Raw genomic sequence first — 284,402 nt, forward strand, 5'->3', positions numbered from 1 at the left:
AAGCTTTTTAGAAACCAAGATCTCACCCCTTCTGTATGGGAGGGGACATGAGGAGTTGCTTCTTACACTTTTTTGGTCACCAGTGATCAAATTCTAGCACTCTTGCTGCAAGTTTTGCTTCAGGTTTTGACTTACACAACTGTATTTACTGCTAGATCAACGTATATTCTCTCTTATTTATAGCCCTGGAGGTATCAGCAGGCAGCTGCATCGTGACTGTGGTGGCAGGAAATTTCAGATGCAGCCACTGACCAGTGGGTCAGGGGTTTGATCAGGCACCGATTGCGGCACCTGATGAGTACAAATGGGTTGGAGATTAAGAGACTGAGTGAACATATGGAGCCTGGCCCATAAACTGGAGTCAGCCCAAAGGTGGGATTTTTGCAGCTGGTTCCCATGCCTGTTTTCCATGCTCCCACACACAGTCGGTGCTGCACCAGGGTCCTGCTTCCCACGTATGGGAAGGGATGGGGACCACCTGCCCCAAACAAACCAAGCGCTGAGGTGCGTGTATTTAGCTACAGGTTTATATGTCAGGTAGGAAGAAGGCAAAATAAGGGAGGTGGAGTGGACTTCATGCCAAGGCTCGTGCTTTCCATATTTTCATGGCATTCTACGACAAGGTGTTGCTGCTGGTTTCCTAACACCAACCTAGAAAAGACAATTGGGACTCAAGGCAAGTGCAAGGATAAAGCTCTGTCTCATATCAATAACCCCGGCCTCAACAGGCAGCTTTGTGTCAAGGGGCTGCTTCTGCCATAGAGTGAGGTGGGCTTGGGGGGGTTAATAAACCCCTGTACTCACTGCCTCGGTGAGTTAACCACACCGACATACAATAAACAGGGGTGGCCCACGAACACCGAGGATCCAGGCAGATGTTATCATCCAACGTTTGGGCAAACGTCCATTAGGGCAGGACGTAAATAAGTTGTCCTGCTCTAATCCTATTTCTGGTTTCTGTTGTGAACAGAGCTCTGATGCCAAGAGGTATCGCACAGTTGTAAATACAAGTGGAAAATTGCACAGTCTGCAATCTGTTGGTTCATTACAGGGTATATATCGTTTCATCCATTAACCTGGGACCTGGTTTTGTAATCGCTGCACAAATCTCCAACTGAATGGTGATTTATGATGGTGCCTTTCCCGCAGCCTTTCGGTGCTTTACAAGAACTACAAGCTGACTACACAAAGGGATTTTTTTGGCATTGCGACGTGCAGCCATCTTTCAGCTGCAGCGTAGCAGGGGTTTAATGATGTACAGCAAAATGGCTGAATGCTGAAACATGGCAGCTGGGAAGGGAAGAGAAACGCAAAGGAACAGACACTTCTTAAACCTGTAAAGTTGCGACACAGTAGCAGCTATGGGGTTGATACGCTCCAAAATGTTACCGTATGATGAATTATATATATGATGTTAGAGAGGGAAGGTTGCCATCAGTTGGTTGGAAATAAAACACAATTCTGCGTTCATTTACACCGCAGTGGGAACTCGTGTCTGCAGAAGGCACATCCCTGATGTGGAAATTAGCCAGGAAAGTGGTGGCTGACACCTCTGCTCTCCCTCACAGCACAGCGGTGCTTTGGTGGGAGCAGTCCTCTTTATTTCCCATCAAGAGATCTGCAACAGCGCATCTGCTTGCCTGCTCCAGGGCAATCAGGACAAATCCCATGGCATGTTCTCCTGTCCTGCTGGCAGAGGTCACGGCTCTGCACAGGGCTGCTGGGCAAGCCCTGCTCTGGCGGGGCAGTAGGCAGGGTTTTTACCTCTGACGGAGAAGAAGGGCTGTAGGACAGGAGGGAAGGATTTACAGGAAACACCTCAGAATAGCCAAGCTTAGGAAAAAAGCAGCAAGAGGTTGAAGTTTCATGTTATTAACAGCTGAGCAACCAGCTGAGCCTAGTTCTGGGTGATTGAGCAAAGCAGGAGTGGGCTTTATTAGGAGCACTTAGGTAGCCTTCTGTTCTTCTGGAGTGGTGCTGGAGCGGTGCTGGAGCAGGCAGGGCTGAGCTGGAGGACAGACACACCAGGTAACAACTCCCACTGGGTCCTGCTCCTCTGAGGTTGCTGAAGGGCGTCAGTCTTTCTTCATGCCTGCTGTCCTTGGGAAGCACCTTCAAGATGCTGATCCTTAGTGAATGCTGGAGGTGGGGCATGCTCTCTGGGAACTCTCTTGCAAAGTGCTTCCCTCTGTCTGGTGGGGTCTGGGTACTGGGACCAGCTCCTGGTATGGAGGATGCTGTAGGCAGCTGGGGAGGGCTCCCTGCCTGGGAATGAAACTAAAAGGAGTATTTTCTTTTTTCTAGGGATTATCATATATTCCTTGTGCCTTGATTTTAAAAAAAGCTTGTATGCTTTTGATGTGGGCCAGGTTGAATATCATGGGTCATGACAGGTTAAAATTCCTGAGTGATGTTGAGCTGGTTGAATATTATAGCTTGAATCAGAACAAGTCTGCTACTGGGTGATCTAGAAGTTGCAGACATATGCCTGCATATAGCTAGAGGTGTTTATTGTGAGGAGGTGCTATTTATGTGTGTATTTTTAGTATGAAAGATACATCATTTTCAGTACATTTAGGTAGAAGCAATGTATTTGTGTTATAGCAGCACCCTAGCAATAGACTAGTATGTTGTTTTGTGCAGAATGTGACATACAAAGCTAAAAGGCACTCCTTTCTCCTATGGCCTTATAACCCAGAGGGCTGAGGACACTCCCCAGGTCACTCTGGCTTTTGGAGCGGTGCATCTCTTCTGACCCTGCTGAGAGAGCGCAGGCTGCTTTTAGCTGGAAAACTTTAACTTCTGCTGAAGTGGGATGTAATTAGAGGACAAGAACTACTCCTGTGAATGAATAGTAGCTTTTTGAATACAGTGATGAACTTTCCGATGAATGGGGTTTTTTTGCTTTGCTTAATACTGATAGGGAAGAAGGCAAAATAACTTGGTTTGTGATATTTATTGCTCACAGCTTAGCTTGATTCACTTGAACCTGCATGTCAAAGCCACACTAAAGTCAAGGGGTGTGAATCCAATTAAACTGAAACCAAATGTCTGTTGGCTGGGATCCCTGGGAAGGGAAACCACGGAGCTATGCATACTTCCCACTGAAGCCAATGGGGAAACGATTATACCTTCATCAACAGGAAAATCCCCATTGACCGCTGGTGGCAAAATCAGATTTCTAGTCAGCGTGTGCATACAATGCCCGTGCTTTTAAGTTTCTGTGTGAGCGGGGACCTAAAATAATGAAAACGCATTTGTAGCTTCAGCCTGGAAGTTGGTGCAGGTTGCTCAGGTCCAGCTGAGCCCTGAAGGAGCAGTGGGTGACGTTCATGGGGGGAGGAGACAGTTTTCAGCCTAAACAATTAAAAAAATAAAACTTGTAACATAACCACAAAATAGCATTCCAGGGACTGGAGGCACCATGCCTTCTTCCTTGTTAATTAGAGATACTCCAAAATTACTATTTAATTATTTGCAGAAAAGAGTTTAGCAGCTCTAACATGATGCTGTGATTGAAGTTGAAAAACTCCTGAAGTCCCGGAACAATGTGAATTGACATCCCCTTGCAGTGTTGCTAAAAGCAAATATTTTTTGAACAATTAGGATGTGTAGTGCTGAATTAGTGAGGAGGAGGTTTGGGGTGCCCACAACATTGCGGGGTGTTCTGTAGCTCTGCTGATGCTGAGATGCACTTAGAGAGTTGGTTTGCTTTCTTCTCAAGTGTCTTTTGTGCTCCCAATCAATGGTGGATTAGTTCCAGCTGTTAGTAATAATTGCCAGCTTCTCCTCAAAGATGAGCTGAGTTTTGCAGGTTTCTCTCCAAATACTTGTTAGGTGTCATCAGGTGCTTCCATTTATGTGCAGTATCTCCATTTATGAGAAACAATTGTTCATGCTGCTTGTAAAAGCACACTGAGGTGCACAAAGCAGCATTCACACGGTGGGTGCGCCAATGCAGAAATGTTTGTGTTTGGCACGTAAGAAGTTTCTTCTCCATGCCCAGATCAAAGCCGAAGCTCATCTCTTCTAGGTGGTGGCTCTCACCCAGCATCCCTCTGCAGACTGCAAGTCAAAGCTGGCTTTGAGGGAGGGGAAAAAGATGGGATAAGTGGGTTTCTGGCTTCTGGGAAGTCTTCCCAATCCCTGAGACAGCACAGGGAGGTGGCTGGGAGTCTGCTATGGAGTCCAGGAGCTGGGGATGGTGGGATCAGTGCTGCTCTGTGTCAATAAAACTAGTGAAAGGAAATAGGGTGACATTACTTGCAGTCTGTCTGACATCATCTACCAAACAGGCCCTTGAAAACGGTGCTAAAAGCCTGGGGAAATTAATTGAAGTGGTGGGGGGAAATGTGAAACTGGTGGAAAATAGGCTGTTTAAAAGTATTTTCTGCAGTACTGCTAAATAGGTGGAAATTGAGCTCTGGTATCAGGTACAGCTGCTGCTTGTCAGGAGGCCCTGTGGCTGTGTGGCTGCTGTGCTTGAGCTTGGAGCAGGGTTTTCCTGTGCTTCCCGAAGCCACATCCCTGGGGCTGTGCTGGACCCAGTGCCCTGGTGCGGCTGGGGCAGGGAGCCTGCCCTGCCAGGGTCTGGGCCCCTCCAGCCAGCTCACCGAAGCTGGAGGTTCTGGCAGGTATTTGGCTTTTTGGTGTGCGGAGCCAGGCGCTGTGCCCAGACTGGGCTGACCGTGTGTGCACACAGGTTGTGGTGGGGATGATGCTTGAAAAGGGGGTGGTTACTGGTGGGGGCAGTGGGTCCCCCCAGGCTAGGGAAGGGGGTGTAGAGGAATGAAGGCAGTGGGTTGATTGGCATTGATAAGGTGCAGCTGTGGCCTTGCTTCAGCGGCAGTGGGTTGATTGACATGGACGATGTGCAGGTGTAGCTGGTTCCTGCTAAGTGCTTAAATAGCCCGAGGAGTGTGGGAGAGAGGGTCAGATGGGGGAGGAGCAGGGTGGTCTGGCCTCTGGAGGAGGGAGATACAGTGCTGACCGACGGTAAAGCCTTGTTGCAGCCTGATAGCTTGCTTGTGCTGCAACAAGGGGGGAAGTGTTTTGCCCTGCCTAGCAGTAGGGAGGGAAAGTGAAAGGTTGCTTTTGATCCAAAATCCTATTCAGGATATAATCTGGTCCTTTGAGCTTCTGTCTTTCTCTGCTTCCGATCCCCTGTAAAACTGGTATTGCAGATTTTTGTTTTTTTTTCACTGGGCTGATGTATTTTTTTCAAACAAGGACTTTGGGATCGGGTCTGGACTCATGAAGTGTATCTGAAAGCACAAGCCAGGCTCACCCCAGGGGCGTGAGTATTTATTCCCTTCCGTCTTGGCTTTACAGGTTGCTTATAGCCTCGTGGCTCTTGACCTCATACTTTCCTACTGAGCAGCTTCACAGTCAATCTTCATTAACCATTACCAATCTTGCATAGCTTCTTACTCTAATTTCATGCTGAAATAATGCTTTACTCTTTTTCCAGAATTGAGTTTTGTATAATTCCACAATCTAAGAAAAAGGTGTGTGTGGGGGGAAGATGCTTTAGGGAAGCTCAACTTTCACCTCAGTGCAGCAAGCTGTCTCCTAAATACATGTTTCCTGCACAGGGGGCCAGACTGGTGCATTCATTTCAGAGCAAAGATGTGGGGATGCTTATTGTGCTGCATTTTATTCATTGCGCTGCTGAACTCCATGAAGCAGAGAGGGCTTAAAGCTTCCCCAAATAATTTCCTACTTAGGACAAACCATGTGTCATCACCCTGCTATAAGGAAGGTGGCACATGTACCTCCTAATTTAATTTAAAAAAAAGTATGAGCAGGGTTTTGAAAAGCCATTTATAGTTCCCACTACAGCTTGCATGTGTCACCTTGTAGTGTTTGGCCAAGAGAGACAAAGGTGTCTGTAGCCGAGAGCAAAACCAGCAGCGGGGCAGCTCTTGGTGGGTACCAGCCCTGTGGCTGACATCACTGAAGCTGCTGACAACATGGACCTGGGCCCCTGTTCTCCCAGCATCAGCTCTTTCCACTGTGTGTGGAGAGGGCTTTGGGGTGTGTGTCCACCCGCCCCAGCCAAAGATAAAAGTGCAAGTAGCAACAACAGTCACTTTTTAGGCCCTGCCAGCTGAATGGAAGAACTAATCAATCTGTCTTGCTCTGCTTGTTTAATGTTCCTCTTCTGCAAAGAAGTGAGACAGTTACTTACACTTTCCAATATGTTGGGACAGTCTTTTGGCCTCAAAATGCTCCAGAATAATGAAAAAGTCTATTTACAGTAGCAAAAGCTCAGTCTGTTACCTCCTGGGATTAATTTACTACACTGGGATTTCTGAGAAGACTGTTTCTGTCTCAAAAATGAGAGTGTCTTGGCAGCTCCTTACTAATGCCAGGTATTAAGTTTTCGCAAAGGTACTGTGATTTATTTGTTAAAGATTTGTGGGACCTTTTTTAAAGGGGAAGGGGAAAATAACTCTGTTCTCCCGTGATGACAAGAGTGGCAAAGCTGCTCCTGGACTGCAGATGCATCTGGAGGAGCTGGAAGCATTTGCAGAAGGGTCAGGCTGTGGTGGAGCTGCCCAGATCCTCCTTGCCCAAGGGTTGCTGGTGTTCCCAGCCTGCTGGTGAAGGTCTGGATGCGGTTGAATGCAGCAGGCAAATGCAGCCCCAGCCCTGGGCCTGAAGCCAGCGTAGCCACAGCAATCCCCTCGCTTTGCTTGGCTTGATGGCTGGCCAGCGTTTCTGGGAGCCAGGTTTGGGCCACTCTCCTTGGTTTGAATCACCGTTTCAGTTTACAGCTTTGGAAGTTGCTTACTTTGCAGACTGCCCCTCAGAGCTGGGAGCGGGATATTTCTCAGGGCTGGTTGCTCCTGCAAAATACTCTGCTGTTTGCAGGCCTCTGCAGCTGCCATTGCCAGGGAAGCTGGTTTAGGAGCAGCAGGGCTCCATCGGGTGCACTTGTGCTCTGGGAGGTGCTGGAAACATCCTAGGAGGAGTCTGGATGCTGAGTGTTGAGGGGGTTGGATTCTGGGTGATACCAGATGTATTAGTGATAGGTTTTGTACAATGTTGTCTCGTGTTTTGGTGGGTAAGTGAAGAGGACAGCCCTGTGAGCACCAGGCGCATCCTATTAGCTGGGACTGGCTAAATCTGTCCCTTTTGGAAGCTGCCGTGTTTATTACAGTTATTGTTGTGCTTTGCTGTTTTTCTTTGGAGGAATACTAGAGGAGGTTCTGGCACTTGGAGCATATCCGTGATCTTTGGTGCCCTGATCTGTGGGATATATTTATTTCTTCTGCAAACTGGTGTCTGGAGCAGTGCTGTAAGGGAGGGCTGTTCTCTGCTGGCAGTGGTGAGGGAGCGCTACCCCTGCTCATCCCACACCTGCTGCCATGGCCTCAGAAAGCTGCTGTGCAGCCAGAGCATGTCAACTTTTCTTATTGTAGGTGCAGTTTTGCTAGTGGATTTACATTCTTCAAGTCAGAACTGGACTTGGAGCTCCTGCTGCAGCTTTGATTCACAAAACTCTAGGCTTGTGTTGCTGGAGGCAGTTAGGAAAACAAAAGCACAGAAGAAATGAAAAAGCCAGCTGTGTAGTGTAGTAGAAGCCCTGGGAGTTTGCTATTCCAGCTCACAACTGGGATTTCACTTCTGTATCGTGATGCCAGTTGTAGTACATCAGTCCCTGGGCTACTCAAAAGGGTTACATGTTTCTTCATTGCAGCCTATAGATCCTAGAGGAAGACAGTTGATTTTCCATTACTGAGAAACCCTCTGGATCCCAGAGGGTCCCTGAACTTAATTATTCCTAAGGCTGACCAGCTCATAAATTTCACATTTCATTAAACTGGTTGCTCTTGTTTAAAAACAACATCCCAGCTGTTCCCTGTGTCCATCTCGGGTCTAACAAGGGGAAAAAGTAAAATTTGTCCAACAGTCCTGAGGACTGTAGCTTTTTCCATATGATATCTTTTTGTGTGTCGAAGGGGCTGGTAGACTCATTATGATGTCTTCTAGCTGCAAGATGTGTTTGGCAAGAAGAAATCCCTTTTTCTCTTCTTGCGTCAAAAGAAAGCCATGGTATGTATGAGAAATGAAAATAGCTTGGCTAATTTTGGAAGCCAGCAGCTAAGATTATGGCCTGTATCCTGCAGAGTGGGATCAAGCCTTGGTCCTGGATCTTCACACCATGTGTGTTGTCAGCTGCAACTGCACTGTTGTCAAACCTCTGGACAGAAAAAGTGATGAACATGGTAAAGCCAGAAGTAATTCAGCAATTCGGAGAAGGCTGATATACTGTGCTGTTCTTGAAAGATTTATTTTCAGTTAACCTTGCTAAATATCCTGGAAATGTTCATGTTTAACTCTTCCCTGGCTATAAAAAAGTAACACTTACATCACACATGCACATTCACGCATGCTACCTGTTCACTAGGAGCAATGTGACTTGTATTTCTAAATTTGCATGCAGGATTTGAGCAGATTCAAGAGCAAAACACTTATGACAGCACTTTCCTCTTTCTGCCTTTCTCTGAAGTGTAGCAGTAGTCTTGTCTCTCACCTCTGAATACCAAATTTTTTCCATGCTGGTCCCAGTTCATGCAAGTAATACCTTGAGCTGGAAAGAGGAGACTGCAGCGTAATGAGGCAAAACCATGACATGGTGGCAAGAAAGCTGCATTTATTTCAAGATCTGTGGCAGTAATAGTTGGCGTTATTTTTTTTTTGTACTGCTGGCACATCTGTGTTTATGACCTGGTGGCTCCTTCAAAGTGCATGCTGGAAATCATTCCTTCCAAGGCCCCCAGGAGCTGTTGCAGTCACTATGGCAGCTGGACTGGGAAAGGAGGGTGGAACACCAGAGCAATGCCTCTTCTTTGGAAGAAACAAATGGTGAGTGCCCCAGAAGGGACAGTGTGCCTAAAAGGGCCATTGGACAGCCTCCGAGTGATGTTTTGGCAGGGCTGCTCACAGAATTAGCAAAAGCCATAGTGAGCTGGAGTTATTCAGCCTCTCCTTTTTCTAACAAAGGCTGTAGATTATCTCCTCTTTGTGTTTCTGTGCTTTAAAAGATGGGAATGATGGCTACAGAGCAGCTCTTTTCCTCATCCCCAGGGCTATTGATGCCAACACAGCGTTCAGGTAACAACAGAGCTCCTATTTAAACTAATAATGTTGACTCCATGTCATAGCATAGCCAGCGAGGGGATGAATAACCATGTACAGTTAATTGCAGTTTGGCTTAAGCACAATGATAAAAACATCCTGTTCATATTGTGTAACCCTCACTGTGCAGGAGAAATGATGATGCTTGGTGCTGGGGCAGCCTGTTGATAACTGGAGCCTGGGAAGGGGAGAAGTCCTTGCTGGGAGGAGAGCCACAAGAAGAGGGCTGCAATGGCTCAAGTGCTCCAGTTTGCCCATTCTGCTTCCAACTGGATTGTTGACAAGGTGATCAGTTAATGAGTGATAATGAGAGGCTCTTCTGGGCTGCTGCCGCACTGCATGGGCATGTAGTGCTTCTGTGTTGGTGCAGCTCTCCTGGCGGCGATATTTGCAGGGTGCATCACTTGGTGAGCCACCCTCTTCAGCGGTTTCTCTTAATGCCAGTGCTCCCATTGCATGCCACTTTTTCACAGTTGCTAGGATAAATTCTGCAAATCTGCCCCGGAGTTTCGTACAAATGGCCCTAACTTCACCCCAAACTCTCTTGCTTGTGCTGCTATTGTGGAATATGCTGAATCTGCTCTGTTGTATGCCTAGTTCTTGGCAAAGTTGAGTTTTGTGCGCAAGCAGCCATCCTTGTCTTGCTTTGGGAAGATCTGCATGTGAATTAACTTCAGTTACACTGAACTGACATTTTTAGCAGCAAATGTTGATCTCAATCCTGCTATTAAATACTTGTGCTGCCACATGTTGAACATCTGTAGTGAACAGAGATGCTCAGTGTCTCTGAAGGCCAAACTGTATATTGCAAGACAATATTCCTTCTGTGCTTCTGTGTTTGTGGGACTTGAGTAAATGAAAAGCCGGAGCAGGACGATAAGGAAGACATGTATACAGCTCGTCAGACTTCACATATTGGATGCTGCAGCACTTGGAGTAGAAGTTGCAGCTGGCAGTAAATAAAACTGCCACCAGACAGATTTTTTTCTTCATGCCCCATGGGGATAACGTTGTGTGTGATAGAATGAATCACAGGAAGCAAATGTAGCAAAGTGAGTCACTGTTGGGGTCGGGGTGGGGGGGGTGTTGTGTGCTCTAGGCCTTTCAAAGAGTACCCTTGGGAGGCTGGCATCTCCTCCTGTGTGTGTCGGGGAATTTGGACTGTAGCAAGGAGAATGCAGAGTAGCAACTGGGCTTGTTTGGCTTTATTTAGACCTTGGGGATTTGTGTGTGGGATAATGATTTCACAGTGGACTCTAGACTTATATTTTCATAAATGTGCTTCCAACCTGAGGAATTTGTTCAATCCATGCTTAAACTACAGACTCTAGGAATACAGAGATTCAGAAATATGTAGTTAATCATTTGGGGATGCAAAAATGCAGGCACTGAAGAGGTCAGGGTATAGCTTTATTGGGAAATGATTGAACCAGCAGATCTGCGATGTTCCTAGCATTAGGACACAGTTCAGCTACTATAATATGCCAAAACCTCTAAACTTTATATGATGTGGATGAACAGCTTTCAGTATGACACTACACATGTGCCCATGGCCAATGCTCCTGTACTCCAGAATTGGTACTGAATTAAACCTTCATACCTGAAAAGAGCCACTTCTGAATTTTTTTACTTCATCCTGCCTTGGAGCAGATCAAGTGAAAAGTCACAGGTGAAAGATTTACAGGTTATTTTTCAGAGCTGTCTGAGAATAATTTTGATATGTTTGCTTCCTTTGCAGTTGGCAAGCTCTGCTTCTCTGGGACTAGACCTTGTGGAAACTTACCATTTATCTTCCACAGCTGGGGAGGAGGCGGCCAGGCTAAAATCTGTGCTCCAAATCAGGTAGAGAGTATTAGATCTCAAAATATCCAGCATTCAGTGTTTTTTCTCAAATAGTTTTGCAGCCAGTACAGGGACTGCTGTTGGACTTCAGTGACTGATTTACCAGTAAGTAGAGGAGCTGGGAAATACTTTAGGTTTCTTCCCCATGCCAGTGACTCAGTCAAAAGGCTCTTGCCTTTGGCTCTTATGGTGAGCTACCAATTCAGGCAGGAGCTATGCACGTCTTGCTGCTGGAAGCCCTCAGCCTTGTCCCTGCTGATGTCCCTTGGTATCCTAAAGGCTAGACTGCTTCCTGCTGCGTTAAGACAAATTAGCAGAGGATGTGGGGGAGAACTGGTTGGTTGGAGCTCTGGCCTCTGCTGCAAAGGCATTTTATGAAGAGCATGCAGCTTGCCTCAGCAGGACAGGTGCTGCTCCCACAGGCTGCTCTGTGCTTCCTTTCCTTGTCTTCTGCAAAGCCGATTTCCTCCACGTGCACATCTGCTTTCCACATTTGCTGCCCCCTGCTCCAGCAAGGGTCTGAGAGCTGCTGGGTGAGATCCCAGCTCCCCATCACCATCCACAGGGGCTCACCCAGCCCAGACCCTCCAGTCCTGATGGTGGAGAATGGGGACTGTGCTGCCTGCTGCTAATAGCCTGAAACCTGCAGGGAGGGATGGTGAAGGCAGCATGCAGGAATGCAGTTATGGCTTTCCATGAATGACTGTCCTTATTCAGATCCCAGGCACCAGCACCTGGGCTCTCTTGTATGCAAAAACTTCAATGAAGTCAGAGGCTCATAGGACAGCAGGATTGCTTTGCCTGTATGTGGTTCTACTTACATGGGTGTAATGAACCAGAGGTCAGGCACAGGGTCTTTGAGAGGAGACTTGATTATTTTTTTTTTTTAAGCTACTTAGAGTTTTAGACTAACCCTTTGCTTTGTAATCACTGTTTTTTTGCTGGCTGCCTCTGGTGTATCAGATTGTAGATGATCCTGGAGAACTCAGAGGGGAAGAAACAGCTTGCAAGTTCACTGTAGAGCTATTCTGTGAACTTTGTAGTTTATCCTGGCATTAAAAAAAGACCAGCTTAGAAAAGCAGCAAGTGTTTTGGGTGCTTAGGCAAACAACAAGCATCCTGCAAGTCACTTTGCTGCTGATCAGAGGCAGGCAAAACAGCTGTGATGAAAAATAAAGTTACCTGGAAGTTGGAGTGCCCTTGCAATTGAATGCAACTTAGGAAAGGGGTTGTTTTAATAATTTTTCTCCAGGAATTGAGCACCTCTTTTTCCAGTTGTAAAAAGCCTGTTTGCATGTGACGGACATTTGGAGTAAAAGCTATTTTACTTCAGTGATGCAGCATGAGTGCAACGAATGCAAGGATGGGCATAGCCCTGAGGGTTTCAGTTATTAGTGTTGAAAGCATTGACAGGGAAAAAGAAATGTGGTATCAGACCCTGCATATTGAGGATCTCAGCTTGCAATACCACTCGTTGAAAGCTGGGCTGATCTGCGGTAACTCTTGGTGTGGCAGTTTATTCCAAAGGACTGGATTCCTGCAAGGCTGCCCCAAAACCAGTGGGACACGGGAGGGTCTTAAGCACAGGTTAGCATTGGTACCTGTGGGCTTTCCAACACTGTAGAGCCTAAACTAGTATTGGTTTCCTCCCGGTATCTTTAAACACCAAAGGAAATAGCTTTGTGCTGAGTGTCTGTTCCCTTTTGAGGGAAAATGCAATTCCAGAGGTGTAAGAAAGGGGAAAAAATATATATCAAAAGGGTTGAACGCTTTCATGACATAATGTCAGTGATGTGACTTGCCAGTCCAAACTTGGCTGGCATATTGCTACGGTAAGCTGTATCCGCTGGGCAAGCAAATGGTGTCACCCTCTTCCCAGATCCCAAACAACCTCCTCAATGTGTAGGCAGCAGCCGCTGATCCTCACGGAACAAATACGTCCCCTTCCAACATAAGAGACAACACAAGGTTCTTTGATTCCTCCTAATTGCATTTCAGTGTTTGTGGCCCGATTGTATGGTTTCTGCAGAAGTTCAGCAATTTTGGTTGCTGGCTTCCTCTCCTTGCTGACCTACAAATACCAGTTTTCAGGGAAAGATTTATGAGCAGCATGAAATTACCATCTTGTAAAGCACAAATCACAGCTATAAATAGGGGTCTGGAATATGCACAGAAACCCCAAAGGAATAGTGACTCTTGCTTCGTGCAGGACAGCCCTGCTAACCCAGGTTGAGGAGGAGACCAGTGCCTTGACTCTTGTAAATGGGCAGAGTGCCAGCCAACCTTCCCTTAATCCATATCCTTGCAAGGATGGAAATAACATCTGGCCGGACTGACAGTAGTCAGGCTTTATAGTAACGGAGAGCTCTGAAAACTGAACCTTCTCAAGCCTTGTATGCATTTATCTTCCTTTCCAGAACATTAGTAGGCAGAGTTTGTTTTCAGTGAGTTATTTAGCAGAAAGAGGGATTAGACCTTGGGCTAGCATTGATTAACCCCTGCATGTTGAGTTGTTTAACAGCATAATGGATTAGTCATGTTTGCTGGTGACCTTTGTCAATTGAATGCTTCATCTGAAGACTCTTCTGTCTTTTTAAATACACAGATCCTTAAAAGTGGAATCGGCCATCCCTCTGGTGAATAGCTGGTTTAACAAAGCACAGGACTGAGGCGAATAGTCCCAGAATTTCTGATCTTAGGTTTGACATTGTGGGAGCCTCACTCGTGCAGCTGGCTACTTGGTGCTGCCTGTAGAATGGATCAGTAAGTTTTTAAAGTCCTGCATGAAAGCTGTATATGAGCTGGAAATAAATTGTTGTCTGAAAGGAAAAGCATTTCTGGAAAAGGACTGGATTTTCTGTGGATCTCGGGGAAGATTGTGGAGTGAGAGTCCACTTAGCAATAAGATTTAACGTCACCCTGGAAATGAAATTGCAGTCATGTTTAAGTAGTTGACTACTTTTCACTTAAAGGAAGGGATGGGGGCAGAGATGCTGTGAGCATAAATTCATGAAGCCTTGTTGCCTTTGATGGAGCCTTGTCAATTAAAATCAGCTGAGCAACTGATGTGGGTAATATACATATATTTCTGCTGCTGAAGCTAGGGACTAAGGGAGAGGAAAAACTGCTCAATGGGACCAAGCAGGATACCAAGAAAAGCATTTTAAAGTGCAAGAAGGTACTGATGGCAATTTCAGAGCTGCCAGAAGGGTATAAAGGGCCCTTACATAAGTCAGCCTTGGACCCAGTAGAATGTCCAAAATGGTGTCTCCTCAGATCTTCCATTCCCTCAGCAGTGCCATGAGGAAGCTGCTATACTTGACTTTTCAAGCAAAATACCTTCTCACTGCAGCCAGGAGTTCTTTCTGGGCTTGCTTTGCTGCAGAACAAGTGAGGTCAAGAAGTTTGTTTGGTTTGCTAAAAAAAAAAAAAAAAAAAAAACAAAACAAAACTCTAGTTCAAACAAGACTTAATTCATTGAAGCCCCATGGCCTCTGTGAAACATGAATCCCCCTGGCCTCTTGATTTATGAATACAATCCATGGGGAAGCCTCACCAGAGGAAAACAAGCTGTATGATGGGTAAATAAAAGGCATTGGGGCAGGAAAGGGTTAAAGACACCCATAAATGTGGAAGCCATGCAGCTGGAAGGTGTAATGAGTTGTCAAGGGCTCTGCCCTCCCAGAGGGACTTTCCTTCTGTGGAAGGGGATTTGATGCCCTTTAGCAGAGGGTTTGGGACAGGTCTGCCGTGGCCCTGTGCTTTTGATTTGTTTGTATGAATCTGAATAGGCTTGATAAGGGGGGAGGGGGGGATAATCTATAGCATCATCCTGAGGCTGTGTGTTTCAGAGGTGGAAGGGACTGAACGAGGTGAGCAGCTATCAGGGCTGGGTCCTGGGGAAGGGGCAGGACCCAGCTGAGTGTCCCAGCCCTCCTGTTCAGGATGCGCTGCCAAATCCCTATTGTTGTGATCACCAGCAGTAAAAAAAAAAGCACATCTGGTCCTAATCAGAACCACATAAATCTCTATGCCAGCTTAATCTCCCCCAAATGTTAATTATGTAGATATCTATTTCTTAGTGTTTAGGAATTGTCTATACCCATTAGATGTCTGGGGGTTTCTCTATATACATCTGCAGGACCTCTAATAAGCACAGTGCTGCTTCACAGGGCTAATAAAATTGCACAGAGTGACAAAGCTCTGGCTGTGATTGCACTTTGATGTTGGGTATGGTGATACAGAAACCCTTCAAACCCAACAAGATAGTCATAATGTACAGGGCAAGAAAAAGTTCTCTGAGAAATCTTGCCCTCTGGACAGGGAGCTACAGGCAAAAAAAAAAAGTAAGCCAATAGTGTTGATATACATATAGCTTATGTTTTCAGAAAAGTATGGTCTAGTCGCAATTCAAAGATGGAAAGCACAGTCTGTCTGCTACCCATTTCCAGACACAGTTGCTTTTTAATGCCCCAGGAAAGAACAATTAGGGCTGGTTTTTTTCTGGGTCAGATCCTCAAAGGGATGTGGAATGCTGGTAGAGCATTTTGCACTGCTGATCTTGAAGATGGAATGTGTGGCCAAACTTCCTTGGACTTCCATGAAGCGTGTCTGAGAAATGTAAAAATTTTTTTAAAAAATCACATTAAAATATGTAGACAGGAGGCTTTAGGATACTGCCTTGGTCTGGAATTGAACTGGGAACAAAAGCAGGCCTGTAATAAAAAAAAAAATGATCAAGACATCCTGTAAGAGGTGACGAACCAATCTGCAGTTTCAGATAGCCGTAAAACCTGATAACAATTTCAGAAGAGCGCAATGCTATAGAAAGACACCAGCACCAGAAGGTATTGTCCCCAAAGCGGTAGCTGAGCATCTATTGTAGAAATATGGTTGATACATGGGTGCTGCACCCTGCAAACCCAGCTGAAGTAGGAGGCTGAGACTGGAGCACGGACCAGGGCATGGACTGGAGCAGGGCTAGGGTGAGCTGCTGTGGGATATTGGTGCTTAATCTGGATGTACAAGCGCTGTACCTCTAGTTAAAAATGTTAACGATCTGGCACCTTGTTCTGGCCAAGGTCTGTACCTTTGGCCATGCTGTCTGGCTCTCCCCAGTGCTCCCCAAACTGGGAAAGTCATCAGTGGGGAGAAAGCAGAAGTTACTGTGGGGACTTGTAGAAAGGTGCTGATGCATCTGAGAAGGTGACTTACTGGAAACACTGAACAGACAGAAGTAAAAATTAGTCATGTTAGAGACCACTTGATAGCTGGATTGGATTCCTCAAGTGATTCATCCACAAAAATGACTGCTTTGCCTGACACTTTCTTTCCCCTCTCTATTTAGAAAGTAGCTTAGACGTACGAAGACTGTTGCCCGTTGTCTGAATTGCTTTTTGATGGCTGGGTGGTGCACATAGCATCCTTGTACTCTCATAATTTCTAAACCACTACTTCAAGGGGGAGAAGACAAAATGAAGGGTTTTGTCTCTGCAGAAGCCCTCGGTGGAATGAACCTGTAATCTTGTGAAATCAAAGGGGAATCTATGGAATGTGCCATTTTTGGTATAGTTAATGAAACAAAATTATAAATGGAAATAGCTGTCTGGAAATTGTTACATGGCTAATTGACAGAAATATTAGAGAAGGGAAAATGTGGATGAGAATTATTTGGTAAAATAAAATCTCTAAGCTTTAACTTGTTCTGCTTTTTTTGAGGAAGGACTGCAGGATGGAAGGACCATCAGCTGATGCAACGAAAATGTACTGGGACGCTTTAAGCAGTTACTAGACCTGCGCAGAATAATTCACAAATGATGCTAATTTTGGGTGTGCTTGGACTTGTGTAGAACATACAGATTTTTTGTTTCGTTAGAGCTCATGGGGACAAATCTTTTTTTTTTTTTGTCAGTTTCTGTGTACGGGTGGAAAACGTAGCAAATGACATTCCTTATCCTGAAGCATGTACCGTTATCACAGGCAAAATGGGCAGAGGGGCTGCTGGGGTGTCTCGTACATGCCAGCAACCCACTTGCTCAATGGTGGGAGCAGGAGCCACGAGGCTTGTCTTCATGCTGTGACCACGTTTTCCTGTGAAATTAATCCAAATTATTTCAGGATTACTGAGCTGCGGAAACCATCAGTGGGAAAGATCTCTGGTCATCCAACCCACTCCCATGCCAGTGCAGGATTGTTCCCAACAGCGTACACGTTTATCCAGACGGCTTTGATATGACTCAGGCAGTGGGATGTTTTCACTGCTTCTTTCAAGGAACTCTAACAGATCTTCTATGGTTGAGGAGATCTTAATGTAAGGATTTTTTTCCTGACATCTTAGGCTGAATTTTGCACTATTTAATTTCCATCCAGCATTCCCATGCATGCCCTAACCTTTAAGTGTTTGGTGTTGTGCCCTCACATACGCACAGGTAGCACACACTTGTTGCATGGGCTGCTTTGGAGAGTACAGAGCTCTGGAACAGTCCTAAAATCCCCCAAAGAAATTCAAAGACAACTTTAGAGATGGATCTTTCTAAGAAAGCTCTGCAGGGAAGAAGCTGGGTTGCTGTGCTTCAAAAGCTATTCCATATGCTATAGACCAAGACTTACACAGAATAAGTAGTCAGCAGAAGTTATATCCCAGCACTTCCAGCAATTTGTATTTTGGATTCAGGGCTTTCTTGGGTAGGACTCTAGTGCACATCTCATTAGGAATGAGCTTGGCTCAAAGAAGCTAATTGTAGCTAATGTGGTAGGGGAAAATCAATTACTGGCTTTTTCCTTGGTGAGACACCAAATCTTGCTTATGCTTAGAAGCTACCAAAGATGTTTTTTTACTAATATGAAGTAACTATACAAGGAATGTTTGGCAAAAATGGCCTGGTGATTGGTTGAAGAGGTAGGTAATGAGGGAAGGTTACTGGGGATGAGCACAATTAACTCGTGTCCTGGTATTATTTCAGAAAATGTAAGGCAGCAGGTGACCTCAGTTCTCAAAACTACCAGCACGTCTACTTATCTGTATTCCTGGAGTAACAGGGAGGGGGAAACCCCAAACCTGGGGAAAAATACCAAAATTTTTTCCTGGGGAAAAATATCTAAAGCCTTCCTTGTGAAAAGCTTGAAAATGAACACCACAGTGGTCCAGCTGAAAACATTCCTAAAAGGCATCCAAGCTCAGCCCCTGCAGCCAGATGTTGCTGGGTGACTTTGGACCTGTGCATAAGCTTTGTGGTTTGGGCTCACCTTTAATCTTCAGGCATGATTACGATGGACAAACTGGAGCTAGAAAATGAACTCTGTATTCAACAAAACCTTCGCTGGGGTCAGTGAGAGTTTAGTCCAAGTCACTTTGGGACTTCTTCATTTTTTGACCCTTGTGAAGATCATAGGGTAAGTCACAGGTCTTTGTTAATGTGCAGCCTTGTGGTTTAATGTAACTCTTTCTGTAGCACCAAGGATTATCTCCCTCAAGTCTAGACAGATTATACAGGGTTTAGCCTGGGCCATTGACTGCAGATCATAGGGCATGAGGAAATAAAACACAGGGATATGAAGAGGGAATGGCAACTCCTACCAGTTTTCCAGGCTGGCTCTGGGCACGGAGAGGAGCTAGACGAAAGGGGAAGAAGGTGAACTGAGTTCATCCTCCTCAATAGGCACCGTGGTGCAATTTGTCCTTCTGCATTTAATAGATCAGTATGGTTCAAACACATACAAGGCTTGGAGTCGTTTAACATGAAGCTGAAGAGAAGGCAACAACACTGGAAAAAGAGGAGGAGTGGAAAGTCTGTTTTCTTTATAATGTTATTTCCTCTATTAAACAAACCTCTTTGACTATGAAACATTTAAACATACAAAAAACAAACCCCACCTTGTGTTGGCTGATCTTTCCACTGATGGGACTTGTCCTGGTACCACCTCATGGCAAAAATCAGATTTGAATTTCCACCAGAGCAGCTGGGATCTGGGAGAATTGGCTGTCCAGCTCTTCTTCTCACAGCACTGTGGCTGTTTTGTAAAGAAACTGGCCTGCAGAGCCCAAACAGGTGCTTAACCATGGGAGTGGTGTTTTTATTTCTGTGTTATGTTGTTTATTTTTCCTTCCTTCCTGGTTGGAAAATACTTAACTCTTTCTAGAGCTGTAAATTTTTCATGCATGGGAGGTACCTGTTGAATCTATTCACTGTGTCACCAGCCAGCCTGGAGTCTTAGATGGAACATAGCAGTATCTGCTCTGCATGTTTGGTATTGCCTGATCACTTACAGTATTGGTGGTGTTGTGTTGTGAATCACCATGTTCTAGAAATGCAGATTTCAAAACAATGTTTTTGGAAAGGTTTTGGGGTGTTGGGGAAGCTGCTGCCACACGGCAGCTCTTCAACAAGATGGGGATGGATGTGAACAGTCCTGGATAGTGCAGTAAATGCTTTGCTCAGATTAAAGATTGTATGGAGCACTGAGGCTTGAGAAGTGTTCAGTTTTGGGATACCAGATGTGGTGCTTCTGCTGTGGATAAATGGATACCTTTATTTGTCAAGTTGCTCAATCCAAAATGTTTCAGTAGTACTAAATTCTCATGTGTGTTTTTTTTCTGAAGCTGAGCAATCATTTCCATGGCAACAGGTGTGAGATCATAAGTCAGGATTGTGACTTCAGCATAAGGCAATTCATAAAATTTGAGTTAGGGGTGGGGATATAACTGTTTATACGTTTGTAAAGAGTAAAGGCAGACAGTAAGACTGCAGAGGAAAACAGTCTTTTCAGACACATGTGCTCTTCATAAACAGTATTTGAAATCATTCCTGAGAGCAGCTGTCTTTCCTGGTTATTTATGCAATAGTTCAGGTAACTCTAAGAAAGTCTCATTTTTCAGTCTGTTATCATCAGCTGGTCATAGGGTATAACTGCTTTATCAGTAACACTTAGGGCTATTTTTTCTGATTATCCCAATATTTCTTTTCAAACTACAGAGTAATGGCCTTTTGGGGCTTTTGGCTGAATGCTTACGTCTGGCTTCATAGCATATACACGGTTTTGGAAAAAAATTACCTATGTATCGTAAGCTTTTTCAAAAGCTCACAAATGTGTCCTCTGTCCTATAAACAACAGCCAGCTGGGCTCAAGATGCATTTAGTCATGAAAATACTTCTATAAACTGCTGTTCCTTAAAGATATTTGGCCATCTGCCACTGCTGCACTGTATTCCTTTGGCTGTTCAGATGTTACCCCAACTGGCTGCTGGAGGGATTTCGGAGTTGGTGTTGACCAAGCCAGCTCATGTAAACCTACCTGGAGTTCACACCACCAGATGATGCAGCCTGCTCCAACTCAGTGGTTGGTGCTTTAAACTTGGCAAGTAGATGCTGGAATTTTCCAGTTTGCCATTACAAGCTGATTTCTGTGTTTCCCTGTTATTGTCAAGGAGGGGCAAACAGGTCTGTGCAAGCTTTGAAATCACCTGGAAACTCAGACTTACTACTTGGCAAAATCTTCCTGGGCCAGGTTTTCAAGTGGTGTAAAGCAAAGTTGCTTTGCATCTGATGTGGGTCCAGGTTTGGGTAATCTGGTTTGCTTCTGGAGTTGAGAGCCCTTGGAAAATGGGTGGTGGGTGAGTGAGCATACTGCTCTGAGCTGCTTTGATTTCCTTGTCTGCAGTGCTCTTGATGCTTTCAGGTATCCCCCTTCTTACAGCTGTATGCCTCTGGAAGGGCAGGGAATGTCAATGCTTTGGTTACAGCGTGCAGGTGTTACCGGGATTTTCATTTGCAGCTGGAGAGGACAAAACAGGGTCTCATTCCAAAACAATGAGCTGTTTGTATGATCAGAAATGCCAATCTGGGATGAGAAGACCCAGGATCCTGGCATTTGTGTAACTGGGGCCGAAATCGGACACCCCTGCTGTCAGCGGGGCTGGTAGTGCTTCTCAAGGGTGACTAGGCATCCACAGAAATACTGTGGCTCAAGTTATGACTTCGTTATCATAATAAGAAGGGTTACTGGGAAGGGGAGGGTATTTGCAACCCACGGGGTCTGCTGGTGCTTTTGGCTGTCCTAGTTCCACATCCATATGCCTGGGATGCTTCGTGGTCCACAAAAATGGGAAGAAAAGCATCTGTCATGCAGTGTCTGTGAGCTGTGGAGTAGCTTCTCTGCCCCATACCGGAGACAGCTGTGAGCCTGTGGAAAGGGCTGTTGCTGTGAGTGATGGGATGTTTTAAAAGCAGGAGGAAGGTGCAGTGGTGACAGACGCTGCCATTGCTGGGCTGCATCCAGTGGGTGCTCTGCAGTGGTGTTTGCAGGGCTGTGCAGGTGTTATTTGTGCTGGAAGAGCTTGCCTCCAGGCTCCTCCTGGATATGGAGAATCACTTACTTTGTCTCTCCAGCCTCTAGTCATCTGGTTACTCATGAAAGGCAAGAACTGGAAGGGCTTTTCATCTGAGAGATTTGCCCAGGAGTGCCACTGGCACCGTACCCACCTTACACGTGGCTGCAGGCAGCACATGCATGCTGCATGCCTCCTCCCAGCTCCTGACGCAGGGGCTTGCGGCCAATCTGCCTCTCACCTCCCTCTGGTGAAAGGCTCTTTCAGCAGAGAATCTCTTCTCGTGTGTGGCTCATGCTCCAGCCTTTACAATTTCATGGGGAGGCTTGTAGGAGGGGGAGAAAGGCATCTCAACAGGTTCAGAGGTAAAGGAGAGATTTCCTACAGCCCTTCTTTCCATTGAACTGTTAGATAACTTAATCAGGCCACAAACTGAGAGGACAGGGAGCATCCCTTTCCTCTCTGTCTGGTTGGATTTGGCCTCCTGTGCTTGTAGGTTTTGGTGCATTAGTTTGATATCAGTTATCCATCCAAGTAACTTTCATTCCAACAGGTCAAAGATTTATGCTGAGTGAAAAGCTAAAGCTCAACATAAGCCCCTGTTGTGTTGAGGTCTTCCATCAGGCAGCCCAAAGCAGGGACAGGATGAGTGACCCCTGACTCATACATTGCCCTCCTTGTACATAAATAATGTAATAAATGGAATGGCCAGTGACTGCTCAGGTGCTTTGCAGTGCTGAATGACTGAGCCTACAGACAACTGGAGTCCCGGGTAGGCAGAGTGTGGGAGCTCAGGTGATGGCAATGGTGTTTTCCCTGTGGAACGATGGAGGCCTTAAGGATGCTGCTGTGCAAGGACTGGGGATGGCTGAGGTGTTTTGGTGTGGCTCAGGGTATAAGTCTACAGATGAAATCACTGCTCCGTGAAAAATCACTACAACTCCAACTACAAAAGTCACAGGAGCTGGGTCTGTCACCTGGATGGTGCTAGCAATGATGTTGAGGTCTTTAATGGCACTGACAAAGCAGGTATGGGTACTCTTGAAAGCCTTTTTGTGAAGGGAAGAGGGCTGCCTTTGGTTGTTCTTCCTCCTCTGGTCTCCAGGTGACATGATCTTGGTTTTGTTGAGGGGTCTGCAGCATCATGTGCCACCTATTCCTACAGTGTGAGGTCTGTCTTCCTTTCCTTCAGCAGTACCCTCCCTCAGGTCCCTGGAGGGGATCTGGTGTGGGGAAGTCAATCAGCTTTTGTGTTTGGTTTTTTTTTTTTTTTCTCAGTCCTGTTGTAATATTGCTGTTATACAATGCCAGAACGAGTAGAATCACTTGAAGTTGATGTTTACCAGTGTGATGCATGAGCCACCACTGATGTGGGAAGGTGATCAGCGGCACAGGGAGAGGAAAAGCCTCAAGGAGCAGGACAGTGCTGGGCACCCAGGACAAGCTGCGTGTGGCCAGAGGGCCAGCAGCGCTTCCATCCCTTACTGTCACAGCATCCTTCAGACTGCAAAAAATCCTTTAAGATCCTCAAGTCCAACTGTTAACCCAGGGCTGCTCAGTCCACCACTAAACCATGTCCCGAAGCACGCACACACACACCCCCCCCCCCCCCCACACACACACCCCCAGCTGCCCCCTTGCTGGCTGGCCAGAGGGTTTTGCCACCCCAGTGCCTGGCTAGCCTGGAGGGGGGATGCCACCTTCCCCTCCCACTCCTTCCTGTTTGCACTTTTACCCTTTGCACTCACGTTTCGAGGCGGTGGCCTCTTTCAATTTTTTTTTTTTCTATTCCCCCCCCCCCCCCCCCCCAAAAAAAAAAAAAAATCCCTGCACTTTCCATGCTTCCGCCAGCCCCAGGCCCTATTCCCGGGGGGGTCGGGAAGAGCAGGGGGCTGGGAGGAGGGGAAGGGACGGACGAGTGCGGCTGGTGCCCGTAGCCGCGGGCCGGGTGCGGGGCAGCCCCGCAGCGTTCGAACTTGCCGCGGGGCCGGGGCGGGCCGGGGGCCGGGCTGGGGCCGCTCCGCCCGGCCCTGATTTGCTGCGCGGCTCCGGGATTGACAAACTCTGCCCTTGGGTTTAAAAGAAGGAGGAAAAAAAGGGGGGTGGGGGGGAGAGAAAGAAAAGTTTTGCGCTGCAGGAGCAGGCAGGGGCCGGGAGTGAGCGCGGCGGAGCCCCCCACAGCCCTCCGCCCGCCCCATGGCTTTATAAAAAGCGGCTGCTCTCCGGGGGGGGCTGGCGGGGGGGTCTGAGCGGTTTTTCTTCGCTTGTATATATTATTTTTTTTTCACCCTTTCCCCCCGAGTTGTCCCGAGCTGGTGCCCCGTTTTTTGTGGACCATGGATACGCACACGCGGTGGAAAAGGCGCAGTTGGATACGGAGCTGGTGGGTACCCGCTGCCCTGGTGCTGCTGGGTGCCCTGTCCCTCGGCCGGGCAGGTAAGGGACCCCCCGGGCCCCCCACCCCATCCCCGGGACGGTGGCGGGGAGGCGGGTGGCAGCGGGGAGGGCGAGCGGGCTGTTGTGCGGGGCAAGGCAGCTGCCTTCCCTTGCTCAGTGCATTCCGGGGGAAAAAAAAAAGGAAAAAAAGAAGAAAAAAAAAAAAAGAAAAAAAGACAAAAGAAAAAATATAAAAGAAAGGAGGAGAAAAAAAAAGAAGAAAAAAAAAGGAAAAAAACCCCACAAAACCCAAACCTCACCCAGCCTCCTTTAGCTGCCCGAGTCTCCGAATGCCGTTTGTCAGGGGGCCCGTAAAAGGGGGAAAAAAACCTAAAACAATAGTTTATTCGCTTTTCTTAGAGCAGAGCTGCCTGTTGCTGGGCTCTTTTTTTCTGGAGCAAAAGTCAGGATGAGTTTCTGGAGGCTCTAGGTCTTTATATATCTACGTGGATATATCTGCGAATGTATATTTAGGCAACTGGAAACCTCTCGCCTTGCGCAGTTCCTCCTCCTTGAGGAGAAGAAACTTTTTTTGTCCAGCAGGAATCTGCAGGAATCTGTTCCCTCTGCATCAAAGCGGCAGATCTCGCTACACAAAAGCTTTTTGCAGCCGCTTCTGCTCAGGACCCCTAGGCTCACTCTGCACACACACCCCCACACACACACCACCCCCCACCCCCCCCAGTCTCCCCAGCCCCAGTAAACCAGGATTTCTCCCTAAAATCCTGGAGCGTTGCAAAAGGAAAGTCTGTGAAGTACCAGATGTGCAACAGCACTAGACACGCAGCCAGAAAAATCCTGGAATGCCTTTTTTTTTTTGTTTTCAAATTTTACAATCATACAGGAGCGAGGCTAAATACTTTTATTTCACTAATTGGCCGCTTTGGGTTTGCAGAGCGGGTTTGGAGAGCTCTGCTTTCCAAATGTCTGCCTTCCCCGGGTGGGCTGTGCAATGCCAGAGCAGGGCAGATGGAGACCGGGAGGTCTGCTGGAAAAGTTTTCCCTGTGTTTTCCCAGTGTTTCCTTGAGTATGGAGCAGACACTTGGAGGCATCGGCTCTTTGAGGGCTTTTGATGTTGTATTTCAAGGGGGGGAAATGCAAAGCGGTTTGTTGGCGATGCTGATTTTTGAAATGGGAAAAGTTAAACTGAGTTCTGCAGGGTAACTCGAGAAACGGAGAAGTGCCCCGAAGAGCTGAGCTGCCTGGGATTCAACTTTCATGCTGAATTTTTGTGTGTTCTGGGTATTTTTTTCTAGGAAGCGGTGTTTGCAGGGTGGTTTGTGTGTTACCAGGACAAACACGTGTGGGATTCTGTATATAGCAGTGTGATTGCCTGAAATTATAATTTCGAGGTTGTTAAATGACCTTAAGGAAGAAAAGGTGGGCGTATGAGGAATGCTTTCATTAATGGCTTGCTTGCAAAGTCTGAGCAAGATGGAAAATTAGTTGCTAGTCAATGAATAAAATGCCTCTAGAACATCACTGTGGGAAAAACTAACGGTGGTCGGAGCTACCACAAGAGTTTTGCTGTACTGTGAAAGTAAGGGACTGTTCGGAGTTCTGTGACTAGAAGAACTCTTCTATCTAGGAGTGATCCTAGCTCATTCCGAGTTCCCCTTTTGCCCAGCCAGCTTGTCAGGCTGCTCTGTTACTTTGTGTTAGTTGAAAACGAATTGCTACCAGTTCAGTTTCAAGGCAAAGATGAAAAAAATTTCCTTTTTCTGTCTATGTGAACGGTTTAATGGTTTTAGAGCATCCGTAGGCATTTTGCCTGTTGGTGAATATCCTTCAGCCAGCTTTGACAGAAGACCTAGCTCCTTTTAGTGGCACCTAGGAACTTTACTAAAACTTTTTGGTCTCGCCGCAGCGGTGGGAAGCAGAGGGCTGGCTGGAGCGAAGCTGTGGTGCGTGGCTTGAGAGTTGTTGTAGGGCCAATATGCAGCTCCAAGTAATGCCTCTTGCAATGAAAAGCTCAGAGTTTTCCTAATGAGCCTTTTAATGGGACATCAAATAATTTGGATGAGGGAGGAGTCAGATTGGGACTGCTGATGGCATTGACAAATGCTCTTTATCGCTCTTTTTTTTTTTAATCTTTCCAAGTTCTCTTTGGTTTTATTTCAGCTCAGATTGCTTGTTTCTGTTTCATTTTAGATGGCTTCTCTGTATGGAGAGGTGAATCCTCTCTGTAATCTTAAACAGCAATTTATCAGGTGGCTCCAAAGGAAGGGGGAAGACACCTTGCAGAGAGGGTTTCCAGAAAAATATAGAGAAAAATGTTGAAGGCAACACGAACTGAACTGCCTCTGAACACTGCCCTTCCAGCTCAGATTTTCCCATATCTTAACAGATGATGTCACACAAAAATCTAACCCACAGACAAAGTTGGAATCTGCCTCTGCTTTTACAAATCCCTATAAAATTAAATCAGGTTTCTGGGTGAAAATTTTTGGAAGCAGCAGTTTCCTTTAGTGGCAAAGAAAAGTGTAATAAGAATACATGGCGTGCCCTTTAAAAGAAATAAAAATGCTGGAAATTATGAAGTATCCTGTTACCATCTGTTGCTTTTCTGCTTGGCTCTTCCCCAGTCATCTAGAGTGAACTAAAAAAAAATAATCTTTATCCAGCCAGTTAGAAGTGTTTTGTTTAATATTTTGCCAATCAAAAGTGTTGATATTGTTTTACAAGAAGAAATATGACTTTATAAGTCTGGAATTGGTGGCACATCTGATTTCCAGTGTAAAACCTGGATTGTGCTGTCAATGAATTGCCAGATTGGAACAGGGCTTTAACTTAAAAGCACCCAGCTGTTGAACATGCCCCGGCCAGGGGACGCAGCAGAGGCATTCAGCTGAGGTAATATATTATTCTCCCATGTAAGCTGGGGTCAAGAGGGAAACTTTGCTGACCCTTCCCTTCGGGTTGGTTTTTGAAGGCTGCTCCTGCGCTCGCTGCCCTGCGGTGCTGTAGCCATGCTGGATGCGGGAGCTGGTTTCAGAGTCGCGGCCAACAAGATGGCTCCCACCAAAGCTGATGGGAATTTTAGCTCTTCACTCTGAAGCATCACAGTGTTGCCTGGGCAATCGCTTACTGAGGATTGAAGAAATTCCATTTCATCTCTGGTCTTTAGGGGTAGCTCTAAGGCAAAAACCTGCTGAAGAGTTGCTAATTCTTGGCATACAAAGAGGGACAAAAGTGTGGACTCGCCCGCTGGCGTTGCTCGCTCAGGTCTGTAACGCAGGATCCTTCACATATACAACTTCTTTTTACCAATAAAAAAGGTCTGTAATGCTGGATCCTCACGTATACAACCTCTTTGAACCCAATGAACAAAACTGGCTTGGTGTTACTCCTGCTGCTTGCAGACATGGTCTGCCCCAGAACAAATAGGTACCATCAAGGGGATGTGCATCCTTATTTTATATGGGTACTGTCCCTGCCCCTTACGCTTCGTTGTCAGAGATGGACTTATCAGGTTCATTCCTTTTTGAAATCTAGAGCAACTCTAACTAGTAGGTTCCTGTCTCCCCAGGGGCAGGACACAAGGAAATGGAATGAAGCTGTGTCGGAGGCTTAGACTGGACGTTAGGAAAGGCTCCTCACTGCAGGTGGCCAGGGACTGGATCAGGCTCTCCAGGGAGGTGGTCACAGCACCAAGCCCGTCAGAGTCCCAGGAGCATCTGGATGATGTCCCTGGTCATATGGTTTATTTTTAGGTAGTCCTGCGAGGAGCAGGGAGCTGGACTCTGATCCTAATGGGTCCTTTCCAACCTGAGATCTGTATGTGGTGACTTGCAGTCAGATCACAGTGTTGCAGGGGTTGTATCAACATCTGTCAGAAGCCTTTGGGGTGTAACTCGGTGATGGGGCTCCTGCTTTGATCTCCCACCTCTTGCTGTGGGAGGGTGATGCAGATGCGGAGGTGTGAGCCTTATTCAACTGGGTGTAGCCTACTGGTAGCTCCCAAGAAAAGACAGAGTGCCATTTCTCTGTGTATGGCACCAGCAGCTGTGCTGTAGACTATGTTCAACATAAAAGTTTTAATTCTCTAGCACCTTTTCTTTTTCTCAGAACTCCAACATGAAAATCTTTGCCACTGTCCCAGAGGCCCGGACCCTTAATGGCACGTAGGTGTCCTATAACCCTCTGTAGCACGTACCCAGTTGCTTTTCTTCAGACACTGAAGATGTGGTCTGGTGCTGCCTGTCCATCCCTGCTTTGGTGATTCAAAGTTTCCCTGTCTGTCCTGCAGCCTGGTTTCAGGGCACAGGCTTAGAGTGTGTGTTCTCACAACTGCTTTGAATTACTGATCTGATCTCAAAGATGAAACAAAGCGTTGCGACAGATGCTGAGAAGCAGAAGGCGCTGCTTTGGCACATGCCAGTAACGCAGAGGCATTTGTGTGAAGTACCATTTGTAGATGCGTTTTAGGTAATCTGAGTTTTGTCTGGACTTCAGAAGTAAATCTGTGGGAGTACTTTCCAGGAAACTGCTCTTCAGTTCTGAGTTTTTCTCTTCTGTGGAGGTAAAACGAATTAGCAATTATGTCTTTTCAACAATTACTTTTCTTAGCTTTTTGTCTTATGCCCTGACTTTCGGACGTGCTCCCTGTGCGCTCTCTCTCCCCATGCTATCTGGATGCTGGGGCTGCACCGCAAATCTTGCCCTTCCCAAAGCAGGTGGAGGATGGATGCCAGTCACTCTTTGTGAACGTGAAAGTCTACGCTTGGGAAGACGGCACAGAGCAATACTGCTGTGAACGCTTCCCCACGAGCAGATTGAGGATTAGGGGCTTTCTGGCCCAGCAAATCTACAAGGGGTAATGAAGGAGGGGAGGGGGGGCGCAGACCAGCAGGTCCTTGGGGAAATGGTGTATGTAAAACAAAAAGAAAAAAGAAAAGTTCTCAAATGAAGGTATCACCATGGTGATTGATGCTTTTGCTATTTATGTGTTTGTGTGGTTGCTTGTGGCTATGTCTGGAGAGCGGTGGGACCTGGGAAAAGCGGGCAGCTGAGCCCGGCAGTTGTTGGCTGGCAGCAAACGCCTCGGGTGTGGAGATGGGTCCAGCACTTTGTTCAAACAAATGGTGCAGGTGGGGGCTGTTTGGCCTTAAAGGACTTCCAAAGGGTCATGTTAGGGCCCTTGCTGGTGGCCGCTGGCATTAAGACAGTCTGCGTATGGCATGGTTTGGGGTGGAGGTACCCAGGTCCAGGATGATTTGGGAAGAGCGATTCCATTCGGAGCTCATGCTCTGCTGTCGCGTGAATTGACTTTGAAGTGCAGCAGCCCCTAAGAAGGGGGAAATCCCTGCTGCGTTACAAGTATAAATTTGGCACTTCATCATGTATGTACACACTCGCCCACGTATGCTCTTGCCTGGTTTGTTTAGCAGGAGTCCTATCCTCAGGATGCAGCTATCATTTCATAAAATGAATTATGCTGCAGAGAAAGGTTTAAAACATTGTTTGGGTTCTGTTGAAGACTTGATTATAACTCTTCAGTATGTAGGTTTGGTAAATGGAAACTGCTGTTTGAAAAGAGAAGAATTGTCGGGGAAGTAAACCAGGAAGGAACCACAAAACATACCTCTTCCCAGACTTCTTTTCATGTAGAGGAAGACTTCTTCCACTCCCTGTTCTGCACTTTTTATCCAGCGTAGGCTCTACTCATACTTAGGAAAGCCCTGACTGTGCTGCAAGTCTCCGATATTGCTACTGCTGAGGATATTTTGGGAATGCTGAGGCTTTAAACAGTCATCTGCTGGAGCTGGGTCAAATTTAAGTTCTGCAGGATTTGTCCCAAAGTAAAAGTCTGTGTCAGAGGTGGGTGCGCCTGTGATTTATGCTGCTTCTGGAGTTCAGCTGGATAACCTGATAACCTTCACCAGTTTCCCTGCACTACCTTTATAGGTCCTTGACTTTTAACTTCTCAGTGTGGAGCACAACCATCTGTCTTGGCTATACAGCAAGCGTGTTTGATATAAGCAGTAGGGCCCGGTACTGGCATTGTGCTGGGAGAGACCCTGTCCCCACAAAAGGGGGTCCCCCTTGGATCAACTGATGTGCTGGGGAGCCCCAAGGGAGGGCTGGTGTAACCAAAAGCTCTCGTTCTACTGAAGCATGGAAGTTTCATGGTGCTTGGTTGTGTTCTGGATTGGGACTGCTCAGTGCCTTTTTGGGCTCTTCTTACTTTTATTTGGATTTATCTCTGGTTTTGGCCCCTTCGGAGTGCAGCTATTGCAGAGCTGTCAGGAATAGCAGTCTGAAGATGTTGGTTAGGTTTTTATTCCCTGCTAATGGCATGGTGGCTTGCTGGGGAGGTTTTGGGAGATTTTTGGGAAGGGAAACCCTTCCAGGTGGACACTGTCTTGTGCTTTCTTGAGAAGGCAGCCTCACATCTGTATCAGGAAACAGTTCCATTACTGAGTTTGGCTGTCCCCCTTTGGCTGAGCATCAGCAGTGGTGTCCTGAGCTAGCAGCTTGGTTCTTCGGCTGTGGGTGGAAATCCTTGACCAAGGCAAGCTGAATGCAGTCTTCAGATCCTCAAGATATTTTTTTCCTGCCTCCTGTTTTTTGCCTGTTACCTGCTTAAACCTTTGGCTGTTGCCAATCTAGGCAGTGCATTCCCTCTTCTTTGCCTTCCTAGCTTGCATGAGGAAGGTTCCTGGGACAGTCTTCTCCAGTTGCAGCCAAGCCTTGCTGTGTATCAAAGATTCTATTCTTAGGAGCTAGACTGGAGCTTATGTGATAGGTACTGAGATTGTAAGCTGGTGTTTTTTTCTTAAAAATAAAATAAACCTTTGTGTGAAGCAAAGAAAAAACAACAGTATGGGAACAACGAGCAAAACCAGGAAAAAAATTGAGACATGAAAGAATGGAAAAATTTTGTTGAAATCTAATGTTATATGGAAAAATCTTAGGTTGGCAACATGGTACAATTAGCCACTGGGTTACTCTTGGCAAGTTTTAAGGCTCTTGAAACGAAGCCTAGCACTGAGTGAGCCATCCAAATGATGTCGTGGTTTCTCTGTGGACGTGTCTGGAAAGTCTTTAGAACTAAAATAAATAAATGAAGGAGCTACACAAAAGGCATTTTTGAGGTTGGTTGCTCTGAGTCTGGGCTCTTTTTCTCCAGAAGCAACAGGATTCTTAGCATCATCTGGAAGCTTTCAGAATGTTGAGAGACGTAGTGTTTGAAACTATGAAAATGGTATTAATGCTTTTACAATGCTGGAGTTTTCCTTCAAGATTGTGTAATAAGCTGGAGAGAAAAAGGATCGTTTGGGGATCGAATGAATGGGATGAGCGACCTCTGTGCACACTCCTAACCTCTGCAGACTTTCTCCCAGCCCTTAGGCAAGTCTGTCTCCTGTGCCCTGGGGCCTGATCCTGTCTCCCCATATGGAACCTGGTATTGAGGTGTTGCTTTAATACATGTTTGATGCTGATACACCAACAACATATATTTTCAAGCACTGGAGCCTTCTAAGAGTTCCTTTTCATCCCTGTGCCTCAGGTTGTGTTAGTGGTTGTGGTCTAGGAGTTTTCTACTTTAAAAATACTTTTCCTCTCTGGGATGGTGTTTTCCTGTCTAGCAACAGTAGTGCCTCACATTGCAAATCCAGGAGGTTATTTGGAGTTTTTCTTTAGATTTGGGCAGATTCCTTGCAGATTGGTAGTGTAGGTTACAATACAGACCACTATGCTGTTCTATTGACTGTTTTCGGAACGCTTTGAAGAATTGGTTTTATACATGAAATCCAAAGCCTGCAGATCTCTTGGGGCATCCACATGCTTCAGTTTACTGGGGGGGGGAAAACTCTTTGGAAAGTGGAGGGATGGCGATGGAAGCAGGGTGCTGGATATCCCTGTGGGGTTTTGCATGTGAAGCCTGTGCTGTGGGCAGGAAGAGGAGGCCAGGTAAGCTGCTGTCAGTCCGTCTGTTAGCTGGCTTTGGGGTGGTGAAACTCAACAGTTTTGCTGATGTGAGAAAGTAATTCCTGGGTATTTTGTTGAGGAGTGCTCTGCCGCAGGCTGTGGGCTAAGTGCGTTCATCCTGACAGGGTGGGTTTGATTCCTTGAGATGTCTCCTATGCCTGATGCTGTATTCCTGGGGTGCTCAGCCCTGCTGCTCTAGGGTCACTGGAGAAACATTTGAAGACCAAACCCCATTCTTCCTGTGCTCAGGGGCAGCTTTCCATTAGCCTCAGCAGTGTCCAGGTGTCACCCGAAGGAGCTAGGCACCCTGTTTTCTTATGAGGGCTGAGGGTCACCTTTGGGGGTGGGGGCTTTTGTTCTCCTTGGGAAGCAGCAGCTTGCTGAAGACCTGAATGATCTGCCAAGCTTAGATGCATCAGATCTTACTGTCAGCTGGGGATGACCCTGTATGCCATCCCTGCCTGGACCAAGCTCTGCATCTGCAGCCAGGGAGATGCTAATTCTTTCAGAATAAATAAAAAGCAGTAAGTTTTCCCCTGGCTCAGCTTTTTAAGCAAACTGTTGAAAGCCCTTTTCCTTCCTTGTTTTTCTGCGCTTCGCTGCTGTAACTTGCAAAGATGGGGGAGTTTGCAGCTCTGCTGGAAGTGTTGTAAGAAGTTGATGGGGGGGGAAAACTCCTAAAGAGAAGAGAGGTCACGAAGGGGTCTGCTGGAGTTCCTGCTTGAAGGGACTGTCAGGCAGTTTTAGTGGCCAGATTTAGAGTTTCATTTGCACGTCAGCTGGAGTTTCTATTTTTTGAGTATGGATATATAGGAAGAGCTGTTCGTTGGCTGAGCTCATGTATCCTCATGGAGACCTCTGCTGTTCCTCCCTCCACCCCCTTTTTTGTTTCCAAGACAATACTTTAGTAAGAATTCACTGCAGCTGAATTCCTGGAGATGACACTGCCAGATTCCCAGGATCTTTCGTACTCCTGCAGCATTGTACACAGTGATTTTTGGTGCAGCTCATTCAGCTGCACCCCTCGAATACAAAGTTAGTGGTTTGTATGGTCTTTGAGCGGGCTCATCCTAGATGTGCTGGAATATCTACTCTGCTCTTGTCTGCTGCAGGGTAGAGATTTGGTCTGAGGGCTGCAGTTCACCAGCTGAATAATGAATGCATTGTTTGTATGCCCTTATTTCCAGCTTGCACCATTAAAAGTGAATAGAAAGGTCAAGGAGATGAGTCACTGTGAATACAAGTGTCATTCTGCTCAGAAGAAATGGAAAAAAAGGAGCTTCCAAGTGAGGTGTTTCAGCTGGTGCCAAACAGCTCCGTTTCACTGTACTTTCAGGGAGTTACAAGAGTGAATCTCAGCTGAGATCTGCTGAAGTGTTGAAGCACCTACAAGTGAGTGAGGGGCTGGAGATGGGGTTCGGCAGCTGCAGTGGCCGGGGGCTCCAAAGGCTGATGTAGGCTGTGTGCAGAAACTCAAGGTGATGGTCTGGAAGCATGGGACTCATTGCTGCTCTTTTGCAAAACAAACAGCTGGAGCCTGCAGTATTAGTAAGCTCTTGTGCTCAGCTTTATACACCCAGTGGTACCCAGAAGAAAAGGCCACCTCCAGACTGATGTGTAGACCCCCAATACTCAGCCAGGCTGCTTTCCTCCAAGACTTAGAGCGAGGGTTATTAGTGTTACGAAAGTGCTTTGGTGGGACGGTATTACCTCTTGAAATGTTGGTGAGGAAATGTGTGCACCTTGAGCAACGGGTGTCAGCAAGGCCATAGCTCGGTTCCTGCACCATCCCAGGGGACAGAGCTGCGGCGCTGGAGCAGGGTGGTGGCATCTGTGAGCTACAGCGTGCCTGGAGGTACGCAGGGGCCCATCCCTTGCCTTGGCCCTAGTAAATGCCCAGCGGTAAATTAAGCTTTTTTAATTTCCTGCCCAAAAGCTTCATTTGACAAGCCCCAGGCAGCTGGTTAACCACACTGGCAGAGTGCTGAAAACAGAAATGTGGCTCGTGGGTCGCACGTGTGGAAGGGGGAGTGGTGAGCTGTGGATGGGCTGATGCCAAGTGGGTGGGATAGGATGGGGACCTGGTCGGAGTTTTCCTTTAATTGATACTGCTGGGGTAACTTCAATAAAACAGCAGTGGTGGCCAGGAGGCCAGAAAATAGAAGCCAGTTCAGAAGTTGTTAATGTTTGGGTTGTTTTTTTGTTGTGTGTGTTTTTGTTTGGTGGTTTTTTGTTTTTTTTTTAAATGGGGTAGAGTTTCTTTAAGTCACGGGCTCCTGTGCCTGTGGGTTTCCTTTTGCACATGGCTGAAATACCCTCCTTTGGGGTGATTAGCATTTTGTCTAATTGCATTTCGCTGTCCTGGAAAGGAAACATCCACAGTTCATTTGAGATGGTGCTGTGCTGTGGCAGACACCCCTGCGTATTGTCTAGCACCACTTTGGTGGTTTGGCAGAACTTGGATCCTGAGAGATGTTACATAAAAATATTTACGTTTTTGATTTCTAGCCATTGGATTTTTCCTGTTCTGAGGTCACTTCTCCGGTGTAAAACAGATATTCCTCCAAAAATAACTAAAGCTTTTAAGAATTTAAGAGTTTTGATTTATCCTCCTCCATCAAAATACACCTTTGGTAGAAAATTAAGCCAACTGTTCCTCTTGCCCATCTAATGCAAGATCATTTCCGTAAACAACTTCAAAATGAATTTGCCAGTTTAGCTTTGATCCAAGGTGGCTGAAAATTCAGCACAAATTCCATTTGATCTCAAATGGCTGGGAACTGGGAGTCATTTGCTAGTGATGCAATAGCATATGATGCTGACTGAGGGCTGTAGTAAGGCAGGAGTTGATGGCTTGTAGCTCATGTGTGGGAGGACTGTGCCTGGTTTGTGTGGTGAAGCATTGGGACTATAACCCTTGTGGTGGTATTGCATGGAAGTTAAAGATTTCTGCGGATGGATGAGGTGGGTGGTAGGTGCGTTTGGCTGCTGATAGGCAGGGGATAGCTTCTGGCAGCATCTGAGATGCCTGGGGCCAGCAGAGCTGCTCTGTGCTTGCTGGCGTGTGACTCGGTGGGAGCCAGCGTGCAGGAGGAGCCTGCTGCAGGGCAGGAGCCACGCTGGACGTGCCCCTGGAGGGTTCTCCCTGGAAGATACGAGGCTGTCCATCCCCAGAGTACAGCATCTGTTCTCTGCCCATGGGCTGCTCAGTGTCTCATCTTGGAAAGCTGTTGATTCCTTGAAGGATAAGAACTGCTTGCCTGGAGCCCTGTGGCTGCAGATGCTTTTCTTGTTGAGGCCGATGTTTTTCTCTTGATCCCCTTGGGTATTCTGCTTTTTGTAACAGGGAGGGCAGATCAGTAAGAATCGCCTCATCGTTTCTGTGCTCCAAAAGCGTCGTGAGGGTGGGAAGAAGCAGCGGCTTTCTTCCTGGTCACTGCCTTTGGCACTCGCTGGTGAGTGCTCATACAGGAAAACTGCTAGGAATGTTCTCTCGCAAGGGTTTGCAGGGATCGGGAGAGGCATATTATCACGTCTTGTACACTTCGGGAGAAAGTCCCTCACTCTGCCTCTCTCAAATGTTTAAATTAAAACAATCTGTCTTTCTGCATCTGTTGGATGCTTTCCTTGCTGACCTCAGGAGCAGGGACCGAGAGGAGAAGCAAACAGACCCCAGTGCTTATTAATGGACTATAGCTTTTTTGTTTTTAAATTTCAGTCCTGATTCCCTGCAGGATGCAAAACAGAAGAAAACAATAAGGGCCGTATCTGTTCTGGAACCATCAATTTTCCCAGTGCTCTGTAATTAAAGAGCTATATCAGGAAGCAGTGAAGACTTTATGTGCTGGAGGCTATTGTCTTACAAGACTATGTATAGAAAAGGCAGCAGGCATGCTTAACCCTTCTGCCAGGGCCGGCACGGAGGGTGAAGTCCTCTGCAGTGTCTCACCATCCTTTTCTTTCCCAGCCACAGACACATTCCCGCAGCAGGGTCTGACTCTCGGATGGTCCCCGTGAGCACTTCGCAGGGCAGGATCAGCCCTTTGCTCCCCCAGTGCATGGGGAAGCGTGGTGAGAAGCCCGGCGACCTTTGGCACACAGCAGCGCCCAAGGATGCTGGATGCAGTGCTTTGTATCCAGCCTCTGAACGGAGCCACAGCCCCTGCTTAGGGAATTCCAGTGCACCAAGGGGGAAAGCATCCCTGTGTGTGAGCCAGGAGGTTTGGTCCGACCCTTTGGCACTTACACGCTGAGTTTTGCCTTGGCCCAAGGCCCTGTGGTGGGGCAGATGCAGGGGTTTTGCTGCTTGGCTGCGTGTCCAGCTCTTGCAGCACTGTGCTGTTGCAAGAGTCTGTCCACGTGGAGCTGCCGAGAGGATGCGGGCTGGGACCCGGCTCCTGTGGACCTTGGGAATTTAGGCAGTGAAGTTGCATAGCATCGTCAAGCCTAAATTCCAAACCAACCCTTCGTCTCTTTTCTACTACTGCTTTTGACTTGCCTTTGTTGCCCACAGGCCTGTGGTTTTTTGGCAGTTTATGGAGCATTTTACGTAGCGGTTGGGATTCAGCCTAGGAAAATGCAGTGTGATTTCTTGTGGCAATGGGGAATAGGCTTGGATAACACCAAGCTGGTTGAGATTTTTCCTACGGAATATGAACCAGAACCAAAAGTGGAGCTTGTTTTGGGTGTGGAAATGTCTGTGAAGAACTTTGAGTTCCTCATTGGAAGGTACTTAAGATTTCACACCAATAAACTTAGAGATGCTCTGAAACTCTCGGAGTCAGAACATCAGTTAAAGATGTTCTGCACATTTAGAGTAACCGAGTAAACCAGCGTGCTTCTCTGCCTGCAGCTCCTTTCTCCAAAGCCTTGGCCAGACAAGCCGGGGCCCTCCTTGCCCTGGGGACACTCATCCCAAATAACGAACAGACATGCTGCTAAAATGAGCACCATTCCTGTGAGCCTGGAAATAGCAGAGTCTCTGCTGCTTGAGCAGAGCTGGCCAATTTGTGGCCTGGGACTAAGCTTTTTATGGATGAAACTGAAACATCTGCTTTTGGGGGTGCGTGTGAAATCTGCCACTTCTTTGCTTTAGCTTATGTGGCCTCTGAAGAACCTGGGTGGGATTTCTATATACAGGTTCTATTTATATATATATCTATATATCTCTCCAGGTTCTATTTCTATAGGGGCCCCCTATACCTGCTCCTGTTGTGACTTGTGGGTCAAGTTGATTATTTTTCTGATGATGGTGAAATGCCCAGCCTCGGAGTAGCTTATAGGAAATTTTAGTCAATGGAAAGGCTGAAAATAGATGTGGGAGGCGAGGGGGAGCTTCTATGAAACTGAAATGGGTTCTGTTCTGCTGAGGACCGAAAGGTACAGATGTGTCCCAGGAAATGTATCTGGGGGAATGGATCAGTTTCAACAATTTTCTTTCCATTTTTGTGAGCAATGAATAGTAGCGGAGGGGAGTGTTAGTGCAGGCAGGTATGTCATGCCTGTGTAATGTCAGTCGACACAGGATTAAATAAGGCATGTGGAAAATTCTTCTAGGAAGGAAAGCCTAGTGAGAAATAATCACTGGAGAACTCATGAGGTGAAACAACCTGCTCTGGACAAGCCACAGTCCTAATCTGGCCCCCTGGTAATCTGCCAAGTGATGGATCAGCCTTTTGGAAGTGGCATACTTGGCACAGGTGAGGCTTGCACCCAGCCCCAGAGCACCCCCCGGCCCTGAAAGCAGCTCTGCCTTGCCACGCTCTGACGTGTCTCACCGTGTACGAAGCCTCCCAGGGTGAGTGGAGGAAGGGATGGATGCGGTGCAGGAGCTGCTCCGTGCGGCCAGATGTCAGTGCCTCTTGGAGAGGAGGCAGTTGCCACTGGAGGAACTAATGCTCCACCAAGGACTAACGGGTGTGAGAAGCAGAAACTCTTTGCCTTTGTACTGAGGCCTGCAGTATGGTTATTTTAGATGTTTGCAGAAGCAAGAGTGCAGGGCTGAACAAGGAGGACTTGTGTGCACTGTGGCTCCAGCCTTGGTGGAGCCTTTTCATACAGGCTGCTTGGTCCTGGTTAGTGTTAAACTCCTGTTTCAAGCCACCAAGCTCAGCGATGCTTACACTGGGGTTATGGCTGCTTTGAATTAACAGTATGAATGTCCTGTTTTTCATATGAAGTTATTTTACTATCTGTGCATATAGCAATGGATTTGCAACTGGAACTTCCCTGTGTGCACGTCCAGATGCTTTTGGCAGGAGTGGGCAGGAGCAGCCAGGTTGGCACTGGTAAAGGGCAGAGTCCTTTCCAAACTCTCATGGGTTTGAGTCTTGTATAGCTGTTGTTGTATTTCCTAGGATGACTGTCTTAATATCAAAGGGAATGCCTCTTCCCTTCTTGCTCTGGAAAAGATATCTTGGCATGTTAATGAAGGGAAGAGGAACATACTGTAAGTGACCTCTGCACTTTTGTAAGGACAAAATTTCTTTTCCTGTAGCTGTGAAAATTCTGTCTTCCCTTTGAGTAATAAATGAGGGCCTATAAAATGTACACAGATTACTTTTAAGCTATTATGTATACCCCAGTACAAAGTACTATACATATTGCTTATTTTAGCGATGGAGAGAATATCAAGCATGCTCCGTGTATAAATCAGTCTTCTCAAAATATACTGATAACTCTTCTTGGCATTTGCCTTGTCTCCAGTTTCCCAAATATTTTTCTTACCACATTTGGCCACTTCCACTACTCAATGTGCCTTTTGCTCATCTGTATGATGAGTGGTGCTGGGCTGCTGTACTTGTCTGCATGGATTGATGCCTTAATCTGTCATTTACCTTTTCTCTATATATGTAAAAATACCAGACATTACCTACACACATTCACGAGTGGATGCACAAATGATTGGAAGTGTCAGCATGCACTTTTCCAGATGGTGGAAGCATGTTCCTTCATTTATTTCAAATGTCAGACTCAATGAAATTAATTACAGCCAGACTTGAACTGAAGCGATGGAGTGATATTTGTCTCAATTTCACCAGCGTGGAGTGAAGCTGCATGTTCCGTAGCAGAAACAGCCTTCGGGAGTCGAAATGCAATCACCAAACTATGTGACTTCAGCAATGTATGGATCTGGATTTGCAGCAGGATGACCAGCCTTTGTGTGCCTTCATGGGGATTGCTGGGTTTGGCCTTGGTAGGGAGAGATGTCTTCTGGGGGAAGAATGGCTCGGTGACTGAAAGAATCATAGAGCGGGTTGGGTTGGAAGGGACCCTAAGGGTTATCTAGTTCCCATTTGGATTTCTCCTCTGCTGCGCACGGCAGGAATGCAGCAGCTTGCCTGGGAAGGGCCTTGCTGGTGCCCTCCTTGTGGCTGCAGTGCCGGGATGCCTGCATCTCTTGCACTCCAGTGAGCTCTAAATCTACCCTTAATCTTCTTAATCTTGCCCTTCTACTTTATCTGCAAGAGGATGCTGGTGGGGTTTTTATTTGCAAGATGTCTTGGTAAGTTCTTAGGCTCTTTGGGAATAGGAATTGTAGCAGGGTTGTAGAGAAGTTGCTGTGGTCAGATGCTGGCAGAGCTCCAGGGATTAACACTAGATTTGGGTGCCCGAGTTAGGGCAATGAAGGACTCAATTTCAGCTGAACAGCTCTCTGGATGAGAGCTCTGAGCTCTTGGCGCTTTGGGAAACTGGGGTGGGTGAGTCTCAGGACAGTCCTGTTGAAATCCAAGCAATAACAGAAAATGTAGTTCTTGGTTGCTGCCGTTTCACTCCTGGGGTCTGTTTGCGTCGTGGCTACCCTTGTTCTGGGAATGCAGCAGAGCTCCGGGGAGTTGCTCGGTATTTCATGCAGCCCCTGGGTGGGAGGCAGAGCCGAGAGGCTTTGTAGAAACAATGACTGTGCATGTATGCTGAAGTGTTTGTGTTCCACCCTGCATTTTGCCTTGTATAAAAAGAGAGGGTGTTCTTGTAAAGCATTTTTTAGAGAATACCTGCTAATAATCCTTTGCATTTCTCAAACACCCTTGTTCCACTTTTCAGAAGATACCTTGCAGCAGTTCTTTAGGCAGATTGCCAGTTTACGGTTTACCTGAGGGAAACATCTTATTTAATCCCTAGATTAGAAATTCCCCCATTCTTAACCTCATGGTCCTTGTGCCTCTCTGTCTGTTACCTGGGCCTGATACTTTCTCTTCCTCAGTGGCCAATTTTCCCAGTGTCTCTCCCAAGACAATTCGTGAGCCCTCCCTTGCCTACCATACCCGGAAAAATAAACAGCCCCGTCTCCTTTTGCCCTCTATTGTTTCTCTCTTTTGTGCTAAGTACAGTAATGCCTCTGAGCTACCCCAGGGCTCCTGCGTTCCCATGCCTTCCCCATCCCTCTCACAAAGGACCTCTTTTTCTCCCTGCCTTCTGGGTGTTGGGGCTCGGCAAATATGTGCCAGCGACCCTTTGCTCTGTATGAAAATAGCCCCTGCCTTTTTGTAGCTGTCACTTATTTTTGCTCCTTTAATTAGACTTGATCCTGCTTGTATTTTTCTCCTTTGACCCTTTCTTTTTACCTCGGCGACTAAAGTTTTTGAAAAGTTTTTCAGCTCCCTTTCTACCTGTGCATACCCAGCTGTGCTGGCTCACACAAGTCTTCTCTCTTTGGATTAAGTTGGAAGGAACTTTAATTGCAAGGCTCCAAACTTTCCCAAATATTTCCTGCTTGTGTTGTAAAGCTCCCCTGGGATGGGACTGCACACTTGTAGTTCGGATTATCTTTCCATCTGCTTTTGCCTAAAGCTGGCAGCTATTTGTGACTCCCTCAAATACTTGCCTCCATGGGTATTTTAATACTGCTGTCATCTTTGAATTTGAAATATTCTTACTCAGTGGCATCTTCATTCATCCTGGCTGGCTGCTTTTCAAGGATCACGTCCAAACAAAGGACCTGATAACTTCTCATGTGCCAACTGTCATGTGCTGAGGCTGTGGTTTCTATATGTGTAGGAGAAGGATCATTCCCTGCAATGAATTACCCACTTCTGTAGGACTTCAGTGGAGTGATCCTTATTTACACCACATGAGGATCTGCTGTGGTATCCTGGTTATGTACAGCTGAGCTGTTTTCCCACCTCATCAATATCTCATTAATCAATCCCCCTTCTGCTGCTGATCAAAGCCCTGGCCATCACACAGGCACAGACTTATCTGAGAAAACACTTCCAGCTCTGTTCTCGGTGACCACCCTGGAATGCAGCATCCCTCAGTCACCTGGCTACTTTTATGGTCCCCAGCCGAACTGCTGCTTGCCTTGTCAGCCAGCTGCTTTAGAACATCTCTGCAGGTCCAGCGTCATCCTCTGTCTTCCACTCTTCAGCCACCTGTGCTGTTGCCTTGGGCTGGTACCAATGGTGGCTGCTGCCACGTGGGGTGGAGGTGATGTAGGCTGGCAATATTTCCAAATGTATCTGAGTCAGCTGTCCTTCCAGAGCATCCCTGTATGTCCCTTCCCTCCTGAAGGCCTCTATCATTTTGATGCCTTTGCCAGGATGATGCTTTTACTTATTTCTGAGTGCAAGGTGTGCTTGGCAGAGGAGATCGGTGTTGCATGCAGTTTAACCATGGTGCTTTCTAGAGAAAAACAAACAAAAAACAAAACAAAACAAACAAAAAAAAACCCCAAAACAACCCAGAACACTTTGAGATGCTGTACAATTTCTTCAGGGGAAAGAAGCAGAAAGTGAGTTTGTCACAGACAGTGCTCTGCTGCTGTGCAGATCAGGGGCCTGAAAGGGGGTCTCTTCCCTATGCCCTCTGCAGAAATGGGGAAGAACAAGGGAGATAAGGGAACATTTTAACTGTGAGGATAGAAGTGCTGATTCTGCTTGCAGCTGCACTGAAATGGGATGAACTCACCCAGGGGATAGAGGATGGAGTTGGGAAGGAAGGGTGAGTGTTGCAATGGTGAGAAGTGGCTTCCAGCATGCTTTGCTCTAAAAAACAGGTGTGTTTCTTGCCAGATCTTCATTGATGAAATGGAAAGAAGCAAACAAGTACAAATTCCCCACCCAGGGCTGCGTGTGTGTGGGAGGTGCTGGGCGTTTGGGGCTGCCTGGGGATGGAGGTGGCCAGCAGCTGCTTTTTGCGGACACTGTGTGCAAGCAGATTCCTGCCCGGTGAGCTTGTTGCTCAGAACAGCCTGGGACCTTGTTAAAAACTGATAAAGGGCAACAGGGCAAGTTAGTAGCCATCCTCACAGGGTGACCGACACATGGTTACGGAGGGTCTGCTCAATGGCTTGGGATCCGAGGCAGGTTCTCGTCATGTGCTTGGGGGAAATGTTATGATGTGTTTGGGACTGAATAGCAGTGGCAGAAAAAAATCTGTTGTAAGGCTTTTAAAGCACATGCTTAATTAACATTTAATGTATAACATAGGTGATTAAGGGGAAGTTTATTGGTTGGTCAAGTCAGCATGGTCTGACGTTCAGAGCTGCAGATGAACTGTCCCTTCATCTCTCGCTGAATCCTGTGACCTTGCTCAAGGCCACTTATATTACTAGCTTATGCTAATGGCAGAAAATATATTGAACAAGAATTGTTGTGAGCCTTTAAAACAAATAAAGGGGATGTTGTCAGGGTAAATGTCTTATGCTACAGAGAACAGTTTACAATGCTTAATATGTCAGGGCATTGATTTCTATGCTGCTTTTTACTCATCTGTTTTTCACCTGCTGCATTTTTGCACCTTTTGGAAGGGTAAGAATGATGCGGGCTCTGCTGGTACTGTAGTTAAGAGACACAGGCAGAATACACATCAATACCAATCTACATTTAGTCTAGCTGGGCTGGATGGATCACTTGAAGCCAAATGGCTTTCAGGGGCTGCATGGCTTCGTGCAGGAGCAAAGTCCCTTACCCTTGGAGCTTGGGGCACTGACTTTGCTGGAGGTACCCAGGGTTGCAGTGCTAAATCTTGCTTGGGTGTCTCTTTTGCTGTGATTGCATTGCTCAACATCACGTAAATGAATGCTTGTTGTGCTGTGTTCTGATATGAATTTAATTTTTGATTACTCATCTCTTAGGGACAAGTTTTCCCATTTTATATTTACCTTAGTATATTATATATATATATTAATAATACAATTACTTACCTTAAGTAAATTGCCACTGAACATATTGGAATCATTTGAAAGGAAAGTGAGATACTGTTCCTCAGTGGGAACAGGGCCTGGAAGAGTTATGGGGGGAGCATATGGCTGTGCTACGCTTTTGCAAAAAACTTCAGCTCTGCCATGCAGTTTTATTTACAAAGCTGGAGTTCAGTTGCTTCTCTTCAGAAAATTCAGCTGTCTGATGGAAACTGGTTCTTCAGTGTTAGCAAAAATCAAAACAAAACCAAAAAAATAGTGGCTTTTAGTGGCTGGTGTATCAAGGTGTTGCTCTTGTGCACTCCACTGGCTTTAAATGTAGTGACTCTGTATAGCTGTCTGACTTGTGCCATGGGGACTCAGAACAACTTGAAGTATTTTGTTCCTTGACAAAATTCTGAATTCCTTTCCAAACCTGGCACCATTTTATGTTGGGGGACATCAGGAGTGTGGCCCTACAGTGAAATTATTCTTTCAGCATCTTTTTAATCTGTTTCCTGGGTTTAGCCTGAAACATGAGGAAGAGTCTGTATTTGGGATTAAAATGGCATTTCACTACTCCTGGCAGTGAGCCTCGATTTTTCTTTGATCTTTCCGTAATGGAGCACCAAGACTTCGTTTTATATTTGCTGTTGTGTCTGACCCCTGGTAGAGCTCTGAAATAGCTCAGACCTGGATGACTCATTACTCTTTACACCCACAGTCCCTATGTGTCTTCCTTCTTTACTGTTTGTCCTGCTAATTCCCCAAAAATCCATGCACTTGGGTTTAAGGTGCTACGCTGACTGCAGTCTGAAGAACAAGTTCAATGGTAACCTGGGAGGGGGGAACCTGCATTGAAGAGGGACAATATCTTGCTGGGCTTCCCTCTTCTGCCTGAAAGGGAAGACTGCCATGACTGGAAAGACAGAGCAAATAAAATGTGGTGGGGATTGCTGCTGAATGCGCAAAGGGTGGGCCAAGTTGCTCTGCAGAAGCGTGAAAGAAAGATCATCCCACTCATTCCCTTTGCCAAGAGCGTGCACGTGCCACACTTTGTGGTGCCCTGCTTGTTTGGTGCTTTGTTCATTTTTCCTGCCTGGGAATGAGAAATGTGCCCAGCTGCCTGTCAGGAGCAGGCAGTGGCGGTTTGAAGGGCTCAGCATCTTCCTGCTGCCAGGGTCTGGCTGTCTTCGCCCGCGGTGGTACTCACCCTGCGGCAGTGCCAAGCGCCTCATCTGTCTGCCAAGCTCCTTTTTCAATGTCATCTCAGTTGCTTGCAGTTAAGAAGCCAGAAGTATAATTTCCTGAAAGAACTTGGGAGTATATATGTATTAGGATATGAAAAGCATCATTATAGCAGTCTGCAAATATTACAGGCCTGACTGATCAAAGTTGCAACTGAGCTCTTTAAACCTCCAAGTACGGTTAAGAGGTCATGCCACAAACCAGTTCCAGGCAAGGGAAAATAAGCTGGAGACTGGAATTGACTTTTCCCAGCTGCAAGGTTCTTTAGCTTGCAGCCTGAGAAAAGATGCCCTGGAGATAGAGCTCCTGAAATACAAAGCCCTTTTCTTACCTACAGAAAGAAGTACAACACTGGTCACCACGCTAGCTGAATATTGCATAAGGAAATCTTCGGTTGCTTCTATGCATTAGCTGCAAAGGAATCAGTAGAGGAAAATATATTTTAATGTATTTTTATTGGTGCTTTGGGACTGGTTCGTGGGATGGTTACTTGCTATTTATCTACCTTTTTGCTAGGAGGCAGAACTAATTGCTTTCTTGCTTGAGTTTAAATGGATTTGCAGCCATTCAAGTTCTCCCTGCAAATGCAAATATAGAGGGTCACCTTTCCATCGGGCTCCCCAGGAACATCTTGCAGAGACTTCTGTTTTGACCAAGCAACTGGTGATGAGGCACTGGGGTCTTGGCACTGCCTCCTTATTGTGAAGGTAGCAGCTTCTAAATACAGCATTTGCTGGCTTTTTCCTCTCTTCACATCTGTCCTGGGGGTGGAAAGATCAATAGGAGGCTGAGAAATTTTTCTTACTGTTCTAGCTTAGCTTTATGGCCCCAGATAGCTTCATTTCTATTCTTTCTCAGCCATGCTCTGATGGATTGTCTTGCTTTCAGTAACTTGAATCCCAGCTCAAACGGCCTCAGGAGCACAATAAAACTGTGAGAAAAAGAGAAGGAAAAAGATTCAGCAAGTGATTATGTATTTCAGCCATGCTTTGCTAGATACAGGCTAGTGGCATGAGGTGGCAGCATTTGTGGGGGCGAGATGGACCATCACACCTCTGAGCTACACGTGCAAAATGAGGGTCATGCCCAGGAGCAAGCGTGGTCTCTGCTCCCTCCCCATGTGTTGTGAGCAAGGCTGTGATGGGAATAGCCTGTCTCCTAAGGAAGGAGGCAAGAAGATTTGGCAAAGTTGGAAGGGGCTTAGGAACCAGCAGCTGAAGCGGTGGTAGGGCTTGGAGGATGGACTTGCAGGAACTCATTGAAACAAGTCAGTAGGGGAAGGTCATTTCCAGAGGGTCAGGAGCATGAAGGGATTTAGGTGCTGAACTTCACTATTTGCTCAGATTTGTGAGTTTGTGAGCTGAGTGCCCGAATCAGGCCCCAGGAAAAAGTGGCCATGTAGGGAAGACCTGGAGGACCTTGTTTGATGGGGACCTTTACAGCTACTGCATGAAGGACAGCCAGAAAAACGCCCAGAAGGAAGGTGCCTTGGAGGAGACAGGCTGCAGACCAGCACATCTATGTGTTACTCTGGCAGCTCGTGCTCTGCTCTCACTGGCTCTCCTGCCTTTGCTGTGCTCCCTGTTGAAGCACGGTCCCTGGAGGCAGAGCTTCGTTATGTTCCAGCAGTGGAAAGAGGCAGTTTTAATAATAGGATTGAGTTGCCTGCATGTGCAGGAAGCCCTGGGGATCTCCATCGGTGTGATCTGGAAGTGTGTGCAAGAGGTGGCTCTGAACAAATCTCTTGGTTGTTTCTTCTTGCTAGCCAGGAGTGGGTTTTCTTATCTTTCTGCTTCATCGGTATACTTGAAACCTCACCTTAAAACTGGGTCCTGCACACTTTTATTCACCGTAAAGACCACCATAAGTGCCTTGGCATGCATTTATCTGGATCTTTCTGTGGTAAGTAGATTACTTCTAGCCATATTGTATTTGTATGCTACAGCAATACTTCAGAACTGAGGTCTGCTCTGCTAGGTAGCTTGTGTGAATTCAGGGAAAGGCCAGTCCCCAAAGCCAGTCTGTAAAGCAGAGGCATAAAGGTGACTAGTCCAGCATCACAGCACAGTGTTGGTGTTAGAGCCGAGAAAAAACAAGGCATGAGTGGGCGTTATTTGTGCCAGGAGACCCTTTGCCCATCAGTTTGCCATTTTCCCAACAGTCTGCCAGAGGCAGAAGCCATCCCTCCTCCATCCCCTCGCATCTGCAGGGCAATAGTCCTTTTTCCCAGCAGTCCCCTCTCCTGATTTCCTGGGAATATATAGGATTTTCCTGCAAAATTTCCCCTCTCCTGATTTCCTGGGAAAGCAGGAGGCCAGCGACAGCTCCGGTGCTGCCCGTCACTCAGTACCACTTCTCGTCAGTGCTGCTGGGAGAACTCACAGTGGTTTTTAGAACTGTCATTGGCCTCTAATTAGATGGTTGATGTCAAAGCAATAATAATAATAATAAAAGGTTCTTTATTTAAAACAAACCCATGTGAATGATTATGTAAATATTTGTCTGGGCCAGTGTTAGAGGCCTGGGAAAGCTTTTTGGATGGGTATCTTGGATAGTTCTTGCTAGCTTTTATAGTAGCATATTTCAATTTAGATGCTATCTTGGGGTTTGAATTCTCCTTCATGTATAATGGAGAACCTGAAATGACATCTCAGCTCCTAAGTACAGCAGATATTTCCAAGAACAGCCAATGTACAAATCACTTTGTAACAACTTTAACAGAAAATATCTGAAGGGAGTGGGAAATGATCATGCAGCTGTGACCCAAATTTCCTAAAATCAGTTCTTGTCCCTGTGTGACTTGGTCACTGCTGCAAACACCATAGTGTCAGCCATGGATTTCAAGCAGATGAAGCTATGATCTTCTAGGAATGTTGCCACATGATGAGCACAAAATCCACATCTTTAAATCAGCTCCTGAAACAGTAGTGAGGCGTGGCTTCTGATGGTGGCTTTGCCTCCGGGAGGGTTTGTCTCCCATCACGGGGAGGATGGTGCAGGGAGGAGGGGGCTGGTGCTGGGTAATTAGCTCCTATTTGGCTCCTGATAGCTGTTTGTAATGGAGATACTGCTCTGAGTGTATGAGGGGGGTTAATGGGTTGGCTTTCTCCCCTAATGACCGAGGGTCAGAGATCACAAAGGTCTGTCAAGGCTGAACGGGAGTTTCTTGATGTTACCCTAATGCCACTTGATGTGCTGGGTTCATGGTAATAAACCCCCTTCCACTGTTTGGTGCTGTCTGGACCAAGGGGCTGGGGGGTGTGGGGAGGCATCCTGTGCTTTTAATGCAAAAACCTCCTGATGTACCACTTCTTAATTTGGGCAGTAGGGAAATACGCCGTGTACTTGCATTTTATTTATAATAGGACTGGAAATCGGAAAGGAATGGGAGCTGGTGTGTTGTATTTGGATAAGCCTCTTCTGCGTGTCTGAACATCAACAGATTATATATTATTCTAGCTGGTCCATAAAAAACCTCAATTGACCTAAAGTAAAAAAAATGTTCATTCCCTGGTGACATTAACAAAGAAATCCATTTAAACACCTAATCAGGAATAAGATCTGAATAAATATTGATTAGGACTGAGAAAATCATTAGGAATTAGTAACTTCAGTGGTGAATTTCTTCCTGCTTGCAGGCTTCCCTTGAGGGCATCGCAGCTCTTTGGTCGGTTTGTGGTGTTTGCTGAGAACTGATGAAACTCATGGCTTCGGGTGGGTAACTCAGGCCTGCGTCATCTTCCTGCTATTGCTCTGAAAGCAGCACCTATGTTGTGCAGATGTGGGCTATATAAACTCAAAGGAACTAATGCTCCTGAGAGAATTTTGGAAAACAAGCTTCAGACACACTTTCCATGAAAGCAAGCGGATATTAATTTGAAAATTGCCTCCTGGCTACATTTTTGTTGAGGAAAAATCAGATAGAAAGTAAATGCTAAGAGTTCGTAGCTTTAAACGTCTGAGAGAAAACTCCTTTTACATTTCTTTCCCTGTGTCAAACTATTCAAGTGTACAGTAGTGCTGGAAATATTCAGTGTTGGGCTTTTAAAATCATCCAATGAAATATTTAAAAATAAAAATTACTTGTGCTTGGTCCCATTAACTTTATAGGCAACTAAAAACCTCACAGCGCATGAAAATGAGTCTTTAGCTCCTAAATGACTTATTCTGGAAGCATCCCAGCTGGGCTACCTGTATGGGTGTGGGGTAGTGCCCTGCAGTAAAACCCCCTGTGGTTTTGTTCCCTTTTAAGTGGCTGATGTTATGTGCCAACCATGCGATGCTGATTGCCAGCCTGACTGTAGCGGCAATGTTTACCGTGGTGGAAATGACTGTAATTATGCAGGCGCTTGTGTTAATGTGTTTAATTAAGCTCATAGCTGGGCAATCCACTTGCAGCACCACAACAGAAATTAAAGTGCTGGGCATGGCTATAGGAAGGTTGCAGAGAGGGTGTTATTCCAGAATGGTTAATGTTTCCCTTAAAGCTTGTCCATTTTGGCTGCTCTTTCCAGACTGTATTGGTCTAGCTGACAGAAGATGCGGCCTGTCCCTCTGTAGCTCTTGTCCCTGTATCTTTCCTTGCACCACAGCAGCTCCAGCTGTGCTTGCTGGACAGCCTGCCCTGGTGGTAACTCTTCAGCATCTCTCGTTTTCCCCAAGTACTGCTGGAAGATGCTGGGAGGGAACATAATCCTTTGCAATGAACTCGTGAGGGTGGTCCCATTTCCCATGGCACGGCCTTCCAGTTTGGAAGTGGCCCGTGACCTTTTTTCTAACTCTGAAGTGTTAAGAAGAGATGAAGCATTGGTCAGCTCACATGGCTGTAGGCTGCTTATGTTCATCCTGGTGCATTCCACTGTGCTTCCAGCCACTAGCATGGGAGGAGGAGGAGGGGGAAAAGCCCTGACCACAGCTCTTTCATTCCTAAACTGCCTTGACACGTATGGAGGCTGCTGGGTGCTTGTAAGCATCCAGTATAGATGAACTGGGGCTTCCTACATGTAGGGCATGACAGTACATCTGCCTGTGATGGCTCCAGCCTGCCCGATGCAATTCCCATCCCGTGTCTGTGAGTGCTCTGTGACATCCTGGGGATGCAGTGAGATGGTTGCCCATGCAAAATGACCCCACTGGATGGAAAGTATTGCTTTTGCAGGAAAATCTTAGTTCAGCGGTTTGAACTTTGGTTTTCTTTCTGGAAGGCTGTTTTGTTGTTGTTGTGGTTTGGGTTTTTTTGTTTTTTTTTTTTTTTTTTTTATGTTTTAAATGTCAGGTGGAGGAGGCTACTACCTTAATCCATGCCTCCCTGGTTTCATCAAAGGGTGATGCCCTTCTTGTTCTTGATTCAATGCCAAATAGCTTTGGATACGAAAAGGAGGAAGAAAGGTGCCCTCTGATGTGCTGGAGAAGCAGGCTGGAGCAGATGGTGGCCCTGGCAGCGCACTGCAGCTGGCAGCAGCTGAGGAAGGATGCTCACACTTGCTTGACAAAGATATGTCAGGTCTTCATGTGTTGCTTCCCCTCTGTCTGGGAGATGAGTATGCCAGCTTCTTCCCTCCTTGGAGGAGTAACTGCTCTGCACCCCATTAAAACTGGTTGCAAAACTTCTGTTGAGTTTAATGTGCTGCTGCAAGATCAGGCCCTAATTAAATCTTGCAGAGCTTTAAGTGGTTGATCATTACAAAGTACTTTGAAAATGCAAATGAAGTCCAAGTGCCAGATAGTCTGGAAACACTTGGTGCTCCTTAGAGCAAAGACAAAAGGTTGAACTGCCCTTTTCCACCTTCAAATGCATCTGCTTGGGAGCTACAGGAACCCTGGTGTTGCCTGCAGCTGGCTGAGGCGCGAGTCCCGCGGGCAGCACAGCGCAACTGGGCAAGGCAAATACCCATCACTTGTAGAAGCAGTGAAGAATGCTTTGCTTGAAGCAGTCATTACCCTGAAGTGAAACCTGTAGTTTGGCTGGGACCTTGACTGCGTGATATGCAGTGTTGGTGGGGTCTGACTCAGGTCCCCAGGTGATGCTGATGTGCCCACGGTCCCTGCAGCGCTCAGCTTTGCACACACGGTGCTGGGCTCCAGCTATGAGCTCTGCCTTGTGCTGGCACAGCTCGACGTGAAAGAGATGTTGCCAGTGGACATCAGAACCTCCCTGTCACCAAGCTGGGCCATGTGGCCAGGTGTCTGCAGGGGTACTAACCAGTTCCTGGTTACCTCCTGCAGAAAGATGTGAGGTGCCATAGGCAGGGAGGGGATGGTTCTCCCATCAGAGGTGCTTTTGCCCCACCTCAGCCCAGTAACCCCCAGGGCTGCACCTGTGGAGCTCTTTTCCAAAAGACTGTGCCAAGGTTTTGCTCGGGAAGAGTAACAGACTCCTTGGATGTGATTTCCATCTTTTGCTGGTACATCTCTAAATGCTCCCTTAGGGCTGAGGCAATCCAGGGGCTTCACAAGGATTTGAAAGTGGGTTTTTGTTTTTTGTTTTTTGTTTTTCTTTTCTTTTTTCAGTAAAGGAACCAGAGACTTTGGGTGGGAGGGAAGGAGGGGAGAGTGCCTGTTTGTTTGAACATAACTTGCGTCCCCTTATGGCTCGCTTTCAGAAGCTGCTTCTAAAGCTGAGTGCTCTCTAAGACCGCTCAGTTAATCATTCAGAAGATGGAGTCACGCTCCGTCACCATTTCCTTTTGTGGATCTGCTGAGTGTGTGAGTTTTTAGTTTTAATAGCTCTAAAAGTTTTAGACTCCCTTCACCCTCAGTTGTTTTGTAAAGGGCAAGACTCCTGCCAGTAATCAAACTTCTACTGGAAAACTTCCCGAAATGTCACGGCGACCCAGAAATACTTCATCCAACTGGTGGGGGATTGCAAAGCTCCCTGTGGATCCCGGGGAGCGGGACTGGTGGGGATGGGAGCAGCGCCGTGGGCAGGGTGGTATGCGAGGCATCTCCGCTGCAGCCCAGCTCTGCGAGCAGAGGCAACGGCAGCCACTGCAACGCTGAGGGTTCACCTAATTCTTCTGACCCTGCTGTCAGGACTGGCCCGTAAAAACTCCTCAGACACTGAACAGTCGTGCTGAGCGCTGACGTGGGCTGGGGGTTTGGCGGGGCTCGGCTTGCGCTCTGTCTGAAAAGGCTCCGTGCTTTTCCCTTGGCTGGATGGGATGGTTTGCTTCAGCGGGGAGCGAGGGGGAAGGAAGAAGTTGTGTTTGTCCCCTTCTTGGGGACAACTGGTGAAGCCCGGTGCAAATCCCCCTGGTCCCTGTGGGGCCAGGGGAGGCTGCCCATGAGCAGGGAAAGGATCGGTGAGCGTTGGCTTTGGCCCTTCGGACCTGCCCTCCTGGGGACCCCACTGCCACTTTTTCCCTGTGCTCTAGGTTTCGTTCATCGCTTTCCCCCAGGATTTGTGGAAATGGGGGTCAGCAGCTGCTTGAACGGAGGAGAAACCCTCACTGTGGCCGCTCTCCTCTGCGTGCTCTTGGCAGGCAGCAGCAGGCTGTCCCCAGCTTCCCGATGACAGATGCGTCACTTGGCCATGCCCTGGCTCCCACGCTGGCATGGGGCAGGAGTCACCCTGGCCAGATCCTCTCCCATCTCAGAAGAAAGCCCGTTGTCCTCCTCCCTTCCCCCTTAGCACCCTGTTTTCCTCTGCTGAGCAATCCCTGTGCTCACAGAGCCAGCCCTGTACCGCTGGATTTTTCTTCCCCTTAGCAGGGGAGAATCTGAAATCCCCAGTTCTCCAAAATGAATGGGATATTTGAAGCTCTTGGAAGGGGCTGGGATTTCCCCAAAAATCTTAAGTGTTTGCTTCTCTTCTGTGCATTGTGTCTGTAAATTTTGCATGGCATTCACAGCAGAGATTTTTTTTGCGTGGTTTAATTATATTCTGTGGGGGAAAGGCCTGCTCTTTGCTTGCTGTTAGCTGCTAACACCACTGCTTTGTTAGAAACCAAAATGATTGATTATTTTTAAAAAAAAATTTACGCTCAAAGGAACAAAGATTATTTGATTCTTTGAATTTAATGTAGTCTTGCAGAGCTGCTCCAGTATCAGTTCTGGGTTTCTTTCTTTCCCTTCTGGGATTATGCATACGATCTTTCGAATCTGACTCTGCATAATGGTTTCCTTTGTTCACAGTTGGGACTATTTGGGCCTTTAAAAAAAAAAACAAAACACCATAAGGGGATGACATGAGTCATTGGTGAAATATTCAGCTATCTAGAGCAATAGGAATTGACACAGCTCTGTTGCAGCAATTGGAAGGAGCTGATGTGCACCAGATGAGTATCTGACCCCTTTTTCGTAGCTGGCCTTTTTTTGTTGCATTGTGCCCCTTTCTAGGGAACAAACTTCCCTATCTTCAGTCCTGCAGTTCAAATTCCTTGGTTCTCCTCCTCAAAGTGACTTTCCTCTTTGTCCAAATATATCATTTTGTTTGATTGGGCTGCTGGGATGCTGAAGAATTGAAGGAGCTCTATTAAGTCCATCCAAAGGATGCTTGAGCAGTGGCAACTGAAGCTTTATATTCTTATTTTTTGTCTATATTTTGTTTTAACCTGTTCCATCTTGGTTTAGTCTGTTATCCATGTGTTGCAGCTAGGAGGTCAACAGTGGTGAAAAGTATTTGAATAATGAGTAGACATTCTTGAAATCCCATAGACATTACCTGGAGATTCCAGGCTCCATAAAAATATGGTGCAAAGTGAAGCAGCTTCCAGTTCTCACCTGTGTTGCTGTCTCTTACAGATCTGAGCACTGGAGCATTTACCCCTTGGTGTTTAATTTCTGGTATAAGGCAAGACGTCCATGTCAACCTCTGGGCAGCAGCCTGGAGAGCGAGAAACCCTAAGCCTGGTGAAAGGGCATCCTGCCCTCCGCGTGCTCTGCTCTGCCTCGCTGCAGGTCCGAGTTTGGTCCCCTACAGGAAATAATTGGGTGTTTATTTAGCGCTAAGAATAAACTATCTTAAGAAAGTATTTGGGGAAGCAGAAGGCGGTAAAGATGGAAGGGAAGGGGTCTGTTTGGAGCGGAGTGTTTCCCCTTGCTGGAGCCTGGTCAGTGTGGAGGCTCAGCACCCTCCTGGGGGCATCCTGACCTTGGTTGGGTTTCCTAGGTCAGGATTAAAGCGTGGCGCTGCGTCACAGCTGGTCCCTCCTGTCCCTGATGGATGCGAGAGGTCTGACCTCTTGCAGCTCGGGGGCTTTTTGGGCTTCTGTTGGAAATCACCTTTTCCTTTAAAAATATGTAATGGCTTCTTTTCCCGGGAATGGGTTTTCACTGCATTCAGGCAGCCCTGCAGAATCCTCCTTTCCTCTTGGAGATGGTAATGCAGTGAGAGAGCGGTGCTCTGCCTGATGTTGTTTGTGCCGGATACATTGATATTAATTGGGGAAAATATGGTAATAACTTCATACTTGTCACCTGAGTACCTGAAAGTGCCTAATAAAATTGTGCCTCTTCTAATCTCCCCACAACACAACATTTTCTGGCTTAAAGATGACAAACAAGAGAGATGGGGATGTTAAGGAGTAGGTTCTCGGGTGGCAGAAGTGGACCTTGTTTCATTAAAGCTGGGACTTTTAGATTCACCTTACCTACTAGATTACCTGGCACTAGCTGGCTTGCTCAGGGCTGTGCGGGTGAGACAGCAGCCCAGCTGGGTGCAGGAGCTGGATCTGCCCCTGCTCGGGGCCGGGTATTCTGCTCTCGGAGGTGGTGATGGAAACCTGGGGCAGCTATTACTCAGATCACTGAATTTACCTTGCTGTAGTCAAGCACAGGATCCAACTCTTTTTATTTAATTTCTCGTTTCTTTAATCTACTGCCTTTATATCAGAAAGTCCCTGCTTTTCATCTGTTGAATAGGATTCACGTTATTCGTTGTTTTGCATCAGTTTGCGTGATCCCCATTCGCTTTGAAGCATATGAAACTACCTTTCTGGTGAAGGTCTGAAGTGAGATGAGTGGTTAAGGAGGCAGGGAGGGAGATCCCGGAAAGCTCCTGGACATGTCCAAGCATGGTGCTTCCACACACAGCCATGGGACTGGAGCAGAGCGCCAGGCCACTGGGTCCAGCTGCTCACTTTGCTGATGCTGAGGAGGCAGGACAGCAGTGTGGGCAGGCCAGAGCCGCCCCAGCCAGCCTGGGTGCCGTTTAGACATCTGTGTGCAAGAGAAACAAGGCGATTTAAGCCAGCTGGTTAATTGTGGGCAGGTTAACTGCAGTGCATAGCTTTGCTTTTCCTATGAAAATGACTCACTCTGCCTTTCTGTGTGACTTGAGGCACTTTTCAAGGAGATGCTACTCTTGAAACAATCCTTATTCACTGTTATTACTTGCTGTGGGATAAGATGACAAGTTTATTTTATAGTGGTTGTTCGTCTAGGCAGGCTTTGCTTCCCAGTAAGTGTTCCTCACTCATGATCAGACACTTGGATACAAATACCCGGACTGCTGAGTTACGTATTAAATGATGAGAAAAGTTGCAGAGGGCACCTGGAATGAGCTGGGAACATAAATGCTTATTCATTCTTCACCTTATGACCTGAAATCTTTGGCAATAATTGCACATAAACTATAGTATGACTAAGTGCTGTGTCATTAAGTGCTGAAGGTCTTTGGATGCCCTTTAGCTGTTATGAAACCGAATATAGAAGAATGGTTCTCCGCTGTTATGGGATGGTGACCCCTTCTTCAGACACCCAAATGTCTCAGTTGCTGCATTAATACAACGGGTCAGCTGTGCACAATAAATGTGTGTCTCAGGATGCTGATAAGGGATTTTTTCCACTTTGAAGGGTATTGTAAGGCAAAAAGTGGAAGAAAGGGGATTTTCTTAACTCTTTAAGTTCTAGGAATGCATTCAGTGAAGACTGAAGGCTGGCTCAATGTTGCCAGGTAAGACTGAATAAGGTGTACCTTAAGACAGCAGCGGTAGTTAGTGAAAGGGGAAGGCTTTGATCTCTTAAGCCCAATTTTGGACACAGCTGTAATACAGCTGCTGTGTGGCAGCGCAGCTGCGTTCTTGTCTGGTGGACGGCACGTTGCACCGGGCGGTGCTAGTGGGGCGTGTGCAGTTTTGGTGGATTGAACTGTTCTCTAAAACTCGTTTCAGCTTCTGGTCCACTGAGATCTTGGGGGCTTCCTGACCTTTTCGGTGAGATGAGCAAAGGGTAGTTGGAAAAACAGATCTGTTCTCAGCAGTACACCAAGTACATAGCATCCTCGGCAGCTCCACTAGAAAATGCATAGAGGTCAAAGAGGAAGGGCTAGGTCTGGGTGCTAACTCATTTGGAGTGTGCAAACCGCTGTAGGTGCGGCGCTCATAGCAATGAGGATGCTGGGCTGATTGGGAAAGTGGTTTTCTTAGTGGCTGGTGGATGTGTGGTCTTCCCAGGCCCTCGGAGGACGAACAGGCTGGGCACGGTGTGGGAACTCACCTGCTCTCATTACTGCGGGTGTTCCAGAGGGTTGGTTTTGATCTCTGGGAATGTCAAGGCAAGAGCCTCTCCCCAGCAATCAAACGAATGCAACGGAGCCCCAAAGAACTGGGGAGGGTCTCCCAGATGCGCTGTCTGTGCTACAGAAACAGCATTTCTGCTCCTTCCACCCCTTGCTGTGCACCCGACGCCTGGAGGCTGCATCGTTTGGACTCCTCGTTAGCAGTCCAGGCTTAGCACAGTGGATGTTTGCTGTTGCGATATAGTGTCGTGACTTTGCCAGCTTGCTGGGGTTTGTATTGAGAAGTCTTGTGATACCTAGTGGGGTTTTCTTGCTTTTTCTGAAAATTTCTGCTCCTGGAGCCATGTGATAGCTTCATTGAAAAAAAAAAAAAAAATCTTCCCAAATGGCAGCTGAAAAAGCTTGAAGATTACACTGAAAAACTGGGAGACGGCTTTCAGAAGAGATTAATAAATTTTTTTTGTGCATGATTTGACTTCAACAGATTTATAAAACTGACAGTATATAGTTGGGAAAATAAACATACTTAACTCTGTAATCTACTGCAATCCAGATTGTACTCATTTGGCATGCCTGGCTTTGCCTTTTGACCTGTTGTGCTGCCCAGTTCACCCCAGTGGGCTGTGCAGGGTGTCAGGGAGAGCAGCCCCCTCTGAATGCTGCGGTGTAAAGCAGGAGGCCACAGAGAGTGTCCGGCGCCAGCACCGCATGGCTACAGGCGCTGCAGCCTTCAACTCGGTGGCAAGTTTAAATATTGCGAATTTCCTTGGGGATAAGGATTTAATTAAAGATCTTGAAAAATGATGGGAGGGAGAATTGTTTTGAGGTTTGTTATTTGTAATTTGGTAATTTTTCAGACACTGGAAACGTGATACCCACAAGTAATGTATAAGCGACTTATGTATCCTGACGCTTGGTAAAGTGCTTTGGGGCCCCTGCGAGAGCTTTGTTTCAGGTGTTAAAAAATTATTATTGCAGGCATAAATATGACTTAGATTAATGACTTCTGGCTAATGCTGTATATGCTGGGATTTTCAGCGTAGCCTACAGAAGCTGCAGGTCCATCTTGCACTGAATTTCAACAGCACCATTTCCATTAGGGTCTTGACTTAGTTTTTTTTCCAGAGGTGGGAATAATGTCTTGGTTCCTGCTGATCCATCCTGCTTTTAAGAATATCAGGCTGACAAGGGGGTGATGAAATGAGACAAAGAGGGAACTGGTGGCATGTGCCTTCTCTGGGCTGACACCCGTTAGCCCACACTGGAGCAAAGTGAGGACAGTGTGGCTTCCCCTGATGAAAGCAAAGCAAATGCCTTGGCCCTGGGCCGGGGGGGGGGGGGGGGGCGCAAAATTAGAAGGGTCTGGGCTTGATATCAAGCTTGGTGGAGAAACCAAACTGTTTAACCTTTGCATAGTGTAGTGGTTGTGTGCAGAAAGACTTCAACTGACCTTTACTGCAGCTGCTAAACAAGGGTTGGTTGTCGCCTTTTCTGCTCTGTGACTTATAAGTGTAATAGCATTAAAAAAAAATAATAAAAAAATCTTTGTTTATTATTGCACATGTCCTGAAGGATCAGCAGGGCTTAAGACCTCTTTCCCTCTTAAAATTTGATTTAAAGAACAGTCAAGGAAAGGAAAGGTGAGGATGGACAACCCAGTCATGCTGGGAATGGGGTTTGCCCACAGGCAGGGGCATTCAGTGTGGTCTAATATTTGCCTGGGGCTGTTAATGATGATTAATGATGGTCTTGTTTCCTCTGGAGTTCCTTGGGGATATTTCTGCTCCTGCATCCCACAGCTCAGTCTGAGCAGGTGGCTTGGCCGTCGTTGAGGGTGGCAGGGCATGGCCACACTGACCATGTTTTGGCTGGAGCCTGTGCCCAGCCCAAAGCCAGGGAGTTTATTTCAATGGATGCTGCTGAATTTGCTTTAATATGGAAGTGTAAGAAAGAAAAGGAAAAAAAAAAAAGTGGCTTTTGGCCACTGCTAAGTGGGGGTAGAGTTATAAACTTAATACCAGCTGCCTCTGTTCCAGGTTTTAACAGGTAATTAAATAATTAGAAATCAGATTAACACAGAAGGATTGGTCTTGTGGTTAAACCCTTGGTTGGACATGGAGGAATTAAGGATTTAATTCCTCCTTTTGCCACTGTTGGTTTGTCAGGGAGGCACTCATCTCCACTGTTAAAATGAGAAGTAATGTTCCTTTTGGGTCTTTTTCAAGGGCTGTACATGCTGCTAGGTACATGCTTTTGGGGAAGCCTTTGGTCTGATTTTGGTCTAATTTGGGATGTTTGGGGTTTGCCTCTTTGTATACTGGCTATATATTTTTGTATACCCTTCTCCAGCACAGCAGGGACTGAGCTGCTGGTCTCTTAGGGGAGCCCTGTGCATCGAGTGAAAGAATGATCCTGTGTGTAATGCTGCATAGTAATGTTATTCATAAAATAGCAAGTAAAAAAAAAAAAAGCTTTCATAAAGCAACATCTAATTCAGTTCTTGGATGAAGGCCAAGCCCAGTGCAAGCTTGTAAGAAATATCCTGTAGAGCCTGATTTTGGTCAGTTCCGTCTCTGTCCTGGGCATGATGCTGTCAGAGCTCCTAACAGGAGATTACATTTAGTTCGGGCTGAAAAATCAAGGGGAAATAAACAAACTGATTAGCTGGACAGGAATAAGAGCTGCTCCTGTGTGAAGTCCATCTTTCTGGAAAGAGATGGATACTTTTATGCTGCTTAAGTCCTACTCAAACGGATGCTCTTAGTGATGAAGTGCAACATTGAGTGGTCTATAGGGCTTCAGCTGGCTCCTTGCCTCCTCTTTGATCTCCAGGAGCAAGCAGAGGTGGGACACTTGCTCACATCTGTGAACAGAAGGTATTTCCTCTCCTGCTGATTACCTGCATGCTTTGCAGTTTGTTTGTGCAATACCCAGACTGTTGTTCTACTTTAGTATCTCGCCTTGACCTAATCCATCATAGTTATGGAGGTATAGAGGATCTTCCTTCAAAATGAAGATTAATTGCGTGATAGGTTTGGAGGCTCACAGCAGCAGAGGGAGGCAGGCAGATGCTTGAATCATCTTTTACAAATGAGAAGTTCTGTACCAGAGCGCTGATGATGGGTGGGAGCTGAGATGGATGGGAGATGAGAGGGCTCGGGGCAGGAGCTGGAGCACGGAGCCTGCTACCTGCTCGTGGCTGGTTGCTTCTGGAGGAGGTCCAGCTCCCCTGGACGCCCATCACCTTGCTATAACCGCTGCTGGAGCTTTTGGCCAGCAATTGCCATATGGCTTGCAAGTAGTGTCATTCTGTTGAGGTACAGAGCTGGTGAAACCTTCAGTTTTCATGTTGTGCTTCCTTCCTGTCAATACACTCCACAATTTTAGCTATAAGATCGTGATAATGAGCAGCGTTTCACTCGCCCAGCACCGTATACTTGTTTCCTGTGAGAGGTGACCATGGCTGGCTCTGGTGTCAGCTGGGGCTCCCTTGCCAAAGGAGATGATGTTCACACAGTTTTTGTCATAACAGCAGCTGAGCTTTTGGATGATGGATTCTTCTGCAGGCGTTTCTGGTCCTGCAGATTCCTCAGCCCCACCGTGGCTACTGTCCGCAGGATGGCTGATGTGCAGCACTGCAAGCGAGGCTCAGATCCCCCTGCGTGGGGACCGGGCTGATGTCAGGAGTCTGGAATTCACATCCCCTCCCCCTTGCATTTGCCTTTTTCCCTTCTCCTCCCTAAATAAATGTTGGAGGCAGCTTAGGAGCTGGCTGATTTGAATCTCTTGGAGCAGAGGGAGGTAACTGGAAGCAGAACTGGTGTTTTATTGTAGTTTTAGTTGCTTAAACGCAGCTTGGGTTGTATGTATACAGATATTTCTGTGTGAAGTAAAACATGGTTGAAAGGCAGCAGGAAGATCCAGGCGGCAAGGACAGCTTAGACAAATGTGTGTCATCCGCATACTGTCTAACAAGAATGAGAGATGAGGAAACGTTACAGCTGTACGCTGCTCAGGCCAAGCTCTCAGCTGGTTTATCTGCAGTGTTGACTTGGGTTTGCCATATGTTTGTAATCTCTCATTGAGAGCCAAAATCCTCAGGGTTGTGGAAACTTGTAAAAACTGCCGAACAACGTACACGAATTTTCCATCCAAATATTAGGCCGATCATCTTGGTAACCAAAACCTTTTATATTGTAAAAGATTTGTTCATGCTGTTTCTTTCCATTGCTGAGGTGTTTGGATTCGGTGCTGATGGCCACGCTGTAGCCCTTCCCCATGGATGGCGAATCCCTTGCAAATCCTTTCCCTCTTTCCTCTCTGGTCTTTCTAGTAATAGGCTTGATGCTAATGTGAGGCCAATTTTTTTTTTTTTTCCCTTTGCAAGAAGTCCTGTATTTTCCTGCCCTTTTCGGAGCTGTCCCCTTTTTTGCAGTAGCAGAAATGCCATGCACCTTCCTGAATGTAGCTGGGTTATTTGTGATCATTCTGCAAACTGGTAACAAGCTTTGCACCCTTGGCCATGCAGCATGGCACGATGCCCTGAGATCCTGATGGAAGCTGGGGCAGCCAGACCAGGGGGTTAGTCCTGGGTATCATTGCAGACATCAGACTATATAATGTGTGGCTGTCCTTGAGGGATCCGAATAATATCACTCTTTGGGAAAAATAATGTATCAGGTAGCAAAAGGATACAGCTGTGATATATCGCCCAGGCAAGGCTAAATGGAGCTGTCAGGCAGACATTTGCTTTTGAATACTGCTGGTGGGTTGAGTTGGGTGGCTCATATTTCTGACAGCACTTTGCTCCAAATATCAAGTCAAAATTCAAATTAAGCATTTTAAGTCAGATCTGAATATTCCACTTCTGGAGACACTATATCTCCTGATGTGAGCAAGACCAGATTATGAAGTTAGTGAGATGTATCACTTGCATTACTTAATTGATGCTCTAGAGACCTGAATATCTGAAGGTGAACTGGCCCTGAGTTTGGTGTGGGGAGCACTGGGTGTCAGACAAACTCCCTTCATTAACTAGCTTAATGTCTGCAGCAGCAGGAGCCCCAGGATATGAGCCTAACGGGATGTGGTCAAGGAGGGCTGTTGAGGGAAGGAGCCTTTTTCTTCATGTCATCAGTCGAAATGTCCACGCGGATTTTTCCTCTTCTGTGCAGCATATGTGTTTTGCTGGCTTTCTGTCTGCTTATACACACTGGTGCTTGTGCGTATAATTCTGGTGTCACAGGGGGGAATACCTGGCAGAGAGGGGGAACTATTTAACGGGACTTGCCTGGGCTTGAGCTGAGTTAACAGAGGGGGACACTTGGCTGCCTGCAGTGGAGTTGTGCTGCATCCCTGCCCTGTGTCGCCTTGCTGCACCCTGGGCAGAGTTAGACACTGTGCACAAACCCTGCGAGGGTCTGGGTGAGCCTGCTGGCAGCACGGCCAGCCCACAAGCACCAAAGCGCTGTGCTGGGATGCTGCTCTGCCATAACTTGTTCGTACCCTGAGGTGCGTCTTGTGGGTTTAGCTGTTATCCCAGCTAGTGTGACTTCGCATGCGGTTGTTTTGCATGGTGCGTGTAATCCTTCAGGGAAGCTTGCTCAGGTATTTGCTTCCAAATAACTTTTTGGATGAACCAGATTAAGAAAAAAAAGAATGAAAATGTTGGCAACCTCTTGATTTAAAGCCTTTCTTTCAGATCATGAATTTCCTGTCTAATGCTTAGTCTTCAGCATGTGCTTGAATGATGGAGATTGGGTGAAGACATCCAGAAAATATAACTGCTGTAGCTAATAAGATGGTATATTCTCCCTACTGCCCCGGTGCAGACAGCTGATCAACTGTTCGTCTCTGCGTTGAATTAGTGTCTTTGACCAGCAGTACAACATCCTAGCTTTGAAGCTGGTATTAATGTTGTATTTGTAGACGTATTGAAAACTTATTTCATGTTTTTAAAATTGTGATGATTGATTTGTGGGGTGCAGGCTAATACTGATCTGGATCTGAGCAAGTAAGCAAGTACCAGTCCTATTGCCTGCTAATTCTTGTCTCCTTTTCTTTTTCCACAGCTGAACCTGCAGACCTCTTGAAGGTATTAGATTTTCATAATTTACCTGATGGTATAACAAAAACAACAGGGTTTTGCACAAGCAGAAGATCTTCAAAAGAAGCAGATGTTGCTTATAGAGTAACAAAAGATGCTCAGCTTAGTGCACCGACAAAGCAGCTGTATCCTGGTGAGTCCACAGCTTTTTGTCGTATGTAGCCATCTGACCCTTTTTCTCAGATTCCACAGGCATGTATAGGGCACTGCATAATTCCTTCATCTTTTAAGTGTGCTTGCATGCTCCCTTGGCAGGGAGTGATTTTACTGTTTCAGGGGGCTGCAAACTTTCAGTCATCAAATAACATTACAGTAGGTTCTTTTCTTACTGCATTTGTACATAGTGGCGGGTTTCACCACAGAAGATGCGGCCAGTGCCTACATCTGTTCCCTCCTATATTAGAAAGTTTCTACTGTCTCATTATCACACAGTGACATCCAGCTGGGGAGAGAGACTTGGAAGATGCAAAAGAACGCAGACTGTTTTGTTCTGCGTTTGTGGAGTGCCAAGCACAGTAGGGTCTTATTCTGTGGCTGTGGTGTCTCTCATAACACAAATAATCACCATATAAAAATAATAGACTGCCCCACAAGAACAGATGTCCCAAGAACAGTTGTTTGAAGAAATCGGAGGTTCATTAGAGAATGCCACTAAGATGTGGGAGTTCATAAAGCCCTTGAAGAGCTTGTGGGCTACTATTTCATTTGTCACTGAGGATGCACTGGAGCTTAATTTTTTAGGCCAAGAGACAATCACTACTGTGGAGTAAAATGTGCTCGTAAAAAGGCTGGACATAATTATGGACCTAAACCTTCTCAGTGCCTGAGAGCTTCAGTCTTGAACATGTAGTCAACATCAGAATTCTTCCTTCCAAAGCCATACAGGAGCACTGCTGTATCCCTGATTTACAGGGGAGGGTGCAAGGGTGCTGGGACTAGGCATGGTGGGATTTTCTGGGTTTGGTGAGAAAAGCGCCTTTGCTGAGAGAGGTTTAGCAACAAGGCAGAAAGATGCTGCATGTAACTCATCTGTGAAGCAGTAACTTAAGCAAAGCAGGTGCATGCATTCTCCTTTGGTGTTTGTGAAAGAATTAATGACATAAAATGCATTAGCTAAATCAGAGGTAATGTGGCATGCCACTACCAATTCTTTTTAATTAACTTGCTGTATCTATCAGACCCAGGCTGTCAATGGCCTAAATGAGGACTCGGAGGTGAACTGCCGATGCGCTTGCATCTTCCAGTCCTCTGTTTCTTTCATTGCATGTGTTATTACTGAGGTTATTTTCAGACTTCATTATTACCCTGCTGTGACAATTAGCAGGTGAATTATATTTACTCCGTGGTGAGCAGGAGCATGCCCTGTGTCTTGCATACAAACTGAGAGTCTGACATGAAGATGAGATCAGCTGTGGGCTGGTAGCCCTTTGTCACCTGGTCAACCCTTAGCAAAGGACCTGCTTGCTTTTTTTTTTTTTTTTTAGCCCTGTTTCAGCATGTGCAGAACAGTGTATTTGTTTTTATTGCTGCCCAAGGCAGGACAGTCTTTTCTGACCATAGATAATACATCAAGTGTCCAGCTGCACCCCTCTGCCAGGCTGTACCTTCACATCCCAGAGGGCTGTGCCCTGTGGATATGGGGAATATTTGTCCCAAGGACAGGCTGCAAGTGCCCTGCAGTGGCCTCTGAGCCCATCCTTCTGTCCCAAGGCAAGATCAGCCCAACCTCCCCAGCATGTGTTGAACAGCTTTTGTGTGCTCTTTCTGTGTGTCTGAAATGACTCCAAGTGTTAGCCCAGCTGGTATCTTCAGGCTCAGAAGCACTTGAAGAAATGGTTCCAGCTGGGAACATACAGCTGTAGTGGATTCGAGAGCTTTCCAGTATTGCTGTAGCCAATTGTGTTATGGAAACCAGCTAACAGTGGTGACCTCAAGATACATAAAAAAAAAAAGGATAGAGTATTCTGGCTAATTGTCATAAAAAAGAGACTGGATGATACCCCTTGTGACAAAGGTTAACACAAAACAGCGTGAAGAACTGAATCGTGGTCACGGGGGAGGACTCAGCATTGTAGATTTTCTTGGGTTTGTCCCATCTTCCTACTTGCATGTCCTCACCGAGTTTTCAGTTTGCATCTACTGTCTTCCTTGGGTGAGAAGATCTGGATGGTGTTTCCCTGGTGTCATCAAGCAACTTTTCAATCATTTCATCATCTGGACAACCACAGGGTGGTTGAAGAAGCCCTGTCTCCAGAGACTTCCAAAGTCATTGAGTCTGTTCTGCTGCTTGCTAAGGAGATGGAAGGCAAGAATGAAGTGAAGAACCCCCAGTGTTTTCCATCAGATCAACAGATGTTTTCTCAGTACATCTCCATAACTAGATGTGACTTCAGCTCACACCACCAAATGAATGAGAGAGGAGATAAAGATAACAGAGTAATTGCAGTGCAATGTACCAGGGGAAATGTGGTTTTAGTGATTTCGTGTTAACAGGCGGGTGGGTTGTAGCATAACTTTCCCTCTCTGCTATAGAGCACCCTAGGCAAATGTACACTGCACATAATATTTTGTGCTAATTAGAAGTCAGTGCTTTTCTAAGATGGTAATTTTATGGGCTTTGCATTCTGCTGCCACAGCCACAGCCAGCAAAGCAAGATATATCTATATATATATTTTAGAAAGCTTGTCTGTTTTTTCAAGCTCACAAGAGTGAGAAAATCTGCTGAGATGCTCTTTGTCCTTGCTCCCTAAAGTTCTGCTTCCCAGCAAAAACCATGCTCTTCCAGCGGAGGCAAGAAAGGCAAAGTTTTCAGTGGCAGCCAGCAAAATGTCATTTGCATTCTTCTAGCAAACTCTGTATTCTCCACACTGCTTGTGGGTGTCTGCATATATATATATGTATACACATGTTTAAAAAGAGCTCAAAAATCTCTATTATAGCTTGAACAGTCATCTCTGAGGAAAACAAGCCAATCCAAAACTGAGAGTCTTCTCAGATGAAGAAAAAGGCCAGAAGTTGGTGACACTGTTGAAGAGCTGTTTCCTTTGAAAAGTGGCTCTGGAAATGATACCATCTCGCACAGCAGATCCACTTTGTGTTTGTGTCAGGAACTGGATCAGCTCATTGTTTTTGCTGATTTTTTGCTATTTAAGCAGCTAAAGCTTTCCTGTTCTGCCCAGATCAGCAGCAGGGCTCTTTATTTTGGGCTGTGTTGGGATACACCTGCAGAATCTGGGTTAGGGACAGCTGGAACCTTCTTCCTATTTTGAAGACCATGAGATTGTACCAAAGCTTTTTATCCCTGGTTGTGGTCCTTAGGAAAGAAGGAACTCAGCCTGGCTCTACTGGTTTGCATATTGGGGCATAGCACAGATGCAGTCTGCTCGAGTGAAGCTAGTGACATCGGTGTGCTGTGCAGGGAGCCACGTGGGATGGAGGGATCTGTGCCCACCCTGCACCTCCTCAGCAATTTCTGTGGCTCCATCTGCGAAATTGGAGTCTTAACCCTTTGCTGCCTTGCAGGAGGCTGAGTGTAGTGAATTTGAAAGGATTTGGCCATGGGGTAAAAGAGTGATGCTGAGCCAAATTCAGCATTGGTGCAGTGCCGTTCAGTGATGGATGTGCCACATCTCCCAGCATGAGCTCATTTGAAGTGAATCAAATATAAGGGCTTAATCCCAAACCCTTTGTTGGGGTGGGGGGGTGTCTCCATTGTCTTTAAGGGGATTTGGGTCAATTTCTATGTGCTTCATATATTTATTATGATGTATTTATTAGTATCGCTGTCTGTGTGGATGTGTTTTCATACATCATTCAATAGCCTGGGTCATTTCTGGCTATGACAGTGAAGGCATTGTTATTTTGCCAGGACAGCAGAGCAGTAACAGAGTAATGTCAGCTATAATTCATCCATTATGGTTATTTGGGTTGAGAAACTCACATCACCATGGAGACATTTTAATAATAATGAAAAAAAATTTAAAAGCAGCTTTTTAATGAGTTGGCAGCTTGTCCAAGTTGAAAGGTACTGTATTGTGGATTCATAATGAAATTTTGGACATGAACTATTTTACATAAAAGGCCCAAAACTGTAGCTTGTAATTGGAACCAGGAAGGCGTATGGTCTTGATTCAGCTCTACAGGAGGATTTGTATACGGCAAGAGGGAGATAAAGCTCAGTGCATCCTATGGGAGGCACAATAATCAGATGCCTGCATTTGCAAAATATCTGGGTCTGTGTCCTAGGGGGAAATCAGGCTATAATCATGGCATTTAATTACTGCCTGCGAGTCCTCTATTCAGGATACTGCTTTGTGCTTCTTTCCAAATGTTATTTAACTAAGGTGAGGAATATTAAGTCAGTGCAAACAGTGTGTGTCTCTGTAGGTATCCTCAGAGATCTCCCTCGGTTTCTGCTGTTTGCACAAGCTGTTTGTAGCAGTGCTGTGGTTTGATGCAACCCAGCCTGCCCGTGCCTCCTGCCTCCTCCACCACCGGGTGATGCAGCCCTGTGCTAGGCAGCTAGAGGCATTTAAAACACTGGTTTGTTAACAAAAGTTAAAGCAACTCCCAGGCAAAAGAGGAAAGCTCTTGGCCTCTTAGCGTTTGAACTCGCTAGCTTTGCTGTGGTTGGAAGAATTCCCTGCTCCCATCTTCCTGGTCCCCTCCCTGGGTCAAAATCCCTGATGCAGCCTTGGGATACCATCTAAGAAAAGCCTGAAAGGGTTAAAGGGGATCTATTTGAAGCTTGTGGGCACTGAGCTTGACATTTTTTTGTGGTTTATGCAGCTCTGCATCTGCAGTTTAAAACTGCTCCATTGTGGTGTTCCCTTCCCTGCGTGCTGCCGGCTGCCACACATGTGGACAGTCCCGGCACACACCCCACTGCGCCCGTGGCGGGGCTGCCCCACTTTACTCTGCCCTGCCATGGTTTAAGATTTCTCAAGCCGATACCCAGGGGTACAATGCAATCCTTGTTTTTGAAAGCCTGGACCTTAAAGGAAAGATAGCCTTCAAGTCTCACGCTGCTGACATCCAGCATCGAGGAGGTTATGGGCTGTGTGTACCCTCTGTTTCAATGGGTGCCGTTTCCAATAATTTGCTCAAGAAAGCTCCCTTACCAATACTTCTGGTGTTTTTAAGATGTTCTGTTTGGGATATTCATCCAGGCTTTTCCATTTGGGTTTGTCTTTCCAGTCCGAATGGCAGCGAAAACCCAAGCAGGGGAGTTATATGCTGCACAGGGTGTGACTTGATGCCCATATTGACCTGAAATTTAAAATGTATTTGTCTGGTGTTGCAGGGGATTGACCCTTCTGCTGCACAGAGCTTTGCCTCTGTACTGACAGTACCGCTCCGTACTTTATTTGCTTTAATCCTCCAAACCTTGCCAAACTACAGACAGGAATCACCTGACATCAGACAGAGTTGCTTTCCTGAGTGGAGAAAAAGCTGGGAAATTTGTTACGTGCTTTTTAATAGGCAGACAAATTATTTGCCAGATTTATTTCTGTGTTCAGATTCTTGTGTCTGCACCACCGCTGAAAGCCAAAGCCACAGAATGCTCTGTTCTTGTCTGGAATAGGCAAAACCTGATGCAACTTCCCTACTCCTTAAATAAAACCCTTCAATATTGTGTGTGCCTAAATGGCACAGGATGCTTAATTTCCTCCATCCCTCTGACATCTTAAGTTAATTTGGGAACCTCATGGTATACGACAAAAAGTTTTTTGCCATGTCTCATAAAAAGCTCTAGAGCATACTAAGGAAGGCTTAGGTGCAAATAATACAGATGTAAATGGACAGCTTTTTCAGAATGTCTCTTTCCCCAGCTCTATGGGCTGATCCCAAAACACTAGACCCCTTGCCATCCTTTGCTCACAAGTTCAAATGTGGGATGGCTTTTGGCACTGTGCCAGGTCGCAGTAAGGGCTGGAAAAAGGTTTTCTTATCATAAACGAATGATCCTTAGAGATGCTGAGTTCTGTGCTTGGGTTTGTAACGTGCCATTAGAGCAGGTAGACCTTGGAGGACACTGCTCTACACCAGCTTTGCTGGTGCAGTCTGCTTGGGGTTGCAGCTCATCCCAACCCTGTATCACAACAGGCTTTGGGGGAAAGCCAGATCTTCACCTGGCAACTAAGATGCCACCCTGTATAAATTCTTAGGGTTGCAGATGTGCATGCATCTGGAGAGAGAAACCAGAGGTCTCCCCATGGGTTATTAGACAACGGGACTGTTTCTGTAAGGTTTAATTTTCAAGGAAAACCTGACTAACCTCTTTGCTTTTCCACTCCAGCTTCCCCATTCCCAGAGGACTTCTCCATTCTAACCACTGTAAAAGCGAAGAAAGGAGGTCAGTCCTTCTTGATCTCAATTTACAATGAGCAAGGGATCCAGCAAATTGGTGTGGAGTTGGGTAGATCTCCTGTATTCCTGTATGAAGACCATACAGGAAAGCCAGGCCCAGAAGACTATCCTCTCTTTAGAGGCATTAACCTAGCAGATGGCAAGTAAGTGAAATTTTGTGCACAAAGGAAAAAAAAACGGTACTTTGTTTATGTCAATGCCAGCATGTTGCAAACTGTGTAAAATAGGAGTCGTGCATATATAAATGTACATACACACTTGACTGCTGCCCAGTGTCCCATTTTTGAGCTTTGCCCTCCGGTGAATATATGCTGCACGTATAAAAGGTGTGAATCACCGGTCAGTACAAATTGTCTTGACACTTGTGGAGAGGCAGGAGTACTGCTGACTTGTGCTGCAAAGGGCCTTAAGAAATCAGTTTGTCTTGCAAAATCCACACTGAATTTTTTGCAGGACTTAAGGAGGGTGGAAAGAGGGGGATAGGCAGGGAGTTACTGGTGTGGTTTCTTTCTTCTGCCTCTTGTTGAAGCCAGAACTGGCACCCTCCTACCTGTTTTGGAGGGATGAGAAGTGAATGGCATCATCTGTCAATACAGCCTTTCTATTTCTAATGCAATCTTTAGGGTCTGCCCAAGGATGATTTTCACATGTTTGCAGACGATGGCTGGCATGAAGGTTTGCAGAATATCGCTTTATGAAAGCTTCACTGTTGTGCAGTCATTACCTTGTTCTTGAAAGCCCAAGGCTCTGTTTAATACATTTGTGGACTGTATTCTTCTAGGTGGCACAGAGTAGCTATCAGCGTGCAGAAGAAAAATGTCACCTTGATTCTGGACTGTAAAAAGAAGATAACCAAGTTCTTGGACCGAAGTGACCATCCCATCATTGACGTCAATGGCATCATTGTATTTGGAACAAGGATATTGGATGAGGAAGTCTTTGAGGTAAGTCATGACAATGAGCAGGTCTGAAGATGTTCCACAGAGATGATGAGCTGGGTTCTGGCTGATGAGGTATTTACAGCTCATCTTTTGAAACTAGTATTGGATTTTTGCGTAACAGAACACCATGGTATGTAATCTGAATTTTATAATATTATTTTATTTTTAGTTTTTGTTTTGACTAGGTAAATATTTTCTGCAGTAGTGATGAAAGCAGTGGGCCAGATGACTGACTGGAGTGAGCTCCTCTGCTTTTATGCCCTTGCACTGGTTCTAGACCAGCTCCTGCCCTGGGATTTTGTAGGTCTGTAGCTGTTGTGCTCTCGGCTCATTTAGCATGGGAAGGGCTCGTGAGGTTTTCATTCATCCCTGTGTTATGATCTGGATAAAGTTGCAGGGGCAGTAAATGAAGGCTGAGGAAAGAAGCTCCCCTGCAAGTCACAGCTCTCCCTGGGGCTGTTGGAATTTGCTCTTTTCCCATGCCTTGGCCATTGATTCTTGGTTTCTTGCACCATGACATAAGGGGACTCTCCTCGACAGCTTGTTTGGCAGCCCTGTCACCTCCCACGCGGCAACTGCTTTTAAAAAGCAAACCAAAATCGTGATGGGTGGCATGTTCCCATGAGCTCTTCTGATTTAAGCAAAGAGAGAGAGGATTATTTATAGACAAGGTACATATGGTAGTCTTCCCATAGTTCAGCAACTAGTTTAATACATATATTTCACTAGCAATCTCAACTTCTGTGGTCTGCTGCACTTCTGAGGCTTTCAAGTATATAAGAATCTTGTCTCTGGTCTTTCTTGCAAGGTAGAATTGCTTCCCTGAAATCAGCGCCAGTGCAGTGAAGTGTAAACTCAGACCTATTAATCTCCATCTCCTTACTTTTATTGCATTTATGTGGAGGAAGAGCTGTATCTCATGGGCCTCCCTGACCCAGCAAGGGATGGGGAACGTCTCTTATCAGTGGATAATTACAGCCATAGCGAAGCCAGCTCTTGTCTGCATTTTGCTGTTGCTCGGGAGGAGGGTTCCAGTCTGTTTAGCATTACCAACATCTGGGAGCTGGTCTGCTGTAAACAGAGCAAGAATGCATGGGCTGACCCTTGCTGCCAAAATCCCAGTTACAGAGTTAGAGCTGAATCTCTAAATTGTATTCAATTAATAGACATTCCCTGGGAAGTTTAACAATTAAAACGGAAAGTAAAAGCTGGGTTTAATGGCCACTGGAGTGTCTTTTGCAAGTGTGGGACATTCTGCCAAAAATTTCAGCACTGGTTGCCTTATTTTAAGTGGAGTTGTTATATAAATTGGGGAGCCACTTAGAGATCTTGTAGCACCTCCAAACTGGATAAGAAACCTGCACTTTAGACTACTTCCTTTTGCAAAGTAACACCGTTTCCAAAACTGCTCCTGAAGCTTGAGATGTTCCGGGGTGGCTTTTATCACTCACCTGAATTTAGGACCGCTGATCCCCCTGCCAGGCAAGGGGATGCACATTTACGGGTGGCAGAGCTCTCCCAGCTCTGCTGTCAGCCCATCCCATGGGGCTGGCCACAGCTCCCCTGCTGAAAAGGACTTATCTGGGAGGTACCAGCTCAGAGGGCTTATGAAACCTCCTCAGTCCTGGGAGGTGGGGTAAAACAGAGCAGGTGTTCCCCTCCACTGGAGCCCGTCCTGGGTACGGGATGTAGTTACAAGATCATTGCAGGCGCTTACAGAGAACTGGACAATTACCAAGCATGTTTTTTCCTCTATCTTTTATGTACTGATGCTGTGCAGCATGTATATAAAAAGCCACCTCTAGTTCTGGTATTTGCCCTTTTTTCTTTTGTAATGCTCATCAGGCAAAGAGGGTTTTCGGCATATCCACACACAGGCTAATCAAGATGCCGGCAGCTTTACATGAATGTAATTAATAGGTTTCATGAAGGCAGTGGACTATAACCTAATTTCCTTCATATCTCAGCAACTTTATTTCCTCTGGCCCTTCCTTTCTTCTTTCTGCAAGCCTAAGCAGAACCAAGCAAACCCATTTCTCTATAGGGGAAAATTGTGGCTCAAAACAGTGGGAAATGTGTGTAAACTGTTAAAGTTAGGTTTTCCTGGAAAGCTGATAATTTTTGGACTGAATGCACAATGATGAGAGATGAAGCCGTTGCATCCTGCAGGCGACTGCTCTGCAAACCTTAGCTAAGAAGATGTTCCCCAGGTCTTTTTGGGACCTGTGGAGTTGCCCGGCTTTTACATGTTTGTTGCTTTTTTTGCTGGAAATGAAAATAACCCAGTTTAGCTGGGAGTGGGATGGGAGGGCTGGGACGGGCTGTGCCTCAGCACGAATCAGCGAGAGCTGTAAGTAGTGGGAGTTCACTCTTCCTTGTCAGGGCTGAAATCAAATAAAACCCCAAACGCTTTTTGTTTTGTTTTGAAAATTGTAATTATTCAAGCTCGGGGGTCTAGCTGGGGTCGCAAGTGGAGCAGCCCTGCTGCATTCATCCCTCGAGTGCCCCGATGGGGACTCCCTTGCTCGTGCTCTGCTGCAGAAAAAGCCTGGCAGGGAAGGTTAGAGAAGTTTCAAAATATTTCTCTAGCACAACATTCTTCCAGTGGAAAAAACCCCCTACTTCCTCTCATTAAAATTCAATTAGTTTGGAGGCTGTGTGGATCTCTCTGTACGGCTGGGGGAATGCTGGGTAGGTTTGAAAAGGGGCCAAGCCCGGAGCCTAGGTTATACAAGTTAAGTTTTGTGCTGAGCTGTTGTTCAAAACAGAAGTTTACAAATGTCAGGACAGGCTCTCACGCCGGGGTTGGGAAGTGGTGGCCGGCTTCAAGCTGTGACTGAGAGGATGCTGTTGTGAGACAGCAAAGGGCTTTTTGCAGGGGAAGGGGAGAAAAGAAATAGCCCATGGTGCGGGATAAACACTTTCTCTCCGCTTGCAGGCTGTAGTAAGCAGCGTTCCTGTGGCTGTAGCAGTGCTGGAAGGAAGTTAGAAGACATGTGAATGTTATCTCATTTTTAGAGGGATTAACTGTTTCTTTTGATGTGCTTTTTTTAAACATGCATTAGAAACAAAGTCCTAGCACAGTCTAATGATTAGGCGTAGGAACAGAGAGAGGATGAAGTTTGGGAAAGTCCCTTTCCCAGAAAGCAAAGCATCTTCTGCTTGAAACCCAGGGAGACTTTCCAAAAAATCCCAGGGATGTGATGACCCTGCTCCTGCCTCCACTCTGCAGCGATGCGCCTCAGGAGCTGCCTCGTGCCTGTGGTCATTGCAGGAGTCACCTTTTTGTGCAGGACCCTATCAGTTCTTGCATGGGTAACGAGAAACTGGAGCTGTGAGCCCGTCCCTGCTGGCAGCAGGGTGTGGATCCCAGAGCTGAGCTGTCAGCCTTTGCTTGGGCTGATCCCTGGTAGCCTGTGCTGGTGTAAGAAGAGCCGAGAATAAGTTGAGCAACTGTCAGGCCAACACTTTGCCTGCCCGAGGGTTTACTTGGCTGTTGTAAGTATGCTTCTGCTGCACATTGCGCCCATCAAACTTGGCTGTAGGCTATTGGGGTGCTTTGTGGGCTTTCATCTGAGATCATCCGTGGAGGATGCTCATGCCAAGGAATTTCTGCTCCATGCGCAAGTTGTCACTGGGGTCAGGGGACAGCATCTAACTCCTTGGGGCTTGCTCCTTCCCTCACAGTGAGCAGTCAGCCTTGCATATGGTCTCTTTCCCACCCCTAACCAAAGCCTGACAAAATTCTGACATCTTTAGCCACAACGGCATGAAGCTCACATAATCCATTTGGCCACCGTGTCCCAGGACCACAGGGATGGTACCTCCCCATGGGGTGGCTTTTTCCAACCTGCTGTATGCCATGGTGGTCTGGTGGAAAAGCAGTTCAGCTGGCTCTGGGCTGGAGAAGTTCTGGGTTAGCAGATGTGGGTTGAAACAAAGTTCAGACCCTGGCTCAGTAAGGTCACTGGGCTGCGTTTCAGTCCTGGAAGAGTCTGTATTACAGCAGTGAACTGAGAAATCCCATAACCCACAGCTGGAGGATCTTTATGCGTGGAAAGTGCTGCACAGTGTCTGTGGCAGGTAAATGTTACTGTCTCTGGGCTGCATTAGGTGAACTTCACCCCTTTGTGATGGTCTTTTGAAGCATCTCATGTAGTCCCATGGAAAGAAGTTTAGTTCTTGCAGTATTGTGTGGTCCAGCCCTGTTCTACTGCTCAGCATTACTCTGTAGACCAGCGCTTCACAGCGATGGGCTGATGAACAAAATGAAATTTGTTCAGATCTTGCCAAAGTCCCAGATGGTGACATATTTCATATTTCTGCTAGATATCCCATTTTGTCTTCTGATCTGTCAGGAAGAGGCTATTGCGTGAGGCTGCTGTGCTGACAGTGTGCACCTGGCTGGCAGAGCTGGCCATGGCATCATTAAAATTGTGGTGTGGGTGTTTTGGTAAAATTGCAGAGGACACCCTAACAACAGGCAAGTCCATTTGATGTAAATTATACTTGGTTCACCTGTTTAAAATCTTGCAGCACTGTCCCACAAGGTAACTGGTGTTTTGACCCTCTGGAAATAACATTGGTTCGCAGCGGTGTCTGGTATTGGTGTAGATGATATTAGTTTTCCCATACGTGGAAAAGCTCAGTGCATGTCTGTATTGCTTTTCAAGCTTTATGTCCTTTTCTGCTGGCTCCTTTGGAGACAAGAGGAGCTTATTTTGCCCAGCTGAGTGCCGTAACTGTGTCTCATTGCTCTAGCTGGTACTGTAAAACTAAGTGGTTTCCTCTGATCCTGCCAAACATGGTGCAAAGTGAGAGGGTCCCAGACACCTGCAGACACCATCCTGCCACCACCATGAAACCCTGAGGGGCTGACAAATTATTTGTTGTTAGTTTGTGCCAAAGCTTGTCCTGGGTTGAGATATGGTGTGCTGCTGGGGTTTTGATGATGCTGAAAGGATGGTGCTTTTTATTTTCTTTCCTCCTTTGTGTTTTTGAAGACCACTGGTGAAATCAAGACATCCAGAAATGGAGGGAAAGCAATTTGTGCCGGGATGAGCCAGAAAGCCTGGGCAAGGTGCCAGAGGTGCTCTTAGGGCTGTTGAATGTTTCAAGGCGCAACAAGACAAAGCAGAATAGACGCTTCAATGCTCTTAGCAGAGACATTGGGGCCGTTCAGGTGCTGTGTTGCTCTTGGGTTGAAATGCCAGCTCTCTTTTCATCTTCTGCCTTGTTTACACTTAAAGAACAATTATCACTGCGGTTGATAATCCCAGATTTCATTTCACTATTGTCAGGCTTTTCACCCTCCCTTCCCATGCTCTTGGCTGTAGCATTTCCAGCTCTGGAAAGTGCTCTGATTTTTAAAGTTTCTGTATGTTATTTTTCTCAGACACCTCTGAGGTTATAAGATTATTATCAATAGCTTTTGCTTTAGCGAAAGGTGTACAAATGAAAATAGGTTCCTATACATGTAGGTGCATCTTAGGGTATTTTTTTGGTGTTTGAGCGTGGAAAAATTTAGGAGCCCCTTCTTGCAGGCAGATCTGCTGTAAGCATGTACACATAGCCTCTGTCTACTACTGTGGGAGGCTGGGGCAAGGCAGACTGGTGGTAACTGCAAAATTTGCAGACTTCTGAGCTCACAGGGACAAACATACCATGGGAGCCTCGGGGCTGAATCCATGCCTGAGTCACATCTAGATGCAAGCTTGCTTTGGCACGGCTGTCTTGGCTGTTCCTGCTGCTGGGGGGGTCTTGTGCAAATATAAACAGCAGTGCCGAGGTGTGAAGTGTGAGGGAACACTTATTTGTGTACAGGAGGAAGCACCAAGGTCCCCAATATCTTCAAACCATCATAATGGCCTCGCTGAGTTCAGTGAGGCTTCTCATGAGCGTGGCATGGAACCCATCATGTTCTGTAAGACCTGGGCTTAGCCCAGAGGGTCAGGAAAGAACTGGGCAGAGCTCGTGCTTATTAAGTTTTTGTTAACTTTCAAAAAGCAATTTGTTTTAATTAATTAGTTGTTGGGTTTTTTTTACTAAGGTGAATTTCTCTGTCAAGATGCGCCACAGATCCATGCTCCCGTGTATTTTTCCCTTCCTCGGCAGACTGCTGAAAGAAGCTAATTTACAGTTCTGGCTGCCTGCTTTCCTGGTCCTGCCAAATCTGATTTCACCTCTTTTGCTGTAGAGCATTTCAGGGAGTGCAAAGAGTCAATGTTTTACACCACCAGCATATACCATGGTGTGAGATGATGGAAAATAAAACATTCTGAGCCAGCATTAGGGTTCTTTATTGAAGATGTCTGTAGCTTTCCCCAGTCTCCTAATAATTCTCCATTTAGTCACTGGTTTTCTCGTCATTTCTTCAGCTTTTGTTTTTTTCAAAGGGATCCTCTTGAGCAAAACGGTGCACTTGAGACATATGGATTAAATCACAGAACCAGGTTCTTCCAGAAGAGCAATGCTGCCTAGAAAATGTCTACAATTATTGAAGATTATTCCTCTGGATGGGTTTGCAATTAATAGTGAGATATTTGTGCTAGAGTCCAAGCAATGCAGTCAGTCTAATCAAAACCCAAATGTGATATTTGGCTCGAGTTGGCAAAGTCTCACGCACAGCATCGTCTTACACAGGTGCCCAGGGACGTCATCTGGTTTTATCAGTGTGTCTGTACCGAGGGAGGGGCAGGACTGGATCCAGAATAAGAATTGCAAAACAGCTTGTAAAAGTTAAGTCTGTGCTTCAGGTCGTTTCATTTCAACCCTAAACTGACACCATTTCATCTGACCTCTCACTGTCAGGTGCCAGCAAGGAAAGTGAGAGTTTGCGTGGAAACATCAGATTAATTGTTTGCATACACTTAGCTGAAACTCTTGTTTTTCATTTAGATTTGCCGGGTAATTGCCAGTTTAGCCATCTGGACTGCAGTCAAGATTTGTGACTAGGTCAGGGTTGCCTGTAATGATGTAGCCTTATTAGTCATGATCACAAAATACACATATTTAATGCTTCTAACTTTTCTTGATTTTGGGGGGTGGGGTGGGGATGGGTTCTTTTGGTCAGTGGTAAACTTCATTTCATAAACTGAAAGAAACTGTGCATTGGCATATGTAGGTAATTACTGCAGTTTGCTGGTATCAAATGCCTTCAGGCCTCTGATAGCACACAGCGTGCAGGTAGACATGCTTTATTGTTCAAACAGATCATAAAAGTACTTTTATTGATGTCTAACGGTTATGCAGTGCATCATTTATCTTGTAATATCGCCAGGTTAAAACATCAGCCTAGGAAGCTGCATGGTCGTAGAGCTTCTTGCAGTTTGTCCAGAGTCAAGACCTCCTGGGTCCTCCTGCAAGACGTTTCACCTCGGGATGGGTGCTGTGCAGTGTTACCCTCAAGGCAAAGGGTGCCTTTGGGTGGAGGCTGCTTCTAACTTACAGCATTACCTTGTGCCTGATGGGCTTTGGCTGCTGGGGGTCTGGGGTTCTTTTTGACACCTGTGTGAGTTAATATGAGTAATCCTCCCCCGACCTCTGCAATCAGGGGCATGTGGGGTGTGCTGTAATTAAAAAAACTAAGGTGGAGTGGCCCTTATGCCCTGCTGATCTTGTGTGAGGTGGTGCTAAGGGGAAGCTGTAGTTATCCAAAGCACTCTGTATTCCTGCGTCCAGCAGAGGATGTGCCCAGATGCATATACCAGGGCTTCGTATCTGCATTGCTTCTCAGAAGGGAAGAGTAAAAGGTGATTTAAATGAAGCTGTTACCAGCAAAGGAGAGTCACAGTGCTTTGCACACTGATTTTTGGACCTCCTCTTTTCTTTGCGGACTGTTTTCTGATGCAGGTTGCCTTAACAGCATTGTTAAGGAGATTATTTTTAGGCTTTTGGTTTGGTTTTTTTTGATTCTGCATGGAAGGAGATGGGGAGAAAGCAGAATCCCAGGAAGCCGGGCAGTGTGTAATAGCGGTGTGCCTGGCTGCCTGTCCTGGCCTCAGCGCTGGTGTCTCCCGTTAGCCTAGAAAAGGGGTTTTAGCCCTTTTGGTGTCACTGTAAGGGCTTTTTAATAGATGCTTCACTGCGCAGTCCCATTTGTGCAGTACCTGTGGGCAAGCATGCCGCTTAGCCTGTTTAATGTGTAATTGTCTCAGGTACAGGCTGAGTCCCTCAAGCGCTGGTAGCATCAGAGCACCCTGAGGAACCTGGTGGTGAGATGCAGTTTGCAGGGAGCCCTGCTCACCCATTGTGAGCCTGTGTGCAGGATGGTAAATGGGAAAAGGCATCCAGCCCCCAGTGATTTCTTCTGGAGGGGTTCCTCCTCACAATTTTGTTAGCAGAGCACGGTGAATGCTGCCGACATAGGGCACTTAGGCATTAAAATCCAGGATTAATGGCCGGTGAAGGACTTGGGACCTCACCCTGGTCTGAGGAACCGCTGGCTTCCCTGCCTGCTCCTGGATAGTCACTTCAATAGCAGTGATGTGCCATGGCTCCAGGGGCTGGCAAAGTGGGGAATAAAAAATTTTTTTTGTTATTACGGTCCAAATAGGCAGTTTGGAGCCTGATGGTTGCCTTACTGGGGACTCCTGCATGCTAGTTGGTTGGGATGAGCTTTTGCATTCGGGGGGGGGGGGGTGGGGGGGGTGGGGGGGGGCAGGGATGCTGGGTGGGAGCTGAGAGGAACTGTCATTGGGGAGAGATGCTGAGCAATACCATGCTCTCCGTCACTGCTGTCGTGGGCCATGCCACAGAGAGGACAGGTAGGCTCTTGCTCAACTTACTCTGGCCTGGGATACCTCCTGCAGAGTGGGGTAAATGGTTGGAACTGCTAAGGAGGAAAACGGAGTGGTCCTGGAAAGCAAATCTCATCCTACAAAAGAATTTCCATCCGCCGCAGGTATTGTGGGGTTTGGGGAGCAGAGTTGTGTCTGGTTGTTCCTGACAGTCACCTGGCAGAGTCTGATATTTAAATGGTGGCAGGGAGCAGCCCAGGCAGGCTCGCTACACATGATGGATGCTGTTAGGTGTAGTGTCATTACTCTTTCGGCTGATGGCTTCATTTGTAGTTTGCTTCCCCCGCCTTGGATAATGGGAGGAAGAAGGAGGGGGCTTGGTTTCTTCCATGGAAACTCTGAGGTGCAGGAGGCTGATGGCCGAGCCCAGACAGGGTGATGTAATGCTGGAAACCTGCTCCTCTCCAGTGACATCATGCCAAGGTTTGCAGCGGCGTTGTGGACACGGATGTCTGCAGGGAGCAGGCAGCAGGACAGGTCTTCAGGAGCAGAAAAGGCACAACAAAGGGACCCAGAGTGCATTAGAAAGGTACTGAAGAGGAGAGCTGGACATGTTTGGGGAAGGTGATTTTCCTCAACTTGAGCATGGGGGGAAAGCCAAACGCTCATGCTATTGGGGAGAAGCTTCCAGCTGAACTTCATTGGCAGCATTGCTATGCAATATGGAAAAGTGATTATTGAGAACAGAGTATGATAGCGTGCCACCGGCCCGGATCGGTGCATGTTTCCCCTTCCCCGCTAATTTGGGAACCTTGTTCTGTGTGGGAGGTGACACACCAATTAGCCTTACTTGCATAAAAGTGAATTTCTGGAACAGAATCCTGGAGACAGGAAAAATCCCTCTTCTATAGACAAAAAGCTTGGTTGATTTGCATTGTTGCAGCAAACTGTTTTAGGAAGTACAGGCTCATCTGAGCCAAACTCACGGGAGAACCACCGCACCGAGGAAGAGGATGGTGAAGAATTAAGCTCTGCAACAAACTGGTCAGGCAGGGGGGTGGGCTTGTGTTCTTGTTGACCTGGCAGTGATCAAGCTGTTTCTTTGAAATTTAGGTCTTTATTGCTTCTGTCTCATCTTTGTGGGACAACTCTTTGAAGTCTGTCACTTCTCTAAGCTTGTTTTTTATGCACATAGCCTTTCCTTGCAGCGAGGACAGAGTAGACCCAACACAGAAACATAACATCCTAAGTTAGAGTTAGTGTCTTAGTTGACTTTGCATTCAACCCATTCCCTTGTCATTTAGGTACGAACAAATGAAACACATGTTCCTTACACATGGTGAGGCCTTTTTTTCTTTTTTTTTTTTTTTCTTTTTTTTTTTTTTTTTTTTTTTTTTGAGGCAGTCTGGGCTGCTTGCCAAAGCCCAAAGGAAAATCCTAGCCCACTCCAGACATCCCCAGTGTGCAGGTGTACTACTTACTTTGAAAGAGCAGAGCGGGATCGAATGTATATGTTCACAATAAATGCATCGCCCTAGGGACGGAAGCTGGAAGAGGGTATTCCTAATGAGTTGTGCAGAATATTGGATGGGATTGGTGTATTTGTATGTATGTGTGTTTTCTGTTCCCTCCAAGAACACAGAAAAAAGTCTCTAACCGTGGGCTTATTGTTCTCCACACGTAGCCACATATTGGCTGTGGTTCAGGAGGTCGTCTGCTCAAACAGACAGTGCTTTAGCCACTGAAGCGAAATGTGTGGGGAGATGAGAGAATTTGTGGTGAATATTACTTTTGTGCACTGTTCTCTGCTCTGGAATGTCTGCAAACATAGCAAGGTTTTCCTGAGGCTTTGATGCCTTGCATAAGCAAATTTATCTGCAAATGATGTTTACCCTCTTCCAGCTTGCTGCTCAGAATATCGAAATCTGAGCTGTGATGCTCAGCTGCTGCTGGCCACACCGGCCACGCTGCATCCGTTCCTGGTCCTTAATGGGTTTTGTTCAGATAACCACATTTCTGGGCTGCACGTCCCATCTGCTCTTCAGGCCGTAAGGTGTGCAAACCCAGCTCCCTTTCTTGGGATGAACAGCTTGGGTAGTGCCCAGTTTGCTTTATTACGGGGGCTGCGCAGGATTCTGCGTTTAAACGCAAGACTTTTTGAATGCTGAATATGTGATGCTGCACAGAGGTTCTCTTGCAGGAATATTAAAAAAAAAAACCCAAACCAACAACCAAAAAAATAAAACCCCAAAAAAACCAAACCAAACCTAAATCATCTTTCATGGGCAATTAGCAGTGTTGAAACATAATTGCAGAAATACTTTGGAGCATGGAGGTGGGAGGTGTGTGAACGTTGACAAAGGAGGTAGTCCAGTTTTTTGGAGAGAGGTGTTATGCCTGCATGTGCACACTAGCTCAGCTTTCCATTTCCAGCTCTTTCCTGAGCAGCTCTGGCCAAATTCACAGCAATGGTGGGAACAGCAATAGGAACCTGCATAAAAGCTTCCTTCTCAGGTGGTCCCAGCAGATGTGTCATGCTCAGTGCTCCACGGTTTGGTGATTTGTCACCAGCCAAGCACAAGAAAATTCCTTCCCAACCAAAAGTTGGTGTTGAGTTAAATTCTGAGTGTGTCAGCAGCTATCCCCACAGCTAAGCATGTAATCCCACTTATATCCTGAGATAACTTTGGCAGCCAGGTTTATTTTCCCCCCATTCCCTTTAATCCATAAAACCTGGATTCTGGATTTACCTCCTGGGGCAGAAAACATTCCAAGTCCTGATTAAAAGCCTCTGTATATACAAACCCCTTGATCCTGAGCCACCTTGGTGTGGAGGGCTGAGGGTAAAACCTTAGGGTGGATCTTGGTGTTGTGGCAGCCAAGGGATGGAAAAGCCTGTCTGTGGGGCTGAGAAAATGGCAGCTCAGCTTGCAGGTTAATTCAGCTATGAGGGAAAGAAAAGAAAAGAAAAGAAAAGAAAAAAAAAAAGAGTAAAACCAAGGGATGTGCAGTTTTGGGTACCTTAGTACCCAGAAGAGCTCCAGCTGTTGTGAGATGGGAGCAGGAAGCCCTGATGTGATGCTAGAAGCAAAAAGCCACCCTTTGGTGATGGAAGTGAGCCCAGACTGGGGGGGGGTGGGCTGAGGCTTTCCAAAATGAGCAGTGGGCTTTGGAGCTGTCTGAGGGCTTGCCTGGGGTTTTGTACTGGAGTTTGGGAAGTGTTTAGGGAGTGAGGAGGGGAAAGGATAGGAAATGCACAGAGCAGCAGCATGGGGCTGCCCCCGGCTGCTCTCCCTGCCCTTGTAGCAGTGGTGTGAAGTGGCTGGTGGAGCTGCAAAATGTCATCTGCTCTTCGACCATCACGGATGGCTAAATGTTTGGAGACCTTGGGTTGGATTTCTTCCCTGCAGCCGCCTCCTTTTCTGTCCCAAGACTGGCTGCTCCTCAAGTCTCTCTTGACTGTTCACCACCTTCCCTAGACCCTCTCTTTCCCTTGGCATCCCCCACCTCCATTGTAGCCAGGGGTGGGAACGAAGCCCAAAGCTTTTCTGGATCATTGGGACCAACACCTCCCAGGCAGACACTGTGCCCCCATTTATACAGGGCTGAGTAAAAACTGAGCAACTACCTCCACTTTGCTTCAATGCAGCTCCAACAGCGAGTTTTCAAATGTGTAACTTAAGCCAAGAGCTTCACTTTACTACATATTTTCCACTGTGAGAGAGTCCCCCTTACAATACGCTGGCGTATCCATCTTCGTGTGGGCGGCGCAGCCAGCAGAAGCTGATCTCGTTCCTAATTTTCCATAGATGAAAGGGAAATAAATCAACGTGAAACCAGAGCCAGGAAACGGCATCGTTCAGCGCGGAGCGGGAAGACACAAAAGAGCAGCGCCGCGATGTGCTGTGCCGCAGTTTGTAATGAGGGAGAATCTGTTTTTAAACTATCCCTTATGGTTCACACATATGTCATTGAAAAATAACTTCTATAGGAAAAAGCCAGCCCTTTAGCTTGGTTATTAGTGGATTATTTGATTTGGATGAGGAGAGGAAACTTGGAACAGTGTGATCAGCCCTTGGTAAGGCGGTGACATCAGGAGATAAGTTGGATGGAGGAAATGCAGCACTAAATGGAACAGTAAAGAAAATAGGGAGCTTGAGTATGTGGTCAGATCTGCACGACCACAAGAAGAAATGTGAAGGCTGGGCAGCCTTTGGCGGCCTTTCAGGCTCTAATTTGGGTTTATGAGGCATTTTCGGAGACTGCACACTGCTCCCCTCCAGGCTGCATCTCCTCTCCAAGGAAAAGGCGGCAGTTTCCTCATTCTGTACATGAAACAGAGCCTGGATCGCAGGGCATTGACCCTCAGGCTGCGGATGGGGACACCAGCCAGGCTGGGGGGCCTGATCAGGCCACGTGTGTTGGGCCCTGCTGCAGCGGGGATGACCTTTGGGTGGTGACAACTGGGGACCTGGAGAGTGGTGGCACTAGTGGGGGAGAGCTGGGCCTGCCCTGGGCTACCTGGTGCCCAAAGAGCGGTGGAGGACAAGGGGAAATGGGGACTTGGGTTTCTTCCAGGGGTTCCTAATGAATGCAGTGAGGAAGATGGAGAAAATCACTTTTTTGAGCCTGTTCTATGGAGCGCAGGATATTGAGTGTATGCTCTAGAAAGGCAGTTATTTGGAATACACCGGATGCAAAATGAGGGTGTTATTTCAAAACTGCTCATTGTTTCATCTTTCTCCCTCTCAGCTTTATTAACTTCTAGTTAAAGGGCTGGCAGATCATGATAGACAATGACATCCATTCATTTTGTCCTATTCATTTCTCAGAGGGCTGGGCTGGGCTTTTGTGGGGGTTGTTATTTTTTTATTGGTTTTTTTTTTTTCATTTCCACGCCGGACAGTGGAAGGTCAGGCTGACACTATCCTCCCTTTCTGTAAATGCCTCCCACAGTGTGCAGGCTATGGGTTAATGTGGCTTTCCAGCAGGCTTGAATGTGGGTTCTGTGGGATGCTGCCCGTGGGGCTCTTGTCCCAGCAATACCAACCTGCGCTGGTCCCCTCACCCTGGCCTCAGGCACCACCAAAGCGATCAGCACCCAGACTGAGCACGGTGGTGTGGGTGCAAGCTGCTGCCTGCTCCTCCCCTGCACCGCAGCAGCATCAGGCAGGGTGTGCATGCAGAGGAGGGGAAAATCTTTCTTTTTATTTTTTTTTTTTTAATTTAATTTTTCCACTGCAACCAGTGATCTGAAGCCAAACTTTGCCTGGTACCTTGCCAGATTGTCGGAGCGGTCAGCATCGCTGGTTGGCGGGGTCTGAGCCCTGCTGGGCCCTTGTGATGCCTGTTGGGCAGAGCACCACCACACTGTCCTGTGATTTTATGCTTGCATGAAAATGTCTTTCCTTGACTGTCAAGAGGAGGCTACAGTTGCAAAAGCCTATTGCCAGGTGCCTCCAGACTTGCCCTGCTTAAGCATAGCCATGGAAGCAAACCTTTTGAGCAAGTATTAAGAGATTTTTTATTTTTTTGGAATAGACTAATTTGCTGCTTGTAAGGGTTCAGAAGCATAATCTGACTTGATGCTTCAATTAGGGAACAAAACCACACCGTGTGAATAGACCTGAGCCAAATCAGCTCCTATTGGAAAACAATCGGAAGGAACTGCTTGAAAAAACTTCTGCTGTGGAGTTATTCACACTCGTTACATTGTGAACACTTTGGAATAGACAACAACTTAAAAAAGAAAACCACGTTTAAATTCTGGGTAGATATCCGATGGGTAGATATCTGATGGATAGCTTTGGGGTTTTTTAATAATCTGTTGCTATGAAGCCCCTCTCAGCTTGTCATATTAATATCGTAAACAGACGATGGGTACATCTAAAGAATACCTGGCAACTTGGCAATACAACTTTTTTAGCAGTTTTTAGTGTTTCTTTAAAAGCTATCCTGTAGGTTTACACTGGGGGGGGTGGGGGTGGCAACCAACAGCCATATAGTGACCACACTATAAAGGTTGTCTCTGGGCTAGATGTAAAGACAGTGACAACAGAGCACATGGTGATTGTGGGGCCTCTATTTTTAGGGATCAATGCTGCAATTTGTGTGGCGTATGACATAAATGCTGATTTTGAGCTACCAAATGAAGAGTTTGGAGGCAGAAATCACAGAGTGACAAGCTGCTGTGTGGTCATATGGAAAAAATTGCTCTTAGGGTTTGATCCTCGCGTGTTTGCTGAAGAGCCAGTACCGATTAGAGGTCTGTTGTGCAGATGAAGAAGCCACGCTCTTTGAGTAAAGGCTCGTCTGAGGTTGCATGGGTGGCGATGCCAGCCTGCATGTGGCTGGCGTCTGATGACAGGTAGCAAGGAACCCGTGGGCTCTGCTGTGTTCTGTGATGTTCCTCGGGGAGCTGCCAGAGGAGCTGGCTTGCTGAGACCTGGAGATACTTCATTTTTAACTCCATTCTCCTTGGGTCTGGAAAATTGAGAAGAGGGTGTTTTCCATGTATAGGCAGAAATGCAAGAACAACTGCTTATTTTGTGGTGCTTCAGTTCATCTTTTTCCAGTTACTGCGGGAACTGGGCATCTTAGAGATGCCTTGAGATTAGTCAGGTCTCGTTTCCTTCTAATTTGTGTCTCGTGGTTGCTTAAACTTTAATGTTTCTACCATAAGAAAAGAGATGTGTTCTTGCTGTGCATGCCTATAGCTGATCAGATGTGAACTTGCTGCAAAGCCTCCCCTCAGACAATGAACTTGTGTGATGCCTTTCTTTTACCTAGCTGTCTGTTTCCATGACAGTTATAAGAATTTAATTATCTTGAGCCTTTTTCCTCTGTCAAAAGTGATTGAAATCAGCTATCAGATTCAAGAGTTATTGAGATAGACGGACACACCTGTGGCTGCACAAAGAGATCACACATGGCTTGCTTTCAGGGGAAACCAGCCAAAAAAATGCATTGCTGTCCTAATGAATTCATTAGGGGGGAATGCTTCTTCATGTGTTAGTTTAAACCTTCAAATCAAATAATTCCCGATGTCATTTCTGATCTACACAAGAGATGAATATTTAGTTGCTAGTGGTTGTAATTACAGAAGTAGCCAGAAGGCTGGGTTGTTTCTTGTGTTGAAGGTGTTACCCTCTGGTGTGCCTGCCATGTGTGCAACAGCTCTGCTCCGATTTCCTCTTGTAGGGAGAGACCCTGTTCTGCTGTAGCATCTTGTGCTGGCAAAAATGCAAGAACTGATTCTGCCCAGCTGCATGGAGGCATTTAAGATCCCACACAAGGAGTATGCACAGATCAGGTCTGCTAAGGACCTACACCAGGTCTGACCTTAACATCTCACAGATTCCCTAGGAGATGGTGCAAGTGTGCCAAGTCCTTCTGCCAAGCTGGCCCTGCATGCGGAGTCTAAACCTGCTTTTCTCTCATTCCAGCTCTTCTCAGAATTGGGTTTCCTATTTTTCAGTCAAAACTGGAGAGAGGAAAAGAAAGGCAGACTATTTACCGTGTTCATGGGAGATCTGGAGCAGCCAAAGAAAACTGAGTCACTTTGGAAGGGTTCTCTGCAGTCAGGTTTTTTACCTTTTTTTTTTTTTTTTTTTTTCTTCTTCTTCTTCACTCTTCCCCTGAAATAGAAGAAACACCTTTGCCTAGCCAGCAGCTCAAAAACAAGCCAGCAAAGGGGTTATTTCTTCCAGTCAAGCATGGTCTAGAAAGATCACATTGCAAGGTTTCCATCCCACAGCTATGAGAACCTTTGGTGACTCGGTCTCCGCGATCCAAGGGACTCCAACTCCTGTCCCATTTTCCATTCTTGGGGAAGGTGTTACTGCAGGAGACCTGCAAATGGTTTCTCATGAGTGTCAGCTGAGGTTGGTCCTCAGCTGGCCAGGAGAGCCACAGCAGGCTGCTGGTTGGAAATGGATGCAGTTCTTCATCCTCCAGCCCTAAGGTTCCCCCTGGAGCTGGTGTTCACCAGCTGAGGCTGTGGGCTTCTTGCATGGCTGGGGCTGAAAGCAGAGCACTGGTGGATACCATGAGCAGGTCTTGTGGCTTGGCTTTGCATCTGGTTGGGATTTCCATCATCTGCAGCATTATTAGGGCTTGGCTTGGGTGACTGGTGAGGAAGGTAGATGGCACGTGCTCAGCTGGCTTCAAGCTGGTGTGGGTCAGCCCTTCAGAGGAGAGGGGTTCAAGGCTGATGGAGAGCACTGGTGTCCTCCAAAGGGCTGGGCGGACAGGGAGCCTGCCCTCAGCTACAGGTTGCTTCATGGTAAGATCAGCACCTCCGACATGGGCTCCCAAGGCTGTGCTGGCTGGGTCAGGGTCCGTCCCTGTGGATGTGGCATGTGGTCAGTGCTCCAGCGGGAAACACGTGCTCGGCTCCGGAGGCAGTGCCCAGGCGCTCTGTAAACACCCGGCGATAGCTGTGTTTGACACATCCCAGCTTTTGCAGGAAAGACGTCAGGGATAAGGATTAAGGCTTGGCTTTAGGAAAGCCGCAAGGGATATGTCAGGCTTTAGCAGGGTGCGTGTCCCGTGCCAGAAGTGGAAACTAAGTCATTAGGAAGTCAGAGCCTTTCAAAAGTACCCAAATCTGGATGCTTTCCTCCTCTATCAGTGGAGGAGCTCGTTCAAGTTAGCAGCGCTTAACATCTGCATCTGTAGATGTCACACTTAAAGATAGATATGCTTAGATACCAGTATGGATGTGCAAAACATGTATGCAGCACCGCAGCTGCAAAGTGGAGCTTAGAGGAGCCTGCAAAGGGGCTGTGGAGGAAAGTGGTTTTGTTACCTGTGCACCACGCAAGGTGGAAACACTGCAAAAGTATCGTGTTCCTGGGTAATAATTAAAGACTGTATGCTAATATGTCTGTACAGAGTGATATATTTAGGGTATGCAACCTTAAATCTGGTATTTCAGAAATTTTGCAACCCTTGCAGCTTTGATTTTTTTAAATTGCGTACAGGCAGATTCCTTTTTTAAAAGAAAAATTGCAAAATTGGCTTCAGCGGTAGTGGTATCACATTGACAGCTAGAAAGTTTATCAGGGAGCATGGGGTGTGCATATATGGGCACCTGCATGCATGTGTGCACGTGTGTACATATATGAAACATCTGCGTAACCTCACATGCAGCTGCTACTTTAGAGAGAAAATATTTACTTCGATGTGATGAAATTTGAACTAGAAGTCATGCAGTTTAATAAAAATGTGTGGTTTAGATTCCTTGTTCTTCGCATGTGTTTCTAATCTGCTGGGGGAGTTTAGACCATCTGCCCAGAACACACAATTTATTTTAAAAAAAAAAGTTTAAAAATGCTCATTTTGCAAATATAAAGAACTGACTTTACAATAGGAAAATGAAATTTGAGAGTCATGTCCTCTCTTTATTGGTGTGGAGAGAGGTGGTACTGTCAGGGGATTCTTTTCTTTCTCTCTTTTTTTTTTTTTTTTTTTTTCTCCTTTAAAAACCTGAACTGTGCACGATTATTTTTCCCTTCTTTGCAAAATAGCTGCAGAAACCTCTCGTATTATTTTTGCCTGTGTTACCACAGTGCTTGGCCGGGCTGTAGAGAAGGAGTGAATATAAAGCAGCCTTTTGTCACAGCAGTCTTGCAGCCCCTCTCCCTGTCTCTCCATCGTTCCAGGCTGGGGCTGCAGAGTAGGTTCAGTCGCATCCTGCTTTCTGTGTCCATAACTGATTTTCACACCCCAAAATCCTAGCAGATAGATTGTGGTTTGTTTAACAGACATAAATATACAATAATAGCCGGCAGAGTGTCTAGGCATGACGGTTGTTGATTTAAGGCTATCTGTCTCTTTTTGGGTGTTTTTAGCAGGTCTTTGCTTTATTTTTTAAGCCACCTTGGCAGCCTTTTCCTTTCCTGCAGTCCCTACTGCTTGGCTGCTGCTTTGCCCTGGCCGTCCCTTCCCATCCCGTAGGGTTACGCTGTTTGTGCTTGCTGGAAAAAGGAGGAATGCAGACAAATCAACAGCGGAGCACCAGCCCTGGGGATGACGGCGCTTTTAAGAGGGACCTGGGTTAGCAGGGGAGCAGCGAGCTTGAAGTGGAAGAGAAAAATCAAAGTTTGCAAATATTCTGTTCCAAAGAACTTCTGTGCATGGTGGCGATGCCATCCGTTTGCAGCGGCTGATGTCAGGCCGCCTGCATAGATCTGTGAGGATAAACAGAAGCCGAGGAGTCATTTCTTCTCTGGGTGGGTCCCGTTCCCTTGTGCCATTAGCTGCAAGTTAATAAAAGTACTTGTCCGCTTTGCAGGGCAGTCTGGGGAGCACGCAGCCCGTGTCTGGTGGCTTGCAGCAGCAGACATGAGTCAAGGGAAAGCTGGACACGTCCCCCAGTACGTGCGTGGGATGGATGCTCTGCACTGCCTGACCTGGGATGCTCCTGTGGGAGCCTCTCAGCCGGCATTATAAGGACAAGAGATTTAAACCACAGTCCAGTTCCTGCTGGGGTTGTGTATATCCTTGGATTTTTTTTCCTGGGTGGGTTTTTGGTTTTTTTTTTTCTTCGCCCTCCCCCGCTTAAATTTTCCCGTTTCCTGAAGAAAACCCCCTTTGCTACCAGTACCTGCGCCTCGTGTGCAGCCAGGCTCTGCAGGTCCTGCCCCATCAGTGCCCCGGCTGGAGGAGGGCTGCGTGGGGCAGACCTGCTGAGGGATGCTGCCCTGTCTCTACCATGGTTTTTCCAGCTCTGAAACAAAAGCCCTGGAGAAAGGCATTGCTACAATAACCTTGCAGTAAATACTTTGTAGATTTGATGCTTTCTGTGCTTCTGCCAATGCCACCTGTTTTCTAAGCTGCCTCTTTCTTAAGGATTCTTTTCCTCTCCTCCCTGTGTCCCCTAAGATCTTGGATCTTAATTAAACAGCAGTTTGCTTATTTGCCTTATCTGGGTTTTTCCACCCATTTGGTAAATTTTTGAACAAAAACTGTCCTCCAAGGCCTAGGCACGAGCTTTTAGCTAGGAAGGACGTGTCGCTGGCTGGAAGCAATGCTCATTCATGGCTTACAGTGGGAGCCACGGGGTAACAAACTGTGTGATGCGCACGTAATGCTTCATCTGAGCACTATGGTCCCCTTCAGTCAGTCAGGGTCAAGGCTGAATAAGGTGAACTGCGATTGCCTCAAAGCATAAAGCAGCCCCAGAGCTTTATGGGATCTTTAAACCGGTGATTAGATGTCTCTTCTGAAAGGATGGAGGTTTCAATTAGGCGAAGCGCCTGGGGATGAATCAGTGTTGGCATTGAAGGGATGGGGAGCTGAGGCAGGGAGGATGGGACTGTGCGGTCCGGGTGGTGAGTTTGGAGCTTGGCTTGGGCTCTTGCCCCATCATTAAATATCCATTTAAGCTTGGCCAGGTTTTTTCATCTCATCCCTTTTCTGTTCTCTTCAGGACAATGCCAGCGCCTACATGAGAAGCTCTCGGGGCAGGATGTGATGGTTAAGTGCCTGAGGGTAGCAGGGGGCTGAGGAAAGGGCAACTGTAGAGATGTAGTGTGGGACTGGAGAGAGCAAAGGGCTCTGGGCTGTCAGGATTTGGTGAGGAATCTAGGGAAAGTGGCAGGAAGAAGTCAGCAATGATTAATGGGTTTGACATACTCAGCCATTTGGAAAGGCAAGAAAATCTTTCACCCGTTGAGGATAGGAAACTGGAATGGTGGATGGGTCCATCTGTCGCCTGTAAAGTGCTGTCATGTAAATAATCCATACTGCTGATGAATACTGTGTATATTGTCTTTGGGAATTAGCTCTGCGTTGTCACTTAAACAAAAAAGGACTTTGGCATAAGCTCTGGCTTCACATTTGCTCCGGCAAGCACAGAGAGTGCTTGGTGTTGCGCCGGCGGCTGTGGTTGCTGCCAGGGGAGTGTTTACATTAGGGTAGGGTGTTATTTACATTGCGTGGTTATCGGAGCTGGGGCTGGGCTGGGGAAGTAGCTGCCTGGAAATGAACCTCGTATTAGCGTCTGCTGCTCTGCTAATGACTCGAGTCCTTGACTGGTATTTTGGTATTGGCAGAGCAACAGCTTCTTCAGGACAGCTTTCCAGAATTAGCAAAGCCATCTGGCTTTTGTTCTTCTCTTAGACAACTGCTTGTCCTTCCCTTCCAGTTAAGGAGTCCTTGCTAAACTGCTCATAATTTGTGTTGCGATGTTACACTGACAGACCTACTGCATGCTGTGGTCTCTGCAAGTGTGTATGAAACACAGCCCCTTGCTCCGAAAAAACTGCTTTTCTAAGAAACAGCCGTGGAGTGGCTGACCCAGGGACGCAGCAGTGATGGATGGAGGAAGCACGACGTGGCATTGCCCAACCATCCATCCATCCATCCCTTTCCAGCAGTTGGAGCAGGGCTGGGTGTTGAGGACAGCTCGGAGGGGAGGGCAGCAGGTTCAGGGAAGGGGGAAGAGGGGCAGAGGAGGGGACCACGCTTCCCTGCCCTGCTCCTTCAAAGCCAGTGGCCAGGGCTAACAGGGAGCTAATGGATCCCTGTATGATAGGAAATTGGGTTCATCCCTGGGATTATAAAATATAAAGGTTGAAAATTACTGGGGAGGTTAATTACCTTTGAGCTAAAGAGCTTATTTTCTTCTTGTTGCTGTGGTCAGGGAAAGAGGCATGTGGATTGTCCAAATACTTGCCGTAGGGTTTTTTTTTCTGTAAGGTTAATACCAGAAATGCTAACAATGTAGCTTTGAGGTGGGGATGCAGGACTAGGCTGACGTGTCATGAAAGCAGGGTTTCTTAGGGTACCTCCTCTTCCAGATGGTGATGCCGTGAGAAAAAGAAACTATTATCAGCCTGTAAGACAGATTTTTCCCTTGAAAGCCATATTTGGTTCTAGTGAACCTTCTATCCCTTTTCTGCCTAATTCAACCTGTTTTTTTTCTCTAAAGAGGGCTCAAGAGGCTCCTATCTGAGTGCCAAAAGCCGGAGGGAGCCATTCTTGCTGTAACTGGAGCCCGAGAGGGGAAATAGCAGAGGTCTCACAGCAAAGCTGCCCTGTCCGTTCCTGCAGCCCCTCCGCTCAGGATGGGGAAGCAAACATCCGGGTTGGATTTATCCAAACCACCAAGTATTTGTAGCTGACTCATGACTGCATGTGAGTCAAGCCTTTTCTTTTTCTTTTTGAGCCAGACAACAAACTACTGCCTTCCTGTTTCATAGCACGAAAATTTTGGAAGCTCAAAGGATGCCTTTTGGGTACCAGTTGCTTCATCTGGTGAGCTGGCTCCTGCCTGTGGCTGGCCAGCGAGAGGGGTTCAGGGCACAGGTACAGGAGCTGGTGGGGGTGAGGAGGCTTCGTCTGACCCCACTGCTGCGATTTGGCTTCTTTCCTGGAGCAGCTGTTTTTAAATGAGCATCCCGGGGATGATGCCGGTACAACAAAGGATGTGCCGATCCTCTGAGCAGTTGTTGTACCTCTGGGGTCTCACTACACCGGCAGAGCCAGGGCACGGTGGGCTTCCTTACTCCTTTCTTCACTGACTTCTCCAATACCACTCTTACTCCAACCATTGCAGACAAGGAGCTGCTTGGAGCCCTGGAGCAGGGCAGCTGCTGTGTCCTTAGTGGAGAGCCTCCATCCATGGGCAAGTGCTGATGACAGGTTTTATCAAGTGGAACATCTGAGGGCTGGCAGGCTGTCTCCAAGACAGGGATTAGGTTTTTTGGAAGCTTGCTGGTGGCTGGGATCTCTAAGCTTTCACTTCATCATAAAGCTGCGTTGAACCTTTGCCACTCTTAAGCCACTGGACTGGGTTTGCATTTATGGAACCGGTGAGTTTGTTGTTGTAAGTCAGCAACATCCCAATTGCTTCCAATAATTTTTAAGAATTTCTTTGTCTTGGGGGTTGGTACAATTGTACATCCTGGGCCTGTGGTTATCCAGTTTAAATGTAGGAGTTAAAAAAAGCACATCAAGCAGTATTTATTCTTATGGGTGTTAAGGAGTCTCTAAGACTTCTGGGGTAATGCACTAAAACAACAGCCCAGTTAATTATCAGTACGTTGCAGTGAGAGCCCTGAAGAATCCCAGTATTTATGGAGCTGCTGCCAATGCCAGATGAAGTCACTCCCATTATCCTCGCCAGCTGTTTTTGTTGAACCACAGCGATTTCTCCAAGTTACTGAAGTTGATGTCATTGGAAGCGATGTGACATTTTTGCACGCATATAGAATAAGTGTTAAAAAATGCTCCAGAAGAGCTTTTCCAGTCTTGTCTGGGATCTGGCTGGGAAGTTGAATTAAACTGGCTTGATGGAACTTAATCCATAAAGCAAATGAGTCATCAGGCATAAATGGCTTTACCATAAATGTCAGACAGATTCTTACTGGTCCTGACAGTTAGCGCTTAGATCTGTTTGGTAGAGCAAGTAAAAGCCTCGCAACTCACAATCGTTTTCATAAATGTGCTGTCCTGCCTCTTCCTCTTCATGGAAAGCTCTAGGAATAAAGGTCAAAATGTGATTTATTCCCCTTTTTAAAAACTAGCTCTTCTGATGGATGAAATATTGGTTACTTTCAGGCAAAAATTGACCTTTTTTTTTTTTCCCCTCTGCTTCAGATTTTTTTTCTTGTCAAACTAGGAAAGTGCAGCTGTGCCTTGCCTCTGCATGCTAAGAAGTAGCCCAGTTTCTGGAGCACTTTCCTGAGCTCCGTGTGCCCAGATGCGCCTGAGTTGCTCATGTGCCAAAAGAGGACTTTCCCCACTGTCTGCATGGGTGGCTGGGGCTGGAGGACACTGCTGGTGACCTTCAGAGCAATACCAGCAGGTTACTACCTTGCTCCCAGACTTAGCTACCTCTTTACTTGAAAATAAGTTTTAAAAACGTAAAGGACGTGGCTGGTAAAGTCTTTAAACCATTCTCTTAGTGTAATTGTTAATTTGCTCTCTTACAAAGGCTTCATGGAAAATCCATAGGTCTTGTGTGTGCATGTGCTGGGGGGGAATTAACAGTATCTTCGTTATTGCTGCTTTTGCTGAAAAAGCAGATGCTGACATAGGAAGGAGAGAGGCTTGGGTGGTTTGTGTAACCGTAACAGTGAAACAAATAGACACTTGAGTGAGGAAGGGGAGCGGAGCTGGCTGCCGCCTTTGTCAGCCCACGCCGGGGCTGGGGGCAGCTATCTCTTGGTGAAATTTATTAGCGGCAACACACTTGAGAGGACACAAAAGGCTTGTGAACCTCCCATCACGGCTTGCTCTATTTAAAGTCGGCTTTTTAAATCAAAGAAATGGGGCTCTTGACAGCAGAGCTTTGTGCATCTTTTGTGAAGTTCAGATAGTGGGGCTTTTTATTACAGGCTAAATTAGCCCATTTTATTATTTTGCACTGAGGGATGAGGTCAGTTGACTGGGAATCTTTCTAACAAGGTTTTACTCCTGTCTGCTTTTTACAAGTGTTAACACAGGGTATCCACCAGTGCTGTGCACTTGCTGTTAATGAAACAAAGATGAATGGTCTAGCAACCCCGAGAGCTCTCCTCCTTCCCCTACCACTAAGCTGCTCAACCCATGTTAGTGTACTTGAGTTCAGATGCTCCCTGGGGCTCTCATTCCTCCAAAATTGGGTGCATTGGTTTTTCTTTTGATTTTGCATGCTTGCGCGCTGCTGCTGGAACAACAAGAAAAGGATGAACTTTGCTAGGCAGGGTGATTGATTTGGTTTGAAAAGGAAATGGGAAAATAGTAGGCATGTTGAGCGATGCTCATGAAGCGTGGTGAGCTCTGAAGGAGCTGTCTGATGCGGCTCACGCTTTTTCCTGGCACCCTTCGTGTACCAAATTTATTCAGTAACGCACTGATTTTCTCAGGTTCTTGACCCAGAACTAGCAGGAAGCTTCCATTGTTCATCCTCCCTTGCTCACTCAGCAGCAACCACCAGGTCAACACTGTCCTTTGGGGTGTTGAGTGGGGCTGGGGTTTCTGCTGTGACCCCAAGGCTTGAGCCTGTGGCTCCTGGGACATGCAGGTGATGTCCTTCCATGTACTCAAAGGTGCTGCCAGTGCCTTGAGCCATGGGACCCAGAGGATGCTCAGCTCCTGTTGTGTTGCAGGGTGGGATCAGGCCAGGATTTCTCCCCCTGCAGAGCTCAGGAGCTGCCATCAGCTGAGATTAAAAGCAAACTCAGCTTTAGCAAATTCTCTTCTGCTTAACCTTTTGCACTGTGTTTAGCCAACATGCCTTTCTTTGCTTTATCTGTTCCTCGAGGAAACACAGTTATAGTCCTGGTCACTTATAGGACACAGACTATCAGCTCTCCTTGAGGTGTAAATCCAACCTTATCAGGAAGAAAAAGCTTTCAGCCTTCCTTCCTTGCCTCTTGGAGACAAGTACTAAGTCTGCTTGTGTGGCTGTTTTATTTCAGCTTATCCCAACAGTGCTGGACAGTCCCCATAACCCTGTGGAAACTGGGGAGCTTTAACCACCTAAATGAGAGAAGGGCATAAATGGCTTAACTGGGGTGTCAATGAGGGGCAGGGGTGGCTGAGGTCCTGGGTGCAGAAATAGCAGCTGGAGGGACCTTCACACCATCAACTTAAAGCAAGTTGCCTTGGCTGCGCTGGGCATCCTCCACTCGAGAAAGTTCCAAAGGGATTGTGGCTCAGAATTACCTTTGAAGGGTGGGATGGTGATGTGGGTGTGAGTAACCCCATCGCACCCCCTGGCTCCTTCAAGCCTCTGCTCAGGGCTGGGCGAAGTCCTCTAGGTCACACCATGGCCAAGTTCCCCATGCAGATCATGTTGTCAGGTGATGGCCAGAGCTGTCTGGAAATGGGAAATGTTTTACAAGACAAAAATGTGGCATTTTCTGTTTCCCCAATACTGCATCCCTATGTTTGGTGGTTACGTTGAGGGGACAAAAAATAAAAAGAAAAAAAAATCCAGAACAGTAATGACAGAACTGTTCTACAGATTTATGGGGGGGAAGGAAAGGGAAGGAAAGAGACTATTTCTCTTTCTCAAAATAGAAAATTGAAAACCACTTTGCAGACATTGCTGTTAATTTTTTAAAGGTTATTCACAGGAAACAATGACTAATAAGCTTAAACCAATGCTCAGTTTTAAGTTGTGTAGCATCCGAGAGGTGCTCAGACATTACGGTGAGGTGCTGCAGAGATGGATGTGATAACCTGGAAATGAAGAAGGGAAACCCCAGGCAGCCACAAGCTGTCCCTGTCCCTCGGAGCTGGGTCCCCACAGTCCTTACAACCTCTGTTCCCAGTGGATCTCTGCCAAAAGTGTAAACAATGCTGGTTTTTTGTTGGTTTGTTTGTTGGTTTTTTTTGGTGGAGTCGATGGTACATGTTCATGGGAGGCTGAGCTCCCCATGGATCCAGTGGCACTCATGGCTGGACCGTCTGCAGCCTGCATGCACAAAGGCAGATTTGGCCCGTAATTTCAAAAATATCCTTTGGTTTTCCATGGGGCTGTTCACCCGTCTGGCCAGGCTCCATTCAGAGCTTCTGGTTCCCATTACATGCCCAAGTCATCCTCCCAGTTTTGCTGTAATGCTCCTTCTTTTTCCCCTGATGCCTTAGCCATGTTTTTCTATTATTAAATAAGATTTTTTTTCCCCTAATTAAAGTATCAGCTCTAATAATCCAAGTAGTAAAGTCTTGTCTTATGCAACTGTCTACTGAGTAAACTGGTTTTTGGTGTTGTGGTTAAGCACTGTGGTGGTTCTTTAGGAAACTAAAGCGTGATTTCAGCTCTAACTTCCTTCGCTGTATAGTGAGGGGTCTGATAAGCAGCCTTATCGCCTCATGGCCTTGTTCTGCACCTGGTTTTCAATAAACCATTGCAACCCCCCTCCCTCTTTTCTCTTTTTCGGATTATCAGTTGCATTTCTAATCTCTTTCTGTGTCTGCTTCACTGTTGCGGGTGGAAAATTGAGGTGAGGTAGGACATAGAAAGGGCTGGTGGTGGTGATGTCTTTCATGAGTCCAACTGATGGGGTGGGAGAAACAGAGAAATTTTGAGGCCAATGAACAGCCTTTTGGACTGGAGCTTGTGAAGCTGCACAGGACCAGGCAGGGAAGTGGGGGTTTTTGGTGTGTGTGTTTTTTGTTGTTTTTTTTTTTTTATTGTCCACAGGACACTGCTGATTCAGGGTGTGTAGAGCCCTTTTCTTTTTACTGCACCTGCCTTGCCCAGGGCTGTCAGTGCTGCTGCATTGCAGATGTGGGGGTGACCTCTCTGCAGATGTGGTTATCTTTTGGGAAGGTGCATTTGGGACGGGGTATGAAGGACAGCGCCTTTACACCTCATGGAACAGCCAGAGATAAGCAGCTGCTTGACCCTGCCCTGGACATGGAGGGGTTTTGCCTGGCTCATCTCAGGTGACATGCCCTGGTCAGGGAGGTGGCCCTGCCAAGTGTTTTGCTCTCCATTTCTTGGTGGTGTTTGTCCTCTTGACTGCGTTCTCAGGCTGGTGGCTCCACGTGCACCATCCATCATCCCCCTGACACTCTTATCTTCCCTTCTCTGCAGGGTGACATCCAGCAGCTCCTGATCGTGGCAGACCCCCGAGCAGCCTATGACTACTGTGAACACTACAGCCCTGACTGCGACACCGCCATCCCAGACTCCCCCCAGTCCCAGGACCCCAACCAGGATGAATATGTGAGTCCCTTGCAGGGTTTGGGGATGCTTTTGGGGCACCAGGAGCCAGCTCCATATTGCGGTTGGAAACACACTCAGCTTCTTCCTCCTGTTCAGGTTCCCTGCAACTCATCTGTAAGAGCTGAGACAGCTTGGGTTTAGGATTTGCAGGTTTTGGTCTTGGCTCTTGCCTTCGGGAGTTTCCCTTCCTTTCTGCGCTCCTTGCATTTCCAGACTGAAATGAATATTTGCTTGGAGCTCAAAAACTTGTGGGAGAGACAGCCTGAGCTGAGTGTGAAACACTGACCTTCCCTTGCAGGTCGAATCCTATCCAAAACAGGCACTTGCTTTTAAATTTCCAACTTTACTATTGAACTTGTAAAAAGATTAAGCAGTTCTTTTTCACCATTCTTTAAAACTACAGGTGTTAAAGAAGGGGGAAACGCTTTTGCCTATGAATTTGACATTGGAATTTCATTTTGGCAGGAATGCTCCTCGCTCATCTGTATAAGCTCTTGTGCTCAGTATCTTTTCTACAAAGAGTTGGCCTCGGACCTTTTCTTTAAAAAAAAAGAAAAGAAAGAAAAGAAAAAAACCCACCCTGATACAGGATGCCTTTTATTTCTGCTGCTCAATTAGTCATGTCTGTGTGGCTGATTCCTAGAAGAGCATCACCTGAATTTTACAGACTTTTAAGAGGTCTTAGACTCAGCTCACAGCAATTAGTGTCTGGCACCCTCAGACACTTCTCAGCATCTTGGCTGCTCTCCTGGGCTGATTTGTTGGTCCGTGCACTCTCTTGCTTTCAGCTGCTCTCAGATCTGCAGGCTCCTGCCGAATGCCCACAAAGCTGTAGTGCTGTCAGCCCGCTCTGGCTTAGCTTTTGGGTTTGTATTAAAAACCTGTGCCTAGCAGAGCTTTGGGGAGCAGAGCGATGCTTATGGATGAGGCACAGCTGCCCAACCCCAGGGAAGTGCCATAACCACTCTGCCAGTGCTTCTGGAGAAACGATAAATAAGTAAAATAAATAGTCTTCGGCGTGGTCAAAAGATGTGGTAGCAGGAAAATAAAATTCTTATTTTGGAGCCAGCAGTTCAACAAGGGTTGGCTTGTCTTAGGGCTGTGTTGCTCCGTGTAAGAATAACTCTTCCACATGCCGGCATTGGCTGCCAGTGAGAGCGATGGACCAGCAAAGAAATTTGCCATGCCGGGCTGTAACCAAATGTTTTGTTTGTATTTCATTTTGAAGAATGACTGACGCCTTGTGGAAAATGCTGAAAATATCTTGTTTTCCGAGCCCTCCTGCCTGCGGGCCACGGGCAGATGGGAAGTCACACAGATGCGATTAGTGCAGTTGAATGAGTGAAAACAGCATCCCTGCTTCTCAGAGCAGCTGCACGGTTCCGATGTTTTCTTCCCCTCTCTCGATATGTCAGATGTGTGACCTGGGAGGTCTCAACAGTCTGAGGTTAAAAAAATATATATAATTTTTTTTTTTTTCTTTTTTTATTGTGTTACTTTGGGTGACTGAACTGCTGCAGGGTAGGTCCATCCTCTCTGATAAGGGAGAACGTGCCACAGGACCGAGAGGTGACTGGGAACCTCCTCAGATCACAACCATTGCCAAAGCAGCCCAAAGCCAGCCTCTTGGAGAAGGTTTCATGGAAGCTGGTGAACAAGAGGAAGGGAAAGATTTCACTGCATGGATCTGTATCACAACATGGCCATGCTGACATGATGTCTAAAAATGTCTGTTTTCTGCTTCTCATCTTCTCTTCGCAGTACACCGATGGGGAGGGAGAAGGTGACACCTACTACTATGAGTACCCCTACTACGAAGACGTTGATGAAGCTGTAAAGCCAGAAGCACCCACCGCCAAACCCAGCGCTCCCGAAGTGGCTGCTGGAGAGAGACCTGAAACCAAGCAGGTACCAGTGTGAGGTCCTGGCAAAGCTGTGGTTGACAAATGGCACCTTTATAGAAGGGGAGGTGGAGGATGATGCAGAATTTTCTTTTATTTTTCCCCCACCCCTCATTCTGGCATTTGATTTCTGCAATAGGACTACCCTGCCCCCACACCATCACCTGATGGAGGGGACCCTGGCAAGCAGGCGAAAGAGGATGCTACAGTGGATGACCCGCTTGTGGATGAGTACAACTATGAAACCATTAATGAAGAGTACTTCACGCCTCTCCCCTATGAAGATGTCAACTACAACGAAGAAGTGGACCCCCAGGGTGGACTCACTGAAAACGCCGTGGAAGCTGAACTCCCCACGAGTACTGTCATCACCTACAATGAGACCGATGTAATTTTAATGAGTGTTTTTTCCTTTCTCTTTGTTTTTTATTAATCCTGGTATGTCATAGCCCTGAGAGCAAAGGAGATGTGATCATCCATATGGTAAATCTGTAAGTGGTTTGGGCAGCTCTTGGAAGAGGAAGTCTCTTGTAAAATATTTTCACTCCAGATATTTCAGGGTGCGGAACACAGACATTTAGAATCTGGTTAAGGATTATTCCCCTGGAAAAATCTGTTCATACTGACATCTGAATTTCCCTGTGTGAAGTGCTTGTCTAACAAAAAGAAAAATGAGGGTGAATGTTAAAATCTAAGTTAAAACATTTTATTTCAAGGCTGTTAATATAAATCCTTTAAATGTTGATTGGATGGAGAACATCAATGTTTTTTATTTTGTCATTCTCATTGAATAGCACCTCTCAGACCGTAATTTTTTAAAAAACATTTCAACACTGGGACAAACCCTTAATTTCAAACTACTGCATACACCCAGGGAGAGCCCCTCTGTTTTGTGCACAGATCTTAGAGGTCAGTCCAGATCCCACAGCTGACGTTTCTGTTGGAGCCATTACAGTTTTAGTTACATGCACTTTAATATGCTTTAACTGAAATACATCGCACTGAGACTTTTCTAAGGACTTGCCCAGTTCTTGCCTTTTATATTGGTGCTCAAATAGGTCAGTGTTGGTCTTGTCCTTAGATGAGACTGAAATAAATTGTCACCGGGCTGCATGCGGTATAGCTCACCGTGCGGGAAAATACTGCTCCAGACGAGGCAAATTATTTGTTATCCAGGAGCATCATCAGCAAGGGGAGTCGATAGTGGGATGATGTTTCCTGGGAGGTAGGGTGGGAATTGCCAGAGGTTTGGGGTGGTTCCTGAAATGGAGAATGAATTGTGGGGCTGTCAAAACTCAAGGCTTTTAGGGAGGCACTGGAGAGTGGCGGAAGAGACGGCGAAAGTTGGCCAACGTATTTGGAGTTGGACCTGGGAGCCTGAATTGAAAAGGTGTCGGGGAAAGTGTCCAAGCAAAGAGCTGAGCAGCTGGAGTGAGGCAGGAGGAGAGCCAGCCACCCCCAGGGCTGGTGGCGTGGCGGGGATCGAGCCCAGCCAACTGGGGATTAAAAAAAAATGTGGTGGAGGAGGTTGAGCAGCCCAAAGTGATACACAGAGAGGAACAGAAAAGGCTCCAGTGGATTGAGGAAGTGAATGCCAACCAGAGGGAGCCCATGGATGGGAAACTTTTTTGTTTCCTGACAAAAAGCCAGAAATCTTTGGCCAAGCTTGAACTTTCTAAGAGAGAGGAATTAAAGACTGGATAGAAGGACCTTAAGGAAAAAAAAATAAAAAAAAGGGAAGAGGAAATAAGAGGCTCAAGGGCCACTTTAGTAGTTAGGAAAAGGAAATGGAAGAGGAGGAAAGTTCAGGCAGGGAAACACATGGCGCAGCTTTCCGATGTGAGAGCTCAGCCTCTTCTTGGCAAAGCATCTCGTGGGGAGAGGGCGCAAACTCTGCGCCTGCAGCAGCGCCGGGAGAGCGGGTGTCTAGGGGAGGGCTGCAGGGTTGCTCCAGTGCAAGAGGAGGCTCCAGGGAATCTGTTGGCTGATGAGCAGAGAAAAGGACTGATGAGCAGAGAAAAGGACATGACTTGCCTGGCTGAAGGAGATTCCCATGCACTAAGGCAAAGGCTAATGCAGCGTGACATAGGGAAGACTCGTCAAAAATGCCAGCCAGCTGGACAAATACCCAAGAGGTATTTCAGGTTTACACCTCCGATGTGCGAGCTAAGACCCCTGCTTATTGCTTCATGGGCAATATGAAAGTGGGGATCAGGATCTCATGTGTGTAATTGCCTGTTACTGGAAATAGGGTTTTAGTAGGGGAGAACACAGCCTGCTAAAGTGGTTGGAGAAGTGTAGTTGCTCTTAAAAAAAGGTAAAAAATAAACCAATCTCATCAGTTCTTTGGCTAGTTTAGGAAGCAAAGTAGTGCTTATGGTCATGAGTAAGTGTGGCATAATTTCAAGGGGTCCCGGGTTTCTGCCAGCCACTGGGAAGGCAGCCAGAGCCCCCACGCTGTTGCAAAGGATACAGGTGTGTGGGAGGGCAGAGGTGGGCTGGGACACTGAGCATCCCCCCAGCAGCCCAGCGCTGCTCCCTGTGGGTTGTGGGGTCAAGCAGGACAATGTTGGTCTGGTGCACTTTTAGCACCCCTTCACGGAGCTGTCACAAGATTGGGATGTGCCTGTCGCTGCTGAAGTTTGCCCGTCTATATTTTGGGAAGACTTTTAATTGCTACAACGGGAATTAAAAGGGGATTTAGTTTCACACAAGTGAAACTTTGTGGAGCCTGTGTGAGAGGTTTTGGAGGTAGGTGTACTCACTGAACTCTCCTGGGCTTGGGTTTCATTATGGCTAATAACTGTGTGATAAATGCCAGTGAAGCAATTCCAAGATTTAGTAGGCAGCAATACTCCCATGAACAAGAGGAGCTGGGGACAGATATATTTTGTTCATTGCCTGCTATTCATCAGGCAGTTTGCTTTACTTGTCCAGATGCATATACCAGGGCTTCGTATCTGCATTGCTTCTCAGAAGGGAAGAGTAAAAGGTGATTTAAATGAAGCTGTTACCAGCAAAGGAGAGTCACAGTGCTTTGCACACTGATTTTTGGACCTCCTCTTTTCTTTGTGGACTGTTTTCTGATGCAGGTTGCCTTAACAGCATTGTTAAGGAGATTATTTTTAGGCTTTTGGTTTGGTTTTTCTCCAAAGCACTTGCAAATCTCAGCATGGAGAACTTTCCTCCCCCTCTGCCCAGTTATTCAAAATACCATATCTGTCCATGCATATTGACTTGGGGCCCTTTAATCAAAATATCAAACCAGACATTTTTGACATTAATTTCAAGAAATGCAATTTGAAGAAAGCTTGCTATGTTATCCTCAAAAGCCTTTCTAGCAAGATAAACAGATTTTAAGGTTTCAAAGTGCAAACCAAGATGAAAGATTTTGAAGAGGATAAAAGATACGTGTGATAGATCTGTTTGAACGGTACAAAGACAAAATAATGCTAACTTTCCAAGTTTTCTGACTGAGTAATTACCAAACCATAATTTCTGCAAAGACCAGCTGGTATTTGCAGAGGTAAAAGAAGATGGGGTAGCAGTGTGATGATTGCCTTAGCACTAGGCTTAGTTTTACTTTAAAACCTCTTGAATTTAAGTGCAGATGCTCATGCTTATGGGTTCTGAGCAGTTTTGGCACAGAAACAAAGTCTGGAAGTGGTGGTGGCGTTTGAGTGACTTTGAATTCATAGTGGTGAGGAGATAATATCTCTGGGAAGCACTGGAAATAAGTCCACTTATGGATCATTACCTGGATGGGACAGAAACAACAACAAAAAAATCATTAGCACATGTTGTTCTTTACGGTGCTGGTCGGAGTGAAGGATGCCAGGAGACGGTTGCCTGGCAGGCTGCAGAAAACAGAGGGGTATGGAGAGAGGCAAGGAAATTCTGATACTTGTCTCGATGTCCTTGCTTGTGGTCTGTAGCATCTGTTGCTGCAAGGATTCAGAAAGGGTTCAGGGATTAATGCCTCAAGTCTGTAAAAACTTTCTTCGTCTGCTCTTTGGACAAGCACAATCATAAATTGGATCCCAGACTAAACAAACAGGAGGTTTTCGTAGAAGCGAACTCGGATTTTTCCACATTTCTTCCTGTAATCGGATACTCATAATGACACATTGCATTTCTGATGTGCATTTTAAAAGAACTGGAAGTGTGACTTTTTAAGCTTAATAATGCAGTGTCTCCAGTATTGAGCCTGTGAGAGATGGGTAGGGCTTGGAGTCTGAAACTTCCATTCCCTCTTTCTTCAGGCCTTCGGTGTTTGTGGGGTACCCTCCTGACATGAGCTGATGCTTTGTGCTGTGTTTTCTTTTCTTTGCTCAAACTTTTACACTCACAGTGTTGTTTCAGGGGTCAACAGAGAAATTCCAGGAAAAGCCAGGCTGTACACTTTGACGTAAAGATTCTCCCATCCTTCTTGGATGCTATTGGAGAAGACCCTTAGAGGCCACTGGAGACCTAAAATCTCCAGAATTTAACTTATCTTATGCTTTTTATTTGTACCTATTATTATAAAGCATCCTCACTTTGCAAAAACCGCACCCTTTATATTTCTGAAGTGTGCAGCCTAGAGAGATTTGCAGCCTGACATCTTGCTGCTCTTCTGCTTCCAGGCTGCTCAAGGAGGAGATGACCTGGATAAAGATTTCACCGAGGAAACAATAAAAGAATACGATGGGAATTATTACGATAACTATTACGACCGAACAGTGTCTCCTGATATTGGCCCTGGCATGCCTGCTAACCAGGACACCATATACGAAGGGGTAAGAGTTAATTTTCCATCGAGGGTAAGCCTCATTCAAAGTGTTTGTCTTCCCATGGTTTGTAGCATAGAGATGAGCAATGCCAAAACCCGTGAGAGCATCTCGCTTGGATTCAGCCACCTGCAACACGTGTGTTTTGCACGGGGCGAGGAGGAGGTGCCCTGTTTCTTTCCCACCCGAGCATCAGCAGCGCTTTGGTTGCAGAAGTTGTCCCAGAACCTCCAGTTCCTGCTGGAAGTGGTGATGCTGATGTCCTCTTTAACGGTCTGGCTTTGTCTCACCCTTGTTTGCTACAGATCGGTGGCCCACGGGGTGAGAAAGGACAGAAGGGGGAGCCTGCAATTATTGAGCCGGTAAGGACCATCTGTTTTTTCAGTGTTTTTTTCCTTTTTTGGGGGTTTGTTGGGGGTTTTTTTGCACACACACACACCCCCCCCCCAAGATAAAAGGTACAAGGGGTATGTTTGGTATGGTGTGGTGCTCTCAGTGGTACAGCTGGGAGGAAAATTTCCCATGGAAGAATTCCTTGGTTCATTTAAAAACTTTTAATATTAAAATACTGTAATTATTATTTTTTTAAAACTTCAAGAAGTGACCTAAATTATGAAGGAAGTGCAAAATTTCCCATGAAATCTCTCATTTACCAAATAAAACCTAGGCCTTTTAGAACCGAAGCATTTCGGCAGAGAGGGCATGTCTCACCTCTCCAGAGGTTTTGAAGCGCCCCTGGCTCAGCAGCGATGCTGCTCCCACGAGCACCCACAGGCAGCGGCCAGGTCATATCCTGACCTGAGCTTGCAGCTTGGGGCTGGCTTTAATTGTGCAACTAATGGGTTCATCTCTGTGGAAATAAAAGGGTTCTCCCTGCACACAGCTGCAGGGGAGAAGAGGTTTGCTCCTGCGCCTGCTCCAGTGTCCCACCAGCTTTCCACTTACAGAAGAAACCCTGTGTCATCCCCGGAGTGGAATCTGGCGCTTGCTTTCTTTATGATTCTGCCCTAGCTGGTTTCTGAGGTGGTTTTTCTTATTAAAGAACAGTTATAAACTGCCTGTGGCCTTTGCAGTCTGCAAAAAAACCTGGGTGCCCAACTGAACACCCCCTGAGGTGAGGATGGAGCCGCTCCCCAGCTTCCCTGGTGGTGGGGGACGGCTGCTGTTGGCTCCAAGGTGCCCGCTGAGCAGAGCAAGAGGCTGTTGGTCCATGGCCATGTGTCTGTCCCTCATGGCGTGGCAGGATGCTGAGGGTCCCATGCCCGCTCCTCCCCGGGCTGGAAATGGGGCTTCAGGTCCTTGCAACCACCTTCCCTGAGCCTTGTCCCCGAAGGGCTGAGCGCACGCTCACTGCACACCAGCAACTCAATTAACCTAATTTTCCTTGGCAGAGGGCCAGCGTGGCGCCCAGCATCGCAGCAGCACTTCCCATCACTTGGAAGCCATTATTTTTCTTTTAATTCTTCCTTCCTTCCCTTCTTTGCCCTGACGCTTTTGCAGATAGCAGGGGCGGGGTGGGGGGCAGGGAGAGCTGGGGTGCAGCACTAGGGCTTGAAAGGCCTGAATGAGCACCTTACAAAGGCATTTCCAACCTTTCCTTCCTTCTCTTCCTTTCTGTGTCTTGCTCCCGCTCTGCAAACAAAAGGAAGAGTGAGAGATTTGCTTGTTGGAGGTGTGGGAAGGGCGGAGGGCAGGCGAACCCCACAAAGACAATGGCAGAAACCCAGCCTGCCGTGGCCAGAACCAATCTGAAATGCTACAAAGCGAACAAAATAGTTAAGTTTAATCATCCAGAAAGAATTTGGCTGCCTTTGCTATTTCAAAACACTGGAGCATGTATAGCTTTTGCCAGAAAGTAAACAAGACCAAATGCCGCCTTTTTCCTCTCCGTGCGGTTCTTCTTCAGCAGAGAGAAATTCAGATTTGCTGTGCTGCTTTTTTTTTTTTTTTTTTTTTTTTTAATGGGAGCTGCAGCAAAGGGGGAATAAAAACCAAATGCAGAAGTCATTCTGCTGGATTTTCTCTCCTTTTCGTTCAAACCGTCTGTCCTTCAATCCTTGCTCTGTGCTGACACTTGCTGGAGGCAGCGGGGCAGCACAGGAGCAGGGCAAGGAGGATGCAGCTGGGGTTGGCTGGGACACCCTGCATCCCAGCTCTGGAGCCACCAGGCTGCCTTTGCCTCCTCAAAGACCCTTTGACGGGGGCCCTGGTGCTCGTGCCTGCCTTTGGGGGGCGGGGTGTGCGGGGTGGTGGTCAGCCCTTGCACAGCACCTCTGTGCATTGCAGTTAGCTTTTGGGCTGTTTCTGTGATACTGGCTTTGCTTGTGGGTAGCACCTGGGTGTTGATTGACTAGAAGAAGCACCCTGTTTCACCCCCTGGACAGTCCTAAATCCATGGTTTGCTTGCTACCCCAAGGTGATTGCTCTCAGTGGCATCTCCCCACCGGTCCTGGTCCCAGAACCCTCCCACGTTTCCATTGCTCCTGTTGATGAGCAGTCATATAAACAGTGGAGATTTCTTGCCAAGGAGAATCTCCAGCTGTCCCTAAAGCTAGAGCTCAACATAAACCAACAGATAAATATGGGAAGATGCCAAGGATGTTTGCATTGCAAACTGGCTAATTACCCCAACCTCTTCCCCCGTGTGGAGGAGCCTCTGCAGCTGGCCATGGGCAGTGGAGCCGTGGTGCTGTGCGTGCTCAGAGCATGGCACCCAGCAGCCCAGGAGTGTCCTGGGGAGACCTGTGTGGGCTCTGGCTCTCTGCACCAGCCCAGCCACAACACCCATGCGAAAATGTCCCGTGGGTTGGTCTCAACAAGGATGGAGCCAGCACACAGGGGAGAGGTTTGCTGGGAGCTCTGGGTTTTCCTGTGCGATGTCCTCATCATGTGTCTGAAGAGGGAGCCGGTGCTTAGTGGGTGTCCTGGGGGACACCTCCATCAGCATAGCTCACTGCTTCTTGGTAGGCTCCAACAGCAAACAGCTCATATTTGGGGCAGGTTGGAGGGATGTCATGTAGGGTCGACCCCTAATTCCTCCCCACCTCAGAAGAGAGCAGCGGCTCTGTGGCAGGCAGGCAGGCAGGCAGCAAACCGCTGTCAAATGGGCATGGGGTGAAGTCTGTGGCCTAAATTCTTTACTGGTGAAGAACAACCGCGCAGGTGCTTCGGTGATGACAGCACCAAAAAATTTCCCCTAACACATCCAAACAAAGTGGAAGCCAGATTGTAAATGAGGTGGTAATGAGTAGTGTGGACACTGGGGAAAGACAGAAAGTAGTGCTGGCCACGCATTAGCAGTGCAGAAACACGCATCCCACTAATGGAAGCAGGGATGGTCACGGCAGCATGTTTTACTTTTGGGGCAGGACCGCCTGGATTTTCCTTTAGATATTTCAGTTTTGTTCAGTTCAGCCCTGTCTGCTGCCGTGGGGTCAGCTGAGGCTTTTAGCACCAGAGCCTGAGCCCAGGAGAACGGCTAAGGATGACCCGGGACCAGTCCTGGCACTGGCTTCCTCCAGGCTTCTCCCATACGAGCCAGCTGCTTGTCTACAGATTTTCACGGGCTGATTTCATCTCACAGGATAGATGTCCCTGTTTGCTATGGAAGAACTGGGAAGCACTGGGATTGCTTTGGCTTTACCTGGGTGCTGCTGGGGGCGTGGTCACTGCTCCAGAGTTAAAAGGGTAGTTCTCGCTGTGGGGCTTTTCCCAACAGATCCGTGCTGATGCCTTCTGGAAAGCATTTGCCATGGGCAAATTTTATTTTATTGGGAGAATTCTTTCCTGCCTCTTACATACCCATGAGGAGGAAGAAAAAAAAAAGCAGCTTAGTTCTAGTGAGTACATGATAGACTTGATTTAAAGTTATGACAAAATATTTAGATTAAAAGGCATGGAATAACATTATTCTACCATTTTGCCCACACAGTGATTTCCTAGGTACACAAAGTAAATCACAGCATGCAGTCTGCTGGGAAAGTAATTTAAAAAAGAAACCCTTGCAATTTGATTATTAACTTTTTTTTTAAAGTTGCTTGGGTCTAGAAACAGCTTCTTCCTGAAGATGAGCTCTTCTCCTGCTTGGGCACCATCAAGGCTGGACCTACCCCAGGATTTGCTCTTTGGCCAGGAGCTAAGGCAGAAGGGTTGTGTTTGGGAAGGGGACCCTGCGCTGGGACAAGGGTGGGCTTGGTGCTGGGGGAAGGACTGTTTTGCTGTGCCCTGTGCAATTCAAATAAATGGTATTTGGCTTTTTGATGGGCAGTGCCCTTTGTGCCTTTGGGAACAGGGACACAGGAGATGTCATCTAGAGGGACTGGAAGCCCTTCAGCTCTGGGATGCCTAGACCTAGCAGCAAGACCTGAAATATTTGAGAACGGATAAAGCATTGGGCTTTCCAGCTCTGTAATCAAAGTGACTTTGAGGATGCTCCTGGCTAATCACCTTTTTTTCTTCCTCTTGCTCAGGGCATGCTGGTGGAAGGTCCGCCCGGTCCCGAAGGCCCAGCAGTAAGTGGCACTTTGTCTGTACCTTGCAGGGAAGGATGTGCGTGGCTCTGGGGTGCTGAGTGCACATGGCAGGGCTCAGCACACAGCTGTTCCTGGGCTCTATTGCTTCCATATGCCACGCATGTGCACAGACCGCTTTGGGGTCGGCTTTCTGGTGCAAAAATAAACAGAAAGCTCTAATTCTTTTCCTGCTTCTACAAATATGTTACAAATAATAACACATTTTCCTTTAGCAGCTTATATGGTTTTTTCTGTCTTTTCTATGCTAGGGCCTTCCAGGACCTCCAGGACCAACTGGACCTGTGGGCTTAATGGGTGACCCTGGGGAGAGAGTGAGTACCCATGTTTTTCTCCTTTTTGGCTGAAGGCTTCAGTCCTTTTCTGTGTGCAAAGTGGGACTGTGGGGAGCCCTAAAATACTGCTCATCTTGCAATAGCAATTTCCTCTGGGTCAACCCCAAAAAGAGCTTGTGGGTAGGGTACAGGGCAGACCTTTGCATCCAGGGGCAAAGAGCTGGGGAGCAACCACACTAGTCAAATGCAGTAAGCAGTTTTCTCCAGGTTAAAAGCAAGAGTATGGCTAACAAAGCCTCTGCTCTCTATCCGTGCCCTTTGGCATTGGTTGCTCCTTCCAGTGCAGGAGCTGGGCTGGGGCACTGGGAAAACCAGGATGAGCACAACACACATAAAATAGCCATTGGCACAGTAAAGCAAAGCTCAGCCATAATTCTGCATCCTCATTCCAGCTGATGTCGTGAGTCCTGGCAGGGGGGGTGGTTTTGATTGGGTCCAGGATGGTCCCAGGGTCACACCATCACCACTGCTGTGGGTCTTTCTTCACCCCCGCTTGGTGTCCCAGACTGCTCCTGGTGGGAAGGTGACTCTTGTGCAGCACCTCGCCTTTTCTGTAGGTGGATTATTGGTCTGTACCCGTGAGCCCTAGAGACTGATTCATGTGCTTTAGCAGTGCAGTAACTTAGGTTTTGTGTTTGGTTTTGATGGTACTTTAAATCAGTTTTGTCCCTGGCAGCCGCTGCTTTGTGAACTGCTGCCAGCAGAAGCCTCCAGCTTTAGGGTGTCTCATCAGAGGCAGCTGCTCCCAAGCACTTGTGTGGACTGTGACCCCAAATTCCATAGTTTAGCACCACAGTTCAGTCAGAGCTGCATATTTATTTGTTACTGTGGAGTCCTCAGCTGGGATCAGAAACGACCTGTGTTTTGGGAGCTGCTGGACTTGAGCCTCGGGTCAGTAAGTGGTGCACAAGCACCATTCGAGTGGCAATCTGTGTACTTGGCAATGCCAAAAATTAAAACCTACTCTCCTCACTCCCCAAGCTGAGCCTTTGAAATGACCCTCATACCAACACGCTCCTCATTTGCCTTTGTCCACCCACCATTCAAGCCTCTTCCCCCTCCCTGGCAGAGGCAGCCAGGTAAGCAGGTACTGATGCCAAGCTGCCTGGGTGGATGGGGACCAGGCTGCACCCTGCGTCCAGTGGGAATTTTGGCCTGATACCTAGGGGGAAATTCCCTGCAGCACAGATGGGCTCTGGCTTTGCACAGAGGCTGAGGTGGGATCAGCCCTGGCTGCCAGAGCAGCTCAGTTTGGGTCTGAAACTAGAGGAGTGCACACAGCACCCTTGAGCAATACTGGTTTGGGTGATGGAGCACCAAAACCGGGGCAGTGTTGGCAGGGAAGAGCTGTTCCTGCCGCGATGCAGCCTGGCGGACCAGCGTGAAGGGCTACGGGCTGGTGCAGCAGCGGCACAGGGGTGTGTGTGTACCAGCAGCAGTCTCGCCTGAGTAAATTCATTGATTTCAGTGGGTTTGCATGAGTAAAACAAACGCAGCTTGGAGCTTGACACTGCTTCAGTGCCTTGGCACATCCTGATGCTGAGTGCCGTCAGATACGCCTTCAGAATAGCTTCTAGCGTACTGCTGTTTCATCTGGGGAATGGGGCTCCCAGCAGCCCTAATGCCAGCCTCTACCTATGGCTCATTTTGGCCTGAGGCATCCCAGCAGTCTCATTAGCGAAAAGGGCAAAAATTGTGCCTACAGGTGGGTTTCCGAAGGCAGGTGTGGTTGGAGGTCTGTTTTTGTAGGATTTCTCTGGAAAGCGCAGGAGGGAGGAGAGCAGCGGTGACACAGATGACAGGAGATGCCCCTGAACACGCAGAATCCTGCTGCTCTCAGTGCTGTCACCCACGAATGCAAAACATCTTTCTAAGGAAGGGAGCGCTTATCAGCAAACACTTCCCTAATCTGATCGCTGAGGTCGTGAGCACCTCTGTTCTTCTGGCAGAGAAGGCAGCCTGCTACCCGTGGCAGGCTCTTGTGCACCACAGCATCCTCCGCTGATCCAGTTGTTCCCAGATGGGGAACCGCATCCTATTTGCTGGATAAGCTGGGGTGACCCAGGCTCTCTGTGTTTGTAGGGCTTCCAATTCTTCTGGCAGATTTTGGTTGAATTCTGCCCAGACAAGGGGGAAAAAGCCAATGATCAGGTTCGAATGGGGATAGATAAAGAGGTTGTGCTGTTCTGCTGTGTGTCTTAGCACCGCTAATTGCTGTAACTGCTGTTAAGGATTTGTGTTGTGACCTTGCTTATCTTTTATTTTCAAAAAACCTTTTTTTTTGGTCTTAATTAAGCAATCTAAGACCCAGAAAGAATAGGAAGGAGTATTCACTCCATTGCAGAGGATCAGAACAAGATCTCTGCACTACTTAGGATCTCACCTTAGCCTCTTTTTAAATGCCGGAGTGATGCCAGGGGTTTGCCATGGCTGTCTCTGTGGTCACCATCAGGTGTGCATCAAACCCTCTGGTTTTCATTTCTTCTTACTGCCAGCCTGGCTGCGGGCATGGCAACACCAGCTGAGGCACCCCTGGAAGCCACCAAGCACGGTTATCCACCAGAACACAGGAAGGGATGTATCAAACCATGAAAACACCAATTAGACAGAAAGACTGAATATTTTTCCCAAAGTTCTTCCCGGCCTGGCTCTCTGTATGGGTTAAGTTGAGGCTGAGCCGCTGTGCCTTACCTTGCAGAGGTGTTTAAGTTGGTATTTACCCTTTCCTTCTCCCCTCAGCTTTTAAAATCCAGCTGTGTTCCCTTTTCTGGCCGATGTACCCTTGAGCTGTTGTACTTCCCTAGTGCTGCTCTTGCCGTTGCTCCTTTCCCACCCATCCTGGTGGTTCTCCATCCCACCTGCTTGTCAGCAGTAAGCAAGAGATGGGAAAATGCCCCTCTGGGATTTGGTGCTCTTCCAAATTACCATCCCATTGGGATGAGTTTGGGATCCCCTGGGACCTGGCTGTCTTCCTGGGGGACACAGGCAGGAGGGGTGGGATTCCTAGCTTCCCTGCCCGCTGGAGGACCAAGCAACCAGCTGGCTCCAAAGCTACATTATTCACCTCCAAGCCCCATGATGTGCACGTTGGAAAATACAACCACTGAAAGAAATAAAATCATTGCTGGCCTGCACTGGGAAGTGCTGCAGTTTTAAGGTGTACTTGAGGAGATTACTCGGGTGTCGGGGGCATTCCTGTGGCAATGACCCTAACCTGGGTCCTGTATTATTTTTAACTAAGGCTCTTTTTTTTGCCGCCTTGGTCCTTGGGGACTTGGCTGGAGTCCGCTGGCTGCTGCACTTCCCCCCCCCCCCCCCCCGCCCCCTCACACACACACACCTCCCCAGAGCATTGCCCCACCTCATTTACACTCCTGCTGTATTTATTGTTTTTTGATGGCACAGTAATAACGTTTCTTGCGGTTGTGACATGATTGAGAACGAGAAACCCTGACTGTGCTCCATCGATCGGGTGCCTGCAAGCTCAGAAAGTCAATACACAGCTGCAGGCTCAGCCCATGGCCGGGAGCCAGAGCCACCGCTCAGAGGTTGGCTTAACCCTTGAGGCACTGAGGTCCTGCTTCCTCTTACACTACACCAGCAGAAGGACCACGCGAGGGCTCTGCATCCTTGGGTGTTGGCCTTCATAGAGGATGGGTGAGCTAGGCAACAGTCTCAGCAGCGGTTTGCATCTTGCAGTGGTCTAAGATTAGTCAAAAGAGCCATGTGGCTTCATCGGGCTCTTGGTGCATCTTCATCCTGCATGGGTGCTACGTGTTGTCCAGCTTGCTCTTCTCCCCGTGACGTGCTGCTTCTGCTCCAAAGAGTTCAGTTGCCTGGCAGGATGGATGCTGACCCCGGCGATGAGGCAGTCTGTATCTTTGCCACTTGTCCAGGCAGATGCAGACGTTTGCTGGCCAGGCTCCCCTTGAATGGCTGTGCAAAGCCAATCAGCAGCAGACACACTGTCCCCGATGATGTTGTTCCACACCCTGCAATGAAAGGCGTAATTTGCATTCTAGCACAGACGGCACATCCTGCTTTTCTGAGCGTCCAGAACAGAGTGTAATACAACATATTATGCATAGAGAAGCAATGAACTTCCAGAGCCAGGAACGGCAACTGTATTAAAATACTCCTTTTCAATTAGAGCAGCTCCTCTTTTAATTTGTTTATTATTAACCCTGCATATAGCTCATGAATTTACATGACACTTATATGTGCACGGTGAGGAACATTTCCTATGCCCGCCTCTGATAGAAAGACTTTCTATTTGCAATCAGGCAGGTGCACTGAATTAATACACCAACAATATTCAGTTATGTTAATATTGGCCAACACTCGTTTAGCTCTGTTTTATTCATCATGTCAGTTTGTTCATTTATCCCAGTTACTTTACGACTCGAAGAAGAGCTTGTGTCACTGGCAGAGCTGCAGAGCAGCCTGTTAGTGGGAGGTTTCAGAGGACTCATCTGGGGGGAGGTGGTTTAGGATGACTCTAGGCAGGTTTCTTTGAGCTGTGGGCAAAAGGAAATATGGCACTTAGGAGACCAGGCAGCTATTTCATGGATATTCCAGACTGGAATGGAGGAAGTGGGAAAACGTGCCCTTTTGAACGAGATGAGGTGCAGCGTTAGAGCAAACTGCAGCTCTGTCGCTGACCCTGCTGTGTGTTTGGAAATCTGGGGTGTCTGGGTGCTCTGGGCTTGATCAGCATACCTCTGGGGTAAGGCTGGTTGCAAAGCACTAGCTGTGTCTTCCAAGACCATTCAGTCATTGCATCCCAAAGGACTTATTCCCCCTGAGAACAGTTTTGCATCTCGAAAGTCTAAGAGGATCCCTAAAATCCTTACTGGGGTTCTGAAAGGCTTGACACCTTCAGGAACGCCCTTTTTTTTCCATCAGATGTTAAGCAATGCCTTACCTGGAAGACACTAAATACTGTGAGAAAGATCTTCAGTTGCCTAATTTTCTGACCAGGGCTGAAAATATCAGAAAAATAATCCTAGAGAGAGACACTTAAAACAAATTTTGAGGCTTAATACTGTGGGCTGCTGGGCATTGCTCTGTCTGTCGTTGTCTGCTGCTCAAGAAGCCTGAGCACTAACACCCCGAGGTTTCAGTTTAAACATTCCCTTGAATTATTGCACTAGTGTTTGCACTCAGCATGGCATTTTAGTGCACTGCACCAAATAAAAGCTGAAGTCCCCATCTCTGGCTGCTATATATCAGCAGATCTCTATTTACATAATGAGAGTGCACAGATTTACACCAACTGAGACTCTGGCGTGCTGCATTTCTTAAAGGCATTCATGAATTTAAATTTACAAAGTGCTTTATGGGTTTGATTTGCCTCCATACCATTGCCCCCTGCTGCTGCACCCCACAAGGTAAAGACCTCACACACCCAACCCGAAACAAAAAGAGGCGCTTATGGATAAAAACATTGCATCAAGGTTTGTCAGGCAGAGTACACACAGAGAGCTAAACAGGCTCATTCCTGATCTGTCATGTGCAGGACCAGAGTTAAAGAAGAGGGAGATGGAGGAACGTTTATTATATAAAATGAGTCTGGCCTAAATTATTTATTGTGCTTCTGCTCCAACAGATGGGACTGCCCTCTGCACCTCATCGGCAGAGTCAGGGACTCCAGTGTTGGCCAGACTAAGTAAACAGCGTGAATGTTAACATCATGAGCTTGTCTTGAAAAATGGATGGGCTGGCGTGTTATGCAGTCTCCCTTCAGTGCTGAGGGAGCTGCTGGGTTGTTGATTTTTTTTCTCTTTTTGCTGATAAATCACTGGCTGCAGTGCTGTCTGCTGCAGCGCTGGGAGCAGCGTTGTTATTCCAGGCCGGTTGCGGTGCAGACCTGGGCTCGGCGGCCGCAGCGCTGCTCTGCCCTGTAATTGCGGAGCGGGTCCGGCCACAGGCCAGCGGAGCGATGCTCTGCCTGTGGCTGGGTGGAGCCCTGGCAGCTCTTCACCCCCACCCTGGTGCTGGGCTCTAATTTAGCGCTTGAAACTTTGGCTTCCATGTTTTGGGTTCCTGTTTAAGAGGGAGACAAATGTTAAATGGAGTGTGGCATAGAGGGGAACGGATGAAGAGGGAGCAAAGAGTTGTGAGAGGTGCCAAGTCATGCGCAAAAATCTTGCTGGAAGACAGTGAGGCAAGGATAACACATCAAATGTCTTGGTTTGGTTGTTTGTTGTTTTTAAATGCTCCATTTTTTTAGTGACTTTGTTGGCTATTTCTCCTTCCCTCCTCCTTTCCCACCTTTATCTACCTCCGTTTGCCTTGTGGGATCAGTGTGTGACTTCCTAGGGCAGCATCTGGCTCCTCTGTGTCTCTGTAGCGTGTCCACGTATGTCTGTGATTTGTGGCAGGGTTTTATTTTTACTTTTGTTTGGCGTTGGCACGGGCTGGAGGGCTTCAGGCAGGTTGAAGAGAGTGAGAACTAACATAGATACTTGTTGCTTGCCCTTCGAAGCACTTTGGTTCTCCGCAGATGGATTTATTATTGGCATTTAGTAAATAGGGGACTGTCCAAGTCCTCAAGCTGGAGCTGTTGAACGGGCAGTCCTGCCTGCCTTGCCATGAAATGAGCACCAGGGCTCCTCTTGGCATCACTGGGACTTGAGTGGTGAAGCCTTCGGCTTCTCGAGCTGATGTGAAAATTGCAATTAGGCATGCGCATCGAGTAGTTGGATGTCATCCTCATTTGCATGTAGGATTGCTGGATGGATGTGCACATTTGTGTTAACTTAAACTTTTTGCCAAGTACACAGTTGGGAATACAAATAATCTATGGGCTGTCTTAGGAAAATTGGCCATATTTGATTATTTATAGCTTCATCAATAGATCTTTTACTGCATGCTTGTTTCTTTAGTACAAGTTAAAGATACACAACGGATGTTAATCAGCACGGCTCCATTGAGGTCCTGAGAGTTTTGCTGATTTACAGCCACTGACAGCATCACTCCATTGTAGATGGAAGTAGCCTCATAGGACTGGGAAAAGAAAAAGACAGAAGGGAGAAAAATGGAATGACCCAGACGAGTGAGCATACACAGAAATGTATTTATCTTTCCACATTTCTATCTCACTGACTTGAATTATGAAGTTTCATATACTTTTTCAATAGGTTTTAACAGACCCAACTAAGCATTGATTCCATTAACTTGGAACATTGCAAAGACTTTTATTGCTCGCTCGAAAACTGCATGTGGCAGACCCTGGAAATACGGGGGCCAGGATGTAAGAAGAGGGAATTACTTAAGAAAAATCATACGTGCTTACAGATGTGCTTCTACAAAATTTGCCATAGCATCGGGATGCCCGTGTGCTCAATGCCAGTCAGTCAAGATAGGGGACCTTTTGTATTGTGATACGTGCCTTTACAGCCACAACTGCTCAAGTATGGTTGCGACTAAAATGACACTACAGGAGTTTATTTCTATCTATTCTTCTTGTAGGGACCACCTGGTCGCCCAGGTCTTCCAGGAGCAGATGGTTTACCAGGACCACCAGGGACAATGCTTATGTTGCCTGTAAGTACCAGTGTAACTAAAAAAAACATTTAAATGAATCGGGCCTCTCAGCTTTGCTGCTTCTTAATGACTGTTCTTGCAGAAATCTCCCATCTCTTATACCAAGGACACATTTTCCTTGGTATAAAAGATGAGTCCAGGTAGTTCCCTGTTTAAATTTGCTCTTTGCAAAGTGCTGTAACTTCTTCACTGGTCAAAAGCACAGGGCAGGCAGGTTTAAATTTCCATAAATGAAGAATGAGCTTAAGTGTTTCTGACTGGGCATGGTGTTGGAGAGTGAAAGTCATGAAAAAGCAATGGAATACACCTCCAAGGGCCCAGTTTCCAGGCAGACCCCTCCTTCTAGCAGCTCTTCAAAGCAGATGCCAAAATTGTAAGCACCTGAACGAACTGCTCTCTTTTAATGACCAGTGGTTATTTTGCTTTTTTTTTTTTTTTCCCCCCTCCTACATGAAGCTAGCAAGTACCAAGTCAGCCTTCTTGGTCTTGGGATGCTAAAGGAATGGTTATTTTTTGTGTCTGCTTTGATGTGAGGAAACCCTATGGAAACCAGCTGCTGAAAATAAGTGGTTAGGTACCAAAGGGAAAGCGTCTTTAGTGAAAAACCGCAAAACTCTTGTATAAGCTCCAAATGGTAGGGTGATACTTGTGTAGGTTTCTGGCAGGGTGCCTAGGACAGCCTGGGCCAAGCGCTCAACATGGAGCTTAGCTGGCCATTACAATACATTTGTTGGCCCCTACAGTAATCAACCGTAGGCCTATAAATTGCATCTCTTTGAATCTGCTTGCCAAGTTCATGTGGTCATATACCTAGCGCCAACCAAGTGGAATGCAGAGGTGAAATGGAGGTGAAAGAGCTGTCCAAGTAGGTTCTGTAGCCTGGAGAGTCCTCCTTGCAAAACCCCAAACACACATGCAATTAAAGGCAGGAGGAGGGGGTGTGTCCTGGGAAGTGGGCTTGTAGCTGGGGTGGTAGAAGAGGCAGAAGAAAACATTAAACTCCTTTCAAGTCTGGGAAAATAAAGCATTAATGCTTGGGGGTTTTTTAAATCCTTTGTGTGCTGAAGGATCCTGGCTTAAACAATCAGCCAAACTCTGTTCTTTGAAGCATCCTGCCATGCTTGAGAAATACAGCCTTTGTCCCAGGGCATACGGGCAGCTACAGCCAAGAAACCTGATGCAACCCCATCTCCAGGGGTCTCCAGGCCAACAGCATCCGCATGGGAACATCAGCCTTGTGAGAACTTAGTTTTGAACAGTGGTGTGTGAGGTCCTCATAGTTCAGAGCCTACAATCCCTCTTGTTGTGCATTTCTTTGAGCTGGCAGAATCTGCTGCGTGGGGACGGAGACGGGGAACAGTCGGTTTGTGCCTGTGAGCTGGGTGACCTGAGAGCGCGCTGGTTAATGGGATGGTCTGGAACGACAGGGATGGGGTTGAGTCAGTCATGCTGAACAGAATTGTTTAGGAGTCAGGCCAGAGTGAGGGTGCAGGGACAGCAACACTGTGACCTGCTTTCTCCATCTTGTTCCCATCAGTTCCGCTTTAGTGGAGGAGGAGATGCTGGCTCTAAGGGACCTCTCGTTTCAGCCCAGGAGGCCCAAGCCCAAGCCATCCTGCAGCAGGCCAGGGTAAGTGAAGGGTGGTGGGGATGTCTCTTGCAGCAGTTGCCTGAGGAAGCGGAGGAGAATCAGGATAAATGTGTTGGAGATGTCTTCATACTTGCACCATCCGTGGTGCTGGCAATGCTAATGCCTCTCATCTGTGATGGAATTGGTTGTGTGGTTTGAGGTGTGAGGGCATCTGGATGACTTGGCCTTTTACCAATGGCCAGCAATAAGCCCTAGAGACATGGTTTTAAATTGCCTACGGACCTTGGACCAGGCCTTCTGCTGGCACCAGTAGGCACAGACCTGTTGCCCTCGGTAGTGTTTGCTGTTTATGCTGACAGTTTTGAGTCTATATGAACCGTTGTGCTATGTGCTGTAAGGTGCTGTAAGGATTTTTCTTTTTTTTTTTTTTTCCCTTTTCCAGTGAATTTGTAATAATTAAATGTATGTCACAGATTTAAGCGGTTCCCAACTCTGCAAATCTCAACAGGCAGGCTGCCTTTTTCTTCAACATATTTATTTGAAAATCCATGGTAACTATCCCTGTGAATGTTTTCCCCTTGGATGACCTTACCGATTGATGATCAAATAATTCTTGGTGGCATTTGTTATGTAGCTCACTGGTCAAACAAGATCAACCATGCATTTTCCCCGTACAACTCCTGTTCCCTACCTAGATGAGTACCTTAGTGTAAAAGGCTTCATACTCATCTGTTTAAAATCAAACTTAATTTCTAGCCAGTACAGCTTTGAGGTTTTTTCTTCCATGAGAACTTGTGTGAAGTTACATTTGATCATTGACATGTTAAAAGCAGAGATGCAAGAGGCACAATTTCAGCAGAAGGAAACACGTGGCAACCCCAGAAGTGCCCTCCTCCTGTGTTTGCCCTGATGTTGTCCGGGAGGGACCAAATTCTGGTTGTAAGCACACCCTTGCATAAAGGGGGAAACAGAAGGCAGTTTGGGGAGGCAGTTTGCAAAGGAACACAGCTTTGGGGGCATTGCTCCTCTCCCTGCCAAATGCAGCCATCCAGGGATGGAGCTTAGGTGTGCTCCTCCGGTCCAAAGCCCCCGTCTGTCTGTGCCTGGGACACGTGGCTCAGACACAGCCTGTCTGTCATTCTGAGCTGTTGGCGGTCGCTTTAGCACAGACCTTTTGGGCCAGTCTGCTGAAATAAGCTAAAAAGCCATTTATTTCACCCTTGAATGAAATAAAGGCTGTTGGGGTCTCCACCCAGCAGGGTAGCACGTGCCCCTTTTAGGTTTATAAGCCGGGGGGTTGGCTTAGCTGGGGCTATTCTGGTTTCCATCCAACTCCCCTTTTACAAAGGAGTTTGATTTTCTACGTGTTCAGGTAGAGTGCATGTCCCTGATGCCACCAGCCACTGCATTTTTCCTGTCCATAAACCTTGCTCTGAGAGTAGTATTGGTCAATTATTTTTCTGGAGTTACCTTGTCAGTCTTTATTTCAAGGCTGCCTCCATTTTTTTCCATCAGCATTTTATTTTGCTGGGAAATAGGGATTTTTGACCAGATGAACATTCCATGAGAAGCATCTGCTTTCTCAGACTCACTGGTTTTGTTCTTTTTTTTCTGCCTGTTGAATATTGTGATGTTATGAAAAACACAAAGAACCTCCCTCCCCTCACTCAAAGTCCCTTTCCTCTGTTTTTGTTTGTTTGTTTGGGGTTTTTGGTGGTGGGGTTTTTTTGTTTGTTTTCAGATTTAAGGAAAAATTGAAAAAAAAACCAAATTGTGGGTGACTTTTGGGCTGTGGATGACCAGTCGAATATTTCTGTAAAGGAAAAAAAAAACATTTTTTTGGTTAACTTCAACCTATTGTCAGACAATTTCAGCTGACAGCCCTGATAGCAAAGCAGGAAGGGAAATACATGGATTTTTTTTTTTTTGTGGGGAAGTTACAGGATATGGCAGGAATGGAAAAGGGAGTCGGGCTTCTTTCCTTTTGGGGGGTTTGTTTTTCTCGTTATCGTTGTTCTTAATTGCATTATTAGTTTGATTTATTCCCTTAAAATTTGGCTTTCATTAGACACTGAACATTGTCCCAGCCGGCAGTGTTTCAGAGTATCTCCCTTTTAATGGGGTGTTGTAAAAAGAAGCCACATAATCTAGCATTTGTGCAATATTTATGCCATTCCAAGTGCAATCACGGGTAGATTTTAATTACTGGAGTACACAGATAATTACAACTCTTTTTAAAGTGTTGAATTGTCACGAGGGAACAAATTGTCTGAGTGATGTTTTAAAGTGTGGACCAGTCCCATTACCCACCATGGAAATTACTGACTTGATGTATGGTTACTTGACTCCTTAATTATTGAGCTAAAAGCCCCCTGTTGCAAATAGAATTGCTGTTCTGTCTGTAGTATATGAAATAGCAACTAAAAAAAAAAGGAAAAAATTCCTCCAAAATTAAACTCCTAGGATCATAAAGAAAAAAATAATCCTAAATCCAAATAATTGGGGTTTTAAATATGTGTGAACAAATGCCTATAGCTTGTCCAGGCAAAGTTTTTACATTTGCCTTCAATGACTTGTTGCCAAAAGCGTCCATTTTATTGTGTCTCTACGTGATGGTGGAGAAGGGGATCTGACCTGCAGAGGCAGATTCTCATCTGGTTTAAATGCAGGTAACTCCTTGCCCCTCCATCTGCCCTGAGTCTGGGCCAGGGGGTGTCTGTACGTGTCTGTACAGGGGTTTTGTACTTCCTGTGCACGGTGGGTGTATGGGGGGAGGATGCTACCGGCAGACGGGGTGTAGGTCCACATGTCCTCTCAGCAGAGCTATGCACTGTCCAGGAGCTTTGCCCATTTGTGGGTGCAGAAAGGACTTGGTGCACAGCAGGTTGGATGTTTTTAGGTAATTTCACTGAGGGTATGGACATTGCACCATGGATTTGTGGTTCTCGGGGCGTGGGGAGAATGTGTGGCTGGTGATGTGATGGTGGCTTTGTCCCGTTGAAGGAATGGAGCAGAGGCACCAACTGAGCAGCGTTTCTCTTTCTGTTGCAGCTGGCGCTGAGAGGACCAGCGGGTCCGATGGGTCTGACGGGGCGGCCGGGCCCCATGGTAAGTGAACGGGCCAGCAAGGATGGAGCAGAGCCAGCTGGCACCAGCTCCATGGATGCTTTGTGTTACCCTACCTGAATGGCTCTTCCTTAACGTGGTATGAATCTTCCCTCGGGCTCTGTTGTGGAAAAAAGCTAATAAATTATGTTCTCTGTCCAAAGGGACCCCCAGGCAGTGGAGGACTGAAGGGAGAAGCTGGAGAAATGGGACCCCAGGTGTGTATGGGCAAACTGGGCGACTGGGGGGTTGGGGGGAGTCGTAGGTGTGAAGCAGGCGATCCTGCTTTAGAGGCTGCTGTGAAGGAGAAAATCGGTAACCCAAAGCCAGCTGAAAGCAGGGAGGTGTGGGAACGTCTGTTTTGCATATAAGTGTCCCTTCGAGTATCCAAATGCAGGACTCGCGATAATTTTAAGGCAATAGTGTAAAATTCTGCAGGTGGTAGCCCTTTCCTGCAAAGATATCCACGGAGGAGCCCTGTAAATACGAGATAGGTTGGAGTGTGGGCAGCTTGCTAATGCTCAGGAAATGGTTCTTCCAAGTTGTAAATCCTGCATTGAGGGAAAATTCCCATTTTTCTGATGGTGGGGGAAGTGATTTGTCTGCACCATGTGGTGCTGCTTGCAGGGCAAAAACTTCCTCATGGAGAAACGTCTGCAGTTCCTGGCCAGAAATGCTCAGTCCTGAGCCCTCCCTCTGTATTTTGAACTACGGGCTGTGCTCGAGGGGTTCACATCAGGTTCAGCACCTGATCTGCAATGCCAGCAGGCACGGGGTCCGTCTGCTGTGCCTTTGGGTGATGGCATTTCTTCCTCTCTCCTTGATGCCTTGCAGGGTCCACGAGGCATCCAAGGTCCTCCCGGTCCAGCAGGAAAACCTGGCCGTAGGGTGAGTGTCCTGGGAGCTGCGCTGACGACTGTGTTAACTACAGTTTCTGCTAGGAATTGTTTCTGCTGCCAAACAATTTCTGAGCACGAAGAGCGTTGCACAAGAGCAGGCTGGAGGCCAGCTGGTGGCTTGTCCAGGACCTCTCCATCCATCTGGGCAGACACAAATGAGGATGAGAGTTAAAAGGCAGACAGTGTGGGGAGAACTGCAAGTCTATGCTTCCCACTCTTCTGTTGCCTTTTTTTTTATTATTATTATTTTCTGTTGTTCTCTGTGGCATTGAGGTTGTAGCTGCATAAATGCTCTGGGATGGTTTGTATGGTCCCAAATTTTTCGGGAGTGTGCGAGGAGGATCCAGTCCCCAGAGGGTTTCTGAAGTTGGTATAAATTGTGCTCACTCGCTCTGTCAACATCCCTGGTGCTCATTTTTATTTTACGCCATCCTCTGGCTCGTCATGATTTGGCTGGCCAGAGGAAGAAGTGAGAAAGTCTTTTCTGTGACCCACTTCTGGCTTTCTTAATAAATAAATAAATAAATCTATCTCATTTCAATTTGTGGACATCATCATTAGCATATCTTCAAATGTGCTGGAAGATAATTATTTCAAATTAAAATCAATGACCATGTCCCAGCATCCCACATAGCGAAGCAGCTTTGCTGCTATTTGTCTCACACCCCTCATTAGCGCCAGGCTGAGCCCGGAATGCTGCTTCAAAAACAGACCAGCATTTTTTCCCTCACCAAGGGAAGCTGCTCCCCAGCCGGTGAGCTCTGACTTAAATAAAACTTCACTCAGCCACAGACCAAAGAGCAGATGTCCCTGCGGTCCTGGCTTACCCTTTGTATTTGACTTTGCTTTTCTTTGTTGCAGGGACGAGCTGGCAGCGATGGTGCCCGGGGAATGCCCGGCCAGACAGGACCAAAGGTAGCGCCACGTATTTTATGTGCTTTTAGAATCTGCATCTGCTTTTTAACAAGCGTGAACTGGGGGACCCATGGCAGAAGGAACCCACCTTGCTTGGAGGAGGTTGTTGAAATGGTTCAGCAGCTCCTGTGAAGTCATGGGCTCTCCACGTTTGAGAAGAGGAAGTTAAACACACACCTAGAAGGCAGAATAGTGATCTTTCCTTTCTTTTCTTTTTCTTTCTCTTTTTTTTTTTTTAATGCAACTTTTAAAAATTGCTAGATCCTCTTAAGAATGAAATATGCTCCCTTGGCTGCAGTTGTAGAACAAATACTTTGGAATCCCAATTATGAAAAACAAACATGAATGAGCGGTTGGAAATATCCTAAAATATAACTACCAAAAAAATACCTATTAACTGGGTGAGGAAATGTAGAGGGCGTGGTGAGGAATTTTAATGCCCTGTATTTTTATTTGAGACAAAATCCCTTCATTCAGCTGCGATCCGCTGGTATTATCAAACAAGAAAGAAGCTGTTCCACTGAAATTGAATGCAGAGAAAGTTTGCTCAGGGAATCATGTATTAGAAGGTTTAAGTACTTTATTATGTAGATACTTAAAGCTGGAATAGATGGGGGTTTTGATACAGAGACAGGAGACTGCAAATCATTTATCCAGTAAAGTGCTCTAATGAGCGTCGACTGCCCTCAAAGGAGTGGATGCCAGGGAAGAAGGGAAAACAGAATAACGAGCAGCGCCTGGAAAGGAGAAGGAGATTTGCTGTGAGCAGAGACAGAGCGATACTCTAGGACCTGCCAAAAGGAAAGAGCTGCTGGTTACCCTGAGTGCACCTTGGCCAGCCTTGGCCTGATCCATCTGTCCTCCCGTCTGCTCAGGTGTAATCGACTTCCCTTTCCTTGCTAATAGGTAAAGGATTTGTAGAAGGGAGGAGCTGGTACTATTTTCACATACCATCAGTATGTGAAAATACAAGTGCCTTCACCTTTTTATAGAGACAAAGGGACTTTTCTCTCTGCTGGGTGGTGCTCCATGCCTTCCACCTTGGTCATTAGGAGACGGTGTCACCCATGACTTGCAAACTTCCCTGTGTCTTTTCTGTTTTCCAAAGAGTTGAAGCTTTGGGGAAAAGGCTGTCTCTGTGCATTCCTGTCCCCATTTCCCCCCAGAACAGAGGAGACTGGATCAGGGCACAAGTTTGGAGAGAAACTCTATTGTGGCTTGCCATGGTTCACCATGAGCTGTCCACACTCTGACCTGGAGTTGCTGCCTGGGCATGGGCAAAAGCCCCAGGGAGGCAGGGTGCTGCAGCCCACCTGCCCTAGGGCTAATACGGTTTTGCTTTTTCTTCCTCACACTTGAATTTCTCATCGTTGCCAGTTTCCTTTGGGAGTGTTCATGGAGCTGGGCAAGGGATGCGACGAGCACACATAGGGGACATTCACATGGTCATTTGCAGGCAAATGCTGGCAAGCGCTGCCTGCGCTCTGCCAGCGTGAAGTTGCAGGACTTTCTCAAAACGGTGCCAAGCTCAAATTAACACACCCAGCCTTTTAGCAGAGCTCATTATTTTGCGCTTGGCATCATGCTGCCCAGAAGGATGCCCAAAGCTCTGTTTGGCCTGGAACTGCATTTACAGCAGCATGCAGGAGCTAGTGGAGATGTGTAAGAAGAGAGATAATGTTGGGAGCCCCCCTTGCCTTGGTTTGCCTTCCCATTATTCGGGGCTATATATCCCCTATATGTCCCTGGTCTCACAGCTGGCTTTCTGCCTGCTCAGGCTGGGGTCAGGCAGAGCAGGCTGCTCTTGGCAGGGTAGGATGGAGATGCCCCTTTTGCAACACCTTTAAGCATCCATGTGAAGTCAGTAAATTTACCAGCTGATGAAATTCCTTTTTAGGTCAAAACAGATCTGTCTTCAGACCTTGACTTCATTAAGACAGTTTCCATAATGTATTTGTATATAATCTTTGCCTCCTTAGGGTGTCCAGGAGGGTTAAAAGGATGTATGGGATGGATTGCAGTAAACTCAGGATGGCGTTTGGGGGACCCGTTGGCAGGTGTGGGAATGCTAGTGTCCAGTTTGCTCACCAGTGGATTGACATTTGTAATTCCATGGAAATGAATAAAGAAATAATTGGGCTAGAAGAGCCTGTGCAAAAGGGAGATGCTTTAGATCGTGGAGAAGTCACCCAGAGAAGCTCTGACATTCACATGGGAAAACATTTGAAACTGCAGGTGCTGGGGGAAGAGAGGGGAGTTAAAATAACTTTGAGCTTTTCTATTTTTCTAATCTATAACTTTGAAACCATCACTGGTCTGGTGGGAAGTTCAAGGCAGAATTTCTGAGGGAGAAAATTGATCCCTCCTTGACACAGAAAGGAGACAAATTGGAAAGATATTCAACAGCGGGTGGAAATGTGTACTAAACTGGTTTTTCTTTTAGGGTGACCGAGGGTTTGATGGTTTGGCTGGTTTGCCTGGCGAGAAGGGAAATAGAGTAAGTTATCTTCCCCTTGTGCTCTGGCCACTGTCTGTAATGAAACCTTGGCAGGGAGGTGCTGGCTGGGGGGCAGAATTGCTGGGGACAAGCCACAGTGGTGCAGTTAGGAAAGGATGATAGTGTCCCGTAAGAGCATGTGGGATGTCACAGCATCCCTCCAGGCACAGTATTCACATCCTGGGAAACTGCAAGATCCTTCTGGGACTGCTTGAAATTGGAAAGGTGGGCCAGGGTGGGGGAATTGCCTTAACAAAACACTGACTGAAAAATAAAGCAAGAGGCAAAACCTGCTGTTAGACAGTGCAGTCATGGATGGAAATTGCCAAAAACTATAATGCGATTCTTCTCTTTGCTTTATAATTAAACAACGGGGAAAAAAATGCAAGAAGCCGGTTATTTTGGCAGGCTGCTCATGCCTCCCCTCCCTAGAGAGTGCAGCCATTGCTTTATAAAGCCAGGGAGTGTTTGAACAGTGGAGATTGCATCGTGATTACAAGCTACACAGGAACGGGAAGACAGTGCCTGAGAGAGATGCCTAATCAGCTAGAAATGGAATAACATGCCTTGGGTAAAGCAATAACTGCATGCAGAGCTCAGTCCCCCTCCTGAAGGAGCGACGGCGCCTGCTTGGTTCCCAGACCCCTGGTGAAATGTCACCAGTAATTCCCGTGAGCACTAACCCCTCGAGAACAGGAGTCTGTCAGAGCTGGAGCCCACACGTGGCCCTGAGCAGGGTCTGCTGCTTCAGAGAGCGCAGAGATGGGAACCGTGAGGGTATGAGTACCTTCAGCACACAGTGGAGGCAGAAAGTCAAGTCCATTGCTTGGTTCATCAACATTACCCAACCTTTTCCATTGCCCGAGTGTGTCTGACGCCTTTTCTTCCTTCCTTTTATAGGGTGAGCCAGGCCCCCACGGACCCCCGGGGGCACCCGGAGAGGATGGGGAGAGGGTAAGTCTATCTCTGGATTTGGCAGCCCTTTGAATTCATAAGTAACTCCTGTAAACAAGAAGCAGATGCAGGAGCAGCCAGAGACGTGGCAGGAGCAGCCAGCGCGCGAGCATCGGCGTGTCATCGGCTGCCCGGCCTTTGTGTCCTGGGGATGCTGCGGGTGGCCGTGGTGAGAGGGAATGATGAGGTGGGAATAAAAGTGAAAAGAATAATTAATTTTTAAAGATCTAGTCAGAAAGCTCGGGTTTTGTTAGAAGGAAAAAGAACAACACAAGAAAAATATTAATCCTCAAAGTGAGCTTGGAAGACTTGGAGAACAGAAATTCCAGACAGTGTGGGAATCAAAGATTAAATTGTTCACTTCTCTTTTCCTCACTGTTTCATTAATAGTTTAAGGCCTTCAGCAAGGCTCAGACTAAGTGATTGCAGGCCTAGAATGGCTGGTTTAAGAGGAGGGAGAGATTGAAAATGCTGAATCCATGCCTGTGAGGAGCATGTGGTTTAATCGGAGGAGCAAGTATGGATTTCCCAGGCTCTAATCCCCTTCCACAATGTTTTCTTTCCACCTTTGGCTATTTGTTTCCTCTGTAAAGCACAGATAATAACACCTTTCTCACCATGAGGTTGTAAGGATTAATTAGTTGTGGCTGTAAAGTGCTTTGAAGTTGAAAAGACCAAACCCATGTCTTGCGGCGGAAAAACTAGTGTCTGGAGAACTTTAATCCTAAAGAGAAAAAGAAAACGTTTGAGGTGTGCAGGGAGAGGAGCTCAGAGGGCATAACTGGGAAGAGCAGCATGAATTTTATCAGCAGAAGAGAATTTATAAGGGATGGCTGCTGGGATTGATTTCCTGAGAGGGAGCCTCAGGTTTGGGGTGATCTAAAAGCAGCTCAGGGGAAGCACCACCTCATACTCCTGGGAGATCCGTGGAGCATCAGCAGGCGATGGGAGCAGGGGGATGAGGAATTACCCCTTTGCTACCTCTGGTTTATCTGAGAAGCCCTAATCTGGCTAAATCACGTTCCCAGGGTGGTGCTTCTGTACTGGTTTGCCGTTTGGTTTGGTACTAAATCTTCCGGTTATTGACTCGCATGCCCTGAATTGTTTCTGCAATATCTTGCCTGTTAGCAAAATCCATCTTTATAAACATCGACATGAATTATGAAGTATCCTTACAGCATTTCTAATCCTTGGTAAATTCTGCACGCATTGTATTAGTTTCCAGGTTTACGAGGTCTTCCTTATGCATGGCTACCCTTTTATTGCTCCAGGGAAGCTGGTTTTCTGTGTGATTATTATCTAAGAAGAATGAAACACCTGTGATGTGAGTGAAATATAACTGGTTTGTTTTGTCTCTGCTGCTGCCTTTCTCTGTGCCGTCGCCGCTGAGCAGGGAGATGATGGAGAAGTTGGACCCAGAGGTCTACCTGGAGAACCTGTGAGTATCTTCTCCTTCGGCTTGACGTGCTGCAGCACTGCTTTGGTCAAGGTCTTCATATGGGATGTCCCAGGGGGCAGCTCTTCTGGTGCTAAGCAAGACCCCTGGGGTCCTGCAGGACTGGGCTTCTCTTGCTTGAAGATCCACGTGAATGGTGTAGAGAGTACCTGTGCTGTAACAGCTCTGCTTTGCTTTTTTTTCACTAAAATGGCTACCAAGAAGATAAGATGCTTTCTGAGGGGTTGGTTGTGTTTTGGTTTTTTTGTTGTTGTTTCGTTGGTTTTTTGTGTTTGGGGTTTTCTTTGTGGTTTGCTTGTGGTTTTGTTTTTTTCTTAATGAGCAAAATTCTCATTGATTTTGTTTGCTCATTGGCTACTCTTTGAAAAAAATGTAAAGGTAAAGCTTAGCTTAGATTGGTCTCATCCTTTTCCTGTTTTCCTTCTTTCTGATGTGTGATTTAGAATTCAGGTAAGTAGGCTGGGGTAGAAGTTCTGCGTGGTAAACATATGTGAAATAGTGTTTCGTGAGCATCCATAGCAAGCTGCAGTGAGCAGAGGCTTTACCTGCAAGCTGTGCAGCTCCCTTGCCCGCACGCTTAGTTCTGGGTGGTGCAGGTGATCCCTTTTAGGTCGCTGGATGCAATCCTGGCAGGGTTGAGCTCAAGGAGGCATTTAGCCCTGACTTCAGTGGGGTCAGTATTCTGTTCACAGTGCACAAAACTTCATAAATCTGCAGTGTTTGTCAATGGTTGGGCCTCCATGGGCTGTGAACGCTGGAGCGGCTGAGCCAGGGCTAGCGAAGGAGGGAATTCCTGTTATCAGTAAGGTTAAAGGAGGTGCTGGTGGTGTTGAACAAAAATCTCTTGACCAACCCAAAGAAATGCTTTCAGGGAGTATCCCACTGGAAAGAAACAGTTGGGTTGTCAATTTGAAACTCTTGAAAGTGTTTTTCCTCCAATACCGAGTATTTTTTACTTTATTGGCAATGGTAAATGCTGCTGCTGGCTGGCTGTAGATTTGTGTGTGTAGTACAGTTGTTGGCTGCTTACTTCATCTAAAATGCATTTCCTTTGTTAGGAAAAGAACATTAACTACCTATCATTTACCATCGGCTTTGCTTTCAAAATGTCTTATTTTGTTGTTCTAAGGCCCAGCGTGGTGGCCTGAAAGTAATTTATGAGAACTGTTGGACACACTTCATGTGAGAAAGGGAAGGGTTGGCATTTACGAACTCACTGGAACTAAATTATAGACGAGATGTCTGATTAACTTCTGGGAAAGATTAATCAACTCAGCTATCTCCTTAGCACATGTCTAAGCAATAACTTATGGGTTATTAACTTCTTAAAAGCATTTATGTGCTCAGGTAACACAGCAACAAAAGAGGAACTTAAATAATGATAATGCATGCAGGGAAGTTTATTTTTATTTCAACACCACAAGTAAAAATACCTGTGATGGCTAGGGTAAAGGTTTAAATTGCATTACAGGAAACGTGTTGTTTAAATGTATACAAGTAAATCTGCATGTTTCTCTTTTTCTCTGCCCTGAGCCAAAAGAGGATCTTTCCAAATTGAGTGGTAACTGAAACTAGTGGTGGGCCTTACAAAATTTGTTTTTCTTCATCCTGTTCTGTTTCCTTCCATTTCCCATTGTCAGCTGGTACAAGCCGAGTTTCTGCTCTGCTGGGACTCAGCGTGTGAGGCGTTAGCCCAGGAAGGTCTCAGGGGACTGGGACAGACTACTTGGTCGACGCATCTATTTTTTGCTGCAAACTGTGTTTTTTGCAGAATCAAAATCCCTGCAGTCTCCAAGATCAGATACTTCCTTAATGCCTGCTCTTTTATCCTGTAACATTTAGTTTTAATTCCTCTGTCCCCTCTGCATAATAAAACAGGGGATCTATAATATTTGGGCAGACAGATAAAACTGCCCATCAATCAAGAACGATTTTCCTCCATGGCAGTGAATGAGCACCATCCCTGTCAATACCCAGAGTTCTCCTACTTCAGAGAACTCTCCCTAATTTAAGAAAGGGCCTGCGTTTAAAAGGTGAGCTTTGAGATCTGCAGCTGAGTACACACAAGACCCCATCCCTTTCCTTTTACTACAAACCCACCTGAGGGCTCCAGGTAGAAGAGGTGCACGGGTGTGATTTGCAAAGCTTGCTCTAGAGTGAATACAATTCTCCTGCCATGTCTCTGCTTATTCAATGTGATGCTCCAACCCTACCAATTTGCCTGAAGATGATGCGAGGTTAAATCTGCAAAGAAAGCTAGAAATGGAAAGAAAACACCATGATACCAGGAGTCCTGACTGCTTAAGGTTCAAGAACCAACTGCCTTTGAAAACGTACATTTATGCTGCAGGCTGAAAACCTTTTCCAGCCTTGCTGAATTGTATAGATTGTCAATGATAAAAATTAAATCTGGAGAGGTTTTGAAATGCTAACCCTAATGATCCATTAGCAGTATCACGTCATTCTTCGTAAAACTCCCCAGCTAGAATGAACTGGCTGCAAAGTGTTTTACGTCGTGTGCATTACAGGGTAATCCAGGAATATGATTAAATTAATAAAATAAAAAAAAAATGGTTTAAGTGGGCTTTCTTCCAATCCAAAGGATAAATGTCTGTGCCTATATTACTTATATTTATAATCCAAGAATATGCGCCCACAGGATTTCTTCTACTGGTTTGTAAACCGAGAAAGTTGCTGTTACCGCAAAACCAGGAAGGTCACTGCCATGCCAGCCCTGATGCTTCCCCGGGCAGTGCGATGCTCAGCCGTGCACAAGCTTCCCCTGATCCACGCTTGTGGCAGGGCACTGAGACCATTAACCCCGTTTGTTTCCCCCAACAGGGACCCAGAGGACTATTGGGACCGAAGGGGCCGCCTGGACCCCCGGGGCCACCGGTGAGTTCCCAGGGCTGCTGAGCCTTCCGAGCAAAATGCCCTGTCCCCATTAGTCATCCAAGCAGATAATACAGCTGCATATTTTTATACATCTGTGTAATGAAAAAAAGTGGTATTAAAAAAAAGTGATGGCTCAAAGTCCATATTCTCCCCCATTTTCAGTGGCATCACATTCATTTACGGCAGCTGAAGATTTGGCCCACCTGAGTAAATATTAATGCTTCGCTCAGGCTGAAAGGGAAGAATGAGAGTTATTAACACAGTGACTTTGCTATTAGCTTTTGCCTGAGGGCTGGTGAGACTTTAAAGCAGTTTGTTCATATTTCGGGTGAAAGCCAAGGAAGGAACATGCCGGTTTTAATTCGTGAGACAGTCACCTCATCTGCCGTGCACTGCTGGAAGTGCTGATGCAGGGGCTCTCTCCATAAATCACTGCACCTTGCTGAAGTCCCAGAACTTAAAACCCAAAACCTGGGCTGCTGCTAGAGCTAAGGCAGTCAGCGTGTGGTGGTGAGCGTGGTGAAGCCCTTAACCCCCCTGGGATACAAAGACATCTTTGCTTTGAGCTCCTAGTCCTGCTGAACTTTAATGAGGGTTCAGGACCTGCTCCAAAACTGTCTCATCTCTCACGAGCGTGATGTTACACCCCAGTACCTCCCCCTGCCCCAGAGCAAAATGGTGGCAGGGGAACCCCCAGCGGGACATCTCCACTTGCCCATGTTACTCCCTTAATGAAGATGCTCAGGGAGTGTTTGACCCCAGTTGCCGTCCGTTTTGCCACAAGGCAGCGCAGCCCCGTTGCCTTCAACGCTGCCTTGCTGAATGATGCGCTTGCATCCGAGCGGAGACGTTTCTCATTTGTTGTTGTCCTGTTCCCGTTTTTCGTCTTTATTTGCTACCCCATGCCTGCTTGCTGTTGGAGGTAATCCGGCTGTGGTACTTAGCCAGGATTTGCTCGACCTGGCGCTGATTCTACCTCACGGGCAGGTTAAACTGGTGAGGAAAACACTGAAATGACTTTTAAAAGTGTAAACTGGATTTGTGAAATTGGCTGCTTTAGCAAACACCTTTAGAAAATTGCTCCCTTTCCACGCAGTCCAGAAGGCCTCCTGATGTTTTGTTATTTTTATGGTAATTTCTCTGCATTCATGGTGCAAAATAAAGAGATACTTTCTTAGTGCTGTTTTTTTAAATCCTTTCTCAGGGTGTGGCTGGTATGGATGGACAAACAGGTCCCAAGGGGAATGTGGTAAGTTTTCACTGCAAATTTTAGACAGTTTGGATATTCTATAGAGGGAAATGTAAAATGTACTCGATTAAATTAGATTTGCTAATTGCTTTTTCACCTGGTCTGGATTCCTATCAGAGCCTGTGAAAACCACAGAGAATATCTTCCTACAGCAAATGGATGTTAATTTATTATAATTTCTGATGGAATTACACATTATTTCCCCATGAAAGATCAAACATTTTCATCGAGATGTGTGTTGTTGTAATGAATATCAGAATATAGTAATTTAACTGAAAGGAAAAAAAGAAATCTTTATGATGTGCTCATACTTGGTACTAATGGGATAAAATGGACTCCCTGCAGAAGAGCCAGCGCAAAAGCGGGTAGTGTCAGAGCCCTGCTCAGCTCAGTTGGGCTGCATGTCCATGCAGAGAAATGTGTGTGTCCTGAAATAACTTCACCCCTCCCATTGTGGAGAGAAGCTGTTTCCCATTCCCAGGAGCTCTTGGTTACTGGTGATGTGTTAGAGAGGGTGTCAAGATGCTGCAGGGGGGCGTGGGGCTGTGCGGAGTGCAGAAGCTGTGGTACCTGAGGAAGCACCAGCTCTGCTCTCCCCTTTCCTGCCTTCAGCTCTGCCCTTGTCTCCTCGCAGGGTCCTCAAGGTGAGCCAGGTCCCCCAGGACAGCAGGGTAACCCAGGTGCTCAGGTAAGAGGAAGACTCCTTTGCCATCAGTAGGAAGAAGGAATGATGGTTTTGAATGGGCTTTGCTCCCCCACCAGACAGGACCAGCAATGAGGGGATTTGCTGGGAACTGGCTTGACAATTCCTCCTGGCCCAAAGTCTTCATGAAAATGCTCCTGGTTTCAGATCCCCCAGTTCTCACCTGGCTTTTGCTGCCATGATACAAAGCCAAACCCAGGTCCAAGCAGTCTCTGTGTCTGAGCCACATCTTGTGGGCTTATGTCTGTTTTTTAGCACCCCACGATCCAGTTGCTCTGGAGCCAGGTGGGTAATACAGATGTCCAAGCCTTGCTGTCAGCCTTCTCCACGGATCTCAGCAAGTCTCACTCCTCTGAGCATCTCTGTTTCCATCCTGGGGATGAGCCTGGCTGCACATGGCCGAGCGGTGCAGCCCTCCAGAGGAGGCATGCCATGCAAAACCAAAATTTTATCACCTATTGCGAGACATTTTGAGAATGAATGGAGCTGGGGAAGTCCCCAGCCTTTGCAGGCACTAGAATGATGCTCAGCTGAGGCACTGCCAAAATGCATTTGGAAGGGATAACTTGTTCCTTAATGACCCTAGTTGTTTGGGTTTTTTTTCTTTTTGCAGGGTCTTCCAGGTCCACAAGGCGCTATTGGTCCCCCAGGAGAGAAAGTACGTTTAAATGCTGCAGCTCTGACTTAAGACAACTGTTGCCATTGATATGCATTTGCTCCTACTTCAGGCTCCTCCTTTGCCCCATGTACAACATCTGTTTGCAGCCGTGTCTATGAAAGTCTAATGCCTCTCATTCCAGACAGAAGAGAGACAAGAAAGCACGGTTTACCTCTAATTCATAATATTTGCATTCATTTCCCCTCTTAAAAGAAACATTTTGAAGGCAGCCTATGGTAAAACAGGAGAGGATTGAAAATTGTCTTCTTCTGTGGCTAAATGCCTGGAATTCTGAGCGGGATGGTAATGGGAAGAGCCCCGTGGGTTTGGCTGGCTCAGCCGAGATCCTCTGCCTCCTCCCCGCCTGCGCCAGCTCTCTCTGATTTTCCTCTGCTGTTGACGTGGTGGGGTCAATGCTGGCCTCGGTTCCCCCAGGCAGCCCTGGGACCATCAGGATTTAAACAAGGGGAAAGGGTTTGCCTACAGAGTAGCAGTTCTCCGAGTGTTTGCTCAGCTCCCGTTGAGTAGAGACAGAGCGTGTGTCCCGGTGTGTGCACCAGGAGAACCCCCTGCCTGTGTGGGCAGCGTGGGGTGGACTCGAAGCATCAATCATTCTCCTGTGAAGGAGCACGTTAACAGTTCTGCCAGAAAAAGGGCACTTGGGTTTCAGTGCTGAGTCACACACTTGCAACAGCGGCAGCACTCCTCGGTGGTGTGAGAAAGCAGGGGGTTGCTTAATTAAAAAGGTAATCATTGAGCGGCGTTAAAGCGGCAAGCGCAGTCGGTTGGGGCAGCTCCGCTCTTCCTTTGCCAGTTAATCGCCTTGCCATGGGGCACCAAAGAATGGGCATTTCTTGGTCCAGTGAGCCCCGTCGTTTGGTGTCCTCCGACTTGTCCCCAGCCACCTGTGCAGCACCGTGCCCTTGTGGCAGGATGGCACCTGGGTGCCTCATGACCCAGAGTCTCCCTTTGAGCTCGCTTTGCTCTGTTGGGCCTGTATGCGTGAGGTGCTGGCACTAACGCCGCGGTTTCCCAGGATGTGGGAACAACTCTGCCCACAGAAATAAGCAGACTCCCTACCAGTCACGGCAGCTTTTTGAACAGACTCACCTCGCTGCAGCCTTTCACACCTAGGAAAATCACAAGGCATGTCTGGAAAAGCCCCGTCCGCTGATGCTCTGGAGGCTCTGACCATTGCAGCTGGTGATTTTCTGTTTGTTTTTAGGGGCCGCTGGGCAAACCTGGTCTTCCTGGCATGCCTGGTGCAGATGGTCCTCCGGTAAGTTGTTATCTCCTGGGTCTCTGCTCAGCATCAGGGCTGCAGGGCCTCATCCTGCACCCATCCACCCTGGGGTGCACCAAGGGCTTGTGCAGCAAAGGTCAGGCTCACCCTGCCTGCGTTGTGGCTGGGCTGACGGCTTTGAGAAGCCCTGTCCCTGCTCCAAGCTTTGCTCAGCCTCGCAGCACAGTGCTGGGTGCTTCTCACCATCTCTTCAGGCCTCTCTTTCCCCTCCTCCTGTCTCTCCTCTCTGTTTGACATGGGTTGGCAACTCACCAAGGTTGGGATGGTCTCCTCCATGTGTGTGTTTGTGTGAACCGCAGCACCCGCTCTGGGTGGTCCTTGTCTCGCTCAGGGCTGCTGGGCACTGCTGCAGAACAGTGATAAGCACAGGCTGAAATTGCATGTCAATGTTGTATTCTTGTGCATTCTTCCTAAGCCTACTTTAAACATAATTTGCTCCTTCCTCTAGAAATTGGGCTTAAAAATCTCTGGCCTTTAAACCTGATCTCATTTTTACACACCTCAGAGGCACCTGGTTTTAAGAATGACAAATGTGAAATAGTTACATTCCACTAATCCAAATGCAGAGCATGGCAAAAAAAAAAATAAAAATAATTAAATCACATTTCCCACCCTTGGATTATCATTCCTACAGAGGGCATTTTGAACATTCATACAATTGTTAGCTGAGTCAACAGAGCAACTAAAGCAAAGCCCAGAACATCTCTAAAGCTGTAGCTTTTGATGTGAAAGTCCTGCAGCAGCCTCCAGGGAAGATCAGCTGGAGAAGATGCCAGGTCTATTTTTATGCAGACTGAAGGATGTATAAGACCTGCAAGCCGAGCACAGGTGGTTGTGCCTGGGCACAGGTCCCTTGCTGCAGGTAGCCATGTAGCATGCAGTTTGTAGGTTTGTAAACATACAGGTCACTCTTTCCAAGGACAAACACCCCACGCGTATTCTCTTTATAGAAACTGGTCTTGGAAGATACCTGAAAATCCCTGAAGTATTTCGCTGTGAAAGCCAACCAAATTGCTCCTCAGTTTTTTATTTTAGTAGCCGTAATGGAGATGGGCATTTTGAAAATAGTGATGATTTAGTGCAGAGCGGACAAAGGCTTTTGAAATCTTGCTGCTCTTCCATTTTGCCTCCCTCAGGGTGCAGGGAGATAGCAGGAGCTGAAGGCAAGCACGGTTATAGGACTCCTTTTGTGCACTGATGCTCTTGGTGCCGTTTAATCTCACAGGACAAACTCAGATTGCATCTTCCTCCTACATTGCGTTGATGTAAAAATGACAGCTGTCGTTTTGTTTCTTTATTAAGCCAGCTTGTTTATTGAAATCTGGCTTGCCTGACATTCCCCTTCTGAAGACTGATGATGGAAAATGCTCATAAGCTTTTCCTTGTTATATTGGTAGAAAGCTTTTTGTGTATTTAGAGGAGAGTTCGTAAGTAAAGAAACCATTGAGCGCAGAAGGTCTTGGTGGCTTTAGAGCAGCTGGATGTGCTTTCGTCTTCCTTATAAAACAAAAGGTCCCTGGGTGTGCAGTGAGTGCCTTTGCAGGGGCTTATTCCTTTTGTATAGGCATTGCCACCTAAAGAGTCATCTTCCAACCTGGCTCCATTTTGGTTCTGACAGCAGAGAAATCAACGCTAAAAAATACTTTCATGGATTTCCCCCTTTTCTCACTAATCCTTCCAGCTCTATCTGAGGCAATTCACACCTTTATTTTCTACTGACTGCATCTACAGCAAAAGACTTCTAAAGGCTGTGAATAAGAATGTTGGAAACTCTTGGATGTTGAGTTATTCAGCATCAAATCCCAGGAGGAATGCTGGCCAGCATCCAGCCAGCCGCCGTCTAGCAGGGATGCGGGTTAGCTCAGCATTTGTCATGGGATCTTGTAATGGACTCTAGGAATTAGGAAATTAATGAGGGGATCCGACCAGTCTGAGCATCTTGTGACCTTCACAAGTTTGCTCACACATGGAGTAAATTTTACCTGTTTTCCTATCTGCAAAATTTATATGCGGCTTTCTGCTCAACTCACGGAGGTTGTTCTAATACGTGAGGAATATTGCAAAATGGTTTGTGCCTCTCTGCTGAAAGGTCGTGAAGAGTAAAAGGATAAATAACCAGGTAGAATACCACCAAGGACCCAAATGCTCCTCTCTTCCTTTGGGGGAAAACTTACTCTTGCAAGCTGGCTTGGGGGGGGGGGGGGCTGCTTATATCAGTAAGAGCTTCCCGGGGAGCAGATGTTCTCCTACAGATAAATTGTAGCTGCCTGAGTGAGCTTGTTGGCTTCAGAAGGATTAGATGTGTGCTAAACCCATTTTCCTATTCTCTTTGTCTCTTGTATTAATAGGGTCACCCTGGCAAAGAAGGTCCTCCTGGAGAGAAGGGCAGTCAGGTAGGTGTCGAGAAGGTCCCCGTGTCTGCGAAGGGGAAGGTCACGGTAGCTGGATGGGACAGATCTGCATGGGCGCTGGGGACGGCCGGGCAGCCAGGGGATGTGGGGCAGTGGAAGTGGTAAGAAGCAAACCCTGATGAAATTTGAAAGCTGAGCCCAGCTTGCGTCTGCTTGAGAGTGTCTTCTGGGGCTTGGGCTGGTCTTTTCTCAAGTCCTCCCAGCTTTCCTGGCAAGCAGCACAAAAACTGAAGCTGCGAAGGGAAGCCTTCCCTTAATCAGACACAAATAAGTACCCTTCGTGGCAGAAGGAATGCAGAAAATAACTCTTTTTGTATTTCCTGGTCTTTCTTTTTCTTCCTCCTCCACCTCAAAGTCCCTCTTTAACAATATATTTGAGAATATTGCTGGAGGCTAGAGTCCTTGAATTATACAGTCGTCTGTCTGTCCGGGAGATTTACCATCTGCATTCCCACTGCGTCCCATTCAGTTGAAAAAACGTTACATTTGTCAAAAGTCTTTGATTAGAGCGCAGCCTGCTTTGATGGACGTCGGCTCGAGCCTTGCTCAGGCGCTGCACAGAGCCCAGCTCTCAGCCGCAGCCGTTTGTCTGGCTGGTGTCACACCAGGCTGAAAATTCATTCGTTAGCCCCTGCAGAATATGAGAAGCCAATTAAGTGGTTGTGCCAGTGCTCCCTGGGCTGGCAGGCATTTAGCAAATGTCAGGAAAGTGATTTTGTAGCGGCACTGGTGCTGCAGGTCTCCTCCAGCCAACATTCGCACGAGGACTGGGATGCTGGTGGATCCGTCAGCTCCGTCTGGCTGTCAGGCTGGAAAAAATGGGCTGTCTCAGTCTGGGAGAAGTTGGAAGGGTGTTTGTTTTAGGGAGTTGAGCAAAATAAAAGCCAACTGGGTTCAATAAAGAACATGATTTATTTGCAGGTATAAGAAAGCATGGCAGCGAGGGTGGGAAGGAGAGTTTTTTCAGGGCATGTTGGGCACCGTGTCTAGCACAGCTCATTGCTGTCCCTGGGGATTTGCAGCTTTCGGTGTCAGAAAGAAGCTTCATAAGTGTCACCTCCCCCACATAGCTGAGGCCAAAGGACATCACCCCGAGACTGGTGCCTCAAGCAATAACTCCTCTCTGTGATCATCGTCCTCACAAGCTCTGTTGCGTTACTGCAAAACCAGGATGGTTTGGAAGGGGGAAGACAGCTGGACATGTTCTTCTTCTTTCAGAGAACTCATTTTCTTTAATCCAAGAGGCAAATTGTCAGCCTTATGTATAAATCCCCTCTCTAAGGAACCATTGCTGTCCTGACTCTCTCATCCTCCTTTCCTATTATACCGATCTTTGCCATCTGCTCAGCCCAGTGTACCTGCTCAAGGTGATGTTCCTGTCACTCTCTGTGCTATTTTGAGCTATTTTCAGGTGGCCGCTACCATTTCCACCCAGTCTGAAGCAGCCAGATGGCTGGGATATTTGTTTTCCACGCGCTTTCCTTATAGATGCACCTTCACGTTGAATTTTGATGTGTTTTTCTTGTTCGCATGTGTTTTTTCGCCCCAGGGTCCACCAGGTCCTCAGGGCCCCATCGGTTATCCAGGACCACGCGGAGTCAAGGTAAGGAGGACACAGAGACAGTGTCCGCGGTGTTGCTTGTTTCACTGGAGTTCTCCAGCTTGTGCTGGAGGTGGACACTGCCAGTGGGTGCAGATGTCCTACCAGGGCAATTTAGGGACACCTCAGTGACCAACTGTACTGCTCAAGCGAGCCTTGGTCCAGGGTCTTCTCTCAGGCAATGAGGATTGCAAGTCCCCTGCTCTCCAATAACCCCTAGCATCGTTCAGCGCTTTGGAGAGATTTGTCTTTTAATTTTTCGTGAACATTGTCTGTCCCATTCCAACAGTTCCCAGTTTACAACCAAAGTAAATCTCAGCCAGAATGTGAAGAGTTTAACAAGGCTTGTTAATTTAAAAAAAAATAGCCTATTATTAAAACAAAGCAAGCTTTTCATGCCTCTGATCCAAAATCTTGTCAGAAGAAGCTGAGGTGTCTCAGCAGTGTGCTTTTTCACTAGATTGAATTCCAGTTCTTCCCTCGTTCCCGCTGCCTGCAGCGCTTGCATGCTGATAAGGCGGCGGTGGGTATGTTTTTCCCTATTCAGCTGTGGCTATTATGCCCATCAAGATGTATTAATTCAGGTGCAGATGCATCCTGCATCTCAAAGGTCCAATGAATCTGCAGGGATCTGTGCTAGCAGGTACAAACACCGCCTGGGGACTGACTACAGGTGAAGTTAAGCCCTCTTAAGCCCCTTTGTACATTTATTTTTTTTTTCAACAGCAGAAGCCCATGGGCTGTTCTGCCTTCAAAATTTAAGGGGGATGTATTTAGCCAAAGCAAGCTTCCATCTCATTTCTTGCAAGGTTGCAGACTGAGATGTAGTGGTCCATTAGGGGTGGTTTGCTGTTGTGTTTACCACTAAAGCGGAACTGTTCCACATTAGAGTGATAGAGAGAAAGCGTGTCGTGCACCAAACCTGTAGTGCATACAGACAAGGTTTTGCTTCTTACAAGCAGTGTTCTATTCACTGCACAAGCCTCCAGTTTGGAAAAAAAAAAGTGTCTCATTGCGTTTGCAGTTATAAATAACTTTTAGATCTTGCCTCACTTACCAGAACCCAGTCCTGCTGCACAAATTTTCATGTACTTTAATTAAACTTTTTCTTGACATGCTGAAGGGAATAAAAATTTTAAAATACCCCAAGCGAAATATTATTCCTCAAAATAAAAGCTTCGTTATTTATTCTGAGAGTCGCATTGCACGGTACACCTGATGTAAATACCTGAAGGTGATTTATCCCAAGAGGCAGGATTGATGGGAAGCATGGGGGTCCCCAACAGGTATGGGCTGATGTTGTAGCAGGGGACAGATCCTGACCACACTCAGCACCCACCATGGACTGATTGCCTTGTTGAAGCTTTGGAGAGCTTCTGCACCATGTCACAAGTGCATAACACCAGTCATGTTACTTGTTTCTTTGTTTGGTTTTTTTTTTGCTTTTTGGTGCCTAAATGTACTTTAAATAAGGTAGTGCATGCACAGAGATGAAAACCATGGTAAAAAAGAGCCAAACTTAACCTTTAGGGGTGTTAGATGCAATGCTGCTACCCACTGGAGAGCAGCAGGGGAATCTCTGGCCATGTGCTCAGATATTTTAATATGGATTTACTTCCCAAGTGTCCAGACACAGATTGAGCACTGGTTTTTCTGTCAATACTCAAGTGAGCTCAGTGTGCTGGCAAGGCATTTGTGGAAATGTTTTTTGGGAAGATACATGCAGCAAAACTTTTCATAGTGAGTTTTACCCTGGAAGCTTAACTCCTCGGCAGGGAATGGGCAGAGACCACCAACCCCACCTGCCAAATCAAATCAGCAGAGGTCTGTGACTATAAGGTGCTGTCTGGTGACCCAAAAGCCAGATTGGTGGCTGATATTTGATTAGCAATATGTTTAGGAACATCACAGTTCACAGAGATACCATTGCCAACATTGGAGGAAGCAAAAATCACCATAAGTAGTGATTCTTCCCTCTTAAGCTTACCTGTGTCCTTGTAACGTCTTGTTTTTTATCCTGCAAGGGAGCAGATGGTGTTCGTGGATTGAAGGGCACCAAAGGTGAAAAGGTGAGTTAACACTGCACATTTGGATTGATTCTTCTGCAGCCTCTGAGCATTTTTGCAGACTGGTCCCTCAGGATGCTCCACGTGACGTTTTCCTCTGCACAGAGGGTTTCCCTTGGACAAGCAGGGGGGATGAGCACCCAAAGGACTGGTAACTCATTGTTTTTGGAGTGGGTGCAGGCTGGGTACTTGCTGTGATGTTCTACCACATCTTGGCTTGGAGTAACTGAGCCTCAGTGACATGCTCAGGTGTTGAGCTGTTTGCTGGGGCCAGCCGTTACTGATGGCTCAGGGTCCAGCACTGAGATGATTTCCTCCTGACAAAATTGGCAGCTCAGGTGATTCAGTGGAGCTGTGAAGGGTTTGTGGTGCCTTACAGCTGGGGTATGCTGCCCAGCCTGGTCATCAGAGCAGCTTGTAAAACCCAGGTCAATAAGAAAGGCAACACGGTCTGTCTCAGCATGTTTCAAAGATGCAATTGGTTTCTCCCAGAGGAAGAGCAGGAGGTGTAGAAAAATCTCGCCCAGTCCCATAAGCAGATCCATGTGCTTTCATTCCTGCCTCCAGCAATTCAGCAGCAAAGCCAGCAATTTCAGCTAGGGGATCCTGGCAGGGACCTTCCAAACTTTAAAAGTCTTTCTGGGAACTGTGTCTTCATTGCCTATGAGAGATTTGCTGTAGGATGGAAATACATTATTGATTTGAGCTCTGCAATTAAACCTTCTTGGCTGAAAGAAATATTGCCACTGTCCTAGAGGTTGCCTCGAAGCGTGGTGTAAAACATCCTCCGTGAAAATAAAACCAGTTGTACTTCAGAAATAATTGGTTCCCAGTACTGGCAAGGTATTGTTATTCATATGGGGCCAGATTTGTGATCTTGACTTGCAGCCAAGATGGGATGTAGGGAATACTTGCTGTGGTCCCTAGGGGACCTTGGCAGTTGCAGCCTGGCTGGGTTTCCATGCCCATTTCTGCATGCCAAAGGCTTACAGGAGCCAATGTGATGGGCAACGTGGGAATCTAATCTTGTCATCCTGGGCAGGGGCCATACACTGAGACTAGAGAAGCCATTTTTCTTTTTTTCCATCTGTACACCTTGTCTGTTTTTTCCCCTCTGTTATTTAGGGTGAAGATGGCTTCCCTGGCTTCAAAGGCGATATGGGAATCAAAGGAGACCGGGTAAGAGTCTATGACCGATGTGATCTTGTGCTGCTTTGCCTTTCAAGCCTGTGTGTTACCCTGCAAACACAGCTTGGGGGGAGCAGTGAGGTGGGCTCCTGTCAGAGTCCTTCTGGCGTGTCTGACCTCCAGGCAGGAACGCAGGAATTTCATGTTCATGTTGTAAATCCCTGGATTTGCTAATTCCACCTTGAAGGTAAAATAAAACTGAGTAATAATAGATAGAGGGCCCTGCCGTGAGGTTTGACAGCTAGGAATACTGCATGATCCAGCTGTATCACATATTTATTTTCAGTATCTCTTTTCCCCTCATAATATTACAGCTAGGGTCTGGTAGGCATCTTTATTTGCCGTGCCTAATGTGATTCCATACCATCAACGAGAAGTGTAAAGTTACTGGGAGCAGACTTTAATAGAAACCACAGCAGCACTGTGAAAAATGCCAGGGGTGGAGTGTCGCATTAGGCTTGTATCTGTAGCAGCAGGGCACATTGCCTGGTTGTAAAAGCTTTTAAAATGAGTGGAACACACAGACCACCAGAAACCCCAAATCACGCTTGGATGCAGGCAGCGGCAGCAGCACAGGGCTTTGCAGCTTGTCTGCCCATCTTCACAGACAGCCCCTGGGGACAAGGGGCTGTTCTTGTCCCCCCTCTTCATCTGACTGCTGCATCGCCAGGGGCTTGGTGTCCCCTCGAGCTCTGAAGCTCTCCCAGGGATCACAAGAGGTCTGCCTTCATTCATCCCCACGTTTAAAGGAGAAATTAGTGCCTTCCATGAAGGCTTCTGAAAGTAGACATCAAATCCTCCATGTCTGGTGTTTAATTGTGCAATTGAACAGTTAAAACAACAGAAAGCTTCCCCAGCCCCCACTTCCTGCTAAAGAAGGACTGAAGGTGGCATCTCAGGGAGGTGACTCTTGTCCCAACCAAATGCAGATAGACATAAGCTCCTTCAAACAAAGCTCGCGACACCAGTTCCCACCATCAAACTCTTTCTGCTTTATGAGCAATGAAAGGACAAGGGATGCTTGAGTGCCTCGCAGATAAATCTGCATCCACCCAGCTTCTGGTGAGCAAGAAGGCGGCTGCCTGTGTTCCCAGCATGGCAGCATCTCCTGTTACCCTGTGTGACAAAATGGTAACTGTTGGGTTTTGTGCCAAAGTCTGCAGTGTCAAACAATTCACATTAATAGCTCGGTCCCCTCTGCTCTCGGATTTCCTAATGATTTTCAGTACAAGAGCTCCAGCATGGTCTTTCTTTTCCCGTTGTCTGGTTCAACTCTCAATTAAACACTTCCCAGGGCTTGCTTGCACATCAAACTGCAATTTGGGAACCCGGGGGTGGGTAAAAGGGTGCCTTGCAATCAGAGCTAATGAAGGCTGCTTCGGTGGAGAGGTGCTGCATGCAGATGGGATAATTGGGCTGCAGGAAAAGACGGCTGTTGTTGGAGATAATGGCCAGGCTGCGTGAGTGGAAGCTTGGTGTTCTAATAACGCTTTACAGTTTGCAGTCTTACCTGAGCCTCTTGGTGAAGACCAGCTTTCTCCAAGAATTGTATTTGCAGCTCCATGAAGTACCTGATTGCAGCCGTGAGGGTGGTGCTGTCAGTAAACGCGGGGTTTGGGACCTGCCTGCCTTGTCAACGCTTGTCTTGTGATTAACAGGGGGAAATTGGGCCTCCTGGCCCCCGGGGTGAGGATGGTCCTGAAGGTCCCAAAGGTCGCTCTGGCCCCAACGGAGATCCTGGTCCTCTTGGTCCTGCTGGAGAGAAGGTGAGGCTCAAGGGTGGAGCTGCCCACGGTTGTTTTACAGTAAAAGCCACTTCTGGGTGTCTCAGGTGGGTGGCTGGGGCAGTGCCTGGAGGGGGAGTGTGTGCAGTTTTAGGGCAGAAGGATGAAGAGGAGCAGCGGGATGAAGGCTGGCCTGATTTGTTCAATGCAAAGACCAGAGGAGACCCAGGGGACATGGCTTTACTGCAGCAATGTGATTTGAGTGCATTGAGACGACGGTCTCTTTGGGGTTATCTGCTTGGGCACAATGTCTTGAAAAAAAGTCCAGAGGAAATAAATAGAGAAGTTGAAAGTATTGTGGACTCCAGTTTAATTTCTGGGTGCATCCAGTTGAAAAAAAAAAAATGGCAAAAAATAAGCATTCCCTGCTAGGTCCCTACACATTTACAGTGCTCACTCCACATCACACCCACTGGGCTTCCCCCAGGGTGGGCAGAGGATGATGGCAGTGCCCTAACGGCTTTGTTCCAGCCGCACCAGGTCTGCTTTGCTCTTGACTTCTCTGCACTTTGCATCTCCCCTTTCTGCAAGGTGCAAACCTGAAGCTGCTCACGAGGTCTCTCTCGCCCATGCTAATGCCCTTTCATTTGTGTTTCAGGGAAAACTCGGTGTGCCAGGACTGCCCGGCTACCCGGGCCGGCAGGGTCCAAAGGTAACTCGGCTGGAATCTGTCCTCGAGAGGTGTGGGGTATGCTGGGGGGCTCAGGGCCGCCAGGCCTGCTCTGGTGGTGGTGTTGTGCAGAGGGCTCAGCCCCTGCTAACGGGACGATGTGGAACAGTAGTATTTCCTACCGCATGGTTCCTGCGTGGTCCCTCCTTCCCACTCGTGCAGGACAAATATATAGATGGGTCTCGACAGCTCCCAGCCCTCAGCTGGTGACAATCGGTGACTGGTTGGTTCTGTGTCACCTCAGTGTCCTGCAAAGCACTGGGAAAGAATGCAGGGGACAGGGGCTGCAGCCCCCAAGGGCATGCAGGACAGCTTTGGTGACAGCTATAAATAGGCTCCATGTGAGCTTCCATGCTACTAATAGGCGTAACAGTCCTCCTTGTATTGTGTCTTCAAAGGTCTGCACTAGTGTTAACTAATTAAGGAGAATAACTAATGAACCAGGGTCTCCCTGAAATTAAAATAAAACTGCCATTTGCAGATTTGCAAACATCCTTTGCATCTTAGCTATGCACCAACCTTCATTTGGGCCATTTTCAAATGTTCTTTTAAATTAAAGCTCTGAGTTCAGCTATATAGACTGAGGCTGCAGCCCAGTTTTTACATGCCCTGGAGGCCTTGGGAACTTGTTTTTGTTAAGGTTGTTTTTTGTTTTTTTTTTTTAGAATCATGTTTTATTATTCATGTTCATTGCTTGAAAAAAGGCAGGCTTGTTTAACACTGGAGACGTAATTATCTGCAAGAGATTGTTTCCTGGTTGTGGTGTTGATGGTTTATTTTTTAATTTGCATTTTATATCGGGGGGGGGGGGGGGCGGGAGGAGGTTTGCATTTCTTTGACTAATTTATATTTTAAAAGCAGCAGCAGCAGCTATTCTCCAGGCACTCACATCAGAAAGGAACAAGCCAGGAGTTAAAATTTCATGTGCAACGTAGTGACTTAGGAGCTAAAAAACAAAAGCCTTGCCTGTTCCCCAGGCGCCAGGTAGAACCGTGGGCTTGAGCCTTTGCAGTGACTCCTAATGAGGCGTGGACCTGTTTTTTTGGTTGTTGGGGTTTTTTTGTTGTTGTTGTTTGGGTTGGGATTTTTTTGGTTGGTTGGGTTTTTTTGTTATTTTTGGATTAATGTTCATCTCTGAGGTCATTTTGGGTCTGGTTTCAGTTTTATTTTTATTAAAAGGAGGTTTAAAACAAAACAAATGTTGGGAGCTGTAGATGCCAGCAGGCACTCGCTAGGGGTTGTTCCAGGCTGGCGGGTGCCGGTGTGGGTGCACAGAGCTGCCCCTTTCAATGTCTTGAACCTCTCTTTCTCTCTTTGCTCTTTCCCCAAGGGCTCAATCGGCTTCCCAGGATTTCCAGGAGCTAATGGAGAGAAGGGCACACGGGTAAGAGCCGCTATGTCTAGCTGCTTTGCTCATTTTTTCCTGTCCAAAGAAAGATCCTTGGGCAGGACGTGGGGGATGCTCCATTGCAGGCAGCTGCTGGGTGATGCTCAGGTTGCTTTTCCACAAAGGGGTTGCCCAAAGAGCGTCATCCCACCTGCTGGCATCCCAGGATGAAGTCCCGGGCACAGGGAGTGCAGGATCGGCAGTAGGCTCCCGATGCCGGCTGTTGGAAAGGAGGATGCTGGTAATAGCAGTAAGCTCTGCAGACAGCAGCTTTCCAATTAAACGCTGGAAGTTTTTCCCTCAAGATATTTTAAAAGGTTTCTCTGAACCTGAATCCGTCCTGCGCTGTCAGACTTTGCTTAGGGCACGAAGAGCTTTGTAATTAACAGTAATTATTAGAGATGGGTGATTCTGTTCAGACGCAGCAAGAACCATCTTTAGCCTAACTTGAGATTCAAAACGTGTAGCTGAAAAGACACAAGTTCATCCTTTTAACAAGTGGAGCTATTCTAAATTCATCAACACCCTTAAAATGTGGGGGCTCCATCCCACAGACTTGCTTCTACCTCCCACCCTACCTCCACCAACTTTGCTTCCAGGCAGGGATTGTCTAAATACACTGGTGATTTTTTTTTTATTATTTTGTGGAAGACGTGCTTGAATTCAAGAGTACAAACATAGAGTTGTTTTCTGCACCAGCCCTGGTCACAGGGACAAAAAGGGGGAGTGAGGAGAGGGAGTGGAATTAGTTTCCTTTTTACTCTCATTTAAATACAAATGACTTCTAACAGACGTGTTTGATAGGAGCCCAGAAAACATAAATCACTTTGCACTGCATTAATATCATGCCACTGAAATTTGGTTTATATCCGCCCCTCTTTTTTTTTTTTTTTTTTTTCCTCCCCACTGTGTAATTTTATTTCATTCTAAACTACAAATGCAGCATCTTCTCCCCTCCTTCTGCTCCGGCTGGGCGGGAGGAGGGAGGCCATGAATAAGGCAGCTGCCACAACAGCCTTGAATTCACTGTAGCCCTATAATTACCACCCGCCTTATCAAATATACAGCAATAAAATCCTTGGGCTGGATTTTCTGGTGGTCTAAAAACAGGGCATCGGTGAGGCAGGGACATGCTGCTTTGCATCTCCAAGCATCCGCATCCCGTTTGCTCCATCTGCTAATTTTATTCTGGTGGGATGGAGAGCCAGACTGCTGGGATGCGAAACCTTTCAGGGAGCAGAGTGGGTACCGGGAGCTGGTGGTTTATGAGATTGGAAAAAAACCCAAGGGTTAGGCTGGTTGAATTTTAGCAATGTCCAGCCTGAAAGGGACCAGGGAGGGAGCAGACATGCTGGGAAGGGGCCCGACTTTCAGGACCAAGCAGCAATAAGAGGAGAAAAGACAGAAAATTAACAGTTTGGAACACTTTGCTCCCTTTTATGCTAAATGAGGTTTGTGCTCATAGGAGGAGGTAGTGAGGACACTTAATTACACCGCTGGCATGCCCCACACATCTTCAGGTTAGGAATTGAAAAGGGAGTTTTGCATCTCAAGCCAAGAAGCCCATATTGTACTGGCTGCTGAGCTGAGAGGTGCCTGGTGGGCACTGTCCCTCTCCTGGGCCAGGTCGGGCTCCAGAACATGCTGTAGCAGTCCCCAAACCGCTGGTGTAATGGAAGGAGACAGGAATTTGAGGAGAAGTGAAGGGGGTTTTGTGTGTGAGGAGCAGGGGAAGGCACCCCAACCCCTAAGAGGGAGCATGGTCTGGCACGCCTCTGTCAAAGAGAAATATATTGGGTTATTTTAGGGTAATTTCATTTTTTTCTCTCTCTCCAATGTGTGATTGGACTATTTCTGCCATTTTACACCCAATCCAGCAGCTTGCGCTTGTTTTATCAGTGTACTTGTATGTGTGAGGTGGGGGAAGGAGGGAGAGAGATTTTCATGGACAAATGTCTCATTTAGTAAAAGGAGCCCAGCCTGAAAATGTTTTAAGAATAGCAGAAATAGTGGTTTTCAGTATCTGTTTTGGTATCGTTTTTTTCCCCCACTCCCAAGTATCCGATTTAAAATAAGTAGAAAGCAATTATATACAGAATGATAGACTGAGCTGGGATCACACCGCGCCAACCCAAACGGAGGCCATCAACTTAATTGAAGCCTCATTGAGTTAGACTTGATAAATCCCCCCCAGTTTCTCCTGAGACCACTAAATTTGCTATTTTTATGAACACGTCCACATATAATCAAGAAAGAGAGCTTCTAATATTTGCTTCTTCCAGTGCATTGTGGAGTAACCCAATTTGCAGCTGAAATAACCAAAAATCATTTGTTTGTCTTTCCTTTTTACATGGTGTTACTATTATGCTGTTCAACGCAGTTGTTTATGTGTCCAGAATAATATGAATCACACGTTTCTCTTACAATCATCATCATCTAGGAATGGAAATATGCTTTCCAGCTCATTATTTCAGCAATATAAGTAGTCTTCCCAAGTCCTTAAATAATAAAAAAAAGGGTGAAAGCCGAAGGCAGAAGAGCAGCACCAGCAGATCTGCCCGCACGAGCATGGGCAGCAGAATTGTGGTGCTGGCAGAGCCTGCGGTGCTAAAGCTCCCAGCTCCTGGCTGTTCAGCTGCATGAAAGGGCTCACAAAGTCAAAAATGTGGGAGGAATTTTTGAGTTTTCAGAGAAGTGTGACCTGTTAAATATCAAGATGGTTTTGGCGAGAGGATGCTCATCGCCGTGCCCGTTCTCACCCAGCTGCCCACAGCCAGAGGTGAGCTCGGGTGAGCTTGCTTGGCTGTTTTCGAAACCTGATCATAAAATCAATAGTTAGATGTGAATAAGTGGTCTTATTTTTAGAGCTAATAGACCTCTGTCATTAGCACCGGGTTATAGATCTCCCTGCTCGCCCAGTCTGACAGAGCCTGGGGTGCAGGGAGTGCACCAAAGTACCAAAATCCGACCATTTATTTGGGTACCTAGAAAATAATCTGAATTTAGATGCCTTTCCCTCGGTATCCCTGTTTGAAAAATATAGGTCTGTGTACATTTACGTGCTATATAAATTCCTTGCATCAGTACACAGTGCTGTATGCATGATTAATGATAGCAATAAGCAGGGGAATATTTTGCTTAAAAATAGAATTGAGGAAGAAGGGAGGGAGTGTTGTGGGGCTACCTGCAGGGAGGTGGCACACGCTCCTCTCCACCTGCTCTGAATTTAGCCTCCTGTAGCTAAAGGAAAACCAGCTGGAATACTTTAAAATGATTTTTGCAATTAATTAAAAACAGGTATGCCAGCAGGCATTATTAAATGGAACCGCCGAACAAGGAGGATTCAGCGGGACTAATTTTAGTAGCTTGAAGAAAGTTGATTGTAAAGTTTTCTGGCTTCTGTTTTATGTTCGCCTGGTTAATTAGCACCAAATACGAGAAGGCAGGATTGTGAGATGATGGATTTGGGGCAGAAAATGGCAAGTGATATTTTAAGCATTCTGTGTTCCTTACATAGAAAGCAAGTCTTTCTCTTCCTCTGACAGGTGATGGGTAACGATAGTGGACGGCAGGTCCGAAGGAAGAAAGTTAAAACTGTTGGAATGGTTTTGGAAACTTGACACCAGCAAAATAGTGGTTTTAGGGAGAAAGCTCTAGCCCATTCATTTTGTTTTAGGCGCGGGGTAATGGAGCTTAACGTAGTGCCAGATTTAGGACACAGCCATCTCTGTCTTTTTTCTGTCAGGATTAATCACAGTCCCCCATTACAGGGAGCTGAGTGCATCTGTCAGATCTCATGAGCCTGCTGCTTTGTCGCTTCTGCAAAACAATGTCTTAAATTACTTGTTTAGCACTAAGTTCACAGAGATGAAGAAAGATTTGTAAATATGTGGGGCAGCTTAATTGGCTTGTGTGGCATAAAATAACTGCTTGGAGCAGGAATCCGACTCTTCTGCTGTCATTCCTTAAATATTTAACAGCACAGGTCTTGCAACACGTGTGTGTGTGTGTCGGTGTAAGCCAGCCTGCCATGCTCCCAGCTGGGGCGAGGACCAGCCCTTCCCCACAGCAGGAGCTGGGTGAATTGATGAGCAGAGATCAGTGGGAGAAGAGATTATGGGTGTTGGTGGCAGAGCTGGATAGCATTTTGGCTGGCTTTTTAGGAGACTGCATGGTCCGAGGGGGTGGCCTTGTCTTTGAAAGTTGTGTGGTGTTTTAAGGGGCTCGGGATACTTTTTCTTAAGAGCTTCCTTCCGTCAGATGGTAGATGTCGTCTGGGCTTTGGGATTACTGTCCTGCCCTGCCCAAGCATTATAAATCAAAATAAATGGAAGAATCAGGAGATGAAAGTAAACCTGCTGTTGTCCTTTTCATTGCAAATGGGAACGGGTGAGGTTTTGGGGGCAGTTTGTGTGCAATAGGCTCCGTTGGGGTTCACCTGCTGAGAGCTCAGCCTACGATGTTGGCCGTTAACTCCTCTTCATTTCTTTTTCATTCCAGGGAACACCTGGCAAACCAGGTCCAAGGGGGCAGCGCGGTCCAACGGTAACAGTCCATTTCTTTGTTCTTCTGCATTTTGAAAGCTTGTTAAGGCCAGGGAAAAGTGGAGTCTGATTTGTGTCCTCACTGGGAAGGATCTGGCCTTCTGCAGTTAAAGCTGAGCAGAGGGGATGCAGGGATTTGGGGCTGGATCTCACCAGTGAATATGGTTTAAAGTCATCACCATCCAGCATCAGTGATGAAGGCTCCTGTCATCCCCTTGCTGCTGGAGGGACAACTCATTGACCTGGTGCAGCTCAGGCACTTGGGTGCTTTGACTGATCAAAGTGCTGTGGGTAGCAAGAACTAAAATCTCGTCTTTTGTGTCTTATTAAGGGTCCACGTGGGGAAAGAGGCCCTAGGGGAAGCACTGGGAAACCTGGCCCAAAGGTAAGGTTTTGGGAAGCCTAGTGGCATTGTGTCCTAAAAAGTGTTGGCGTAGGAGACCACCTGGTTCACTGCTCTCCATTTCCCCTTCTCTCCTTTCTTCACCGTATTTTGAAAGCTGAGCCCGCCTGAGCTTCGTTACCCAGCCAAATGGCTCCTAGTCCAACCATAAAGTATGCACACGTCCTAAAAATATGTTGGCCCGTGTTTCAGCAGGACGTTAAGTGCATGCATGAATTAAGGGCCATTGCAACCAGCAGGGGAGTGAGCACCCCTCCATCGGGGACCAGCACAACCCTACAATCCACTGACACTTCCCCTAAGCCCTATTTTTTGGTGTTTAAGTAGCGTTTGAACCACCTTAGCAGCCTTAAGCTGTGCCATGGATGAAGGGACAGGTATTGCTGGTGGTCTCCAGAACCTTGCACCTTGCTTAGCCACTTTACATGCACACTGTTGGCCCACGATTGGTCACCGGGCAAAATAAGTATTTTCCTGCCAGCCAATCTGGAGGCACGCTCAGCTCCAGTACCTGCTCCAGAGACCAATTAACTGACCATCAGTCGCCAGAGATGATAGAAGCAAAGCTTTTGTAGTGAGACGTTGTCACCACCATGCTGCCAGCTTAAAAAATAAATGTCTTGGCTTTGTGTTGGCATGAATTTTTGATAAATACCTCGTCTTTGCAGCGGCATTTATCTCTCGGAGGGAGGCCATTATGTGGTGAAAATATCCTGAGCTCGCTGACGTTATCTCTCCTGTATTTTTATTAACCAATGTGGGGGGAACGAGCAGCTGCTTGTTTGTCACTGGATGCTGCTCCTGATACAGAATTATTAATAGAGAGGGACTGGGGGAGTCAGTGGGGTGTGGTGTCATCGTGGGCTTGGTGCCATTTGAAGTCTTTGTGCACAGCAGCTGCAATGTTGATATATGTATTTTTAATGGTGTGTTGTTTTCTTTATTCGTAAAAGGGCAACTCTGGTGGTGATGGCCCCCCTGGTCCTCCTGGCGAAAGGGTAAGACCAACTGGTGGAGCTGAAGCAGGACTCAGTCCCAGCCCGTTAGTCTGACATGGCAGATGAGGCGGGTTTGCAGGACTGAGATGGTGATGAAGGTTTTTTGGCAGTGAGCATCCTACCAAGTACCCTGTCAGGCAGAGAGGGGTGGGCAGCCCGCTGGAGCCACAGTGCAGCTTAGCATACCTCCATCAGCAAAAAGAAAAAATCCATTTCAAAGTCCAAGGTGAAGGTGCTTGTGTGAAGAGAGGTCTCGCAGGTCACCTGCAGTCCGTAGGTCCTTTCTGAGCTCTCCAAGGAAGGCTTGAATGGGACCTTGGGTGTCTTGGTAAGCATCGCTCCATGGGAAAAGAGGAGTCACCCATGGGTTTTGTGACGACAGCCAGGTTTTCTGAAGGAGGTGGTCCCCTAGAACCTCGTGCTGCTTACAGCATGCTAAGGGGAAAATACTGAAACAGTAAGACTTTAATGACTTTTAGCCTCAACTTCCACTTTTTTTCTTTTCCCTCCTGGGTTTTGTACTGTTTGTAAATTTTCTACAACATTGCCCAGGGAGGAAATGTATGAAATCGGTCCCTGCTTCGCATCTGCTGGTTGTGACCACGGGGCGAGGGGGAGCTGCTGCTGACACCGTTCCAGGGAAGCAGCGCTCGGAAGACCATCAGCTGCCTTACAGCACTGGCCCTGGAGCCACTGGGCTCTCCTTCATTCCTGCAGGAGCTGGTAGCTCCCAGGTGCTCTCACTTGAGCTGGGATGGGAAAAGACATATTTTTCTTAGCACTGGGAGAGAAAGGCACAAAGAGGTTGCTAGCCTGTGCCTTATGCAGCTGGACAGGCCACTCGGTTAAACATACCTGGTGGTTTTTACCTTGCCATGCATTTTTTTTTCAAGGGATGGTCTCACGCAGCTAGTTCTTGCACTTTGGGGTGTTTCTTTGGGGTAGAAGTAGCTGTCTTTCCGTACCTTTGTGCCGATCTGCTGTTCATACAGAGCTAGTATTTCATAGTAAAGTGTTACAGCTTCCTTAACCGTGTTTTCTGGCTTGTTTTGCATCCCAGGGACCACCAGGGCCTCAAGGACCGACTGGATTTCCTGGACCAAAAGGCCCCCCTGTAAGTAACTCTCTTTCTAGAACATGCAAGGAAATACATAAAGTCTTTCCCATCCAGCTGTGATTGCCTGTGCCAGCTCAGTCTTAGCTGCTCCTCTGACAAGCGGTGACGTACCCAATAAAAGGCATTACTGAGACATCATGATAATAACCCGACAGTTTAAGATTTTAAATAGCCAAGTAAATTGCAGCAGCTGATTATACATGCTCATTTCCTAATGACTCAATATCACTAGGATCTTTCATGGTTGCTCTGTTCTTTATTTTCCCTCTGTATACTGGGAGGACAGCGCAACAGAGCAACATTTCTGTGTCTGCAATTATTATACACTGGTGGGGGCCCTCAGAAACCTTTTGGGAGTGATGTTCTTCCCTGTGGTGAACAGCTCGCTCCTGCTCTGAACCTGGGAGATAAATCTTTCCTTGGGAGAAGTGTGGGAAAGGGCTGTATCTTTTTAGGGTTCTGAGCACCGCTGGTTTACTTTGAAAATGGATAGGGGCTAATGCAAGGATGCAAGCAGGTTTGATTCAGTCCTTACCATAGTTTTACTACACATAGTTTTACATCACAGCACTTAGTGATGATCCGTCTCACCCTGTTTTTCTGCTGTAGGGTCCTCCTGGGAAGGATGGATTGCCTGGTCACCCCGGACAGAGAGGAGAAACTGTAAGTAGCCAAAAAATCCTGGGCAGATCATTAGTCCTGAGTCGTCTTGCCGGTTGTTTTTTCTAAACCTTTCTGTGCAGCTGGGGAGATGTGGCCACACGTTTGCTTTCCCTGAAGGTCTGTGTCTCTCCAGCTCCACGGGATGGTCTATGGGAAGCAACCCTTTTCTGAGCAGGACGGGTCGGTCTAATGATGATTTATGTGGAGGTTGCGCACCAACTCCTCTCTGAGCTCTATCCCTTTAGTAGTTTGGGGAGGTCAACATGTGTATCATGTAGAGAAAATGTGAGCAGAGATGTAGCGATGTCAGTGACCGGCATCGGAGGCAGCTGGGTTTCTGCCGTGATGGCTGCTGCAGGAAGGCAGCTCCTTGCGAGGTGGGAGGATGTTGGCTGGGGTCAACACCAGCACAAACCAGCACTTAGTGTGGCTCTTGCTTTTGGGAGGTAGAGAAGAAGCTGTGGGGGGATTTCTGAGCAGCTCCTTCAGCCAGGCTCTGTACCCCAAGGACTCACCAGAGCGCTCACCCCTTTGCCCTCCCAAGGGGGAAGGCTGTGCCTCCACTCCTCGGAGCGTTACAGGCAGAGTCCGTGCTTGCTTTCCCACTCTGTCCTTTGGAGATATGCAGGTTCTACATCTCTCTATTCCAGAGACGTAACTTTAGGGCTGTGATAGCCGAGATTTTTCATGTGAGACGGGCTCCATCCTTTGCAAGCTCAGCTTTCCACACCCAGCTGGGTTAGGGGCAGTTTTATTTTTTCTGGAACCTGCAATGGGGAGAAATAAACGCTTTTTGCTTCTTGATGCACCATGTGGCCAATGCCAAGAACTGTTACACAGCAGAGAAGAGTTACAGCTCAGTTTTGGCCATGCTTGTTTTGGGAGAAAGGCAATTCCTGGCCAAAATGAGGAGCGCAATGGTTTTGCTGTAGTTTTTCTGTCCACACCGGTTACTGCAGCATGTTTGTGTATCAGCTGCTGCCTTAGCACCCAAGTAAGAACAGCATCTCTGCTGACGCTGCCTTTTAGCCAGAGCTACACACAAGGGCCTCACCAAGTTTTGCTTAAGCCCTTGCCAGCAATAACCCCTTGCTGCAACCCAGGGAGCGGCTCCTGGCTGTTTAGGTACCTCGCTATTGTACACGTACTGCTTTGTCCATTTTAAAAGGTTTTGTTACACAGATGTAATCATTGTTTCTCACCAAAGGAGAACGATGAGGCATGTGGAAGGTATGATACCCTGGCTGTTGTGCGTCTCTGGTCTGTTTTCTGCACCTATTTTGCTTGAAGGATACCCTAAGCAAAAATGACCCTTCTGCCATGTATTCCTCTGCATGCAGTAATTAGCATCCTTCTGTTTGGCATTTTTGGGGATGTTTATTCTTTTTCCTCAGCTGTTTACAATCCAGCTCATTTGCTGTTGTTAGTATGTCCCTCTCCCCAGCACTGCATGCTGCATGTTAGCAGGTAGATTCTTTGTTCTGTGTTTATTTTACAGGGGAAAAGAAAACCCGATTTCCTCTACTCAGCTTTGCATTTTTCTCCACTGCCTTTCCTAGCAAATGAGCATTAAAAAGGCTTTGCACATTATGCATTTTTTCCCCTCAACTTATCACACAACAATTTAATTAACTTGCCTGGCATTTGCTAAGCTAGGCAATGCAAATACTGCTCGGCACAACACCAGATATTTATTTACACTCCGTAAGACTGTAAGGCAGTGGTTGTGGTATTTTTGAACACACAGTCCTTAGGTCAGGATTAACTTAAAGGTGAAGAGAGGAGTTTTCACCTGCCAGAGCCTAACTGTGACATTTAGTCATCTTTGACTGAGTGATGTGTAACATCCAGGACACCTACATTCAAATTGGAAGCAGCAGTAAAAACTTTGCTTGCATCTGCTGTTGTCAACTTTTGAGGCTGGAATAAAGCCTCAAACTCCAGGGCTGCATGGATATGGATGAAGAAATAGGCTTTCAATTATTTTGGGTCTGAAAGTACTCCCTAATAGCTTCCTTCAATCATTGCAGTAGTAGCTTGCCTATCACAGGCAATCCTTCCAGAAAGCAAAAACTCTGTTAATCTGTGCTGTGAACAAGCTTGCGAAGACCACTTTCCCCTGCATCCTCTTGGGATGCACGCAGACGTGCAGACCCAGGTAGCAGGAGTCCCTTTTTTGTCCCTCTTTCCCTTACACAGTGCCAAAAAGCAAGGCAAGAAACATAAAACCAAATTAAATACTATTTCCCCAGCAGTAGCCTTGTCAGTGCACTATGTACCTTCGTGCAAGAAAACCTAGACATGAAATCTGTGTGTCAGAAACTTCCCTGGGCTTTGCTTTTCATTTAGCAGCAAATAGGCATGCTGAAGGATGCAGAAATATTTGGCCATATTAGATTTACAAAGATTGGATCTAAACAACCCATGAAAAATTCTAAATACCCTGTGCCCAAGGCTCAAATAGGATAAAAGGAAACCCCTTTCTTCGGATTAACAGGAAAAGTCATGCATAGAAATGGCTGAAATATTTTTCTGCGATAAGAGTTTAAATTGTACATTCATTTCACAAAGATGTTTTGCTATTTCCCCATCAATGACAGGATGTTTTCTGTGATCTGCAGACAGCTAGAATAGCATTGAGTAGGTTTTTTTAGCATGACACATTACCGTTGGCTTGGGATTTATCTGATACTCTTTGTGGCAATGAGAAAATAGCCTGTATGCCCTAAATGACATTTCTCAAGCTTGTCAGCATGCTATAGTAAGAATGATAATTAATGTGCTTTTTAAAGAGTGGCTTAGGAGAGCTAAACAATGGCAGCAGTGATAGTTTGTTATTGTCACTCTTCAAAATGACATTATGAGTAGCTGTCATGGAGACTTCGCTACTCGTCAGTATTTGGAGAGAAACAAGTTTGTGATTTCTTTCAACAGATGTTGAGGGAGGAAATAAAGCTCCGCTCAGCCCCCCAGGCTGGGGGGTTCAGGCTTCGGCGGGGGTTGGCGCTGCCAGTGCCAAAAGTGGGTGACGGTTACCCAGCCTCCGAGCTCCTGGGAGCTCAGCCTGAAACAGAGCTAAGCTTAAACCAGGACCAGAACAGAAGGGAATGGCTTCGAAGAATCGCTCAGCATGAAGAAACACACTGATTTTTTAATAGTTATTTCCTCTATAGGTTTTATGAGCATAGCAGATTTTTTTTATATATATGGCCAGTCCCTCAGCCAAACCACAAAAGCTCCATGAAAACAGCAGAGCTGAGCTTTCAGAATCCCTTCTTCTTCCTCTGTTTCACTCCTGTATAAATGTACAAAGACGTATTTTCCACTTTCTGTTTGATTTCTTGTTTCTTTTATCTTTGGGTGTCCATCCCTTCCCGGTCAGTAGTTTCACCAGAGGAGGAGCAGTTGGGTGGCGTATGTGACCCTCGCTGGGGTACTCCTTGGCACAAGTGTCATCTCTTTCTCTTTTACCTTTCTCTTACAGGGTTTCCAAGGCAAGACTGGCCCTCCAGGACCCCCCGGTGTTGTAGGCCCTCAGGTAAGAAACAAATGGCTTGCAGCAGCCCTCTGCAGCTCATCTTCCCCAGTTTGGGTCTGTGGGCTCTCCCAGCTCTGATGGTTCAGCTGGAGCTGCTAAGACTGCAGGTTACACAGCATAGAGACTCTGCCAGGGAAGGTGAAGTCACACTGAAGCAAGCTTCATAGCTTTGAAATTCCTGGCCAAGGTGTGAAATACCCCAGTGGGTCCCAGCCCACCCTGTTGGGGCGTAAGGATGCTATTTAGAAAATGTGCCCGAAGGCTGCTGTAAATAAGGTGGCTGCTGTGAGCTGAACAGAGCTACCCTGGTGTAAAATTGGTGTAAGGTGAGAGAGAGACCAGCTACACACAACCTGACTGAAAAACCTGAAGCAGCCAGAGAATTAAACAAGATCTCCAAGGGCTGTACAGTGGCTGGGCAGTGTAAGCGTGATGCCAGAGCGCTCTTACATGCCGCTGTGAAGGAATACATCCTCCTTTAATATCAGGTGCTGCCAGATTCTGTCAGAGTTGGGCTATTTTTCTTTTAGTCACAAAGAACTCTGTGAAATCTGGAAATAGTGACTGCGCAACCAGAATTTGTACCCCTTAACTACAGGCATGCGAGGCTCACTGATCAATTCTGTAGGAAGTCCTAGACTGAACAGGACTGGCTTTGGGTTGAGTCTTCTTTCCTGAACTACTGGGGAGGTTGCTCTTTAATTAGAAAGTAATTAATGTGTCCTCTTTAATGATAGTGTAAAGTCCCTGATTTGTAAATTCCCTGATTAGGGGCAATTCCCTGGCTGTGTCTGTCTTCTCAAGTGCAAATTAGGTTCTATGGCAATTTTATTTGGCTCTGCTGCGCGTAGTTAGCGTGATCTGTGGTTGCTGAGCGATTGCAGTGTTATCGTTCTGCTTACATTAAGTGGCACCCTGCAGCGTGACATGAATTACAACCACAGTCCCAGTGGACACCACCGTGCAGGGGTGTTACAGTCTCATGCATGTGGCTTTTGTCCTCCTCCAAAATGGGCCACTTGGGAACCTTCTGCACTGGGGCTAATGCTCCACTCGTCACCGTTAGTGCCCGTGTACAGCACAGAGGCAGTCAGTAATTGCCATGTAGTAAAAGCCTAATCCATTATTTATGCCCCATATAAGAAAATCAGCATGATTGTAGAGTACCTAGGAAGTTTTCAATTGAAGAAAAAACCACTGCAAAACAAAACCCAAACCCAAAGCATAATAGGTGTAGTCATCATGTCTCATTTATGTGAACCCTTTCATTCCGGAGGTTCCCAATGCCTCTAGTATGTCAAGTGCAGTGTTGCCTGCTTCCAAAACAAGGTCCCTTTAGATGCCAAAGGAGGCATCTCTCCAGGGATTCCTGGTGCCACTGCCTGGGACAACTAAGGGAAGGAGCGTCTTCCATGCAGTTGCAACCTAAAGGATTATAAACTGATGGCCTGTACCTCTTCCTTCAGTGCTTGTTCTGCTGATACCCACCATCTCCTCCCTGATCTCTGTTTCTTCAGGGTCCGACCGGTGAGACAGGGCCAATGGGTGAGCGGGGACATCCAGGCCCTCCAGGTCCCCCAGGTGAACAAGGTCTTCCTGGCCTCACTGGAAAAGAAGGGACCAAGGTAGGAACTACCAGCCTCCTGAATTCACCCTCTGTGCAAGCCCGGCTGCCTGCCCCTCTCGCAGAGATGGAGAAGGATGATTCAGAAACGAAATGATGCTTCACAGTGTCTCATGACTTGAGCCCGGAGAGAGGAGCTGAGTCTCTACGGAGTCTGCAGATCCTCAGCTATTTGTCACTCTCGTTGCAGGGGGACCCTGGTCCCGCCGGCCTCCCAGGAAAGGACGGTCCCCCCGGCTTGCGAGGCTTCCCCGGAGAGAGAGGTCTCCCTGGTCCCATTGTGAGTAGAGGCTGCTCGGTCCTTCCAGAGGGAAGGATGCCTGGGCGGTGCAGCACCCACCTCCCCAAATGACTCTGTTTTCCTCCCTCCAGGGTGCTCCAGGGCTGAAAGGCAACGAAGGTCCCCCAGGCCCCCCAGGTCCAGCAGTGAGTATCCTTGCCCTTACAGGCACCACCTAATGCCTTTACAAGCTTGGCAAGCCAAGCCAGAGGGTTAGTCACAGCTCAGGCCTTTACCCGTTATTTCCTTTGCACTAACCAACGACTTGCTGGATATTGCTTTATTTCACAAGACACGCATGTAATAGTTCAGTCATTTTGTGGTGCCAGCTGTGTGAACATACGTGACAAGCTGAGGGAACTGGAATGATTCAGGACATCAAGGATTTTGCTTCTTAATCACCTGCTTGCCCTCTGCAAGTTGTCCCCACTTGAGATTTGTTCTCAGTGCAGCGCTCCTGGAAGAAAACACTCAGAATCCAACCTCCCTGATGCCTTGGCTGTGAAGGGAGGTTGTGCTCTTGTTCCAAGCTGATAATGTGCCCCCAGGAACTGAGCTGCCTGCACCATCCAGAGGAGAACCCAGCCCTTCCAGGGATTTTAACCCAAAAAAGACCTGCAGGACCCCTTAGGCTGGTGGTACTAAATCATCACGTGGCAGTCGCCCCATCGAAAGTGCTTACTCACTGATGATGCATTTGCAGCATCCTACTGCTGGTTTTCTTTGTGTATAGATGAAGCTCAATACTCCAGTTAACGCTTCCTTCCTTCTTCCCTGAACAGGGCTCTCCTGGCGAGCGCGGTCCCGCGGGATCAGCCGGCCCGATAGGCTTGCCAGGGCGACCTGGTCCCCAGGGACCTCCGGGACCCGCAGGTGAAAAGGGAGCCCCAGTAAGTACCAGTATAAATATTAACAGCTGTGTGTCAAATAGAAATGTGTACAGTAGGGAGCTGAGCATGGAGACACAGTCCCTGGGGTAGGTGTATAAGACTTAAATAAAAAAAAAAAAAAATAGAAAGCAATTTTTTTCATCATGGGTACATCAAGCCACTGCACATTAGCTGCTTATCTGCCCCGTTTGTGACACTCGTGCTATCAAAAATGGATGTGATCCCAGGGGCTGAAATGTCTTCAGGCAATGAGAAGGGATGAGGACTGAAGAGGTGGAATGACAACCTGTGTGACCTTCTGGTGACAAACAGCCAAAGGACAAGCCTCTGGGCAAAGAAGTGAGCTAGCTCCATCACTGTTCACAAGGATGCAATGGTAGCAGCACTTCCCACTGAGCCCAAATAAATCCCTACCCGCACTCTGCCCCAGCTGAAGGGCAGCGCAGGAAGGTGCTGTGCAGGTTTCAGCTCCGCTTCCTGGGATGCTGCGTGCTGCCGCAGCATCAGTGTTCCCAGGCATCCCGCTGGTGCCCATGGAAAGAGCTGTGCTCAGCAGGAGCCCGAGCAGAGCGTGGCTGAGTCCTGCCATATGGTCCCTCTCCTGAGCCTTCACCAGCCAGCCCGCGCAAACTCTCACATCTTTCGCTCCCCAGGCACGCGTGTGAAATATCACGTGCAGGCAGGAGAATGTGGGCTAGGATGACTATTCCTGTCCCTGAAGAGTGCAGCACCATGACAGACCTAAGGAGGAAGGCTGTGCCTCTTAATTCATGCCCAAAGGCTTTTGCAGGGACTTTTGGGTTGCCTGCCTCAATCTTAAGCTCAGCTTCAGACCAGCAAAATGAGCAAACGTTGGCATTAGTGATTTCAGACTCTGTGAGGACACTTACGGTGATTGATGGTTGTTATCAGAAGTGTTTTATCAGCCACTGTATTCCACATTTGCTGGCTTATTAGAAACTCCAGCAGCTAGTCCAGAGGCAAAAATTTCCTAGTGAATCAGCTTTATGAATGTCTGTCCTGTCAAGTACCTATATGATGTACCAGTGGATGGATGAATAGGCAATTTATGTGGCATCTAATTATTCAGAAGAGAGCACCCAGGATTCAGATGCAATTAAATTATGTACAAGGAAACTGAAAAATATTCACTGTTCAGTTCCTATAAACAAACAAATTTGACTGAAGGCTCCAGGCCTGAGGAATATGAGTGGATCTTTAAGCAGGAGGCCAGCAGAGATTGCTTTATTCACTTTAGGTGTTTTCCTTTGTCCAGAAGCTCAGGAGTGAGCTCGGTGCCTCCTGAGAAATGTTCATTTGTTGGGGATCAGCCAGGGAGGGAGCAGGCAGTGAGTGTGCTGGGACAGCCAGGAACAGAATCACTAAAAACGGGCTTGTGAGAATAAAAATTAGTTGGGGTCTTGTTTGGCATCCAGAGAGAGATGGCAGAGGGTTCAGATTAAATCTGATTATATTGCTACAGCAATGAAATCGCAGCTGTTCTCTGGGTATTCACTGTAGATACTTGTCTTTCTTTTTTTTTTTTTCCTTTATCTTTCAAGACAGAAACTTTATCTTGTTTTAGATAGCGAGCACAGAGAACCCAGTGAAGTATCAGCTGGAAACCTGTTTTGCTATATGTGCCCATATAGTCAGGGGTGGTCATTAGCAGCTGAATAAAACATTAATGGGATGTAAGGGGTTGGTTGGAGGGTGGAGGAGAGCTCGGTGTGACCTGCCTGCTTGTTCTGCTTCCAGGGCGAGAAGGGTCCCCAGGGACCGGCTGGCCGGGATGGCATCCAGGGACCAGTGGGACTGCCGGGTCCAGCAGGTCCTGTCGGCCCCCCCGGAGAGGATGGAGACAAGGTGAGAGCAGCTCCCTGCTGTGCAGGGTCTCTCTGGGAAGGAACCGGGCAACATGCCCCATTGTCACCATGCTGCCTTCCACCACGTCGGGTTGGATGTGCAGCTGGTCCTAACACCAGGATATTTTCTGGCGCTTGCAGTCCCGCGAGGTCAGCAGCATTCAGTCTGGGGAGCAGCAGGAGAACTGGGATGCATGTGCTCTGCCAGCCAAACTGCTTGCTGAAAACACAGTTCGCCTCCCCAAAGCCTGTAGCAGGTGGCCTGCCCGCAGGTGCCTGGCTTTTCCAAATTAATTACCTTTCCCCACTCTCTCATTAAGCCCCTCTGGACTGAAGGATTCTTAGAAAACGTTAGCTGGGATGAATCGCTTATTGCTGCTAACAAGGTCTGCAAAATACTGTTTCTTGCATCACATGGCAGCTAAGAAAGGTTTGAGAATATAAAAGGGCTTGGTTACACTTGGGGTGGCCAAATCTCTGGCCTTTTCCAGAACTTTCTTGGGTATTTCTGTGGGAATAGACGTCTTTGTAATGGGGATGCAGATACACAGGACTATTGCTTGAATGCTGAGATATGGAGGTGGGCACCAAGTGAACTAACTGTGGCTCTTTGTACCTGGCAGGGTGAGATTGGGGAGCCTGGCCAGAAGGGCAGCAAGGGCGACAAAGGAGAGCAGGTGAGTGTGGTGGACATCGTCGTAGCTGCTTCCCTGGAGGAGCATGGTTATTTGTGAGACTTGCTGGAAACAGAAAACAATATAATCTTAATTTACTTCTGTCATTGCTTTGTCATCTGCTTTCTTCTCCAAGTACCTACACAATGTAAAAAAAGAGTGAGTGCCTGAAGTGTGAGCCTCCGGCTCCCAGCAAGACACTGAGAAGTTTCCATGTCCCTCATGTACTGTGTAAATACCTGTGAAACATTAGAAGCCCTTGCCGTTGAAGCTGGGTTTGGCTGTAGTTCCTTTTCTCTTGCTTGCAGCACCCCGAAGCACCCTTTATGTGCTGCTCAGAGCCTGAGGAAGATAAATTACACATCAGCATCTAGAGAGGAGTGGTGTGATACTGCTTTGCTGGAGCAAAAATATGTTTAGATGTATCTGCTTTGCTACTGGCACCAGGGCTGAGGATTGGTGGTGTGTCCAGAAGACTTGACCCTGTCCTCCGTCTGTGTTTGGGGAATTAGTGCATGTTTAATGGGGGCTGTGTTGAAGGGTGTTGCCTTTTCCAGGTGAGGTTTGTTTTTTTTTTTACTCTGTGCTACTAACACTGACATTGCACTTGTGTTTCATGACAGGGTCCACCAGGTCCTACTGGCCCACAGGGTCCCATCGGCCAGCCTGGCCCAGCTGTGAGTATTGTTCCCTGTTAGCAGAAATGCCCTTTCTTACCGTAAAATCTGGGAAGTTCTGCAAGGGTTGGCGGTTTCTGTCTGGCACTGCTGATGATGCCCAACACATCGTCAGGGCATTGCTGCTGTTTGCAGCAGGAGGTGGTGGGGCCGCGGCTTTGCATCTACCTTGTGTCCTTGCTAAGCTGTGTTAGACTTTTGCCTCGTAGGGTGCCGATGGAGAGCCAGGTCCCAGAGGACAGCAAGGCCTCTTTGGTCAGAAAGGTGATGAAGGACCCCGAGGTTTCCCCGGTCCCCCTGGCCCGGTGGGCTTGCAGGTAATCTGCAGCATCGAGGGAGGGCTTAGGGTAACGAGAACTGGGGCTCCACCTGAGATGTTCACAGCTAAAACTCATTCCCTCCACCTCCACAGGGCTTGCCTGGGCCACCTGGTGAGAAGGGAGAAACAGGTGACGTTGGGCAAATGGTGAGATGCTTTCATACTTTTTTTTCATCACTGACATAGACGTTGCTCCAAGAAACATGTCTTAAATTTGTCTTCCCTTCTCCTCAGGGCCCACCAGGCCCACCTGGACCCAGAGGTCCATCTGGACCACCAGGAGCAGATGGTCCACAGGGTCCTTCCGGGGGAATAGGAAATCCTGGTGCAGTAGGAGAGAAGGTAAAACATCCAGGCAAACCTGATCGAAGCCCTCAGGAATTTGCTACAACACTCATGCAGGGGCTTCGCTACATCAGCAGCAAACTTCGCACCCTGCAGAAATATGAGCGTGCTCATCCCTTTTTGCCCTCTGCAGGGTGAACCTGGTGAATCTGGTGAGCCTGGTCTTCCCGGCGAGGTTGGCCTCCCGGTAAGTATGCTACAGAGTGGCTCTTGTTCTGATGAAGGAGAGCTTATCTTCAGCGCTGTCCCTTGGGGAGCTGCTTGAAGGGGTGCCAGAGACATGGATGTGGATGGGGCTGCAGGATTGAACCAGCCACGTCCTTGGTTTGGGTGCTGGGCAACACAGTGCCATGTTACTTGTTATTTTTGGTGTAACGTTTAGTCACCGAATACGGGCTACCCACGACTGAACACCATGAACACCATTTAATCTTTGTGGGAAGGGACTGCTAAATCATATCCTCGTGTTTGGAGATACAAATAGAGCTTCTTATTCAGATCTGATTAAAGGATAATTAGAGAGCCGTAAATTGTTTTCCTGAATAATAGAAACACCTTTTTTGCTTTACAGGGTCCTAAAGGTGAAAGAGGTGAAAAGGGTGAAGCAGGTCCCTCTGGTGCTGCTGGTCCACCCGGCCCCAAAGGTCCACCAGGTGATGACGGTCCCAAAGGCAGCCCTGTAAGTACCCCCTCCTGCCCAAGCAGTGCTTCCTTGTCTGCCCAGCAGGGACTTCTGCATGAAGATATGTTTTCCAGACGTTTTTGTGGAAATTTGAAATGGTTTACCATCGCTCCACTAATATGTGATATTAGTCCCCTTCTTTAGGATGGTAATGAAGGAAAGACCCAGCCATACCATATCTTCTAGAAAAACTTGAATTCTTAGTCTTTTTTTGCAGGCTAGCAGAAAACTCACCCCTATGGAGAGGGCCTTCCACAGGTTTACTTCGTCTTTGAGTTTACGTATTGCCAAGGTCCTCTGCACCAGAGCGAAGCTTCCAAAATAGTCTAGGGGAGATTTATGTGAATTTGGGAGTTGTACCTCTAGGATCAGATCCCCGCTGATGCTAATTGCTGTAGCTCTATTGAAGCCAGTAGAGCTATACTGATTTATACCAGATGACAATGGTACAGTATTTATCTTGCCGGCTTCTTTGATGCTTGCTGGCTGAAGAAATTTATTATGCGATAAGCAAAGATGGCATGAAACAGCAGAGGAGGCAGGGGAGTTAGTCATCTCTTAACAGATGGGTTTTTTGGATATCGCGTTATTGGTTGAAGTTTGTTATCTGAAAGCTGGTCTCAAAATCATTTGAAGTACACAATAGACATTGTATGGAGAAGAATAGTGAAATGTTTTAGTCATTAAATGCTTTGAGAGGATCTTCCTGTGAAAAAATGTTGCACATCATGTAGTAAGCAAAAGCAAAGTCTTCTAATCTGCGCATTCCCCAAAGCTGTGGGGGTTTCGCTGTCACTTGTCCAATATGTTTAAGAAAAACTAAATGAAGCTCCTAGTGTTGCCTTCGGAGCTTTGCATAGTCTGGATGCAGAGCTGAGCTGGTGGCAGTGACTGAATGGAATTACTGAAGATGCAAAGATGGGATGCGGTCTGGGGTTGTGTTTGAGGGTAGGGAACTGAGGTTTTGCTCGGTAGGGTGACTCCCTGTGTTGTCGCTAGGGTAGCAGGCAGTAGTGCTCTGCAGTCTCTCTGACTTGGGGATATCCTCTTTCTCTCTTTGCAGGGTCCAGTTGGTTTCCCTGGTGACCCTGGTCCTCCTGGAGAACCTGGTCCAGCTGTAAGTGTTTGTCTCACGGAAGGGCCATTCGGTTCCTCCTGTTGGTTTACTGGAAAATCAGCTGTGCACTGTTCATTCACCAGCAGCTCCTCAGGCATTTACTTTACTTTGGGAAGAGTAGGCAGTCCTACCATAAGATTATCTGACCATGCTACAAGCTCTGGGACAGCAGCTATGTGGCTGCTGCTACCCACAGGATTTGGCACAGGACCTTTGCTGTTGCCCATGTTCTCAGCAGGGGATGGGAAGGGACAGTACTTGGTGACATGAAGACCAGCTGAAGCACATCTGCTGCTGCTAACAGTCTGCTCAACCCTATTCATACCCAAAATACACCTGCTTGTTTCTTTCTTCTTCCTTTCTAGGGTCAAGATGGTCCCCCTGGTGACAAAGGTGATGATGGTGAACCTGGACAGACTGTAAGTAACTGGATAGATGAGATCTGTTCCCCACCAGTTCCCACAGCTTCTGTGTGCAGGTCCAAAGGCTTTTAACACAGAATGATGTACAGCATCTAATTCCCACCAGCTTCTGCTTCACTGGTCCCCTGATACCTGTCCCTCCTGTCTGTGTCAGCCTGCCTGCTGCCATCCATCCAGGCTGCTTAGCAATACATCCTGAAAGCAAAAATGAACTTAAGGAAAAACAAAATCTAAGTCTTTCATCTTAACTTTGCCATGCCTTATGGTACTTCGTGGTGGGAAGGGATAAAACAAGATACCACCTGCAGCCCCGAGGAGGTGTCGGGAGTTGTACTAGCAGCCCACGCCTTGGCTTAGCATAAACTTTAGATCTCGACTCGAGTTTTACATGTTTGCTCCTCCTTCCCATGTCTCGTGGTGCAGTTATGGCTTGTTCTCCTCCCCTCTCCATCTAGGGTTCCCCTGGTCCCACGGGAGAGCCAGGCCCCTCCGGACCCCCAGGAAAAAGGGTAAGCTGATTGTTTAGGAGCATTTTTCCAAATGTATTTGCATTGACTTTTTGAAACTAATGTTATTTCTAGATCTACGGTAAATGTAAGGCAGTAGCATGTAAAATAGATAATAATTTCAAAAAATCATTTATGTGCCATCAACAGCACATAATTGGAAATTGATGGGAAAGTTGTCACCGAATCCCATGGATTTTTCTGAGATCTTAACACCCAAAAGAAAACACAAATGTGAGGTGCTCCTGCTCTTCCTGCCTTGCTGGCAGAGCTCAGGGATTCATTTAGCAAGAAGCTAATTTAAAAAGCTTTTCAGAGATATTTGTCTCCATTTTGTCTCCTTCCCTGGGGCTGTAGCATCATTTTGCTAATTCCAATAGACCGTTGCAGATCAGTGCAATCTAATTGTTTTGCATCTATTTTGTGCTTTCTCTAGGGCCCTCCTGGTCCAGCCGGTCCTGAAGGAAGACAAGGAGAGAAAGGAGCCAAGGTAAGAGCTGAACGGGATTTCACTTCTGTTGTGTCCTTTGTATCCCTAAAAGATAACCCTCTGACAACGCTGGTGTTTAAATGACAGGGATTTGATTTTGCTGTGTATAACAAAAAATTAGGCTGAATTTGGGTCCATCGGCCTCAGGTCTAAGCTTATGTTTCATCTTTTAACAAACTCGGAGGAGACAATTAGGGCTCGATAAGGTCATGGGAATGTTTTTCATGTTTTGAAATGACAAAGTGCCATATTTGGTAATTTAATGTGTTGTAAATAATATGGTGTGCACAGCCCTACATCCTTTCCCAAGGCAAACACAGTGTTACTGGACCGTGACTGTTCTGGTAGGGGTGGTGGGGACACGTAGGGTGGGATTGCAAGTTATAGATCCAGTTGTTGTGGCAGCTGCAGGAAAGCTGATGGCGAAGGATGTCCTCTGCTAGCTCATCTCCCAGGACTGAGCCCAGGACAGCTTTCTGCTCCAGAGAGCTCACAGCCAAAGGGCTGTTCCTGCTGGAAATCAGCAGAAATAGGCAAGGGTGGAAAGCGAACGAGTTTGGAGGCTTGTCCTCAGTGCATAAGGGGTAGGGAGTGGTAGGAAAATCAACGAACAGAAAGTTCTGCGTACTTTGCCTCTGGGATTCTGCATTAATCATGACCTGCATTCACTCTGTGACATCCTAGCAGCAACCACAGCGTATTTGAGAAGATCATTCGATGCCCCAATGCAAATTAAACCGTGCTGCCTCTTGCATCTAGGGTGAAGCTGGTTTGGAAGGACCTCCTGGGAAGACTGGCCCAATTGGTCCCCAAGGTGCTCCAGGGAAGCCTGGCCCTGATGGCCTTCGAGGGATTCCTGGTCCAGTTGTAAGTATTCCCAAACTGAGCAAAGTCTGAGAAAGTTTCTGGGCAGGGTTGTTCCTGGTGCTTTACCGTAAAGTCTGCCTTGGAAGATGCCTTTCTCCCAGTGTAATGGTCTCTCTATGCTTAAATGCCTGACAGCAGATAAAACATATTTAGTGGAAACAGTACCATAGTGAATATCATCTCCCAGCGTGTTTTATTTGAATCTTGGGTCTGCTCCCAAGAGCTCCCACTCTCCATGGGTGAGAGTTTCCATGACTTCCAAAAGTCCCTTTTCCAGTGGAGATTTGAGCATGAAAGGAACACAAATCCTCTTGCCTTTACCATCTGTGAGAAGCCAGGGCAAATGTTACCTGGCACAGGGACCAGATGAGGATGAGTGAATAATCCCAGTGGGAGAAGTGCTATCGTGAATAATTGTTTTGAGGGAATTGCACTGTTTTACAGGGTGAACAAGGTCTCCCAGGATCCCCTGGCCCAGATGGTCCTCCAGGCCCAATGGTATGTCCAGACCATCAAATTCCATGAGGTTTTGAAACGAGTGAATGCATTTTACATTAGTTCATTCTCTCCTTTTTTCTTTCCCCCCTGCTATCTCCCAAAGGGCCCAGCAGGTTTGCCTGGTCTTAAAGGAGACTCTGGTCCTAAAGGGGAGAAGGTAAGAACAGCACACACCATCTTGCTGTATGACCTGGGTGTGGGGGAAAAAAGGTCATTGTAGAGGGGTCCTGCAGCTGGCAGGACAAGGCTGAGGAGTGCCACCAGCCCCCTGTGCGCACCCTTATGTTCTGGAAGCATTGGACATATCTTTAGAGGAGCAATGGAGAGTCGTGAGTGTGCCCTAAGAAATAAAACAGGTTGTGCTGTGGGTAAGCATGTGCCACTGCCTGTCTGGATCCCAGTCTGGGTTTCCCATGCCCGTATCACCAGCAGTGGTGATGATTAGGTGACGTGGAGGAGCCAAATTGCTGCATTCCTCTATGTTGGCCCTTGCAGTCCATGGCAGCTCCAGTTGTCAAGGCTGCCTGGACACGGGCACGTTAGCAGAGGGCTTAGGGAGCTGCAGACACCTGGCTTGCTTTAGGGCATGATTCTCAGTGTTGTAGAAATTTATGTAATATATGGTAGCACACAAAACGAGCAGGTGCTCTAGTGCAGCAGTTCCCTTTCTGCATTTGTAGCATTTTCTGTTGCAAAAATCTGGTGCTTTTCCTGCTCTGCCACTTCCAGGTGTCAGGGGCAGCTACCAACTCCTATCACCTTGCTTAGATATTTGGGTTTTTATCTAGAAATATCTTTGCTGGGTCGCTTTGGCATTCAGTTACCTCCGGCGAGAGATCATAATTAACATCTGCTGCTTTCCCCTAGGGTCATCCAGGTTTAATTGGTCTTATTGGACCACCGGGAGAGCAAGGAGAAAAAGGTGACAGAGGTCTCCCAGGCCCCCAGGGCTCAGCAGGACCCAAAGGAGAACAGGTAAATATTCCATAAGACCTTCATGGAATGTGCTTTTGAGCTGTGGGGTTTGCTGCCCTTGAGGAGGTAGGGCATAGCAGAGATGGTCAACCTTAGCAAGAGGCTCATTTTTGAGGAATATTTTCTATTTTCTCTATTAATGGGGTTTATTGTACATGTGAAATGTAGAGATGCTCCAAAATGACCCATTTTAGTAGCAAGCAGATTCTCAAGGGTCATATGAAAAGAGTTGAATAGACTTGGAGAAATGGTAACAATAAGTATGCATCTAGAGGGCTGATTTTTCAAGCTGTGTGCCTAAACAAGATATGAGATTCCCTGGTCATGCTCTTGTCTGCATCATGCACATGCATAAAAACCAGCTAAAGCTTCGGGTTTGAATGGAGTCCTGCAAAACCACGTGGTCATCTGTGAGCAGGTGTTAGTTGTATAGTTATATGCCAGCATCGCTGCATGCAAATCCATGTTGTTCTGCTTTTATTTTTCAGGGTATCACAGGTCCTTCTGGACCAATTGGACCTCCAGGGCCACCAGGATTACCGGTATGTGACAAATAATTATTGTTTAATTCCTAGGGAGTTACACAGTCCTGGAGTCATTCATGGTGCTCCCAGATATACCCAGCTCAGTCCTTCTGGCCTGACTTTGTATGAGAATGCTGATGGGAATGGGATTGCCCAGCTGAGCCCATTAGAACCACTTGATTGAGTTACAGGGGCACTGGGGGGGTGACGTGTGATGTGTGAGCTGAGAGATGGGCACGTGTGCCGTGGTGTGATGGAGGCAGGGGAATGAGCCCATCTTGTTTCTTTCCCCCTTTCTTTTGGATTGTCTACAATCACATGGTGATTTCTTGCTTTTTTTTGCTATTTGCATCTTTTTTTTTTTTTTTTTTTTTCCCCATTTGATGCCCAAAGGCTGCAGCCTGCACCCTTGGGTGACCAGCATTTGCTAGCCCCAGGTTGCAGTAACCACACAACAGCTTTTTCTAGTCCCTATCCGAGCAGGAATGCCAAGTGCTGACACAGATTGGTCTGACACAAATGCTTTTTGTATGTAGGCAAATAAAAGCACCACCAAACTCAAGTGGATGTGAAAAATGGAAACAGAAGGGAAGTGAATTAAAAAAAAAAAAAAAGCCTTGTATAACACCACTCTGTCTCTCTCTAAGGAAAGACTGATGACTTCTCTGCTAGGAAATGTACTGACTCCTTTCTGTATTTTTCTCTATACAGGGTCCACCTGGTCCCAAAGGTGCTAAAGGATCATCAGTGAGTATAGACATGGTTAAACAAAGAGGCTGAGGAGGCTTTTATTAAGTGCATAACCTGCTGCGACTCCTGCATATCAGTGGCATTAAGGCAATTAGCCAGATGACTGTAGCAAATGCAGCCTGTCCGGGCTCTCTAAGCCCAGAAATGGTAATTGGGAAAGGTTTCTGCTGCACACACTGGACTTCGTTGAACATCAGTGCAGTAGAGATCAGGAGGAGGAATGCAGTGCTTAGTCCTTTAGAAGGAAACCTACTGCTGGAAGGTGGAGGGTATTAAAAATAGACTGTGAAGCGGGAGGTGGCAAGCTGAAAAGCGAAGAACTCTGTGAGAAATACGACGCTGAAGCAAGCTTCATGTAACAGATCTTCTATGCAGGCAGCTAAAAATTCCTCTCAGGCAACTTCCTAATGTCTTGTTCCCATGCAGAATTCAATGTTTTATTAATTTTAAGATTTTATTTGATTTCTAAAACCCTTGAATTGGTTTGAGGGTTAACATTTTCACATATTAGAAGATATTTCCTTTTCTGGAGGAGCCTATGCAAAATTTGGCTGTTTAACCCCAAGTATTTGACTGATCTTTTCTTTTACCTAAGCATTGAAAATAACAAAAACAACAACAACAAAAAAAGCCCAGCATTTTCTTGGGGGGCTGTGAGGAGACTCCTCTTGTGCGCCTGAAAGGACAGGAAGAAAGTTTTTGCCACAAGTGACTATTAAAAGAAGTAATGTTTGAGATGTGATATAAGTGACAAGTGCTTTTTCTTGAGTAACTCACATGTTTTTCCCTTGTTTTTCCACCCAGGGTCCAACAGGTCCAAAGGGTGAATCGGGTCTTCCTGGTCCCCCAGGGCCTCCTGTAAGTAGAACCCATTACATGAAGTTCGTGTGTACAGTGAAGTACAGTGAAATGAGGCTCAGATTTAATGGTGGTGTAATGTTAAGAAGCAGATTTTTGGACAAAGAATCAGGATATCAGGAGTCCTAGCAGTGGACTGGCATCACTTGGAGATGCTGGGGAAAAAGCAGAATGTGAAGGGAGAAGTTAGTACTAGGAAGGTGACAAGAGAAGATGGATGCGGTGTTCAAGCCTGGTGGCCAGCGTTTTTATCAGTACCATCATGGGTGTTTTACATGGCTAGCGTGTATCTTCTGATGCTGCTTCTCAGCACTGGTGGCTGCTTTGGTCATCTCTTCTGTCTCCTCCCCACTGCCAATGCAATGAGAAGCCGTATCTTCTCTCCCCACAAATCAGGGTCCTCCTGGAGAAGTCATCCAGCCACTGCCCATCCAGTCTTCCAAGAGGACCAGGCGAAACATTGATGCCAGCCAGCTGGTGGACGACGGAAACGCTGACAACTACATGGACTATGCAGATGGCATGGAGGAAATTTTTGGCTCACTGAATTCCTTGAAACTGGAAATTGAGCAAATGAAGCATCCCTTGGGCACTCAACATAACCCAGCGCGTACCTGCAAGGATCTGCAGCTCTGTCACCCTGATTTCCCAGATGGTGTGTCCCGGGACAGAGGGGGGGCAGGGAAAAAACTGTGGGTTTCCCAGCTCCGTGCAGTGAATACAAGCGAGTGCAGGAAGAGAAGTGATTTAAGGGGTCCCTGGCCCTGGTGCCCCATGAGGAATGTGGCTGACAAAGAAGGAACACATAGAGGAGACTTGGACTAGATGACTGTCGTAGGTCCCTTCCAACTGAAATACCATATTCTAAGAATGGGGATATGTGATGATGAAAAAAAAAATTCTTGTAAGGTGCCACAGTATTATGTGGAATCAGAACATAACCACTTTTCCAAAAAATACACGTAAATAGTAGCCTATGACAGGAATGAAACCCCCCCCAGTAAGATGGTTGCTGAAGTGCTCATCATTCTTCCTTCACAGTGCTGATTCTTTTATCCTCTTGTGCATCCAGGTGAATACTGGGTTGATCCTAACCAAGGATGTTCCAGGGACTCTTTCAAAGTTTACTGTAATTTCACAGCTGGTGGAGAGACTTGCATCTTCCCTGATAAGAAATCTGAAGGAGTAAGTCCACAAAACTTTTTTTTTTTTTTTTTTTCCTCTCTCCTATATTATGGTGCTAAGAGCTTGTTTCCTAATATGAATATTCATATACAGTCAATTTCAGGAGAATTGAACAGTAGCAAGTAAGGATTAAAGATCCAGAACTACTTTGTTACGCAATGTTGGCTTCTAAAATAATAAGGAATATGTTTACAAAGAGAATTTCTTTGAGTAAGTCAGATTTAAACTGTGATTTGGGACAAGCCTTTGATGATTTCCCAGGCATAATAAACTAAAACATTAATTATTTTTTTTACTTTGCTTTACTAAGGCAGAGAAGTCTGTGTTGGCACAGGAACTGTGGCACCCATGAGCTTTGTTTAACTCATTCCTTGCCTCCCCTCCTGCAGCCGGGCTGCTGCTCCGCCGTCTGCATGCGTCAGCACCGCTGATTCCTCTACCCTTACCATGTCTTCAGGCGCAGCAGATAAATGTTTCCCTCCTGTCATTTTTCCTGGTGTTTCTTGTGGGTAAATGATCTTAAATGATTGCAACTAGTCTCAGTGTTCTTCCTGGCTCCGATGCACAAGGTTGATTAAGTTATTTGTGTAATGATGTTCTTAGCTCAACCATACTCATAATTTTTGTCCTGCGCCCACGCACTCTGCTTTCCAGAGCTGCTCTCCCCGACGCCTGGGGCGCAGCTCTTGCACTGGCCAAGCAGAAACTTGCAAAGGAGCCGGGGGGAGCTCTCCCAGTGACACAGTTGTGCTTCAGCTGGGTTAGGGTGCAGGCAATGCTGTTCAGGGAGAGCCCTTTGCTTGCTGAATTTCATCCGCCAGAAATATGTGCCAGTGCAGGGCAAATAACATGCGACGTAAATCTTCCTGGAGTTTCTGTTCGGGTTGTTTAAATAGGAGATGGATTTCTTCTCCTTTGCATTAACTTGCCATGGCTCTCCTCCAAATGGTGACAGCTATAAAAGCAGAGTCTGCCCGTGATCTTACAGCTGCTCAGACTCCTGCCATGATGATTCTGCAAGTGGCTCTTTGGCCCCATCTCATCCACTGTGGAGCTGCTCTTCTGACCGCTGCGATGCTCCTCAAATGCAAATTGTGCTACGCTTCTGTAATATTGTCGTAAATAAGAAAAAGCTTCAGCCTGCTCTTTTTCCATGTAGAGAAATGAAAACAGCTACCACACCGGCATTAAGTATTGGCCGTGTTGTTTTATTACAAGCCACAGCAGTTTAAGAAGTAGTATCCCTTCTCAGTCCATCCCTAACCCAGCAGAAACACACTAACTTGCTTTATGGCTCGTGTACTGGAAAGGACAATCCCAAGACACCTGCTTATAGCTGGGCTGTTGTTGGAGAGATTTACAGCAGAAGTGAGGGAGCTCGTGGGAGGGTAAGGGAGCAAGCGGCAGCCACGCTCCTTCCTTGTGCTCTGACTCAAAAAAACCGATTCAGCTGCTTACATGGGGCTGCCGTAAAGGATGCTCCAACAGCTCATTTCTTGTCAAGGTCACCCCCTGCCTTGCTCCAGCTAGTTGGAACTCCGTCGTGTGCGATGGTCCAGCACCGACTGTGGAGGATGTGCTCTACCTTGGTGCTGCACGAACGCAGGGCGCAGGCAGAAGCTTCCCCATAATCACGTTCTTTGCCTTTCCCAGTCCCACAGTGTCTGGATTTGGCGCTGGAGTGACAGCAGCCTTCTCTGTTATCAGCATTGCTTTTCCACCCCCGCCCTCCCACGAAGATCAACGCATCTTTTACCATTGATATTTCCTTTTGTCCTCTCTATCTTTCCTTTTATCTCTCCTGCCGATAGACAGCACTGCTGGTTTTGCATCCAGTGCCGAAGAGGCAGAAATCAGGCTCTGGAAAAGGAGGCTGGTGCCAAGGCAGTGCTGGGGAGCCGGGGCAGCAGCACCTCGTTCTGCTCAAGAGGCTGCTGGCACCTTAGGGCTCTGCCAACTGCTCTCGTTCCTGGTGTATAAAGATTAAGAAAATGTATTTGAGGAAATGGGACAGTTTCAGTAAGACATGCAGACTTTGCTTGTGGAACTGATTGTAACTTTTTTTTCTTTTTTTTTTTTTTTTTCTTCTTTCTTTCTCTCTTCCCTCCTTGCCATCCACAAACTAGGCTAGAATTACTTCTTGGCCAAAGGAAAACCCAGGCTCCTGGTTCAGTGAATTCAAGCGCGGTAAACTGGTAAGATGCATCTTGGTGCTTTCTGTTTTCTTTAACCCCTGTCATATTTTACAGAGTAAAATGGCTCGTTGGCCCAAAGAACAGCCTTCCACATGGTATAGTCAGTACAAGCGGGGGTCTTTGGTAAGTGGCTAACCTTGGCCCTCTAGTCTGAATCAGAGCACGTCATCTGCTTTGGTATGGCCAGACCTGTTGCACTCTGCATGCTGGACTAATACCCATCGCAAGTTGCAGTAAAAACATTTAAGGTGGAATACGGAAAAAGAAACAAAACCCGCTAGGGACACTTTTTCCCATTCTTTTTGACTGAAGACGTAGGAGCGGGTGACGAGCTTCCCCTGCATTAGGAGGGGCTGGGGACCCTGCAGAACTGGAGCTGTGGCAGGGCTTTCTTTGTAGAGCGCTGCCGGAGTGCTGCATCCTGCCAGGAGGGCTGTTGCTGTCTCCTGAGCAGTCCCCATTACGGCAAAAAAAAAGGTGTCCACATGCTGCTGTCCCCAGAAGTGTACCCATATACCACCAGCTGAGACACCCCTAATGTGATGCTTTAGCCTGCATCTGCCTTGGGCAGCCCCTCCTTGTTGGTACTCAGGCTGAGGTGGTGAATCCGCACATCGCTGACCTGCGGCATTTTTCCCCCAAAGGATGGATTTTGGCTCCCACACTGGAGATGAGCCACAAGAGGGGCTCCCCCACCACCCCCAGAGCTTGGGGGGCAAGAAGTTGTTGGTTTAAAGGAAGATCTCAAACCTTGGGCCTTTGCCAAGCCTGGTGGGCAGGAATTTGAGTTAGTTACAGTTAAGGTTTGTTTTTTTTCAAGGAAGGACAACTGTCGTACAGTCAAACAACGTTTGATGTCAGCAGTCAAGCAAGACAGTAACACATAAAACAGAGAGAAAACTCTGATATTTTGTCTTGTAACAGGGCATTCATGTTGTGGATAGATCGCTGCCATGGAGCCTAAGCCCTGGTCAGGGATGTCAGAGCAGCAACTGATGAGTGCGAGCCAGGTTTCCTTAAGCAACAGAGATCTCCCGCGTGTGTATCAATTCTTGTAGGATTAGCAGGATGCAGGCAACACGCTCAGTCAAATCAGGAGAATTAGAGAAGAAAGGAATACTCGGCAGATAAAACTGACTTGTCCCCACAAGCAGGAGGTGCTCTGACGTCCCACGCTGAGCTGCCTCCTGCAGGCATCCTTTCCCCAAGGCAGAGGTTTCTTGCAATGCCCCAAACTTCCACCTTAAAAGGCAAACAACAAAGAAAATTGCGGCGTTGTTTTCCTAAGCCTCATTGCGTCGCCACTAAACACATTCTGCTCTGATTCTGCCCACAAGAAGGATATGGCTTCTGCAGCTTTTCTGCATTATCAAATAAGGCCGCAAAGCCAAGGCTTCAGCCTCATAGCTCCTTGGAGGGCAACTACTCATAGCTTAATTACAGAGCACTTCATCAGTTAATGTTATGAGTACCTCCATTTCTCCATCTTCTCTGCTTTTATTTTTTTTTTCCCCTCGCAGTCTGTTTATCAGCTACGTTAGAAGCTGAATTGCCAACCTAGAGCTTAGGGCCCATCTCCTAAAATAGGAATTTCAGTGCCTCTTGGAGCCCTTTGTTGCATCTTTCTCTGTTGCCATTTTCTTGCCACCTTTACCTGTCCTGCGTTTTCTGTTTGGAAAAAAGCCACCAGCACGTAGAAGACCTGCCTAAACAAACTCAAAAAACTGCTAAAAACACAAGCCATAAAACCATGAAAGTAAATTTTGTTGTTTTTTTGGGTTTTGGTTTTTTTTTAAAGTACCTCTCATTTTGCCCCAGTCAGTGCTTGGAACCATGAGGCTGGTAAATTAGGGAGACATTTGCCTGGATGTAAGATCAGTTGAAATCTGTGTGTAGATGGGCAGGATGAATGAGTTTGAGTTCCCCTCTGGGTACGGCGTTGCTCCTGTTACTCCATGGAGAAGGTCCCTGGTGTCTTTCCACACAGCCCAAGCACAGTCTTTTTGGGGGCTGAGCCCACAGGGAACCCTGAAGCCAAGGGGAAGATTCCCACCTGGCTGCTCGGCACTGCAGAGAGTGCAGGCTGCTGATGTGGGGGCTCTGTGTGAATCTCAGTTGCTTGCAGGAGGTGCACAGCTGTGAAGATGCTTGCCTTTCTTCCGTGGCTATCTAAAGCAAGAAGGATATCATAAATATGAAATACAAAGTAACGGTCTTGTTATGATGCTTCTGCACCATCATTAATCAATAACACAGAGTACTTGGAGCTGATTCCTTACCGTTTCTCATGATGCAGCCAAACTGCATTTAGAGGGATAAAAGGTTTGCAGATGTTTTCTTCTGGACCCTGCTTTCCCTCTGTGTGTGTTACAATTCCCAGTAGCTCTAACAAGGCCTGCCACCCATCCTGTCCTGTTATCCTTCATAGCCATATGGCATCTGCCACAGGGAAATTATCACAGAGAAAACAGGAAAGGAGTGATTTTTGCAAAAACCGTGTTCCCACGAGCAAGCCTTATGCGCACAACCGGTTCCCAGCGGCTCCAGTTGCAAAGCTGGGGCAGGGCTTTATGCTGTCTGCAGAGGCAGAACAGCAGCCCAGACCCCTTAATCTAGCAGTCAGGCTCCCAAACCCAGCACCGATTTGAAATAAGAACAAATAAAGAGAGGTAGGTCCTGCAGATCAGTAGTGCCACGTGTCCTTGGGTGTGTGCCAAGTAGTCAGCATTTTGCATCCCCTTCCTTCCACGTCCTGGTGGTTTTCTGGTAGCTCTCCTTCTGGCATGCGTGGCTCTCTCATGGTCAGTCATATTTAACTCTCAGGAGGACAGTGCAACAGTATCCTGACAACCGGTTGGTATATTTATTTATTTTTATTATCTTTTTATTCGTTATTTTATTGCCTGGTTATGAATCTCTTCTACTGTTTGCAGCTTGCACCGCAACTTGATGTACCTTGAAGAACACTACGCTGTTTGCGTGCCTGGTTCTCCTGGTTATTTCTAAAGAAACCCGCTGTCTGTAGAGGACAGTAACGAACAGAAGCTCTGGTAGCTTGGCCATGGCAGGAGATGCCACCTCAAGTACAGTCAGTTTATACATGCAAACTAGCTGTGCCTCTGTGCATTTGCTTCTTTGGTGGGGTATGAGAGAAAGTCCCAGAAAGTCCTGAATCCCCTAGGCACTGGCATTGGGTTTCAATAAATTGTGTTTTGCAGAAATACATTTCTAGACACTCTTCTACAAGGGAGAAAAAGAAGCCTGAGAAGCAGAATGGAGCAAATCCCAACATGCAAGTGCAGCTCTGTGTTTGATGACATGCCCTAAGGGCAACAAATACATTTTCCCTTTAGCTGAGCATAGCCTGGCCGACCAGGGTAGCACAGAGTCCTTATCAGCAGGAACAGAATTGCTGCAGATTAAGTGCAAAGATTGCTAAAAAAATGGTGTGTTGGTGTCCAGGAAAAATGAATGGGAAGTACCCCAGCGTGTGCAGAACAAAACACCCACAGCAGTCAGAAAATCATGTCAAAAAGGACAGACAAATAAAGCCCCAAACCCTTAAAAAAATCTGCTTTTCTTCCTCTTCTAAAGCTGAAGTAGTACACTTAATACTGGCTTAAACTTGAGACAAATATCCCCAAATTTGCACCCTTTTGCAATCAGGGCTGAAATCTCCCTTCCTTTTTCCTCCTGCCCTGCCATTACCCTTAGGTTTTTTAGCTCACACTCAGATCACATCCAGTGAAGAGAAGTAATTGCCCCTTGGTAGCCCTGCCCTGGCCGCAGGAGCACCAGAGCAGCCCCGTGCCCGTAGTGTGGCAGCAGCAGTGTCTGCCCCCCGGTGGGGTGGTGAGCCCCAGCCCCATGCACAGCGTAATAAAGATGGGTGAGACTGGTGGTCCTCAGAGCCCCCCCAGACACGCTGCATTGCCCCTCACTGCCCAGTGTTTCTCCTTCTCTGCTTCTCATAGCTCTCCTACGTGGATTCGGATGGGAACCCCATCGGAGTGGTGCAGATGACTTTCCTCCGGCTCTTGAGCGCTTCAGCCCACCAGAACATCACTTACAACTGCTACCAGTCTGTAGCCTGGCACGACGCCACCACCAACAGCTACGACAAGGCCATCCGCTTCCTGGGCTCCAACGATGAGGAGATGTCCTACGACAACAACCCTTACATCCGAGCTGCCCTCGACGGCTGCGCGGTACGTGGGCAGAGCTGGTCTCAGCCAGTCCCTGCAAAAGGGGTTGCTGCTGGAGGTGTCTGCCCCCCTCTCCTGGTTGTCCCATGCCATCTGGCTCCCAGCAAACTGCCTCCAGGTTCCCTGCACCTGTTGATGGAGTTGCCTGGAGGGCTGTCCCCAGCATGGGAGACATCAGGCTTGCTCTTCTCTAATGCTGAGAATACACGATGCCGCTCAAGGTCAGGGGGAGCGGCAGCACCTCTGGGTATCAGATCAATTTGCTTTATTGCTGGCTGTGCATAAAGGAAGGGACCTGCCTAAGACCACCAGTTGCTTTTAAATGTCCCCCCTTGCTTTTGCTCTTACTCCCTTTACTCACACGGAGAGAGGTGAGCAATGACAGCACCCAATTGTGTGTGAGTTTTGCAAGCTTTGGCAATAATTTCTTTAACTGCTCTCAGGAAATCTGGGAGGCCAAGCACTAAGGGTTTGGCATTGGGTTGGTTGGGGTTTTTTAGCAGCTCACGGCTGCGTGCAGCCCCGGTAGGGCACTGGGCTGTGCTGGTCATGGGGGTGCACCTAGGTCCAGCCCAGCATCCCCCAAGCCCACCAGAGGAGCCCGGGCACAGTGCTTTGGTTTGCTCTGTGCTCGCAAGCCCCTGCCCCTCACGGGAGCCACCTGTGCCCTTGCGAAAGACAAACCAAAGCAAGGTCTGACTGTACAGCAGATGAGGTGATGCTATGGAATGCAGGAGACAGGTTCACATCCCTGCTCACATTTCAAATGCAAATTTTAGCACCTTTTTCTCTAGCTCTGACCCCCATGACTTTTGCCCAGAGTGCAGAAGCAGGCGTTAGCTGCAGCCCTCTGTTCCCCACGGTGCTCTTCACTTTGCCCACGAGCAGCCGTCAGGATTCCCAAAGGGGCCCAGCATCCTCCCTCTGTTTCTGCCTGCTCTGTCGGCTGCCTGATTGGGGATTAAGCTCTGAAAATATCTGTCTTCAGGAGCTAAAAATTTGGCAAAGCAGGTGCCGCTTGCATTTATTTTGAGACCCAGCTTGCTGGTGCAAAAGCACGCATAATTCTCACCCTCTGCAACTGCAGCGCTTGAAGCCCACGGGACGGAAAGATGGAGGTGTTTGACAGAAAAAACCCTCTGCATAATTTGAGGTGAAAGTGGTTCTGTTCTGGCACACGCACGTTTTCTACTGTAGGAGCAATGAGGAAAACCGGATTAGAATCACTTCTTTTAACACCTCAAAGAGAGGGAAAGGGCATCCATCCCGCTTCTGGAAACACTCAGAAGCCATGTGGGGAAGTTTATCCTCAAGCACTTCATATCTCCTGCTAATGCAACGTGTCCTTGGTAAAAAGTGCCCTCCCCTCCCTTTCCCTTCTCAAGTCTCAGGGATGCTGCAGGATCCCACGTTGCACATTTTAAGGCAGATGTGCTCACTGAAAAGCCTTTTGGTTTAAGTGATCAGGTGCCCTGTGCTCCCCTTCCTAATGCAGGATATTTGCATGGAAAGAGGACTGGAGGTCCTTGGGGTTTATTTGCTTGGTTGCTTCTCACAGGCAGCTGTTAGCACAGCCAATTGCAGCGCTGCAAATAACTACAGCAAGATCTAAAGTGCTGGGGACACCAGGAGAGGCTGATCAAGCCCTGGTGCGATGGTGGGGCACAGAGGTGTCGTCTCCTGGCTCAGAGCTTTGGGCATCACTTCCAAACCAGCGTGCCACATCCCTCCTTTTTGCAAGACGTGTTCCTGTAGGCTTTAACAAGTAGGTAAAATATGCCCAGGGAGCTTATTGCAGCCTTGCAGAAAGAGGCTCTGCATCTCCTGTACCATCTCTGGTACCCTGGTAGATCATCCTTCCTTGACCTAGAGGCAGGATATTCAAGATCGAGCCCTACCATGTGAAAAGTGGTTGTGCTGCCCACCGTGGCTTTGCTGCAGAGGTCCTGGTAGGACCCGCGCTCCGGCCGTGACAGAGGCTGCTGCAGCCGGCGCCAGGCTAATGTTCAAGCTATGATCTCCAGGGCTAATGTTCAAGCTATTAGTTGAATGTGTTTTTCCTGATCTTACAGCCCTTTCTCAGTAGCTGTGATATAGCCTATTCTTCTGAGACACACAAATCAGAGGGTAAGGTAGAGCCAAAAGCTGCTCCATAAATTCACTTGTTTGTGCAGCTTTGTATGCCCTCGGGTGCACTTCTGCTCCTCTCTAATAATTATTTATATTTCAGAAATAACTGTATGGCTACCAGGCACGATAAAAAGACAACATCACCTTGTGAATTCCATCAAACTTTAAATGTGATCTTTTCAGTAGTGCTCGGATAATAGTCAAACTAATATATTCAAATTAAATCGCTCACATTTGCTCAACAACCCATGCGTGTCCTTGGGGAGGCAAAACAGCTATACCACAGCCACTGAAATTTTACCAGGCTCCTATTCCAGCTTTGAGATGTGCTGTCAGCAGAGTTGGTGTCTTTTGGTCTGCATGGCAGCAGCTGCTTCTACTCCAGATTCTGGGCTCAGGACGGTCATCTCCCCAGGGTTCGCTCAGTGGTCACCATCCCACTGGAGAGCATCTGCTAAATCTGCAGGGCAAATGGGGGTTTGGGTGCTGGGTGCCTCTAATTCAGCTCAGAAAATGCCTGGGCGAGAGCATCACTGTATTCCCAGCTGACTGGTGGATGCTTGTTCACGCTAACTTGCTGTTGTTGAGTTGGAGGCATCATCAGAGTTTCTCTCTTTCCCTCTTCTCCTCATCAGGCAAGGAAGGGCTATCAGAAGACTATCCTGGAAATCAACACACCCAAAGTAGAGCAAGTACCTATAGTCGACATCATGTTCAATGACTTCGGAGAAGCATCACAGAAATTTGGATTCGAGGTGGGACCAGCTTGCTTCATGGGCTAAGAGCCACCTGAAAACTAGTCTCCAAATGAGCAACCTCGTAACCTCATTGCGCCATTTAATTAATTAAAAAAAAAAAAAAGAAAGAAAGAAAAAAAGAATTTCTTGTCACATGCACGTTCTGAAACTGGACAGCGATGGGTTATTTTTTTCCGTTTTGTTTTGTTCTTCATTTCGCCCGAGTTTTTCTGTGCCACCGCACCCCCACGTACTGAATCGCCGACTGAGAAGACCGTTCCCACCACAGACGCAGAATCCAGAATCGCATGACCGACCGCTGCACGCGTGGCCCGGAGACCTGCCCCTGCCACCGCCGCTGCCACCCCTGCTGCTCCACTGCCACCGGGCAGACCCCACCACCATCAAAGACTTCTTCTTGCCATGGAGCGATACCGAGCGCTTGTCTATAGATTATTGTGTGTTTGTTTGTTTCTAAGGAAACATGGAAAAAAAACTTGAAACTCCTGTGTTCAGCTTGACGTTGAAGTCCTGGCAGTCCTGGCTCCAATCCAAACCCTGCCGAAGCTCATCGGAGGCATTTTGTTGACTTCCACGAGATTTGGATCAGCTCTAGCAAGTAGACATCATGGCCATTTCCAGAATTTTTAATCTCTCCATGGAATTGCCTAATTTTACGTTTTCTAAAATTTAACCCCATGAATTTGATAGCTAAAATTCACACTGGGCATCTCTTTCCCATGTATTAAAGGTGCTTATATTTTTGTATGTTTGTAAGTAAATATTTGTATTGTATATTATTTTAAATGTTTAAATGTTTCTGGCTTCAAAACATGCATGTGACCCTGTCTGGATTAAAACCACCACCCTTCCCACCACCATCCCAGCCAAGCATCCACCTGGGAATGAAGACGACAGCTCACATCCCCACTGCTCCTGCCTCTTCTCAGCCCCAAGCCTGGATCTGGGGGGCCCTGGAGTTATGCCCAGGCACGAGTCTTTGCAGGATGAAGCCCCAGTGAGTGGCAAACCCCAGCCCCCAGATGTCTTTCGGAATGATTCATTTCAAAATAAGCAAATTAAAGCCACTTTTTAACAAGATTTCTACCAAACCCTGATGTAAAAGCAGGATCTGCTTGAAGTCTCTGCCTTTTTATACACTTGCTTACCTTAACATATGTGTTTTAAATTAATTCTTCTTTTTTTTTCCTTCAGCATTCTTATAAAATAATAGTAATAAAAAGAAATCCATTCCCAGCGGCAGATTGCAGTGGCAGGGGAAATCCATCTGTCCTCTCTGAATACAAAATGGTACAAAAAAAAAAAAAGGAAAAAAAAAAAAAGGTGCTTTTTATTTTTACATGTCTCTGTGGTGCTATCTATTTGAATAACTTTAATACAACACTGGTGATACCCTGCCATTGGCCAATCTCCCACCAGCCTTTGCTTTATAGCCACTTTCAACACAGACTGCAGGCTTTTGCTACAGTCTTTGATTATAAATGCATGCCACCTTCATATTTGTTATGTAGAAGACCTGCTCCTTTCCTTAATTGTACACAGTAGCTTGTACGGTCCACGTAGAAAAAGTATTAAGTGTGCTTACATCTTTCCCCTCCCCCCACCCCCCCCAAGAATATTCATGCGTTTTATATGGTGGGAACCGTACCAGATTGTACTCAGTCGCTGAATGTTTGTGGTGCTAATTTATGTATTTGTTGGATGTCCTGACGTGATGCTGAAGCCGTGTGGGTGCCTGCCCGCCGAGCGCTCCCGGGAGTCTGCAGTTTTCTTGGTCTTCCCACAGTGGCTCTGCCAGGATGGCTTTTTTTCTTTTTTTTTTCTTTTTTTTTTTTTTCTTCCATGCAGGGTTTTCAGCTTGCAACCTGCTGACACCATCTTCTTTTTCTGTTTGTTTGTTTGTTTTCTCCTTGGCCATTTTCCTTGTTCAGATCTTTCAGCTGGAAAATAGATGTTGCAGGGTGGGGGGGGTTATTATTATTTGGCCTGGAGTATTACAACAACACTTGAGCCAAGGGGGGTCTTTCACCATAAAGGAAAAGACATCACATTTACTGTGAAGAAATGCCTACATATGATGTCTTTTCCTTCCTCCTTCCCGAGCAGAGAGCAGCAGCATCGGAGGAAGGGAGGCAAAGCCATGCTGGAGAGAGCGGCGATGCCGCCTGGTGCTTTTTGGTCCAGGAGAACCATGTCCATCCATCTCCCTTCTTCTGTTGTGTTCTCTTGTAATTTTTATTTTTTTTTCCACTTGGGGGGAAAAAACAAAGGTGCTACCCTAAAAACTGCAGACTCCGGCAGCAAAGCAGTGAAAAGGAGTATATAATAATATATAGGAGAATTCAGCTTCTCAGTCACCTTGGCAACAGCCTTGTTCAGGAACAGTGGGAAGGTCAGAAAAGGTTGCACATTCCTCTCTGCAACAGAAAAGCCATATATTGATGTATGTACACACGTGTGTGTCTGTCTAGGTCATGTGATTCTGTTACAAATTTTCATCAAGGGAGCTTCTTTCTTTTATTTTTTCCCTTTATTTCTTTGCTTTAAGAAAAAAAATCCTCTGTTGAATTCCACAGTGTTGTAATTGTACTGAGCTCCAAACTGTTCCGATTTCCCCAGACCACTTAGCTACGGTATATTGCAATAAAATTACTACTTGTATTTGCAGACGTTCTTTTTGTGTAATTTTATTTCCCTCCTCCCTTAATATATATGACTTGAACAAATGTTGATAAGAAAAATAAAACCTATGGAAAAAAATTTTAGTACATAAGGCCCTTTTTAAAATATAGTGTCAAATGACATATTGTACATTTCTTCAAAGTCCAATAAACATGTCAAAATTTAAGTGTAATGCCCATAAGAGCTATTTTTAAATATTTTAAACCTGTGTAATAAAGGAATAAATGTAATAGATTTTTTTTTCAATAAATCAAGTTTACTGTTTCCACCTAAACCAACGTGATGTGAATGTCTTCTTGAAGTTGGTTGCAGCATCATTTCCCCACGACCCCTCTGCTCAGTGGAGCCTGAAGAGTTCATCAGAGTAGCAGGGAAACTGCTTAAAAGGTAATGTATACTATAAAATAATAAACCAAACCCATCAGACAGAGAACTTCCAGGCCTGGAATCTTTGGGTTTTTTCCTCTAGTGAGAAACTCCAATCAGCTCAACAGTGCAAAAGTCCAGCCCGAGGATCTTGGTGACTGGGATCTGGATGAGGACATGAAGTGGCCACCAGCTTCTCCACCCCAGCGGCAACGGCACCTGAGGAGTCTTTGCTTGGCAATGCAGCCTGTGCTCTAGCTGATCTTCTCCTCCTGAGACGAACTGAGGAAACAAGCCATTTTTCCAGCTTCTTGATGAGCTCCTCAACCCCAAAACTCATGTCTCGGCCCCAGGGCACCACTGCACGGACGTGCTGGGGGAAGCAATGTGGGGGATGCTATGGTCATCCTCTCCTCCTTAACTCCTGTGGGTTTTGCTCCAGGGATGTGCAAGAAGATGACGGCTTCTCTAGAAACCACTGTAAAAAGTGGCATGCGTCTGCCTGCCAGCACCAACCGCCGCTGCTGGATTTGCTTCGCTCGGGTTCTCGAGGGCTTCTTGCAAAGAACGTTTGGGTGGTGCAGCTGGTTTGCAGGTTCAAGAAGATGCTTGCACCTTAGAAACGTGTTCTTAGTCGCAACACTGCAGGTGCATATAGCACAAACACATGTGTGTGCACGAGCCCACCTCTATGCACAAAGCTTTGCAATGAGCAAGCCAAGCTGTGTCCCTGCAATTGGCAGTAATCTCACAATAAGAGAGATGTTCAGATAAGGAGCAAACGTCCTTTAGTCAAAGTATATAAATAGATAACAGGTTTTGGGAACTCGGGATATTATGGCCAAATCTTCATCCAAATGGACCCCAGAAATGTGGAGGTACCACAGCTGCTGGAAGAAACTAGGGGGGAAATAGCCTTACTTCGAACTGCCTAGGAAGGTTCAGCTTAGATCCCGATGGTGCTTCAAGGTGAACTAACCTCACCCGTGCTGACTCGCCACTTGTGATTTGCACTCAATCATTTCTGGTTGCAGCAAAAACTTCTAGCAAATGCCTTGGTCTCACTGCTAAGAGGAGCTCTGATCTGCCATTAGGAAAAAGCAGAGATCTCAGAAAGGATTTGACTCTTTCTGGTGCTGCCAGCCCCAGAAGCGATGGCACATTTTTCACCTCTTTTCCTATAACAGGAAAGTTCATGATTTGGTGCTACAGCCACAATGCAGTAACTCTGCCAGGTGCAAAACAGAGGGTAGTTTTTGGAAGTTCCACAACAGAAAGCAGCAGATTATCAAAATAGCATGAGCACCCCAGACAGCTGAGTTTTGCTCTGCAGATGGGACCGCTGACCCCAAAGCAATGCACCCCCCAGGGGCTCTGCCTGGGCAGGGTCCTGGCACAGCAGCTGCCTCCCCTGCCTCAGGGATGGTGCACGAGGGCAGGGTCAGCAGCTCAAACCTCAGGATGCAGCAAGAGGATCGAGCTCAGCACCCACCCCAGCCCGGGGGGGAGCAGAGCAGCACCACCACCACCACCACACCCGTACAATAGGGAGTGAGAGTTACCAAGTGCAGCTGAGCCCAGTTGCATTTCCAACAGCCTTTAAAAGCAGCTGAGCTGGCCGGGGGGGGGGGGGGGGGGGGGGGTGTTGCAGTGCTACTGGTGTCTGCTTTGCTCTGCCTGGGATATTTTTGTTTGTTTGATCGTTTGGTTTGGTTTTTTGTTTGTTTGGGGTTTTTTCCTCTCTGAAGGAAGGGCCACAGGTCCTTATGCTACCCGTGTGTCTGTTGGCTCCCTGTCTTTTATCTTGGGGTCCCTTGGCTTGCTTTGGCTGGTAGAGCACTGGCTGTCCCTAAAAAAGTACATTCCTATATGGTTTGTAAGTGTAGGCAGTGGGGCAGAGAAAAGAGCCTTTGGTGTAAGCTCAACCATGTATTAGTCATCTGAGGCTCCAGTGAGAAGTTACCCTTTGGACAGGAGCCTCCTGCACCCGTTGCTGGCACGGGGTGAAGTGCAGGTACCTCCTGGCCAGGGCTGTGTGGGAGCAGCCGGTGCGTGGGGGCCAGCTGGGATGGATCCATGGGTTCACCATCTGCCAGCCCTGCTGCCCATGCCGAGCACCCGGCTGGCATGGCACGGATGGCTGTTCCAAAACCCAGTTCATTCTAGTCATGCTTCGACCCTGGGGCTGCACCACCAGTGACCCACAGGTTCCTGCTCCTGGGAGCTGGTGGGGAAGGGAGGCAGGAGCAGCAGCCCAGGCAGGGGGCCAGCATGCTGCGGGAGGCACAGCTCTGCCAGGTACCGCTCCCAGCCCAGTCTGTGCCGTGCGGGGACGTGCCATGATCACACCGTTTGCTTTCTGCAAGACACAACAGCTTCGGTTGGGATGCACCCTGCTCTATTATTATCTCTCAAAGTGATGCTCCTCCCAGCTCCTTAAATACTGTGTTTACATGAGGCTGGTAAAAATAAAAAGAGCTAAAAAAGAAGCGTTGGCTAAAATTAAATTTAGAGACCAAATCCTTGGCATTTTTTCCCTATGGTCTAGGTGAGTTTGTGCAAAACAACCCAGGAGAAAAACTGTGAATGGGTGTTTCATACAAAGCATTGGGCTTCCTTAGTGCAACTAAAGCTCTCCTGGAAAAAGAGAAGCAGCAAGACAAAGTGGGAGGCTACAATGAGAAGGGGAGAGCAGTGTCCTTAGCATGAAGAGAGTATTTAGAGTGAGACTTTTGCAGCATACAAGGCAAGCCAGAGCTATTTTCATTGTTCAGCAGCTTTTTGTCCAGCATCTTCTCCCCAGCTGGGCCTGGTTTGACTTTTGATTAATGTCTCAATCAAAAGGCTGGGTCAGATTTTCCCCAGCTCTTTCAATGACTTTCTATGAGAAAGAGCAAGTGAGCTGGAGATGCCTCCTGGCATTTCACCGCCACCTGTAGATTAAGCTGCAGAGTCTCCAGCAAAAGCGAATACCGTGCAAGTCAGGTGTATCTCCTCTCTCTTAACACCTGGCAGAGGAACTGTGCCACTGCGAACTCACTGCTCTGCCTTTTCTGCCAGCCGGGCACTCCACCAGCCAGGCAATTTCCAGATTTTTTTAAATATATTTTTTTAACATGGGTGATCTGAGCAGGACAGGCGGCTGCTGCAGCAGTGAGTCACATCAGGCTGACTCTTGTGTCACTTGGCCCTGCAAACCTGGGATCCCTCTGCTGGGGTTGGGGTGAAGGCTGCAGCAATGCCCAGGACCTTCACCCACGGCGTGGCTGGAAATGCTCAGCAGCGACTCAGCTTGCAGCAGGAATGAGGGTTACCGGTGCAAGGGCTCTCAGCCATGTTTGGCCTCTTTAATACTGGACAACCCTGGCTCCTGCCAGCGTTGTGTGACTTGATGCCTTTTTTTCCTAGAGAAAAGTTGTGTTTCAGATGGCCAGGGCAGCCCGTGCACAGGCTCTGCCCAGTGCTGTGGCGGGTGGTGGGGCAGGATCCAGCCCTGCAGCTGCTTGATGCTGCCGAGGGCTAAAGCTGAGCTCATCTGACAAGCCATCTCTTCTGTTCTCCCTTTTTCGCTCCATTTTTCCCTCTGCTCTGCCACGCTGCGTAGTGCAAGAGCAGTGGGTGGGAAGCAATGGTTTGTCATAATTACCTATAAATCATAGTGTCACCGCAGTAAGGACTTCTGGGTTTTCCATCCTGTTTTCTTTCCATGAATTTTTCTTTTTTTAAGGCAAAAGCAACCTTTGAAGCCAACCTGAGCTGATGTTCTCAACATCTATCAGTCACTGTTTAAGTGGTGCTGCTCTCCTGCTGTTAGGCAATAGCCCAAAACTGCGGAGTTTTAACGCTTTTCAAGGTGTCTGGCTTAATCCAAGCTCTGATTTCAACCAGGAGGCACTATTGACACCAAAGAGTATAAAAGTGCAACTTTGTGACTTGAGCAATGACAAGAAAACACAAAGCTTGAATACCAGCCCTGGCCTTTGGTGCTTACAGCCAAGTACTGGGATGCGCAATAGGTCTGTGGTGCTGCTCCTCTTCCCAGAGGAGCAGGGTGCTGTGCCACTGCTAGTGACCCACCGGAGATTGTCACTGTAAGGTCACCACCACCAAGCTCTTCTCCAGCAGGATTATCCTGTGAAAGCACCATGAAGTGATCCTTTGGATCTTTGGAGCTTTGGAAATAATCTCAACTGATCCTTCCCTTGGTGCTTCCAGCTGAGGGGAATGGTGGAACCCTCTCGCATCAAGGAAAGCTTCAGTATCAGCATCTTCTCTGGGCACATAATCCACCTCCTGGATTTGGGGCTCATAATGGGTTCTCCCCAAGTCACAGCGTTGAAAGCTGCTGTTGCTTTTGATCTCCAAAACAGGAGGAGTGTTAATGTGCTATAGTCGTATTTATGACACCTATTGCCATTTCATTTATTCCTTGTAACTTCTCCGGCTGCAGATATTTTCCATCCTGGGGCATCATGGCAGCAAAGAGATTTTCTCCAGAGGCACAAACTCAATAGTTCAGACAGGCCCTGTGTGTTTCTACCTTCATAGCAAACAAAACTTAGCAATTTATGCTTGTATTTAATGGGTTTTCTCAAATAGCCCGGAGCAAAAATAAACACCCCAAAGAAATCAAATACACAAAAACCCTAAAGAAGAAGCTGTTTTTCTCCTTCAGAGACAAGCCAACACGCTTGTTTTTTAAGAGATGCATAACTAAAAGAGCTCTGAAGCGCTACAATTACATCTTGTAAGGCACAGGCTGTCACGCTCAGAGGCACCCCTGGAATCGCTGCTTGACACAGCTGAACACCGAGAGCAGACATGCCATCTTCAGGCCCTGTGTTGGGACTTAATGTTCTCATTCTGCCTAATTATTAATATGTTAATTTGACAATGAGATGTTCTTTGCAGGAATTTTTCTACGTTGTGCTTGGCTCTTTTTCAGCTGCTCCTTAACTTGGTGAATTTTCCTTCTTCTCCATTTCCTCAGCTCAAGCAGGGCAGAGCCATGGGCTGCGCCTGGGGAACCTTTCCCTGGGCACCTTGGGGTGCTCAAGAAAGTAACAGTGTTGGGCGAGCATCGTGTCGGTGTTGGCTGCCAGCCTGACCTTGGGGACATCCCTTGGTGTGGCCAAGCCGTGATCCCTGCCCTGCAAAAGGTGGATGCTGGGTTGTAATGCTGCCCTGCTGGGGACCCCGAGGGAAGCAATGCACTGACTGTGCCTCTTAAAGTGCAAAAAAATTCCCCCGGGGGAGCTGAGCAGGGACCATGAACCTGCTGGTGGGGACCCTCTGCCACAGGTGGTCTCTTGTCCGCGTACACAAGTGTGGTGAAGAGTTTGGTCTTGTTGGGATGGCAGTGCTACCTTACATCCAAAAGTCTGCTGGGAGGTCCCAGACAGAAGCCTGGGTTGGGAAAGTGCCTCCCTTCACCCCTCATCTCCCCCAGCACTGAAGCATCTCCCCAGCAGGGTGGACCCCAGCCCAGAGCTGCTCCTTGCTGCTGCCGGCATGATGTTGAATTTCAGGAGAAAGCAGGAGCAGCTGCCAAAAAATAAAAAAAAAATTGTCCCTCTTTAAGGTTTTTCTTTCAAGCAGGCTGATCAGAGACCCTGTTGAAACGGAAATCAAAAAGCTGCCAGACTTGAAACGTTAATTAAGATACACAACAGGGAGAGCGGGGAGAAGGAAGGAGGAGAGCATCTATTCATGAATTACCTGCTCTAAGAGGAAGCGTTTGTGAATTCCAAATGCATCTATCATTTCGGTGGCGAATGAAAGAAATTGAATCTAACTACGCAGGAAGTTTGTACACCACCATGGATTTAATTTTCAAACTTGCAGCAGGCAAAGATTAACCTTGCCGAAGGGCATTAGCGGAGCAGGCAGAATGTGTAAAAATTAATCCCTGCTCTAAGTTTCTTCAGGAGGAAACACTAAGCAGTATTAAATATTTATTGTATATAAATACCTTCTCCCCCATCACTTTCTTTCCTGCTTTGCATTTCAGTTCCTTCTTCTGCCAAAGCCTGTCTGCCCAGCAGAGCAGCGTGCCTGGTTCACACTGTGGGGTTTTTTTCCTCCTGTGTAAGGAGAAAGGTATGAGGAATAATTCATTTGCCACCTTGATTTTTTCACTCCCTCCCCTCTAAAGATTGATACCATTGCACTTAAAGGGGAGAAAATCAAGTTGTGCTGATCTATGACCAGACACTATTTATTCTCATAGAGTCTCATCTGCAAATTGTTCAGCATCTTTGGAATTAAAATCCCTTTGCAATCTCCCCAGCTAGCTGAAAATATGCCATTTCCCTCCTCTTCCTTCTCGGATGTCTTTTCCCTCTGATCAGGGCACAATGTTATTGATGATTTGATTCTGCTTTACATTCAAATGGCTGTGGAAAATTTGGACTGTAAATAATGCTCCTGTTCACCTCAGGCAGAATTATTCTGAGGGTTCTTTTTTTTCCTTTTATTCTTTCTTTTCCTTCCCTCTTTCCCTTTCTATCTTTCTTTCTTCAGATCTTGGAATGGGTGATAAATTAATCATTTCTTCCCCCGTAGCAACCGCCAACGTACAATATGGAGCTGATTACTTCACACCTGTGATTTAGACTTAGAGGTGACCCTGCAAATGGCAAAAAAAAAGAGCCTATCTCGTGGATCCTGTGCTGCTGGGAGGAACAAACCAGCCCAGCACAGAAACATGGCTCAGCACATTAGTCCTAGAAAGCAGCTTACAGTCCCCGTGTCCCCACTTTGTCCCCAGCACCCAGAGCAGGGACAGCCTGGCCAGCTGAGTCCATGCCTGAGCATATTTCTGAAGCAGATGCGGGATGGTTTCACTTCTACAGAGATTAAGGTAGTTTACACGGGTATTTTATACTTAATAAGATGATGGGACTTGGGCCAGCATGCATGTGGCTACTGGATCCTGCCCCAGCTGCCCAGAGCCGATAAGATGTAATCGGCAAGGCTGGTTCACTGCAAGGCTTTTTTCTTTTCTCTTTCTTTTTTTTTTTTTTTTTTTTTTTTCCCTCCGATAAGAAATAGAAAGCTGAGGGTGGTTGGAGATAAGCTGTCCCACCGGGTAGGACGGGGTCCTTGTGGCTAGAAAGCACCCATGGCAGAGCGAGCTGCCTCTTGCACCCCCTGTGCCCTGGGTAACTGCTGCCTGCTGTCCTGGGCTCCAGTCCATGGGGACAGGAGCATCTTCAGGCCCCCAGTTACACTCACCTGGCTTTGGGCTGCTGGAGTGAGGGTGCTCAGAGTCCTGGACCCAAACTCTGGATTAGCCCAAACCCCTTCTGAGGGCTGCAGTGTGTGACCCGATGGAACACTGCACATTGCAATGGGAGAGCTGCAGGGTTTGGTTTGTGTTGGTGCTTTTTAACCTGGGAGGAGAGCCTGGGTGGCTCCAGCTGAGGGGCGGGGGGGGGTGGGGGGGTGGGGTGGTCAGGACCCCCTTAATATGCTTGCAGAAGGCTGCCCAGGCGTTGCTGCAGAGCTGGTGGTGTGTGGCCATGAGGAGAGGAGGCTCATCCTCCTCCTGCTGCTCTGGAGCCTTCTTTCTGCTGGGGAAGGGCTGGGAAGGACTCACAGACCACACCAGGATGCGTTTTCCTATGGCTCAGTGGATCCCTCCCTTTAATTTCCAGTACAAATAACAATTTGTGACTAAAGGGAAATCCACCTGAAACGTCTGTCCCACGAAGCCATTATCCACTTGAAAAAAGCTTTTCTGGGGCTGATCCAGCCCTCTTCTCATGGCTGCGTTTATTTTTTAAAAGCAAAAGATTTCATGTTGTTTTGTTTCTAATTTTCTAGAGAGCTAATCGGATTGGCAGGCAGAGAAAGGAGCTTTCAAGAGAAGCAGCTGCTGAATAGCAGATAGCATATAAAGCTGGGCATGTAATCCAAGCTTTACCCACAGCTTTATTAAGATCTAGATGTTTTATTGCAGACATATATCTGGCTGGATTTCAAATTAAGTTTTCTGATTTCTCCCTTTCCGTCCCTCCCCTTCCCAACAATTTTTTTTCCTTCATACAATTTGCTGCCTTTTGCCAGAGGAAAGTGTCTCGTTTAACTGGTACACGTGTTGCACTGAGCAACATCCTCAATTTAAATGGAAATTCTATCAATAACAAATGCACTATCTCTCCTTGCCCGGGAAAGGGCTTAGAAATATCGTTCAGAGGTAAAAAAAAAAAACAAAAAAACAACCAAACCCAGAGCTCGAACCCATCGGTACAAGAACAGCCACAATCCTCTTGCAGAGGCCAATTGCAGATAAACTGCCCATTTGTTTGCAGCCAAGATAGTGTAAATTATCTGGAGGAAATATGAGTTCAGTAATCAAGCCTGAAAAAGAAAACGAAGGTCGGGGGGGTGAGGGGGAAGTGTGGATCTCATTATATAGTTGCTGTTATCGTTTATTGCAGCAGCCCTGAAAGACTTTGGCTGAAAATAGGGGCTGATGCGTGGACAAGGGAGGAGAGACAGAAGCGACAGGAGCAAGAACAAGTCTGCAGCGGATGCGACAGCCTTACCCCTTCTCCCAGCGGCTGGGGAGAGGATGGTTTAAATGACTCAGTCAAGGGCACAAGGAGTTTGAGGTAAAGGGCCTAAATGCATGGTTGGGTCCCAGCCTGTTGGCCTCTCCAAGTCTGCAGCTTTTTCTACCTGTTTTCTTTTCTCACAATTCATCCCTTATATTTCATGCCTAACTATGTTTCTGGAGTCAGAGATTTTTCTGTATCATGTAATGCTATGGATGCCCTGTAATGCATCCCCCCGATGTGGCAGAAGCCTAAACATAACTAACCATGAAAAATGAAATAGAATTCAAATACATTTATCCCTTTTTTTGTGGGGAAGAGGGAGAAACCTAAACCGAAATATTAAGTTTTCCTTTCATCATTCAAAATTCCAGAAATCTTCAGAAATGGCTCTTTTCTGGGTGAGAAACTTTTCAAAATGAGAAACTTTGCCAGATGTCCATATTGTTAAAAAGATATTTTCTCCTAAAAGAGATGCTTCAAGGAAAATTTTCCAGCCAACTGTAAAAATAAATCATTGAGTATTGCTTCTTTTGACTGATGAGATTTATAGGCGCTGTATAGATGATTTATAGAGAGGATTGCATAAAGATGCTTTCTTGACTGCACTCAATAAACCAGTCTTAGACTTCTTCCCAGCTGGTACAGAGCACTGATGCTCTATTGATGCCAGTGTCTCCGTGTTCCATTGCCCCAGTGAGGATCAGGTCTGTGGGCTTCATTCCTGTACACAGGACACAGAGTTGCATTTTTATCAGACTCGCTTGGGGGTGACAGGGGTGCAGGGAGAAGCACCCAGCTCCACAGTTCCTGGCTGTGACGGGGGTCTCATACTCCCCTTATTTTTCAGAGCCAGGCTTCCAGAACCAGAGCACGTGAAGGTGAATCACCTCCCAGGTCTGTATCAATCAAGCAGGAGGATGTTTAGGAGGTCTGGCTGTGACAGAGGTGGTGTGGGATGCCACAGGGGATAAACATCTCTTTCCATTTGTACTGGTTTTACTTGTTGATTTATTTACTGTTGTCCAGACTCGGTGGTCCCTGCTCTGCTTTGCATGCGCCTGCCGCAGGGCAGGTTTCTCTTGTGATGTGGTGCATGAAGGTGGGGGGGCTCCAGCTCCCCCAAAGTTGGGAAAAAGTTCCTGGTCCCTGTCCAGATTTGGGGTGTAGCTGATTTTCTAAATCTGTCGGGATTCATTTATCACAGTGATGGATCCTCTGCCCATATGTTTAAATACCAAAGAAATGCAGCCTTGCAAATTTCTGCTCACCCAGGATGAATAATTTCAGTTGACAGGCAATCAAGAAAAGATTAGTATTTCTGTTGCCATCCACAACTCTAAGATACTTGGTGAGAAGTTTCCTTCTTCCTACAAAGCTGCGTGGAATCTCACAATGTGCTGCTGCTGCTGTTAGTGCCATTTTCTTTCCCCCTGTCAACTCTGTCCCAAAGAGCAAAGCTGTTTGCAAACCTCCAGTGCCTTCCTCAAAAATATCACAAACACTGTCTTCTACCTTGTGCCATAAATCACAGCAGGAAAAATGAAATTATAGGAGCTTACGAGACCCGCCAGGCTAGGGCTGATGCTGAATTCATCAAACCTGTGGCATGTCCAGAGCTTCGGTTCCACCTTAGCCCTTTGCAGCTGGTGTTTGAGGCAGGCGATATTTCTGAGCCCGTGGCAACACTAGTAGTGAGGAGAAATAATATGTAATCATCTGGACTGACTCTGCTTCAAGAGAGGCTGGGGGAGCCACCTGTGAGAAATAAAGGCTTTAAGGACTGAAGGAATCAATTTTTTCCAAAGCTATTTTTCTCTGAGACTGAGGAAGAGATCTCCTTTGCCCTAGCATGCATCCTCGGTTAGTAACTGGAGTCTTCTGTATGAAATACTGTGAGAGAAAACCACAGTGTCGTTCGCTAAACTGAGTTTTGGAGGAAGGAACGGCACTTCCCAAAGAGCACGGGAGCAGTGAAAGCTCTTCAACGCCTTTAGTTTCCATGTAGCATCTGCTGGTGTTTCATTTCTGGCATCTATAAAGCATCTATTATCCCTGCTGAGTTTTTACACCATCGCCTTCGCTTATGGAAAAACAAAATCCACCAAATAATAAATAAACGCCAGCGAGGAAACAAGATAAATAGAAAAAGCAGATTCTTCTGAGGAGGGAGCTGGGCCTTGGATCTGGATCCTGGTGGCTGGGGGGGGCCTTCAGCCACCAAAAGAGTTTTCCAGAGGGAACCTATTTCTTATGCTAAATCTAATGACTGTTTCAGCTGGAAGAACTGCATCCCCCCAGGGCAGCCCTTTTTGCTGAACCAAAGAAGTGGTGTGATTTTTTTTTCCCAGGGTGGAGGAATGAGGAAAGGTTAACGTATTATTAAAAACTTCATTAATATGCTAATGATCAAGAAACTTCTGCTAAAAATCATTTCTAACTGATTACCTCTTCTCCCGCACCTTTCCCCCTGTGTGTGCGTGCCCCAACATGGTGCTAAATGACTTTTCCATCGTGTCCCCATGCTGTCTGGGACAATTCCCTCTGGCTGAAGCTCTAGGGGTGGATCCAACACTGCAGATGAGGGCTGAGAGCAGCTCATCCTCCAGTAACCTGGAGGAGTCTCCCTCCAAGGACCATGCAAGGACCTAGCCTGGCTTCCCTGGGCATCCCAAGCTGGGGGGCAGCAGGGTCCAGGCAGCCGGCGAGGGGGATGGGCGGCTGGCGGGGGCTGCTCCTGCATGGCTTTGCCCATACTTTGCTGGTGCGGATGGGGAGACTGGCAGATTGCCACACCACGGAGTTGTTTTTCCTTCTCGCCGTCTGCCATGAGGAGCCTCCCTGCCGTGACTCACGGCCGGGTCCATCTGTCCCTACCGGTGAGCTTCCGCCCTGCCGTCGGCAGGACCAGCAGTGCTCGCTTCCCTCCCAGAAAACAAAACAAAATATTCCTTTGGCGAGGGCCCACTGGCATGGGGCTGGTATTTCAGAGCTTAGCTATGGCATGTAGTTCCCACCGTCTTTTGCTCAAAGGAGTTATCTCATTACTGAAGTCGGATGCTGCTGACTCATTTATTCCATCGCTTTTAGGCTGGCTATATATATATTTCGGCACGAAGGCGTGCTTTGTATTTCAGGAGCCGGGGGAAAGGGAAAAGAAGCAGGAAGAGAGAGCATTATGGTGCTCAGCTTCATGTCCAGCTTGAGATTTGCTGTAATGGCTTGCAAATGAAACAACGCCCCATAAACATCAATATGTTTTAAAGGTTTCTCACACGCCATAATTTGTTGCCATCCCAGCTCCAGGGAATCAGGGTGCTTGCAGCAGTGTGTATTTCCAGGGAACAGATCTCCTGCCCGTCACCACAGAGGGGAAAAGAAATGAGGGGCTCTTTGCCCGCCTCTTCCTTCAACATCCCACATGCCTCCTCCACGCCATCACACCTCTGAGTCAGCCTTCCTCCCTGTTCATCTTCATCAACTCCCCATTGCTTTTCAGTTCTTCGCTGGAATAATCTTAGCTCCCATGCCTTGCGCATTAAATTATTCTTTCCCTCTGCTGTTATTTGCCAGTGTGACACTCCCAGATACGGTTTCCTATACAGCAAAGGTATGGAACCATTGCGGAATTGATTAAAGAGGCAATACATCCTTCTTGGCATAGGCAGCACATGCTGGAGCGGTTTGCAGCCTCCTCAGGTGGGACCAAATGCTTTCAGAAGCTGCTTCTTTCCCCTGCTGAACCGAGGGACTCAAATTTAAGAGCACACCTGAAACTAGTTGCTTTACCTTTAGCTAACCCAAGAGAGAAGAATTGGATCATGCTTTTAGGAAAAATTTTAAAAGGGATTTAGGCACTTGTGAAATGTGGCCCTCTGGCACCGTTCAGCAGCTCCCCATCTGCTCAGCATCTGCAGCCACGGGGACTTCACCCTGGGAAGCTGAAACAGCTGAAATAAAGACTTGGCTTTGATGGCTTTCCTGCAGCTGGCCATGAAAACAAGCCTAAAGCCATGATTAGGACCCTGCAGGTACATACCCCTATGTCCTAGGGGGGCATACATCGTCCTTACTAAGTATTGATGGCAATGTGAATTCAAAAAGTAAATAAACATGCACAAAGGTGTATGGTATCTGACCTAACGCCCAGTGGTGATCACTAACAGAGTTATTGACCCAATAGTTTGCTGCTATAAGAATTCTGAAAATGCCAGGTAGGTGTTTGTAAATCACAGTCCCACACATTTTTCTTGCTGGAGTCAGACCACTGCTGGGGCTGTGTAAATCACCGTGTACAGAGCCTTTATGGATGCAATAAATCTCAAAGCTCTCACCTTTTTTTTTGTTGTTGTTGTTGGTTTGGGGTTTTTTTCTTCAATAATTAAAATCCAAACTGAGAAGGAGAAAGACTATAACCCTTTGCAAACTCCAGCTTTTTGAGGGGTATTTCTGGAAGGTTTGGAGCACCCAGTGCACAGGAGCCCGAGATTAACAGACTAGCGGGCAGAGAGAGACCAGTCAGACCTCCTGCATGTAAATGAATTTATTCCTCTTTGAAGCTGAACTTTTCATTTACAGATATTGCTTGTCTTGATTTTTAAATCAAGAAGACTCCACCACAAACACTGGAGCACTGCTGCTGTTGCTTTTCATCTTCTCCCTTAAAAATGCAGGTTTTATTCCTAGTCAGGAATAAAAAAATAAAGAATTATTGAGGAGGAGACCCAGAAGTCTTGCTGTCAGGAAATGCACATCATGCATTACACAGCACAAAAGAAACTCGAGGATTTTTGTATTCTTTCATGGGGCCTCTTTCCAAATTAGAATGAATGAGATGATCATAAGGATATAAGAAAAGGATACTGAAAGAACAGTCCAAATTGTTTTAGAAATAGATCTCATGGGGGAACATAGTTATAAAAATTAAGCCAATTAGATTGAATATGGGTTGTTTTTCCCCTTCATGAAGAAGCACACAGAGGTAGATAATTAAGGCCAGTACACTGTAAGCATTAGTATTCCTGGCTGTGAAGCCCACAGTTTTAATTAGTCACTGGGTCTTTCTGCAGGGCCAAGTTAATAGACAAGGGCATGGTGACCTTTTCTTTTCCTTCTCGTCAGGTTCATTACAGCCCTGCTTATTGCCACGAAGCATTATAGCTTTGTGCTGGCAGCTGCTTTAAAGGCAAAATGAAAGCCATAAGCATGGGTCACCCCAAAGGCACATCAAGCCCATCATCCAAAACGGAGAAGTCCTTGGTTTCTACCTTCACGTGTGCATTTCTTTCTGCACATCCACAGCTCCTTGGAGCAGGGGAGTGAGAAACAGGGCAGCTAGTGGTGGCCAGCCTCCAGAGAGGCAAAGGGATGGAGGTATTGGTGCCTGCTGGGATGCAGGAATCTTCTTTTCAAAGGCATCTGTTCAACTTTGTATGAAAGCCACTGCAACACAAGCTTTTCATATATGTAGATGCTTGTGGAAGTGTCCCTCTGCTTGCCTGACTTCCCTTGTGCTCTGCCTACTGGCAAACATTGATTTCTGCTTTCCCTTTTCTACCTTTCTACTATTTCCCTGTTATCTTCAGCTCCTTTCAAGAAAAATACTGTGAGACTTCTTAAGGAAATTTTAAGACAGCAAAGGCATCTTTAAAGTGCTGGTAATTTCAACACCTTGTCTTGCACTGCAGGCGCAGATTCCCCACGAACTCTTTGAAATACCAACAGCAGTTATAAAAAGTTAAACTTCTTAAACTTTCCGGATGCGCTATGGTCCATGCCTGGTGGCTGAGCTCTATCTGCCACCACAGCATCACCCAGGACACTGTCTATATGATAAAACCTGACTGTGCAGGAGGGAATATACATTTGTTGTGCCCAGGGCACTACTAGACCTCATGGTGGGGTGAGGGGGGATGAGGTGGAAGTGGGATGGGGATTTCAGTCTCTGCAAAGGAGAGAAGCTCAGGATGTTTTTCTGAATGTTTATTTTGAAAGTGTTGGCATGGCTGACAGCACAGTGTAGGATCCAGTAAAGCTCTTGGTGTTGGGTAGCACACAGCAGAGAAACTCAGTCCCAGACTTAAGGGCATTACACCCCTTGACACAAGCAAACTCCCAGCCAAGTTTCATACAAAGAGGGGGAAGCTTTTGTTCTTCTTAAGTGATTTAGTTTGACAAGTGAGTACAGCTAGAAGTTCCCAGCCCAGGATCGCTCTGCTGCTAACTTAGGAACGAAGCTTGTTTTGCAGAGGGAGATCAGCTTTGTGCAGATGGCCCAGCCCCAGCATTGCACCCTCCGTTGTCACCTCCAACTCTATTTCCAGGATCCAGGGGACCGGAGGAGTGGGCAGACAGTGCTCCTCTCGTGTACAAACTTCCTGAAGGTTTCCTGCCAGGAGAAAGCTTTCCTATCTCTAGGAGAAATTTGTTTCAAGAGCTGCATATAGATTTGTATGTGCACCTGCGCGTGTGCATGTGTGTGTGTAGAATAACCTAGCTGTTTAGCAAACCATTAATCTCTTGAGTTTATTGATGCACAAAGATTATTTGCAGGTCTTTGAAATGAAAGTATCTGTCTCACCCCCTTTGTAACTGTGTCAGTATCTGTACCAAGCTGGAGTAAATCAGCCAGACTGACTTTGCCACGTCTCTGCTATTACACCAGGGTAAAACTCACGTAAACGAGATCAGAATCAAGTCCAAACCTGGCAGTAAATGAACTGCAGCAGCAAAAGCAAGTTTAATGGATGTGTACTGCAGTTTAATGGATATGTACAGCTCTTGTTTTATTGCTGGGTTTTAGGAGAATAGCAAGCATTTAATTGACTTTGATAGAAGAGGGTCTCCTCAGCACTGTAGTCTAGGGCAAAACCAATCATGAATATAATTAAGGCATTTACTTACAACGCATATTTGTTCTTCCTTACTGTAACTCCTGCCTTACAAGCTTTGCTGGCTGCAGAAGGACATCAGTTTTGGCCTGCTCCCCACTTTGCCATTGAAAAGAGGGGACTGCCTCACCCCCTGCTGTGCTGGCTCCAGCCACCACAACCCAAGGATGCTGCAGCCAAGACACTGTGGGCTTCAGGCTTTTGTCTCGAGCACAGTTTCGATGATAGTGCAAGGGCTTGTGAGGAACACTGAGGGGTGGGGGGAGAAGAGTCACTGATGGTTCCCCGTGTCTCTGTGATGTGCACCCTGGGCTGCTCTCCCTCCCATGGGTGCTGCAGCGAGCCCTCGGGGTGCAAACCCACAGAGCATCGCTCGCCTTCCCGGGCCCTAAGCGTGGGGCTGAACTGCAAGCTGTACTTTTAGTAACAAACGTTGTGTGTGTCCGTCCTGTTCCCCCCACCCCTGTTCCCTGAGACGATGTGCTCTGGATGCTTTCCTTTCATGTTTCCTTTGAGGGGAGTTGGAGCTACAGGGGTGTGCAATGACTGTGTAGGCGACTGCCAATGGCTACAGGAAGAAAATCAAGGGCTCCATCTCCTCCTGCAAATCCCCAGGCTGCCAGCCCCAGCCTGGGGAGGCTGGATCCACCTTGCCCAGCAAAATGTGCAAGCAGGAATGATGACACCCACCAGGCTCATCATTCAGGTGTGGGAAGACCTGCCCACGGAAGAGCTAATGAGCACTGCAGGCAGGGGTTGCTGTTCTGAGCCTTTGCCAAGTTTCGCCATGCTGCAGCCTCAGAAATGCCACCACATTTCTGCCCTCCCCAAAGGATCCTGTGTAAAACGCTTGGTCCTGCTCAGCGGGGAGAGGGAAGGGTGTCCCGCAGGCTCTGCTGATCAGAGAGAGGTGGCTTCTCTCTCTCCTCAAGATTTCATGGGCCTTTTTCCGCAATCAGATGACACCTTTGTGGTGGCAACCACCCTTTTACCGATGGCTCCCATCATTTAAAATGGGCACCTTCCTTTCCCCTCTCAGCAGAGAAACTGTTCTGCTGTGGCTGGTTACAAACACCCTGCCTGTCACTGCCGAGTGAGGCCATCCCTTTGGATTTCTTCCATAACAAAAAGAAAATAAAAATGAATGTATAAATGTAGGATAATTATCATTTAATTAATTCCAGTTCTGTCACCACAACACTCTGTTTGACCTTATTCATAGTTACTTGATCTTCAGCTCTTTAATATTTCAGATGACCTTTTGGGCTGGAAAGATGCTGCTGTTTCTCACTAGCATTCATGAGTCAACTTGTGCATCAAGTCACAGCAGTGGACCCAACCTCATTTATCATTCCATTTAAGGTGTCAGCAGAGCCATTATTCAAATGACTGGCCACACATGTAATCAATCTTTAATGAAACAATAATTGCACCTTCCAATCCGCAGGACCTCTGCCTTTCTTAAAGGTATCTTGTATATTAATTATTGAAAACAATTGTGTTTTACCAGCAATAAGTTGTGTTTCATCAATTGCCATCTTTTAAGAGATGGGAATTTACTGGGAAATTTATGTCCTTCTGTTTCACTAAGGGATGGGTAAACAGCAGCTTCTGTTCCTCTTTCTCTCACTTTCATATTTCTTGTGATTCCTGTAGGTTCTCACATCTTGCCAGAGACAGAAAAGCATGGGATCAATATGCTGTTGGGCAATAAAGAGGTAACGTATGGATGTGCCACCCCGAGATGACGTTGGTGAATGTCCCTGTCCAAAGTGCCCCTGTTCTGCAAATAGTGATGCTTATGGGAAAAAAAAAGGAATAGCCCCAGAAAATGTTTCCAGACAGGGAGACCTCAGGGCTACTTGTGTCATGTTTCCTTTTGAAAAGTATTCAGGCTTGCACTACTTACCAGGATTTGAGAGGGTTCATTCTGAGGCACAGGGTAGCAAACCAGGCTTTTCAGCAGGTGAGGCTCCTGATTGCTTTTGCCTCATAAAAAGCCAGCAGCTACTGGGTTCTTCTTCTTTGCAAACTGGGAAGGAGCTTGCTTCATGTATGCCTTTCCTCTGAATTCAGATGGAGGTAAGTCAGAAGGTTTAGTCCTGGCAGTATTGGAAATTGAAAAACCTGACCAAGATCTAGTTGGTTGGGGGTTCTTTTGATCAGAATAATGGATATTTTTTAATGAATGTGAAAAATTTCTGTGACTTTTATAGATTCCCCAAATATAAATACTGAAAAAGATTCATGAGGGAAATTTAACTGGCTGTAATGCTGCTTGGTTTGGGGGTAAATTGCTTAGTGATGGAGAAACATTTTTAAAAGTGAAAGCTGTGGTTGTGGTAAGTGCCGTTGCTGGTCCTAGTGCAGCCTCTGTGGATTACAGAAATAGCAGCAGGGCACTAGTCCGGCTATAGCAACAGAGAATTTAATATTAAGAAAGTTCCTATTATTAGCCTCTTTATTTTCTCAGTACTGTATTGTTTTACTTGTATATTTCCTTGTTTGCAATCTTTCAGCAGCTCTTCCAATTGGATTTTTTTTGTTTGTTTTGTTTTTTTGTTTTTTTCTTCCTTCCTGAAATTGCCATCAGCCTTGTTGGAAAAGAATATTGCAGTGGCCTGGTACCCTGAGCTGTTTGCACTGAGATCCCAACGGAGGAGGTGAGCTGGCTGGGAGAAGAAAATGAACAGTTCTATTTATGCAGCAAGTCTGATAGTGGAGCAAGGTAAATAGGCTAACGGGGAGCCTCGGCTGTGACAGGGCTGTAACTTGGGGAACAATCTCTCTTGTTTAGTTTCTCTCCCATCTTTATTGACTCTCTGTGCTGCATTAAGACAGCTCTTGTGCTATACAACAAAATGGTGATGGTTAAAGCAACCTATTGAGCTGGTGAAGCTTCGTGCACAGCACTGTATGCGTTTTGTAGGTTGTTGGGTTTTTTCCTTCTCCCAGACTGTTTTCATGTACCTCTGATCTTTCCTGCTCTTGGCTGCCCTGGTTCAAGGTTTCCCCATCCTGAACTGTATGAGTTCTGTGTTCAATCTACAAGACAAACGAGCAATTGAGAAACAAACTCAGCAGAGCCACTCTGGCACAAACACAAGGAAGGGTGGTGTGAGCATCACAGCAAGACATGCTTTTCCCTCCTCTGCATCCCTCTGTAATTCTCATTTCACTACCAGCCCCCTTAATAAACCACACATCTACACACAGAGAGGAGCTCCTCTCCACCCTGCCTTTGGGTCTGGTCAGGATGAACGAACAGGGGATTTTCCTTGCTCTACCTGCATGCTCCTGCGTGACAGCAGGTTTCTTCTCTGGTGGGACTTTGCAAGGTGCTGAGCTTGGTCCCACAGGGATGCTTCTCATTTCAAGAAACCACATACAGCGAAACAGGCAAGCGCCTGCTGTGTGCCCAGGGATGTGCAAGGGCAGGAGCAGGACACTAATCTGTTCCTGCCAAAGCCAGCACAAATGGGTCTTCGTGCTGCTGCTGACTCTGATCATGAAGAGGTGCATGAGCAAAGTCCCTTGTGGGCAGGGACAAGTGACCCATTTACTGGTGCCAAATTATTCTAGTCTCCCTATGTAAACCCCTCATGTATAAGGGTATTTCACTGTGCTTAGTGGCATGAGTAACACTTTTGCTTGTATATCCTTGGGGCTGGCCAGTTGTATGCGATGTTGGGGGTGATGCATAGGGCTGAGGTTTCTAAAGGGGTGTTGGTGAGCTGAGGGCATGGATGGACCTTGCTCGCATTTAATAGGGGACACTGTTCAGACATCTCACAGGGAGGTCCCAGGCTGGGCCACCTGCATGGAGAGGTGGTTGCAGTGCTGCTTCAGCAGTGGGAACTACCTTGGAGCAAAGTCCCAGAGCCCTTCAGAGAGGAGGAAAAAAAAAAAAATATTAAACCATTTTCCTAGCACAGGATTAGTTAGTGCAAGGTCAAATCCTACTAATCTAAAAGACTGGATTGCAGGGTGATAAATGACGTGGCCTCCTGTATTGTTTGGTAATTAATTGTTTGAATCCTATTGTATTATGGGGTGGAAAAACCAGAAAGATAAAAGAAGAGAAATGCCCTTTTCCTTCTGTGCACACTGAACTCCATTTGTTGAGAAAGGATTTATAGTTTTCATCATAATTTAATTCTAAAACATATCACTTAATTAAAGGGATTTATTAAAATCCTCTGGCAGTTCTTTTTTAAGATTAGCCTTGGACTCAGCCCCTGAATGTCACGGAGAAAATTCATCAATTGATTTGTTTAACTGCACAAGTCTCACCCCCTCCCTGCTCCGGCTGATGCTGGGTAGAAGAAAGAAATCCATAGTCAAAAGCTTAAAAATGTTGAAGATAGATGGGCGTGCTGATTTCATCCCTTTTTCTCTTTCCCTTCCCCCTGTGGCTGGGACTGGTTTTAAAAGCCTTTGTTAATGAGCCAATTAATATTGATGATTGAGCACTAAGCTGTCAGTTTGTCTGCCAGAGACGAGTAGTGAGTCTGTCTCCCAGCGCTCGATGAGCTCTGCTCTGTCAGCAGTGACAGGGACACCAGTTGTCCAGCCCTGGAGGGGGACATGTGAGATGGGTTTGTACTGGGACGCCAATGGGACCTCTGTGTATCGCCTGAGCCCCGATCCTGCAAAAGTTTTCTGACCTGGATTGCTCTGTGAGGCCCCCCCAAATCAGTGAGTTCCTGGGCTGTATGGAAGAAAGGCTCTGCTTCCTGGGGGTACAGCTGAAGAAAAAGGCTTGGAATGCTTCTAGGCTTCTGGAAATGCTGAAAGGTGAGAGATATCAGAGGCAAATGAGGAGGCAAAATGGGTTGTGGACGAGCATCCTGCCTCTCTGCCCCTCCTCCAGCTTCCAGGCTGGCCGGCAAAAAAGGAGACTTTTTTTAGGGGCTTGGGAATGGGACCGTATCCAGCTGCAGGAGTCAGGTCCCTTGTCGCCAGCTCCAGCCACTGTCATTTGTCTTCCAGAGAGTTATTCTCCTCCTATTTGAACTCCTGATAAGATGTATCGAGAACCGCTCTTCTCTAAACCCATAAATCCTCCCAGAACCGAAACAGAGAGCTTGGGAGTCTTATTAAAAACCTCATGAATGAGTTCAGCCCATCTCTGATGACACTGTGCCTGTAGCCTTTGAAGTCTTCCACTGTGAAATCAGGAATTGCAGCACCGCATTTGGCGTTGCTCCCCGAACTCACGGCTCATGCTGAATACAAATCTGCTCTTAAGGGCTTCATCTCTGGATCCTCATGTCAGGCTTAAACGCAGTAAATCTCTGGATATAGCTGTCTATTAGCCCTGTTTATTAGATCTGGAAGGAATAGAGGGGGAAAGAAAAGAAGAAAAGCTCACAGAGGGAATGCTTTTTCAGTTCTTTTTCTGTGCTTGCAGCGACGTGGACCGAACATGAAATGCTACTTTAGGAGGCACCTTTGCAGTCTCACTGTGTTAATGTGTTACTTGGCCGCTATGTGTTTATAGTAGAATAGTCCAACACCAGTGGCTGATCCTTTCCTTTTTGCCTTTACCATCTCAGCTGCAGGGAGCAGCTATTCGAGTTGGCCCCAGATGGGTGTAAAGGCTCAATGTTTTGGGTAGAATATAAGAAGTCCCTCAAAGTTTTTGGGAAGATGTTTCTTGTCACTTTAATGGAATTTATTTTATTTTTCTTACATTAAATGTTGGTGACCCTCTCCGGCTTGGAGGCAACAACATGCTTTTTCTGCATCTTGCCCAGATTCATGATGCTCTAACAGCACCGGTGGTGCTTGGGTCCAATGTGCTCAGAGCCATGTGAACCTAATTCCTGATCAGACCCACCCAAGAGAAAGGGCTCATCTTCCGATGGGAGAAGGCGAGTGCAGAAGAACCCTCTTTCCTGATGCCTCCTCTCACAATCTCTTGTTTCAGACCATGGGAGCCTTTTCTTTTCTCCTGGGGGAACTGAATTTCCCTACGCTGCTCCAGGCAGCTCCCATGGAAATCCCACCTAGCCAGGCTGGGCTGGGGAGGACACTCTGTGCTCACAGGGCTTTGCTTTTGGAGCCCAAGCAAACTGCTGGCTGCAGCACTTCTTTTTTCTCAAAAATGGCTAATTCTTCTTGGCCCCTCAGAGGTGTTTTTTCTAAAGCTTTTAACTTTTCCATCTTTTCTCTTGGGGGGGGGGGGTGAAGGTTGCTAGTGCAGCAGTTCATTTGCATTACAAAATGCGAGTAAGACACTGTCCCAAGGCTTATGAAGTGCTGTCAGAAGATTGAATTAAAATACAGTGCCCCAAGTCCCTCTTGGTTTGTATTTAATTAAGGACTTTCATTCATCATTTATTTCTGCATCCCATCATCTTTGGTAGTTTATGAAGAAAGAGGAAAATAAGGCTTCCTTCTGACAAAGATGCTGATAAGTGTTTTCTGAAGGCAACAGGCTCCTCTGTCTCTGTTGATGATTTCTTCAACCCATATGGGTTTTTTAATGACACAGGCACTTTTTATTTGCTTTTTTGCTAAAGGGAGTCTTGCCAGGTTTACAAGAAAGAGGATGATTCCTTCCCATCTCAATGCCAGTTACATGCTAAAGTCTCCCTGCTGCTCCTGATGTTGGTTCCCAGTGCTTTTGGGGGGTAGAGAACTAGGTTGTGTTAATTTTTGTGTTACAAAAATTCAAACTGGGGAGGAAAAGAAGACTGTAGTGTCCCTGTGCTAGTCTTTCAAATTTGGATATAAAAGTGATGGTGTGCACAAACCTTGGCTTGGTTTCTATAAAAATTCATTCTGAAAAGGGATTTATATTTATCCTCCCATCTTCCTTCTAGTTAGAAAAACACACTCTCTCAACGCAGGCAATTAAAAATGCACACACATCCCGAGCGGAGCTATTTGGAAGCAGCTCAGGTGCAGCCGAGCATGTCTGCTCCTGCATTTTAGCCTTTGAACTTCCTAAGAGTTAGAGAATCATTTTCAGACAGTGATGAATAGCTTATACTCCCATTTGTTTGCTTGGTGTCTTCCTTTAAGAAAATGTGAACGTTTTTGCTGGCTGTAGAAGTGTGGGGGAGGTGCTCCAGTCCTCCCGAGGTGTGAGGAGCAGGCAGGCTCCATGCACTGGGATATTGCAGCGGGGGGGTCGCATCCATCCTGAGCTGCCAGAGCACGCTCCAGCTTGCAACTGCAGCACCCGGAGCCCTCCCAGCCCCGTGTTGGTATTCAGCTTTGTCAAAACACTTCATTCCCCCCACCCCCCCATCACCCCTTGCTTGATCAAAACCCCATCCTCTTCACTCGTGATCTGCTATCCTACTTGTCTCTCTGGATCTGCCTTCCCCGGAGCGAAGGCTGGCGCTCTTCTCACTCATGGGGGAAAATTCAGGGCTATTTATCACTGTCAGCAGGGAGGCGGAGGGGTTTTCATAACAACTCGCTACATGTGTTCTTGCACATGATCCGTTTTTTACATAGGCTTAAATCTTGATCGATGATCTGCCCTGTCCTCCGAAGAGCTGTATCGCAAGGGATGACATTTCAGAGCTGCCTTCAGTATATCACCACAAACAGACTTGCCAGAGCACTTCCCCGGTTCTCATCTGTCCTAACAGTACATTATTTAAGCAAATTAAATCTGAAGCGTGTATGTGACCACCTTTTTGATTCACGGGGTCATGCAAATTAAATCTGAAGTGTGTGTGTGACCACCTTCCTTATTCACAGGGTCACGCACCAGGGGCTTTGCTGGAATAAATAAAAGCCTCTACTTATGGTGTGTTGGTGCTGTTGCCTTCATTCAAACCTCTTCTGACAGCTCTTATCAATTCTTTGGGTCCATGTTAGGAGGGAGAGGCTCCATGCCATGGCGCCAGTTGTTGCTGGTGAACAGCCCAAAGGCTGAAAGCGAAAATCCTGGTTTCCCCTTAACGGTGCCTGCTTTGCTGCTGGTGACAAGTAGGAATTTTCTCCTCTCCTTTGCTGTGTGTGTGAGCAGCTTATCAAGCCCCATCCAAGGCTTCTCCTCCTACATAGTCATCACAGCTGTGCCTCATTGTTAATGGCAGAATAATGGGAGCAAGTGTAAGATGGGAGGAGAGCTCTCTCCCGTTAGCTCTGGGAACAGAAGATGCTCTTCCTTCTCCCTGTTTAGCCTCCTGCCGATTCCAGGCGGCTCTGCCCCAGCTCCCATTGTGTGCGATAAACACAGCTGGGGAGGGAAGAACAGAGGGAGGGGACCGTCAAGGCTCCCGGATACTTGTGCAGTAATAACTTATTTAAAAAATTGAAAGGTATCTCAGCTCTGTGGCTGTCTGAATACACAAGGGGTGATGAGAGCTAGAGAGAGGGAAAAGCTGTGTGTCTGCTGGTTCTGTTTTAACTTTTCCCCACCTTCTAGAAGCACAGCTACAACAGTGAGGTGTGAATGCTTTGGCCCCGGTGTTTGACATCTCGCGTAACGGTGTAGTAAATAAGTCTGAAAATACAAACTTCTGGTTCTGCAGCATGGCTTCAAAGCCAAAAATGGAGAGAGAGGAATTAACTAAAATTCACACCTGCTGGGAGACCCTGCTCAGCCCAGCTGAGCTGTCACTGCCGCCTCTCCCCTCCAAGCCCCTGCTGCAATTCCCCAGGCTGGTGACTTGGATGACAGTCTCGAGAAAGAATCAATGAGAAAGGACCGTTACTGTTATTTATGATATGCTGTATGGATTTGGTGGCAAACCTGCGAGACTAAACTTCTTCTCGATCTCTGCATATTGTCCTCCAGGGCTGGGTTCGGAAAAGCAGAGAAGCTTTTATCGCCGCTTGCCTGAATATATCTGTTCAGAAGATGAATACAGGCCACTTTTCTCCAATGCTGTCAGCCAGGCTCCTTTTACCAGCAAGTTTTGCCCATTTTGTTCTGACACTTAATAAGAGCTTTAGAAGGCAGAAGCCTTGTACTGCATTTTCTGAAATAAGCCCCTGCTCAGTAAAGCACTGGTATTAAGGAAGCACTTAAACTAAGGCAGATGTTTACATCAATTTTGGAGCAGAAGCTGCAAAACGCTTAGAGAGTACACAGCCGAGCTTCGCTTCACAATAGGGCACAGAAATCCTCCACCTTGGAGAGGTGGTTACATTTCACTCTGTAATTCGGTTTTCAAATACACGGAGTGCCAGCAAAGATGTTATGAAATGTTCGCTTTGCTGTTAATCTGCACTACAGTCTAACCACCTGAAAGGCACCTTTTTGGGGATGAAACAGTGTATTTTGCTCATATTGTTGGGGGGGGTTTCCCCCTCCATTGCTTTTTTTTTTTCTTTTTGTTCTTGGAGCATCCTTTAAGTTATCGCTAGTATTGATCAAAGCCAGGTCTCGACACAGGTGCTCTGAGCAAAGTCAGGGTCAGCCAGGGCAGCTGAGGGGCTCTGTGCTACCTGCAGCCTCTGTGTCCAGTGCTTGGTCCCCAGCAGTGATGGAAACGGTCTGCTTGAGAGGGCGGAGGGAGAAATGCTGGGGAAGAAAGGGCAGCAGAAGCATTTGCTTTCCCTCAGCACAGCCTCGCCAGTGCCTTGCCGAGGCACACCTGGCTGCTCCTCTTGCCTGGGGGGGCACCCACGGGAGTTGTTTAATCCTGCGAAAGTGGCAATCCCATCATACCGTGTTGCAGGGATGAAGGAGGTGGTTCGTGGAAGGGATTATTCATCGAAGGGAGCTGCACAGGCTCAGCTGCAAGGTAAGCCCTGTGCCACCGGGGCCAGAGCAGCTGGTGCTGCCCACGCCAGCGCAGAGCAGGGTTTGCTGGATTTAATTGCGCTAAGACACTGATTGATATTTTTTTTTTTTGTAGCTCATTACCCAGCAAGTCATTTTAATTAACACCATCTAATATGGGTTGAGATGTATTTTGCAAATGTCAGCACTTTTTTTCTTTTTTCTTTTTCTTTTTTTTTTTTAATTCCCCTGTAGACCAAATGCAGAAAGTTACAAGAGGACAGCGTTAAATGATTTCAGTTGATTTAACAGTGGTAAAGCAAGTCATTAGCAAAGTGCTTTATGAAGCCATAAATGTCCTTTCCAAGTCCTTTATGGGATTCTTGGGGGAAATCTGTTTGTCACAGAGGATTCGTATTGCATTGCTCCTCACCTGATGAACAAATGGGTCAGAGTAAACACGGGGCTCTTGTGTCTTCCTCTTGGTGGGGCTGGTCCTCTTGGAAGCAACGGAAAGGCAGACCCTGGTGCAGCACCTGCGCCCCATGGCCCCATATCCTGCTCAGCTCCCGGGTGCTAGTGCAGGGAACTCCTCCTTGAGACCACCAGGGATCCCTCAGGTGTGAGGTGGTGCCAAAGTAGGATCAATACCTACTAGGAGCAAGCCCAGCTCTTATGGGATCAGTTGGGAATTGAATAAAGCGCCTGATAAAGTCACTGGCAAAGCTCTTAATGATTTCAGTTGTCTCTGATCAAACCCCAGGAACAATCTGAGGCAGCTTAAGTTTTGTTTACAATTAAATCCCCCTCTGTTAAGCTATACTGGTACTGATCACCACCCAGGTTTTAAGTGAACAGGAGGCATTTACTGCTTGTCTCCCTGTTGGCTCAGTTCTCCAGCGTGAACATCAGAAAAAAATACCTCCAGTCTGGGGTATTGATTGAACAAAGCAAATGTTGAAACAAAGCAAATGTTCCCCAACATCAAGGAATGATGGAAAAAGGGCTGCAGAGAGATCTGGCACCTACCAGCTGTGAGCGTGTGTGTACAGCAATAGGTGAGCAGCCCAGTAAAATGTTCCTTCTCTCCTCATACCTCTGACATTGCACCTTCCATTCTACTGGTGTTCAAAGGGGGGAACGGAAAGTATAAAACTGGAGCATCTCCAGTTACATGCTTAAAATGAGACAGATACTCCTGCAGCACCACTGTAATGTGACTGCAGACAAAAACATGTCAAGGGCAAAGAGCTCGATGGAAGCAGTGACCATGGACTGGGTTATTCCTGGTGGTTTTATTTAGTTCCGTTTTGGAGGCAATGTACTAAGTGATTTGCTGTTTCCAAATCACTCTCAGAGCTGCCAGACCTAGTCTGCTAAATAGCAGTCAAGTTTAATGTATGAAGTCCACATTCATAAACCAGTGGTTTTGAGTAGGGGCTCCTCCTCCTCCTCACTACAGTGGTTCAACAGACTGTGCTGAACCATTGAAGAGTTTGGCACAATGTATATCATGTTTAACAAGATGTGCAGAGCTACATTTCCCAATACATTTCTCTTGGATACCCAGTGTGCAGGGTCTAAGCATTAAATACAGCAGGTGCTGTATCCGGCACTGTTGCCTCTCGTCACCCACAGGTGCAAAATGATCTGTAATGTTTAATATCTATTCAGCAGACAAGATTTAATGCAGACTTAAAGCACAAGGCCTGGCATTTTTTCCTCTCCCTTACATTTGTACAACTTCACTGGCATCAGTTCAAGCTTCATTAGGAACAGACTATTACGTACAACAGCCGAGGATGTACGGCTCATAACGAACGCTGGTTTGCAGGCTTCCTCCTACGCTGTACCAGCGAGCCAAGCCCATAAAGCTGATACTACATCATTATTTTTTATTCATTGTGTGTAAATATTCTTGCCACAGAAAGTAGCATATAAATGCACTGTTGAGGGTTAAACTGGGCTGGCGGTGGGTGCTGGTGCCAGCTGGGGAGCATGCCCAGAGCCTCAAGCTTGCAAGGAGAAAGGTACCAAGTCACCTCTCGTTCTCACTCCTAGAAAGTAGTTTTGTTGACAAAACATGCACCCTGCTCATATCACACATCCCTTTGGACACTTCTTGCCTGGCTCTGCAGTTCCAGGAAGGTGTTTTAGTTCTGACCATTCCAGCTGTGCTTCAACCAGATGTTTTTATGGAAATAAACCACAGTGGGCTTCAGAGCCCTTTCCCAGCTGGATCAAATTAATTTAGACTTCATCAATTTAGGACCAAAGATTTTATAACCAAAGATTTCCTGACCATAAACTATGTTTCAGTTTGGAAGTAGACAAGTAATAATGCTAGCGATCGGGATGAAATCCCAGATAAATGTCTGCTTTACCTCCCAGAGTGCTTCAGCCCAAAGGGTGCATGCCCAGCAGTTACAATGGTGTTTACCTCCTCCAAGGAGGAGAGCATCCTCCCTCCCACCGGTCTGTTCTCTTACCCTCCAAACCCAGCACCAGCTGGGTGTTCGGTTCCCTTGCCAGCAGCCCCGGCGGCACACGCAGGCGTAGGCAGCTGTCACTCACAGCATACACTTCTATCTGCATCCTTGTTGCCCTCAGTGGGTACCTCGGGGGCTTGCTGAGGCTCACCGGCGTGAATCCCACGCTGGAGATGTACCTGACCTACAGAGAAGACTCAGCTTTACCCTTCGATTACTTCTGTATGTACACATCTTTACACCTACAGATTTCTTCCACAGGTAACCAGAAATCTGCATCACCCCAGTGTTTCTCTAGTATGTGTGATAAAAACTTGTGATTTACATTTCTTCCCATTCTTTAGCATTTCTTCCCTCATTCTGTTCATTTTAGGATGAGCAAAGGAGGAAAAAAGTGTGTCAAGCATACAAAAAGAGACTAAAAATCATACAGTCCCTATTTAGGAGCGAGGTGCTAATTTCCTTTGGGGAAAAATACTCCATGAGAGATATAAATGGATCTCTTCTCTGGTTTACTCCACAGCAATTACTTCTGCATGGCCGCCAGAAGTAGGCTGATCGATTAATATTTTAGGCTTTCAGTCAGCTTGAGTTTATAGCTCATCTTAGCACCAGGAGAACCTAGCAGAGAAAGCTTTCCTTGCTGGCCTTTGTAAAGCAAAAGTGATTCCTTTGCGATAATCTGCACTGAGTCTCTGCAGCCGAAGTCTCTGCAGAACTGTTTTCGTAGTGGCTGATCTGGGCTCAGCCCTCGCTGCTAACGGGGTAGATAGGAAGATACTGAAAAATCCAGTAATGAAAGCTCCTTTCAGTCGGAGGTAGCATCCCAGGGGAACGATGCCCCAGCACTAATTTAACCAGGGTTGCTAATTCCTGCCATGTCGTTGTCAGGAATCGCTGAATTTAGCAACAGCGAGTTCTGCGTTACTATCACTGAACCTTCTTCACCCTCATCGGAGTTGGCTAGATCGGGGGGGAGGGGAGAGACCCCGTGGGGCAGCCCGTGAGCAAGAACCACCAGCCCTCGGGCGCTGGGGCTGGCAGCGTGATGGGAGCACCAGCAGATGTGCTTGTGCACAAAGTGGCAGCCCAGGAAGGCAGTTGCAGGTGCCCGTCCTCCTCCTCAGGGTCTGGTCAAGCTCCAGCCTCCCAGTGAGGCATTGGCATCATGTTGTTCAAGATTTCTCAGACACGGGAGACTGGGAAGAGGTCTGTCCTGGTTTTGGCAGGGATAGAGTTAATTTTCTTCCCAGTAGCTGGTACAGTGCTGTGGTTTGGGGTTAGTATGAGAACAAAGTTGATAACACGCTGCTGGTTTAGTTGTTGCTCAGTAGTGCCTACCCTAAGTCAGGGATGTTTCAGTTTCCCGTGCTCTGCCAGGGAGGAGAAGAACCTGGGAGGGAGCAGAGCCAGGACAGCTGACCTGAACTAGCCAAAGGGCTATTCCATACCATAAAACGTCATGCTCAGTATATAAACTGGGGGGAACTGGCTGGGAGGGGCCGGTCCTGCTGGGGGACTGGCTGGGCATCGGTCAGTGGGGGGTGAGCAATTGTATTGCGCATCATTTTGTTTGGGGTTTTATTCCTCTCCTTGTTATTTCTTTTTGTTATTGTTGTTATTGTTATTATTGCTATTATTATATGTTAATTTATTTCAATCATTAAACTGTTCTTATCTCAACCCACAGGTTTTACCTTTTTCTGATTCTCCTCCCCATCCCACTGGGCCAGGGGGAAGAGAGCCATTGGCTACGTGGCACTTAGTTGCCAGCTGGGGTTAAACCACAACAGTCTGCACAGACAGACGATGAGATAAAGGGAAAATCAGAGGAACTTTCCCCCAGCATCAGCACTTTGAGAGTTGTGAGTGAGACATGAAAATGAGATTGATTCGACTTTCTAATGGGAGTCAGATGCATTTAATTTATTCTTAAGCATTTCTGTAGCACTCACATAAAGCTGTGCTGATACGCACCACGCATCCCTTCGCCCTTAAACTCCAGGAAGGTCAGTTCAGTAAGTTCTTCAGTGCAGGGTGTTTCATTGCAAGCCCACAGCATTCGCAGACCCGTTGTAACTCTGGGGGCTGTGTCTGCCCCCTCGCTCAGCTCATCCTGCAGTGGAGCAAACAGTGCTTTGATCCTGGGACTGGCTGCTCCTGGAAACGGGACAGCAGGGAAGAGCTCTGACATGATGCTTCCCTGGCTTTGCAGGTCCCTGTTTCCCCCTCACAGTCATGGCTTGTGGGCAGCTGGGTGCGAGGCAGAAACACAGCTTGTGGTGAAAAAACATTTGCATCATTCAGGTTTGTGGTCTGACGTTTCAGATATGACTTCGAGACGTGGGGTAGGACCCACGTTGGCCCCAGCCTTCCCAACATCTGGAAACAGCTTGATGCTAACGTGCAGCATCCCATGGTGCACAGGAGGCCCCAAGAGGCACCAACAGCCTGGGTGAGAGCAGGGAGCAGCTCAGAGATTCTGGGGAGAGATGGGGTTAAACTGCCTTCCATCGCAGAAAGCCTCTACAGCCTTGTCAAAGGCAAGCCTGAGTCAGGTGTGATGAGTAACTTTAATGACTATTAATTACCAAGTCATTACCAAGGAGGCTATACATGTCAGAGTGGCTGAAAGCAGAAGGTTTTCTGTGCTTCTAGGTTAGTGCAAGAATTTTGGTCCTTCCCTTTAGAGGTTATGGTTGTTGCTGAAATATTTCCACGCTTTGCTTGGCATTTAGCTATGGCTGTTATTTCTCTGAGGTCTTGGTATTCAGGCTGTGGATTCTGTCTTTGTATACACAGTTTCATTTTCTAGGGGTCAAGGTGAGGCGGATACCCAGTGGCTGGATGTGTGCCCTCGTGGACACCTTTGCTAAAGGTGTGGAGGACTGCAGGGGGGAGCCTGAGCAGCGCAGGGGCAAGGGGCGACCACCGCTGCCTGCAGCTGCCCTCCTCCCTGTACCGTGCACAGGATGAGACACCAACAGACAAACCCTGCTTCTGCCTGCACAGCCCTCTGTTTCCTTTGCTTGAACTCCTGTGCATGCTTTCAGCAGTGTAATTGCAGCTCAGGTCTAGCAAAAAGTAGGGGCAGTTTCGGGTGTCCCTATGAGGGTTTGCAGCAGGGTTGCGGTCTCCATGACCTCAAGGACTTGTTGACAAGATTAACTTTTTTGGGTTTGGGTTTTTTTTGTTTTTTGGAAAGAACAGTTTTGCCTTGTGCAAAATCACAGCCTTGACTCATTCTGTAATACTTCCTCCTGTTTCTTCCATCTGCTTCTGCTCAGATAGTTGGAGTTGGCAGAACTGCCTCCCTTTTGCTTCCCCCCTTGGCCAGCACGCTTACCTCCGTGCCACAGCAAAGCACAGAGCATCCTCCTGCGCTGCAGAAGACACCCCTGTGTGCAATGTCAAAATAAGGTACCCACTGTCTTCAGGGAGTTTCACATCCACACACGTGCATGGTCCCACATGGCTTTAGCCTTCAGCCGGTAGATCTAGTGTTTGGTTTGGGTTTTATTACCTGGGTAATGACACCTTGCCAGCCTGCTTTTAGCTGGAGTCCCGCCACACTCCTCTCCTTGGCAGATATGGGAGTGAGGGCTCAGCTGCTGTCTTTACCAGGATGCCCAGGCTGTTAAACTCTTAGGGGTTTGCAGGATGGGTGCTGATGCTAAGGGGTGACTGCTGGGGGGTCAGGAGGGCAGCAGAGGCGGCTCATGCCAGGCTCTGGTCCTGTGCACCTCCAGCAATCGCTCCCTGCCGAGAAGCAGGAGTGAAATTCAGATTATGGCAATGATGATGCTGTGCCCTGACAACACTGTGACTTCTGGGAACTGCTAGTCACCAGGAACACCGAGCACTGTCGTGCTACTGCTCAGAAATACTCTGAATAAAGAACAGGGAAAACATGCAACTGTGTGACAAAAATTTAGGAAATCTTTCTTGGGTTCCTTTTTCTTCCTTTCTTTGTTTCTGAGCCATTAGCTGAGACACAGATCATGTTTTTCCACCTTGGCTCTGACACACTAAAGGATAACAAGAAAAGATTTTTTACAGTAAGTTGTGTGATTCCCAGGTAACTACCTAGTCTTGAAGCTGTGGGTTTAAGAAAAACACCAAATACCTTATAGCTCGTGATTAAAACACAGGCCATGATCAAAGCAGCTCTGGGTAGATTATTTCACCTTGAACAAAGGAAGGTTCAAGATAGGCACTAAGGAAAATTCCAGTGATAAGGATGGGCACATGCTGGGAGGCAGGGATGGCCAGAGCCAGGTCAGACATCATCTACCCAGGGCAGGTAACGGAGCCCCTGGCTCTCTTACCTCCTTCCCTTACAAGGTCTGGGACTCTCTTTTGCTCTGTGTATGCAAGATGAGGGCTCAGAGTGGGTTTACTGAGAGAGAATCAAAATAAATAGCTGGCTCTTCTCCAAAGAAAAATCAAATCGAGATACCTGGCTGAAAAATTCAGCTCAGCCATGGGAAGTCCCAAGGCTGAGCTTTGGGGCATGGCAACCCTGTTGCCTGCTCTCCATCCCAGAGAAACCTGTGAGCGGCTCATAGGAGGAGATGGTGGTCACGGTCCTGCCTCCGGCAGCAGCAAGTTTCCCAGGAGCTGGTTTTCCCCATGTTTACCATCAGAGCCCCAGACCTGGCTGCCTCTCTCCCCGTGATGAGCAAAGCCAGTGGGAACTCAGTAAAATGAGTTACAATCTTCCCTAACCAAGTCTGAAGCCTAAACATTGGCAGCTGTGTTGCCCTTTCCATGCATTCAGCCTCAGACCCTGCTGGGTTTTGCTGTAAAAAAAACAAGAAAAAGCAAAAGAGGGGGCAGTCCCCATAGCCTAAGCTTGATTTAATACTAATTGCCGCAAACATCCAAACTGTGGCTGGGGCTGGCTTTAATTAAAATGACAGAATAGGAGAGCCATGGGGATGAATTACTGAAGGAAAATGTTATATTTCCCTACAGCTAGTGTAATTAAAAAAAAAGCAATGCATCAGGCATGAAGGACCTCCTTGCCTGTGCCAGGGCTGGCACGGGCACTGACGATGGCATCCCAGTAGGATCATGTCACCCAAACTCTTTCCTCTGTCATTAAACCCACATTGCCAGCTCCAGAAACCCCTCCGGTGCATCCACTTGGCTGGCTTTGCTGCAGTTTTTCCCCTCACTGCCCTTATTTGTATAAATTAACATACCCCCAGGTTCAAACATTTGAGCCACAGAGTTTGGTTGCAAAAGGAGAAGCAAATGCAGCAGAGCGAGGCCCTGCTCTGCACCATCCCTCCGGGGCCAAGCACCTGCGCTGCTCGTGGCCATGCGGTGGGCTGCGGGAAGGATGGGTGGCAGGGTCTGTCTGGCCCTGCCAGCAGTTGTGGCCATGACATGGGCTGCCAAGGTTGGTGGCAATGGCCTTGCTGTCCTTTCCACTTGTAGGTGCATGATATTGAACATCTGAAGGATAGAGACAGGTCTTTAATTTCGGAAGGGAGGTGGTGGGGGTCCCCTGGGTCTGGCTTTGCTGGAGGACAAAGTGATGTGGAGGGCTGCTTGCTTTTCTTCCTGCCTTCAAGAAGTCAGTAGTGCTGGCAGATGCTCCTGAGGGGTGCAAAGGATTGCTTGTGACCTACATTTGGTCCCTCCGTGTCCCAGTGCAAGTACTTACCTGTCACTGCCAGCTGCTGAGGAGTAACAAGGCATCCACAGGCAGCTGGCTGGGGAGAAACTGTGTTAGGAAAACAAGAGAAAGAAATTAAAAGGACTATCTCAGTGTGCCCGTGGTGACTGGAGCCCTGCAGAGGGGCTGTCAGCCCTGCTCCTGCACAGAACCCCGCAACATCCTGCTAGGAAGCACTTGTCATGGCTGGTGCGTGGGAAGCACCATCCTCCTGGCCACCACCAGCAACTGACAGTCACTGCCACCTTGGAGCAGCCCACCCCACAGGCAGCCCCCGCAGGCATCACCAGCTCTTGGTCCTGCAGCCCCCAGCAAAGCAACTTGGTGCAGATGCTGGGGACACCACTGGAGCCTCCTGCCCTGCCCTTCCCCACTGGAGTACCAACATGCCAGGAGTAGCAGGAAAAAATACTTAGTAAGTCCATAGGAGGAATTAAAAGCCATTTTTTTCATCCTGTTAGATGTTTTCTTAGCTTCTGGATCACCTACAAGCTACACAGCTGCCCTCTCAATGCAAAAAGGTGCATTTTCCAGCCCCAAAGTCATTGGGGTCTAGTAGAGCCTGTGTTCTCCTTACTTGATGGTAGAGGCCTATTACTTTTCAAGGCTATTTTTGGATTTCTTTTTAGAGTAGGAGAGTGTCTCTGGATAAATAATTCTTGACCTGCAGTTTGACACGCACGTTCAACTGAACTCCAGTGCATGATCTCTGTAGCTCTCCAGAGATGCCTGCTCTCCTTCTCCTATTAAAAATAACACTCTTATATCTAGCACTTGCTTCTTGCCCACCTCTGAACTGCTGGGATGATCTGGGCCTGCATTAAACAAGACCAAGTAGAGCCCATCTTCTGATCTCCCTGGGTTTGGCAACCAGAGCACGTGCCCACCAGCACTGCTCGTGTACGGTTTCACACTAAACCCTAACAGACTTCAATGTTTATTGATTGCAAATTCCATCCATAGCGGTAGCCAAAGAGCTTTGTCCAGTGCTCGGGTTAAAGAAAACTTTGGCCTGAATCCACCAGTGTGTCAGAAGGCACGGGGCTTCTCGTGTCTTTTATCCCATGCTGAAGAATTAAATCATCCTCTGAGTCAATACATGCGTGTCTGTGCAGATTACCATGCCTGCAGATGACTGTGCAACCATGGTTACAGTTTTTTAGGTGCTAGGATATTTGGGGCAGGCTGTAATTTTGGCTCTGTGGCTGTACTTCAAAAGACAAAGTAGAATCTGCTAGAAAAGGCTCGGTTCCTCTGGCTCTTTGGAAGATGGAAAGGGACAGGCTTTTATGGTGGTTGTGGCATAAGGAGGTGCAACAGCACGTTTGTGCTTCAGCATAATATGTGGGTTTATTTATTACCCTTAAAAAAGAAAAAAAATACCCGAGAGAGGACTTTAAGTATTGGCCACAGGCTATGGTGAAGAATTACCACTCGGGTCGAGGTGGACCGTTCCCTGCTCCTTGGCCGGGCATGTTTTAGTCGCGGTGAAATCCATCGGTGAATGCCACTGAGACCTGTGGGGTCTGTTCTGCACGGAGGGTAAAGCAAACTTCTCATGGAGCTGGTGAGAGCTGTGAAATCCATGCCACCGGTTGATTTACTACTGAAACAGCAATGCTGAGCTGGGTCGATAAAGAAGCCAGACTTCAAAATGGAATTAAATAATTATTCTCACTTTCTTTGACTTCAGGAGGATCCTATTAGAGAATAGAGCCTGGATTACTGGCTGGCTGATGTTTTCTTCTGCGCCTGTCTCCACATTGGATTTAGCTCTTTTATCTCCTGATCCCCAGAGCTTTTTAATGTAGAAAGTAATGGCATCCAAAGGCAAATTTAATTTTGACAAGTAATCTGACTTCCTTTCCCTTTCTAGAGTCGGGTTTTAATCCTGTTTGCTGTCTGAAGCTGCATTAGGTGGATGTATTTAAAATCCTTACCGCTCTAAAATCTCTCAAAGAGGGACAAAAATAAGGGGAACTGCAAGCCTGGAAGCAAGGAATCATTTCTTATCAAACATTTCAAAACGTTTCATTGCTGCTGGTATTATTAACCCCTGCACTACACTTCGCCTTGGCTCTGTGCTTGCTTTCCTTTGCTTCATTGCACTTGTTAGAACCACTCAGGGAGTGGAAATTTCAGGTTTTCTCCAGCTCTTCTGGTTGTGTTGGCAGGTTGAGTCTGCACAGTGTGTGCAGGGGAGCCGTGAACCCCTCGGGGTGTTGTCCCACTGTCACCAGCCCACTCCAGGGTGGAGGATGCTGCCTGCCAGGTGTTTGGCATTAGGCATCAACACTGAAAAAAACCACCAAAAACCAAATCACAGAGAAAGAGTAGGGTAATGGAGCTTCAAAGCCACTAATCTCAGCAGAGAAAATAGAAATTTATGTTGTTATTACATTTCTCCAACTCAGGTCCCAAAGAACCACATCTAGATGAGGATCAATTGAACTGATTGTTGGCTATTTCCGACACAGCGACATCTCACCCTGTGCTGTTGCCCTGAATCATGCCAGCTCAGACCTTACTGTTTCCCTGAAAATATCAATTGCAAATAGGGTCGTCTACTGAGAAAATCTGTACTTATTGACTGGGGACTGTTTGCACAAAAAGCCATAAAATGCAGAATGTCCCTGTCACTCTGCAGCAACTCAGCTGATGGTTCATTATTCCAGCACGTAAATACCTGACTCCCGTGGAAGCAAAATGTGAAGCTTGAAGCATTGATGGCATCTCACTATTAAATAAAAAAAATGTCTATCTGTCTCATTCTAGCTTGGTTAAAAAAACACCTCAGCAAAAGAAGGGATTATGTATAAATACATATATTTGCAAATGTCAGCCTCAAAATAGGAAGAAAAACTTGCAGCAGCACTGTGGGCCTGGCAGAGATGGAAATGGATTGGTTTTACACTGCGAGGCATCGCTGGTCAGAGGGAAGCTAAGGAAAACAAATCGGGGGGTTGCTGTGGACACGCTGGTAATGAAGGCAATTAGGGTAAGTCGAGTCACGTCCCACATGCCAGCACGCTTCATTAGGCTTCAGACCAGGGCTGCACACTCTCTGTAGAAAACTAGTGTACAAGCAGCATTAGTTAATCAAGGGGCACAATAGTAAAACCACTTTCATTTGCAGTTCCTGTGTTTTCTTTCCCCTTCCTTCCTAAGTCACCAATTCATCTCGCTCAGGATCTGTCATGGGGAAAGGGATGATGGTTGAGGGGATTAGCACTGCTCCCGGGATGCAGTAGCCAGCTGACTTGGTTAGAAGCTGGAGAAAAACATTTGGGCAGGGTTTTTATTTTCAGCCACTTTTGCTCGCCTGGCCCTGAGCTCCCTGAAATAAGTAGTGCTTTTCCAGCCTCTTCCTTGACTATGGACAACCACCCCCTTGCCACGCTTCTACCTGCGTTCCCACCTGATCATCAGCATGTGCTGCATGATGCTGGCATGGGTATAAACTGGAGGGCCTTCTTGTACGTAGTTGACTGGAAGAGGATGTTAAAGGACACGCTGCTTTGAAGCCCTCTCTGATGCAGCTATAACTGCCTGAAACCTGACGGCCAGCCGACAGCTCCATCATGGACCAGTAAGCTCAAGTCTATCATTGCTCTGTTGCTCAGTCTCTTGGGTCCCCCTGAAGAAGGGGGACTTGCAGATGCTGTATGCATCATGCAGGGACGCTCTGCCCTGCCCTGGAGCTGGGAATGCACGAGCAATCACAGCCAGCTGAGCCGAAATTGGAAACAAGGCAGCTAACCCCCCAGCCACCCCGATCTGTCAGCTCCCACCTTGGCTAATCAAGGACCAGCTCTGCTATTAGAGCAGGGCAAATTGAATTCGCTCAGGCTGCTGTTGCGGCGGATGTTTCCTAGCAGCCGCCTGGTGCATGCAGTTCTGAACATTTGTGTTAATAATGATGATGAGCACTGGAAATATGTCTCTTCGGGAAATAAAGATCAGATGAGCCCAAGCACCATGTAAGCTTCATTTCTTTCACAAGGCGGTTTACTTGGGCATGAAATATTGTCACTGTTTACCCCGTGGATGACTGATTCCAGACTTGACCTAGTGCAAGCCGGTGTAAGTAAACACATCTCTTTCCATAGCTCTGGTAAATGATCTAAGCAATCTGATGCTGAGAATAAGGAGAGAAGAGAAAATACTGTCCCAGTGTTGTTGGATGAGCTTAATGTATTTTTCTTCTTGTGTTTAGCGGGGTACTTTGGATCAGGATGGCAAAGCATGAGCCCATCAGTGCACAGATGACATACGGCTCTGTAGTGGGTGCGATGCTACTGGCTTGCTCACGCGCAGCGCGTTGGGATGATTCACTGCTGCTCCAAGTCTCTTTTGCCACCAGTCAGCCCAACCCACAGCTTTTAGGTACCACTTCTCCAAGGCTTTTCAAGCGTATTTCAGTTCAGCAAACCCAGATCTGGAACCAAACTGTCTCCCTGCTCGACATTTTCATACCTGAGGGCCTAACGCAGGCTCCCGCTCCATTTGCCAGCTGTTATGTGGCAGCCGGAGGGAAGCATGGATGTTGGGTGCTGCGGAAGGGACCCAGCTGATGGTCATCTGTGGAACTGCAAAAAATCATTTCCTTTCTTTTTGCTGGCAGCGTTTAAAAACTGGAATATTTAAAGCTAACTTTAAAAATAACCCATTTGGGGTTTTGTAATAGATGAGAATCATTAGGAACTATTTATTTTTTATCTCACTTGCTTTGTCAGCTGATGTCAAAACACAAAGCTCCCAAAACACCCTTGCCCACAGTAACCCAAGCCAAACTGCAGGCAGGAACATCACGATGAATTTAGTAAAGATGACTTAGGAAAACGATAACTACAGTTACAATTCTGCCTTATACCGTCCTGGTTTGTATTTTCAGGAAAGGAGTATCGACAGGAAAAGACTGAAGGTACGATTTCAACCCATCAGCAGCAAGTAAGGATTTCCACTGGATAGGTAAGTGCCAAGTTTCTAGAGAGGAAATGCAGTGGAAAACAAGTCTCCTTGATAAAATGGATAGGAAATATAAACTTTTTGCAGGTGACCTGAGCAGCATGACAAACAGAGTATAAAAGGCCCCAAATCACTCCCCATACAGTAACTTTAACGTTGGGTACATGTGTATTAGTGGTGGGTGCTTGTCCTAGGGCAGCCCAGGTAGTTTCTTGATAGGATGTTGTATTCTGCTCTAGTTGCAATATCTTACACCTCCCTGGCTGTTAAATAAGGTGCCTTCTCTGGTGTGGCCCCTCAGCTGGTGCCCATAAGCCATCGGCCCCAATGCCTGGCATGGAAAGGGGTTTATCCAGCCGAGAAGGGGTGAAATAGCAAACCCAGCTAGCCTGTCTGCAAGGCAGGGCAGCGTTCTGGGCTGTGAAATGGAAAGGGTGTTGAAGCTTGGGACAGATGGAGAGGAAAGGGAGACAGCCAGAAAAAAAAATACAATGCCAGCCAAGCAATATGTCCAGTTCCCCGGTTCCCCTCTCTTTTCCTTTAATATTAAAGTAATGACAGTACATTACATGGAACTGAGGAACCCCTCTCAGGACTGGGCTTTTATCATGTGCAGACTGAAGGGTGATTGACAAACCAAGAACCATCACTGTGTATTTGGGAGTCAGTGACAGACGGCAGAGTCTGATCCCTGCATCCCAGCACTGCAGGGAAAGCTTAAAGGAGAAGACAAGCAACCTGTCTTTCTCTACTTTTTTTTTTCTTTTAATAACTAAAAATATTCACATTCGTATTAGCCTTCTGCAAATGCCTCTAAAGGCACGCTGAAGTTACAAATTTCCACAGAGTCCCTTGGGAGCAGCAAGAGCCTCTGAAGAAGCAATATTTGGATGGAAAACTTATGTCCTCCAAGCTGGCAAGTTGCAACACTGACATAGATTTTCTTGTAGCTGCAAACGTCTCTGTATAAAGGGTATAAAGTCCCTTCTGCCCTCCCCTCCTTCTCCCTTCCATTATTTAACAACTGGCTATGATTTACATGGTTCATTAATGCAGTGGTAACACTGACACACACATTCCCAAATCAGCCAGAAGGTTTATATTTGACCTGGGCCCTCTGTTCACTGCAGATGCCCCAGAGGATTTGAAGAACAGTGATTTGAAGTGATTGCGTTGGATAAGGACATTACACAGTGCAAATACAATTGGATGCAAGCATTTAATTTTTTTTAAAAACCATGGCTATTGGAGTGCCTTTGAGCCAGCAAAAATAACAGCTTAGTTCCCTTCATGGTCTCGGCTTTCTTCTCCCTGAGGACAGAAAAGGGAAGCAGGACCAATTTCAAACTGGAAAGGTTTCGCCAGGTGGCTTGGCTGGGATTGCTCTGAAATGACACCTTCCCCTTTGGGTCCAGCCCTGGGGGACTGACACCCCAGGCAGGGTCCCAGCAGAGCTCTGGGGTGTCCCTGTGCTGCTCCCCCCCTCCCCAGGCAGAGCAAAAAAGCCCTCGTGCTCCCAGCCAGCTCTCCAGCAGCAAGCACATCAGGCCCAGGGTCAAACTGTAAAGGTGATTATTTGTCTCCCTTGGGCTGGATTTTTATTGCACCATTTTGGTTATTGTGGAGTAAGGGGAAGAAAAGGAGAGGGTTTAAAATGATGATTGCACAATAAATGGCAGCATCACTGCTAATGTGCTGAGTGCCTACAAACAGCTGTTAGTCAAACACCCATAAAGGTTTGCTTGGATGATGTATATAACCTTCCCCCTCCCTGCAAATGGCTTAACTCCATCGGCTCCTTGTCTTTTCCCAGGCAGGTGCTAAAAACCCAGGGAGCTGGAGCACCAAAACCCTAGGGCAGCAGGAGGGGACAGAGGGTTCCCAGGGACTGGTGTAATTCCCTGAACTCCCTTCCCATCACCAAGACCATCAGTCTCAGAGATAGGGATACAGTGAAAGCAAGCCTGTAAAAACAGCGGGAACAGGAGACAAAACTGCTGAGCACACAAGGGAACAAAGCAGTGAGACTGTTCGCAAATTCTCATGTGCCAAAGATTCCCCAGGGTATCCCCTTGGAGAGCCTGGATAAAATGTTTCCCTCTGCCAAGTTTATTAAAGAGGCTCCCAAAAGCTACAGGAGAGGGACAGATCCTTTAGTGACATAAACAGGTCTGGTTCTACCTGTTCAGATGTTTTCTTTGCCTTTTTCACCCCAGATGAGAGCTGGACCCCAACCATTTTAACCCACGAAAGCCAGCACACTTTTCTGTGCATCCTACAGCCACTCACACTAATTAATCCTTCCTACACCCTTGAAGGCCTTCTGTGATCCGCACAGCTCTTCCCATCTGAACGTCTCCCGACTATTTACATACAAAAATAATTATTACGGTTTCTCTTTCTGGCTCCCCAGGCTACAGGAAACATTGCTGGTGGGTTTGGCAGGCGGGTGAGTTTCCTGGGGAAACAAGGCAAAGCAGCCGCCTTGCCTCTGTGCCAGCTCCACCCCCAGGAACTCCGGCACCATCCGAATTTGAGAGGAGAGAGATTGTAAGGATATTTCCTTGGGTTTGGAAAAAAAAAAAAAACAAACCAAAAAACCCAAACCACCAACAGTTGGATTAAGAAAGACCCAAGTTGAAGTCTTCAGGCTTGCTCCCTCACTCAAAGCCTGGCTGCCCACAAGCACCTCTAGCTGCTGCCTGGCTGGGTATGAAGCGACCCACGCTCAGGGTGCGGGGTGGCGAAAGGCTTCTTTGATCCGGTGTCTCTACAAGGAACTGCGGTGGAAAGAGTGGAGACAGCTGTCTCTGCTACCCCTTGCAACCCTCCAAGCTGTCAGTGGTCCTGGGAGAACGCTAACAGGAGAAGAAAGGCAGATCCTGGTGGGTCTCCATGGGGAGCGAGCTTGGGAGTGCAGGTATCATCCTTAGCAGCTTTTGGCTCAGTTTGAAAGGAGGCACTGAAGGTGCTGCAAAGGCTTAGAGCAAAGTGAAGACTCTGAAGCACTTCTCAAAACACCCCTGCGGACCTATTAATTGCAATATTGGATCTTCTATCTTTTCCAGCAGGTTCCTAGCAATAGGCATGCGGCCAGCTTGGCTGTGGTTTTGTTTATTTTCCAGCTAATGTAGCGGCAGGATCAATTCCAGCTAACAAATCTGGGAATGTCAGAAAAATGATGTCCAGTTCCCATGGATAATTTGTGACATGCACCTGGTAGACAGTTTTAGTGCCACAAGCAATCCAGCGCTATGGCAGGGGAATAGGAACACCTCGCAGAAGTGAACACGAATCATGGAAAACATCATCAGAAAAGCAATAAAAGCCCATTTGCCCCATTAATTATCACTGGCCACTGGCTAGATGGGAAGATGGCACTTGGAAAACACAGCAACACATATAAAACCGTGGCTGCTAACGTTCCCTGCAGTACCTCTTCCCTGAAGGACTGTAAGTGGCATCTGAGTGGTGCTCATCTGGCATCGCGCTGCAAATGAGTTCAGAATGTGACTGTCCAAACTGAACCATCAGCACTTGTTACCAACCCCATTAAGCTTTAAATGGCACTTGAGCCTTGCTCCTTGCTCATCCGTGCTGGGCTTGGGTTATTTAACACATGGGCTCTGGCACACACGGTTCTGCTCGACCATGAACTGCCAGAAACCTGAATGCTTGTCCCTGCAGCCCCAGCCCTGTCTACCTGTGCTCTGGCAGCTAAGGGAGGTTTCTCCTGTGGGAGGAAGAACAAAAAAAATCAGGGAAAAGGAAAGGGCAAGAGTGGGACAAGGACAAATAGAAATGGATGAAAATATTCACGGTTTTCACTTTTTCCATTAGCTTGAATGGGATTTCATCAGGTGCCATGTTTCTGTGGTCCCTGTGAGCACTGGGTTCTGCAGGTCAGTGCTTGCCACGCACAAACTCTTCCCTTTTATCTTCTTGCCTCTCTCTCATTTTCAAATACATGAATGCATCAGAGGAGCATTTCAAACTCCTGACTACAAATAGATCTGAAGGGCCTTTGAGGTCTTGAAAGGATCCTGCCTTACTCTAAATAAAACAAACCACCTAACACACAAGTGCATGGACACTGCACATCCCCTCTGCTGTGTCTCCACGATGGATCTGGTGTGAGGTCCAATCCTGGCTCCCAGAAGCTCCTGCCTTTGTCTTCCCAGCCCCAGCATCATCTGCCTGGTGCTGGCACCTGCCTGCAGCGAGGGGGTTCCTGGGGTGCAGGCCAGCACGTGCAGCAGGGCTCCCCCTTCCCATCCTTCTCCACAGTGGGTTTGGCTCTGTCTCGGGCACTGGGTTGATGAGCTGAGCAAGCAGAGGGAATGTGGGGTTTTAACTTGAAAGCACTGAGCGTGAGTCATAATTCTCAAGAAATGGAACAAAAAAAAAAAAACAACCCAAACAAAAAAAAATGTGCCAGCTGGGAAGCACGGTGGTTTTGAAAATCTCTGATTGGCTCTGATTGAAGTATTCAGCTGCAGCAAGTCTCCTGGAAAAACCTGAATGAAGGTGCTGAGGTCCTGATTTGGCTGAGCACACCTGGCTTTGTCTTACGGGGGATTCAGCACCATAACGGGGCAAATCCAAGGCAACAGAGCTGGCTGGAGGAAACTCTCCAATAACAGAAGGGATGCCTGTTATTCTCGATATTGCACTTCTCTCTGCATTTCACACCTTGGCCAATTTTTGTTAGTTTACCCCACTGCTATTATTCACTCTGCTTTAGATGCTGTTCCCCCAGTGTGGGGAGGAGAGCCCTGGCCTCGCAGGTCTTGCTCACCCTTGAACACCCCTCTTCTCCCAGGACTGAATCCCTATTTATTACGCTCTGTTTGTTTACCACTAGGAACTTTAAAAATGCTAAATGCTCAGAAGGAGATTTCCGTTCAGATTTGATCCCCAGGCTGACCTGTGGAGTATAGTTTAATAAGGTTGGTTTATGTATGCCGTACCCTAAATCTAAAGGTCGGGGGGTTGGTGGCCATAAATATTCAATTCGCACAGATTGGGTCTTTTAAACCTCCTTTTAAATATTTATGATGGTGCTTCCATGGCTGCAGGAGAATGTTGTAATAGCATTAAGAGAAAAAAAATCCTTCTGTATCTAAAAGCTCAGCATGAGCCATTTTCATATATTATGCATCACTAAGTGCTGTTTATGGCCATTCTTGGCGGAGTCTGTACTGTATCATGGCAGAGTTCATGAATTCAGGGCTGAGCGGAGCCTGAGGTGTTGGCTGTGCCATGCATCAACCCAAGCATCGCCTCCACCGCAGCGGGCACAGCCGATGGCACAGCTGAGGTCTGGCAGCCCAGCGTGGGGGCAGAGGGCGTCCCTGCAAGGCCAGTGTGGTGGTACTGCCAGCTCCTGTCCTCCTGCAGACCCACTGCCCTCGCTGGCCCACGGTACACAGCCCTGTTCCCCCAACACTTTGGTCCAAGCTCTGGAGATCCATGGAGGGAAGAACCCACCTCGTCTGGTCTGTTAAAGAGGGACCAAGCTCTTGTTTGTGCTGGCTGGATGGTGGGCACAGGCATGCGGTTATTCTGCTGTTTATTCTCTCGTGATATTTTGCTGAGACATGCCAGAGAAGTGCAGAGCAGCATTGACATTAGCTGCAGAAAAGCGTCACCTGGCTTTCCCAGTGCCATTCGTCTCAGTCGCAGCTGTGCCCCACTGCCTCCTAAAGGAGCTCTGCTGATGCGGTGGAAATCATCTGGAAACATGAGCGAGCAGGTTGGACACAGTCAGCAGGATGCAGTCAGAGCCATGGCCAAGCATCACCCGCCTGACGCCAGGACTCGGGGCTGCCCCGACACGACGCGGTCGCCGCTGGGATGGAGAACCGGTCGCTGCAGATTAAAGTGGGGGACCGCAAGGTGAGCTAGCAGGGAGGCTAGCCAAGCTGAAATCACTTGTAGACCTTAATCAGCTTCTAATTAAAACAGAGATGGGCTTTTGTCCCTGTATGGAGCAGCACAATTCAACCTGACTGATACCTCTTCCCAGGTGCTGCTGGAGAATGGCCTTATTAGCCTTATCTCGTTAATTTTCAGAAGTGCTTGATGGTTTGGGGAAAGTGCTATGTCAGCTCAGTTTCCCGGGACTCATGAGCCTGCACCATGAACTTAATCTCCCTCATGAAGTCATTTTGTGCACCGTGAGGGGAAGCAAACTGGGTTTTCCCCTACTGTGTTGAAATTGGGCCCCGAGCTCTAAAGAAATAGGAGAATGATGGGTAAGGGAACAGATACACAGCATACACCGGCATGCATACAGAGCAGGATGTCATAGGCTTCATTTCCTTAGGAAATCAGGTTTAAAATTAAGGCTAATCAGAGTTAAAAAACACTGCAGTTACCCTAGACCGAATGATACTATAATGTACTCAGTATATTACATTCTCAATAGCAAAGCAGCATCTGCTACATAAAATGAAATGTGTGTGTCACCATATGTAGGCAGCATAATGTGGACTCAAATTAAATAAAAACATTTCAGGGTATATGGTCCAATATGCAATCTGGGCCCTGGGAAATGCTGAGATTTACTCTAAAGTTCTTAGCAGTTGGCTAAAACGCTGAACCCAAAACAGTGCAAACTTGGTTTTTTAGCAACATAAGCTGTTGTCTGCACTTCCCTCCCTATGAGCCAATATTACTTCTGGAAATTCAGGAATGTATTGTTTTTATTTTAATTTTTTATTATTATTTTATCCTTTTTCTTCCTTTTTTTTTGTTTTTTGTTTTTTGTTTTTTTGTCTGAGGCTTTTTGCATCTTTCCAGTAGCTGCAAAATGTCTGAGAGGGCAGAACCCTGAATGGTAGCAAATGCTGCTTTCCATCTAATAGCTGCCCTCCAGAAATACCACGGAAACTCTCGGAGAGCACACCAAAACCCCATAAACCAGTCAGATAGCCTGTCATCTACGTACTACAAATAAAAAGAAAGAGGTAAACTCTGCAAAATTACTTGGCTCTCACCTTTTCCAGCTATTTTTTCCTGCTGAAATCTCTCCCAGGCAAGGGGCTTTTCAAGCAGTGGTGCACAATTTAGTGCTATTTTAAAAGAGATCAGGCTGCTAAACTGCACGAGGCAATCTTCCCTGTGTGGCTTAGGCTCGCTGAGTGTTGATATTAGTTGTTATCCTCCTTGACCCCATTTGTTGATACAAAAATGTGGTATAAAGTGTGGATTCCCCCCAGGTGTCAGAAACATCGGGAATGTGCCAGGGGTTTTGCCTGGCTTGGCTAGCAGATGAGTTTGTTATCATGAAGCGTTGATCCTTGTGTGAGTTCAAGGCTGCTGGGAAGTTTGCAAGCCCTTTAAAATCTGCTTAATGTGGATTTTCTTTTCTTTCGAAGAGAATGTATCAAGTGCAAAAAACATTTTAAAGTGCCGCGAAGGAAGGCAATGTTTGCAGAGGAGCTGTGACCAGCTGCTCCAGAAAATTCTGCCCTCCTGCGCCAGGTTTGCCTGGCATGGGGTTTTATCTCTTGTGCTCAGGTCCTTGAATTATTTGGACAATGAAGAGGCCTGGGAAGGCACTGTTCTACCCTTTAAAAGCAGGAAAATAAAATTTCCAACTGTGAGGCTTGGACTGAAGAGTTCGATGAGGGAAAAAATATGACTGTACCAGAAAGCAAAGGAAGACACAATGCTGTTAATGGAACTAGCTGTGCAACCATCTGGAAATTTTGGATACACCTGTAAAGGCTCTGGGAAGTCACTAGGACACAAAGGCAAAATACCTGCACGCTGTTTGCACCAGGAGAAGGGAACTCAAGATAAATGACAGGGAGAAGACTAACAAATCTGTTCCTGCCTGGGGCACTGCAGTTGATGGCAGACTTTGCCTTGGGGTCGTCTGAGACTTCATGTGGCAGCCGGGAAAGGACTTGGCATGTCGTGGAGATCAGAGGCGGGTAGCTGGCTGGATGCACCGAGGCTGGATGCACCAAGGCTGGATGCACTGAGGCTGGATGCACTGAGGCTGGATGCGCCGAGGCTGCTGTGTCACATCCATCCACTGCCCCATCCTCTTCACCGCCACCAGCTGTGTGCCGATTCAGTGCAGCAAATGAAGAGACAAGCTGCAAATGTTATAAAAAAAATCAACCTGGATGGGGTTTGGTTTTTCTCTTGCCATTAAGCCTGTCTTTTGCAGTTCCCTTTCTAGTATTTGTCTTCTGCACCTCCCCATTTCTTCAGCTGCTGTGTTATTTCTTCCTTCTGATGGAAAAGGCTGGTTCTTACCATTCCTCATGCACACTGCTGGTTTTAGACCTCTTTTCACTTGGTCTCCCTGAAGCATTACTGGATGTATTGAAGTCTGGTGGTGTCTGCTCCTCCACCCACTTCGGAGCAGGAAGGTGAAGAGCTGGAAAGAATAAGAGATGTTTTCTTAAAAAAAAAAAAAAAAAAAAAAAAAGGCATGTCATGTTTTCAGACGCATGCATGCATCTTGCTTTTCATTCCTATTGCCTCTGTCCTTTGGGTGCATTTTGAATTCCCAGTGCTGAGACAGCAGGTGAAAATGTATGGGAAGTGGCCTTGCCTGACTCCAAACCAACTGCCCAAGAGATCAGGTCCTCAGAGAGGGAGATAAATGCATGAAATATGCCTGAAATCAGCTGAAATTGGCCCTAAGTTTTTTTCAGCATTTCAGGGTATGGCTAGGTACTGGGGCAGCTTTTCCAGTGTTGGTGTGGACATTCATTATGCAGCCAAGGTGTGCGCAGGCCGCAGCCGCGGTGCTTGCAGGGAGGCATTTGCCGAAGCATCGCATCCCTCCTGCAGAGAGGCTGCTCCCAGCACCCCCTGGCTCTGCTCCCCACGCTGATAATATGCCACTGGGTCCCTTGCCCTGAGCTCTGCCTGTGCTCAACACCAAGGAAAAAGCATAACCTCCTCCAGGTCCCTTTGCCAGCTGTAGTGGGGACAGCCCTGTTCCCACTTCATGGTCCTTCCTTCCTACCACATCTGAATGGGGCCAGGGGGTGTTGTCACTTTTCCAATGTGGCTAATCCATGATTTTTCCATGCCGTCCTCACGGCTGGTGTGCTCTGCATGTCCGTAGAGGCTCTCCTGCAGGTGGAGAAGGTGAGAAGGGGATGTGCCAGGAGGGGCTGAGCTGACAAAGGCTCTGGCAGGATGATGCTGTGGGCTGGAAACCAGCCCCCGAGAGCAGAGAGACAGCCCAGTGCAGGCAGCTCTGCAAGGAGGCACGTGCTTGGCCCCAGTGCGGTCCTTGTGTCGAGAGCTGGGAATGGCCACCACTCACTCATGCTCCTCAGTCCTTTGTACCTTGGGAGCCAAGAAAAACCCCGCCAGTGTGAATGGGGAAGCATTAAGTGGCCAGTTATTGAAGATGAGTTCAGCTTAGCAACCACTGCCTCATGTTAGGGTGATGCTCTGCCCATCGTGGTGCCTTCCCCCTGGAAAGGGAGCAGAGCTGAGCCTGCAGCCTCGCCAGGGATGCTACAGAAGTGGGTAACGAAACAGAGGAGGCATGTTAATTTACTGTTTGGACCACAGCACTGTCTGATCAGGGCCCAGAGCCACCCTTGGCTGCCATGTTTTGTGAACTTAATAGATCATGTATAAATATAGTTTATATAAAAGTATAGTTTATATGTAAAACAAGAAAAAAGGGGGATTTTCCAAAAGTATTTCCACCTTGTAAGAGAAAGAAAAGGACCTTAAGTGACCACAGGCAGGCTGGATGTACAGCTTCATTCAGGTGACTCTACCCCTACTGTCCATATTAACATCTTCTACTAGAGTGGACCAGTTTTCCAAGAAACACCAGGTTTTGCCTTCTTTTGGGCTGATGTCAGTAAAAACCACTAATGGAGAAATTGACCCTCAGTATCTGTAGCTGGGATCCCAAGGCAATTCCTAAGAGAAGAGGAAGAACTATTGCACAGGCAGCCACGGTGGCATTCTGGCTGCCAGAAGTGTTCATCATTGAGTCTGTCTGCATGAAATGGGCTATTCAGGAGGATCACGCAGGTGTGATTTCCTCTGAGGATAGATTGCCTTCTCCTCGAGTATCAGATGCTACTAACCCATCGTCGCGTGCTGAATGAGTGCTCCCAGAGGGGTCCTTGCAGCAAGTCCTCCTGTCACACACTCTGAAGCCCCATGACAGCGATGCTCGTGCCTGGCATCTCTCCCTCTGACATTTTTCTGACAAAGGGATCAATAGTTTGGGTCTATTTGGAAAATCAGTTTTACACTGGGCAGCCCTTGAAGCACCACCATCAAAGCGTCAGACAATCCAGCAGCCCTGGGAGAGGACAAGATCTGTCTGGCCTCACTGATTGTACAAGAGTGATGAACAGAGAGGGAGACGGGAAGGTTTTAAAAATGTATATCCAAAAATGAGTCCATGAAATAGTCTCCTTGGGGTTTGTGTTTGGTGGAGCCATTGTCCAGTGCAGTTCAATTGCAATGCTTAGTTTGGGTATTTACCACCAGGTAGCACAGCCCTTCCCACCTGGATTGCAGAGGATGAGCTGTGCTGAGAACAAATAAAAATGTGCATGTCTCCCTTTGAGCAGCTGTAAAACTTGTCCCATGAATTTGGTTGCCTGTTTCAACCTAGTGAGGATTTTGATGGTGCAAATTATTTGTGGTTGTTCTTGGAGGTACAGATTCCTCTTCAGCCCTCTTTGGTGTCACAAGCAGGGGATGAGGCTAAATCCAAGGGCTGAAGGACTGTTGCTGTCATCATAACCAGCCTGGGGCTGCTGGAAGTCTCTCACTTCCACTGAGTTCACTTTCTTTTGCTCTCTGGTTGTATCAGTGTTGCCAGAGCTGACTTTCACCTCCCAGCTCTTCTTGACAGCCACTGTGGCTCCTGTGAATCAGCTGAAGCACACGAGACTGGCAGCCCTGGCAGACTCCCTCCTCAGTGTGGGGCATCCCTGGGCGTCCCAGCAAAGAGAAATCGTGCAGTAACGATACGATCACACGCTGCTTGCAGCAACCAGGCAGGGAACCCGCTTCCCAGGAAGAAATTAACTTTCTTATGGTTTTCTGCAGGAGATGCCCATGCAGGGAGCAGCAAACAGCAGGGCCGGGCTTAAGGAGCATTTCAACATCCACGTCTTCAAGTAAAGGTTCATCTGGTACACCTGACACCAAAATTTCAGGAGAAAGGGTGCAAAAAAAGACAGGAAGGAAGGCGTTTTCACTGAATTTATACAAAAGGCAGGACAATTGAGTGTGAAAATAGGTCTTCTGAAAATAATTGCACCTGAAATGTGCCTTTCTGTAGGTAATAAAGCACTGCAAAGCTATTTTCACCATGCCTGGAATAGCCTTCATCTCAGCAGGGAGAAAGAGAGCAGGACCCCAGAGAGCAAGAGGCTGGCTCTGTGAGAGGTTTTCAGAGAGGCGGCAGGTGAGAGGAGATTGCAGAGCCTAAAAGCTGCCAATGAGGGACACCATCACCCTGCCCTTTGAGGAGAAAATAGAGGGTTTGTTCTTTAAATCTAGATCCTAGAACTAGGCTGTGTGAATTAAGGGCCACCATCTGCTCCTAAGCAGGGAAAGCAGTGGATGGGGCTCTGCAAGGTCCTCTGTGAAGGGATGAAATCAGCTGAAACCCAGCCCAGAGAGAGAGGCAGGGTCAGGCAGAGCTCACTGACTTTGAGGGGAGCATCAGCATCCTCAGTCAAGAGCCAAAGAGGGACCCACACGCCTGTTTCCCCCAATGCACAGCAGCACCCAGGTGCCTGTGTCATGGCTCTGCAGATCCTCTGGTTCCCAGCACAGAGGAAGGGGCTGCCTGCCACCCCCTGCTGTCCCTTGCCTTCCTTTGCCCATCCCCTGCTATTCCCTGCCATCCTCACCGTCCCCTGCCCATGTAGTGCTTTTGCACTGAAAGCAAGTTGGCATCCCAGCAGTGGGCTGCTCTGGAGGGCAGCGTGCTCTAGAGCCCAGAGTGCTGGCCCAAATCACATCTTATAAATCAAGACGACAAATCAGAGGTGTTTTGATTTCCTCTCCTGCATCACAGAGCGGAGTTTCATCGAAGGCATCTTGCCTGTAATTGCTGGAGGAGCCGAGATGCATCTTTCAGAAAGGCTCTTGGCTCTGATTTAACTATGTCAAGCAGTGGAGAGGGCACCGTGTCTCCAGCTGAGTTATTTCACAGTCTGATTATCTTCCCCTGAGGAAAAAAAAAAAACCAAAAAACAAAACAGGTCCTATTTCTACAGGACTCTTGCTCTGACTTTTTTTTTTATCAGATGAAAGAGCCTTCATGTACAGAAACCTTCCCCTGGGCAGCCTGCTCTCAGCCCTCCCTTTTGCTGGTGAAGGAGCTGGAGCCTCTTTAGTCATGCTCCATGGGCAGGTTCTCCAGACCTTGAACCCCTTCCAAATTTCTGAAGGTATTTTTCGAAGTCTGGGTAAGACACTGTGGGAATCAGAAGATCCAGGTTGTGTTCCCAGGTTCCTCTGCTGTGTCACACTGGGCAATTTTTCCCTTTTGTTTCTCTTGGCTTCTGTGATTTACATCCTGGGAGTGGACCTCCATGGGACAGGGCTCTTTCCTGGAGGAAGTACTGTACAGGGCCTTACGGTCTGGAGCCTGAAGTTCAAGTTCAATAACAAGATTCTTGATATTAATTAAGGAAGACTTCAAAAGAGGAATAAATTAAAACAAATTGCAGAGCTGATGCTTTTGTCGTTTACCCAGGTGCAAGCTGTGACTATTACCATGAAGGTCAATGAAGGTAGGTGTGTATAAAAGCAAAGGATGGGGAGAGAAGAGATTCCCCTTTGGCAACATGTTGTTACTGACTTGGAAAAGATGCGGTTTCAGAGCCTCATCTGGTACCACTGTGGAACACAAGGTGGGGTTCTTCTGTTCTGAGGTCTAAGACACCCAAAGTGAAGGCACCCTCCATGGGCCCAGCAACCTAAGCTGACCTGATCTCATCACTGAACATTTTTGTGTGAACAAAACTCCTATTGCTAGCCTTCTGCACTTCTCAAATCTATTTTAAGCCCTGTGAGCTCCAGCTGCACCTGTGCCCTCACACGGAGCATCTTGGCCTGTATCAGCCACGTGCTGCCTGGTGTCACAGGGTTAATAGAAAGCTGCTCAGGTGGGTTTTGACGGTACTTTAAACAATGCACCCAGCAAAGAAACACAGCCACGTGTAACTCGCTAGTCCTCCCTCCTTTCCCTAGTTTTGGGGAATATTTTTTGTCCCACTATAATCCCTGCCAGGGAGAAGGCGATGCCCATGGTAGAAGAAACAACCTTCTAAGGCACGAGGGGAGGACGTGTTCAAACCCTGTTGTACCACTGATGCTTTTGGCCTCGTTGCACTGCTCTTGATAAAGTCAAGGGGAGCTTAATGCTTTTTAAAGGTCCTCAGCTTTTATGGGCTATAAAGCATTGACCTTAAAGGGAGGTGCTGAGGGAAGTATATTAGCAATAGATCTATGTGGGATAGTCAGACATGGAAGCTTTCCCACAGCTGCTCTCTGGACTGCCTTTTCCTAAGCTCTCTTTAAACGAACATGTTGATTCCCCTCCCGGAGAAGGGCTGCCTGGAGCTGCAGGCTGATGCTGAAACCAGCTCTTAGGAGGGCCAGGGCAGCCTTCCCTCAGACATTTGCTGATGGGAAGCCTTTTTTTCCCAGTTTATTCTCAGCTGTTTGTCCCCACTGAGCCTCACCATGCTGCAGATTTCCTGGTTTCTGCTGAATGCTGTGCTCTGTGATCCCTGGACTTGGAAAAGGCCCTGTGTCAGCTCATCACTACAGAGGTCCCATCGCCTGCTCCAGTAATAACCAGTTCCAGACCACTGCAGAAGAAGAAACTCTTTGCAATGAGCAATCAGGGGGGAAAACCCTGTTGTGGGGCCTCTGGTAATTGTAAGCCCGTAGCAAATATTTCTATTAAATCATTCAATAATCATTAAGAAGTTCTGCATTACATTTCTCACCACTGGAAAAGGAGGAGGATGCATTGCCATCTACTCGGAGACTACACAGTATTTATAAGGTGCTGGGAAAACTGCGGTTTGGAAAACATTCAGGGAGAGAGAAGTGAGGGGTCAACAGTCCCCACGGAACTTGGGAAGGGCACAGGGAAAACGGGGGGGTGGGCACTGCCTGCAGCCCCCCCAGCCAAGCGCCCTGCACCTGCAGGACCCCAGCAGGGTGCTGGCAGTGGGTGCAAGGCAGGATGCCCTGCAAAGCAAGAGGGTCGGCACCTTGCTGCGCGTATGCTCCTGCTGCCTGGAATTAGTTTGGGTCTGAGCCTGGGGGGGGGGGGGCTGTGGCTCAGAGCTCTCCAGGAGGGATGGTTTGGGAAGGCATCTGTGGGGGTTGGTACTTTGCGGGGGGGGGGGGGGGGGGGGGGGAGAGGGTGTGACATCCCTCCGCACCCCCCATCCCAGACGCCCCCGGGGATGGGGGCAGCTCGGCCGGCTCCCCAGCGGCGGGGAGGGGGTTAACCCCCGGCTCGCCCCCAGCTCCGCTCCCGAGGCTGCTTTTCCCCCTCTCCCTTTTGCCGTGTTTAGTTAAATTTCCCCCGCCTTAGTTGATGTCACATCCTGTTCCACAGCCATCCCCTGCTAGTAGCCAGCCCTACCAATTCCTTTTTTTTTTTTTTTTTTTTTTTTTTAAATCCCTGTCCTCTCCCCATCAACCCCCCTTTTCAAGGCAAACTTTTGGCAATAGCAGAGATAATCGTTTCGTGCTCCGTTGAATTTCTCCTCGCAAATGTCTTTCGAGCAGGGGAGCCATTAAAAAAAAAAAAAAAAAAAAAAAGATTACCAGAGAGCCAGCACCGGGAGCAGAGGAGAGACACTGGGATCCCAATAAATATGCAAAGTGAAGGCTCTGCTGAGCAGATTTCTTGCATTGCTTCCTGGGGGTGCTGAGAACCGCCCGGAAAATCATTCTGATATTTTTTTTTTTAAGTGCATTTGGTTGTCTTTTTTTTTTTTTTCCTGGGTGGTATTTATTTATTTTTTTTTTAAATTAAAATCATAATAAGACTAAAGGACCGAGGAGGCAGCGAGGCGCTCGGTGACCGGCTCGGGAGGCTCGCCCGGGAGGTGATCTGTATGCAAGGTGCCTAGAACGGGGTGCGAGACATGCAACCGGCAAGCAAGCTCCTGACCCTCTGCTTCCTCATCCTGATGGGCACAGAACTCACCCAAGTAGGTTTCTCTCTTGCTTCCCCCCCCCCACCCCCCCCGCCCCCCTTCTCTCCCTTTCTCCCCAACGCCATTTTCTATTAAACCTCGAGAGCACAAAAGAAAACTGGGGTTGGAAGCTGCACCTTCGCGCCCCCCCCTCCATCCCTGGGCATCCCCCTTTTGCTCAGCCCGCGGTGCAGGGGGACCCTCCGGGCTTGGGGGGAGGTGGGGGGTGGGGGGAGGTTGGGGGGCTTGAGAGCGGACCCCACAGCTGGGGAGAGAAGGGGCTGCCCCGGCGTGGTCACCCCCGAGAGTTGGGGGGGAGGGGGAGGGGGGCCGGGGAAAGTTGCCGGGCAGGGCGGGGGGGGGGGGGGGGGGGGGGGCGGGCAGCGGGACCCCCACCCCGGGCTGGGCTGGCACTGCAGGGTTCGGGCTCCGCGAACTTCGGGGCCGCCTGTCCCGGGTCCCCGCAGGGACGAGATGTGAGTGCAGGGTGGTGGTCCCTCCTGTCACCCCCCCCCACACACACCAGCTCCTCATGTGGGGGTAGCTTTGCTGATTTTAGGTGACATTTAAACGTCCCTTGATGGTTCCATCTGTGACAGGCTTGTGGGAGAGAGGAGCATCTTATTTATCTCCCTCTCCCCCCTCCGCCTTTTTTTTTTTTTTTCCCTACTGGATTTTAATGCTTGCCTTTGCTGTCCCGGCCCCTGGTCTGAGTGAGTAGTGGGGCTGGGGGGAGGAAAGGAGGCACACAAAAACCATCTCTTTCAAGTGGAAATAAAACTCCATTTGAGTTCTTTAAGATAATTGGTGAGAGACTGGCAGGAAGGTTGTCTTTTGGTTGTTTTTTTTTCTCCCAGTCACTGAGGAAAGGAAGAAAAGTAATTGCAAGAGGATGCTCTAGATTGTGGGGTTAATTGTGATGCTGCCTGGGAGCAAAAAAAGAAAGAAAAAGAAGCTATAAATAGGAGGGGAATGGAGGCTTCTTAGTGTAGGAGCAATTAGCAGCTGGGCTCTCATCCTGGATGCTTTATGTAGATTATTTTTTCCTTTCTCCTGCTGACAATGCTCTCTCCTGTCACTGCCCTATTGCTGAAGTTTCAGCAGCTGAAGCCTTTTGGCTTTGCACCTCAGAGTATTTCTGCTGCCCCCAGGAAGAAACTGCTAAAGTCAAGAGCTGCCTTAACTGCACAGAGCCCTCCAGAGAAAGGATGAGAAGGTGGTAATTTGAGGGGGGGGGGGGAAAGCAAAGAAATCCAGGAGCCGTGTGGATGAGGAAGGGTGGGAAGGAACCAGAGCTGCAAGTGAGCGCCCAGGAGAAGCCCATTGTGTGCGAGAGGATGCTCGGGCAGCGCGCATGCGCCGCGCTGGACAAAGCAGCCAGCATTGCTCAGGAATCAGCAAAAAGGGGCTCCTGGCTCCGCACCCGGCCCGGCCAGCCAGGGCCATGGCAGCATGGTGGCCAAGCAGTGTGGCAGGGCTGCCTTGCCCTGCCGCCCTTCCAGCCTCCCCTCCTGCCCAGCCCCGGGGAGTGCACCCACAGCCTGGGGACCAGGGTGGTACCCCCCTCCCCAGGGGCTGCCACCATCCCCTTTCAGCCTCGTCAGCCCCCATCGCTCTGCACTGGTGGGGTTTTTCAAGGACACAGAGTTATCACCTCTTGTGCCAAGGATGCTGCTGTGCCTGGCTACTTTTTCCCTTGCTTGCTTTCTTTTTTTTTTTTTTTTTCTTGTTAAATGCAGCATTCCAACTTTTTGACCAACTTGAAATCGGGGTGGGGATGGGGAATCAAATCTGCTCTGGACTGCGGGGCTGAGCGCTGTGGGCTGACTTTGGCAGAGTTTCCTCCCAGCCCATCCCTGTCCACTGGTGGGAGGCTAGAAGCCCCTGCTGAAGCCCTGGCTTTGCTGAGCTGCCTCGCCGGGGCTGGGTTCTGGTTTGCAGCATCTACCTGGGCTTTGCTGCCTGCAGGTAGCTGAGTCCTGCCAGGCCCCGCGCACTGGCCATACCGAGCTCTCCCGCCAGCGTGCCTGCTGACTTGCTTGGCACTGCAGAGCCCTTTCGGAGTTTTAGCATCTCATTTCTGTAGCACAGCTGCCAGATGCAATCCCCAAATACGCCTTTCAGCCCAGGCACCGCCCATCTCAGTGTCTTCCACGTTTAATTCAGTGCCGGATCCATATCTCCATCACATGTGTGGAAGCTCTCCCATCCCCTACAGAGATCCCATGCTGGGGGCGGAGGGATCGAGGTTCAGGGGAGAGAGGCTGCTGATTTAGGCAGCTTTCCCTGATAATGCAGAAGCTACAGCCATCCCCTGCTCTCCCTCTCTGCAGTGGCACTGGTACGCCAGCACACAAGAAAGGAAGAAATGGGGAGACGGATGGCTGTTAAATGGGGCTGGAGGGGGCGAGCACGTGGCTGTCCTTCCACCTGGGTGCTGGGAAAGCTCTTCTCATGGAGGGAAGGCAGTTGTCTTCAAGGCACTGGTACTGCAGCATCCTCTGAAGTCCCCCCGTGTGGGAGGCAGGATGCCCATGCCCAGCAGGAGCACACGGGTGATGCACACACTGCGGGCTGATTTCGTAGGGGCTTTGAGACCTGTCTCAGGTGGATGGTAGTTTTCTGTGTGTGAGACAAGGTGAGAGCTGCCCCCAGGCGCCCCCCCACATCCCAGTCCTTTGCAGAAGCCCCTGCCTGCCCCTCGGTTCCTGTGTGCCCCAGGCAGGGAGGGCCAAGGGGGGTGACAGGAGCCCTGGCCGCAGAGCAAGACCTGCACAATGCTTTGGCATTTCTTCTAGCTGCCAAAGGTCTCCTGATTTGTTTTGTGCCTTGCCTTGGCTCTGCACAGGTCAGTGATCAAAACCTGAAACGACTTATTTTGGCTGGGTTGAGCGGCTGGGTGTGGGATCGGGGGGGGGGAGGGGCAGAGCTGCTGCTCCGGGCACCCTGGGGTACAGCACCCTGGCTCTGGCTGCGCGTGCAGCTCTGGGCAGAGGGGTTCCTGGGCAAAGCACGGGGCTTTCTCTCCTTGTCATCTGCTCGGTGAAACTCAGGGCAGCTCTCGTGGTGGCCATGAAGGCTCAGAGCCAACTTACGCTCTCTAAGGATCTGCTTGTCATGTGCAGAAAGGTAGAACTGCCAGAAGGGCAGAGGATTTGGGACACTGTAGTAAAGCCAGGGGTATCGGCAGAAAGGGTCTAGGATGCTGCCTGCTTGTCTGTCTGTCTGTCCAACCCATCTCTTTGTCATGCCTTGTGCTTGCTGGCGAGCTGCTGGGGTATTACCAGTGAAAACCTCTTTGCATTCCTCAAAGTTTTGCAATTGCAGAGTGGGGCAGCTCAGTGCTCTGACATCCACTTACCCGGTAATCATTGAAACCACAGAGGAAGGAATACCTTCCTGGAGCAGGCAGTTGTTAAACATTTAGGGCTTCTACAAGGGGAGGGGAAAAAAAGAAACAAACCCAATTTCACCATTGATTTTCCTAAAAGCATGTCAGGTCCCTTTTGGGGCTATTTTCAGGGAAGGGAGAGAGCTACCAGGGATGCACACTGCCTGTGCCCCACTACCCCAGCACCCAGCAGCACCCAGCCCAGTTCTGGTTCCCTTCCATCCATGGGGGACTTACCAGTGCCCAGTTTGGTGCCTGAGCTCTTCCCTCCCCTGTCAGGGAGACACATGGAAACTAGTAGGATTAAGCTGCGAATCTGCAGCCTGTAACAGGCAGCAGCTGCCTCATCTCATAAACCAATTTGTGTCTCATTTCACTAACTTCAGCTTTAACCAATAAAAAAGAAAGGTAATTTTCAGCCCTGGGTCATATTTATTACTCAAGTTATCAGGCCTTGTAATCAGTATTAGCATCACTACGTAAAGTAATACAAAACTAATTACTATCCGAGTGAATTAGATAGATGAAGGCTGTAGACTGCGTTGTCAGTGGAAGAAGCTAATTCTTGAGTTATGAGTGATAAGTATTGATTTTGCTCTGCTGTGATTAAACTGTGAACAAAAGGGAACAAGGCAGGGACAGGGACACTCAAGGAGTGTACCTCTGGGATTTGTTGCCTGCAGGTGCCTCAGCCAGGCTCTTTGGGACATTGGGATGGGCAGGGGGATGGATACCTGAAGGGCTGAGTCAGTCAAGCATTCCTCCAGAAAGGGGAAGATGCACTTGGGGAAACTGAGGCACAAAGCCCGAGATGTCTTAGCATCAGCAAATCCTGGTTGTAGAGGAAGAACACCTAAAAATCCTCATTTTCCTTCCTTTGTAAACTGTAGCTATTGCTTGCTACTGCCCTGCCGGAGCTGAGCACAGGAGCCCTGGTCCCAGCCTCTGTACTGGCTTTGTCCTGGGTTTTGGCCCTGGGAAGCTTTCTCCTTGTTCAGGACCCAGGTCCTGGTTCTCAGTCCCCATCCCGTGGGGATGCCAGAAGGCAGCATTCAAAGCAACCAAAATGCAAAATACCTCCTGGAAAGATAATGGGGCAATAGCATGCGTCAGCCCTCGGTCCAGGAGTGCGCAGCAGTGAGCGACCCTGGAGCACCGCTGTGTTTTCTAGCAAGCAACATGCAGAACAAGTGTTCAGTGCAAAGGTACTTTCTGGCTGGAGGTGGGCAACAGACCCAGGGAAAAATGCCAAAAAAAAATCATCATCCCTAACCAAAACATCCGAGTAACAGGAACCCACTGACGCACCCGCGAAACCTGCGCCGACTTTAATGGGCTCTGCTCTAGCCCAGAGGCTCTGACATGTATTGGCACTGGCTGTTGGAGCATGGGTTTAATGTCAAGAGCAGCTATAGCTAAACACAGATTTAGTGAAGACCTGCAAGGGGGGTTATTCTGTTCCAGTGTAACATAAGAAGTGTGTTCTTTCTGCTACAGGGTGTTTCTGCTCTCCGTGAGGATAACGAAAGGAAAGGTTGCAAAGCGTTTGGCGTGCGGACGAGCAGTGCCAGTGTCTGTAGCTGGGGGTTAATTTTCCGGAGCATGTTGGGCTGTCTGATCCCAAAACGCGGCCACTCCTGGAGCCAAGTGCAGCACCAGGCACAGGGAGTTTCACACAAAGTCCCACCGGGAGCTGGCAGTGACCTGCAGCATCGTGGTCACTCTTTGCAAAGCGCTTTGGGGTCTTTAATTCCCATTTTCTTTCCCTCCTTCACTTTCCCTGTCTGTCCATCCATACCCTCCCCATGGTGGGAGGGGAAGTGTTTGCTTTGCATTGGTACGGTGCTGAGGTGATAGGGTCCAGCTCCAGGACTGAGGCTTGTGTGAGTGATGGTTGCACAGATAGTGACAAAGAACAGGGAAAAAAGCAAGGACATTTGGAAGTTAGAGCAAAAAATGAGGGAAACCTGGTATTGCTGTGGCAGTTGTGACCTGCTGAGGGACAGATGCCCCACGGCAAATGCAACAGAAGATTGTCCCACACTCCAAAGGTGATGAGGGTACAAAGTGTATGTTCCTTAATGAGGATGAAGTTGCCCACGCTGCCTGCCAGGGTAGGTGGGATGCCAGGGTAGGTGGGTACCAGGGTAGGTGGGGTGCCTCTCCTGCCTGGCGCTGTTCACAGCCCTCCTGCTGCCCACAGACTGGTGCAAAGGGATTTCGGATACCTCCTGCCACAAGCCCAGGTAACGAGGAATGCGAGGGAAGAGGGGGAACATCTACTGAGTTGAGAGAGGGATGAGGAATGTCGTCCTTCTCTTAAAAGCAGAGTCCGGGGCTCTCCCTCCCTATGTCTGCGGTGCTGGGCAGAGAGCTGAGGGGCGCAGTGACCACCCGTGCGGTGCTGGGGTGGGCTGGAAGCCCTGGTCTGAGCCTGCTGTGCAGGCAGGGCTGGGCTGTACTGGCAGCTCCTTACCCTCAGCCTTGAGCCCCGCTGCAGGGACCCCCACGCAGAGCTGCTCGGCATCCCCATGGCCTTCGGCTGCCAGATGTGCTGTGCAGTGGCAGGGAGGGCAGCCCCTCACCCTCGTTCCTGGGGTGCTGTCCCATCTGTGCGTGACAGAGGTGGTCCTTCCCACCCTGCAGCTTGCCTCCGTGCAGTCCATGCTCCTTTGCAAGCGCAGCAGCACCTGGCAGCAGGGCAGCAATAGGGACTCTGGCAGCCCAGCATCAGCCAGGGCTCCGGGAGGGATGCGAAAGAGTCAGTGGAGGCAGAGAGTCCTCCAAGAGGTTCAGAGCCCCTCCATCAACTACAGGAGGGAGATCTGGAGAAAAGTCACTTAGTCCAAGCATCTAAGGAGGATCCCTGGAGTTACATAGTAAGGTCCTTCTGGAAAGGGCAGACTTTTCCTGCAGCCCCTGGCCAGAGGGCACAGCACATCTCATGGGTCTCCAGTGCAGAGAGAAGGAGCTGGAAAGAGCTGGAGTATGGGCTGTCCCAGGCACCAGAGAGTCATCCTAGGGCACGCCTGAGAGCCCTGCCAAATTACTGAGTCCTGTGCTCCCAGAACAGGAGCTGCCAGCCCTGGGAAGGTGCCTGGGACAGTCCATTGGGCAGGCAGCTCAGCTGGACAGACACATCCTCCTCCCTGTAGATGTCGGGTGTTAGCTGAGATGCCTCCAGCATTTACTGAGCCAGCTTGGAGCACCAGCAAGAGTTGAGGCTGTTAAAATACGGGTGTATGTATATTAAAGCAGCTCGCTTCCTCTCACCATGCAGCCAATACGAGTCCCGTCTGACTGGAGTCCATGGGCACCATCCCCACGAAAACTTGCGAGCACCAGAAACTTCAGCACCTCTTCTCTGAACCAGCCAGGAGAGGGAGACAATGACCGTCATGTCCTGCACACTCACACGCTTACACACTCACACGTACAGAGGAATTGGCCCTATTTGCAAACCTTGACCCTTGCAGATCTCTTTTAGGCAGACAGTCACATTTTGCATTACCACTTCCCAGCAGCGGAATTTTCCACTAAGTAGCTATTTCGGAAGACCCTGTTCTTTGCTTTTATCTAGCATTCCTCCTCTTTCTCTGCTCAGAATATATGCATGCAAAGAGGATCTTTTGTTCTCTCACTGGACATCTTTCCCTGCTGTTTACTCTCTGCTTACAGTGGGAGAGGCATCGAGAGGTCTCTGCAGCCTCTGCTCTTGTGGGGAGGGTGGCTGTAGCAAGCACATCAGGACAAGAAAAACTCAATGCCATCATGAGGGGTTTTTTTCAAGGCAATGCCTTGTGCAAAAAAAAAACCCAAAGTGGTCAGGAGACAGATGAACTCAGCCAGTTCAGCAAAACTGGTACTGAAGAGACTCCTGCAGACGTTATGCTGGAAAGTTGCTCTTCAAGAGCGAGATCCCGCTTGGTGCTGGAAAGGCCCATCAGTGAATGCCATCGGGTCAAAAAGAGTCATCTGAGTCTTCTCCTTGCTTTCGCTGGCATTTCTTCTGATACGCTCTAGCATGGGTAAAGGCAATTTCAGGTCTCCCACATCAAGTTCATGTCCTTACTGTTTTTTTGCTATGTTTTCTTTCATTGCTGTGCTGGCCTTCTAAAACCAGAGAGATCATTAGGGTAGGGAAGAGGTTTCCATGATTGCACACCACCTGCTTCAGACACCGAGATGACAAAAGTAATTTTCTTGCTTGATGCCCATGACAGCACAGCACAGGGTGACCAGCAGCATCTCATTGCACAGCAGCAGCCACTGCCTCTTCCCTTCGCCCCTAAAAAAGAGGAACAGCAGCATTTCTGGGAGCCTCTTCTTTGTCAGGTCTCTGCTTTGGACCAGCTGACGGGGACATGGACATGGCCCTCTGCCAGCATGGGCTTTACCCCGCAGGCTCAGGGCCATCCTGCTCCTGGCACAGGTCATTAATGTATCAAGTCACTGAACTTTCTGAAAATGTCTGGAAGAGCAGCCGATCCCTTGATATCCCTGTCATAACTCCCTTTACCTTACCAGCAAAGACTCCCCCAAAACTGCTGCTTTTGGCTATTTCACAAACACTGGAAGCAAGAGACAGAAAGAAAATAGTCTGGATTTTTTTCTCCTCTGTTATTACACGCACAGCCCTTCATTCAGCTGGCACAAAGGGGTTTGCTCCGGGGAAGCGGAGCAGCTCCACTGACTGCTGTGGCCAGAGCCCAGCCTCCCCCTGCCTACAGACCCTCCCTGCAAAGATTCCCGGGAATGGGCCCCCTCCTTAGCTGGGACTTGTGGCTGGTGCTCCTCTCTCTGTGCCTTGCTGTCCCCATCTGAAGAACCTTTAATCATTGCAAGGCATTTGAAGGGCATACAAATGAAATTACCTGTGTGCACTGGTAGGAAATTAGTCTTTCTTTAGTCCAGGTGGAATCAGAGCAAGGCAAAGGAGTGCTCCTTACCCCACTGAATACCATTTTAAATAATAAAGTATCCGTAGATCTAATTGCCTTTGTATGTGTTTGAAGTAGGCAAATACAAGAGAGAAACTTTACTTACAAATGCAGTTTCAAGATGCACATGAAGATGATTTAAGTGTTGCAATCAAGTGTTTTATACGATATGAAATCAGACAAGCAATCGGGGTCTCGGCTGCTCCAGTGCTGGGCACAGCAGAAGCACCTGTTAGAGCAGAACAGGCGGAACAGGAACAGAACGGGGAGCTCTGATTTATTCTAAAAAATGGAAACCATCCCAGGCTTTTTCCTAACGAACCTGTTCCTACAGCCACAGCCTGAAACACCTCCTTGATGCTGAGCTTCTCAGGCACAACCTGACAGCCGTTTTGCCACGGAAAGGAGCTTGGTGCCTGGGCTGGGTGAAGCCAATTTCATGGGGTGGAAAAAGTATATCTACTTTGGGAGCCCTTGGCAGGAGAGCGTCTGATTCAGAGGGCAGGAGTGTTTGCTGACTGATTTTGCAGGAGATGGACCTTCAGCTGGCTGATCTACCCGGATTCGAGCTGATCTGTCCTGAGCAGGGGGAAAGAGCAGGGGTGACACGATCTGAGGGTGCTGGCAAGCAAGGGAAGGGAATGGCATTTCAGCTGCTGCAGCCTGTAACATGCACCAGCCGCTGCCTCCCAGCTGCCAGTGCCTGGTTCTGCCGTCGCCTTGTTGGAGGGACATGATCCAACCTGGCATCAGCGCTCCTACTCTAACTCATCTCTTTTTCTCCACCTGGTGGACTTGCTAAATGTGCTTTCATTTCAGTGCTTTGCAGAAACTCCCCAGCGCTCTCTGCAGAAACAGCTCCACTTGGCTGTTGCTGGTCCCCGCTCCCTTTGCCCAGAGCAGCAGTGCTGGGGGGCACTGGGATGATCCCACACCAAGGGCCAGGTCCCCAGCTAGGGGTAAGGTCCCATTAAGGTGGGGCAGGCCAGCTTGGCAGCAATTGCATTTCAGGGCACAGGTCCCTGCTTCCCCAGTTGGGACTCGCTCCAAACACCAGCCTGGATGCTGTATGGCAAGGAAGTACTGGTGGGTCAAGACCTTGAGGCACCCCTCAGCGCCCTCTCAGCTGTAGCCCACCCAGCTTCTGGGGAGCGGGGGCAGTGAGACCCACGACCCCAGGGAGCCATGCCATCGGAAGAGCAACTCTGGAGGGGGCAGGTTTGGGGCTGGACTGGTCAGACTACAGTGGGAATGTGGTGACTCCCATGGACTGGCCAGGCTGGGTGTGGTGGGGCCACCAAACAGTACGGGGTCTCCTGGAGCAGGGCCGTGGTGGCTGCTGCAACGTGCTGAGGCTGGTGTTGTGCCAGCAGAGCGAGGGGTGTCACTTATATCCTCTGGAGAGGGCCAGGGGATTCATTTCATAATCTGCTTTGCACAGGGTGTTTAAAGGTTCACTGAGGAAGGGACAGGCAAGGAACTACAGACCTCTGTTGGTCAGAGACTTTGGTTCTGAAGCCATCAGGACAGTTCTGCAAATGCCTTCAGGAAACCTGAGCTGTGAACAAGCTCCATCTCGCTGCAGACTATGTGCCAGGCCGTACAGACGGGCTGTATGCCGTTTGCAGTGTAACAGCCCACAGGGCTCCTCAGCGGGGTTTGCTTCAGAGCCACAGCAGCCACAGAAAGCCCAGGGTCTTCTTCGAACTCTGGGGTGGGACATTCAGGCAGCACCTGACACTGTCCCATCTCTCCTGTCCATGCAGCCCTGCCCGCTGGGAATGAGGCAGGAGCAGGGCTGGGGCAGGAATGGGGCAGGGGCAGGAATGGGGCAGGAATGGGGGGGCTGCCAGCTTGCAGGCAGGCAGAGTTGCCAGGGCATTTTGGTTGCACTCAGGTGTATGGGGGTCCCTGGCGCTGATGGAGGGCTGTGGTTGCAGAGCGTGGCGAGGGGGCCAGCGGGGTTGTGGGGGATGCTCTGACCACCCACAGCCCGGGAAGCCCACAGGTCCTGGGACCACCCGGTGCTCCACCACGGTCCCAACACCTCGTGGATTTGCGCGGGAGCGGTGCAGCCCCTGCGTGCCCCCCAGCAGGGAACGCTGCGCCCGGCTGCCCTGCCTGGCAGCAGCTCCCCTTTGTCCCCGGGAGAAGCTGCGCCCCCCGCACGGCGCTGCCCCGCGGCCGTGTGCCCCCCGACCCGCACCGCACCGCGCCGCGCCCGCCGCCGCCGCCAGGGGGCGCCGCAGTGCCGCGCCGCAGCGGGGGAGCCGCCCCCGGCCCCGGTCCGCACCGCCCCCCCAGCACCGCGGCTTGGCCGCCTCCCCCGACTTCTTTCCCCACCCCACCAGTTTTTCCCGTCTCCTCAAATCTTTTTCCCTGTCCCCAATTTTTTCCCCTCCCTTCCCAAATCTTTTCCACTCTCCCCAAATCTTTCTCTCCCTTCCCCAAGCCTTTCAGCCTCTCCTCAAATCTCTTCTCCCCCAATCTTTTCTCCTCTCCTTCCCTCCGCTCCCCCTTCCCCAAACCTCCCCACCCTCCAAAAAATTCCCTTTCCCTCCCCAAATCTCTCCCCAAGTCTTTCCCCTCTCCCCAAATCTTTTCTCCCCTCCTTCCCTCCGCTCCCCCTTCCCCAAATATCCTTTGCCCCAAATTTTATCCCCTCTCCCAAAATCTTTTCCCCCCTCCTTCTCTCCCCCTTTCTCAAATACCTCGCCGCCCCCCCCCCAATTATCTTTCCTTCTCCCCAAGTCTTTTCTCTCTCCCCAAATCTTTTCTTCCCTCCTCTCCCCCTCTCCTAAACCTCTCCCCCCCCCCCCCCCCCGATTTTTTCCCCTTCCCAAATCTCCTCCCCTCCGCTCCCCCCACCCCAAATCCCTTCTCCCCTCCTTCTCCCCCGCCCGCCCACCCGCAGTCGCTCCGGCTGGCTGGGCACCCCCCTCGCCCCTCCCTCCCCCCCGCCCCGGTCCCGTCCCGCCCCGGACCCGCCTCCTGCAGCCCCTCGCTCCGCTCCGGCTGGGGCGCGCCCGGAGGCGGCGGGCGCAGGGAGGCAGCGCGGCTCCGGCACCGGCCACACCGGCACGGGCCACACCGGCTACACCGGCACGGGCAGCACCATCGCCAGCGCCGGGCAGGGCCGCGGCGGGGCGGCGGCGGACGATGGGCCGGCGGCGAGCGGCGGCGGCGGCCGGGCGGCTGGCGCAGCCCGTCCCCAGCGGCATGGAGCCCGGCGCCGGTGCAGAATGAAGGGTGCCTGGCGCCCCCCCCCGCAGACATGTCTGTGCCTTTACTCAAGATTGGAGTCGTCCTCAGCACCATGGCCATGATCACCAACTGGATGTCGCAGACGCTGCCCTCCCTCGTGGGGCTCAACACCACCAAACTCACGGCGGCCACGGGCGGCACCTTGGATCGCAGCACGGGAGTAAGTGCGGGGCGGGGACGGGGGGACGGGCAGGGGTCGGTGAAGCCACGGGGGGGGGGTGGGGGGGCTGCCCGGAGCATCCCTGCCTCCCGGTGCCCCCTCGCCTGGGTGTCCCCCGGGCTGCCTAAATCCCTCCTTGCCCGGGTGTCGTCCCCGCCCCGTACCCCCGGGGCATCCCCGGCGGTCTGACTCCGTCGCTGCCGCCCCCCCTCCCGGCGGCAGCCCCGGCGGGACCCCCCCGGCTGCAGAGAGCAGCTCCCCGGGGAGAGGCAGGGCTGCCGCCCCTCGGGGTGATACGGGGGCATCGCTTGCAAAGTGCCCCCCGAGGCTGTGCAGGCACGGAGGGCAGTGTCGGGGTGGTGCGGGGCGGGTGGGGGCTGGCAGGACTGGGGTCGCGATGCAGGGAGCATCCCTCCTCCAGCTCTCGAGTTTAGCCATCCCTAGCCCTGGGCTGGGGGCGCCCCGGGTGCCCCCCAACACCCGCCGTGCCGTCAGCCAAAGGGTTGCAAAGTTTCCCTCCTCGCCTCTTGGTAGTGGCGGGGCGAAGCAGGCTGGGACGGCAGGTGCGAAGCCCGGTGGCTTCCCTGCCTTTAATCAATAGTCGTTAATGCAATGGGAAATGCAGCGGAGAACTTGCGGTGTAATTTGGTCGCGCCGTATGGTTCCTGTCCCTGTTTTGCCGGAGGGCTGGGACAGTGCCTGGTCCTGCCACTTTGGAAATGGCTAAGGAAAAAAAATCCTTCTGGCTGCCTTCCCTTCCCAGGATAAAATGGGCACCTTTCGCCTCCAGGCTGCATGCTTGTGCCTTCCAAACGAGCAAAGGTATTACAGTTCCGCTCTCTCCAGACGAGTATTTTGTGTAGTGGTTCAGCTGGTTGTGAATGAAGCTGGGATTTTTTTCCCCCCATCTTACCAGGGATGACGATACCCATTTATTATTTTGTTTCCCCTGATTGTTTTAGCTAGAGAATCAAATCGGCTGTCTGTCTGCCTTGGCTGGCTCTCTCGGTGCGTGTCTGTCAAGATGGGTATTCGCAAGGTGATTTGCAATGTATTGAAATAGCAGAAAGAATATTTCCCTGGTGGGCAACACATTGGTGGTACCTTCAAAGCGCTCAGAGCCTGAATTGTGATTAAATACTCTATTTTGCAAAGTGCTGCGAGATCAAAGGAAAATTGAGATCAGAGGGGTCTGGAGAGCATGGGGGGCATGCGGAGGGTTGGGAATGTAGTGGTTGTGGCTGGGCTCCCTGTCTGCGCTGTGTCCTGGAAGCTCCGACAGTCGTACCCTCTGGACCGCATCCCTTCTTTGCTGGCGTGCTTTGCAGGAACGGTGCCGGGCTTTCCCTGCCTGGGACCCACAGAACATCGGGAGGGGATGGCTGTCTGGTGAACCTCCGCATCCCCAGGAGAGTCTGGCAGAGGAGGGGGGAAATGTAACTCTCGAGGTCCGTTTACCCAGGAAGGCTGATTTTCCTGCTGCCGGATCCAGGAGAGCTCTGCAGGGGCACATTGATCACTGCTCAGCCCTCAGCCAGGACACCATAACCTCACTGGTAGCTCAGGCACATCCTTCTCACGGTGTCAAGGAGAAGTCAAGTGCCTCATAACGACAGCCAGGCAGTGGGTTCCCCCCCCCAAGTACGCTCTGTGTCGTACAGCATGCTACAACCCTTGCAGCATCGTGGCTTTCCCTATGTTCATGCTTTCCCACTTGCGTTGCCTTCTTGCTTCGGATCTCGCTCTCCTTTTCAGACCCTTCTTTTATTTGTCCCCAATCCATATTTTTGCATTACAAGTGAATTTTGCCAGCTGGGGCCCTCAGAGGAGCCTCCCTCGGCTTCCAGCACAGCTCCGGTATCTGCCACATCCATCCTGCTGCCGCTCAGCTCCCTTCACCTCCCGTGCCCCTGCCAGGCCTCCCCCCATTTACTTAACCCATCTTTCCCTGTGTTAATTAGGTGTTGCCTACCAACCCAGAGGAAAGCTGGCAGGTCTACAGCTCTGCCCAAGATAGCGAGGGACGTTGTATATGCACAGTGGTGGCACCTCAACAGACGATGTGCTCGCGTGATGCCAGGACAAAGCAGCTGAGACAACTATTAGAAAAGGTAACGGTTGACCGCTTCTGGGAAGGGTGGTTGGTTTGGCATGACATTGGGGGTAAAAACCCGAGCGAGCTGGGTTGCTCCTTGGTTTCCAGGGAAGATGGACCCAGCCCTCGCATGCCGTAGTTGTCCCCATGCGTGTGGTGGGAAATAATAAGCCGCAGTTGGGAATATAAATCTCTTAAGTGTTTCTGAAGCACAGAGGAAAAAGGACCCTGGCCTGAGGTTAGGTTAAAACTGCTGAGATAAAAGCAATGATATTGGACCGTATCACTTAAAATACTACTAATAAAAAAAGATGTAATTTACTGATTTTTTCATTACATTAACACAAGCAGTTTCAAAGGATGAGCCTCAAAAAGATGAGAGAAGATAGAATTAAAAATCCAAAGCCCATGCATTCCTAGCCAAGCTGATATTAAAAAGGTCGAATAAAACAGTACAAGCTGTCGACGTCAAATAGCACAGAAATGACAGTTAGTGGTTTTCTTTCTAATGTTGACATCCACTTGATTAGTTTTTAATAGTCTGCTGTCCAAGGAGATCAAAGAATCTCATTAGGGAAACATTCCTGATAACAAAAAAATTTCCAGATAATAGATTTCACTGAAGAAATGCTGTTTCATGTGAAATGGTGCTCCTCTTTACAATACAAGTGGACTCCTGTGCTGGATATGTAATTATCCCTCATGCACTAATGCTCTGTTGGCGTGTTTTGAGCGTGATGAAATGATTTTTATCCTGCTGCTTTCGGGAAGTTGATGTATTAGTCACTCATAACAATATTAAACCTACACTTAACTGTTTTTCCTATGTGATAAGGACAATAAAGTGAGGCAGGAAACATTTAGCCCTAAAATGCTTTGTTGATATGTCAGAGGCATCTAAAAATAATCCCACTCAAGCTTTTATTTCTCTAAGCAATAACGGCAATCGGTCCAACAGCACATTTGTCTAAGAGGCAGCAGGCGTTATATTAGCAGCCGACATAGATCCGAGAGCCATCGTGTTCCCAGAACTGCTCATAGGCATTAAACCAGCACGATTTGACCCAGTGCCCTCTGCTAATGGACAGACGAGTTGGGCGTACGAGGCCTGGGATAACATCGGTTGCTGTGCGGAGGGTGTAAGTGCTCCGTGATTTTTCCCTTCAGCTCCCTGCCTGCCAATGGATAAAGTGAGGGAGGAGCAGTATTTCATGGCATGTGTTCTGGGGATATGTTACCTGCCTGCTAATCTGTCTGCATCTCACTCCTACGCTAACCTATATGAAAACCCCCAAATAAAGAATAGGCTCTTAGTGCCAGACATCTGAGCTTGATGAAGGCTGAAATGATAATCCCTATAGGAAAATGCAACCGCAGAGAAGAGCTTCCAGCTTCCCAGGAAGGATTTCAAACCTGAAAACTCCTTCCCTCATTTGACATTTTAACTCTAGCTTTGCGATGGGAAAACCCGCATCTCCTGATTTCTCTCTGCTAGCAGATGAAGAAGCGTAATGTGTCAAAAAGGTAATTGTGTTTGGATTTTCAAAGGAGGAGACCTGGCAGTCACTTATGGAAATCATAAGGTGTTGCTTTTACAGGCAAGAAATGAGCTGCATTTGTGTGTGTGTGTGTGTAACAAACCAATTATAGCATCTTCAGTGAAAATCTGCACACGGAGGCTTCCGCAGCTGAGTGTGCTTTGAGGTTCAAAGGTGCCGAGACCCCGTCTACACTCAACTCATGGGCACAGGCATATGCTGAGCAACTGTGAGTGAATCCTGGGCACCCTGTCAGTGTCCAGAGCAGGTGTTAAGCGAGGTGAGGTGAGCCAGGTCTGCTCGCCACCGCACAAACTGTTCAGCCCCTGTTTTGACACCGAGGTGGCTGAGCTCATCCCTGGCTGGAGTACACGGAGTTCTTCCAGCCTTATATGTGTCAGGTGCTGAGTCCAGTTCTTGGACTGCATCCAAACCAAGACATCACCTAAATCCTGTTCATAAACAGATTATGTTTTAACTTCAAGCGGATTTTTATTTGGGTTTTTTGGCCCTGTTATCTGGGAGAACTTCCTCCTCTGATGGTTAAACCATTTTTGGTTCCCTGCCAATTCTTATTCTTTGCCAGCACTGATTTCCAGATTAAACAGTTCTTTTTGTTCCTTTGATATTTACTCCGACATGTATCTAGGGAGGATAATGACACCTCTTCTCAGCCTTCCCTTGGCCTTCTGCAGACCTTGTAAGGTGAACTTTTCGTGTCCTGGTCCATCGGCTGAGTCCATCTCTCTGCTCATTCTTCCTGTAGACCATGAAAATCTCCCTCAAGATGCCTCATGCTATTGCTCCACCGGTTTGTCCAGCTACGCAAAACTAAAAATTCATCCCAGTTCAAACCCGAAGATGGGCTTAGAACAGCCCTTTCTGAGCTGGCACAAAAGGCTGAACTGCAGGGAAGCTTGAGCAGGGCTAAACCATGGCTTTGACCATACACATCTCAGTAGGGTCATCAGGCCAGTATTGACTCTCCATTATCCTGGTTTCATTCTGAAACAACTCGATGTCAAACAAGATGACAAGAACACAACTGGAAGTTCCATTTGTATCAATTTTCTATTTCAAATGTTAAAATTAACTCTTTTCCCCAAGGCCATCGCGGGTCTCTCTCTCACATTAGCTTGATGGAAAATGAGGTTTCAGGTTGAGACTGCGTGCTCCACCAACGGAGGCAAAAAGCATTTTATCCGATGCTTGAAGGTAGCAGTTAATGGATGAAGCTGAGGAAATTTGAGAGAAAGTATCCTTGGGTCTCTGTTCATTAAAGCACTTACGTACAAGCTTAAATTTAAGCAATGAACAGTCTCATTGAAATCTAATCCTGTGCCAAAGTACTTTGCAGGATCAAGGGCGTAATATGCTAATGAAGGAAAACAAGTAGATCTTCAGCTGATGAAGCACACGTTACTGTCAAAGATCAGGAATGATGGAGACTGACTTTCTACAAGTCTGCCCAGAATCTTGCCTGGTTGAAAACAATATGGGCAACAAGGCAAGAGTCTGGACTTGTAAGACGCATCCCCAAAATAGCACAGCAGCTAATTTTAGGTCTCTCAGTTTAGAGATGTGTGAGGAGGCTGATTTCCTCTGCAGTCAGGGGAAAGGCAGACTCCTCCAGAGGTGATTTAGCGCAGAACCCTGAGTGAGATGCTCTGATTCATTTCCTAGCAGGGTCTGTCTGTCCCTCCCCACCATCCAAGAGGCAGTGTCAGGAGCCCTCCCATAGCCTTGCTCAGCCCCTGCGGGGTCAGGTACCAGTGTATCGTTACAGAAATGCTCTGTTCTGATTACTTGCAGCTTGGCCTTTCATTGGGGTTAGGCATTAGTGGAATAAATGAGATAATTTTGTATGATCCCTATGCAGTCATTCCTATTCCAACCCACTGGAAGAATTCGGCTATGTAGATACAGCTCGACTCAAAGAAGGATAGACTGGATTACCAGAATAAAAATATTTGCAGACCAGTCGTGCTTGTCTAAGGCTTCCCTTCTCCTGCCTCAGAGTAGAGAGAGATCTCCAAACTCCTCCACATCCAGCCCAGAAAAATCAGCATCCAGTTGTGTCCACGGGGAGCTCACACTCCCTGGGGCAGGGAGCTGAACAGGAGCTACATGGGTTTGGACTCAGCTCAGTTTTGCTCTTCAAACCACGAGGGTTTTGTTCTGCTCTTCCCTGCTCCTCATGCCTCTCTCAGCAAGTCCTTGTGACAGTCAGGATGGGTGCTGGTTCATCTCTGGGTGATGCGTTGGGACTCAGAGACTGAGAATAGCTTGATGTTTGCTGAGGAAGACTTAGACCCCTGGAGCAGTTGTACTGGTTGTACAAAATGTTTCCTCACTGTTGGCCTTTGAAATACAGGTTGTCCATACATTTTTAATAATTCCCTGAACTAGTTTTCTTGTCATCGTGCATGAGCAATGGGCATTTTGATCGCTTCAGAGATGCAGACGCCAAAGTTGGCATTTGACCTATGCTGGTTTCAGCAAGTAGTCTCCAAGACCTGGCTGCGTGCGAATGTCCTGCCGTCCCCTTGCTCTGTCACTTGAGGTAAGTCGCAGCAGCCCAGTGTGATTTGCTGGAGGAAATCTTGCACTTGCACCGTTCTTTCCCCATCCCAGCCTGTCTGCACTCGGCTTTGGTGAGGACAGAGGCGGGAGTGGATGTGGCAGCCGGGGCTCCGGGAGGTGTCTCGGAGCAGATTCCGCAGGGACCGTACTGCCTCACATTTGGGTTTTGCTCAGACGCCCACAGATAAAGAGACTTGAATCAGGATGCCTTTAATGTGAGGGCCCTGACGCAGCAGCGTGCTCAGATGCCTGATTCATTTGAAGCACAAGCGTCATTGCTACCGATGCCGACAGTCGTATTCCTGGTATCGCGGCAGTGGCAGGAGCACCAGTCGTGGGCTGAGTCCCATAATGTACAAACCGTGGTGCAGACACAACCATCCCTGATGCAGAGACCTTAAATTACACTCGTTGCTTAATGCTAAATAGGTGCTTAGGTGCCTGCCTAAGTCAGAACCTCATTTACCCTCACCTAGCCTGAAAAACTGAGCGAAGGGAATATCTTAATAAATCAGATGGCAGCCAGCCTTCAAAATCAGGTCAGCCTAGCTATCATTTCCCTCCCCTCCTTACACCTTCAGCTCTTTTTCTCACGATGAGCCTGGCCAACCTTCTTGCATCATTCCTTCGGCAGGGCCAGATGGGCGCTGCGCGGGGAGCTGCGGGGATGCGGCATCGGTCGGCTAGAAAAGATGCCGACGCAGCACAACCACCCGAGTGGGCAGGCACCAGTGGGGCCAACCGGAGCGGGAGCTCCCGCGGTACTTCCCAGCTTCAGGGTGCCCTCACCTGCAGCTGCATTTGTTGTGGCAGATGCTGTATAAACAGCAGGGCTGTTTGGATAATGAAGTTTTACTAGCTGGGAGTAAAGTTTGCACTTAAGCAATCAGCATCGCTTACGTACACGGAGAAATGGTAATGTGCACCTCGGCAGAAGCATTTCTCGTGGTAGGAGAAAGAGCCTCTCCTCACGTGATGATGGGTGCTGCTCCAGCCTCTCAAAGTGGCTGTCGCGAGTGATGCATTTTAGCCTTGAATACAACCCTTGTTTGCATGTGTGATTGGTAAATTACTCTCCACAGCGCAGCAGAATAAATGCTTGTGGAACCAATTTGCTCTGGTTTAGAGCGTGGGGTCATAATACTATTGAGATGCTGCTGATTAACTAGTAAATAATGCATAGGCTGATTACCCTTTAGCTTTGGTGACTGTGTAGGGAAAGGTCAGTGTTTGGGGTTGGGATGCAAGTGGAGCTGCCGCGCTGCTGAGGAAGCACCTTCTTAATGAATCCCTTCTCCTCTGACAGGTGCAAAACATGTCCCAGTCGATAGAGGTGTTGGACAGGCGGACTCAAAGAGACCTACAGTACGTTGAGAAGATGGAAAACCAGATGAGGGGACTGGAATCAAAATTTAAGCAAGTGGAAGAAAGCCACAAGCAGCACCTGGCAAGGCAGTTTAAGGTATGTTTGTTTTCCAAACCGCTAACAAAGCTGTGGCCAGGGATTTAGTGGGGTGCGTGCGGGACTGTGGTCCTGGTCCCCATCAGCCATTGGTCTGGTCACACGTGGCGCTGGTGGCCGCCCACCCATGCAGCTCCCTCCTGTCCAAAGCACGGCCAGATCCAGGCTGCGGCATCGCATCCTCAGCCGCAATACATTTTTTTAATGGGTTAAAAGCATAAAACTCCGCATTCCCATACCAACAAACCACCTGGGTGCCATAAATAAGGCAGCGGAGGATTGCTCTATGAGAGCGGGGTCTGCAGGGAGACCCTGGGGCGGCTGAGGTCAGGGCACAGTGGGTTCCCCTCCATGGCCAGGCAGCCCTTCCCCGTGCCATGCCTGGGTCCCTTTTCTTGGGAAAAGCCAGGAGCTGGGGCTCCATTTCCATTTCTGCAGCACATGGCAAACCACAACGCGTGTCAGCAAATTGCTTCCCTCCTTGGGGTGGTTGTAGCGATGGGGCAATCGATCAAACAAATCAACCCTCCCCCCCAAAAAAACACCCCAAAAGTGCAACAATTGCAGCTGCCCTTGGGCTGGCAAACGGCACATTGGAAGGATGCACGAATGTCCAATTTGGAAGTAATGATGTTGGCAGCAGAGCCAGCACATTCTGATGGATTATACGTGTTGTGTCCTGGTGTCGTACAAACGAGAAGTAAAGATATTAGCCTTTTAAATGAAGCTGTCATTGCGAGCAATGGTTGAACTTTCGAGAACTTGATTTAGAAGAAATGAAATTGCCCAAAAAGAGGCTGTCAGCAATATTTGGAATCTTAAATTTTAGTAGTGCTTTAGATTAATAGAAATTAAAAACAAACTGAGAAGACTTCTAGTGAAATTTGGGGGTTTCTGATCAGCCACCCAGCAGATTCCCATCCTCATTTTCAGGTAGCTACCCAGCTGGCTGGTGTTTTAAAGCTGAATTTTTAAAATCATATGTTAAATACTGAAATACCAAGATTACATCATAAAAAGCTTGGAAGATGGTTTTTAAAACTTTTCACCAACTCCTCCTCCTCCACTCCCCATCTCCAGTTACCACAGCACCCTAAATTTAGCTCTGCAGTCTGGATGTGAGGAGCATCTTTCTGATTTAAGCATGAGTTTTGGTTTTGGTTTTGTGGCTTGGTTTTTTATTTTTTTGTCCCCTCCATTCTGATGAGTTCAGTCCCCTCCATTCGGATGAGTTCAGTCCTCCCCATTGCCTGCCAGGGAGCTTGCACTGGGAAGTGCAGGTAGGGAAGAAAATAAATATATTCCCCACATGCAAACGGCAGGAGGGAGAGCCTCGTGACTTAAATAGGAGGGGTTGGGAAGGGAAGAAATTAGGCTGAGGACCAATTTCTGATCCCGTTCACCCACGAGCTGCTTCAGCAGACTGCCAGATGTCACAGCCCTGAGCGCTGTGAACTTGGCCACTGTGCAGCAGCTTAAGCAGCACCAGGTATACTGTGTATACTAACATGCTTCATTAACGGGCAGGTGCATGCATATTTATGTCTACTCATTAGCTGCTGGAGCAAAGCATCTTCAACAAAATGCTGCATACCGTGCCTTTAAACGAGGCCTTCATTTAACATTTTTTAAAAAAAAAAGTCTTCGTTTCTGCGAAATAAATTTGATAATGACTTTGATTTTTATGTTCTTTATAGCATGCCTAAAAACAGTAAGGAATTTTTTGTCTAATTTGCTGCCAAAGCACCATTTTAAATAACAGGCACAGCATTTTGTTTCTGCTAATGCCAGCATTAAAATGTGAGTGGTTTGGAGCTCTTGTGTTTTTGGTTTTTTTTTCTCTTTAGTTCCGTAAGAGTATTTGTCTATGAATGGCTATCTATATAAGGCAGGTTAGTGAGCTAGATCCTCAACAGTATTTCATTTTCTTGCTTACAGGGCTAACTTAAAAGCAAGTTTTTTCAATGCTGCAGTGACTGAAGAAGCAGTTCACTCCCATGTAACCATGAAAAGAGGGCCACAGAGCATTTTGCACCATGCATTTATTTTTTTGATTATTTTCCAAATTAGCACCATATCTCACTAAGGAACCTTGAACCACACAACCAAGATCTTCCTTTGCATGCAATTGTAGATGCATTTCATGAATAGTTTGAAACCCTTGTCAATGCATATATATATTATTTCATTTTATTTTTTGGAAAGAAAAAAAAAACAACCTCTTTGTGTATGTGATCTGAAGCATGTAACCCTAAGATGTTGCATTCTAAAAATGACAAATAAAGGCCTTTCCCAAATATTTTGGTGTTCTGCAGCCTGTTTAATATGTTCTTTCCAATACATCATTTGGACCAAAATAATAATTAAAATAATTTTAATGATAATAGTTGTGGGATATGAACATTGCACTCACGTAGGAAGCAACCAGGTCAAGGCAGAGTGTTGCAGATTTTTGCACGCATAGCACTGAACCAAGCTTATTTTAACCTTGCAGGCAATAAAAGCGAAAATGGAGGAACTTAGGCCTTTGATACCAGTGTTGGAAGAGTACAAAGCCGATGCAAAATTGGTATTGCAGTTTAAAGAGGAGGTCCAGAATCTGACGTCAGTTCTAAACGAACTCCAGGAAGAGATTGGCGCCTATGACTACGAAGAGCTTCAGAACAGAGTGTCAAATCTTGAAGAAAGGCTTCGTGCATGCATGCAAAAATTAGGTAGGCTCAGAACGACATGGTGGCACTGGCTAAACACCATCGATGTTAAAGCACGCATCCCGTCTGGAGGCGGAGATGCTAGACTGGACATCTCCTTGTGCCTGGCCTGGCTGTAAGGGATGAGCTCGCACAGCCAGGTTTGATCCTGTAAATATTTATGCTATAAGTAACATTAATCTTGGGAGTAGTCCTGCTGAGGATTACTTGCACGAGCGATGTTGCTCATGGTGTAAGTGCTTCAGGATCGGGCCCTTGACTAGGCATGTGACATCTTGCAGCATTTGCATAAGTGGACGGTGAAATGCGGTAAATGCGTGGCCTATTGCAAATAACGCTTATGCAAAGCAGACACATGCACTCATTTTGCTTATGCATCCATGTCCGATCTTTTTTGCTACCTGGACCTGGCACATCAGCAAAGGTCTCTGCGCACCGCTTTAAGTAGTGCGTGTGTGTATGTGTGTGTGTGCAGGCTGTGACTCGGTTTCCCTTTTCCCTTTTGCATCTTGCAAATCCCTGTTGAGAAGAGCATGGTGTTGCTGGTGTGGGTTTGCCGCTTGGTCCGGACTGTGCCACTGCGCAGGATATAAATCCCCCGCCCCCATCTCTCCCGTTCCCTGAGGGAGCAGGGAGCCCCTTCCATCAGGCCAAGTAACCAGCAATGCTAAAACGTGAGAGATTCAGCTGCAATCTCATTGAGAGAGCATTAATTGACGGAAGCCTGTGGGTCTGTTGTGGGGAGACAGAGCTATAGCTAAACCCAGTGTCTGACCCCAGACAGGGGGTGGAGAAGGTGGGGGGAGAAGGGCGCTGCCTTCTGCAGCTGCAAGAAATCTCCCCACCGTTTGTTGGCCTAGGTCTGACTTGATTTAATTTCTACTTACATTATTGACTTTCTTGTTAAGCAATTTAGATAATCTAAACACATTAACTGCTCTGCAGTCTATTTTGGTAGCACATATGAAATTACACTCTCAGGTAACTTCATGGAAGATCAGATCTCTTCCAAACTCTTTATATCCTTGCAAGGTAACGCTTTGTTTCTCTCTTGTCTCTGCTGGTGGGATTGCTTTTGCTTGTTTCTGGATGCCTTCACACTTCTGTCAGCAGCCATCTCCCCTGTATTTCCCCCTGCATTTCCATCCTGTCCTCTGATACCTTGTACATCCCTTGGAAGCTAGCTTTTACCTGAAATCTCGGAGAGGAAAGCGAATTTCTGCGTGAGCCTGGATGCTCGGAGGTATTTGAACTGTGAGCAAGCAGCCTGCCATGCGCCGAGATAGCCCCTGGGAGCTGCCCGGCAGGCAGCTATAGCCCCCTGGCTAAGTGAGAGGGCAGAGCCTGAGTTCTCATTTGTTAAGGAGAGCTGATATGCCCAGGTCTGGTTTGGGGGCAGAACAGGCAGAGGCGAGCCATTCTGTCGCTTTCTGCACCACATCTGTGGTCCTTTTCCTCAACCCGTGATGGCGAGGATGGCCCCGTGGCAGGGAAGTCCTGACCATGTCCTCGCCCACTTGAATTTCACCTTGAAAGCTTAATGGGGACAGAAATCCTAGAAAGGTTTGGGTCAGAAGAGACCTTAAAGATCACCCAGTTCCACCCCCCTGCCATGGGCAGGGTCACCTGCCACTAGACCAGGTTGCTCCCAGCCCCGTCCAGCCTGGCTTTGAACGCTTCCCAGCTGCTCTGGGCAGAAAAAAGAATTTCTTCCTACTATCTAATCCAAATCTGCCCTCTTTTAGTTTAAAACCATTACCCCTTGTGGCAATGACTTGGCGCTTTCTGTGTTAGCAGTACCTAACACCCGAAGCTTTATCAGGTGGAGACCACACAAACATCTCGGGAACGACAGCCCCGCAGTAGGTGAGATGAAGGATGGAGGGCAGGCCCAGGAGTGTCTGGGTGACCAAGGTCACGGAGCAAACCCCCGGGCAGCCCCACACCACCAGCACAGGGCAGCTCTGCCCTGGAAACAGCTCTTCTCATTCCTCCTGCCGAAGGCAGAGCTGGGTGTGATGAGAGGGGATGGTGCCCGAGGAGGGATCCACTTGCATCCATAGCCTTCAGCCCATCTCCTGAAGATGAAGAGGAGCTGTGGGTGATCAGGAGAGGGAACAGCAGCAGGACCAAGGATTTGAGTCTGGGCTGTAGAAGTACTTTCCCAGGGACAGTTCTTTAAACAAAACCATCCTGGACCCCACAGCCCCTCTCCAGTCAGCCTCAGTGGAGCTGCCCAGCCCGGGCTGACCCTGCCAGAGCCAGGGAAGCTGTGATGATCCTCCCACAGACCCCAGGCAGGCTTTAAGTAGCTCCCAATCCATTCAGGCCTCCCAAAAAAATAGAGTTTACTCTTGGACCGCTAGCCCCTTCTGCTCTGGGCTGTGTCCTGGCTCATTACATCTCCTCACACTTAGGTCCTCCAGCTGGGACATCCCCGCAGGGCAGCAGCCCAGCTAAGGCTGGCTGAGGCAACGAGGATGGAGAAGTCTTGCAGGCAACTTTTTCTAGTAACTGGGGGGCGGGGGAGGGGTGCGTTTATAGTCTTTTTGATGCTTTATTTGGGCTTTTTGGTTGTGCCCTTTCTTTCACTTGCTCAATCTGTAACCATGGGGTCCAGGCAGCTTTTCTGCCTTGGGGCGTTGCAGCACCCCTGGGTGCTTGCGGAGAGCGATGCTGAGTCTCGCAAGCGGTCACCCGTGAGGGTTTGTTGCTTACCCAGGAGCATAATTTATTTGGTAACTTAACAATAAACAGCACAGATTGAATTTCCAATGTTGTTTATCGCTGCAGAGTGTAAACTAGTAAAAATGGTAGTTAATTGAGTTAAATTCAGATAACAACCTTACAGACACTTTGCTGCCACACGCTGTGGCCCTGTTTGTTGAGGATTGCTGTTTCCTGCAAATTACCTGCTCAGAAGGATTCACTGACATTTCAAGTAGCATGGTTTAACTTAGATTTGCTCCTGCATGGGCCAGGAGTGCTGCTCACCTGGTGCACGTTCACCTCCTAGAGCTCAGGGTACAGCTTGGAGTGCCCAGAACAGGTTCAGGGAGCTGCTGCAATAAGCACGGGGCAGGGGAGGGGATGTGCCGTGTTCCCATCTGGCTCACCTGTCCCCATCCTCTGGGAAGCACTGATGCTCTACGGTGCAGCAGCATTTTCCTTAGACAAGGTCCTAGTTTGCATTTTGGGTTTCCTAAGTATTATTGATGGATCAATAGTGAAAACACTTCCTGACCCTGGCAGGTGTGTGAAGGGAAAAAAAAAATCAATACTGGCACGTTCAATCTGTTATTCTGTTTACACTCTTAAAGATCACTATTTATACAGGGATTTTAACGTTTCCATTAATGTTCCTAAGAGGAGCCTTGCAGGACTGGAGAGGTTGTGACTGCTTGATTCAAGGGGGAATTTAGCTCAGCCGTGCTCTGCAGGCTCACATTTGCCTGATAGCACAAACTTTCCCTGACTCTTGCAAAAAATCCCAGCCCACAATCCTGGTGCAGGGATGAGAACAGAGCCCTGCCAGCCTGTCCCAGACATTTTTTGGGGATGGGGGAGCTCCCAGCCCGGCAACAGAGGCGAGGGCAGGGCACGACCCAACTGCTGCAGCCCCATCCCTGCTGCAGAGGGCTGAAGCCGGGGTGGAGGGGGAGTCAGACCTCGGCTGCATGGGAAGCCCCAGCAGGGAAGGTGCTCAGCTGTAGGAGCAGCAGCCCAAGCAGAACTGTGGAGCCCAGAAGGAGACAGTGCTGGTGTCGGCACGGTGGCTGCATTGGCAGATAAATTGCTGCTGAGCTGCTAAACATTGCTTGTGGGCTGGATCTTCAGAGAAGTATGGAGCAGAGGTGTTAAGTATCCTGGGAGGATGGTAGTGTTCATTTTAACAGGCTGGAGGAAGGCGGATTTTCTACTGCTGGAAAATTCCTGGTGCAGCTAGAGGAAGGGGCTGTGTGCGTGGAGGTGGTGGTCGTTGCTGAGCTGCAGGAGGGCAGGTCAGAGGCAGTCGGCTGGATCAGTCTGGAGGGTCACTCGGGAACAGGTTAGTTTGTGCTGTTTTGCAGGAACGGGGACATGCAGGACCCCATGGACCACAGGTCCTGGGACTGGAATAGTGCTGGGGAATCTGGAGTGAAAACAGATCCGTTCTGCATGCCCGAAAGCTGCTGCTCACAGGCTTCCCCTGTGTCCTGAACTCATGGATGAGCACCAGGTCATGCATTCCTGTCGCACATTCATCCCTGAGTGACTGGAAACACCTGTAGCATCCCATGCTTTTGCCATCCCAACAGGACAGCAGGTTTGCTACAAAAGACTCAGCACCCATGGGTGCTGGGCTGCCCAGGGCAGGGCCATGCCGGGCAGTCAAGCAGCAACTTCAGGGCAATCCCAGCCAGGGCTTAAAAACTCTCCTGTGGGAGTGTGATAGAGGAAGGACTTGGATGCTGGGCATCTCACCCCAGCTCTGCTCCCAACCCAGCACCCTGTCATCAGCCCCTCACCCCCAGAGGAGAGCACTGCTGAGACTGGCAGGTGCTGCTGCTGGGTGCTTCAGGGCTGTGCAGGCTGCTGCTTCGTGCCAGAGCATGGGAAGATGCAAGAATCCTGTCTTGTGAGCTACTGCTCCGATTCAAGCTGCGACATGTCCAAGGGAAGCAGTAGAAGACAGCATCTCCTCTGTCCCCAGTAAAGTAATTTTCCTGCTTTTCATGCTTGTTAGACCCATAGAAGGGGGTGGGGGCAAAGGCTGATGGTGTTCAGAGCGTGGTGTGGATCTCGTCAGGCACAGGTGGGTGAGTGGGGATCACAAAGGCTGGAGTTGCCCATCCCTGGGTGGTAAGCCCATGAGAGCTGCAGGGACCTGGCTAACTAGGGGCCTGGAAGGATTAATTTTAAACTTTTCCCCTAGTATCTGAGTGCCTATGATAGATTTACACCAAGAAAGAAAACTCTTCACCCTGTGTAAGAGCAACCCTCTTGCATTGCTGAAGAACTGTTGCAAATGTGCCTCCAGCTAAATGTGTATGAGATGTAGCCTCGCTACCTGCAAACACTGCTAGTTTACTCTTATCAGCTGCGGCTGCTTTTTCTTTCTTTTTTTCTTTTTTTTCTTCTTTTTTTGTACCTTTTTTTTAAAAAAAAATCAATGAGCTTTTATACAACCTTTCTCTCCAGGGAAATGGAAGGAAAGAGATAAAGTGACAGCAGTGTAGGGCTGTGATAATGGAAAGCAGCGTTGAGCAGATCTGTGATTAGAGGAAGGCTGGTCCTCTGCAAGGGGAATTTGCAAGACAGTAAGCATTTATTATTTTAACCCATTGCATCCCTTTGTCAATACTTTGCTCTCCTCCTGAGCTGAGAGGTTTTGAATGCATTAGACAGGAGGGAAAATTCCCATATATCATGTCTCAGTGAGTCCAGGAAAGCTCGCTGCTGTTTGGTGGAATCTCTCTTTATCTGCCTGGTGTCTGAAGGCTGTGGGAAGACTGATGGTCCCTTTGGCCATGTTATGTTGGTGTGTATCAAAAATATCTTCATCTGTTTTATGCCCTGGGCTAAGGTGACCCCTTCGCCTGTAGCTCAGAGCTGAGGCAGGTGGATGTGACTGTGATCAGGAGTATAAAGGGGCAGATGAGAACAGGCTAAGGAGAGAGGCAGCCAAGAGTGTACATACTGGAAACATTCAAGGTCAGGTTGGATGGGGCTTTGAGCAACCTGGTCGAGTTGTAGATGACCCAGCTCGTTGCAGGGAGGTCGGACTAGATGGCCTTTAATGGTTCCTTTCTAACCCAACCCATTCTGTGATTCTATGATTCTGCTTGGTAATTTTGAGCACAAGGACCTTGTCCTGAGCTGGCAGAGCTCTACCCATGTTTCAGCAGTACCTCCACAACTTCACACCTGCAGCCCCAGCACTGGGTGCCCCGTGCTGAGCCACAGGGCCACCTGTACTGCAGTGCAGCTGCAGCTCAGCCTGTGACCGCAGCACCCAGAGCAGCCGCTGCATCCCAGCACCACCACCTCCCCCTTCCCCAGCCTGCCCCGAGGCTTCCACAGCAAAAAGATGTCAGGGAAACGCCTTCTGAACTTTGGCGTGTGGCTGTCCCCCTGGTGCTGCTGACCTTAGCTTGTCTGGCTCAGGAGATGCTGCTGCAGGACCAGCTCTGCCCTGAATGCAGCCAGGTTTTAAATAAGTGCTCCTGTAGCAAGAGACCAGTCCCCAGTCCCTGCGACAGCATCTTCCTCTCTTCACCTGGTGTTCCTTGGTGCACTTATGCTAAAATGCTGATGTTGCAGGAGACCAGAATGGCAGCTTTGCTGAAACTTGGGGATATCATTGGAAACAGGAGCTCAGCATATGGCTGCACCTTTGATGCTGAGGCTGTAGTGTGGCAGGCATCTATTCATGGGCATCCCTGGAGGGGTACGGGGTTCAGTGTCAGGGGACAGAGCCACAGAAGAGAAACAACCTGCCACAGGCAGCCAGCATGGCAAGCTGGAGGAGAGGTGCTGCTGCTTCAGCTGGTACTTAGGGCTTAAAAGCACAGCCACACACTTAGCTGGGCTTACAAATGTGCTGACGTGCCCACTGAATTCCATGGCACAATATCAGCGGTGTGGAGCACCTGAGAATGCTTCAAACCCTGGTTCATAGCGCTGTGCTGGTGCATGTCCCTGTTATGGTGATGCTGAGTCAGGGCAGGATTCCTGGGCAGCTCCCGAGGGACCCCACCTCCTGCCTTCCATCCTGCTTTGTCTGGGTTCCTCTCCCAGAGCTGGCAAAGCCCAGGCTGGCAGAGGAGACGGGAGGAGGCTGGTGAATTCCTTAGTGGCTCCTAAGTGTGCAGACATGATAGGAACAGAAAGAATGGCTAGTAGAAGCCGGTAAATGGTCTTTGCAGGGAAGATATTTATATTGCCTATAATTTCCTTTTTTTTTTTTCTCCTTTGCATAACTTGTAACAAACGCATGTTTCCAGCAGGGCTGTAATAGACACGTCTGTCTTTTTATCTTGGCTGCACCCACTTGATTATAGCAGAAATGAGCAGAGTTATTCAACTAATTTCTCCACCTGGCTGCTCAACCCAGGCTAACTCTTCTCTATTTTCTATTCTGCAACATTAGCAGCATGGCTGGTTCAGGAAAGCTTGTTTTCATGGGACAGTGTGATAACAATTGTCATCAAGAGGCATGAAACAAACAAAAGCATCCAACAGTTGTTCTCGGCCTAATTACCTCTAATTAAATACAGAGCTGCCTGTCGGGGGGGGGGGGGGGGGGGGGAGTGGCTGGGTCTGGTGCCCCTCACTGGGGCTGGCTGGCAAAGACCCACAGCCAGACGAGCTGTGGTGGTGATCTGACACAGTGCTCACCAGCCTTGCACTCTTTTTCAGCTTGTGGCAAGCTGACGGGAATAAGTGACCCAATCACAATTAAAACTTCGGGGTCCAGGTTCGGATCATGGATGACGGACCCTCTTGCTCCCGAGGGAGAGAACAAGGTAAGACTGTGACAGCTTCACCTCTGTGTTCCCACCTCTACTGATGCGGCTGAGGTCATTGAAAACTCATCACATCCAAGCAGTGAAGCCCAGGTTGCCCCCTGTGAAACCTGTGCAAGGTCCTAATTTATCCCACAGGGCTCTGCTGGCCTCTGCAGCGGGAGGGGGCTGAGGATCCCACAGGGAGGGAGGATGAGGAGGTGGCTGAGCAGCCCCATGCAGTGGTCTTTTCCCAGGGCAGGTGAAACTCACTGCATTGATGAGAGTGCATGGTCTCAGAAGTGTCACCACGAGGTCTGTGCCTGCCATGGGAGGGAAAAGTCAAATATTGGGTTTCTTATCTGGGTTTGGCAGCCGGGAGGGAGCTAGGGCCGAGCAGAGGGACCTGTAGTTCTGGTTGCTGCTGTTCATCTGCTGCCAGCGCCTCTGATAATGTCGTCTGGCTGCATTTGTCCTCCATCCTCCACCTTCATTGTTGTGAGGAATTAACTGACTGCAGCCAGAGGGAGATTTGTTTTGCTTTGTTTTGGTCTTTTTTTTTTCCATTCAGACCATTCAATTTTGATCCCAGGGAGGTAGGAGGCCAATAACTGGCTGAAAATCAATCCAGGCTTCACATGACTGATGGAATGGAAAATATCTCGAGTGTTTGCTGAGGATTTGCAGGCAGCAAAACAAAACAAAAACCACAGAGCTTGGCTGCATGGTAATTCCCTCCTGCGTGCAGCATCCTTCATCAAAGGATGAAGGCACCGGCAAGGGCTGTATCAGGGCAGCTATTTTGAGAGCTCTGCCCTGTGATCGACTTTCTGTAGCTAAGAGAGGATGAGGGATGCTCTGGACAAGCCACCCCTGGGGCGGTTCCATTTGCCTGTGGATGTGCAGCCATGAAGCAGCAGTGACTTGAGATGTCGGGCTCTTTCCCTCCAGCAGCCAACTGGTTGGCACTGGTTCCCTAATACAACACCTCCATATTTTACAGTTATCAAACAGAACTTCAGCTTTAGCCCCAATAAGATCCTGATTAGAAGTGGGATGGGAAGGCTCTACCCACACCGCATCTTGTTTTGCTCAAGAGAGGGGACAGACTTGTCCCCTTCAGGGTTGTGTTTGCTGCATCCCTCGGCACTAGCATGATTTATACATCTGTGAAGGGAGAGCCAGGCTTGTGGCAGCTGAAGCTGGTTGATCAAATGCTAAAAATCTTTCCATGTCTTCAGAGAGTTTTGTCTCAAACCGCTATTTTTTAATATTTTTTTACCCGTGCCTTTTCTTGCAGCGTGTTTTTGTTGTGAGAGTAGACAAGCTGTTTTCTCTGAACTGTAGCTCAAGCTTCAGGAGCGTGTGTGTGTATATAATGTACAAATCTGCTGGGAATTTTATTAGAAACACACAATTAGGTGAACGTCATTGGCTGCCTGGCTGAGTGGGAAACCGGGGCTGGGAAGAGATAGGCAGTTTATCATATCCATCTTATGTCACCAAGCCCCAGGAGGTATTTGGTGGCTCGTATGGTCATTTGTTTGTGTCATGAAATCATTGAACGCAACTGGGGAAAATTGCGAGTCCCAGAGGAGCAGCCCAGCAGCGAGGCAGCAGGTGGATGCTGAGTGCCGGGATTGATGTGTATTGGCAGGAGAAGGTTGCTCAAAGCCAGCCGGTGCGGTGGGATATTGCTCTCCATCAATCCCTGCTTCTCCAAAGCATGAAATGCTGCTGGGTCCTGCCACCTTGCAGCCCCAGCGTGATGACGTGGGGTTCTGCTCTTCTGGGCTTCTTTTTGCCTCTCTAAAAACAGAGCACAATGCATTTGCGTGTGTGATTTTTTTTTAATACCAAATAATGAAACGAGAACAGCAGGGAGACAATCAGTTTTCTGTTTTGTGGGGTTTTTTTTAATTTCCCAAGCTGGTTTAGTTGAACGCAGGCATTTCATTAAGTGAGGAATGTTCTCCAGCACCACATCTGACAGCAGAAGCTCTCCCAGGCTGCAGGCATCTCTCTGCTGTGGGCTCAGGGACTTGCATGGGTTTTCTCTGGTGCTTTTGCAGCCCTCCTCAAGCCCACAGCGGAGGTGTGAAGATCAGAGCCAGCTGCCATATGTTCATTCCCCACCTCTGCAGTGTTTCCAGGGAGGTAACGGTGGAGGGCTGAAGTTCCCTACAAAGTTTTTGCAGACCCCACTTGGCCTTTCAAACACAGCAGCCAAAAGCAGTTTACGTTCACACACAGTGTGTAAATGTTTGGCTGCTCCTCTAAGGGACCCCAGAGACAGCCACATTGCGGAGAAAACCCTAGCAGATTTTGCAAGGGGGTTGCAAAAGAGGTTTGTGCTACAGCATTACCCAAATCCGCATCCTTAAGGGCTTTCCTCTTGCTATTTAATTTACCTCTCCTCCTTCCTAAACAGTTTTTACAGAAAGCAGCTATCCTATTTTTAGGCAGCAACTGCATACAGAATGTCACTCACTGGCTGGATATTCCATCTTGATATTAACTGCACAGCTTGGTCATTTGCCTCCAAATTGGTTTCATATGACAAAAGCTTGGTTTTTTAAAGGAGTCTAGACATTGCCCCTGGGGAACTGGCACTTAAATGATGGTCTAAAATCTCTCCTCCATCTACCAACAGCAAGATTTTGATGTCTTTGTCTCTTAGATTTTAGTGGCCTTGGTTTAAGCTTTTGATGCAGAAGTGTGTGATTTTTAAACCAATACGGGCTTTGCCTGGATTTCCTTGACAATGAGCGATTGCATGGGTCGCTTCCGCGTGCCAAATTAATGGAGTTTTGCACAACAGCTGGTATAATTTACTGAGTGCTACCATGATGGGGCTTACGGGAAGCAAAAGCGGCATCAACTTAATATGCCAGAGAAAAGATGTTAATTGCCCTCTGGAAGGGTAATGCCAGTCATGCTGCACTCCCAGGGAACCACTTCAGATCCCGTGTTTCTGGGGAGATACCATGTTACCTCCGGGGAAAGCTTTGCTGTTCAGCTGATTCCTTGGCTGACTTCGGGTTCCAAAAATTGAGTTTATTTGTGGGTGTGGGTGGCATGTGTTGGACACATCATTTCCCAGCGGGTCAGATTCCTTGCTCTGGATTTTATTCCCAGCTCTAGGTTGGGAATTAAAAAACACCTATTTCTAGGGTGATGTGCAAAGGGCTCACAGCCAGGTCTCTGCTGTTTTCTAACCCCTCGTGTTTCTGTTGCTCACCCAGGTCTGGTACATGGACAGCTACCACAACAATCGCTTTGTCCGTGAATATAAATCCATGGCAGATTTCATGAATACCGACAATTTTACCTCCCACCGTCTCCCTCACCCATGGTCGGGCACCGGTCAAGTGGTCTACAATGGCTCTATCTATTTCAATAAATACCAAAGCCACATAATTATCAGGTTTGACTTGAAAACAGAGACCATTCTCAAGACTCGCAGCCTGGATTATGCCGGCTACAACAACATGTACCACTACGCCTGGGGTGGCCACTCGGACATTGACCTCATGGTGGACGAGAACGGGCTGTGGGCTGTCTATGCCACCAACCAGAACGCGGGCAACATCGTCATCAGCAAGTTGGACCCCAACACCTTGCAGAGCCTCCAGACCTGGAACACCAGCTACCCGAAACGCAGTGCCGGGGAAGCCTTCATCATCTGCGGCACGCTCTATGTCACCAACGGCTACTCGGGAGGTACCAAGGTGCACTACGCCTACCAGACCAACGCCTCCACCTACGAGTACATCGACATCCCCTTCCAAAACAAGTACTCGCACATTTCCATGTTGGACTACAACCCCAAGGATCGGGCCCTCTATGCCTGGAACAACGGGCACCAAATACTTTACAATGTCACCCTCTTCCATGTCATCAGGTCTGATGAGTTGTAGTCCATCCTTGTTTAGAAACTGATTTAGGGGGGGAAAAAAAAAAAAGGAAAAAAGGGAGAAACAAATTTAAAAAAAACAGCCAACAAACTAATATCAAGGAAACACACTTTAAATAAGTAAATATATTAACAGCTGCCAAAATTAAGACCAACATCATGGAGGACTATTCAGCATAAACCTGACAGATCAGCATTACCTCTACATTTCTAGAAGTCTGGCCCTGTGTTATAGACTCACGAATAACCATGTGCTTGCAGCTGGAACTGCACTTCAAGAACCACTTAAGTTTGGGGTTTTGTTTTGTTTCTGTTCCGATAGCAAACCTATAGTACATACTAAAGAAGTAAGGCAATGACTGTTGAAAGTTTATCCTTGGGAGACTCGCTCTCTTCTGTGTGTGGGTTGCATGGACATTTTTCCGACATCACGGTCAGCTGTGATGGATGTGTGATTTGTATTTCTAAGCAGAAAAAGCTGACCCGTGAGGAGCTCTCGCTGTCTGAACAAGACCTATCACAGGTTAGTTTTCCTCGCCTTCCATTGCAGCTACTGTCTCTCAACTGTGTTCTTGTCACTTAGATTAACTGTGCTGAGACCCGAAGTAGCTCATGGATCTGTGTCTTAGTAACTATTAAACACGATGGTTTAAGTATGTATTATGAACAAGTTGTTGTACCCATATTGTTTGAACTTATGTATTCAGCAAATATATTGTATAATGTATGTCTGTTATTTACCAGAGGTGGCAAAACTTTGTATGTCCAGTTTATGCAATGAATGTTGTAAATGCAATGATGTAGTTTGGATTAATAAATGATGGCTTTGTTTCTAAAAAGAAAAAAAAAAGATCAGTGTTCACCCTTATACACAGGTAACCAATTTCATGTTGATAATTACAAGAATATTCTCTTACTGTTATACTATCTACATAGCATTATGGTGGATGGAAATGGCTTCTGTGGAAATTCTGTGGCGTCAGATTCCCCTGGGAAGCCCTGTTTATGGAAGTGTGAAGGTAATTAATTTTTTTTTTAAGAGGAAAACTTTGTACTATCCACAGTTATCTAAGGAACAATAAAAATATTAGGAGACTTCCCCACTTTGTTTGTGGTCTTCTCTGTATGAGTGGCCAGGTGCAGGGGAGGAATAACAGGAATTATTAGGGGGGGTTTGGGGGTCATTGTTGAGTAACCATCCTGACTTTCCTTACGTCTGGAAAGTCATGCATCCTTACCTGGTGTACAGCTGCCTCTGTGAGCCAGAGGGGCTGGCAGCAAGGAGCTAGGGGCTGACGGGAGGGAGGCTTTGGCTCTCTGTAGGGCTCATGCAGTGGGATTAGCTTCCTGTTTGTCTTTGGAGCAGATCCTGCTTTGAGGAGATAAAGTTCTGCCTCTGCTCCTACAGCTGCCCTCCACTGCAAGGAGAAGTAAAGGCAGCTGCAGCAAGGCTGTGTTGATGAGGGCAGGGGCTCTGGCTGCCCGCAGCGCTGTGCTCAGCATCCTCCTCATCCCACAGCTGACAGCAGTGCCAGGTCAGGGGGTGACTGTGTTTGATATCAGGGCTACAACAGGGGGAAATTGTGTCATCTGTCACATTCATTAGATTTGGAGACTTGGTGCCTCAGAGAGCCAGGTGCAATTGGATCATTTTCTTTCTGAGATGCTTAGAGTACTTCTCATCCTGAATTTGCTGTGGTCTTAGGCCAGCAAAAATCACCTTGCATTTAATGCAGCTAGCACTGCAATGCTTATTGTAATGAGCCACTGTTACTGTTGGGACCTGAGCATTCAACACAATCATTCCTCTTGCTTTTGCCAAAGCAGGGACCACGGTGTTACAGAACACTGTGGTACAGAAGCACACACCTTGAAATGATCCAAGGCACTTTTCCAGCTGAACGCTTCTAAAGCTCCTGATATTTTGGGGCTTAAGTTACTGGATGCTAACATGCTCTTCTCAACCACCTTTAATAAATCCTGCGCTTTCCCACTCTCCCCTTACACACTTCTGCCATATACTCTCCTCATGGCAAGGCTCATTTAATTGGGAGCCCAGCACCACCAGCAGCTTCATTCTGCCGCTACTGTCTGGTGTGAGACTTGGGGTCCCATCTCTTCCCCCCACCCCAAGGAGAGCACTCTTTGGCAATCCCCACACCACAGCCAGCTCCAGACAGAGGCACAGGACCTGTCCTGCCTTCGTTGCCTGACCAAGGAGCTCACTGAGCTGGGTCTCATGGGCAGTTGGGGTGCCTGGTACCTCTGCAAGCTGCAGAGCACTCACTCCGGTGTCATCAGCCCATTGTTGCTTCTTTTCCACACAGAGTAAGCAAGTGGCTGTGTTTAGTACCACCAGGCATCACAGTTTTTCAGCCAAGCAGTATGTGAACAGCTATATTCACTGATGAGGTTCAGCCTTTGAACTCCACAGATGGAGGTCACAGCACTATCCAAACTAGCCAGCTGCAACAAGGGTTTTACCATCCCAGGTTAACTTCCATAAGCAGTTCCCACACCTTGCCCCAGCACGTCCATCAATCCCCCACTAGGTTTCAAAAGTTCATCTACTGTCCATGCTGTTTCTTCAGCCTTTTCAGGCCAGCCCACCTTGCTTCTTGCCTCTGCTGCATCTGGATTCTTCTTTCTCCCAGCTCCTCTTCCAGCCAGCCTCTCATCACCTGGTCCCCCTGCTTCTCCTGGGGTCTCTCCTACATCCAGGGTGCTTGCTTTCCTCCCTCTGCTTCTTCTGGGTCTCTCTCACCCAGAGCTCCTCTTTCATACCCCTTAGAGCTATTTAACTCCTTAGCAGGAACCAGCCACAGCTGCACATTATCCCCATCAGCCAACCCACCACCTCTGAAGCCAGCCTATAGCTGTATATTATCAATGTTAATTAACCAGCCTTCATTCCTCTATAATTCTTCTACAGACACATGCATTACAGCCCTCGGAAGGAGTGTGGATCACTGAGGTCAGAAAACTGGCAGTAAGCAACTGGGGATTGCTGCAGAAGGTGGATGAGGTTCTCAGCCTCGTAGCCTGTCCTGACTTTGGCAGGGATAGAGTTAATTTTCTTCCCAGTAGCTGGTACAGTGCTGTGGTTTGGGGTTAGTATGAGAACAAAGTTGATAACACGCTGCTGGTTTAGTTGTTGCTCAGTAGTGCCTACCCTAAGTCAGGGATGTTTCAGTTTCCCGTGCTCTGCCAGGGAGGAGAAGAACCTGGGAGGGAGCAGAGCCAGGACAGCTGACCTGAACTAGCCAAAGGGCTATTCCATACCATAAAACGTCATGCTCAGTATATAAACTGGGGGGAACTGGCTGGGAGGGGCCGGTCCTGCTGGGGGACTGGCTGGGCATCGGTCAGTGGGGGGTGAGCAATTGTATTGTGCATCACTTGGTTTTTTTCTGGGGTTTTATTCCTCTCTCTCCTTATTATCTCCCTTTTCATAACAATTATTATTAATAGTAGTAGTTCCATTAGTGTTATTATTATATGTTAATTTATTTCAATTATTAAACTGTTCTTATCTCAATCTACAGGTTTTACCTTTTCCCAGTTCTCCTTCCCATCCTACCAAGGTGGGGGTGACTGAATGCCTGCCTGCTGATGCTAAGTGGTGAATGAATTCCTGATTTTGCTTTGCTTGCATGCCTGCCTTTTGCTTTACCTATTAAAGTGTCTTCATCTCAACCCACGAGCTTTCTCACTTAGACTCTTCCAATTCTCTCCCGAGCAGCTGCGTATGGCTCAGTTGCTGGCTGGGTTTAACCCATGACATGGCCTTAGCAGAAGGTCCCTGCTGGGCTCTTCAGCAGGAGGAGGGGGGAAGGAAAAAATGGTGTAGTGTGGTTTCCCAGAGTTGGATTAAACCACAAGTGAAGAACGATCCGCCACATGTGGCTGTTTGAGCCAGTTACACCAGTTTGAGATACTGCCCTGTGTCAGCACTACTCCTCTTGCCGGAAGGTTGGCTGTATCCAGAATGGGGACAGCTCTCTGAGGACTCGTTTCTGTGCTACACACCATATTTCCAGTGCTCTGGACTGCCAGGTTTGTGGAGATCTTTGATATTTAGCAGTGGTTTTCCCTCCAAGAAGCTAAAAAAGGGGGCTAGAGACTCGAGGTGTAATTGGCAGCAGTATTGATCTTCAATACACAAGAGAAATCTGTACTCCAAAAAGCTTTAAGGAACCTGCAGTCATTTCTATTTAATTAATGTATTTCTTCAGTGCAAACTCATTTAAGGGGAGAGCTCTGGGTTTTGTAAGCTTTAGAGCTGCATCCAGCGACGGCTGCAATCAATGGGACAGATGCCGATGCCTACAAGAGGGGCTGGGCTTTTGCAGCCAGCCGGAACTGCTGGGGTGACCCTCTCGCCCAGCCTTGCTGTAGTTGTGAATCATGGCTGTTGTCAGCTGTACTACAGGCTGAATTGCTTTTCGGTGCAGATTATCATCCCAGCAGCCGGGCTTTGCAGATTCTGTTGCCTAGCCGCCTGCACACCACAGAGCTGTGCTAACCACCCTGAGCACCAGACAGTTCCTAAGACCCCAGCAGGTGTTCATGGAGATCTTCCCAGCCAATCTGTCCAGTTCTGGGGAGAAGTTTCAGGCAGACCAGAGTGCCACCCGAATCTGCCAGCAACCTGGCCAGGCACACTGCCACACCGAAGCACTGCCAAGTTACCCAAAGTCAGCTTTGTCATTAGGCAAGAATTGAGAACAAAAGAACGTGTTTGCTTCAAAACATTGATCTACAAAAATAAATTGAATTACAGAAAGGCAAAATAATGCTGTTTGCTTTAGGGCACAGCTACATTTAGATTCTCATTTTCCTAGTGCAATTTGTTTAAGACAAGACTCAACAGCACAAAATGTCCTTGAATGCAACAAAGACAGACAAGCTTTTCTGTAACATGTACCCAAAGTTAATGAGATGAGGAGAGTGCTTTAAGGGGTGTACCTTTGTCCTATTTGCCTGTAGTGCAATATTCTATAAATGGATGCCATATGGTCATATACTTAATGGTATGTATTACTTTTCAAGTGGATGAGCCAAAGACAAGTACATCCCAGAGGATTGCTTTCTATAGCCTATGACTTAATTATTTGGTGCACGAGGCTTGCTGGTCCAAATTTAGTCACGGGAGTCAGTGAGTTACTTGAGAGAAACATCTGACCATACTTTTGTATGTGTGTTTATGTGTTGTTAAAATTTTACAAGGGATTAATTTGAAAGCGCTATACTAGATACCTGTGAGGGTTTCAGTTTGATGCAGAACTCGGGTTCTGCTCCCAACTCCATCAGCCATGCCAAGTCCCAGCTCCATAGCTGAGCAAGTAACTGGACAGATGTGATTTGGCATGTCACAACATTGCTGTCCTTCATCCTCTGAGGCAGATGAACGAACGCTCTCCATCTGGTTCATATGTGCCTTGGGATGAATGGGATATCTGAGGGGGTATGCTCTCATTCTTGCTGTTCACTAAGCCATGGTGCTTTTCTAACCTTTGCTCTGAGACAACCCCCTTCCCTGGAGCCCTCATGCCCATCCCAGAGGATGCCTGCCCAGATTTTGGGCACAGCAGGACACAAATACTGAGAGGGCATCTTACTAATGTCTATAAATATCTTAAAGGCGAGTGCCAAGAGGATGGGGCAAGGCTCTTTTCAGTGGTGCCCAGAGACAGGACAACTGTCACAAACTGCAGCACAAGAAGTTCCATTTGAATATGAGAAAGAACTTCTTACTTTGAGGGTGGCAGAGCATGGGAACCGGCTGCCTGGAGAGGTTGTGAAGTCTCCTCTGGAGACATTCAAAACCTGCCTGGGCATGATCCTGTGCAACCTGCTCTAGGAGAACCTGCTTTAGCAGAGGGTTGGACTAGATGGTCTCCAGAGGTGCCTTCCAACCCTGACCATGCTGTGATTCTGTGTGACTGTGAATGCAGCGACGTGCCTCCCACCAGCTCGGCTCTGTGTCTGGCCAGCTCAGACCACAGGCAAAGCAGCTCCCTGCACCTCATCACCGTGATACCTCTGTCATTCTCCAGGCCACGTCTAGCAATGGCAGTAACCGGTTTTGTGTGCAGGGGAGAGCCTGACTGGGGGGCTGACATGCGGAAACTGAAGCTCATCCTTCCCCCACCAGTGGCAGAGCCCACGGGGAGCAGCAGTGGGCTGTGAAATGCAGCTTAGAGCTGTGACAGCACTTACACAGGCTGTCCCATCGAACTAAATGAAGCTCGCTCAGCACCTGGCCTAAAACCCAAGCAACTGACTGTTGCTTAGCATTCTCACAACAGAGAGCTAAAAATTTTCCTTTCTTCCTTTACTGTTACTTCTCTGACCTTCATTAGTTCTGCAAGCACCAAATGCAGAGCCCATATGGAGACAGTTATCATAAAAAAATGAATCCTGGCCCCTTAATTAGCTCCTCATTATCTGAGAGCTCCATATTGAAGCATTAAGACATTGCAAAGCAATTTGTTGAGTTTCCAATTAAAACTTTTTAGAATTGTTGAGCCTTTTAATACTTTGTGTTTACAAATTGCCTTGGACCTACACCAATGCACACATTTCCTTCACTGGGGAAATACAGCTGAGGAGCTGATAGTTATTAATATGAAATCCTTGGTCCTAATAAAGTCATAAACCATGTCAATGAAGCTGCTTTTTTGTACCTGATACAATAGACGTGACTCCCTCTGAATGAGTGCAGAAGTGTAAGAGTCATTAAGAGGGCAATTATAGGCTGCTTTCCTAATAACTCGTTTTACAGCACTGTAAAAACAAATATACACATCCCTCTTTATATTCATTTACCCTGAATATGTTCCCACCAGATGACAGTAGGTGCTGAGACCCTCCATTTCTGCAGAGGTGAAAAAGGAGTTAGGAAGGCTGAGCTCCTCCCGACAGCACATTGCAGGAGCAGGCCCGTCATGAATAAATAAAAGCCAGATGGGCATGGGTTATACTCACTGTATTGCACAAGCTGTCAGCTGGAGGAGTGCAGCTACCAGATCCGAACACAGAAGAAAAATGGGTCTCTCTGACCAAGCAGAGTTGCACAGGCTTCGCCTGGGTTTCTCAGATATCTGAGTCTACGGACTGATCTACTGTGGTGGCCAAAAAAATGAGGAGGTGGGTGGCCAATTGACAAGCCCAGGGCTGAGCCCTTCCTGAAATCTGCAGAGCCAACACAAAGCAAGGGGAGCAGCAATGGCTCCGCTGACCTGGAAGAGGGATTAAGTGTTTTGCTTAAAACCTCTTCAGAACGGTTCCCAAGCCGTTCGGAAGGGATGGCCATCTTCACATCGCGTCTGATGCATATAAAGGAGGGATGCAGCTTCTCTGCAGCAGAACAGGCATCAGCCCACAGAGCTTTAACTAACCTCAAAGAGCTTATTCCTCCTGTAAAATAGTCCCCAGGTCTGCCAGGCTGAATATGTTCATGGCCATTAAGAGTCTGTTGCGTGACCGTGGTAGGAGGACACGTATCACCGAGGGGAGCCGACTGAGGGAAGCGGCTTTGGTGTGCGGCAGAGCTGTGAGGAGGGACCTGTGCAAGCCATGACAAACAGCACCGTGCCGAAGCGATGTGTGCTGGGCTTTTGTTCTGAGCCTGTGCCGTGGACTTGTGATAATATGGTACTTCTGTTCTTTGGGGTGTTGTAAAGCCACGAGCTGATCTGTATTGAACGTGTCATTTGTATTCCCACGCTGTTTTTTCAGCAAATCTGTCAAATAAAACAAAAAAAACGAATGAAAAGAGGAACGCAAAGGAGGGATTACATAAGGAATTGGCTGCACGGGCAGCCATGGCCACTCCGGGCACTGTTGGCTTCGTGGCTTTGCTGTCCTCCAAGAGGAGGTGGAAATCACCCTGGGAAAGAGCTTTGGGTCTGGAACAGAGAGCAGCATCCCAGACCACTGGCTGGCATCCAGACAGGGGCTCAGGGCCATCGCCAGCCGCTGTGCTACTGCGCTTGTCCATAGGCTGCTGCTTCCCTCCCGGCCCTCCACATCCTCCAAGCTCTGGGGCTGCTTCACAGGGAATCGGCTTCCTCTCGACAGACAAGGGCTGAGCTCTTTCTCGCCCTCCTTCTGGCTTTTTGATCTGGCTGTTAAAGACCTCAACACTTGCAGGATAAATTTTTCATGCCCTTCTGTGCATACTTTCCTATTTTGGCACTTTCTGAGCACCCAGCTACCCGAAAAAAAAGGTGTCTACAGGCAGATCAGCACCTGCAGCAGCAATGTGCGTCCTTCCTCAGACGCGCACAGCGAGCCCCCAGCAGCACAGGCAAGGGACCCTGCGGAAAGGAAATACAAATCTGCCATCTGTGGCAATTTAGCATTTACCAGTCATATTGCACTAGGGCACTGTCACTTTGAATGAATGTTAAAGCGTTTCCTCTCTGTGGCCTGAGCAGTCTCCTTTTCCCATCAAGTTGGCCATAGTGTGCCATAATAGAATAGACACGCTGTGGCTGCAGAGGGTCACTCAGGGGGGCTGACATTAACTCAGGGAGGTCCCCTTTTGAAGGAGGCATTCAATTAAAGTTTTACTGCTATTCTGCAATGTGAAGCCGCAAGGGTGAGTCTCAATAGCTGTGCTGGGATTTGAAATTAGCAGCTGAGTCCAAATTTGCCAGTGATCCTGGCTGTGAGCACTAGGCAGCCAGTTGTGCTCCGCTGCAGGAGCGAGGTCCGGGGAGGATACACTGGTGGCACCATGCACTTGGCTTTGCTTTGCAGGACTGGCAGCATGGGCAAGCATGAACGTGGGACCACCTGGGTGCAAATGTCATGGAAGGATGAGAGGACAGATCTGGCTTTGCATCTCTGGCATGCCACATCGAGAGGGACCATCTGAGGGACGTGGGGTGGCTCTGGGAGCTGGAGTTCAGACAGCACTTTGAGAAATGAGGCAAGTCCTGCAATCCAGGAGGAGTTTGCCTGAAGAAAAGGCGTTAGGTTAGGCCCACTGTCGTTGAGCAGAAGTATCTGTGCTCTCAAGCAAGATTTCCTCTCGCAAACACTGCTTGAGAGCTGGCAGCCTTCAGCTGCGGATGCACAGGCTGCACGGCACATTGAAGAGCTCAGCAGGAGCTGAGAAATGTATCCAGACCTCCACATTTCTTCTTTCTTGTCATTTCCCCTAAAAGAGCAGGAAGAATCAGCACAAATCAGCGATGCAGCCATGGCCAGAGGCATTCAAGACTTGCAGTGAATGGAGCAAAACAGGGCTGTGATCCTCTACTACAGTTGTGGTGACAGCAGTGATGAGCATGATGATGATACCAAGCCAGGTCTGCCTGCCTGTCTCCTTGCTGAACTCCGAGCTGGGCACTGGCTCTCCTTTGCAGATTTTAGGATCAAAACCTCACTCATCTCTGGGAAGGAAACCAGCCTGCGGAAACACAGGGCATTCTGCAGAAGGAGATCCCAAATTTCTGCTGAGCATCCCGAAGTACCTAACACATTACTGACACATGCGCTGCTCAAGTGCAGGTGCTTGGAGTGCAGCCTTTGCTGCAGTAAAGACAGAGGAGGGTAAGCTGTTGTAAATGAACAGGGCTCGGTGCCCAGATTTTAACCATAACACTTCCTTTCAAAAACTCAATAAACCGGTGTTTTGCACAGGAAAAACTGTCAGACTTTTAATTACCAGCCATCGTTACTGTGTTATCATAATGCGAGTGAATAGAGGCTGCTCTGCGACTGCCAGATGTTCACCCTCCCGCTCGTGACAGCAGCCAGTGCTGAGCACGGTGCTGCCCATCCCCGGCTGGGAGCCAGGGCAAGGAACCCCAGCCCTGCTGCCCCGGGCGCGCACAAAGCTGGGATAAAGAGCTGTAAAATGTTCCAGCCTTTGGCATAAAAATAGCCTCTGCAGTTAAACCAGATGGGATAAAACCTGCGGAAGGGCAATCAGCCCTCATGCACCAGGGCACACGATGGTTGTCAGCTAAGGGTCAGGAAGAAATTTGTCCTAGGGGTGATGCTGTCTAATGGACTGTGTTAGGAGTTGTAATGCTCTCCGCTGAAAGCGTGCTGCAGGAGCTGCTGCTGCTCTGGGAACAGGCTACCAGAGCTGCTATGGTCCACGGTGATACTCTAATACCTTTTGCATTCTAACGCAAAATTTGCAGTATTAATATTGTAATTCCCATGGGTTAAATCAGCATAGAAAGGACTCAGGTCAAGCACCCGCCCCAACCATCGCAGGAGCCCTCAAGCACCGCAGAAACTGCCGAGGCTCTGCCTGCCTGCTGCAGAAGCCCAGACGTCCCGGTGGGTTTGGCTGGTTTTGGTTTCAGCCCAGTTGTAGCTCAGACTCCATGAGGACGTAAAACTGGTGGCAGGTAATTAATTCCCTGGAACCATTAATGAAGGGAACGGAGCAGCAGGGTAGGGACACTCCATGGGACCCCTGCAGCTGGGCCACCAGTGCCTGGGGAGCACCCAAGGGTGTCCTTCAGTGAGGAAGGAGAGCTCTGTGTGAGCAGAGGGGAGAAAAAGTACAAAACCAAGGAACTTGGATCACTTTATCCCATAGCAACAAGCCCATTCAACAGGAGGAGCATGTTCACAGCAAAGCCCTAAAAAAGGAGCTGTTAAAATAAACATTGGCATATCTCACACCTCCCTCTTCCCTGAAGGATGCTCTCTGGAAGCACATGTGGACAAACTAGGGAAGGGAAGAGCAGGAAAATAGCGATGAAGGGGAAGATTAGAGGTACTCTAATTAAGTGCTGAAATTAATCCTCTGTTGTCTTTCACTATCTAATATGTTTAATCATTACGGCTTCTCTGTTGTTCACTGACGAATCCAGCAGTCTCTTTCAGAGCATCTGGTCATATTATTCCTTTGCTTAATGACGACATAAAAAAACGCAGGCGTTTTCTGTGGAGCTTTTGCCCTACATATCGAATGGCATCTTGTAGGCAGGTAAGGAAGAGGCCCTGTAACCAGAGGCTGGCAGCCTGCAGCGGTGCTCCGCCCGTGCCCCTGCACGCTGGGGCTGTGCACGAGGTGGGGGGCTGCATGTGGTCTGTCTCGCACCCCTCGCTGCACCCCGCAGCGCGTCCAGCCCAAGCAGGAGATGCTGCTGTCAGAAGGGAGAATCCTGCCGGGGCTGGGAGGTACAGAGGTGTTACGGCAGCATGCCGTTAGTGCACGGAGAGATGCGGGAATTCATTGCTGGAACAGATAAAAGACCTCTCTGCAAGCACCCTTCTAGCTTCAAGGTGGACAGCTGGTTTCAGGGGGGTTTCCCTGGTTTCTGTATGTCACCTTGCTGCGCAGGGGGATAAAAAAAAATCCCATTTTTCCTCTGCAAACTGGAAAAATGGGATTCCTAGAGCCTTTACAAGCCTGCACTGCCCCTGCTCAGGACCTCCTGGGGTGAGAGAAGGTGGTCTCTGTTGTGTGTAAGCAATCTCCCTTGGCTCTGGGCACACAGCCCCTGGCAGGCAGAGCTGGGAGGGTGCCTGTGCCATTTGGAAACACCCATATTTCCTACATGTATGCAGATAACATCACACACTGCATCACGTTGCCTCCAGTGACACTGCAGACCTGAGCAGAATCTGTATGTGTGTGCTGGTCTCGAAGGAAAGGCCAGGACAATGTTATTTTGGCGTTAGCATCACACTTGCATTTGTTCCCCTTCCTCTTTCTCTTCTTTTTGTTTTTATCTTTGCATCAGAGCAGACCAAAACGTCAACATGTCACCATCACCGCAGAGCCACTGAAAATGTGACATGATTAGAGATCAGGGCAATAATGAGACAGTTTATCTTCCTTACACATACAGCACTGGATGAACCACTGGGAAATAAAAAAAGCTCCAATAAATCATATTGTCTCTGCCGCGGAAGTAATAATGCCAGCAACCCCAGGTACAAGGAGACGTTTGCTCTGACACCCGCTCCCGAGGCGTCGTGGCTGTGAGCCAGGCGAGTCCCTGCTAGATCCTTCCACCTGCCTCCAGGCAGGGCTGGAGCTGCTCTCGTGGGCAGTGGGGCTCAGTCCCTGGGCTGGGCATGCAGGGGACATCCAGAGCCATGCGAAGCCACAGGAAGCCCCGTTCCCACTCTTGTGCCAGAGTGGGAACTCTTATTATTTTAAGAGGTTTTACCCTGGGGAGTGATTTAACTCTTTGTAATGGGGTGGTTTGCTTGAGGAAGGCTGGTTTGTAAGGGGAATTCAGCAGGCAGCACGTGCAATGCAAGGTTAGCCAGGCTTTTCTTCCTCTATGGTTTTACTTGCTAAAACACAATTTCTCACTGAAAATACAGATGCAAAGAGGCTTTCTCCAAGCCCTAATCCCAACTTGCATTTGGAGGAGCTAAATCCGACAGCAAGCTGAGCTTGACAAGGAGACGGGAGTGGACTACAGCTCCCATGAAGCGCGGAGCAATGTAGGCACCTGGCTGGGAGCAGGGTGGTTTGTCGCCTCCGTCCTCGGGCAGGACCCCACGTCCCACCAGACACTGCTGGGGGATGGCACAGCTCTCCCTGCCCCTCTAACAGACCTGTCTCTGCAGGACAGAGCTCCAGCCAAATGCTGCAGGTTGGACACTCCATCTTCTCTTGCATAATCACTGGGCTGAAGAAAAGCGACTCATAACGACTTCCCACTCACATGTCCAACCCCCTGCAAATGGCTTCTTGCCCTGGTGGAACAGAATATTGTGAGACTGCCATAAATAGATAGCAATCAAATAATGCTGCAACCCACTCCCATCTGCTAGTGAAAAATCCTGCCCAAGTGAAAGCAAGAGAGAGCTGGGAAGAATCGCTGCATCCTGCAATGTATCCTGGGCATTGGTACCTGCTTCTTGTTTCACACCCATCGCATCCTCAGCGCAGGAATTGGGTGGGCAGCGTCTCTCCTGAGCCAGGAGGGACTGCTGGTTGCAAATGAACATGCTGGAGTGCAGACATCTGGCTGGCAGAGTCATGCCTTTTCTTTATAATATGATATTGGCAATGTTATATGAAAACATTGATGAAAAACAAAGCCAGATACTGGGGGAAATGTGTAAAACTTTGTAATTCAGACTTGCATGGCTTTGAACATGACCATGTGGGTTCACCTTATAAAACAGCAAGAGACCAGTTCTTCTGCTGGAAAAAAATCCGTTTAGCAAAAATCAGTGTAGAGGTCAGGGTCCCTTTGCAGCAGCTGCACCAACACATGCTGGGGGGCTCCGCCCACCCACCACAGGGTGATGAGCCACCCTTGGCATCCTGCTGGAGGAGACGGGGCATCCACCCATGCTCCTAAAGCACTTCAGCACCTCTGAGGGCCCAAATGTCCCCTGTCCCCATGTCACCTAGGTCCTTAGGGTGGCTTTGCAGGCTGTGACCTGCCAGGTTGGGTTGGGTTGGGTTGGGTAGGGTAGGAGAGGCTAGGGTAGGGTTGGGTTGGGCTGGGCTGAGCAAG

The 284,402-nt window shown here is 47.7% G+C and overlaps 2 protein-coding genes and 1 long non-coding RNA gene across 5 annotated transcripts; all 3 read left to right on the plus strand.

The window, feature by feature from the left end:
• Window positions 1–23,403: 23,403 nt before the first annotated feature.
• Window positions 23,404–183,803, plus strand: COL5A1 (collagen type V alpha 1 chain). 2 transcript variants are annotated; one of them, XM_056351721.1, is made up of 66 exons: window positions 23,404–23,749; window positions 61,582–61,749; window positions 67,916–68,129; window positions 68,768–68,930; window positions 96,204–96,335; window positions 98,097–98,243; window positions 98,376–98,624; window positions 102,862–103,014; window positions 103,311–103,367; window positions 107,475–107,516; window positions 107,786–107,848; window positions 115,343–115,417; window positions 116,955–117,047; window positions 120,060–120,116; window positions 120,278–120,331; window positions 120,948–121,001; window positions 121,874–121,927; window positions 124,371–124,424; window positions 125,325–125,378; window positions 126,772–126,816; window positions 129,676–129,729; window positions 130,934–130,978; window positions 131,613–131,666; window positions 132,295–132,339; window positions 133,565–133,618; window positions 135,991–136,035; window positions 137,603–137,656; window positions 139,678–139,722; window positions 140,845–140,898; window positions 142,566–142,673; window positions 143,290–143,343; window positions 144,692–144,745; window positions 149,249–149,293; window positions 149,624–149,677; window positions 150,649–150,693; window positions 151,754–151,807; window positions 152,420–152,473; window positions 155,958–156,011; window positions 157,529–157,636; window positions 157,826–157,915; window positions 158,008–158,061; window positions 158,698–158,805; window positions 160,564–160,671; window positions 161,294–161,347; window positions 161,968–162,021; window positions 162,231–162,338; window positions 162,434–162,487; window positions 162,575–162,682; window positions 162,819–162,872; window positions 163,257–163,364; window positions 164,431–164,484; window positions 164,850–164,903; window positions 165,362–165,415; window positions 165,849–165,902; window positions 166,662–166,769; window positions 167,214–167,267; window positions 167,371–167,424; window positions 168,135–168,242; window positions 168,731–168,784; window positions 169,478–169,513; window positions 170,321–170,374; window positions 170,771–171,029; window positions 171,447–171,559; window positions 173,686–173,754; window positions 177,729–177,962; window positions 180,725–183,803. In XM_056351721.1, exons 1-66 carry the CDS (start codon window positions 23,650–23,652, stop codon window positions 180,869–180,871), a joined length of 5,514 nt encoding a protein of 1,837 aa, XP_056207696.1. In that variant the 5' UTR covers window positions 23,404–23,649; the 3' UTR covers window positions 180,872–183,803. The 2 variants fall into 2 exon arrangements, with proteins under 2 accessions (XP_056207696.1, XP_056207697.1); XM_056351722.1 differs by lacking the exon at window positions 173,686–173,754 and adding an exon at window positions 173,809–173,877.
• Window positions 183,804–192,368: 8,565 nt separating this feature from the next.
• LOC130155335 (uncharacterized) lies at window positions 192,369–224,734 on the plus strand. The gene is made up of 5 exons (XR_008824019.1): window positions 192,369–192,513; window positions 201,003–201,064; window positions 201,940–202,074; window positions 222,113–222,189; window positions 224,600–224,734. It is a non-coding gene; the product is annotated as an uncharacterized LOC130155335 (long non-coding RNA).
• A 12,109-nt stretch (window positions 224,735–236,843) lies between these two features.
• On the plus strand, window positions 236,844–272,032 carry OLFM1 (olfactomedin 1). Of its 2 annotated transcripts, none has more exons than XM_056352483.1 (6): window positions 236,844–237,401; window positions 251,103–251,252; window positions 256,664–256,819; window positions 259,314–259,533; window positions 266,932–267,038; window positions 270,263–272,032. In XM_056352483.1, exons 1-6 carry the CDS (start codon window positions 237,336–237,338, stop codon window positions 270,935–270,937), a joined length of 1,374 nt encoding a protein of 457 aa, XP_056208458.1. In that variant the 5' UTR covers window positions 236,844–237,335; the 3' UTR covers window positions 270,938–272,032. The 2 variants fall into 2 exon arrangements, with proteins under 2 accessions (XP_056208458.1, XP_056208457.1); XM_056352482.1 differs by lacking the exon at window positions 236,844–237,401 and adding an exon at window positions 248,656–249,141.
• The last annotated feature ends 12,370 nt before the right edge of the window (window positions 272,033–284,402 follow it).

The sequence above is a fragment of the Falco biarmicus genome, chromosome 9 (assembly GCF_023638135.1).
Source record: "Falco biarmicus isolate bFalBia1 chromosome 9, bFalBia1.pri, whole genome shotgun sequence".
NCBI classification, from domain to species: Eukaryota; Metazoa; Chordata; class Aves; order Falconiformes; family Falconidae; genus Falco; species Falco biarmicus.

What these genes read in the sequence shown, in the direction of transcription:
- OLFM1 (XM_056352482.1), top strand. Translation starts at nt 248,992, where the DNA reads ATGTCTGTGCCTTTACTCAAGATTGGAGTCGTCCTCAGCACCATGGCC. An exon ending in TGAGACAACTATTAGAAAAG is followed by an intron (nt 251,253 to 256,663) that starts GTAACGGTTGAC and finishes CTCCTCTGACAG; the next exon opens with GTGCAAAACATGTCCCAGTC. An exon ending in CTCCCGAGGGAGAGAACAAG is followed by an intron (nt 267,039 to 270,262) that starts GTAAGACTGTGA and finishes TTGCTCACCCAG; the next exon opens with GTCTGGTACATGGACAGCTA.
- COL5A1 (XM_056351721.1), top strand. Translation starts at nt 23,650, where the DNA reads ATGGATACGCACACGCGGTGGAAAAGGCGCAGTTGGATACGGAGCTGG. An exon ending in GAGGTCTACCTGGAGAACCT is followed by an intron (nt 126,817 to 129,675) that starts GTGAGTATCTTC and finishes TTCCCCCAACAG; the next exon opens with GGACCCAGAGGACTATTGGG. An exon ending in CTGATAAGAAATCTGAAGGA is followed by an intron (nt 171,560 to 173,685) that starts GTAAGTCCACAA and finishes TCCACAAACTAG; the next exon opens with GCTAGAATTACTTCTTGGCC.